The 280894-nt window shown below is 47.8% G+C and overlaps 8 protein-coding genes across 9 annotated transcripts; 5 read left to right on the plus strand and 3 right to left on the minus strand.

Annotated features, from left to right (window-relative positions):
* The first annotated feature begins 2782 nt into the window (after positions 1 to 2782).
* ERGIC1 (endoplasmic reticulum-golgi intermediate compartment 1) lies at positions 2783 to 58883 on the plus strand. Its single transcript, XM_059860107.1, has 10 exons — positions 2783 to 2955; positions 23716 to 23777; positions 30087 to 30159; positions 39448 to 39542; positions 40180 to 40304; positions 42588 to 42692; positions 45803 to 45863; positions 46913 to 47013; positions 49618 to 49740; positions 55218 to 58883. Exons 1-10 carry the CDS (start codon positions 2798 to 2800, stop codon positions 55323 to 55325), a joined length of 1011 nt encoding a protein of 336 aa, XP_059716090.1. The 5' UTR covers positions 2783 to 2797; the 3' UTR covers positions 55326 to 58883.
* Positions 58884 to 60295: 1412 nt separating this feature from the next.
* On the plus strand, positions 60296 to 65464 carry RPL26L1 (ribosomal protein L26 like 1). Its single transcript, XM_059860108.1, has 4 exons — positions 60296 to 60387; positions 61181 to 61353; positions 62801 to 62941; positions 65293 to 65464. Exons 2-4 carry the CDS (start codon positions 61186 to 61188, stop codon positions 65419 to 65421), a joined length of 438 nt encoding a protein of 145 aa, XP_059716091.1. The 5' UTR covers positions 60296 to 60387; positions 61181 to 61185; the 3' UTR covers positions 65422 to 65464.
* Positions 65465 to 66434: 970 nt separating this feature from the next.
* On the plus strand, positions 66435 to 75865 carry ATP6V0E1 (ATPase H+ transporting V0 subunit e1). Its single transcript, XM_059860297.1, has 4 exons — positions 66435 to 66593; positions 68202 to 68249; positions 72686 to 72807; positions 75365 to 75865. The coding sequence occupies exons 1-3, from the start codon at positions 66490 to 66492 to the stop codon at positions 72777 to 72779; spliced, it is 246 nt and encodes an 81-aa protein (XP_059716280.1). The 5' UTR covers positions 66435 to 66489; the 3' UTR covers positions 72780 to 72807; positions 75365 to 75865.
* Positions 75866 to 78351: 2486 nt separating this feature from the next.
* CREBRF (CREB3 regulatory factor) lies at positions 78352 to 105069 on the plus strand. The gene is made up of 9 exons (XM_059860295.1): positions 78352 to 78493; positions 87758 to 87935; positions 88838 to 88963; positions 89827 to 90910; positions 95025 to 95219; positions 96890 to 97079; positions 97544 to 97617; positions 97978 to 98100; positions 99169 to 105069. The coding sequence occupies exons 2-9, from the start codon at positions 87927 to 87929 to the stop codon at positions 99282 to 99284; spliced, it is 1917 nt and encodes a 638-aa protein (XP_059716278.1). The 5' UTR covers positions 78352 to 78493; positions 87758 to 87926; the 3' UTR covers positions 99285 to 105069.
* An 815-nt stretch (positions 105070 to 105884) lies between these two features.
* On the plus strand, positions 105885 to 110611 carry BNIP1 (BCL2 interacting protein 1). The gene is made up of 6 exons (XM_059860121.1): positions 105885 to 106006; positions 106087 to 106179; positions 106456 to 106547; positions 107342 to 107443; positions 108149 to 108267; positions 109993 to 110611. Exons 1-6 carry the CDS (start codon positions 105920 to 105922, stop codon positions 110187 to 110189), a joined length of 690 nt encoding a protein of 229 aa, XP_059716104.1. The 5' UTR covers positions 105885 to 105919; the 3' UTR covers positions 110190 to 110611.
* Positions 110612 to 128395: 17784 nt separating this feature from the next.
* On the minus strand, positions 128396 to 130882 carry NKX2-5 (NK2 homeobox 5). Its single transcript, XM_059860052.1, has 2 exons — positions 130412 to 130882; positions 128396 to 129772 (listed from the first exon to the last, which is right to left on the minus strand). The coding sequence occupies exons 1-2, from the start codon at positions 130707 to 130709 to the stop codon at positions 129165 to 129167; spliced, it is 906 nt and encodes a 301-aa protein (XP_059716035.1). The 5' UTR covers positions 130710 to 130882; the 3' UTR covers positions 128396 to 129164.
* A 25363-nt stretch (positions 130883 to 156245) lies between these two features.
* STC2 (stanniocalcin 2) lies at positions 156246 to 168655 on the minus strand. 2 transcript variants are annotated; one of them, XM_059860119.1, is made up of 4 exons: positions 168364 to 168655; positions 166063 to 166205; positions 163393 to 163604; positions 156246 to 159945 (listed from the first exon to the last, which is right to left on the minus strand). In XM_059860119.1, exons 1-4 carry the CDS (start codon positions 168524 to 168526, stop codon positions 159558 to 159560), a joined length of 906 nt encoding a protein of 301 aa, XP_059716102.1. In that variant the 5' UTR covers positions 168527 to 168655; the 3' UTR covers positions 156246 to 159557. The 2 variants fall into 2 exon arrangements, with proteins under 2 accessions (XP_059716102.1, XP_059716103.1); XM_059860120.1 differs by lacking the exon at positions 168364 to 168655 and adding an exon at positions 167411 to 167700.
* A 97847-nt stretch (positions 168656 to 266502) lies between these two features.
* Positions 266503 to 271763, minus strand: BOD1 (biorientation of chromosomes in cell division 1). The gene is made up of 4 exons (XM_059860112.1): positions 271562 to 271763; positions 270426 to 270550; positions 268482 to 268682; positions 266503 to 267333 (listed from the first exon to the last, which is right to left on the minus strand). The coding sequence occupies exons 1-3, from the start codon at positions 271751 to 271753 to the stop codon at positions 268484 to 268486; spliced, it is 516 nt and encodes a 171-aa protein (XP_059716095.1). The 5' UTR covers positions 271754 to 271763; the 3' UTR covers positions 266503 to 267333; positions 268482 to 268483.
* Positions 271764 to 280894: the final 9131 nt, after the last annotated feature.

A 280894-nucleotide genomic window follows, 5' to 3' on the forward strand; every position in this document is an offset into this window, starting at 1 on the left:
TCCTCCTGCTTTGGTTTCTTGGTTGTTAAAGAGGTCTGAAAATATTGGTGTGCTGGTTTCAGAGTAGCAGCTTGGCTCAATGAACATTCCCAATGCAATTTGAAGAGAAATGATGGTTTTAAGTCTGCTGCTGTCAGAAAAAGGTTGGTGTATTGCTCCCGTGAAAAAGGAAGTTAACTTTTCCATCAGTAGTCAGTATCAGTTTGCTCGTTGCAGTTCTAATGGTGGGACAAGCACCTCAGATGAACCCCTTGCTTTTGGTTCCCATTCTAACACACACCATGAGCTCAGCTGCCCCACCCAGCTGGACTGGGGACAAATTCCTGTTCTTATCTCCAGCTCGATGGAAGCCTTATGTAATTAACAATACTGTGACGAGGGTCTTATCTCAGGCCATTAACTTCTTCTTCCCTTGGCAAGGATGTGAGCGAGCTGGACCCAGCTGCAAAGCTGCTCTGAGCCCATTGCTCTCTCCAGTTTGACCTTTTAGTGGAAAATAAAATCAAATCCCCACAAGGCGAGCTCTCACTGTGCTGTGCTCTTGAGACTCGAGCCTGCAGGAGGAGAACTCAAGGCCAGCTCCAGATTTATCTACTGTACAAGTGAAGAGCTTTTGTAAAGCCTTCAGCAGTCTCTTGGCTCCTGAGAGAGCTGATGCCTCTGCACAAGACAGTGAATAACAGCTAATGATGGGGGGGCCTTGCCAGGAGCACTTGGTTGTGTAACCTCCTCGTCAGGCACTGTTTGTTTTGGTTTTTTTCCACAACCATCGTCCCCCCTGGCTATGCCTGTGCAATGGCTTGACCTCATCAGAGATGAGAATTGTCTCATTAATTTCACTGGGCTGCTCACTTCTGGAGCACAGTGTAAAGTGCAGCAGGATTTCATGGCTGATCTGTTAGCAATCTGCTGAATGTGCTCACACAATGCAGTCAGATAATTTAGGTGTCTGAGATCAAAAAAAAAACCCAAAAACCAATTAGGTATTTTTATCTATTCCCTGGGGGCTTCTGAGGGATAATGTTGTGTTATGTCATACTTGGGATTCTTCCAGTTCAGTTTTTCATATTCCCAGCATGAATTATTATCTCTTTCTTTGAATGAAAATGGTATTGATTAACAGCTCTGACTCTTCAGTAGTTTTCCCCTGCTTGTTTCAATTTGAATTTCTCTTTTTTTTTTTAACCAGGTATGGGCCTAGTTTCTGTGTGAGGGGGAAAAAAATGGAAAGATGTCCATCTCTAAGTAAAGAAATGATGACAGCAGGAGGAGGAGGAAGAAAGGTGCAGAATCAATTAGAAATGCAGTATATTGCATACTCAGACTGCTGTCATTTCACTCTTTCTCTTGACCTGCTTTTAGACTTAAATGCAAGAATAGTTTTGTTCCTGCAGTGCAGTCTAACCTGCACTGCATGTGAGTGACAGCGATTCTGAACACAGCAGCAGCCACACTACCTGCACAAAGCATCCCTGAGGAGATGCTTTGTGCTCTCAGCTGCTGGCAGAATTCTGGGAACAGGGATGGTGCAAGGAGCAGGACAGGATTGGCCTCGTGCACTGCACTGAACCTGCCAGGGATGCAGCCAGAAGGCGGCATGCAGGCAAAACTGAAAGACTGGAGAAATGCCTCATCTAATGAATACGGAGCTTTTTCTAACTTTAATCCCTTGTCTCCAGTAAAATTGCCAAAAAAAAAAAAAGATTTCCAAGAGCAGGTGAAAGAACTGTGCTGGCCCTTAAAGGAGCTTATCATAGACTCATGGAATGGTTTGGGTTGCAAGGGAGCTTGAAGCTCATCCAATGCCACCCCTTGCCAGGTGCAGGGACACATCAGGGACACATTCCACTATCTCAGGTGGCTCCAACCTGGCCTTGGGCACTTCCAGGGATCCAGGGGCAGCCCCAGCTTCTCTGGGCACCCTGTGCCAGGGCCTGCCCACCCTCCCAGGGGAGGATTTATTCCTGATATCTAAGCTAAACTGGAAGGGCGCCCAGGGATGGAGGGGTGGGTGCTCTTCCTTCCCTTGAGGGCACTTGGAGGTGTGAGACCTTGCCCTGTCTGCAGACACAGTCCATGGTGCAGCTCCTGACACACTCTGGTATTCCTGTGATGCTGAGAGTACAAAAGATGCTGGACAAAGCCTGAAACACCTCCACACTCCAGGCTGGAGCCCCAGGAGCGGCTGTGGGAGCTGGGAAGGGGTTCAGCCTGGAGAAAAGGAGGCTCAGGGGGGAACTTTTGGCTCTGCACAGCTCCCTGACAGGAGGGGACAGCCAGGTGGGCTACCATGGCAAGAGGGAATGGCCTCAGGCCGGGCCAGGGCAGGCTCAGGGTGGGCACAGCAGGAATTTCCCCATGGAAAGGGTGCTCAGCACTGGAACTGCCCAGGGAGGGTTGGATCCCCATCCCTGGAGTGTCCCAGGAAGGGCTGGAGGTGGCACTCGGTGCTCTGGTCTGGGGACAAGGGGGCGATGGGACACAGCTGGGACTCGATGATCCTAGAGCTCTCTTCCAACCGAAATAATTCCATAATTCCTTGCTGCCAGCGCTCTGAGAGCCGCGGGGCTGAGCGGAGCACGGCGAGCGCCGAGCGGACCTTGCAAACTGCGGGAGCCCCGCGGGGCCTGGGGCCGCCCGCACCCCGCACCCCGCATCCCTCACCCTGCACCCCGCATCCCGCATCCCTCACCCCTCACCCCGCATCCCTCACCCCTCACCCCGCATCCCGGATCCCCGAGCGCGGAGCCCCGCTCCGTAACCCGGCGGCGGAAGCCCCGGCCGGCCCGGCCGCCCAATGGGCTGGGGCTGCGCGGCGCCGGGGCCGGGGCCGGGGCCGTCACTTCCTGGCCCTGCAGCCGCCGGCAGCGAGGCCACAGCCGGGGCCGGGGGCGGCGGCGCCCGCAGCCCGCCCGCCACCACCACCGCCACCACCATGCCCTTTGACTTCAGGAGGTGAGTGTCGCCGAGAGTCGCGACAGAGCCCGCCCGCCCCGCGGGGACTGCCCGCCGCCGCCCCGCGCCGCTCCCAGCCCGCGGGTGCGCGTGGGATGGGCGGGTGGATGGATGGATGATGGATGGGTGGATGGATGATGGATGGGTGGATGGATGGGTGGATGATGGATGGGTGGATGAATGATGGATGGAGGGATGGATGGATGAATGATGGATGGATGGATGGATGGATGGATGGATGGATGGATGGATGGACGGACTGTGAGCAGGGAGGGGAGCGGGGAGGCTGTGCCCAGCTCCATCATGCGGTTCCATCCAGCCGAAGGGGGTGTGTGCAGTTTGGGTTGCCTGGGCAGGACGGAGTGAGCAGCAGGACCTGCGGGGTGGTTGATGCGGGTGTTGGGGTGGAGGTGCTGGGCTGCTGCTCCTCTCGCAGGTGTCTGATACCTCACTTTTTGTGAGAGGGGTCACTGTTTGTGGCAGGGCTCCTGCAGCACCTTTAGAAGGTCATGGTGTAGCTCCCATGGCAGCTTTAGGGCATCATTCCTTACAGTGGGGTTCCAACAGCACCCTCAGAGAGTCATTTCTTATGTGGGGTTTGCACAGTAGCTTTAGGAGTTCACAGTGGGGCTCCCACAGAGGCTTTAGGGGGTCACTGCTTAGGCTGGAGTTCCCAGAGCATCTTTAAGGGGTCACTCTTTGCAGCGGGGCTCCTGTGCCAAAGCTGTGCCACGTGTCTGATGGCTGGGGACCAACATCGACACCTCCACCTCTGGTTTTGCCATTTTGAGCAGGTGTGAATTGTAGGATTTGGCCTTTCTGTGTGGCTCCTTCATCCCCTGGGCCATTGGAGGCAGTGTCAGGTACCAAAGCAGAAGTGAAAGACCTCTCTGACCTCACTGGAGCCAAAATAGCAACTGCAGGTTCATTTTCTTTTTTGAGCTGTTCTTGAACCAATAATTTGCATCTTTCCAAGTTCGGAGATGCTGGGGGGAGGATGCACAGATGAGTTTTCTAATAGAGATTTTACTACAAAATTAATAGTACAGTAAAAATACATACATTTTTGGGAACATGAAGTTAACTAGAGTCCTTTCCATGTAGGATTATCATGACCCCTACATGTGCACCCCTTTGAGATGGGAAATGCTGATAGTGCAGTGTTTTATTATATTTTTACTTTAATTCTAAACCAGGCCTCTCATTTATACAGGCTAACAGGATCTTGTGTGATCCATGGGGCATTGTTGAACATGGAGGCAGTTGCTTCTGAATGAGAACTTGCTGAAGCTGGAAACAGCATCTGCTGGATCATGTGGGATCCGGGGCCCAGAGCCTCGTTTCTGCTTTTGTGTAAAATTTGATAGAAAAACTCTTCTTTGGAGACATTCTGCCAGCTGCAAATTCTATTGGCATCCATTTTCAGACTTGTAAAATACACGAACAATAAGAGATCCTGGGCTGTGGCTGTCACTTTGTAATAGCAGATAAAGAAAATGTTATTTCTGATGTCTTTGAAAATGTAATTTCTGTTGGGTCTCAGAATGGAAACACTGGCTCACCAAGAGCACAATCATCTTAAGAGACAGCACTAGTGCTTCACTTTGGAATGGAAAAAAGATGTTCAGTAAAAGCTGAATCGCAGGGTTTGTGTTAATGAGTTACAAAAACAGAGACATCAGTTCAGATCTGCATTTTAAGATTCACAATTGCAAATAACTCCTTTGTCATTCAGAGTGGAGGATTAGGAATAGACACTTCAAAGCTCTTTCTCAAATAACATAAGCTCACTGAACTTCAGCTTTTCTGCGAGGATGAATTTTTCAAAAGCTGCCATTGATAGCAGGAATTTCCTATCCAAAGTACAGAGGAGCTATTGTCACGTGCAGCAAACCACTTTCCTGTTTTAGGAGCATGAAGAGAGTTTAGGACCAAAAGGTTTGCAAAGGTTAGAGCCCTTTTTAGCTGTTGTGGGTTTTGTTCATAGTGCAGGCAGTGGAACAAAATCTGCTGAGGGTGGAAAATTTTACTGTTGTAGGTAAAATATGATGCACACATTAAAAAAACCCACACAGGTACTTCCTGACAACTCTAGAACATGCAATACAAGGCTCTTGGAGAAATAAGGTCACCACCTTCAGTAAGGTTCTGAATGAAAATGACATTTTCACCATGTAAATTTCAATGGTTTTCTCTCAGAGATTTCAGCAGGGTGTTCCCTTTGGCAAGTACAGTTTTGTACCCTGCCTTTTACATGCCTGTGTGTGACTAGAGGTTTGGATTGTTAAGAAAATTTTAGAAATGCCCCTGCATATCTCTAGAGTCCAAAATTCCATGTGGAAAGGTGGTGTGTTCTTCTGGAGGTCACACATTTCACGTTACATCTGAAAGAATTCTGACCTTAGCTGCTCTGCCAAGGACATTTAGGAAGGCAAGGTTTTGTTGGTTTTGTATCCCCCCCCCTCTTAGAGCTTTATTTTTGGTATTTTAGGGGGGCAGGATGTTGATACCAGGTGCAGAGAGGGGCATTGTAGAGCAGCTGCACATTTAGGCTTTGAGCTGTTTCCACACCAAGTAGCTCTAGGAGGAATAGTTTGCCCAAACCTCATCTGGAGATGATGGAGACACAAATGACAAGTAATTAAAACAGCCCAGGACCAGAAATGTCCCTGTTCTTCACCAACTAAAAGTCAAAGAAATCATTTACTTCCATGGGACTAAATCTCTGTCTTAAACTTAGCTAGATTGAAATTGCTTAAAAATCTTTCTTGGGAGTTTTCCCATCAGTCACTCTGATATGGAAGTAGCTTGGTTTGTTACTTGTAGTTTTTTGTACAATTTTTTTTTTCTGCAGGATTTCTGTTTTCTTAGCTTATCAGTGGTTCCCTTTCCTAATACAAACTTCATTTAATTCATAAATAAACCAATATTTTCACAGTAATCTCATATGGATAATAATTATTCTGTGTCAAGTATCTTCAGGGTTTTAATAATACTCAGTATTTACCTAATGCTTTTCATTTTTCAAAGCATTTAATTCAGACTAATCCCCCCAGTCCTGCTGTGATGTTGGTACAGAACCAAGTTTTCTGTTTCCAGATTGGAGCCTTCAGTACAGGTCTGTTCAGTGCATGTCACAAGAACCCAGCCCTCCTACAGAACTACTAAATCAGTTTGTATTTCCAGAAGGCCTGGTTCTTTCCTATTTTTTAACACCCATTTGGCTGAAAGACAGAGACAGATTTTTCCCTTCTTGCCCATCTCCTGGTTTTTAGAACTTGTGTCAGCAAAGCAGCTTTGGATGTGTTTGATGGGGGATTTTGAGTTCTCTCACTGGAGCTGAAGGGTATTTCCCCTTGGAGCCTTTAAGATCTGGTGTCACCTGCACACTTGCAGCCTCTGAGGTTGGTTTAAATCATAATTAGATTAAACTCTAAGCCTGGGTCATCTTGAGTGGTGATTGTGAGCCAGCCAGGAGGGATCCCACCTTGTGTGATCCTGTTAGCAGGAGGCTGAGCTGGTGCTGGGACTTCAAACTGCTCAGGTGTTGAGAATGACACAAATAAAAATGAGAATTACAGCTGTGAGCATGAAATGACTCCCCTGCAGTGGAGGAGGACACAGTGGGGAGAAGCATTGCTGCAAATTCTCTTTATGCTGGTGGTTTTCTTTGCACCTGCCTATCTGCATGGAAGAGTTACTGATGGGTTTGTAAAATACTGAAACTTCTGAACCATCTTGCACTTTAGTTGGTTACACTGAGAAAAACTAAAATAGACCACTCTGAAATCAAGTTTTTGTTCTAATCCTGGGTAGTTCACAGTTGTGCCCTGGCCAGGTGTTTTGCACTGAGTGGCAAATACCTGTGAATCCTTATTTTTATGTGTAACTGAGAAGTTCAGAAATTATTTCCCACAGTTAATAATTGTGATGTTTTCATTAGGGTTTTTTACTGTTCCTTGTTTGGTTTTGGGGTTTGGTTGGGTTTTTTTTCACACTGTGATAACCTCTATCAAGTAACAATTTGCTGTACCCGGATTTTGGAGGTCATGGGAAAGGAGCCAGGCTTAGAAAGGATTTAGATTTAAATGCTGATCTAGAGTAGAAGGCAAAAACTTATTCCATCTGCACAGTATGACAGGCTCCCACTGTCAGCTGTTCTTTGGCATGTCTGTGATAAATGGTATTTTAGTGTGGGTGTGCTGATTCAGACCTATGGATCATTTTTATTGTTTTGGGACACAGGTCTTTGCTTTAGTTCCTGAAGGTTTTCTTTTAAATCAAATTGTTCAGTCTTGACCAAAGCTGACACACTCCAATCTTCCTGCTCTTAGCAAAGGGAGTTTGTTTGGTTTTAAATTAGACTTAAGGGTTGTGATGGTGAATAGCAAACTGATGCTCACACTTGTGGCCAGGCACAGCTGTGAAATCGATTCCTGACCAAAAGAAAAATGAGGGGACCATGAAAGACGGTTTTGTTCCTTCTTTTCTGAAACCTGAAGACTAAAATCTAGTTATTTCCCTTAACAAGTGAATGAAGAGGTGTCTGAGGGGTGCTTAATTTGGAAAAGATTTTTCTCTGTAGACTCAGAATCACCTAAAACGCGTTTGGTTTGTGCTCATTAATCTGGGCAGGAATCGATTTCACAACGGTGCCAGGTCACAAGTCTAAGCATCACTCAGTCCCTTCCCCACCACAACTCTTAGGTCTAATTCAAACCCAGACATACTCCCTTTGCTGAGAGCAGTAAGATTGCAATGATTTTGTCCAAAATATTAATTCCTGTATGTGATTGAGCTGGTAGCCATCACTTCCTAAATCAATGTCTAGGGGCTGTAGCACAGCTCTGGTTTGGGTATTTCCAGATTTACAGAATGACAGAATATTCTCTGTGAGAAGGGACCCACAAGGATCACCAAGTCCAGCCCCATGACCTTGGCATTATTGGCAGCATGCTCTGACAAACTGAGCTCATTTCAGCAGTAGCTGCATTTCCATCCCCACCTGCAGCCACGTCTGGAGCCCGTTCCAGTTCACATTGTGCAATGCCACTGGTAAACAACCCTTCCAAGTGGTATTGCTGCCACCTTACGTAATGACCAACGTGGATTTGGGTGCCAAGCAGTGCCATGACTAACTTTGGCTCAACAATAGCCCTTTGAGGGCACCTGAGAAATTATTCTGCAGTCATAGCAGTCAGATGGGCAGGCAGAGCTGTACAGACAGGGTCTATTGATGTTTGTGCCACAAATAACTGATTATACATGGCGTGCATGTATGTAAATATTTCTTTCCAAGTGTCCCTAGTCCATCATTTCTCTCAAAATATCATCAGAGTGGAGATTTTTTTGCCTGAGTAAGTAGGGAAATATTCAAGTCTGGCTTGGTAGGAAAGTTTTGCATTGTTCCTTCTGAACTTTAACTGTCCTCCTTTGTTCAGTCCTTGGTGACACAGATGCTTCCTTCATGCCATCATAGTTCATTGCTGTGAAAATGACTGAATCACACTGTAAACAGAGCTGAAGCAATGCCACCAGCCTGGACTGGGAACTGGGGACCTTGTTCAGCTTGTATTTTGAAGTGTGCTGGTGTATTTTTTAGGCATGTAGTTTAAATGGTGGAGGTGGTGAGGAAAGAATAGTCTTGCAATGAAGGAAGGAGTGGGGAATCATCTGTTTTTCTTGTCTTCTGTCCAAGCACAAGCCCTGAAGTGATGTCTAGGTATTCCTGTACAGAGCCAGCTGCTCTCGAAATGGAAAACTTGGTCTGCCAAAAAATTAACCACAGCCTTGCCACGATCTACAAAATTTGCCTTATGCTGAAATGCCTGAGTATTTTAGTAGTAAATCTTCTTTTTACTGAAATGTCTGAGTATTTCAGTAATAATCATGGCAGGCACACACACAAGATGTAGTGGCCAGTGCAACTCACTGAATTGTGTGTGTTTGGATGTTTGCTTTTCTGTTTGGGTTTTTTTTAAAGGATGTTTCCAATGAGATATATTTAGTTTAATTCAGAGAAGCCAGAAAGATTGGCATGTAATAGAAGAGCCTTCAAAATTCTGTGTTAAAATGTGCAGGCCTGTATTACTGTTGACAGGATTTCAGGTCATGATTCCTTAGTGTTTATTTAACAATTATATCCTAAAGCAGATCACCTGGCTTCCAGACTGTCCCTCTCTGCAGACCACTCCGTGCCCCCTAAAACATCAGTAATGTAAATGTGACCTTGTTTTCTGATAAAGGTGAAGTCTTTGAGCCTTGCTTGGATTCTGTGTCATTCTAAATGAAACGTGAAACCTGCACTGAGCTCTGAATGTGGCTGCTGCATTATAACAGGTTATAGCTGGACCAAAAAGCAGGGGTAAACCTGCAAGTTGTAGCTCTTGAGTCTGTATCAGTTATGGTTTTTTAGTGGGCATCCACACAGATATTTCTTAGCAATTGTATTAAACCAGGGACTTGACTTGGAAGCCAGGCAATGCAGAAGAGTTGTACTTGCTTGTAGGTAACACACTTAGATGCAAATAAAAAACAACACTGGGTTGTAGAAGCTTGTACAGAAATTGTTGTCTTCTTGGATTGGAATTTAAATAGGAGAACCTGAGCTGGTCACTGCAGAGTTACTGATATTCTGGAAAAGTACAATATATTTTAATCCCTTGTATGGGACAGGAGTTTCTCTTACTGATATGGAGAAGTCTCTCTCTGCTGTAGGTATGGATTGGCCTGTGTGCTTTTGAGGGAAGCCTTATAGAGTTGTTTTCTTCACATATCTCTCTCCCCTTTTTTTTTCTTGGTTCCCCAGATGTTACATTTGTTCATGCTCTTTTGTACCAATCTCTGATTTTTATGCTGAGCAAGCACAGCTCGGACTTAAACCAGAAAGCAGCTTCTCCAAATAAAACCTGCCCATTTCTGATGCTAAAGTAGTTCTTCCCAGATCTTGTTTCAAGGTGTTCAGCAGTGCAAGGCAGCAGCAGAGCCTTAGTGTTTTGTGATTCCTGGAAGCTGTGGGAAAGACAGCTCTTTTTTCCATAGCTCTCTGGCTGTGTGTTGGTAAATCCTTGGAAATCACCATCCAGCTTTGAACTTTGTTCAGTGTCTGCTGCAGATCAGGACTTTTGTTTGTTTGTGGGAAGGGAATGTGGCAGGAGGTTGACAATCCTGAACTGACAGGTGTCCCATTGGGAACAGGAGAAATGTTCAGGACCAAGGGGATCATGAAGGGTGGAAGTGCTGGGATGTGCTGGGGAGCTCCAGGAACCAGAATCTCGGAGTTGAAGGCTCTGGACCAGGAAGGTTCCAGTCAGCTTATGGCATTCAAGTATCTGAACAATCTGCTTGGCTTGGGGAGCTGCCATATGTGTTTAATGCTCTTCCCCATTCTCTCTGTTCTCCAGAAAATGCTGCTCCCACTCAGGAGTACAGTGGCTCTTAGAGTCCAGCAAAGGGCTGGATCCCTTTAAATACCAGTCCCCTTACTTGAGCATTTTTGCTTCATGACACTTTTCTCTTGTTTTGATGAAGCAAAGTGTAATTTGCTCACTTTATTAAAAATACATTTCTCTTCCATCTTCACTTTGACACCTGCTTCACTGCCTAAAAGGAAATAAAATGCTTGCTGGCAAGACTCCACCTTTGAGTATTTGAGATTATACTTTCCTCCTCCTCCTAATTGCCTTTGGAATGTGTTTGAGCCTGACATTTTATTTTGAAGGAAAAAGAAAAGTGATGTACTGCTTCCTGTCTTCCATCCCTCAGTGTCACCTAAAATAGTTGCACTTTTGGCATATTGCAGCAGTACAATTGCTGAGTATACTCCTGAGAGAACAAGCTTGATATGCACTGGAAGAAAAAAAACCACAAAATTTGGCAAGTGGTTGACAAAAAGGTGTTCTGCAGGACAGCATAACAGAACCACAGAGCAGGCAGAACGGATGAAAAAGGAGAACTGGAATCAATCTAAGTGGGAGCAGAATGTATGAATTTTTGTGCCTTTTTTCAGCAGCTGCTGTGAGGATTGCAGGTGTTTTGTCCTAGAAATGAATGGGTTTGTTTTTCTGTCCCTATGCAGATCCTGTACCTGCTAAGTAACCAGCAGGCCAGATGACATAATGTGCTCAGGCTGGTGCCTCCAAGGTTCTCTCAGCCCCTTTCCCTAAGTGTCCAGTTACCCAAAGGCTGGATTATATAATTAATGACAGTCCTCCTGGCCTAACCTTGTTTTCTTGTTCTCAGTACTCCTCCTTGTTTCAGACACTTCCTCTGTTGGTTTCATTATGTTCTTGGAACTGGAATTAAGAGGGAGGAGCTGGCTGGCAAGGAAATGTATTCCTACGTTTCACTCCTGGGTTTGTAAGTGTGGAGAGCCAGCAGGTCTGAAAAAATCCTCTTTGCTTTGAAAACTGCTGTGATGTTGGGAGTGAGAAGTCAGTCATACAGCATTTAAAAAATTGCAGTCTTCACCTGCTTGCAGTCCAGATAAACTGGTTTAAAACTCCATCAGCCCCTCTACCTCCCTGTCTGGTCCTTCTCATAGCAGAGCTTGCTCAAAGTACTGGATGTTTAACCAGTTCCGATGTAATTCTGAAGCCTTGAGAGTTTGTCCAGGAAAGCCCAGGTTCTGCAGTGTGTGTGTTAATATCCCATTGTGTGTAAATGAGGACTTGCTTAATGAGGTGTGTAATTTATCTGCAGTTACAGGGGTGTAATCTTATAAAATGTGTTAATAACTTCTTGGTATTTACAAGTATCGGCTTCTTGGTCCGGCTTTGAATCTGTATTTGCATCTCCAGCTCACACTCGGGGCCAAGCTTTGGTGTTTGTGTATTCTGTGTTTATTTTCTGTGTGAAACTGCGATTAGCAGGATCACTTATCTTACTTTGCACATGCTTCAAAGTTTGTGTCCCAAGTCCCAAAACCATCGCACTGTTCACAAACTGCTCTCCAGGCACAGCCCTGGTACTGAACCAAGCTGGGCTCTTGCAGGGCACATCCAGTTTGTTTTCCTAAAGCCACCTTCCTGCTGCTTTCCTTGTACAGACCTTCAAGGAATCAGAGTCACAAAATGTTCTGAGCTGGAAGGGACCCACAAGGCTCATTGAACCCAGCTCCTGGCCCTGCACAGACTCCCCAACAATCCCATCCTGTGCATCCCTGGGAGTGTTGTCCAAACTCTCCTGGAGCTCTGGCAGCCTTGGTCAGTGCCCCACAATCCTCTGGGGAAAGAACCTTTTCCTAATATCCAACCTAAAATCTCCCAACACAACTCCAGGCATTCCTTCAGGTAGAACTTGGAGCTTTTCTACTTTAGCTTCAGATATTTGCATTTTCCCATCTGTGGATTGCCACGTGCTGGAGGAAAGGTGGGCAGATGTTGCCAGGTGCTGCTGTGCAGAAGGAACGAGCTGAAGAAGAAAGGTTTAATTGAGTGGAACAGGAATTACACAGTGACAGAACAAACTCAGGTCTGTTGGCTCCCACTGCTCATCCTGGGATCACTGCCTGGCTCTGCCAGAGCTGTCCTGAGCTGCTCCCTGCACATCATGTTCTCATCTGCCAGCAGACAGGAAACATAGAAATGTCATCTAAACAAAGAATTAGCAGAATGAAGGGCTCAAAAGTCAGTAGTTCCTATTTTCTGCCTCTGCTGCTGACTTCCTGCCATTGTTTTCCCATTCATTTAAACACATTTCACCTACTCGGTTGGACTGGGAGAAGAGTGATTGATTTTATTGTCTGTGCTGGGTTGTAGGAGCTAAGTGTTCTTGTAGAGTTGTCAGAACATGCACTTGCCTTTGGGTTGGAAGAAAAACATCTAGAGAGAGGATTTCAGAATTAAATCTTGAGCTAATATTTCTCAATGAAAATAGAAAAATGAATGGGCTTTCTATACACTTGTAGAGTAAGGTGTAAGAATAAGGCAGCTCTACTTCTTCACCTGTTTTATATTGAATTTACTATGTGTAGAAATTCTTCTTTCTTTGCTAGGTTTGTGGAGCAAAATTGGAGATCTTTGCCCAGCACATGTACAGCAAGGAGCACAGGAACTAAAAATGCAGAGGGTGTTGGAGCTCAGCCCTTTTTTAGTGTCAAGTAAGAGAGGCTTTGCTTTAAAAGGACAGGCTTTTCTTGATGCTTCCCCAATTAAAGCCCATCCTCTCCTAGCTCACAGTCTTGCTCCAAAATGCTGGTCACATCTGACTTTTTTTTTCCTGTAGCAGCTCTCAAGCACCTGGGGAACATAATCCAGCCCTGGGCATTGCTGAGCAGTGTTTGTCCCTTGCCAGGCTTCTTTTTATTCCTCTCCTCTCCTGGTGATGCCCAGCCCCTGGCAGGGTCACTAAGCAGAGGGGAATTGTGTCCTGCTCGTGCCTTCTCTGTCTCCCAGATCCCAGCTGTTCTCCAGGGCCATCTTTGCTGTTTTATTTCACATATTCTGTCCTTGGGAATGGAGTAAGTGATCTTTCAGGCCATCTCTGCACACCCCAGCTGTTACACTGCTGAATAAAATCAATTTAACAAGTAAAGAGGTTAATCTTTTTATCTCTGGTCCTGGGCACAGGAGTTCTAGGGATGGTTTCAACAACTGTGAGCTGTAAAACTCCCCCCAGCTACTTCAGACAGGCGTCTGGGATTTTGTTTTTTAAGTAAATGGTATTTTGCTAATCAAAAGAGTGCCTTGTGTGCAAACCTGACACAGCTGTGCTGTTTGTTCTACCTCTGTATTTCCCCTCAGCTTGAGCTGTCACATTGAAAGCTAAATTGGTGGCTTTAGATTTATCCATTTTACAGAAGTAACAGCTTTGCTTTTCAAGATCTTACCACGAGTGTTTGATGTGCTTTGTAGGAGGGAATGAAGCCAGAAAAGTGTGTTCTGATAGAAGTACCTGCCTGCCTTCGGTGGAGTGAGACTGTGTCTGAGCCTGCTTGGTTTTATTTAGAGCTAGATGGCCTCTGAAGGGCATAAAAGCCCTAGATGGCTTGGGCTCCTGGTGCCCAGCAGCTTTGTTGACAAAGCAGGGATGAATTGTCCCAAAGTCATTGTTTGGGAGCAGTGACCCAAGGAAACAGAGGAACAGTTGCTGCCTGTTAAACAGCTTGGAAGCTCTTAGCTAAGAGATTGGATTTTTATTTAAAATCTATTTTTTTTAGTAATCCCAGAGTATTCTCTATGCCATCTTAGCTTTTCTCTTATTTTTTTTCCTAGCCCTATCTATTTTGGGTTTTTTGGTTGGTTTTTCTTTGTCTGTCTCAAGAGATCAAGTCTGGGGGCAGCAGTTTCACAGGATGGCTCAGGCTGGAAGGGCCCCCAGAGGGTCCCTGGTGCCACCTCCCTGCTCCAGCAGGGCCATCCCGAGCTCAGGGCACAGCAGAGTGTCCAGCCTGCTCTGGAGTGAGACCCCAGAGCCCCTCTGGGCTCTGCTCAGGGCTGGCACTGCCCAGGACAGCAGTTCTGCCTCTTGGGCAGGGAATTGCTGGGTTCAGGCCCTGCCCGTGGCTCTGGGGCCATGGCTGGGCCTGGGGCAGAGCTGGGCCTGCTCTGACCTCTGCACACAGGGACAGCCAGGGGGACACAGGGACAGCCAGGGGGACACAGGGACAGCCAGGGAGACACAGGGACAGACAGGGAGACACAGGGACACCCAGGGCTGCCCCCCCTCTCAGCTGGGGCTCCTCTCCAGGCTGAGCTCCCTCAGCCTTTCCCGGGCACCGAGGCGCTCCAGGCCCTTGCTCAGCTCTGCGGCCTCCGCTGGTCCCAGGAGCTCCAAGTGCCCGTTCCCAATCTAGAAGCTGCAGCCTGAGGATCTGGGTTACTTCACATTGATGTGTTGGGTGCTGGGGAGAGGATGGGGAGTGCCATCCTTGGGTGTTCTGATCACAGACCCCACCGTGCCCGAGCTGCAGGGAGCCAGGTTTGCTCTTGGGCATTTCTAATTCTCAGGCTTTGCTGAGGTGAGCAGAGAAGCTCCTGAGAAGTCAGCAGAGCACACAGATAGAAATGCTCCCTTGTCACTCAGCATGCCTCTGCTGGGAAGGTTTCTCTAGAAATACCACTGGGGATTAAAGCCAGGGCGTTTCCATTCGTGTCTCCAGCCTGAATGATCCTGCTCTGACAGCAGGCAGAGCTTCCTTTTGATACCATGAATTCCCATGGAGAATAACCATCATGGCCTGGGTTTTTAACTCCCCTTCTGCCTCCAAGCTGCATTGATTTGGGGAAGGGGAGAAGGGAAGCTGCTCAGACAGGGTGGTTAAACTCTGATCTCCCCTTTGTAACACCAACCTCCTCTGAAGTGTTCCTGGAGAGAGAAAATGGAGTCTGTTTGTGCACAGTCATCTTTGAATGTCACATGGACTTAGTCCAAGTTATATTTACCATGACTGAGTTTCTCTCTGCCTCCCATGTCCTCCTTAAAAATGATGAAGTGTTTTATGCAAAGTGGATTCTCAGCTGTAATTGCTGTCTCTGCTAAGAGCCTTAATAGTAGCAGCTACTGAATGAATCATAGTCCATAAACTTCTGCTGTCTCTAGGAAAGGGTCTTCTAGAGGTGGGAGCAGCAGGAATATGAGGAAACAAAGCTGTGTGGTGGGATGGGGGGAGACTCTCCAGAACCATTGTTCCAGCTCATTTCAGGTGCACTCAGATGTGTTTCCTCAAGTGGGGCTGAGGTTTCTCATTCTCTTCTTGCTTCACACCTGCCTTGGTTTCCTGAATTGCCACTGCAGCTCTTCTGTCATGAAATCAAACTTCCAAATAGACCCAGCTATACAAATCTTGTGGGAAGAGCTGGTTGTCTCTGCACCAGGTCTGTAGGTCCTGTGGGGAACCCAAATAAAGGGGATGGAACCAACCATCTCTGCTCAGTAAATCAACAGAAGGGTTCAAGGAGGCAGATAGGAAATGGTAAGAGGAAGAACAGAAGTGTTTTGAGTGACAAATCCCAAGGTTATGTCCTTGTCTCCAGGGAAAAGTAATCCTCAGAGTTGAGGATGATTGGCCTCTTTAAAGGCACTTAAATAGAAATTGTAGTTGGCTGGATTCACTGATATCTACATGAATAATTAGAGAGGCTTGTGTAATTCTGAGGGATGTGGCCTAAAAATGAATTTGTTTAGAATGTCTGAATGACAGACGCTCTCAAAGAAAAGGCAGTGGATGTTTTCAAGCCTGTTATCAGACAGACCTGCCTCAAAGTGACTCTAATCTAAAACCAAATGTAAGCTGGCTTAGGTTTAACTGTCCAGGGCTGTGTTTGGCACCTGCCTTGCTCTCTCTGTATCTTCCACAGTGCTGTAATTTTTTGGATGTTTTTTTCACCAAAAGCCATCTGGGATTGTTGTTTTGAATGAATGTTCCCAGAAATGCACAGTGCAGCAGTTTTTCTGTCCACCTGAAGAAGAAAACCAGTGTAACAAATAGAGTACTTTATCTTCTTTTGACAAAAAGCAACTTTTTTTTTTTTTCAAGACTGAGTATTTTAAAACTTTAAGTCTGCATGGGCTGCCTGTGTGTCATTTCTTGAACATGACAAGTACAGTGTGTAACAGTAGAAATTCTCTCTTCCACGTTGTAACTGGGTTTACTGGTGAGTATGTAATGAGTGGACGTTGTAAAGAACAGGCAAGCTCTTTGTTTAGTCAGGAATTGGTGTGTGTGGAGAAATAGTGACCTCATGCCTTCTTGGCTTCTTGAGATTTGAGGTTTGCCACCATGCTCTGGTCCCCTTTGCAAGGAGGACTTGACAAATGGGGGAAACCTGCAGCAATATTTCACTGGAGTTTATCTGCTGTGTGCAGCTCCTTGCTGATCAGTGGGGAGGGGCAGCAAACAAGCAGAAGGGTAAACAAGGTTTGGTAACTGCTTTAACCCTCTTGTATTCCCTGTGCAGTGGCAAGGAAACAGTTCTGGCATGAAAAAGCTTCTCAAAGGCCAACTTAGCCTTCTTTCACTTTAGAGAGCAGAGAAAATTGCCTAAAAATTCAGTGTTAGCTGCTGTGCAAGGTTTAGAGCAATAAAAGGAGAGTGGTTTTGGTGTGACAGTCATGTTTTCAAAGGGGCTGTGAAAAGACAGACTCATTCCTGCCTCCTGCCTTGGGAGTGAATTAATTGTACTGCAGATACATTAATTCTGTGTGAGAAGAGGGATCTCCACAGAAATCTAAGTGGTACTGCCCAAATCAGCCTCCCACTGAAGGGCTGAAGAGAGGGATTGTTATTTCTTTGTGCTCTTTTCAACTGGAGCCCTTGAGTGAGGGCTTTTGTTGATCAGGAAGCCATCTCAGCCTGGAAAGGTGTATTATTCTTTATTTCCATCCCATGTCTGTGTGTTACAGTTGTCTTGCCTTTCTCTTTTTCAGCCTGCAGCCCATGTCTTTCTCAGGGAAGTCATGTTTCTTACCAAGAAGGAAACAATCAGGGATGGCATTTCTACTGACCCTAAACCCCTTGTTTCAGAATCCCCAGGATGGGTCAGGTTGGAAGGGACCACAGTGGGTCACTGGTCCAACCTTTTACATCCAGACAGTTCTGGAATATCCCCAGTGAGAGAGACTCCACACCCTCAAAGTTGACTTTTTGAATTATTTGATAATTCCCCTTTGTGTAGTTCAGTCACTTCTGCTGTAGAATTGCCAGGTGTTTAACTTCTGAGTGAATTCTGTTTCTGCTGGAAAATGTGTTGTCCCTGCAAGTCATTTCAAGTTTTTTGTTAGTGAAACAAATTGGTTCAGCAGCACCAGGCTGCCTCATTTATTCAAAGAGATCTCAGAGCTACTGATGTGTAATGAAATGAAGGTAGTTGTTCACTCCACACTGGACTCGTTACTGAGAGTGAGTAATGTCACCAGGAATTAGTGACCTCAGCTCCAAATATGGTATCTGCTGAAAAATAGATGTCACTTCTCCAAGCTGGTGAGCATGGGAGGTGGAGAACCAAGTGTTGTTTCAACACCCACATTCTTGTGGGTGAATCAGAGCCATGGACCCTTTCTGCTGAGCCAAGATGACAATGGTGTATTTACACCACCACTGACCTGCTAAAAGTGGAATGTCAGCCATGATACTGGTTGGGTTTTTATTTTTTCTTAATCATCTTTGACATCAAAAGTGTAATTTGTTGTAGTGAATGCTCACAACCTCTGACTTTCAGGACATGCTGAAGTACCTACAATAGAGCCAGTATGCTTCAGAAAGAAGACTGATGCTTAAATATTTGGTTCTTCTGGGGAAAAACATAATCTGCCTGAAGAACAAAACCATTTTCCCCCTGCCTTTGAGCATTAATTTCTGGAAAGGGACAAAAATGAATCTTTTTGCTGTGGATGTACAGTGCCCAAATTCTGTTCTGTGACCAAGTGCCACCTGAGAATGTGTTATCAGGTGTATGTGTATTTTGGATTATCTGGAATCCAAAATACAGTCCAAGAGCTCCAGAACAGCCTTTCCCTGGCTCCTCAGGTAAACCAGTAAAACCAGACCCTGCAGCATGGTACATGAGAACATTCCACTCTGCTCACTCCAGAGCTTCTGCTGGGTCTTTGCAGGGACTCCACATCAGTGATTTTGGGAGAAATTCAGCCTGGGTGCCATGGCCAGTGCATCCCTCCTGTCTTTGTGCCAGGGAGGGACGGGCAAATGCTGGAAACTGAAGGAGGAATTAGTGTTTTCCCTTCTGTGGTATGAGCTCCTTTGGGTATCAGTTTCCCTTTGCTACAGGACATTTGGATTTAACCATTGTCTAGTTAGTTCTACTTAAAAGTTGTTGGGGTTTTTTTATTGCCTCACATTCTTTGCTTCTTGTTCATGAAAAACTTAACAGCGTCTTACAGAGTTGTTAAAAAAGTTCTTCTCAGATTCCAGAGATGTCAGAGAGGATTCTTCTGTTTGGAGGTTTGGAAATCTTCAGTGAAATAATGTATTTATTACTTCATTTCCTGAAATATTTTGGGTCCAAACTTGAAACTGTTCAAGTGTACATAAAGCCCTGGCAGGCAGCTCCTGCTGAGGGAGTGAGCTCATCCTCTGCTCTGAGGAAGCAGCTGAAGCATCAACTCCAGAAAAAAACTGCAGTGTTTGGGTCCTGTGCCCTCCCTGCCACTCACCCAGCACTGACAGCTCAGGTGAGACCCCCCCTGCAGAGCTGCCCCAGCCCAGCAAGGACCTGGAGCTGCTGGAGAGAGCCCAGAGGAAGCACCAGGATGGGAGGAAAGGCTGGGATTGTTCACCTGGAGGGGAGAAGCTTTGGGGTGACACAATTGTGGCCTCCCAGTGCCTGAAAGAGCTGTAGGAAAGATGGAGAGAGACTTTATAAGAGCCTGGAGTAAGAGGACAGGGGGGAATTGACAGATAGTAGGGTTAGGTTGGATATTAGGAGAACAAATTTACTGTGAGGGTGGGGAATCCCTGGCACAGGGTGCCCAGAGAAGCTGGGGCTGCCCCTGGATCCCTGGAAGTATCCAAGGCCAGGCTGGACAGAGCTTGGAGCCACCTGGGCTAGTGGCAGGTGTCCCTGCCTGTGGCAAGGGGTGGCATTGGATGAGCTTTTAGCTCCCTTCCATCCCAAACCATTCCATGAGTTTATGATAAGCTCCTTTAAGGTCCAGCACAGTTCTTTTACCCGCTCTTGGAAATCTTTTTGGCTGCCCCTGGATCCCTGGAAGCACCCAAGGCCAGGTTTCCAGCTGGGATAGTGGGAGGTGTCCCTGGCCATGGCAGGGTTTGGAATGAGATGCTCTTTAAGCTCCCTTCCAGCCCAAACCATTGTGTGGATCTATGATGTACTTCTGTCTGAAGAAAAAACCCATGTTAGTGTAGGTACAGCTTTTGAAATCCTTCTGGCACTTGCTGGCACTTGAAATGTGCCACCCTTTTGTTTGGCTCCTTCGAGGTCACCACCTAAATCTCACCTCATTCTGTCCAAGAGGACTGTGGCTCTCCTGTCCATCAGAGAGCTGGAGTTCTGCCCCAGACCTGCCTTAATCCCACAAAGATTTGTGAAGTCTCTGTTTGAGCCTGGTTAGGAATGACCCTGCTCATCTCTGTGATGCTGCTTTACCAGTTTGTTGACATTCCCACCAGGAAGGTGAGAAAGTTTTTTTGCCGCGTCCTTTCAACTCTTGGATTAATAAAAAACCATTGTAGCATTCCCTCATGTTAGTTGTGGATGTTGGTTCCTGCAAACCTCTGACATTGCTAAACAGGTTTTTTTATTTCTTTGTTTGCAACCCTGCTCTCCATTGAAAGAAAAGACACTCTAGATGTGTCAGGAAATTCCTTTGTTGTACTGATGACAGCCCAATTCTATCTTTAGCCTCAAATTCTGGAATTGCAAGGCCCAGCCTTCCCTTTATGAGAACAGGGATGACCTGGAGGAAGAACTTTCCTAGCAGCAAGTTTGTTGTTTCCACTCTGAAACGATGTTAATTGATCAGCTCAAAGATACAACCTCGCCTTACAAGTCTCGCCTTTCTGAGGAGAGGAAGAAACTTGCCAAAAGCTAAATATAAACAAGGTGCAGTGGAAAATGCACATGTGCCTGCTGTGGGAGTGTGAAGTGATGTCTCCCTTCCTAAAGCAGCACGAGCTGCAGGTTAAGGGAGTTCACAGAGCAGTTGTAAATCTACACCCTGGTTCCTCCTGGTCATGAAAGATGACTCCCAGGCTCTGCCTGTGGGTGCTCAGGGTGGCACGGGGTGTGTGTGCCCTGGGAGCTGGCAGGTGCAGCCCCTCTGCACATCCAGGCTCCCTGCAGCATTGCTCACACCTTCCCCTGCTTTGGCTACGGCAGGGAGACAGCTCTTGTAACAGAGCACAAGGTTCCTCTCTGTTCCCAGGCTACAAATACTCCTCCAAGTGACCAATGCCTCAGGAACCTGGAGGCTTGTTGGAATTTTTACTGCAGGTGCTTGCAGGAACGTCTGACCTGAGGGCAGGTAAAACCTGTTCCCCTCTGCCATGCACAGAGCTCCTCCCTGTGCGTTACAAATCATCTCTGGTGTCTAATCCTCATTCTTTCCTCTTCCCAGGACAGTGTAAGTGCTCTCCTGGGATTGCTTTCAGTTCTGGGAGGTAGGCAAGGAGCCAGTGGCAAAAGGAGAAAGGCAGATTTTTAACCCTTAGCTCTGATAGGAGCTGCCACAAATCTCTCATTTCTTGGAGTTTTGGGTCTTCTGTTCAGTAACTCCTGTCAACTTCAAAGATTTGTTTGAGACGTTTGCTTGATTTACTTATTTTTATAATATATGCAATTAATAAAGCCTTCTTTGGGCTTCTGTCCTCATTGCTAGCATTTGATCTCTCTGGTGTCTCACAAACATACTTCTCAAGCTGTCATTGAATCCTTTACATTTCATATTTTCTAACTGGGAGTTGAAATAGAGTGAAGAAGGTGGCTCTTTGTCTTGGCCATGCCATCTCCATCATTCTACTCAAACTTTGATGCCATTTGGCCTTTCCCCTTGCCCTTCTCTTGAGTGCATAACCCCACTGCTGTTTTCACTAGCAGGCATCAGACTGAGGAAATTGTATAAATTGGGTCCAGTATCAGATGAGAAGTTGCATGGAACCTGAGGACTGTTGTTCCTGTGACAGACTCTGAACCCTCCTAGCTCAGAAGGTGTCTTTTCCAGCAATTGATTGCTCTGCCAGGGGACTTGCACATAGCCAGTCCTTTTTCTTTTGGGCTGGTGATCATTTGGATTTACTGGTGTCACACGTCAGTGGGCAAAATCTAACTGGCAGTGTTTGCCTCTTATCCCAAACTTGTCTTTTTTGATTGTTGTTTTAATACACCTTCCCTCCTTCCCTTCCCTTCTGCTTGGGTCAGGTTCTGGATGTCATCCTTCCAACTTCTGCTTTCATCCATAAAACCCTAATCAAGCACTTCTGTAGGGTCTCTGCCTAATCCAAGCTTACTTAGGCCATGGAAAAGTTAATTTGTGGTGTTGGGTGTTACTTATGTGATGAAATGACAATCTCAGAGGAGAGAACTCTGCCTCATATGACATCAGCTTTCCAGTCAGCTGTTTAAAAAGCTGGATTTTTTTTTTCTTGTAAAGCTGTGATGGGCCATCATGTCAATACTAGTAAATATTTCTGATGGTGAGAACAAACTTCCTTTTATAGTATCCACACGCTGCTGTTTTTACTGAATCCAGCCTGGAGCTGTTTCCTATTTCTGAGTGTTGGCTCACACTCAGCAGCTCCTGGTGTTCACGTGCTCTGTCTCCCTCTGTTTCTCTCTCAGCTTTTTTAGCCTTGTTGATCTATTATTGTGACTTTGGCCAGACGACGCCAGCTTTCAGCATTTAATGGGCTGGGAGAGCAACAGCTTCCTCTGCCTGTGAGACCATGATGTCATCAGCTACTTTGGGTTCTTTCACCATCCTGATGCTTGGTGGATGTGGAAAGAATGCAAACAGCACTTTCCAGATGTTCTCAGGGCAGCTGGAAAACCATACATGGATTGTTTGCTTGGGGAATATTGCTGGTCTGTTTAGGAGAGAGCAGTGAGAAGCGTGATGAAAACACAGCTCCTGTGCTGTCAGGTGTCTCACAGAAGGTTGTTGGGGTGTTAAGTGACGGCACAGCTCATTCAGGACTCCAGCTGGGCACCTGAAATATCTTCCTACCTGCTCTCCATTCCCTCTCTTCCCTTCCTTCCTCCAGCTTCAGCTCCTGAGTGAAGCACAGGATCCTTCTGATCTCCTGCAAGGCAAATGCTGTTTTGTTCCTGCAGTTCCTCAGAGTTATCTCAGCAGTTGAAGACTAAAGAAAAGAACAGTTATCTAGTTTTTAAACTCCCAGTGAAATATTTGATGTAGTAGGAGCTACTGAATAAACACAGGGGAGTTTCATCTTGGTGCAGTGCAGACTGGGAATTTGGAAGCCCTCTCCAGGGCTGGAAAAAGCATCAGCTCTCACCCACTTGTGGCATATCCAAAAAAGTTTATTTTTAGGGAGAAGCAGTCACTTCCTTCTTTAGGGTGGGTGGGTGGGTGTTTTTAATGCATTAATTAATTTTTATTGAGTGATGGAAAAGCTGATGTCAGAGCTGCATTGCGGTTGGGCGTGCAGGAGCACAAGGTGGTAGGAAATAATACAGCTAACACATGAGGGCAGGGAGAGTTTAACCATGGGCAGTTTAAAATAGCCAAGCTGAGCCCTATGGATATTAAAAACTATGACTGAATCAAAACAACGGGCTAATATTAAACTGGACTTTGCTGGGGGAGCAACAAACCTGTTGGGTTCATTTCTGTTGTTGTATCCAATGTCCAAGGGATGTTTTTTGGTCTCAACACCTGGGTTTCTGACTTAGGGTTTGTCTGTTTTTGGCTTTGCAGCATAGAAGTGACAAGGGGCAATACAGGTTGTGTTTTACTGGGTTTTTTATTCAGGAATCTGTAGAGTATCCTTTTCTTTTTACAGTGGTCTATAAACTTGTCCAGCATGACTTCTTGCCTGGCTGCTCTCACAGTTCAAATTGCACAGATCCACAGCAGGGAGGGGGAGGGAAGTGCTTTGGAAATGGGAGCCAAGACAGAGCACAGTTACATAATTGTACAAAAGAAAAGGGTTTTTTGTTTTGTTTTGTTTTGTTTTGTTTTTCCTTACCATATCCTCCTGCCTACTGAAAAAAATGTTGTTGGAAAGCTGGATGGAAAAAACTTCAGCATCGTTCATCCCTGTGGGGGCATGAAATGTATTGAAATGTTCCACCTGTTTTATGGCTGGTGCTTTTCCTCTTTCAGGTTTGACATCTACAGGAAGGTGCCAAAAGACCTTACACAGCCAACCTACACAGGGGCCATTAGTAAGTAACTTCTTTTTGATGTCCTTGCATAGCCCTGGTCTAAAATTAAAGATTGTTTGGCCTCTCTGTCTGCAGGGAATTCTTTTAAAGGGATGTTAAGCATTGGAAAGGGTGTCCTTTGTTGCTGAGGCAGCTTGTTCTGCCCATCAAACGCTGGAATGGTTTGTGTGAATTCAGAATTGAAGCATGGTTTGGGTTGGAAGGGGCCCTAAAGAGCCTCCAGCTCCAGCCACTGATAGGGATCCACTCTCACTCCCATGTATCAATCCACAGACTCTGGCTGATACTCATCTCTTGCCTTGGGCCCCTTTTCCTTCCTTCCTGCTCCTGAGGGAGGCTGGAGGCTGAGTAATGCCATTTCACACAATTATGTGCAGCGAGCTGGCTGGGCAGAGGGCTTGGTAAACATTGATCAGGCTGATCCTGCCAGGCCTGTCATTACCCTGCTCATGCAGCTTTCCTGTCCCTTTGAGCAGGGACTTCCTTTGATCAGGGAGCTGTGCCCCACTCAGCCATGCTGGTAGATGGGTCAGTAGTCTTGTGTGTCATTGCTGACGTGAGTGATGTCACATCCCTTGGTGACAGCGCGCAGGACTGAGTCAGTGCCAGTGAATCAGGACACAAAGGAAAGCCCTCTGTGAGCTGGAGAAACTCCTGGCTGTGAGCATGGTTGAAGAACAGGTTGCCCAGGGGAGCCTCTGTCCTTGGGGATGCTCCAAACAACCAGAGCTGGCCCTGAGCAACCTGCTCGGAGCAGGGGAGTTGGACAGGATGGGCTCCAGAGAGGTCCCTGCCAGCTTCAACTATCCTGTGCTTCTGTGAAGATAACACTTTTCCCTAAATATTTACTCTCAGAGTCCTCGTCCCCTGAGTTCTCCTGGCCACTGAATTACTTGTATCCCAACTCCCATGTGGGTTTGCTGAAGTTGGGAACAAAGTGCTTGACTCAAACTGTTTGGGAATTCAGGGGCGGATGAGATTTGGTGTTTTGAAAGAACACTTTGAACTTGTGAGTGATCCTGCCTTCTCTTCTGTTTTGGAAACTAAGAGTTCCCACACTGCCACTGGGCTCCCTTTGAGAATTTGTCTTGTTATGAATCACCTGCAAAAGAGTATTTTAGAAGGAAAAAAAACCATCAAAGGCCACCAGAGTTTAGGCTTTCAGATCTGTAGTAAACAGCTCAAGTGATAAGTCTGTTGTGGGAAGGCTTCAAGGTTATGACTCTTACTTACAATTATTAGCTGACTTATTTCTCTCTATTGTTATTTACAGCTTCTCAGGCTTTGATTTTCTTCTCTAACTGGTTCTCCTTCTTTTTCTCACAGTGTTTTTAGGCAGCCTGATAGAAGCTTCTGAACCACACAGGCAGCCACCAAAGTGGTGCCTTTGCCTGTGAGGATCTTGTGAGCAGCTTGTCTAATGGGCTTTTTTCTGTCTGACCAAGCCTGTGGCTTGTAATTTGAAAGCCACTAATCTTAGGTGTTGTAGGAGGCCATGGATGAGACCAGCCCATTGCCAGGCCAGTTGGAAGCCTGGGAAGGTTGCATGACCTGGTGAAAAATTGCTTTAGGGAAGTCAGCTTATGTTAACGCTGGGAGCTTGAGTGCAGGGGAAGGTCCTGCCTCTCAAAAAAGCTTTTAGGCTTTAGTAATCATGTGGAATTACTATGACTGCAACTTTATTTTGGCTTTCTTTAAGTCCTCCAAGTTTTACAGAGCAGATATAAAATAGCCCATGATATCCAGCTATTAATTTAGGCCTTTTCCATATAATTTCTGAAACCTTAGTTCAGTATCACTTCTGGTGCTGAAGGCTTTCTGGAATAGGAATGGACTTACTGCAGGGTTTCAGCAGTGACTTTTGGATTGTATAAAGGTCTGTTTTCAAAAACAAAGGTTGAGGTTTATTAGGGAAGAAGGCACAGATCAGATTACAGAAGAAAGGAGATGGAAAAGAACAGCTCTGCTCCTCACCAGGGCTGAAGGGGCTTTTAGGGAAGAAGCAGCTAAGGGAGAGTAAGTGTTGGGGGATTTTGAGGGAGAAGAGCAGGTGGTCTCGAACATGAGCAAGCTCAGAAGCCAACTGGAGTTATTGAGGCTTTCTTAGGTATGGATTTTTAATTCCCAGATTTGCTGTGAACGCTGCATACAAGATACTTCAGATCTATGTGGCAGCCACTCAGCTCCAAACAAGTTTTTTAGGAATGAAGGAACCAAGAATTTACTTGGAGTGAGGTTTGTCCAGAACAGCACTGCCACTGCTGTGGACTTCTCTGGGAAGTGTGTAGAAGTCACTCATTCCTTTTCCTCAATAAAAGTCCCTTTTCAGGCAGCATCCCTGTCGTGCTCTTGTCCCTCTTCCACCAGTTTTTCCAGGTCTTCCCACTGTGTGTAGCATGTCTGTGGTGCCACTGTGACAGACGTGGTGACAACCTGGCCATGTTTGGGTACAGAGGCAGCAGCAGCAGCAGTCCTGGCTGGCTGACAGTTGGCATCTGGCTGGACAGGAGCACTGGGGCTCTGGAGAGGAGCCTGCAGCCCAGGCAGCTGCTGGCACCTTCCTGCTCCCCAGCCATCGGTGTGGATGCATAGTTTACATGCACATGTTGTATGCACACATGGAAATGTTATCCAGAAATACCCTGTGCTGTTTGGGGGCTGGAGTTTTAAATACACATCAGGAAATATCCAAGTTATGATTCACATGGCGCCTGTAAGAGGACCCGTTCCTTGTGCTTCATAACAGTTTGCTCCACTGAATAATAAATACTATTAATTTTATGCCTTAATATAGACATGGCTCCATGTTCTCAGTCTGTGTGATGTGTTCAACACTTTGCCTTTCTCTCATTTCTCCTGGGGTGGGGAGGCAGAGCCAGGAATGTACGCAGACGGGGTTTGTAGTGGAAGGGATAAGTACAAAAAGGTTAGTGCAGGAATGAAAACCTTGGCAGAGTTTCCCATCCTTTTGGGATTGCAGATTAGCAGTGTGTCTACACCAGCAACCTTTGATATATTGATCATGTTATCATATTAGAGCTTTAAAAAACCTGTCTCAGATGTTGTTGGAGCTCTGTGGGAACGTCGCCGTGCTCTTGCAGTTAACGAAGCTTTATGCATGAATTGTTTGATTCTGTCTGATCCCAGCCTTTAATCTACTTTTCCAAATATAATACACTTGTCAAATGTGGGTGGTAGGACTGCACATTTGCATGGAAGCAGGTAAAAGCCTTCACTGTGAAAGAAGCAGCTGAAGCACCCTGTGCATAAATTCCTGTGCTGGGAACGTCGTTGTCTGTGCCTGCAGCTCCACGCTGAGAGAGGAGCTCCTGTTCTGCAGCTGAGGAAATGCTGCCTCTGGAGAGAGTAACTGATAATGCTGGCACATGAGTCTCCTGCCAAAAACTCCCCCTGCCCTGGAGATGTGTGTGTACAGGAAGAGTTTAGCAGTGCAGTGTCCTCTTTCCCAGAGTGTGCTGCAGCAGATGCTGAGAAGGAGCAGGAGGGGCAGGTTAAACACTTCACTGGGCTTTGCTCAGTTGGCTCCCGAGCTTCCTAAGCTGGAATTGGTTCCTTTGTGTTAAGCATCCCTCAGTGGATTTCTTCTTCAGGGCATGTGTGATTCCTTTTTGTAATCTAACAGGTTTTGTTTCTTAAGCAACCTCAGCATCTGTAGTAGAATCCTCAGAATTTAGTTGTGTAAAGGAAAACCTTCCCTTGTTTTTAACCTCCCCTTTCCATGTAGTTCCCATACTGGAAGGCACAGTGAGTGGTTGTTCCCCACTCACCTCCTTCAGGCTGCCCATGATTTTATATCCCCCTCTCATGTCCACCCTCAGTATTCTCTTTTACAGCTTCAAAACTGACTCTGTGGTTTGAAGACTGAGAAAAGCATTGAGGAGCTTTGAAAGTCGGTCCCTGCCAGGCACTTGAGGGCATTCTTGCAGGGTTTTTGAGATATAGGTTAGTGGAATTTTACTGTGCTGTGTTTGGTAAGTATTGTCACGAACCTTCACTGCAAGAGCTGAACTGAAAATGGACTTGAAGGGAGCAAGTACTGGAAAAGAAGGTATTTTGATTATATAAGTGGCAGAGAAGGAAGTTTAAAAATTGGAAGAGAGAGGAAGCTGTGGGAGAGAATTTAGTTAAGAGAGTTAGTAGTAGCAGGCTTTCCTAGAAGTGCTTGAGAGCAGAGAGGTCTGGCTGATGCTGTGGAAAGCCTTTAAGGGATTATAACAAGCAGCAAGGAATATGGGAAGCAATTAAAGAAAAAAGGGTTGTCTACGTCAAACACTCTCCCTGCAACTGCCAGAGATCAGAGATCTGGTGTCTCTCTGTCAGTGATCAGCACTACAAACACTGGATCTACTCATGTGCTGCCTTGGTTTCTTTTTTTGGGCTCTCATGTAGGTGTGGATGTTCTCACAAGAATTTGCTGCTGTGCTTTAAGGAGACTTTTCTCCTGGTGCCCTGTGCCAGGGCTCAGCTGGGTCACAGCCCTGGTGACCTTCTGTGTCCTGGCAGCCAAGACTTGGGAGCAACTGTGTGCCCATCTGAGGTTTCTCTTCAGGATTAATATCCCTTCTTGCTTCCTGTTTTCCTGCTGGTCTTCAGGTTTTTTTTTCCTCTCTTTCCTCATCCTAGCTAGTGGATTTTTTTGGCATCTCTGTTAATCCCTTGAACTTTAGAGTGGGTCATTAAATGAATCCACAGTTGAAATTACCCTGATGAGGAAGGGGAAGCAACGCATTTCTCTTTCCTCAGAGCTGGAAAAATGAGGCACAAGGCTTTAGGTCACTCAAGGCTCTGTCTCAGTACTTGCCCTCAGCACCTCTTTCCTTCCCTTGCCTCACATTCTTTACCAAGGGAGTGATAAAATTGTTCCCAGCCTGTTGTTACTTGAGCTTCCCAAAGGAATGGGCAGTCAGGCTGTGCAGGTCATGTGGAATAAAGTTGAGGAACGTGGCTTTTTAAAAAAAAAAATTGTATTTCTCAACCCTAATTAGTGGCTCTGGTGAAGTGGTCATTTCACAGAGGGCTGTGCTGGGATGGAGGGGTTGTGCTGGGATTGTGCTCTGGCTGTCACAGCCCTGGAAGAGCCTGTCAGTTCCTGCTTTGCCTTTCTGTGAGTGATTCATGGTGAATTTGGGTATTATATTTAACACAGGGACACCTTGCAGCCCTGTCCCCTTGAGCTGGCACATCCTTGCCTGCTCCAGTCATCCCTGATCCATAGGATTTACAGCTGTGCTTCCTTCCAGCCCCTCCTGTGTGGGTGACTGTCGCTGCTGCTTCAGTGTCCCTGCTCAGGGGTTGGAATAATTTCCTGGTGAAGAGCAAACAGTAAAATTCCAGCTACTTTGGGTTCCCTCCATACAATTCCAGGTTGGAATTCCTTGGAATTGTTGTCTGGGTACCTGACAATTTCTTCAGTGGGGATTTTCCCTCTCTGCAGAGTCAATTTGTCAGCAAATGGAGAAATGAGAGAAGTCAGGCACTGGCTGCACAACTCCAGTGCTGCCACGTGTCTGCTGTCCAGCTCTGAGGTGCCTTACAGAGAGCTTTGGAGCCTGACAGAGAGCCAGAATGTCTCCTCATCCCCAAAACACCCTGTGAGGGGACTGTGTCCTTTCAAAGCAAGGAGGTGCTGGTTCTTTTTGCCTCCTGGAGATTTAATAGTGATAAAATTGGGAGCCAAGGTCCGAGGAAGAGATGTCAAGAAGAGGGAGTGCTGGCACACCAGCATTGTGTGCTGAAAAAGGAGAATGGTGGAGCTGTGGGGAGATGGAAATCATGACAGAAAAAGTGGCCCAAAAGTGGAAGAGATCCCTGTTCTGGGTCTAATTATTAAGCCAAGGGATGCTCATATTTTCACTGCAAGAGGCAAATAAATTAAGATGAGGCTTTTCTAGATAATCTTGCCTGTGAGCAGAATTAAGCCATGCCTTTGGTAAGTCCCAAGGATGGGGATGCAGTGGTCAGGATTTTATGTGAATTTGAAGGCTTTTTTTTTTTTTTCTTGTGTATAGAATCTTCTAGTGTTTGCTCAGTGGGAAAGACACCAGTTTGATATTTATGCATTCATAAAATAATTGAATTTTTAATGGTTCCTCAGGATGTTTGGATATTGGCATGGCATTGAAGTCACTGCTCTGGTGGGCTCCTCTGGGTCACGCACTCTTAAAATTGTTAATTCTCAATTGTGTAAGGGTGGCATATCCATATCCAGTGATATGGCTGTGTGAAAACAGTTTCTGTCTTTGTTAGACATACAAAACTAACCTTTTCCTCTCCTTGCCTCTGTTCCAGTCTCTGTCTGCTGCTGTCTCTTCATATTGTTTCTCTTCCTGTCTGAGCTCACCGGATTCATAGCCACTGAAATGTAAGTAAAAAGTCATGTTTTCCCCTGTTTGTGTGCCTGTGAATCTTTACAGCTTTACTGTTATCTGAGAGAAATATTCCTGTCATTTCACTGGGTCATTTAGTTGCCTAATGGGTTTGGGATTCCTTTAGGTTGAGTCCAAATTCTCAGACATCTATTCAGCTTTTTAATTTGCTAAAATTAATAGGCAAACTTGGTTCTGAACTATTTTTGATAGAGGAAGCTGTTCCAGACTTGCTTGATCCTTTATTAGCTGCATGTTGGATTGCATAATTAGCAGCATGGAGAAATGGATTGCATAAAATAAGAATTATTAATTTAATATCAATAATTGCTTTTTTTAATGATGTCAGAGCTGAATCTCTGATTCATGCAGGTAGTTTTATTAATGTGTGAATTTTTTCTTCTTTTGTTGAGCCTTACTAGGAAACCTTATTCACAGGTTTTGTGTCTGAGGACAAGTTGCCCCAGGTGGTGTCAGCTGTGAGAAAATGGAAATAACTTCTACTTTTAAAAATTATTCATTGAACAAGTATGAAGTACTTATTAACACCGAGTTAATCAGAATTTTATTTCCCCCCCCCCCCCCCCCGTTCTCATGTTCTTCCTTCCTCAAAGTAAACTTTTAGTAACTCTTAACACATCTACCTTTGTTTTGGCCTCTAGGAAACCTTCTCCATCACCCTGCTGATGTGGCAGTGAGCTCAGAGTGTGAGGCACAGTTCCTGGGTAGTTGGGAAGGGTGGAACTTCTGTCAGGCTCACATGATGGTCCTGATAGCCACAGATGTCAGTGCTGAGCTAAAAGGCTCTGAAACCTTGCTTAGATTGACCATTTTGATAACCAAGAAGCTCTTGCATTGTTTTTGTGCAGCTCTGTCTTGGATCAAGAGTATAATTTCAGGAATAATGTTCAGGTTGACTAATGTTTAACTGAAGGCAGGAGTGTAATCAAGCTCGAGATCATTTTTTGTGCCTGTTGCACGTTTACTTCAGAGATGGTATCTCAGATTTCTTGCTTGCTCACAGTTTCTTTGACTTCAGTTCCGTGTGTTTGCTTGTGAAATCCGGGGTCACCTTATCAGCCACTTCACAGAGCTGAGTTTCCTTGGGTTTCTAAAATACAGAAAAGCTAGACTGACTGCTCCAAGTCAAGCACTGCTTTTTCTTGCTCTCCTCATAGATCTCATTCTCTTGCCTGGTTTTCTTTTTTCTTCCAGTTAATGCTTTACAGGAGGAATTAGTAATATTTACCTAGTTTTGACTCAGTTATTGGAGTGCACATCTTTATGTAGTGGCAGTTTCCTGACTAGAAATTCCTTTTTGAACAGCACAATTGCATAACTCTGAGGAATCTCCTTCCTTTTTCCTTAAGAAGACGATGCATTTTCCACAGAAATTTTGGGAAGTGCTGTAAGCACGCTCAGCTGACAAGTTCCTCATTAAAACCTCAGAGAGATGGTGAAGTGCCTTTCCCAGCAGGAGCTGTGTGGGCTGGAGGTGTTTGCAGACAATAAAGCAGTAAAATTGTAGAGGGGATGTCATACAAGAGTCTGGGACAAATGACTGCAGGAACCTGATTCGTCATGGACTGTCCAACACAAAAGCTCTCACAAAAGAGTAGGAAAACCTCCTCCTGGTGAGTTACAAGTCACCAGCCTCTTGCTGGGAACATTCACCCCCAGCAGTTGTGAAAATGCTCTCCCAGAACAGCGGAAATCGTTCAGAAAGTCACTTCAAGTCCTTCCCAGTTCAGCGACTTCGAAAGCAGGAGTAAACTTTTATTTTCCATTTCTTACTCATTGGTTTCTCTTCTGAGAAACCCAGTACAAGTTGTTGTGAGCCTCTTGTGGTTCCCTTGCAGTCAGGTATTACTGGCAGTGAGTTGTGAGGCAGCAGAGCCTCATCACTAGGAATAAGAATTGGGAGCTCTGCGTGGTCTGGAACTTGTGAGAGCTCTGTGCTGCCATTAAACTGGGTAATAGCAAATAACAGGGGAAATACTGTCTCAAAAAGGTTTCTGAGCCTTGTCTTCCCATGATCCAAATACTTACAGATATGTGAAAGATTCCCCAAGTGCAAACTCTTCAGCTCTCATCGACTTTTATTGCAAGCTTCAAGGTGTTTTTTTAGTATTAAGAGTCTCCTACAACAGATACCTCACCCAGATTGAAGTTTCCCAATGCCAGCCAGGACCTGGATGATTACAGGTGTGCAGTTACATGGGATGAACTTTCCTGCTTTGTCACTGCCAGCTGTGCTGTGAGACTGCGTCACTCTTTCTCCTTTTGTGTCATATTTTCCTTAAAGCACTTGACAGAGCCAAGTTGGGTGGGGAGAGCTGCACAGTTTTGATGACAAGGTGAGCACTTGGCCTGGTGTTTTACATCAGAGACGTGGCAGGTTCCCTGCTGAGCACTCAGAGCCTGTTCCACGGAGTTATTGTGTGTGGGGTGTGTGCAGGGACATCTCCTTCAGGGCAGTGCTGCCCACAGGATTCCCTGTCTCACCCTCCGTGGCTGCACTTCAAGCAGGAGGTTGGTGTGGTTTGTTGAGCTCGTGCTGCAACATGAGAAAAGAAGAATCTGCTCTGCACCACGCTGACCCCAAAGACTCACAGGCTCCTGCCCACTGCTGCACTTTCCTCCACGTTCACAGGGGTGCAGCAGCCTCAGTGCCTGGTGTTACTCGAAATCTCGGTTTGGCCGCTCTTGCCCAACTTCAAAGCTGTTTTTCCTTGACCAGCCCATTGTGGTAGCATTTACAGTCTCAGCTGCTGAAGGCTTGTCTGGGTGGCAGAGAGCCAAGAAATGACACCCTCACCTCGAGGATCGCAGTCACAGCCCTAAACCCAAACATTACCTGTGTGGGGAGGGTGGCAGCTGTGTCATAACTCGTGTGGGCACTTCTAATGAGTGCTGGGGCTGTGGCTGTGCTCAGGAGCTGGCTCCAGTTAGGAAGTCAAACCAAGACACTGCAGGAAGCTCATGGAAGAGGTAACACACTCTAAAGGCACGTCCTCTTCTGCTGCTGACGGGTTTCCTGGGGAGACCAGCCCTGAGGAGGGTAGAAAACTCCCAAGTTGCTCATCTTCCAGATTTATCGTGTGACCCTAACAGGCCTGTGAGCAGCCATGAAGGAAATCCAAGCTTGGCACTTAGGTGGGGCTGCATCCTTCCCAGGAAAAGCACAGTGAAGGGCTGGTGAGGGAAGAGAGCTTTTTTCTTTTCTCAGTCACAACCCATCATCACCATTAAGGAGAGGGTGAGTTTAACTCTGGAAGTCAAGGATCCACTTGATTTTTAGTTTTTTTTAAGTCCAGACTAAAAGTGACTGAAGACTTAGTGCAAACTTCAGGAGTTGGAATGTCCCCATCCCTGGAGGTGTCCAGGGAACAGCTGGAGGTGGCACTCAGTGCTCTGGGCTGGGTGACAGGGTGGGGATGGGTCACAGGTTGGACATGATGATCTTGGAGGTCTTTTCCAACCTAAGTGATTCTATACCAAGAACCTTAATGAATCTCCTCAATTCTGTAGAAGATGAAGAAAAGGAGGTCTGTGCTCCACATTTGAACCTCTGAAGGATGAACAGCATCAAACACTCTTGTCCCACTGAGCCAATGACTCAAGTGGCTGAAGAAATTAAGCTAAAGGGTTAAATGTGTCTGGTTTTTCCTGAGCAAGATCAGCAGTTGGTTGAGTTGAGAGCAGTGTGAGGGCTAGAAATGGCTTGTTCTGCCTTCAGCAGCCTCCTCATTCCTCTGCTGCTGTGTTGCAAATCAGAAGCATAGAAATCACCCCTCTCTTTTCTAATTAACTCAGATCAGTGCTAGACGTTAATAGCTGGCAAGATGATAATCTCACCATTTTATCACCCTAATTAGGTCATGAATTATGTCCTGTAGGATCAATAATAGTTTTCCAAGTATTCCATCATTAAGGATTAAAGATGTAATTAACTAATCTAGTCTGCCTGGCATTGGCAGCCAGGGGAAGGGGTAGGAGGGTTTGAATGTGGTGCTTGTGGTATGAATGTTTCTGCTCAACACTAATTCATCTGCCACAGCACACTGTAGGAAGCAACAGACTGTTCCTGGCAGTGTTTGCTTTTATTTTTTTTAATGTAATAACAGACAAAAACCTATCTGAAGTGACAAGTTTGCTAATTGGAAAGCTGAGCCCCCCGCAAGGCAATTAATTACTTAGGCAGAATATCTGCAGTCAAATTACTGCCTTTTCATGAAAGCATAAACCATGAATCAGAGTCACAGAATATCCTGAGCTGGAAGGGACCCACTAGGGTGATCAAAGCCCAGTTCCTGGCCTGAAACAGGATAGCCCCAAGAAGGCTGTCAGGAGTGTGGGAGGAAGCAAAACTCCAGGAGTTTCAGGGAGCAGTGTTCCTTGTCCACACTGGATTCATTTGTATGCCCAGGACTGATCCTGCAGAGCAGCAGGATTGTCACCAGACCTGTCTTCAGAGGCTTTTTATCCCCCAGCTCTCCAGAGTGTGTGGGGTGTGTTTTGTGGCTCTCAGCCCGTGGAAATGGTACCAACCAGCAGAGTGTGATCCAGCTGCAGCAGGGGTTCCTTCTGGTGCAAACCCTAATCTGGGAGCACAAGCCCAGAGAGGCCACAATTCCTGTGTCCTGCCACTGAGCTGGAGATGCACCTCCAACCCTGCTGGCTCATCTATTTGAGGCAGATGAAATGCTGGAGCCAAGGAGCCCAGCACAGGCAGCACAGCTTTGTAGGCAAAGGAAATTGGAGTTGTAATCCTGCTCCTGCCACGGACTGACCTTGAGACAGAGACTTTTCTGCAGAAGGATGTAATCCTCAGCAGCCCTGAGAGAGGTAGGCAGGTAAGAAGCTTAATTGATGTTTGTGAGGCAAGGTGGGGATTACCTAAGAGGAGGTGTTAGAGGTTTGTGCAGGGTTGCTGTGCCCTGTGTGGGCTTGCAGGAAGCGGAAGGTCGTGTCATGATGTCATCTGCAATTCCTGACTCAGGTCTACACTGACGTCTTTCGAACCCTTCTCCTTCTTCCTGTCTCCTGGAGAGCTGTAATTCCTTCCTTTGTAGGGCAGCGTGTTTGCTGTGCTCCACAGCTGATCTGGGACAAGCACCTTCACACTGAGGAGCTGATTGGGATGCAGAAGATGACAAGTGTCAGAGCAGCAGACACATGACGCAGTAGAGAGTTTGCTGACCTGCTTGTTGTTGTTTCTTCACACAAATGGAAAAGAAGATTTGTCTAATGCTCTCTGCTCTGGCACCACTGAAAATGTGGTGATGCAGGGATCTCAGCATTGGAGGGTTGTGTTTCTGGAAGGTGTTTGATTAGAGCTGAAAGGGCAAGTGGAGCCAAGAGGGCTCACCTGAGAAAGTCTTTTGAGAAGCTCTGCGCTTCCTCGGGAAAGAATAATTATTTTCCCTCTTAGGCATGGGGTCCTGCAGGTCAGAGGGTGCCTCCTGGCAGTTGGAGGACAAGGTAAAGTGCAGCTTTCTGGAGTAAGTGGCTGTATTTTCTCTGTGGCTGATGACTGAGGAGGAGTCTGGCCAATTGTTTGCTGTGAAAGGGGGAGAAAAAAGGCTAAAACCTGAAGCAGGGCCTTGGGACAGGTAGGACACAGGACAAGGCAGATGTGTGTGAAGCTCTGGAGGGTGGATGCAGTGCCCACCCTCTGGTCCAAAGGCTCTTCAGCTCTTGAAGTGCTGCAGTTAGTGGCCAGAGCTGCTGGGTGGAAAGAAATTACTGTGGAAGTTTTGTTTCTGGGGAAACGAAGCTGTTGTGTCATAAATCTGAGACCTAAAGCGCAGGGAACAGGTCTGACTTTCTTTGGACAAAACCCTGGAGCCATGGCCTGCCCTCTGGCTGCTGTGTCCCCCTTGCCTTGGCTCTCACCTGCCATTGGCATGATCTGGCCAAAGGGTCCCTCCAGCTTTTTGCCTGGAACGCTGGAAGTTTGTAAGCAGACAGGGTAAGCAGCCCAGCAGCATCACTCAGGAATGTGAAATATTTCCAAGTGGTTCTTTCTAGAAGTGAAGCAGATTCCTGATGTGTGGATCATGGAGAAACTTCCCTGCTGTTCCTCGGGTCAGTGGTGGGAGGCTCTGTGGGGGTGGGAGGTGCAGCTCTCACCTTGTTTGTACTTTCAGTGCTCTGCACCCTCACCCTCCTTCATTGTGCTGCTTTTATTCAAATATTCCTCAGTAGCAGCAGGAAAACACCGACTCCTGCATGTTTGGAGAGGGTACACCCTGCCTTTGGAGCCACAATATGACCAATATCACTGCCTCTCTCTGCCTGGCCTCGGGTTTTGTTTCCCTTGTGACCATCCCAGATTTACTGTTAAGGCACTGTTCCTCCTGGGACGCTTTGTATTCCAGGACAGACAGGTATAAATTGGAGTCAACTTCTTTTCTTCCACCAGAGACCTTACTCCTTCAGGGAGAGTGGCTGGAGGGGGTAAATAGTGCTTTTCCTGACATCCCAGGAGAGTCTGATTAAATAGTAGGAAGGCTGTGTGTAGTTTGGCTCTGTGGCCCTGGGGAGGAGGATGGCAAGGGACATGTGAGTGCCAGCCCTTTGCCCCCCTAACCTGGCTGCCAGTGGTTCACTGGAAGGAATAGCCTTGACCCTGGAAATTTGCATTACCTATGAGATTTACAGAATTCCAATACTCAAAATATTTGAGGACAGAAATGTCCACTTTGTCGAAAACAACATTTTTGTGAGGTTTGCCCCACCAAGTGCAGCCTGTGGTGTTGTCATTGTACCTTGGTTCCCCATGGTGAGAGGGAATATCAGTGACACACAAAGGATGCACTTTGGAGCTGGATTTGTCAGTTTGGGCCCTCAGCAGGAGCTGATCATGCCATGAGGAGACAGTGGCTGGACTGGGAGGGAGAACAGGATCCAGCTGGATGGGTGCTTCATGAAAGGTGAGGTTAAAATGAGGGGAAGGAAAGAAGGATCCACTGTATGAGCTGCCTGATGTCTGTGCAGTGATAGATTGGGTTGTGAAATTTGGAACATGAGTTGCAGAGGGGCAGGGGGCTACTGGGTGAAGAGGAGGAGGAGGAAGTGACCATGAGCCTTGCCCAAGGGACAGGCTGGGAGCCACTGGTCCAGTGACCAGGCTGCAGGACAGGAAACCAGTTTCCTTCACCTGCAGCTCATGGGCTGTGTGACCTGCCCTACTTCTCTGTGCCTCAGTGATCCAGTGAGCAGCCAGGTGAGCTCAGCACTTGCCTTCCTTGTCAGAACTCCCTCGGGCTCCTCCTGAACAGTTCATCCTCTGATTTCTGCCAGAGAAATCAGAAATTTCTTTCTCACTCGCTCATCGCCGAGCGGCTCCTGCGCCTTCGCTGCTGGAGCTGCACGATTCCTGACAGGTTCAGGGTTAGAAATCAGCAAAAACAAACTCTGACTGTGCTAGGGCTTTTCTCCACACAGCTGGGATGTTGAGCTGAGCTGCTGGACCTGGCTGTGCTCTGCCAGCCCTGCTGTGAACGCTCCTTTAGCCAGGAACACCGAGGTGCCCGTGGCACTGCTGGGCATCTCTGGGCACCTCAGCCAGCACAGCCCTGGGAAGGAGTCAGGGACTCTGACACGGGCTGGAGCTGGGAAATGGATGGGAGCACTGGGGCAGCACTGAGAGGTGCCTTGCTCTGGGGGATTAGTGCCCATCCTGGCTGGAGCTGCTCCTCCCGGCCCTATTTGGATATATGCCTTAATCCAATCTGCCCAATCTGGCAGTAATGAACACGTAGAGCAGAGAATGCATTCCACCCAGGAGGAGAGGGCTCAGCCAAAAAGCTGCTAACTAGGTCACTGATGAGCAATCTTTCCCCTCCCTCTGTGTCATTTTTATTAATCACTTGAAAAATAGGTTGAGTAATGATTGCAAGCAACTTGTCAAGCCAATTAAAAGCAGAGAAAGGTAGGGCTGTGAAGCCCAAGACAAATGCTGTGCTGGTTTTAAATGAGTGTCTGTAAACCCCACTGACCTGTGAGTAATTGCCTCCAAAAAACCTAGCAGCATGTGTGTTTCTCAGTGTGAAGGTTTGTTTCTTCTGCATCCACAGGGCAAACAGTTCATCCTGGCCCAGAGATGTATCACCAGAGCAAAATCACTTTGAATCTGGCTTGTAGCTGCCTTAAGTCTGCTTTGACTCTCAGCATGTGGACTCTCCAGTGGGGCTTGTCAAAGAGTTTAGTGCACTTTGAATGTAAAATAAAAAAGCTACAGAGCACTTACTCGTTTTATTTGATGTAATTTGCCTGAATCTAAGCTCCCATAGCTTTATAATCTGCCCAGCTGGAAGATAAATTGTCAAATCTTATTTGTTGAACAGGGAAAAGAGCTTCTAGGTAATCACACCATTGTCTCAGTTCAGTGGGGTGAGTCTCTCAGAGTGGATTCTCCAGGACCATTCAGCAAATTCAGCACTGGGGTTGTTTTGGTTTATTTTTACGTGTCGGATGGATTGTGTGTGCCAACATTAAATATTTCTGCTCCTGCATTCCTCTCTATCTGTGTTTTGTCTCCTGTGAGATGTGTGCCAGCACTGTGGGTGCTATGAGACAACATTACTCTTTGGGAGGCTGGTGTAGTGTGTGAGATCCTGCTGTCCAGGATGTTTCTTCCCATCTGTTCCTGGCTCAAATCCCCTTCTCCTCAATTTTAGTCACCACTTTTGTTTACCATTCATAGCCTGAAATGTGATATTAAGGAGAAGAATACAAATATGTCCTGCTGCCTTCCTTCTCTTGCTGCTGCTCTGTCAGCTGGGTGGCAATAACAAAAGGCAATTAGTGACACAAATAGGCTTTCCTGGGGGTAGCTGAGAGCAGCCTTTCTCTAGAACTATTTGTGGCACAAATGGAAAAACACATGCTTCCCTCCTGCCTGAAAGGAGTAGCAGCCCAGGGGAGGGCAGGGGTGGATCAATAACCTGCCATCTCTTCAGCATTAGGCTCTTGGTTTGTAGCACCTCTGAAACCTCAGGGTGAGGAAGGGTACAGGAAGCACAGAACAGAAGTTTTGTTTTTTACTACTGCAGAACTTGTTTAGAGCCTCCTGCACTTGCCAAGAAATCAAATTAAGCCGTGATTTGCCCCCATTCCACCCTGGAGAGCTTTCCCTTCTCTCTGTCACTCTGTTGTAGCCATCACACAATCAAACCTCCTCTTTCCAGTCTCCTTTTCCCCCTCCCCATGCAAGTTTTGGGGTTTTCCCTGTGGGAAGCAGCCCTGTGCCTGAGCCCTGTGTTTCTGCCCTCCAGAGTTAATGAGCTCTACGTGGATGACCCAGACAAAGACAGTGGAGGGAAAATAGAAGTGAACCTGAACATCAGTTTGCCAAACCTGCACTGTGAATGTGAGTACCCCTTCACTTAGCAGCTGTTCTTTGTGCTTTGAGTAATACTTGAAATGGGCCCAGACTGGTACAGTGGCCCTTCTTCTGTAACAGGGTGGAAATAAGTAGCTGCAGCCTCTGCCAATATCCCATTGCTTTCTGTTCCAGGCCAGGGCACCTGGTTTTTTGGACCATGTGTTAGTGGCTGATCTCCTTCACTGGCTTCTTTCTGAATCTCATTTCCTTTTTTCTTTTTTTTTTTTTTTTAATTGTTTAGTAGCAACCTTTTTATATCTGAGAGCAAGAAACCTCCCAAGTTCCATTTGGAAGTGTGAATGCACCAGCTGGTTGTTGGCTCTTCCCAGGTCACCTGCCTTGTCTGCCTGAAGTTTTTCTGTTTGTGTGGTTGGGACTGCAGGCAGCTGGCAGGACATGGGAGGTGTATTTGTGTCAAATAGGCAGCGTGGAAAGTTTGGTTACAAAGCTTTTCTGGTATAACAGTTTTTGACAAAGGACATTATCACCTCAGTTTAGTCAAATGTCAGGAAAAAAGGTGTGGATTTTTTTTCAAGTCAAAGCAATACATGCTTTTCCTATGCAACCCTCCTGTTACTTAGTGTGTTGGATTTTTTTTGTCTTTTCCCTCCCACCCCTGCAGTGGTTGGACTGGACATCCAGGATGAAATGGGAAGGCATGAAGTGGGTCACATTGACAACTCCATGAAGATCCCTCTCAATAATGGGGATGGCTGCAGGTTTGAGGGCCATTTCAGCATCAACAAGGTGAGTGGCAGTGACAGTGGCTGAGGGTGTGCTGGCTGGGGAAATGCTGGCAGGATCCATTTGGAAAAATGAAAATTTGCCATGTTGTGTGTGTTTATGACCTTGGTCAGGCAGAAATTCAAGTCAGTGTGGGGACAGGAGGCTGCGTGGCCAGACCCACAGGGAATGTGTTAGATGAGGGGTTTGCTTCACTCTCCAGAGCAGGTAGTGGAGACAGAATTGCTGATCAGAGAGAGCAGCTCTGTGCAGCAGCCTGATGTTCAGGGGATGTGTGAAAACCCTGCAGATGCCAAAGGGCTCCTGTGTTTACTCCTCACGACTTCTGCACCTCCAAAACCTGACTCAGTGTGGAGAGGTCTTTGGCAGTGGCTGCATCCCAGCTCTCCTTGGTTCTGAGAGCTGCAGAATGACAGGAATGTTCCCTGCTGGAGGGTGCCAGGGCTCCTGCTGGGATGTTTGGAATACAGCACGTGGCCCCACGCATGCTTGCTGGGGATGCTCTGCTTCTGTCTCAAGGAATGAAAATCCAGGCCTGGAGGAGGCTCCTCTTTGGGATGGGTGTGTTCAGGATTGAATAATCTTGCTATGTAATGCTGGAGATGACTTGCTGGGGTGGGGGAGGCACTGGTGGGACCCACTGATGTCCTAAGAAGGGCACACCCTTTATTCACTCCTCTTGGTGTACCACAGGCTACAAAATCCTACTTCCTTCTTTTCCTCCCAGGTCGTGTTAAAGCACATCTAAAATAACAGACAGGACCTCTTGCTGATTCTGTGGCATGGAAAGGATTAGGGATTTAAAAAGAGCACTTTTTCCTCATCTCCAAGCCACCAGGATGGCTGGCAGCTGGTAGTCCACAAAACTGGGAAAGGGCTTCTGGAAAGTTCTTGTGCAGACAATTCCCGGAGCACAGAGCTGAGGTGCCTGGGGCTTTGTCTGCTGGATGTGGTGTGTCCTGCTCCCAGAGCAGCTCCAGAAGGGGGTGCAGAACGTGGCAGTGAGGAGCTTCCTCCACTCCTCATTTGTGTCTCATTTTGTGGCTGGGACAGCTGTCACAGGCAGGGGAGCTGACCCAGGACTTGTGGCTCTGGGAGCCCAAATCTCTTGTGTGTGACCTGGCAGTCTGCAGTCCCTTGGCAGGAGCTGGACAGGCTGAGCTGGGAGCTGGAGGGGGACCTGGCCAGCCTTGGGAACTTGACCAAGGCTTGCACTTGGGTGTTGCTGTCCCAGCTGCTGAGGGAGGACAGGGTGACAGTGAGATGATGGTGTGTGCTGCTTGCTGCAGGGCCTGACGCCCTGTTTGCTCAGCTTGTTTATGACACAGCTGGTGTCCACACCTGAAAGTGTTCCCAGGAGTGCACTGCTGTTCCTCAGGTCATTAAATCAGCTTTCCTGAAAGCACATGGAAGGGCATGTGGCCTCCCTTGGCCCTGCTAGTGAGGTGTCTGCAGAGAGCAGCTGTGCAGTTGTATAACCACCCTCCCACTCCTGCCTTGGGCCTTGCCAGATTGCTCCTCAGGGTTGCTTCATTGCACAACCTTTTCTTAATAGGAAAATATTTTTGCACCCTCCATGTCAGTGATTGAGCTGAATCTGCTGAAGGACTTCAGGGCTAGTGACCTGAAAAGTATGTGCATGCAGAGAAACACCAGGGCTCATTTTCTGTCTTGGAACTGAGCCTTTAGGTGAAACTTGTGCTTTTCAGTTCTTTGTATTTCCCTCCATTAAAAAAATTAAAAGGAAGGGCTCCTGCTGGCTCCTGCCAGGTGGAGAAGGGGAAGATCTGGGTTAGTTTGTATGGGGTGCCCACATGGGTTTGGTGGTGGATTTTCTCTTTATATAAAACTCATTCTTGCACACAATCTCAGAGGTAAAGTTGCTCATGACTGGTACCAGAAGAGAAATACCTCCCCAGCTTCCTGGGCTGCTCTGCAGCAGTGGGCCCCTTTGCAAATGCCAGATGTGGGAGTAAGACATTGAGCAAGAGAGACAAGAATTTTATTTTAATAGGGGTGAAAGACATAGCCTTAAGTGCTGGGAATCCCTGGAGCTGGGAGTGACCCAGTCATCATTCCCTGCTCAGGACCATCAGCAGTGTGGGGGTGCCAGACTCCGGGGTGCAGGACTTGAGCGCGGTGGTGTTGGTCAGCTGCAGGAAGGTATCACAGATTCTTCCACCTTCCTGGATGGATCCAGGCATTCCCATGTCACACCACAGAGCCTAGCAATGCCTTGAGGGATAAAATGTGAAATCCTGTCTTCCCTGTCGTGGCTAATTTTAGGTCCCTGGTAACTTCCACGTGTCGACGCACAGCGCGACGGCGCAGCCCCAGAACCCCGACATGACTCATGTCATCCACAAGCTCTCATTTGGGGACAAGCTACAGGTGAGTCCTGAAAATTCCCTGGCTCTAGGGGAATGCAGTGAGAGTGGTTTAATATTAGACACTTTAGTTTTATGGAAGGCCTGGGTGTCCCTGCAGTGTGAGCTCAAGGCTGGAAGAGTTCACAGCTGCCACCAGCTGGGGCAGGAGCAGTGTCCAGTCACAGAGAACTGTGCTGTGTTCTTCTGAAACTCAAAGTGCTTTTGGAAAACTCGTGGAGAGAGTTAGAAATTAGGGTTTGTGGCTCAGCAAAATCCTGGTTTTAGCATGAGCACAGCAAACAAACCTTTCTGCCTTTGTGGAGGAGCAGTGATGCACTCAGGGAAGATGTGTGCTGGCTACTGTGTTCACCACAGCAGCAGTCAAGCTCTTTTTAATTCACTTTACTCTGCTTGTATAGCAGACACCTATTAGTCAAATTTGCTCTGTGAAACACAAGTTAGACTTAGCACTGCCAATTCCCTGCTGGGAAGAAGCTGAATGCATGCACTTGCCCAGTGGATAGAATTTCACCAGGTGCTGCAAGTTATGTAATATTACCTGATTTCTCAATAAGGACAGATTACAGCACTAGCCTACTTCCAAGGAGCTGCCCTCACAGGTGGGAGTTCCACATGTGCACACCCAGCTTGAGACTCACCCTAAATATTGCTTACCTGTAGTCTCTCTGTAATCTTCTTTCCTCAGCACAGACGTCTCATTAGTCTGCTCCTTGTACACCCACTTCCAAAACCCTTTTTCATGCTAACAAGTCTAAGCATTGCTTTGTAGTCTTCTGGTTCTGCTCCCGGCTTCTTTTAGGAATTATCTTGTGTGGGAACGAGGAAATATTAGCGTATAAATAAGCTTGGCTTAATGTCTGTAAAGCACACTGAGATTATGAAAAATAGGAGGTGAGTGGTAATGGGGAGTTGTGCAGCCTGCGTGGGAAATGGGTGCTCTGAGGGAGCATTCCCATTGTTTTATCCTGGAGTGCTGGGGTAAGGCAGCTGGAGTGTGAATCAGCAGGAGGAGGAGCCTGGAGAGACGACCAGCACAAGTGTCTTCAGTTCTTGTGGTGAGAAACCTGTCTGGCAAATGTGGAGTTGACTGGGGCAAGTTCAGAGGAGTATTTTCAGAGTTGGGGATGACTGCTCGTGGTCTGAGTGCTCAGGGAGGGAGCACGTAGGTGCTGCAGGCAGGCAGCAGTTCAGCAGCACAAATTAAAGAAGGATATCTTCACCAAACAGGTGCTACCACGACTCAGCAAGCAGTGAGAGCCAGCAAGTGTGGGGAGCTTTAAATCTGTCTAGGTGCACCTTTGAATATTTCAGGTTGCCTCCAGCTGCTTTGATGTAATAAAAGTTTATATTCCTTACAGAGGGTGAGGAGCTTCTCATTCACTTGAGTCATGTGCTGGGAGTCTGTTCTTTGTGGGTTGGGACTGACTCTGCCACAGTGATCCACTGAGGGACAGGCTGTGTTCTCCAGAAAAAACAGTCTCTCTGAAGCAGAGATTTAAATATCATGTGGCACTGAATGAGCTTTGAGTCTTCATCAGTACTTTGTGCACAACAGTGGCAGACTTCCTGCAGATTTTCATCCTCATTGAGATGAGATCAGAATGAAAACCTGCAGAATTAAAACTCATGCAGTGAGTTCCTGCATGGCAGGAAGGAGAGGGATGAGGAGAGCAGGAGATGATGCCTTTTCACTGTCAGGGGTGGACAACTCTCCTGACAAGGTTAAAGCCATGATTATTCAACACCATAATGTAGAACTCAGTAGAAATTATGATTAAAAATGCAACATCTCCTATTTCCACATCTCTCTCTTTACTGGGTAGGTAACCCAGTGTGGAGGTAGGAGCTCATTGGTTTGAATTTTGGTCTTGATGAGGGGAAAATCTACCAAAAGTTCAAAGTAGACCTTAAAGTCTCTGGCCCACATATTCTGTAGGAGACTTCTTAGCTGTATCAAGAATGGAACACAACACTGTAGCCCACTCCAGGGCCTTCCTTTTCTTCTTATGCCTTTTAGAGTGAGTAAAGAATGAGCACAGCCTGCAGATGTAGTTTGGGAATGGTGGTGGTTGTGTGAAATTCCAGCAGAGCAAAAGGCCTTGCAGCAGGATCAGCTGTTGCTTTTGCTCTGCTCCTGCTCCCAGCACCTTCCAGTTGAACTTGCTGCTGATTTTGTCTGTCCAGAATTTCCTTTCTGCTGAGCAGAGCTGGTTCACTTGCTGCTTCCTCCCTCATCCACTCTGTAGTGCTGGGAACAGGGAAATGTCCATGGGGATGAGACAGACACATGTTGAGAGGGTCTGGGAAGGAGATGGCATTGCCATTGGTGAGGTGAAACTGTCACACCCCTGACCAAATCCTCCTTCCAAACTCTTCTTCCCTATTGTCTGACTTAAGGTCAGGAATTTCTGGGTTGTGGAGTTCTTTGTCCTTTTTTTGTACCTTGTGAGCAGCACAACCTCTGACCTACAGCTGCTGCCATGGGCTTTTGGAGTTCTGGAGAGTTCACACGTGGATGATTCTGTTGCTGGAGATCAGACTGCAGGTCACAGCGTGTGCAGGGCATGGAAATGCTCTTATTCTGGGCAAACAGATACTCACAGGTCTGAAATCAGCTGCAGGAAAAGCTGAAGGGATGTCAGTGCTGGGATGTGTCCTCCCCACCTCCAAGGCTGATGAGTTGTACAGACCCAGCTGCCCTGACACCAGCCACCTTTAGAGGAGAAAACTGCTGAGTTTTAACCCCAGTGTGACTCCCATCTATTTCCCTTTCAGCCTGATAAAATTAATTTCACAGTAAACTGCAGAGCTCTTAGGAAATACCTCACGGTGAAAATTTCACAACTGGCCTCTTCCAACTGCAATTCCTTTAGCTTTGGAGTGGTTTTGGAGTTTCATCTTGTAAGATGTTGTGAAATCAGCTTTTTCACTTGGAGCCAGCCACTGGGATGATGGTCACTGAAAGATATTTGGGGTCATCTTTCACTGGGTTGAGGCTTTGTTTTTTGGAAGGGTTGAATCAGGCTGATCCCCTGGTTACAGGGTAGGGAAGCAAAGGTCAAGAGTATCAAGTCAGAGCAGAGTTTCTTCATCCTCCTTTTTGCTTTCCAGGTCCATAACGTCCACGGAGCTTTCAATGCCTTGGAGGGAGCAGACAAGCTCAGCTCAAACCGTGGGTATTCCTGGGACTGCAGCTCTCAGCCACCCTCTGCAGGAGGGAAAGCAGGGCCATTCATGCAGCACTGCTGTATCCAGAAGTCTTTCATTTGCCTCTTTAGCCAAAATGATCCAGACATTGCTGGCTGACATTTCCATTTCCTGCAGTGCTACAGAAAAGGCTTAGCCCAGAAGGTCCTTTGCAATCCTTCTGGAGTTTTTTATCCATATCCTGTTCCTGTAGTGTCCCTCTGCTGCTGTTACTTCCACCAGAACTTCGCCTTGTACTTGCAAATTGCCTTGAAATTTCTGCTCTGTGGATGGAAAGAGGGACAATGTCACGGCCCAGCACAAAAAGGAAAATTCAGTGCATGCTACAGTTCAGTATAGAGAGTTGTCTCTCAAGTGTTCAGGCTCCTCCAGGACATCAGTCCTGTCCATTTCTTGGAACAAAATTTCTGTGGCTGTTCCTGAAGCTATACAGTTGTGGTTTGGGTTTTTTTTTTTACCTCCAGGAGCCAAATGTCATCGTGTTACACTTGGCTAGAGGATCCTTCGGAGATGTCATTTAGAATTCTGTTTTAGAACTGTTTTAGCAGACACAAAAAACAGAATGGGCCATTTAAATAATGAAAAAAAATAGTTAAGCAGCTGTAGGAGAAGGAAGATGAGAAAGTAAGAAAGAAATGGAAGTCCACAGGTTGTGATACCTCAGGTTTTTAGTTAAAGTGATCTCAGTGGGCTGCAGCCCTAACCTCAGCCAGTTCCTGATTTAACCAGGCTGTTTGTGGTGGTGATAAAAGTGTTACCATTTATAGTTGCAGGCAGTTAGTAAGATTGGAGTAACCCAGACCTTGGGTGGGTTGTGGTCCTACAGAAGTGGTGGGCGGCTTCTGGTGTCACCCAAGCACCTGCCAGAGTTCTGAGCAAAGGGCACCAATGTGGCATGGGAAGCTTTGTCCCTGAGATAAGGAGGAGGGAGTCACCCTGTTTTGTGACTTGTTCTGTGGGCTGGCTCCTTTCTCTCAGTGCTAACGTGTCCTTCCCCTCCTTCCCTGAGCACAGCCCTTGCCTCTCACGACTACATCCTGAAGATTGTGCCCACGGTGTACGAGGACATGGGCGGCAAGCAGCGATACTCCTACCAGTACACCGTGGCCAACAAGGTAAAGCAGCAGCTGCCTGTCCACCCACAGGCTCCTCTCTGCACCCCAGGGGATGCTCAGCCACCGTTCCTCCCCTCCTGCTGCTCTCTGTGCCCTGTGGGTTTGTAGGTGAGCAGTAGCCTCTGCTGGGAGAAGGAGGAACTGAAGCTCCTCAGAGTGGGGCTTTTCCTGCTGCTGCTGTCTGCCAGGGTTGGGCTTGGGAGGGCTTGTCAGGGCAGGTGCTGGTGGTGCTTTCATTGCTGTTCTCCCTCCTGGTGTGCTCACCTGTCAGTTAGCTGATGAGGATTTCTGTAAATTGTGTGGGAGGTGTTTACAGGCTGCAGGAACTCCTCTTGTGCCTGGCAAGGTGCATCTGAATGGAAACTGGAATCCAGCTGAACACACAAAACATCACTGACACCTGGGTTTAGTAACTAAACAGTCTCACTTGGGATGGATGGATGAGACAAATAAATCAGCAGAGTTTTTAGCTTTTTACAAATGTTTGTTTCAGACATTAAGTCACTGAAATATGAGCTGGTTCAGTATTTCACAGTCCCTGCATTATGATAGTGAATAATCACAGAATCCATTAGTTTAGAAAAGATCCAAGATCACCAAATCCTACCAGTGACCAATTCCCACCTTGTCCCCCAGCCCAGAGCACTGAGTGCTGCATCCAGCATTTTAATAATTCAATGTATTGAATTTTTTCAAGGAAAAAAAAGGACCCTATTTACTTTTTACAGTAGAAAGCATCTTCCAGTTGAAAATTATTTGCCATTCAGGTGCTAAATGAAAGTCCAAAATCTGTTTCTAATATCTGATTACTTCTAGTTTGCCCTGACTGATAATTAGGCACACACTCTCCTGGACTAGTTCTCAGGTTACTGTTCCTGACTGGAGACTTTTGGGCTTGCTTGTGTGGTGTGTCCCAGGGATTTGGACATCTCCCTCTGTTCAGATTACAGTGTATTTGTTCTGCTTAATGTCACAACTGCTGTTCTGATAAGACTCCTGTGACAGGAGTTCTGAAAGTAATTTGGAAAATAGCAGGAGCTTTTGACACTTCTGTGAGCTTGGCTGCATACTGGGGCATTCAGCCAAGTCTGACTCATTAGGGCAGGATTGCTGGTGGGGAGAAGGGGAGAGGAAGGAAAAAATGAGGTCAGTTCTGTCAAAACTGAGGTGCTGAGAAGCACTGCTGCCTCTGTGCTTTCTTCTCGTGGTGCTTCAGTCCTTCACTCCACACTGAGCAGTGGGAAAGGGAAAAGGGAAGCCCCTGGACCAGTCTGGCACAGAGTGGCTGCTATGAGGAGAGTCTGTAGGGAACAAACTCTGTCTCCTCTCTTAGCTCCCATGTTTCCTCCCTTCCCACAGAACCACTGTCCCAAAGTGAGCTGCAGAACTCCAATAAAAGCTTGAAAATGTCATGACTGGGGACTTCTGCTTCTCTTGTCATCATGGGATGAACCACCTAAAAATAGGGAAATTTGGGATTTATATGAGAAGATTGAAGATAAATGCTGCTTCACCAGCACACAGAGCTAAATTAATTTTTTTTTTTTTGTGTCATGCTCACAAGTGTCCTGTTGCTTGCTCTTTTTTTTATTTTTCTGAAGTATTTGAGGCTGTCTTTGTCTCTTTGTGAAGGAGAATTGCACAGGAGAGGAGATGTGAGCTGGCAGCTTGTCACAGGGCTGAGGGAGGGAGAGGCAGCCTGTGCCATGCTGGGCTCTCCTTGGACTGGGGCCCCAGCCTGCTTTCCTGGGATTTTTCTTCACCCTGTGAATGTCTGAAAACTGATAACTATCTCCACTGACAGCACAGACAAAATATTATCTCAGGAAGATGTGGCTTCAGTTCCCAAGCTGGTGTTGGTACTGGGCAGTGTGTCCTGCTGGGTGCTGTCCTGTGGCTGTGGCTGGCACTGACCTGTTAGGAAACAAATGGATTAAAGGAGAGTGGCACTGGAAATCTGGAAGGTGTCTCTCCCAAAGCAGCCTGGGATATTTTTTGACCCTTTGCCAATATTTTTTGACCCTTTGCCAGTATTTTTCTGTATATAGTTTCATCCTGGCTTTCAGCACAGGTTTTAAACATGGTTCCACATGATTCATACTAAGAGGGCAAAGCACTCCCATTGCCAGTGGGGAGAGAGCCTGACAAAGGAATGCAAGGACAAGGAGGGATTTTCAGGTTCTTACAAAGTAAATTCCATTTGTTTGGTGAGTGATTTATATACAAAATATAGACATACAGAACTTCAACTTCACCTGCAGCCAGGCTGTTTGTATTTAAATAGAGCAGATCTAGGATGGAGAATCAATGACAGCCTTTCTGTTTAGTCCTGTAGCTCTGAATGAAGATGAGACTAATCACCATCACTCTGTCCCCAGCTCTGTCATTACCAGGCTGGAAGGAGATTGTTTTCCTCTTTGATAAGGGTGGGAGGTGAGCACTCACACGGGAATTCACTGTTTGCTGCTTTCCATCTGGTCACTGCTACAAAACAGTGGGGTGAAGGCCAAACCCACGGGGGCAGTTTTCTGGCAGACACTCTCTGGAATGAGCTTGCTGACATTTTGTGCCATTTTCCCCCTTTTTCCCCCTGGTTTTCCCCAGGAGTACGTGGCCTACAGCCACACGGGCCGCATCATCCCGGCCATCTGGTTCCGCTACGACCTGAGCCCCATCACAGTGAAGTACACAGAGAGGAGACAGCCTCTCTACAGGTTTATCACATCGGTGAGTCACTCTAACCTCTCCTTCTCCCCTCCTCTGCCTGCCTTTCACTCCCTCCTGAGCCTTTCTTGCCCAGAGGAGTTGAGTTTCTGCCTCAGGGCACTGTGACTGGTGGCATAAAGCAGCACATCACTGGGGTGGTGCTGCACTGGGAGGTGAGTGCAGTGCTCTGGCAACTTGATTTAATAGCTGGGCACAAAAAGAAGGGAAATTAACCTATTCCAGAAGGGTCAGGCACTGTCTAGGCGGGATGGGCTCTCTTGCAGCGTGCCAGAAGCTTGGAAGTAAAGCTGATGTGGTGAGCAGGAAAACTGCAATAAACTGCTCAGTAATGATGAGATCAAATGTGCAGAGAATCTGGAATGGTTGGGATTGGAAAGAACCTTAAACTTCATCTCATTCCACCTCTGCCATGGCAGGGACACCTTCCAGTAGCCCAGGGTGCTCCAAGTCCTGTCCAGCCTGGCCTGGGGCACTTTGAGGGATCCAGGGGCAGCCACAGCTGCTCTGGGCACCCCCCACCCTTTTCCAGCCCAAAGTCATCCTGGTTTCTCCAGAGGGTCTTTCTTTGTTCCAGTGTGGGAAGGAGAACTGTTAGGTGACAGAGCTGCCTTGTCCTTGCTACCTGCTGTTATTTGGGTGATTTTTACAGTAAATAGGAAAAAAACTGGCAGTGGAGATTTTATCAGCAGCCACTTCTCCCCTCTCCTACAGGACATTGATTTTATTTCTTTTTACACTGAGTTTTACTCAGTGCTGCTGCTTGGCTTAGTAAGGAGTGCCAGTTCCTGGTATTTACTCCTGAGTAGAAGTGGAGAAGAGCTGCATTATCAAATTCCAGAGGTGTTCCATTTAGATGTGTCCAGAGAGCATCCTGCAGTCCTGATCTCAGCATCCAGAACAAAGCTGTGCTGGCCAAACTGCTCATTAGGCAAAGAGCTATTTAAAGATCCTCCAGAACTTTAAAAAAAAAAAGAAGTGTCTTCAGGGAGTTGGCTTAAAATTGAAGCTCCAGTGAGCTGTGCCAGTGAGGCATGGTGGAATGTGAAGCAGTTGATAAATTGGCTGCAGTGAAGATCTCAAATTCTGATTTTTAAACTGTTTGACTGTTTAAACTGGAATTCACATAAACTGTGTGGTGGAGTTGCACTTCAAGATTTTGATTTTGCAGCTTTTGATAAACAGCAAGTTCCCTTCACTGAACTTTGGACAGTGAACAGAATGCACAAATAACCAGATAAGGGGGCTTGAAGTAAAACCTAAATGTCATGGTGAAAGACTTTCTCTGATTAGCACATCTACTGGGCTTCAAAACATAATCCTAAAAAAGGTCAAGCATCAGCATTTCATGACTTGGCATCTCATTCTGCCTCTGCTTCTCTCCCTAAAGTTGTGCTCCCAGAAGTTTCTTACACATCTTGTTGGGGGTGAGGGTGTAGAGGTGCAGAGGATGTGAGCCCCTCCAGCCCTGCCCTGTTTGGTGCCATGATCTGTTCTTCAGCCCCATGATCTGTATCTCCAGCCTGGCCTTCTGCATCACAGTTGCTCTGGAGACCAGTTCGTGATGAGCAGCCCTGGGCTGAGGGCCAGCAGGGGCTGGGCTGGGCCCTGTGCAGTCATGGAAAGCAGCAGCTTGTTCAAAAACCACAGGACAGGCTCTGGGACTGGGGCTCCTTCGCTGTTTGCTTGGGCTGCCCTGGGGCTTTCAGTAAATTCAAGTTAGTGCTGGCCTGGGGGTGATCCTGGGGACTTCAGAGAGGCTTCAGGGGGTCAGTGATGGAGGGAAGGACACACAGCTGAGGGCTGATCCCATGGGAGAGGGGTGCTGGCTGCTCAGCAGAGAGCCACAGCATCTCCTGCTGCTGCTGGCAGGGTTATCTGATGCTCTTTGTCACTCATGGCTTTGCCCTCCCAAACCTCAGCACTGTGGAGAGCAGGGTTACAGCCCTGCAGCAGCATTCCCACATCCTCTCTGTCCCCATTCTACCTCATGCCTGCTCCTTAGATCTTTGTGGGGTGAAGAATTACCCTGATTTTCTGTACCATGTGAGAGGTGCTTCCTGTGCAAAGGCTTTGGTTTAAAATAAGGGTTTTTTTTTTTTTACTTTGCATGTCATGCTCAAAAAAGGTCAGTACTAAACAAGGTTTTATATTTCTTGTGGGTCAATGCTGCCATGCCACTGTTCCATGAGTTTGCCAGGGATCTGGAGTTAACCACAGACACTCAGCAGAGTGTTAAACACAGGGGGTTTTTGCCTGTCAAACTGCACTGCTTAAAATCAACTCATCCCTCATAAGGAGAAGCCATTCAAGACCTCCTGGTTGAGGTTATGGAGCAAGGGGAAAAGTTTCACTGCTGAAAATTCATGAGTTCCTGTCAGTGGCCAAACTGGAAGAAGGTTTTATCAGGAGATCAGTGTAGGGGCTGGGAGAGGAGAGCAGGCAGAAAAGCAGCCAAAGTTCTGCTGAGGCATTCCAATTCAAAGAAAATTTTTTTTTCCTGGTATGAGAGGACTCATCTGGCCTCTGGGTGTGAAAAAAAATTAAACTGGAAATAATGGAAGGTGGGAACTGGAGCAGAGTGGTTGCAGGCAGAGTAATTTCAGCCATGGGAGCTGGTACTGACAGGTGTCACAGGTTCAGTCCTGTGGCATTTTTAATGCCAAATAATGCAAAATGTGCTGAAAATCTCTGGGTGGGATTCTGCAGCTTACCTTCCTAGGAATTGCCTGAGGGTCCTGCTGGTCCCCTCTGACTTTAAAAGTCATTTTCAGACTTTAGGACACCCCAGAGGAGCACAGTCATGTGTCTGACACTTGATTTCTGTCACCTTGCTGGCAGCCTTGCCTCCTCCTGTGTATCCACTGGTGTTCTCCTTTGGGCACCAGCCTGCATCCCACTCTGCTGTGATCTCCTTCTGTTCAAGGTGCATTCCTCGTGTCCTGAGGCCCTCACTGCTGGGATTATTCCCCTTCTGTGTCTCTTTCCCTTCATCCTTTCCTGGCTGGGCCTGATCCCACAGACCTCCTGGAGCTAAAGGCAGATCACTGCCAATAACTCATCCCATCAAACCCTGAGAAGTGCCTGATGCCTTCCTGTGCTGATCAGAGCTGTGCTGACCAAGGAACATTTGGTGCAGCTCCTGTGCTGACCTGGAGCCCAGCACTGGTCACAAGCCCTCCAAGCCCTTTTTTCGTCACCAGGACTCCAAGCTGTGTGTGCAGGAGGTGCCAGTGCCAGGTGTGTGTGACTCATCCCCACTCAGCACTACAGAGCTCTGCAGATGAATTTATTGTATTTTTTTTTCCTATTCCCCAGCCCCTTGTGCTGCTGCACTGAAGTCAGAATTTCCTGCCTGTGATGCAGAATCTGCGTGTTGCACGGGGTTTGTGTTTGTGGTGTGACATCTCCCGTCAGCTGAGCTGCTCTGAGCTGAAATGACCCAGCTCCATGGTGGGCATTTCCCTGTGTCACACCCCGAGGGACAGCAGGGAGGGGGTACAGGAGCAGGAGCTGGACTTGTCCCCTAAAAATCCTGACTTTGCCTCAGGTTTTAGCAGCTGGAATGCTGAGTGTCCTGCAAAGCCCCATTTCCTGCAGCTCCTTGTTTCACTGAGCTCACTGAGTGTTCCTATCTTGGGAATAAATGCACATGGAAAGGAGCTGCAGTTCTCACTGCCTTTGCTCACCCTTAATGAGCTGTTTGTTCCTTCCCTCAGTGCTGCTGCTGCTCCTACGTTGGGTTTTGTCTCTGGCTTTGCCCATGGGGTGCTGTGTGGGAGCACAGACGTGGCAGGCTGTGTGTAGTGTGGCACCAGTTCCCTTCTGGGCCTGCTGTGTTGCACTTTTATAACGTTTATCATGGAATCATTTAGGTTGGAAAAGACTTCCAAGGCCATCAAGTCTCAGCTGTGCTCAATCCCCACCTTGTCCCAGAGCCCTGAGTGCCACCTCCAGCCCCTCCTGGGACACTCCAGGGATGGGGATCCAAACCTCCCTGGGCAGTTCCAGTGCCTGAGCACCCTTTCCATGGGGAAATTCCTGCTGATGTCTGCCCTGGCCCAGCCTAAGGCCATTCCCTCTCCTCCTGGATGCCCACCTGGCTGTCCCCTCCTGTCAGGAGCTGTGCAGAGCCAGAAGGTCCCCCCTGAGCCTCCTTTTCTCCAGGCTGAGCCCCTTCCCAGCTCCCTCAGCTGCTCCAGACCCTTCCCCAGCTCTGTTCCCTTCCCTGGACACGCTCTAGCCCCTCAGGGTCTCTCGCCACGAGAGGCAGAGCTGGACACAGCCCCCATGGTGTGACCTCCAGCACAGGGGACAGTCACACCCTGCTCCTGCTGCCACCCTGTTTTTGATAAAAGAACATCTGAGTTCTGCCCAAGACTGGCTTCATACAAACCACCTGCTGGGGAGGCAGAAGTCAAACACCACAGGAGGGGAAGAAAGTCCCAGGGTGCCACCAGGCAGTGTGACACACCACATTGCAACCTGAAAATGTTAGCAGCCATGTTCTGATTACACAGTTCAGACTTCCCAGCTCCCACCACTGTGGTGCTTTTTTAATTTGGTCTTTTATGTTGTGTAGGATGAGGTGGTTCTGAGAATAACAATGGGGTTGTGAGGAGGGGAACAGGATGTGGAGCTTATCTCCTGACAAGGGCCTGCCTGGGAAAAAGGGGATTTGTTATGAGCTAGGAGCTGAAGGAGAGAGCAATCCCAAACCAGTGAGCCATTGTAGCAGGGAAATATTTTGTTTTGTTGGTCTTCTCCAGCCTAAATGACTCTGTGATTCTATTTCCACAATGACTCTGGTTCGACAGAATACACAGAATATTTCTGTGTTTTTGTAGCACTTGAGAAGTGAAGTAGGCTGTTCATGCTGATCAGGAGATCAATTTTTTCCCTAACTCCGTTCTTGGAAGTAATTCCATGTTTTAATTTGACCCAAGATCCACATCTTGTGTGGAAAACCCTGTCCCACAAAGAGTTAAGTTGGCTGCTGTGGGCAGCCCTTGTCATGGAAGGTGTTAGGCAGAGCTGTGGTGTCCCTGGCAGCTGGGTTTCTCTGGTACTCACTGCCCTTCACCTGCTATTTCAGAGTCTTCTGCCTGTTTGTAAATGGCCTTGTGAAACGGGGAGAAGACTGCAGGACTGGTGTTTATAACAGAAAACAGTGTGGGAAGGTGTGAGCACCACAGAGCTTCTAGAAAGCTGAGCTAGGTGGAGTCCAGCCCAGAGGGAGCAGTGTCTGTGCTCTGGGAGCTGGGATTTGTGCTGGGCTCAGGCTGTGAGGAGTCCAGCACTCATTTATTCCATGCAGGGAATGGTTTTTGTGAATGATCCTCATGGAATTCCATCCCCAGTGCTTCCCCACTCCTTACTGTGCTTCCAGAAGACAGCCCAGCAGCAGGACCCCTCCTGCAGTTCAAGCTGTGTAGAAGTTTCCCAGTTGCTGACAAAGGTGTTTGTCTCTGTGATTGCAGATATGTGCCATCATTGGAGGAACATTCACTGTAGCTGGGATCCTGGACTCCTGCATTTTCACAGCATCAGAGGCCTGGAAGAAGATCCAGCTGGGCAAAATGCAGTAGCAGTGAAACTCTAGCCTCGACTCCAAGGACAGGAGCAAAGATTGAGAAATCTACCACTACCTGTTTTTGTCTTTATTTTCTATTTGATTGAATCAGTATGTTTTTCTCTAATCAGGCTGGTCAGTGAAGACATCTTCAACAAATCAAAGAAATCTCCATGCATTTCAGAGCTCTGAGAGGAAAAATCAGTGGAATCAGGGTGTGGATTCCCTCCCCCCAGAAAGAGAGGTTGAAATGCCATTTGAGATCTAAGTGAGGATGGCAGTCTGTCCTCTGGGAGGTTCCTATGGCAGTGTGCAAACTAGGGAGTAGATGGCAAAGAGCTGAACTGTCCTGTGGCACTTCTTGGAGTTCTGTTGGATTTGCATGATCAGACAATCGACTTTTGTATAGGGCAAAATTACACATGAGGAAGAAATTCCACCCATGGTGCCAAAAAGGTGATGTATCTGTTGGTGAGGAGTGGAAAGTGTTAGTCCCCACAGCAAACCTAAGAGACAGAGGGCAGAAATAACATCAAGAAATGTTCTGTGCTTCTGTTGAAAGCTCAGTTGTTCAGATACAACCTTTCTAACCAAGTGAAAAAAGAACAGGAAGCCTTCCCCAGCTACCTTTTCCTAGGTAACCTGTGATCCCAGCAGTGGAGGGCATTTCTTTTACTCTGGATGTAAAAGTGGTTTCATTCCTTCCCACTGACTGAATATCCAGTCTTGTGTTTACAGGTGGCATGAAGTAAAAACCAAACTGAGCAACACAGTTTTATGTGGCCTTTGCTTTGAAAGGGAATAGTTGTCTTTACAGCATTAGCTTTTCTTTCTTCTGTTTCTCAACACAGACCACCCAAAAGTCTGGATTCTGCACTTCTGCTTTATTATTGTTGTTGTTGTTGTTTTTGAAAAGAGGTTTTATATTCTCTGTGCTCAGAAAAATGGTGCAGCTCTCTGGGTGGATGAGCACAGCTTCCTCTCTTGCTTTGTGTGTGTGTATGCAATACACCTGTCAAACACAGGAATTCTGACTTTTCAGGATTTAAGGTGCCTCTCTTTTCCTTTAAAACTCAGCCAGGCATCTTTTCTGAGCCCTGGGCTGACACTGCTCTCCCACAGGTACCCAGGGCAGCATTCCCACAGGCTGACCCTTGCTGGGAGTTTTGTTTGATCCCTTAAAAAGATTCCTGAGCTTCCCTGTCCATTCCTTCAAGCCTTGTCTTCTGGAGCCTCCAAAACACACAGGTGTGAGGGGAAAACTCCTGCCAGGGGTGTCTTGCATGTCATTTGGTCTCAAAAATGAGAGCAGATGCCCACCAGTGCATTTTCCAGAGCCTCATCAGTGTTCCTTGAGTAGTGACAGTCTCTGCATGCCTTGTGAATGTCTCAGCTGAGGATACACAGATTTTAAGTCTTTCAGGATGGATTAAACAAAAATAATCATAAAATGAAGATCTTGAACTCAGTGCTCTAAATTGTAAGGTGGGTGCAGGGTTTCTCTTGGATGATATCCATTGCCTTTTCCTGGAGGCAAAATATCCAAGCTTTATGCTGTGATGATATGAATTGTTGAATATTCAGTGTTATTGTTAGAGTCAGATGCATTTCAAAGGAATTCCTGATTGTTGAAATTGTCTCCTTGCTTTGGGAGCAGGGAAGGTGCAGCCAATTTTATCCACCCACCAAAAAGCAGCAGCCAGCTCCTCTCCCCCTGCCGTGCTCTGCCCTGCAGGGACTTCAAACAGCATTGGAATTTTTCATTTTTCCCTGTTCTTTGGACTGATTGCCCTTCCTTTAGATGCAAACTGGATTGTGGAACTTCCTGTACCCCTTCATGTATGGGTAGATTTTTTTTTTTACTTTTTTTTCCCCCCCCATTTACAAAAATGAACTTTTTCAGTGAGATGCTTGTGTTCACCTGGGGTGTGTGTCCGTGTGCCTGTGAGTGGAACCCTCTGGCTGTGGGATTTTCCATGGCAACTGCTTCTCCTGCTGGCTGAAGGATTTCCTGTAATCCACTGTCACCAGCTGAAACTCACAGCTAAAATGCCCTGATTTTTCCTTTTGGAGTTGGTCAGTCTTTGCTGACAGCTTGGGAACAGTGGATCACAACAATGACATTTTTAATATTTAGCATCTTTCTTACATTGGGATTTATTTAGTGCATTCTTCTCCTGAGCTGGGCAAGGAGAGATCTTTGCAGTACAGTTCATTTTCTGAAATTTCTCCTCTGGTACAATTTCTGTGACACAAACAAAGGTGGTTGCAGATTCTTTGTGTCCCCTGGTGTGTTATTCCCATCCTTCTCCCCATTCCCTGTCTGTATTAAACTGCCTCCTGTGCAGTCCAGGCCAGTTCTCTAAACCAGACCAGTGAAATTGGTTTGTTTGGGGTTGGTTTTTTTTTGGAAGTAACACACTTCAGTGTGCCTGCTCTCTCTGCCAAAACATCCCCTGCAATAAGGTAATAAATCACTTTTTTTTTTTTTTTTTTTGTCTTTTTTTGCAAAATGTGGAAACCAAATTGTACTGAAGTTCTGGCAGGAGAAACATCTGTACCTGGGTTCTCTAAACCAGGTCTAAGCCTTTGAGAGCTGCCAAGCCAAGGCCACTTTCTGGGGCTGTGGGATTTGTGGGGAGCTTGTCCTGCAGGGTCACACCGTGGTACTGCACCGTGTGTTTACAGCACAATCTGCTCTTCATCCCCCCAGGTGTGAAAGCAAGGCAGTTACTGCCTCTGCACCCATGGGATCTCACTTTTATTCTGAATTTTCTGAAGAGAAAATGAGCTTAGTGGTGCTTTTAAACAAACAAACAAAAGAATTTTGAGTCAGAGCAGAAGGAAACCCTCAGTTGTAGGGTTCTGGTTTTGCCCTTTCAAGTCAGTATTTTGCTAGAAGAATTTGGGTTTCCAAAAGAGACATCTCTGTAGGAAATGTTTGAAATTCCCACTTTAAATTATTCCCTGTAACTGCAGACTCCACCCTCCAGTGAGAACTTGAGGCATAGGATGCTTTGCAGTGGTGGAGTTAAAACCTCCTGGCACTAGGGAAAGTTACTAGGTGTATTCTAGGCAGTATCTGGACTGCTGAAGAGGACTTTTAAAAGAAAATAAAATGGAGATGGGGTACAAAAATCCAGGAGAGATGAGTCTGTGAATGTTTGATCTGATCTCTCAAGTCCTTGCATTTATGTGCGCTGTAAAAATTGAGATCTGCAGGGTAGGTGGCCCTGAGTGCCACCAGCTCCTGAGTGTTTCTCATTTATTGTTCCTTCTCTGCTGGGGCTGGGAATGGCTGTGATGTGTCTGCTTTCCAGGAGCTGTTTGAATTTGCAGAATGGGGGTGTCAGTGAGGGGTTTGTCCCTGGATTGTGGGAGAGGGGCAGGGAGGAGGAGCAGCCCTGCGTGCCTGGTACAGCGATGTTTAAAGCACAAGTCTTTTACATTTCTACAGTGGAGACTGTTAAGGAGTTCTGGCATTTGTCTTTTTAATTTGCAACCTTATGTTAATAAACTATTAGCCTTTTTAGTTCCATAATTAAAAATAAAACTCTTACGTGTTTTGATTGGCTTCTTGTCACACTCCTGTTGCAAAATCAATCCAAACAGGCTTTTTTTTTCTTTTCTTTTTAATTATGATTTCAGTGAGCTGAGCGTTATCACACAATGAAATCACTGGGAGCCAGGTCACTGTGGGGAAAGTTAGCACGAGGCTCTTTTGTAATCAGCCCTGAGTCATGTCTGGACATTCAGTGCTTGGTTTTGTACAGTACCAAGTGTCCCAGCTGCCCTGTTTTTAAGGAAAGGTGAATGAATGGACTGTGCTTGGGACTTGCTGGCTTTGCCTTTAGTCACTGTGCTCCTTGGTATGTGAAATAACCCAATTTTTGTTCCCCCCCCCTTTAATGTCCACTTAGTCTTGCTTCATAACTATTTGGAAATAAAGGCTTGAGGCAATTTCTGAAGGTGGAACAGTAAAGGGTTACAGCACAGCGAGTTTGGGCTCGGGATATCTGCACCATCTTAAGCAAGCAATTCCCTTTATTTTGGGAAGATCATTGTGAGAAAGAGATCCTGCCTGTTCCAATGACTGGAATTCACATTTCCACAAGTGATGGGTGCTGCTGGAAGTCCCTCACTCTGTAAATGACAAATAAAGGCTCTGGGGAAGGTGTTTGCCCAAATCTCAGCCTGCTGCAACTCAGTCTCAAACTCTTCCAGCCTATCTTTATAAAAAACCCAGCCCAAACCCAACCAAGCCAATCAACTGGGTAATTTCTACCAATTCTCATTGAGAATAAATTAATCTGTGTCCTGAAAAGAGGTACCAGGGCCACGTCTGCCTGCAAGGGGAATGGTTTGTGCAGGTGAGCTGGGTTACGGGGGCAGGGGTGGAGGTGACAGTGGCACAGGAGCAGGGGCTGGCAGGGAGCTGGTGTCCCCTGGGGCTGAGGGACACGGGACTGGTGTCACTGGTGTCCCTTGGGGCTGAGGGACATGGGACCGGTGTCACTGGTGTCCCCTGGGGCTGAGGGACACGGGACAGGTGTCACTGGTGTCCCCTGGGGCTGAGGGACACGGGACTGGTGTCACTGGTGTCCCTTGGGGCTGAGGGACACGGGACTGGTGTCACTGGTGTCCTTTGGGGCTGAGGGACATGGGACTGGTGTCACTGGTGTCCCCTGGGGCTGAGGCTGTGTCCTGGGTCTCGGTCTCACCGAGATGCGCTCCGGCTCTATCCCCGCTCTATCCCGGCTCTATCCCTGCTCTGTCCCGGGTCTGTCCCCGCTCTATCCCGAGTCTACCCCGTGTCTGTCCTGAGTCTATCCCGGCTCTGTCCCGGCTCTATCCCCGCTCTATCCCGGCTCTATCCTCACTCTATCCAGGCTCTATCCCGGCTCTGTCCCGGGTCTGCCCCCGCTCTATCCCGAGTCTATCCCGGCTCTGTCCCCGCTGCAGCGCTGCCCTCCGGCCGCCAGGGGGCGCGGCGCTGGGCCCGCGGCGGCGCAGGCGGAAGCGGAAGCGGAAGCGCCTCTGGCTCCTCTTCCGGGCGGGCGGCGCGGCGGCGGCAGCGGGTGAGGCACCGGGAGCCGCCATCCGCGGCCATCGGGGCTATCCGTGGCTATCTCCGGCCGGCGGGGCCTCCGCGGGGTAGCGGCGGGGAGCGGGAAGGGGCTCGGATGGCCGGGGGGCGCCCGGGGCGGCGGGGCAGGGAGAGCTCGGGCTCCGGGGGGAGCTCGGCCTCCTCAGGCTGCGCTGCCCTGGTGCGTTCCTGAGTTAGCGCAGCCCAGCCCGCATGGGAGCTGCCAGGGTGTGCACTCAGAAGTTGGGGGAGTTGAGTAAAACCAGCCTTTAATTTAATTTATCCTCGATTTAATTTATCCTTTGCTGTCAGGATCAGTGATGCCCTGACAGGCAGTCCTGTAGCGCAGCTGTTAAAGTTTAGGAAAGGCCGGAATTATCTTGGATTTGCAGATGTGTTACCTGTACGCTGTGGTGAGGAGCGTTACTGGAGGTGCTGGAGCAGTGCTAGTTCTCTGAGCAAGCCCAAATTACACAATTTTACAGATAGATGTAAATGAGAGCGGTGTGACTGCAGGGCAGCATCCAGGTGTCCTGAGCGCTGGGAACAGGGGGCTTCGGGTTAGAAGAACGGTTTGATGTGCACGTGTGTCAGTCACAGGGTCACTGTCAGCCAGGGCACAGACTTCAGCCTATTTGGATCAGGGTCTGTTGGTCGATTCTGGTATTAAAAACCGCTTAAATTGCTTTTTAACCGCGACAGACTCTGTGGGCATGGGCACAGAGTGTGTGTGCTGTGAGCACCTCTCCAACTGCCCTGGGTTTGTTTTTGGTTTTTTTGTACAGCCAAAATGAAGTTCAACCCTTTTGTGACCTCGGACCGCAGCAAGAACCGCAAACGGCACTTCAATGCCCCCTCCCACATCCGCAGGAAAATCATGTCCTCGCCCCTGTCCAAGGAGCTGCGGCAGAAGTACAACGTGCGCTCCATGCCCATCCGCAAGGACGACGAGGTCCAGGTACTGCCCTGCCACCCCTGAGCTTACTCCGGGGAGTTCTCAGCGCTGGGAAGGGGCTGGAGCAGCTGAGGGAGCTGGGAAGGGGCTCAGCCTGGAGAAAAGGAGGCTCAGGGGGGACCTTGTGGCTCTGCACAGCTCCCTGACAGGAGGGGACAGCCGGGGGTGTTGGGCTCTGCTCCAGGGGACAGGGACAGGAGGAGAGGGAACAGCCTCAGGCTGGGCCAGGGCAGGCTCAGGGTGGGCACAGCAGGAATTTCCCCATGGAAAGGGGGCTCAGGCACTGGAACTGCCCAGGGAGGGTTGGAGAGCCCATCCCTGGAGGTGGCACTCAGTGCTCTGGGCTGGGGACAGGGTGGGGAGGGGGCATAATTTGGATTTGATGGTCTTGTAAGTGTGTTTTTCAAGCCAGCTGAGTCTGGGATTCTGTTTTCACGTGCAGCCTGTGCAAAAGACAAGGACAAGACAAGCCGATGTTGGTGCTGGAGCTTTGCCTTCAGCATGGCAGAAATAATCTGAGTTAATCAAGTCATTACTTGGGCTTTCAAGTGTTTTTTAAATTCACTTCGTTTAAATTCATTTTAAATTCACTTCAGTGATAAGGGTGACACAGGTGTGCTGGCGATTCTGCTGCACTTCAGCTACATGCATTGATCATTGTGCTGAACTAAAAACTTTCAAACATAAAGCACAAAGCAAAGAATTGTTTCTTTTTTGTAGGCTGTTTGCTACCTGTGATATTTGAAAGATTGGATTAGAAATTAGTCCAAGATAAGTGGCTTTCTTATATAGAACACAATGATAGGTGAAAAATGAGGGTAAAAACTGTTAAAAGTTGAAATCTGGCTGCATAGCTACAGAGTGTGGTGCTGTTCCCAGGGGACAAGGGAAGAGAAGAGAATCTTGACTCCATGTCTCAGAAGGCTGATTTATTATTTTATTATATATAGTATATTAAAAGAAAATGGCATATTAAAACTACACTAAAGAATAGAAGAAAGGATTTAATCAGAAGACTAGCAATGAACAGAAAGGAATGATCATAAAATCTTGTGACTGACCAGAGAGTCCAAGACAGCTAACTGTGATGGGCCATTAATTAAAAACAACCACGAGACCAATCCAAGATGCACCTGTTGCATTCCACAGCAGCAGAGAATTATTGTTTACATTTCGTTCCTGAGGCCTCTCAGCTTCTCAGGAGAAAAGATCCTAACAAAAGGATTTTTCATAAAATCTGTCTGTGACAACAGAGCTCTCCCAGTAGGGTTTACTGCAGAGAACGTGGGGGAGAAGCACCATCCTGATCTGTTACATGTTCTGTGTTAGTCCTGCTGAAATTGTCAGGTCACTCGTGTTTGTGGCTGGGGCCTGTGCAGCTCATCTGGTTTGTGAGATGGGCTGGCTGTTCAGGGCTGCTCCTGGAGCTCGCTGTGTGTGCTGTGTGCAGGTGGTGAGGGGACACTACAAGGGCCAGCAGATCGGGAAGGTGGTGCAGGTGTACAGGAAGAAGTACGTGATCTACATCGAGCGCGTGCAGCGCGAGAAGGCCAACGGCACCACCGTGCACGTGGGCATCCACCCCAGCAAGGTACGGGGCACCTGGGGCTGCCTGGCACAGCTGGGCCACCTGGGGGCTCTGGGATTGGGTGGGGCTTGTTACCAAGTGGGGGGAATGCACCTGGAAGCTGCTCCCTCTGTGCATCCCCAGCCTGTGTTTGGAAGCTGAATCGTTGTTTAGTTTTGCTTTTGTTTTTTGCCTTTGCTTTCAACCCCACTCTGATTCAGGGGAAGACTACAGCTAAAAAATTTAAATGTTAGTTTTACAACTAATTCTCATGTGCAAACAGCTCTCCTAACTGTGCAGTGTTATTTTAATAAGGTTGATACTATGACTATTTTAAATATGATCATTTTTTTAAATTAATTTGTTAATATAGTTCTAATAAGTTTTACATGCTGCACATCCCACTCTTAGCACTAAAATAAGAATAAATCTCAGTCTTTGTTCCAGAACATACAGAAAAGTGTTTCTAGTAGGAATATATTAATCTGGGCATAGTTGTTACAAAATCTGTGGATGCAGAATGTTTGTTAATATAAAAAGTAATCACTTTGTTTTGCTTCTGCCTCTTGCACGATGGTCAATATCAATGCAGACTGGGATATAAACACAGGCTGGGGATGCACAGATGGAGCAGCCCTGGCAGAAGGATCTGGGGGTGCTGATGGCCGAGAGCTGGAGCTGCCCTGTCCCCCAGGAGCCCCCCATGCCCTGGGCTGATCCCCAGTGGGCAGCAAAGGGTCTGGGATTGTGCCCCACTCAGGTGAGACCCCACCTGCAGAGCTGCCCCAGCCCTGGCCCAGCACAGGAGGGACCTGGAGCTGCTGGAGAGAGCTCAGAGGAGGCACCAGGGGATGAGAGGGATGGAGCAGCTCTGCTGGGAGAGCTGGGATTGTTCTCCTGGACAGAAGCTTTGGGGCAACCTCATTGTGGCCTTGCAGTGCCTGAAGGAGCCAGCAAGATGGAGAGAGAATTTTGCAAGGGCCTGGAGGGACAGGACAAGGGGAATGGCTTCACACTGACAGAGCAGGGTTAGATGGGATACTGGGAAGGAATTGTTCCCTCTCAGGATGGGCAGGCCCTGGCACAGGGTGCCCAGAGCAGCTGGGGCTGCCCCTGGATTCCTGGCAGTGCCCAAGGCCAGGCTGGACAGGGCTTGGAGCCACCTGGGACAGTGGAAGGTGGCAGGGGTGGCACTGGATGAGCTTCAAGGTCCCTTCCAGCCCAAACCATGGTGGGGTTCTGTGAGTAACAAATGGAGATGTTGCCTCAAGGAAATGTTAGGGTGTCACAAGGAGAGATGTGAGTTGAAACCCTGAACTCCTCATTGTTTCCAGGAGTAGAAACTTTGGAATCTTGCTAAAATACATCTTTGAAGAGATTCATGTTTTCAAAGCATAAAGTGGATCACTTAGAAGCGTCTCTCATGTTTGCTGTGTGGCACTTGCACTGGATGAGGAGGTGATGGAGAGGCTGAAACAGATGCTCAGAATTGTGATTGTTCTTGCAGGCAATTGTGAACTGAATACTTCTGAACCTGGGTTTAGCCTGAGGTATTTAGAGCTGGTGAAAACCAGGCAAAGCCTGTTTAGATCATAACAGGAAACATTTCAAACTAAACACAAGAACTTGCCAGAACCTGGTTTGAAGCAGATGAATTCAGTCTGCTTCAGCCTTGCCACGTGGGCACAAAGATGGAAGTGTTGGTGGAAAAAATCCAGTTGTAACAGGTTTTCTGGTGTAAATGGTTGCTGTGTTCAGCAGAGGGAGGGCAGAATTATTCCAAAACATCACGACTTGTGTGCAGCAACAACATCTGAGTGACAAGGTGACATTGTGGTAGAGCCAGTGCATGTTTCTGTGTGCTGAATAGCAGTGAGAAAAAGAATTTTCTGCTGCTTCTTCACTCTGGGAAAATTTTCATTAATTGGGGACTAGACTTCAGTAAAGCTTTGCATAAAAATTCTGGTTATTAGTTCACAGAGCAGAGGAATGTTTTGTGACAGCCTTGCAGAGTGAACAGTTTGTACCTCTCCTGGGCAAAGAGGTGGGAATTACAATTGAGACCTAAATGCACAATGAATTGAGGAGAAGGTGTGCCTATGTGGCATTTCTGGGACTTGATTGTTAGTTCTATTTTCCAGGTAGTGCTCTCAGTAACACCAACACAATTTCTTTGCCAGTTTGAGGAGGCAGGAGCAGGAATTGTTGGATAAATTCTCCTTTGGGGGAGTGATGAGGCAAAGGAGAAGCTGTGGCTGTCCCTGGCAGTGTCCAGGGCCAGCTTTGACTGCTGCCTTTGTGCTGGTGGGATCAGCTCTGTGCTCAGGTGGGTTTGGGACTCTCCCAGGGAGGCTGAAGTGCTGTGCTCTGTGCAGGTGGTGATCACCAGGCTAAAGCTGGACAAGGACCGCAAGAAGATCCTGGAGCGCAAGGCCAAGTCCCGCCAGGTTGGCAAGGAGAAGGGCAAGTACAAGGAGGAGACGATCGAGAAGATGCAGGAATAGCTGCTTTCCTGATTGACACCATTAAAAAACTGCTAAAATTCAACCTGTTGTGCGTCTTCTTTCAAAAATCTTCTTGTGTCCTGCTCTGCATTTAAATATTCCTACTTGTCTTTTGACTTTGTAAAAAATACTCTAAATTGAAAAGCTCTTTGTACCTTTTTGTTATGGAAAAGTTTAGAAATGCTTCAACCAGCCTGAAACAGCAGTGCAGTCCTGAAACATCCATCTCAACAGTCATTGTATTTGTGTCTTCATTAGATGTGTCCATGTTTTTTTTAATATTAACATGTTAATTCTGTGCACTGTATATGTAATTAATTTGGGTCTTACATTAATGAGGACAAAGGGGTTTATGAGCAGTGCTGATGAGGCAGAGCTGACTGGTTTGGAAAGGGATGGGGTGAAGCAGTCTCAGTGCTGCTGGTGGTGCTGTTTTGGATGAATTTTCTGTGAGAGGAAATCTTTCCTGGCACTTTGTACCTCCATAACTGAGAGCTGCTTGTTGAAAAGACCCCCGCAGTTCAGTGAATTGGCTGGCTCAGTGTGAATGGCCCTCTAATTGCTGCTACGGAGGGACAGAAATTCATCTGCCTGAACAACAATAGGGTCTAAAAAAGAGGAAGCTGGCAATTGAGGAAAATTGTTTCAGAAGCCATTCATAGGCCTGACAGTGAAGCTGTGTTCGGTGCACTGGGGCTGGGTTTCTCTCATGAAGGCTCAGAGGTTTTGTCCCTCCAGCTCGTTCTGCTCAGTACGAAATTTCTTCATGTTAAATAGGTGTTTGAGAAATTCCGTACCGGGACCTTTCCAGGTACAGAGCTGCTCTGTGTGGAGGAGCTCAGAGCCGGCCCTTACCCGGCATCTTGGGGATGGAGATGGGAAGCCGGGCTGGGCCGGCGATCCCACGGCGGTCCCGATCCCATTGCACGCGCACCGCGCGCTCCCGCGGCCCCATGGCTCACGCACCGCGCGCTCCCGCCGGCCCCGGTGACGTGGCGGGCGCTGATTGGCGGGCGCCGTGCGGGGCCTGGCAGGAGGCTCCGCCTCCGCTCCCCTCAGAGCGCGGCCATGGCGTACGGCGGCCTGGCGGTGCCCATCATCGTCATGAGCGTGTTCTGGGGGGTGGTCGGCGGCGTCCTGCCCTGGCTCGTACCCAAGGGGCCGAACCGCGGGTGAGTGACCGGGGGGCGGCGGGCACCGGGCACTTTCCCTTCCGTCCCCCGCGGGTGTGGGGAGGCCCCGGTGGAGGCGGCCCCGGAGCCCTGAGGCGCCCCGAGGTTGCCGGGCCCGGGGCCGCCGCAGCCCCGCGGGCGCAGCGCTGGCGCAGCACGGACGGGCCCGGCCCAGCCGAGGGGCAAGGGAACAGCCGCCCCCGGGACCCTTCGCGGGTTTGGGTTTCCCCTGAGGCCCTGGCACAGGGTTCCCAGAGCAGTTGTGGCCGTCCCTGGCAGTGCCCAAGGCCAGGTTGGACGTTGGGGCTTGGAGCCACCTGCGATATTGGAAGGTGTCCGTGCCATGGCAGGGGGTGGAACGAGATGAACCCAAACCGTGCTGTGAAACCTCTTCAGACAGAACGTCCCATGTCAAGGTGGCTCATTGTCAGTTGGCATTTGAGCAACAGCTTCCTCTTTCTTTCCTTACTTGACCTTTCCTAACTTACTCCACCGTCCTCTGGTTTCACACTGGGTGAGACTGGAAAGGCTGCAGCGGTGGATTCCTGGGTTAAATGTGTGCTGGTGCCCTTGTGGCTGAGCTCAGGTTTTTCCTGCAGTGGTTGTTGCTGCTCAGATTAAAAAGCAGACAAGTTTTTTCTTTCTCTTTTCTCTAGGAGATAATGGCTTCTTAATCTCTCTTCCTCTCTCTGACACTCCCTCTACTCCACAGGTACCAACTGTCTTGTCTCTCAGTTCTTTATCTAAACCCTCAGTATTCCTCAAGCTCTGATATCTCCTGCCTCATTTTCAAACCTGATGTATGCTTCATGCCTGGAAACTTGCCTGTCCTCAGAAATACCTTGGAGAAATGGCTTCCAGGCATGGAAGCGTGGGAATTCTGTGCCTCACCAACAGAAGTTACTGACCTCCCATGAGGTTTTGTTACTCAGTTGGGGGAGGAAATTCATAGATGGAAATGGCTTTTTATAATTTAAAAAGAAAAAAACCACTCCACTTTGCCACTGAGTTCCATGAGCCGCAGAATATCTCATTTGCTCTCCTCCCATTTCAAGCCCATCTGTATGTGTGTGTGTGTGTAGCTGCAGTTTTACCCTTTTCAATTTCAAGAGCTTGGTTCTTCCTTCTTTTCAGCTTTCCAGTGGTTTCTGACACAGCTGTGTTTCACCAAGAAAGGAAAATTTTACGCTATAGCTTTGAGGTTTTATTTTGTATTCCCTTTGTAGACCCCTCATTCATGATATAAAATTAAAAGTGACAATTTGACACTAAAACATTCTTTAAGTAGAATTCTGCAAGTGGAGGAAGCATTTCTTGTGTGCATCCAGCCTCAGTGGTTCACTAATGTGAAGGACACTGCATCAGATTTTGCTGCTGTTCACAGTGATTTTGTTAAATCCAGCTGTAAGTGTTTGGCAGAGCTGTGTCAGCCCTGCAGATCTGAGCTCTGCAGTTTACTCAGCTGGAAGAAGCCAGAACATTCATGTTGAGTCATCTTTCATATGATCAAAGTTGAACTTGTCCTTGTTTGCTGTGGGGTTTTTCTCTGTGCATCTTGTGGTCAGTCACAACACCACACCTGATCACGTTTCTCCTTCCTCTTGGCAGAGTTATCAACACCATGCTGGTGACCTGTGCTGTCTGCTGCTACCTGTTGTAAGTACAAACAATGTCCTGCCTCTTGAGCAAGGCCCACTCCTCTTGTAATCACAAGTTCCTTTTTTATAGCCTCAGAGCAGCTAGAAGCTTTTTGAATGTCTCACAGAGATTTGGACCTGTTCTTTGACAGCTCTTGGAATTCTGAGTTCTAAAGACCTTCAGTGTGCTGCAGAAATGTTCCCATTGGGAAATGCTGAATTGAAAGGAACCTGAATTCCTCCTGTTGTCCTCTGACACATGACTCTGAGCTGTCCTCTGCATGGACTTGCTGTTCCTCCTTGTTCACAAGTATAATGATAATTCTGAGATTTTCCTGAGTCTTAGGCTTCTTTTGCCTTTTCCCTTTCCACTTCACATTTAATTCTGAGGTAATACTAACTCAAACCCACTGAACAGTTTTGCTTTTAGATTCCTTGAATATATTCTCAAAATCTGGGAGAGTGGTGGGTGGAAAAGCTGCTGCATGGTGGGTTTTTTAGTGAGACTTTGATATATTAAGACAATTTCTGTTTAAATGCACAGTGTATTTGGAGGCTGCCTCCTTTCTGTAGGAGATTTAGTAGCAATTACAGAGTGACTTGTTGAGAGCTCTTCATAAAATGTTTTTTTATCAGGATTTAAGCCAGCTGTAGCTGGAGACTCCAAGACAAAGCTTGCTTGTGTTTTTCTCTCCCTCTTTTTAAAGACTGTAGAGACTGATCTTGTAAAAAAACTGCTGTCCAGAAATAACTTTGAAAGAATTTGTTATGGAGAGTAAAGTGCTAAAAGTCTGGTTTTATCCTAAGGATTAACTTGTTATAAAAATGATTATTTGGAGTTCCATTCGAACCTGAGTGGTATTTGTACTTTCCTGAACTGTTTAGGCATTATTTATGCTATTCAAAGGAATTTCATATGAATATTTGGAGAAATGCATCTCAGTGTTGCCATGTTCCAGGAGAGGCCTGTTGGGTTAGACTGTGGCACAACTCACACAGGTTTGGTTTAGGTTAATAGTGTGATATGCAGGGTTAGTATCACTTTATACTCTAGAAAATTTATTTCTATTCAGAGTATTTGATATTTAACTCCTAAGAATTCACTCTTGCTCAGCTGTAAAAGTCCAGCAAACTTGGCTCTGTTTTGTATCCACAGAAGTTTTTAAATTTAAGTTTTGCTGAGTGGATATAGAAATTTGAGAATTTGTGCAAGCAGCTTGAATTTGGGGTTGAAATTTGGGAATCTTGGTGCTATGAAGGTCTCCTTGCCCTGCACATGAAGCTTGTAGCAGCCCAGTCTCATAACAGGTCCCAAATGTTTGGCTAAGAAAGGACAACGTAGTTGTACCCAACCACATAAATTGTATTTGTAGTGTCTGCTTGCCAGAATGCAACAAAAACCAGATTTTTCTCATCATGTGCCAAGACAGAACTTGCCCCATCACAGAGTCTTTCATTTTTTTTTTCTCATTTTTTTCTGTATAAAATTGTAGAACAGCCCTCAAAAGATTTGGTCCAACCTTTTCCCCTCTGTTTTATTCAAACATAGGGAACTTTATTGTTCTTGCATTCTTTTCTTTTTGGGGGAGGAGGCACTGAAAACATTTAAGACCTTAATTTTACATGGCTAAAGAAAGAGATTAATTTTTCATACCAGGCTTGAAGGAAGCCCAAAGAATTGTTCCTGGGGGTTCTTCATTAGATCTGTTAAGATTAAAATAATTTCTGCTGTCCCAGGTATTTGTGTGTCCTTAGCAGGTGGCTGGTGCTGTTCTCTGTTCCTCTGTACAGCTGTTTAGTCTCTGCTAGAGCTGCTTTTATACTCTTTGAGTTACCTTTCCACTTGAAAGTAGAGAAAAAACAATTTCCTGTCTTCATTAAACACCACTTGATCAATAAATTGATTTTCACTGAAATTAATTTGAAGTCAATACCTTTCAACTTAAAGCTGTTCCTTCTATATTTAGATTTAGCAGTGATAATTTTGAATAACCATATTAATTACATGGGATTCATTTGGTTGTTCTGTGGAAGGTATTTGCATCTAATTTGTGTACAGATCCTGTACCCAGCAGCCTTTTGAAGAATAAACCATTCTCAGGAACATCATAAAATCTAAGGCAAAGTCCAAGGAGTTACTGCTGCAGAAATTAGAGGTTACACCACATTGTGAGGTACTGTCAGAGTCTAAATCTGTTTTGCTGTGCACAAAGCAGTTCCTGAACAGTGTCATCATGTCCTAACAGAGGACAGGGTGCTTGGAAAATCGTATTATTTGCTACTGATTCTAAGAGGATTAAAATATGGATGCCCAAATTGACATTTAAACAGAGATAGCAGGACCTTAATTTGTAACACGAGCACAGACAGATGGCAGTTGTGGTGGGAAGACCTTTTAAAAAAATCTCTGGTACAACAGAAGGGACTTTAATTTCCTTGTCTGAGCTGGATAATTAACAGTAACTGTTCTAAGTGGGATCTGGTAGAATTTAAGGACCTGTGGGTGGCTCGAATGCCATACCTGCTTTTAGCAGCTCTGGAACATTGCACCTTGGATACAGAGGTTTGTTTTACTCTGAATGCTGCACTTTGTTGTGTGTTGTCACGCTGGATCATTGTATAAAGCAGCATCACTTAAACAAACCATGGGAAAAGCTTTTTCATGACTTACCTTGAATGCCAGGCAGTCGCAGCCTAACAAGTGCTTTAAATTCCTCAGCCCTCGCAGGGCAGGGGGGAGGAGTGTGCTGCTGCCCTAATGGCACCCCGGCTCCGAGCTCGGATATCCAGCACGGCCCCAACAAACGCCTTTTGAAACCTCCACGCTGCTTTTCCCAAAGCCTGGTCCCACAGGCTGAGCTTCTGAATGTGCTCCCGGCTCGTTTAATTCACAGCCATGCTGGGCTTGAGCTCGGGAGGTGAGGGATTCGTGCAGGGAGTTCCTTCCTGCTCTGCAGTGACAAAAGGAATAATGTGCTTTAACAAGGCTTTTAGTGTTCTACCCTCCTCCCACTTGTGTTGCTTCAGGATGCTGGAGGCAGATGGCACATTGCTCTTTGGATCTGTCTGTTGGATCTGAAAAATTAACCCTGACAAAAGAAATTCCCTGATAATTTTAAGAGCAAATTTGCTTTTCCCTTAAGTAGATTTAACATCATGGTCTCAAAATACATTGTTGTCACTGCTTTGGACAGCAAAGTAGAAACGTGTCAGCCTAAAGGGTTTTGGCTGCTCTCAGTGGTGTCTTGCTGATGTTTTAATTCCTTTCTGGAGCCTGCTACGTGTTCCAAGGCTTGTGTGACTGATGGACTGCTGCAGGCTCAGCTCCTTGTTTTAGCTGGAGTTCTACCCCGTGCAAAACTGAAAGGGGCATTGCAAAGAAATACTGCTGAATTTGGAGAGGATTGATGTGCTTTCTTTAAGTCTGACCCACATCTTTGCCGTGGCTGTTGCAGGCAGCCGACCTGCACTTGGTGTGCTGGTCAGAGCATCAAGGTTTGTGTGGAATTTTCCATGACTGCCTAAGCACTCTGATACATTTGTGGCAGCTCCCATTACAAAGCTGCTCTGCTTTTTCTCCTCCTTACAAAGCATTCTAGAAATAGCAGACAGATGAGCCAGTGTGTTCACTAAATGTGTTTATATAGTTAGTATTTAACATAGATTTAAATCCATGGAAGCATCCATTGCTTTTTCTGATTCTTGTAACATTTACAAAGCAAATATATCTTTTAAGAGTGGAATATTTATTTCTGTTTAGCTTTCCTGGATGTTTTCCACAAACTACATTCCTCTTGTTCTCAGTTCTGGCCATGGCTTCTGCAGTGTTAGTTTGTGCTCTGCTCCAGTGACAAGGCTGCTGTGCTGATGATCTGGGGTTTGTGTCATTCTGGGGTTCTTTTTTTGTGTTCTTTTGTACCCTTTTGCTTCAGGTCCCTGTTTCTTGACCTCTGTGCCAGGTTTAAATTCACTTTTGTTAAATCTCAAAAAAAATATACCATGTCTGCAAGGGCAGGTTGTCGTGCACTGAGAAGCAAATGAGAGAGAGGATGTTTCTCAGAGGTTGTTGTTTAAAGGATGCTTCAAAGGCACTGAGAAAAGCTCTTGTCTCTTTTATGTTTTCATCTTCTGAGCCCCCAAATACCTGAGTTTCATGTGTCTCAAAACACTTTTCTGTCAAAAGAGAGGTGTGAGGGCAATGCTATCAGGTGGTTTTGTGTTGCTTTCAGTTGAACAGCACAATCTATTTCAGTTGCAGAATGATTTGGTGCCATAACTTCATTGCTGGCAGCTGGTCCTTGTGTTTGACCTTGAGTAGAATTTTTATTTGAACCTAGACCTTCCTAAAATAGCCTTTTCTTCTCTGATAGTCCCTTTGTTTGGACAACCTTTCCATTGTCACAAGCTGTCATTTGGCTGATTTGTCTCTGTTGGGTTGGGGGGGTTGTCTTGCAGTTGGCTGATTGCAGTTCTGGCTCAACTCAACCCTCTCTTTGGGCCACAGTTAAGCAATGAAACAATCTGGTACCTCAGATATCACTGGCCTTGAGGATGTCTGTGCTGCAGCTCATTGACAGGTGAGTATGAGCAGATTTATTGATATATTTGGTGTATTAAAGCTTCAGAAGAGATCGAATAGGAATGTGAGCAGCGTGCTCAAAGCAGTGTAGCTCTTTGGTAGGAGAAATGTGTCTTTCTGTAGGCTGCAACAAAACATTTTGGATGTTAGTCTTGACTGGATAGGTGAAAAGCTTGAACTGAATTATTGACAATCATTTTTCTTTCTATGCTGTCATATAGTGCTGTGTTCAGGGGTTTGTAAGGAGAACAAAAACGTTGCTTCCAAAAAAAGATATAATTGAACTGGGGTAACATAAGTGGATTTCCTAATCTTTACCAGTTGTTAAACCTCTCCTCAAGCCTGCTACCATTTCATCTATGACCTGTCCTGATTTCCAAGGCAACACAGCATTGCCCTCATTCATCTGGGAAGTTGGAATGGGAGCTGCCATTAGAATGTTCTTTATCTCCTGAGCTCACAGCTTGATGGTTTATTTTGTTTTTAATGACAGCCTGTGTGCAGCTTTAATCCTGGCTGAGCCTGGTGGTTGCTATCAGGGCAGTGCTGCTGGAATGTGGTTCTTGCAGTTCCTGGGCTTTTTGACAGGGCCAGCACAAATAAAATGTGTTGTACTAAAAGTACCTTGATGCTCTTGGGCTTGTTCAGGAGGGCAGCATTTGGAATTGAAGGTTCAGATGAAGGAAATGTGGAAACAAGCAGCCATGATTATAGTTTTTAAGCTGGTAACTGAATAATTAAACAGATTTTTTGTTTGTCCTTGTACAACACAGTCTCAGCTCAGTGCAGCAGGCAGTGACAGTTGATGTTACAGCTCTGTTAGTGCTTTCTGTGAAGTGTCCTGGACGTTTGCTCCCCAGTTTCAGAGAAGGCTTCCTGTGAACTGGGATGTTGTCAGACTGGGCCTGTGTGTGTGTCTGCAGCTCCTTTTAAGCACAAGCAGAAGCTAAAGGTAGACTTGGCCCTGCTTCAACGCCAGGCCTGTAATTAGCTAAGTCAGTCAAGCAGAATTTCCTAGGAGCATTTTCACTGCTTGGGTGCTAACATATAATTAGTTAGCTAAAACAGAGAACAGTGTGTTTTGGTAATGGGCACAAAGATCCCTGAATCCCATAGGATGATTCAGTTGCCTGGGATCTGAAATTGGAGTTAGCTGGACATAAAAATTGGGTTTTACCATCTGTGTGTTGAAACCAGCAAGGACAGGCAGGAGGTGAGACACAGCCTCTGGACTCCTGCTAACAGAACCAGGCCTTTCCCCTCCATTCCAGTGAAGGATTTTCCAGAGAACTGGAATTAAATTTGTACCAAGGAAGAGAGGGACCTTGCATGTTTGAAGCTGACTGCAGAGTTTCTGAGGAGCTGTCATTTTAAAACTTATTGATGGAGCATTTCAGCCCTGCATAGCACATGCTGTTTTGTTACATGAAGGAGTTTGTTTTAACCTTTCATCTGGTTTTATTGGCTTGATTTTTGGAATCAAATTAAGGTCGTTGTCTCTGAAAAGCAAAGGTTTAGAAAAGTAAAAGTATATAATAATCCTCAAATATCTGTTCTTTGTTGCTTGAAATGTGCTGTCCCAGGTCACACCACTGCAGTGTGGTGTGAGTGCTATTACAGGGCTGAGGTGCTCCATGTCCTGTCCTTGCTCCTGTGGAGTTTGTGCCTAGACAGGAGCTGTGAGTGAGATTCCATCTGGTAAGAGCTGGGGTATCTCTCTGACACTGCATGGATTCCCATCAGTGTAGCAACCAGTTATTTCTGGATTTTGAGCTGTGCTTTTCCAGCATTCAGGGGAGATGTACTATACTTGTTTCTGCCTCCCGTTCTTTCAGTTGAGGTTTGGGTGGATTACTATGGAAAATGCAAAGAAAATGAAGTGCTAACTCCCAAAGTGGAAAGATCCTTAAAAATAAAGATGATTAAAGCAAACCCATTTTACTTAACTGAGCAGCCTGAAAATGCTTCAGTGAGCTCCTCATGTTCTGCTGAGGAACTCTGCATATGCTGGCTTGAGTGATCTGTGCCAAGTTCCACAAGTTTGCTCTGTGTTTTCAGGCATCTCCCTCCCATCCAAGGGATGATTTTCTAGCAATTCACTTGATACATCACCAAGTTAACGGCTTGGATGGCAGCGTGCAAGAGCACACAGAGCTCTGTAGCCATGGTAAATCTGGGCTGTGCACTCTTCCAAACTGTGATCCAACAGTGCCTTTTCTCCTTAGCTTGGTGAATTCACAGCCTGTGTTCTCAGAGCAGGAGCTGTCTTTGTGCAAGTGGAGAAGGGCTGTCATCCAGCTCGCTGGGTGCTGTTGCAGCAATGAAAACTTTGGAGGGAAATAGTTGTTCTACCAGCTTATCATGTAACTAAAACTACTTGCAGTAACTTCAGAAATGAAGCTGCCAAGAAAACATCCCCACAGATGAATTATGTCCAGTTCTTGACCATTGCTCAGTGCATTTGTGGAATGGAAATAGCTGTGCTTAACAGCCAGGCCTACAATTAGCAAACTGTCTCCATGGAAGGAATAACGAAGGTGCCTCTTGCTTTGCAGGTGCAGAAGAGATGAAAACTCCACTGACCCAAAGGTGCCCTTTCTGTAGCTGATTGGATATGAAGCCTGCAGTAAAGCCTTAACCTTTCTAATGTTCTTCAAGTGGCTTCTTCAAAGTCCTGTGGTTTTTCTTACTATTCCATTTAACAGAATGCCTTATGCAATTTATACTTCTCTTTGGTACTGTCAATTTTTGACTGTTAACTCCAGATGTGATGAAAATTTCTATTTTTACGGGTCATGGAATTGCATTTCCTGTTCATTTTATCTGTAATAACTCTTTATATTTGCAGGTCTTAGCTTGTCTGTCATTGTGCTGTTCACCCCTGTTCTGTTTGCACTGGACAAAAATGTGTGCAATAAACTGTGTGAGGAGAGGAGAAACAGTGGTACCATGTGGTGATGGCAATTTTTTTTTTCCAAATTAATTGTATTCTTGAGAAATCTGGCCTTAAATTTCTCATGCCTGGAAATAAAACTAATCCTCTGCTTGATACAAAACATGTTTAACTGTTATTTGTCTGTGGGTTTAATTGGATACTTGTAGTTGAGCTGAGGATATTTAGATGATGTGGATAAATTGTAATGAAGTTAAATAGTAGGAATAGATGGGGAATTGTTGCCTGTATTGAGACCTCTGGGGTAGATCTATAATAGGATTAAATTTGCAATTTTAGATTGCTGAAAGGTGCAGGAATAAGTGAATGCTTGGCTTAAGAGCCTTTTTTCCAGGAACTTCCCATTGTCCGAGGGGTACTCAGAGTAGCAAAGGTAACATGGTTAATTTGGATGGAACCTTCACTGTGATTTTGACAGGAGGCTGATTTAGTCCCTGGCAGGTTTGGAGGATATTATAGGAGCAAATGGATTGAATTGAACAGCAAACATTCCAGCTGCTTTATACTGACCTGACCCTTGCATGTCCCAGGAATTGCTGACCTGGGAGAGCACATGACAATGTAGGCAAGAGGTTCCTGAGGCTCCTCAGTGTCAGCTGAGTCCGTGGGATTGGCATGGATCTGGTCAGTTGTTTGCTGAGGAGCAGCTTCCAAGGGTATAAATGCTGCTCCCTGAATGCTTCCTTACCTCATGTCCAGATAAATTACAATTATTCCCTTTATTGTTATGCACAAGGACATAAGGGAATGGTTAATATTTTATTTGCTTTTCCCTCTTGGATAGCACCATTGACTTGTTCAGTGGGACAGCACTCATTACTACACAGGAAATTCCAAGATCCTGACATGCAACTTGCAGTGATCCAAAACTGGACAGTGTGAATTGCAAAAGAAGGAAGAACGTGGCCGTTATTGCAAATGAGCATAGCAGCTGTGGGGACTGGAATAGTGGATTTTTTGATCATGTTACCTTCTAAGAGCTGTATTTTACCATGCAAGATGTTTTACACAGTCATGTAACACAGTCTGTACCAAAAATTCCTAGGAAAGTTGAAACCAAGTGATCATATAAAAACTTTAAGTTGTTGTTTGATTTCTGAAGTGTGTGGAGAATAAAATATATTGACATTGTATGAGGAGAGGGAGAAAAATTCTCCAAGCTAACATGGACAGATTTGAGATTTTGAAATATGTTGATCTGCTTGTCATATTTAGCCTGAAGTGAAATACCTCAAGAGAAAACACTCAGTGACAAACAGTGCTGTTTATTGTGTTACCACTGTCTTTAACAAGCTTTCTATTTTAGGTTCTAAGCTATCACTTGCTCTAGAAGAGAGAAGTAAAAGAGTTCCCATGGGTGTCTCACTGGTGCTGAATTGAATGGAAAGAGCTATTCTGAGCCAGGACAAAGAAGCCATAGAGCAATTTTCACCTAGATGCTTCCCAGAAAGACATTCCCCTTTTCCAGAGTGGTTAGCATTTCCTCTGAAGCAGATGCCAGGTGGTAGCATGTGAAGAAGCTGAAAGAATAATGTTTTGTGTGTGTTCTGCTGGATGTTGCATGGTGGTTGGGGAATGGTCTGCTCCTTGTGTGCCAGGGATTAACACTGCTTGGGATCATTTCCCCTTTTTTTGCATGACTGCAGGAAATGAGAACAGAGGGATTCAGCCACTGGTGTTGAACAAACAATGCAGGTACCAGAGCATTTATCACTCATCCCTCTGTTGTCTGACAGCAGAAGAGAGCACAGAACATTCAAGTGTAAAAGAAAGAAGTTTGTGCTTGAAATGGAAACCTGTGCCTGTGTTGAAAGATATTTGAGTAAAAAATGAGGAAGGTGAAGGAAGCTGATTCCACAGTCAAGTTATGAAGGCTTTTAAGTCATAAACTCTGGCAATATATAGAGCGAGAATTCGGGTCAGGGTCATTTCAAATGCTTCTAACTGCTTTTGTTCATATTGTTTAGGAAATGCAAATATCTGCATCTCTGCCCCTCACAAGAAATTGTTCTGCAGACTTTATAGAATTTTACTTTTCCTCTAGTGGAAATCATTGGTGCATTTTACTCCTGTGAAGGGCTGAGTTATTAGAGGTGGGTGGCTGCTCCCTTGTTTCCAGAATTAAATGTCATGGACTCTCTGGGGCAAAAATAGAATAAATGGGGTGAAATGCAAAAACTTCTTTAAAGAATTGAAAACATTCTTTACAAATAGCAAGATAAGAACGGGAGGCTCTATTTTTTTAATATTTTTATTACTAATAATTTCTCCAGTTGTCTTTGAAGCAGTCCAGGCCAGCCACTTGTCACTGTGAAAGGTGGTTGTGCATGTAGCTGAAGACAGTAGGAAAAATTACAGAGCTGCAGGTAGGAGACGGACGGATGAAGGGGGTAAGTGCGTGAGTGGGGCCGCAGAGCAGCGGCACCGGGCTGTGGGACGCGAGGCTCGGCAGCCACGGCCACGCCACCGCCCCGCCGCAGGCACCCGCCTCCCCGCCTTAAATACCCCCCGCGCGCCGCTCCGCCGTCACGTGGCAGCTACAACCCCCTGCTATTGGACAGCGCAGCCCACTTCCCCCCGCCCCCCGCGCGTGCCCGCCCCCTCGGGCCACGTGAGGGTCGAGTCACGCGATTTCCGGGAACCCGTCAGGAAGGGACATAAACAAACAAACCCGGGGCCGCATGGAGGGGCCGGGCCGGGCCGCGCGGGGCTGTGGCCCCCGCTGAGCGCCGTGAGTCAGGGGCTCGGGGTGGCCGCGGGGCTCCGGGGGGCTGCGCGGCACCGAGGGCGCCGGGGGTCGGGGGGCCCGTGTGGTCTGGCGGGAGGAGGCGGTGTCGCCGGGCAGGGGGCTGCAGGGAGGGAGGGAGAGCGGGACGGAGGTGTCTGCCCTGCTGCCGAGGGCAGCGGGACGGGGATGGTGCCAGCGGCCCCTCCGCTCCGCTCGCCCGCCGAGGGGGTGTGGCTGCCGGGGCCGCGGGAGAGAAGCAGTGCGCGGGGGGTGTCCGGTCCCGGAGCGGGGCTCTGGGGCCCGGGGCCGGGCTGAGGGCGGTGAGAAGGAGCTGCAGGGACGGAGCGCGGGCTGAGCGGGGAGTTGTCGGCGTTGTCCCCTCCAGCCTCCGCCCGGCAGGAGCGGCCCGTGCCTTTACAAGGAAAGCGAGTCTCGCAGCGAGTGCCGGGGAGAGGAAAGCGCCGTCCTGCCGGGGAAGCCCGGCCGCTCTGGGCGTGCGGGCGGAGGAGCTGCCCGGGAGGGGAGAGAAGGGTTCGGCAGCTCCCGCACTCCTGCCTTTCGGGCTCGCGGTCGCCTCCTCCGTTTGCGACCTGTTTGAATGCCGGGGACGGCCGGGGGTAACCCGTGGCCGTGCGGGGTCTCTGTGCCCAGGTGTGTTGGTGCCCGACGGGCGGCTCCGCTGGAAAGGCTGCGGAGCAGAGGGGGCGGAGAGGGGTCACCGCTCTGTGAGTGTGAGGCAGGGCAGGACGGGACCGTCCCCGCTCCAGCGCGGCGTTTATGTAATGCCAGAGCGGCGGGACGGCTGTTCGCTGCGAGCCGCGGCTCCGGGAAGGCGCTTCTCCCGGGCAGCGCGGGTGCGCTCCGGCCGCCCGCAGCCCAGGCGGGGGTCGCCAGGCGGTGGCTGTCCCCCGCGGGACGCGGCTCCCTGGGCGGTGTGTCCGGCGCGGCGGGGCCGGGGGTGGCCGGGTGGGTTCCCGGAGTGGCGGGCGCGGCTCGGGGGTCGCGGGGCCGCGGCCGGGGCGGCGGGAGGGGGTTTGTTTACATGTCGCCTCACCCTAGCTTGAAAGGGCCGCTGGGCGGGTGAGCGACAGGCGCGACAGCCAATGGGGCGGCGCGCGGTGGGGCAACCAGCCAATGAGCGGGCGCGCAGGGCGGGGCGGCGGCGGCCGGGGTAGGCTGCGCTGGGCGGCGGGGCGGCCATGTTGGCCGGAGGTGTGTTAGTGGGTCAGGGCCGGGCCGGGGGACGCAGGGGGGACGCGGACACCGCGCGGGGCCGTGGCCGCGGGGGCCGCCCGCGCTGCCCGTCCCTCCGCAGCGCTTTGCTTCAGGGGGGCTGTCCCACCTGGGCGTCGGGACCGGCCCGGGGCGGTGCCCGCGCACAGGGGGTCCCGTTCCCCGCGCTCAGGGGAGGACGGGGCGCGTTCCCGTCTCCCGCTCCCCGCCCGTCCCCGCAGATTTGGGTTATAAAACATCCGCGAGTTCCCCGGGCCGCTCAGGAGCCGCCCGCGGGTCTCAGCGTGTCCCCACACGGGTGTCGGACACCTCTCCGTGTGTGCTCTAAGCTCACGCCGGTTCCTAGCCGGGAACACCTTGATTAAAGCCCCTGGTGCCAGCGAGGACTCAAATCCAATCTTTATTATTTACCTTTGTTATTTACCTTTGTCCCCAGGGTCCCCACCCTGGGCGTCGTTCCCCACCCGCGGCATCGCTGCCGTGCCCTCCCTCGCCCCTGGCCGCCCCGCAGCCCACGGCATTTCTCTGCCGGTGTCCAGGATAATTCCGCTGTCCCACTCGGTGTAAAACGCTCGGTCTTTATTCGGACTTCCCCGTGCAACAGGCTGGAGCTTGGAGCTGCCAGCCGAAATGTGCGATTCTCACTTAAAGTGATCGTGATCTTTCTGTCGCTGCCACTCCAGGGGTAACTTGTTGAAATCATGCTCCACATAACAGGCAGAACAGAATCAGATACTCGTATTGTCTTTTAAACACTTCTAAATGTTTTAAAGATTGCGTTTAAAAGGCCTCTAAGGTCGCTTCCGAGCATCCTTGTGGGGAAGGTTAATTGTGATTATTATTAAATGTGTTTTCATAACAAAAATTACAGAGAGGCAGATGCAGGTGCTTTAGAAATGTGGTCGATTTCTATCGTTGGCTGCTTAAACGAGATGTCAGAATTTCTATGGAAAATAAATCATAGAATCCCTGAATGGTTTATGTTGGAAGGGACCTTAAGGATTATTTAATTTCAACCCCCTGCCATGGGCAGGGACACCTTCCACAGTCCCAGGGTGCTCCCAGCCTTATCCATCCTGGCCTTGGGAACTGCCAGGGATCCAGGGGCAGCCACAGCATCCCTGGGTGTGATCCTTCTGCAAGAAACCTTTCCTGCTAAAATAATCTCGGTGAGATTCCTTTTAAAATGCATAAATAACAGTAGCTCAGAGACCTCAGACATGTCCACAGCCAATAGTTCACCTGAGCCAAGAAGGAATCACTCTGAATTGATGGGAGTATTCCTTGATAAGAGCAATCCACAGCAGAGGCATCGGGCCCCCTGAGCATCCTCCCCAGGTGGTTTTTAAATAATGAGAGAGGCAAGCAGCCTGTGAACGACAGAGATTGAAGGAAGAGAGAAACAGAAGCTTTTGTCCCACTGACAGACTGATGGCATAAGAGAACCCACAGGTTTATATTCCCATGGCCTGCGTGTCCCTGCTCTGTGATTTGGGAAGTTCAGCTGAATGTTTTAACATCAAACCTTGATCAGGACATTTGGCACTGCATAAGAAGTGCTTGAGAGTTGGCATTGGCATGAAAGCTAAACTAAAAGTTTTGTTAAAATTGTAGATTTAATGTTTAGACCTTGCTATAAAAATACTCCTTTTTTTTTTTTTAATCCTTCTGGTTTTAAACTCTTAAGCCATGGGTTTTTTTACTTGTTGGTCAATTTTGACTGATGCATTTTTCTAATTTTCTGCTGGCTTTGAAGTATTTGGTACAGATGCCCCATTTCTAACAGGAGTATAACAATCATAATTTCACAGTATGAAGAGTAGACCAGACTGTACTGTTCCCTTCATCATAAGACTTGTGTTGCTTCTTGTTTTTTCCTGGAAACTACAGAATTAATTTTTCTCTTAGTCTGAAAGATTCTGTCAGAAAAAAATATAGGAACAGCCATCCTGTAAGGATGTAGAATATTGCTGGAGATTGGAAGCTGAATCATTGTTTAGTTTTGATTTTGTTTTTTGCCTTTGCTTTCAACCCCACTCTAATTCAGGGGAAGACTACAGCTAAAAAAAATTTAAATGTTAGTTTTACAACTAATTCTTATGTGCAAACGGCTCTCCTAACTCTGCAGTGTTATTTTAATAAGGTTTATACTATGACTATTTTAAATTTAACCATTTTAAAAAATTAATTTAAGTCTGTTAATATAGTTCTAATAAGTTTTACATGCTGCACATCCCACTCTTAGCACTAAAATAAGAATAAATCTCAGTCTTTGTTCCAGAACATACAGAAAAGTGCTTCTAGTAGGAAAATATTAATCTGGGCATAGTTGTTACAAAATCTGTGGATGCAGAATGTTTGTTAATATTAAAAGTAATCACTTTGTTTTGCTTCTGCCTCTTGCATGATGGTCAATATCAATGCAGACTGGGATATAAACACAGGCTGGGGATGCACAGATGGAGCAGCCCTGGCAGAAGGATCTGGGGGTGCTGGTGGCCGAGAGCTGGAGCTGCCCTGGCCCCCAGGAGCCCCCCATGCCCTGGGCTGATCCCCAGTGGGCAGCAGCAAAGGGGCTGGGATTGTGCCCACTCAGGTGAGACCCCACCTGCAGAGCTGCCCCAGCCCTGGCCCAGCACAGGAGGGACCTGGAGCTGCTGGAGAGAGCTCAGAGGAGGCACCAGGGGATGAGAGGGATGGAGCAGCTCTGCTGGGAGAGCTGGGATTGTTCTCCTGGACAGGAGAAGCTTTGGGGTGACACAGTTATGGCTTCACAGTGCCTGAGGGGAATCTACAGGACAGCTGGAGAGAGACAATTTACAAGTGACAGGACACAGGGGATGGCTTCACACTGACAGAGCAGGGTTGGATGGCATACTGGGCAGAAATCCTTCCCTGGCAGGGTGGGCACAGGGTGTCCAGAGCAGCTGGGGCTGCCCCTGGATCCTGACAGTGCTCCAGGCCAGGTTGGACATTGGGGCTTGGAGCCACCTGGGACAGTGGGAGGTGTCCCTGCCATGGCAGAGGAGTGGAACCAGATGATCTTTACTCTCCCTTCCAGCCCAGACCATTCTGTGACTGATTCCATCAGTTTCTGGGATCTGCCTGTTTGCTGACACAGCTGGGGCACCCCCAGAGCTGGGCACTGGCATTGGCACAGGGGTCCATGATCTCTGTGCTCTTCTGGGGGCTCTGCTGCCTGGGGTGGTGTGTGTGTGATTGCAGACCAGAGCTTCTCTTTAGAGCTGTCACTTCCAGGTCTTGAAGGCTGTCTGCTGTGGGCAAGTAGGATTGGAAAAATACCTCTGGGGGGGAAGGGATGGTCAGTGGAGGAACAGGAACAGAGACAGTGAAGTAAGTTTCTCTCTCCTGAAGGGAAGAGGCTCAGAAGAAGTGAAACAGTCTGAGTATCTTTAGCTCTTTTAAATGGCAGTGCTTTGTCAGACTCAGGGTCTGGGGTTTTAAGCAGGTATTGTTTTCTCTCAGGACTAAAAAGCAAAGAGCATAATGCCTTAGATGCTTGTGCTGGCATTTTAATAGGAATCCTTCACCAGCAAAGGGGACTTGGCTGCTTTTGTGAGTCCAGGAATGAGACTGCAGTGGGTGGAAATACAGGAAGACATTTTAAAAGAGTGTCTTTGCTCACTGCTATGAAATAATAATAATAATAGTACTAATAAACTTCATGTCTTTGTGCTGGGGGAGAAAGGTAAATGAATTTTTTAAAGTCTTGATAATCATTGAAGAATTATGTAGAAAGAAAAAAAAAAAACCAGGAACATTATTCAGAAACAAAAGAAACTCAAGCATTGATTGAGATTGGAGAAGTCCTCCAAAGCCATTGAGTCCAACCTGGAAGTGCTTCCCACCTTTTCACCCACACCAGAGCCCGGAGTGCCATTTCCAGATGTTCCCTGGACACCTCCAGGGATGGACCCCAGGCAGTCTGCATGTTCTCAGCTTGAAGACTGCCCTGAGCAGAGGGTGTTCTGTAACAGAAAACAAGCTCGCACAAACTGTGGAAGGAAAACAATGTTGTTAAGAGACATGCAGGAGAACTTCTTGCATCTCCAACTCCAATATTTCATAAAATATCCAGATACCACAAACAGTACAAGGTATGTAATGGTTCTCTCCAAGCACACGGTGTAGTTTTTGTGCTTTCTCTGAAATTCAGAGTTGGCCATGAATGTTTCAGGCTGAGCTTTTTGGTTTCATACTGGCAGGCTCTCATGAGCTATTTTTTTATACCTGCATCAAAATTGTGCCTTTGACAAGCTGTGCTGTGTGATGCAGTCACCATCGTGCAAGTGTAATTGTTCCTGTAATGCACTTACAGCAGGCATTTAGCTGCTGGGATAATGAGCACTGTGCAGCCAACAAAACAGCACAGCCATGCTCCATGTGCCTTTCCAGTGGTACAGAGTACACAGCTGAACTGGGCCAGAAATAGCAGCTTTCCTTACAGCCACGGTACAAATGATTCACACAGGTGACTGAGGAAGACTTTCAGAGGTGCTAAGCTAAAAGCTGAATTTTTGGGTTTTTTCTTTGAGGGGTGTCTTTGGAGGTGCTGTGTTGTGCCAGGAGGGTGTTTTAGTGGCCCAAGAGGAAGCCCATGCACAGGAGCTGCACTGTGTCTCCTAAATGCTGCATGTTTGGAGTTCAGCTCCTGCTGAGGGCTGGGTTAGACCAGTAATCCCAGGTAATGCATCTGCTGCTCTCCTGTGGGAAATTCAGCCTTCCTGGGCATCCTGGAACCACTCCTCCTCTTCAGAAAGTAAATATTAAATACAGGGGATCGTTTTTAATTAGGATTTGTCATTAGATTAATTAGATGTTAACTCCACAGGACAGGCTTTGGATCCTTGTTGATGTCTGATGGGATTTTAACCAATGTACCCGTGCATGCCTCCATCAGTAGCCCAGATTCTTAAATGTTGCAGGGACACAGCTGTTCCCAAGATCACAGTATCATGGAATGGTTTGGGCTAGATGGGACCTTAAAGATTATTTCGTGTTAACTCCCTGCCCTGGGCAGGGACACCTTCCACTGTCCCTACTTGCTCCAAGCCCCATCCAGCCCAGCCTGGAACACTTTCAGGGATGGGGCAGCCACAGCATCTCTGGGCACCTGTGCCAGGGCCTCTCCACCCTCCCAGGGAGGAATTCCTTCCCAATATCCCATCTAACCCTGCTCTCTGTGTGAAGCCATTCCCCTTGTGCTGTCACCCCATGCCTTGTAGAGTCCCTCTCCATGTGTGTGGCAGGCTCCCCTCAGGTCCTGCCCTGTCTCAGGCCCCAGTGAAGGCAGGAGCCTCCTGCAGGAGCTGAGCTGGGCACTGATGTGACTCCAGCCCTGCAGACACAGAACCAGCTCGGGGCCTGCCTCCTTAATCACCTTAATCTGATTTCCCTGCAGGCTGTTTGTTGCCAGAGGAGCAGGCACCCTGCCCGCTGTTCGGGCTCTGTATTCCACCTGTCTCTGCATTTGGGAAGGGCTGATGGAAGGCATTAATGGAAATTGTCCTGAAGTAGAAATTCCTGCTATATTTATCTTCAGTAATTCTTCGTGCCGCTGTACTTGAGCTCTGCCACAGCTCTTTTAGTTCATTCAGAGCTGCATTCATTATAGATAACACAACAGCTGGACTATTCTTTTCTAACTCAGTCTGGGGCTGAAAGTGCCAGTAATGATAAATTCTGTAAGAATGGGACTTTAACTGCAGTCTACAAATTACTTTCCTTCACAGGAAGTTCTGATTTGACACCTGTGCTCCCATATGTGTCATTGACTTGTGCCATACATCTCTATTTACCAGTTTGTGAAGAAGCACTGGTGGGTAGGTGTAAACAGCAGGAGGCTTTTAATGGTGACCTTGATCTTTCTGGGAAATTTGGAAAGCAGTTGGAAGCAGGGCTGCTCTTTGGGAGCATGAAGGATATCTGGATTGTGCAGCTCCCTGAGGCAATGTCTTGCTTTTCATGGCCTCACTGTGTTTTCCCTCTCCACAGAGCTGCTGAGAAAAATCCTGCATTGTGGAATAGTTGACTAGATGCTACTGGGATTCAAGTCACATTTAAATACTAATATTATAAATATCAGAAATTAAATAGAAAGAGAATTACAAGATTAATTGGGTTAGCTGATACGCTGCTTTGACCTGAGAGGACATGCACTGGCATTCTTAAATAGTGCAAGAAGTTTATCACTCCAGTCTTGGAGATGGTAAAAGTATTCTGAGCCTTTCATGTTTGCTTTGAGGATTTGGAAGTGATCCAAAAGCTGGCCCCTGGAAGTGTTGGTTGGTTGGTACTGGAATCAGTGTCAGTAGAGATGAAGTTTCACTCCCTTTGCTGGCTGTGTGTGGAACAGCTTGAGGCCCATGTTCTGACAAAAAACACAGCACAGAATAGCCAGTGAAGAAGCAGCAAATGTTTCCTTTCTTTGCCCTTTGTATCATGGAGAACTCTGGCAGTGTCCTTGTGAATGAAGGACGTGGTTTGGTGGTGATGTCAAAGCATTCATCTGATGTGCTGATGAAAAAGGCATCAACCTGCATGGAAAGAAAGTGTTCAGGTATTTAGAATCATAACCTTGCCTCTCTTTCTCTGTCTGAGAACATCCCTGTGTTTGTTTTAAAGAACAGACCCCTTCTCCTAGCCCAAGTGAAGTGACTCAGTCATTCCTGCCACGTCCCCACCTGGGAAGGACCATCCTGCTGTGGTGTGGCCTTTGCTGGGTGAAGGGAGACGGGACTTGCTGAGGCACAAACTTCACTTTAAATGTCACTTTTAAATAAGTAAAGGGTTCCCTGGAGGTTTTGGAGCAGAAATGAGCTTTTTTCCCAAGGAACTGGCTCGTTCCCCACAGGGCCCTGTGAGGATCAGTGCTCTGGCAGGGGCAGTGAGGGTTCAGCTGAGAACTCCTGTGAAACTGGACCTGGAACTGTTGTTCTTTGTATTCCAGCTGCTCTTTGCAAAGCAGGCTGTTTGATAAGTAAAGACTTCTTTGCATAGTGTCTGTTTTTACCACAGTCTGATAGTCCATATGCTAAAGAGGACAAAGTAGCTGAGATACCATCTGAAAGTGGGAATAATCACGGGGATGCTGTCATGTGCTGCTGGGGGAGGGCTCTGAGCTGTGGGAGAACACTTAGAGTTTACTATTTGTTTTTCAAAAGAGGAGAATAAACACAGCCTGAGCAGATTGCACCAAAGTCTGACTTAGGAGCAATGCTGAGTGAGGGTTTTCCTTACACTGTTCAAAATGCTGGGTTAAGCTCAGAAGAGTCATTAGACAAACATCTGAAGTAGAGCAGGTCTGTAGAAACTCTTAAACAGGTAAAACTACCAGTAAATAAATTGGTCCAATTTCAACATATGCCTTACTTGAATTAATAGAGAAGATATTTCATTAGACAGCTGTGAATTTGGCAGTTTTTAATTTGTTCTCTTGGGGAAATCTGTCTCTTCTGCTCTCCTGCTGGATGGTTTCCGTGATCCTCTACCACTAGATGTTGCTGTGTGAGTGATTGATGTAATTTTATCTGATGCTGGATGGATTCATCCCTGAAGAGAAGGAGGAGATACCACTGGAGCAGCATTTCTGCCTCTTCTGAAATTTGTATTTTGAGACTTTTGCCTGAGACATTTTTAGAGTTTATTGGCTCTGTTACATTAGTCATAGAGGTTGTCTCTCTCTTGGATACCCAGCAGTGTGCTGATTATTGTTCCCAATTTGGCACGGTTTTCTCTTCAGGTGTGTCTGTAGAGCTGCTGGTCTCAGCAGAGAGGAAAAAAGGCAACAAAATGTAACTTGGCCAGAAATGGTTTTGCAGCAACTCTGTTCTGTAGCATCTGTGGCTTTTCATTCAATGAAAGATGGCAGGGGAAGAAAATTTCTACACATTCCAGCATGAGAAAAAATCAAATTTCAGGGGAAATTCTTGCCTTTTGCTGTTTTTAAGCTTTCACCTTGTTGGTGAAGGATTACTCACCTCCTTGGGGGTTTGCTGTGTTTATTCTGCACAGAAGTCGACAAATAGAAAAGCTCCATCAGGGTGAACTGAAGTTATCCTAAAGAAAAATTTCATTGCATGGATGGTGTAAACTCCCTGAGACTGAAGTAAAGCTGGAAAGGAATCTACAAGCAAATAAAACAAGAAGTTTGGAATTGGATTTGGGGAATCTGGGCTTGGAAATGCCTCAGGTAAGTCTGCTAGGATTTTATTCACTTCTGTAAATAATTTTGCCTCTGTTTAAGAACAAATCTGACCAGCACTAGGAGGGAAGACGTGTAGGAGATTAAAGGATGTATATTTTATAGGTCCCTGTAGTGTCTGTGGTAGAAGCTGTGGTGCTGCTCTTGGTCCTGTGTTTGTTGAAGCTTCAGCCACGTTGTCTGTGGGTGAGGGAGGATGCCTGGAGAGCAGAACAGCCTTTTATTACTGCAGTGATTCACCCTCAGCACACTGAATGACTTTCAGCAGCACAGTGTCTCTGCCTTCCCAACCCTCAGGGTGAGAGTGTCTAGAAGAGAAATTGAGGGCTGGAATTAAATGTAGCAGAAGGCCTTGCTGCCCATTCCCTGCATGCCCAGTCATCCTGCATAATGCTTTTTTTGCCAAATTTCACTTCGTTCCTGAGAGAGAGGTAACAATCTAGATTTAGTGGTCATAAATTTTGCTTTCCTTACAATTCTGTATGGAAGTTTTATGAGTTCTAATGGCTCTAAACACAGTCCACACTGGTTTAGTGCAAAATGATCTGTATTAGAGGGACTCACAGATCTTGCCAGGATGGGCCCTCACCTTCTGCAAATGCCAACATATCCCAAAACTGGGCTAACATAAGACTTTCAAAGCAGCAGTAAGAAGGAAGGAGCAGTGAATGCTCTTGCAGCTCTGTGGTGGATAGAAATGTGTCCTTTGATTGCTCCTGCATGTTGTCATCTGCTCCTGAAGCATTCTCTGGCTCTGGGGAGTGATGTGCTTATTTGTGGTGGCGAAAACCTTCTGAGACTAGGAGGAATGGTGATCCTCTTTCTGCTTGTTGAAGATGAAAATGTGCCTTTTCATATGATGTTTGAAATGTCTGTCCATTGTGTTGCAGCCCAGTGTGAGTGGAATGGACCCTCCTTTTGGGGATGCCTTTCGGAGCCACCTGTTTTCAGAGCAGACCCTGATGAGCACGGATCTCCTGGCGAGCAGCTCGGATCCAGACTTCATGTATGAACTGGTAGGTCACCTGTGTGTGCCCAGAATTTCATCTCCTCACCAGTTCCTGTAGGAATAAAGGGGTGTTGCTTCAAGAATGTTGGAAAATTATTCATTATTGCTGGCTGCTGATTAGGGAAGAGCTGGACTGCTTGTCCAGCAAGTGTGATGCTTCCTCAGCAGGCACTTCTTCAAACAGGCTCAAATCCACCTTCACTAGTGCTCCAAGCCCTGTCCAACCTGGCCTTGGACACTTCCAGGGATCCAGGGGCAGCCACAGCTGCTCTGGGCACCCTGTGCCAGGGAATCACCACCCTCACAGGGAAGAATTTCCCTCTGCTATGTTCTGCTTCACCCAAGCTGTGAATGCAGAGGGAAGGGAAATAAAAGTTGACTCACAAGCTACTTGTATGAGCATTTCCTCTTTCATTTTCTCTCTGCATCAAAGGAGAAAGGTCACTCGTGGTCATTAATTGGTTGTGTTAGAATGAGGTTTTCCAGGAACTGGTAAAGTTAAGTGTATTCTGTTAAACACACAGCAAAGATTGACCTAGATTATAGAGATGCCTGTGGTGGCTTTCATATTTTAAATACATGGATACTGGTACTGGTTTAGTTCCTAGTGAGCAGATGGATTTGTAATAGCAGGAAAATACAGTGTTAGAGGAAGAGCAGTGTCTTCAGAAGGACCTGTTGCTGAAGCACAGGAGCTGAACTTCATTCTGACCTTCAAAAGAAGCTTTTACTTGAAAGTTGAGGTCTCTTCCTGTGTCACCACTCTCTCATACTTCACTGGAACTGAGCTCTCCTTACCAGGTTAAGGAGAGGAAAGAGATGATGGATACTTTTTTTGTATTAACTTTTAACTTATCTTATTGTGCACAGGACAGAGAAATGGACTATCAGCAAAGCTCCAGGGACAACTTGCTTTTCATGGAGGACTGCAAAGACCTTGAGAACTTGGAGTCTTTTACGGACATCCTGGACAAAGAAGCTGCTTTCACCTCCAAGTGGGAGCAGTGGGATACCTACTGTGAAGACTTAACTAAGTACACTAAATTAACCAGCTGTGACATCTGGGGAACAAAAGAGGTGGATTACCTGGGCCTCGATGACTTCTCAAGCCCGTACCAGGATGAAGAGGTGATAAGCAAAACACCCACACTGGCTCAGCTGAACAGCGAGGACTCCCAGCCTGTCTCAGATTCACTCTATTACCCTGATTTGCTCTTTAGTGTAAAACAAAACCCTTTAAATTCTTTGTTACCTGGCAAAAAGATGGCGAGCAGAGCAGCGGCGCCGCTCTGCTCCTCCAAGAACGTGCAGGCCGAGGCCGCGCTGTCGGACTGTGCCCAGAAGGCCAGCAAGGCTGGCAGCCAGCCTGCTTCCAGCACACAGATCATGGCCAAGACCAACGTGTACAGCAGTGAAAAGGTGAACATTCACGTGGAATGTAAAGACTATGTTAAAAAAGCAAAAGTAAAGATCAACCCCTTGCCGCAGAGCAGGCCCGTGCTGAGCCAGGCGCACGCCGACGCAGCCAAGGAGAACACCTGCTACTGTGGGGCTGTAGCAAAGAGACAGGAGAGAAAAGGACTCGAGTCCCCCCATGGTCACAGCACAACTCCTGGTTTGCCTTTTAAAGAGACTCAAGAGCTGCTCCTCAGCCCTCCCCAGGAGAGCCCGGGGCTGGCTGTGGGGGAGAGCAGCCTTTCCGCCAGCACGTCCGTGTCCGACTCCTCGCAGAAGAAAGAAGAGCACAATTATTCTCTTTTTGTAACAGACACTTTGGGTGAACAGTCAGCTAAAGCAGAGCCTGAGGAGGAGGAGGAGGATGAGGATGATATTGAAGATGAGGACCACGATGAAGGGTTTGGCAGCGAGCACGAGCTGTCTGAGAACGATGATGAGGAGGAGGATTACGAGGACGATAAGGACGATGACATCAGCGACACCTTCTCAGAGCCAGGTACCAGCAGGGTTGGGCTTTGGTGATGTGGGGGTTGCTGGGTTTGTCCTCTGAGTGGGAAGGAAAGCTTTTGAACTCCTGGTAGTTACACATGAGCAGCACTGATCTTAAGTTGTGAACTCTCCTCCCACGTTTTCTAAGTGCTTTGCAAAATGCAATTTATTCAAAGTATGCGAAGTCTCTGTTGCCCTATTTCATGAAAAACTGCACAAAGTGTGGTTGTGCAACAAAAATAATGATAGAGAATACAGGAAGCCCAGCTGTAGCCTGAGGTTAGAGCAGCTGCCTGCAAGTGTGGCCTTTTTGGTTGTAGCTCTGGTAGGATGTGCAGAGCTTTCTAGCGCTTCTCGTAGCTGTGAATTTATCCAGAGTTGGATCTGTCAGGATGAAATCCCATCCTGAGTGAAATGATTTCATAATTATTCAAGTCCTGCTTTCAGGTACAGTTTTTCCACAGAATCCATAGAATGACTGAAATTAATAGAATAATTTCTAGGTGGTTTCAGCAGTAACACTTAGTGGGGCTTCAGAGGATACTGAATTCCTCTCTCCTGCCTTTAAAAATGGAGTTCTAAGAGCAGGAATAAGAACCTTCACCTAGATTGTAACAGAGTAGTAACATTGTATAAAAATAAATTCTGCAGGGAAAGCAACAAGATTGGACTCAAGTATTAATTTCATTTCATAAACTATTACAATATTCACATCTTATAAATGCCCTGTAGTAGGGAATAAGAATTAAAGTATTCAGACATTTGGCAATATGTAACTTCAGGGGGATAAAGCAGCTGAAATTTTTCCTTGTTGAGCAGCAGCTTCCCTAAAGCTTGTCAGTGTTTGTCATAATGAACTCTCAGATGAAATTATTTTCTAATTAGATTTCCTGCGTTGGCATTAAACTCGTTAAGCATCCTGCCCTTTATGCTACTTTCACATGCACACAACACATTTTTATTAACATTTTGAAGCCTCTCCCTCCCTTCTGGAGTGAACTCCCTCTGCTTTCTGGGGCCCTGAGCAGCTGTTCCAGCTCTGCAGCCCGTGGGGGATGTGTTGCACTGGGGGCCTGGGATCCCTGGAAAAGAGAGGTTGTGTTAAATGCTGTGGGTGGAATTAATTAATTAATGATTTTACTGACCAGCAATCCACATTCTGCGGCAGTAGCTGAGGATCTGGGCTTATCCAAGCTTGCCAAACCCTTCCATGAATGAAGCCTAAAACCATTCACCTCAAATGTGGTGATACTAAAAATTTTATCATCTATTTTGTCTATTTTAGAAAATAACATCTCCAGGTATTCTAATCATGTCACTTTTGTATTTTGTGTTGCTTTTTTACCTCTAAAGGTAAATACTATGGGTTAAATATCTAAAAACAGGCACAGCACAGGAAAATGAAACCTTCCAAAGGTCTGAAAGCAAAATAAGTTGGTATTTTGAGAGAGGATGTAATTTATTGAAAGGACAAAAATCTGCTAGTTATTGCTGACCCTCTAATTTTTTTTTAATGCATAATTTACTTTTGGTTATTCTTCATGTATGCTTTTAGAGTGAATGAAATGGTTTCTTCAAGTGTTATCTGAGGAAATATTTAGATATAGTGAAGGAAAAATAGCTAAAAATGTGACTGGCTCTCAGGCAAGTTTGGACAACAGTGTTTTTATTATCACCATGACACAGATTTAGCAATTTTGGTCTCCTGCTAAGGTAGTTTATGATGGGAATTACCAGCCCAGGCCTTTTCTGGCATTTAAATGTGGTGGTTTTGCTATTACTGAGTATATTTTTCTTACCTCATTTAGTAGAAAGACTTTTAAATGACTGTTCCTTCCATGGAGTAGTCAGGAGATTGCAGAAATGGGAAATGCAGCAATTTATTCAGTTGCCAGTAGCACTGGAGAAGAAATGAGTGAAAAAGTGCTCCTGGAGACACAGATTGTTTTAGGGAGCTGCATGAGGTCAGTCTGAGCACCTGGACCATCAGCTGGGGGCAAACCCTGGGAGAGATTTGCCAGAAGGCTCTGTGGGGAAGGGCTGGAGAGCAGCAGTGCTCTGGGTTTGTTTCACTGGGGCTATTTTTGGGTTTCACCTGGTGAGAGGCAGGAGTCACGTGCAGCCTGTTCTCTGTTCTGCTTCGTTTAACCCTGGTGAGTTTAAACCCCAAACCACAGGGAGGGATGTGAAGGAGGACTTCTAGGAGGGGGTTGGGAAGGGCTTGAGTTCCATACAAGAAGCCTTTGAGATTTCTTAGAAGCCTGCCCTGCTGTGTGATCTTTGCTAAGAGGAGGAATAAATGCAGTGCAGAGCAGCTGAACAAGTTTGTGTGTTAGGTTAGGACACTGCCCTGGGTTCTTTTATGTCACTTTATAATGGCAGCAGGTCACTGTTGGGCTTGCAAGGCAGGATGTATTAAGTCAATGTAATTGAAGTTGCTAACTTAATTACAGCTTGAATAAGCAAACAGGAAGTCCTGATTTTAACCTTGTTGTACGTTTGTACACTTCAGCTCTTACAGAGATTTGTTTTCATTGGTTAGATTGATTCTGTGTTCTCATGAAGATGGGCTCAATTTATATATTTCTGTAGAATGAATTACATAGCTTTTTTTCTAGGTGGAAAGTCAGTGGGCTTTTTGAGTGTATTTTGATACTTATGTCAAGCAGCATTTGAGTAAAATGGAACTACAGTTACAAATATTTATGGCATTTGAAACTGTATTTCATGTAAATTGTCAATAACTTTGGATACAGCACAAATGCTTTATAAAGCAAGTTTCATTGTTTGATTTGCCTTTAAAATCCTGCCTTTGCAACAAACCAGAGAACCCAAGTAACTGAGTTGATGAAATTAAGAAAACAGAACTTCAGGATGGATTTCATCCTTCTTCATACCTGACTTCTGTCCATGCTTTGGGTTATGATGTGAGAGACAGACCAAAGCAAGAAAGTTTGTTTTTCCTCTTTCAACTGGTTTTTCAAGTGCAAACAGACTAATTGAATGGACTGTTTTAAAAGGAAGAAAGTGCTCTTTGTGCTGCTGGAAGATGAAGCAGAGCTGAAGCATATGGGGTCAAGGCTTGCTAAGCCTGCAGTCCATGCATGGGTGGCTTTTCCTTTAGCTCCATCACAGTATGTGATGTTTAGAAATGCTCCTCTTTTGAGTAAATGTAAACTAATATTTAGCATTTTAGCACAAAAGGTCATGCAGTGGTTTGAGATTTTTTTTTAACCTTAGTATAGATTATCTTTATTTTCTAAAGCATATCTGGGGCTTGAAAACCTGTGGTTTTGGTTTACATAGTTATGGTTAAATATTTCTCTGATGTGGGCAGTGGCATTACAATTTCTATGTCCTTCATGAGCAGTTCATCATAATTCAAGTGCATCATAATTCACCTCTAAAATATTGTACAGCTTTCCTGAGGGTCATTTCTTCTCATCCCACTGAAGAGGAGGAGGAGAAGGAGGTTGAGCAGTGGGTCCAGATCCCTTCAGCTTAGATGGTCCTTTGGTCACTGTCCTGAGAAGAGAGTCCCTTCCTCCAGCCAAGGAGGGATCAGTGCTTGGATTTATTCCCTGCAGGTCTTTGGACTCAGGAGCAGCAGGAGTTGGACTCAATCCTGTGGGCCTCTTCCAACTCAGAGTGTTCTATAATTGAATAATTTTTTCTTTTTTGTCTTTTGCTAATCCATCTTTATTTAATCTTCTTCTCTTTCCATGCTTTTTGTCAAATGTGGAGGTGAGTTAGGATTGTGTTCCTGCCAATTCACGGGGAAAATTGTCAGGATTGGTGAACATGGTCCAACATCTGCTGTCTGTACTTGGCCCTGCTGGGATTGTGGGGAACTACAGCTTAGGGGGTCAGAGAACATAAAGGAACTTTAAATGCATAAATAATTTTGGGTTTTTCAACTAATGAAGGCCCATCAGTGGCTCAGTGTCTCTGCTGAATTTAAAGCAAGTACCCAAGAGCAGTTGATGCTGGAAACCAAGTGTTAGATAATGCAAAACAGAGCTGGCTGTGGTTTTGCTCTCAACTTGAATCCTCAGTCTGCTGCTAAAGGGCTGCAAACAATTCTGTCACCAGTATGTAAACAACCCCCTGCATCCTTTTAGGGTATGAAAACGATTCTGTGGAGGATTTGAAAGAAATGACTGCAATCTCCTCTCGGAAAAGAGGCAAGCGAAGATACTTCTGGGAGTACAGCGAGCAGCTGACACCATCCCAGCAGGAGAGGATGCTGAGGCCCTCTGAGTGGGACAGGGACACCCTGCCCAGCAACATGTACCAGAAGAATGGGCTCCACCATGGTAAGAAATCCTCATTCTGGTCACAGATGACTGTCTTGTCCTTGTGACATCGTCAGCAGCCAAATTCCTCTCCCTGCGAGTGCTGGGAAGTTGTGTTGGCCATGAAAGTTCAAGCACTGTAAGTCTGTTACTCTGCAGTGCCCAGGGAAGGCACTGTGAGCACACAGTAGGGACTTTCAGTGTGGTTTCTTCCAGAAGAGTGTGGATGAATTGAGAATTGTGACTTCCAAGGGCTCTCAGTGGAAACCCCGAGAGTTCAAAGCTTTCTCAGTGTGATACTGTAAATATTGGATGGTGACTTGACTGATGTTTGCTGCTCGTGGCTGTTCCTGTCACTGCTGCCTGTGTTAGCAGGAGGCTGGGAGGGCTCTGGGGTGCCAAGTTCAGGGGACTGGTATGAGCTGAGGACAAGCACTAAGGCACAACTGTCTCTCTCTGCTCCTCCCTCCTTGTTTTCCCCCTGTGAATGCAGCACAGTGAAGCAGTTACTCCTCTGGGAATAAGCTATTTCCTTAAGATGCCCTCTTAGAAACTTAAACCAGTTCTCTAATAACTGATTTATTCCCAGTGAGCAATTACTGCACCACAAACATGATTAACATCACCCAAAGCAAACCACTCTTAGGGGTATTTTTGTTTTCTTCTCACTGGACCTCTTTTAGGCTGCTCCATTTGATTTTGGCTTTGAAGGAGCAATTTAAACCAACTTCCCTGGTTCTAAGGTTAATGTTCCCTTAGAGTTGAAAATTACTGCCTTTAACATGGCAATTGGCCTTCTCTTAAATCATAAGATATTTTTGTTGTTGTTGCTGTTACCTTTAGATTTATTCAGGGAAGAAAACATTTTTTCTTTGAATGTCCTTAGTTTTTAAAAGCTTCTTTATCCTGTAGTGAAATAGCAGTACCTAAAGTCCCTATCACTGCTCTTTCTCATGATGGAGGTCTGAGCAGCCTGGTTAGTGGAAGGTGTCCCTGCCCGTGGCAAGGGGGAGAAAAAGATGAGTTTAAGGTCCCCTCCAACCCAAACCATTCTGTGATTCCACTATTTTATGTTTGTTATCCAACACCAAATAACCAAACATGCTCTAAGGACTCAAACCCACCAGACACTTGGCCACTTGACCTTTAAGTCAAGTGCAAAACCAGGCCTTAAATAGCTTCAAATACATAAAATAAAAAGGGTTAACTGGCATTTATGTGGATGATTTCATCTCAGCATTGCTGAAGATTTTTTCAGCACCAGGCCTCAGCACTCTTTCTTTGGCAATAAGATTATTCAGGAGTTTAATCCACTGGGGTGTGCAGGAGGATATTTTGGCTGCATATGAGTTTACAAGTTTACAGCTGCAGCAAAACAACAGGGTTTGAACTTGTCACATACATTTTTCAGCAGGGTTGTGTGTATGCTCTCTGTCACATCCAGTGGCCTTGCCAGCAGTATTTGCTCTTATCTGATCTGGATAGAATATGAATTGTACAAAGCTCTTTGTGTGGAAATGCTTTTTCTATTGTGGGAGGCCATGGGGATCACCTGATTCCGGCCCATTCTTCTGCAGTGAACAAAGGAACTTAAACTGCACCCAAAAAATGCCTGTTTTAGCGTGTTTTCTCACAGGTTTGTGGATGTATTATGTCACTTCCCTACTCATTTTTCTGCATATTTAAAACAGGAAAATATGCAGCAAAGAAGTCACGGAGGACTGATGTAGAAGACCTGACTCCCAACCCCAGAAAACTCCTCCAGATTGGTAACGAGCTGAGGAAGCTGAATAAGGTGATCAGTGACCTGACACCCGTCAGTGAACTTCCCTTAACTGCCAGACCCAGGTCAAGGAAAGAAAAGAACAAGTTGGCTTCCAGGTATGCACTGGGTAAAGCTGCAGGGATGAGAAAATTTGGATTGCTACAAGTGAGTGATGAAGATCCAAATTATTTTTGCCTAAAGAAATTCTGCTTCATGTGGCAGCTTCTGCAATGGGAGTTTCCAGTTTATCAAATGGGAATTTCCAGTTTATCAAATGGGAATTTCCAGTTTATCAAAAAGCAGAGCAGCTGGCACCTTGGGAGCTGTGGTTTGCCTGTGCCCTAGATAAGGATGTGTTTCCACTGGAATTGGTTTCCTTAGCTGTGGTGCAAACAGTGGCAAATTCCACAAGTGTCAGATGTGAGCAGATGCAGGTAGCAGAGTGTTCTCTGAGCAGGTGAGTGAGGATGGATGAGTTTGTGCATCACAGCTCTGGGAGGGTTGGTTGATGAGTTCATGTGGCTCTTACTACTCTGGAATTTCTGGTAGTGCTCTAATTCTTCCCCTCTTCTTGCCATAGGGCTTGTAGACTAAAAAAGAAAGCCCAGTATGAAGCCAATAAAGTTAAACTCTGGGGTCTGAACACGGAATATGGTAAATACAACTCTTCACATCTTAATTTTCTTTTTGTTTGGGCAAGTCTGTGTTTTGCACCGTGATGTAACCTGGCTGGCTCATAGAGAAAAGAGTTGGTAAAAACCCAGCTCATTGAATGAAATGAATGTAACTTGGGTTACCTGCAATGCTGAGCTACTTTGCAGGTGTAAATTATGTAGATGTGTGCATGTTCTGTAAATATTTTTGAAAATATTGGTAGTATTTGATGTAAACTATTACATTTAATTTTACAGTAAGTGTGATGTGACACCTTTGACACAGATAGCTGTGTGTGTAACTGTGAATCCCTTCCAGGGGAATGTGATGTAAAGCTAATGCTTTTTTTTTTCTTTGCAGATAATTTACTCTTTGTCATCAACTCCATCAAACAAGAAATAGTTAATCGGGTGCAGGTACCTAAAGATGACAGAGGAATCAACATGGAACAAAAGTTGAACATACTTATTAAAGACACTCTTGGTAAGCAGTGAACTTTGTGTATTTTCCTGGGTATGGAGATACAGAATCATAAATGCCCTGAGGAGCCCCAAATCTCATCCCATTCCACCAGAGACACCTTCCACTGTCCCAGGTGCCTCCAAGCCCCAGTGTCCAAGCTGGCCTTGGGCACTTCCAGGGATCCAGGGCAGCCACAGCTTCTCTCAGCACCCTATGCCAGGGCCTCCCCACCCTCACAGGGAGCATTTCCTTCCCAGTATCCCATCTAACCCTGCTCTCTGGCAGTGTGAAGCCATTCCCTGTGTCCTGTCCCTCCATCCCTTGTAAAAAGTCTCTTTCAATCTTGTCCTACTCAGGCACTGTGAGGTCACTGTGAGGTCACTCCAAAGTTTCTCCTCTCCAGGCTGAACAACCCCAGTCCTCCCAGCCTTTCCTTCCAGCTCTCTGATCATCCTGGTGCCTCCTCTGGGCTTTCTATATTTGATTGCAAACAATTTCTGATCTGGAGGAACGAATTAACACTTTCCTGATTCCTTTTGTCCCAACCGAAGTGTCCCCTGGTTTTGGTCACCTGTAGTGATGCCTTGGGAAGGCTGAGCTAGAGGAGAGGCCAGACAGAGCTAAAGAATAAAGTAGGGATTTATTGAAAGCCTCCATGGATGCACCTGGGGCAGCACCAGAGCCCAGCCAGGGCTGCACCCAAGATGAACCAAAATGGCCCCAAAATGCACGGCCGGGCACGGGGTCTCTCCCTGGGATCAGCTCTGCTCCATTTGCACCTTGCAGTTCATTGTCCCAGCCCAGCTTGAGCTGATCAAGTCCTGTCCCTCTTGTTTTTCTCTCTCCAGCCCATGGGGTTTGTGCTCCTGGGCTGAGATTTGGATCATTTGTCCTTGGTGCCCAGCTGGAGCAGGAATTGTTTTGTTTCCCTGCTCTGGGCACAGAGCTCACCATCCCCTGATGTGAGGCTCAGGCCCACCCACTAAAGCAGCACAGAATGTGAAAAATAGAAAAGCTAAACCCTGAGGCATCAGTAGGAATGTGCCATGAGCAGTGACCTGAGAGCAGCTTCTCTTCCCTCCCTTTCAGGACTTCCTGTAGCTGGACAGACGTCGGAGTTTGTGAACCAGGTGCTGGAGAAGACGGCAGAGGGAGACGCCACGGGCGGCCTCGTGGGGCTGCGGATACCCATGGCCAAGGTGTAGGACAGGCCTGCAGCTGCTCCTGGGGCAGGTTCTGCCTGTGCTGCCGAGTTCCTCGCTGTAAATGGCATCCTGGTCTGCATGTCAGCTTAGCATTCTGTAAACACTCACCTGTAGGTTCCATTGGTTTCAAGTAACAGTGTAGGAAAACAAATCACGGCGTGGTAGAAAATGTTGCAGAGCATTTTTGGACCATAGACCAGATAGTTTCAAAGCTGCTTCAAGCTCAAGGGCAGAAATGAGAGTTCTCTTTCAAATGATCTAGGACCAGAATATATCACTTTTGTTTTAGAAGCAAAAACATGGATTTGCTAGAGAAAATGTTTTAGCATTTGCCAGACATTGTGACAGGTTTATGGTCCAAGTGAAGTAAGAGGAAGCATTTTTTTGGTGAAGCTGTCAATGTAGGGAGTTTTTTGTTCTTTTGTAATTTTTTTTTAAATAATTAGATTTTCTTTCTTTGTTCTTAAAAAAAACCAGTAAGCTTTCTTTGCAACCATTAACTTGTACATAGCACACGCAGCATTAGAGCTAGTGTGCCATATAAGACTTTAATTTTCTGAGCTTAATAGAGTATTTAAATGTCCGTGCAAGCAAGAGAAAAAAAAAGTATATTCTTTGTGCCTTGTATTTTGTGGGGAGAGCTATCAGTATAAGCTGGTAAAGTTTTGTATGAAGAAAACCCTGAGGGGCAAAACCGAGCTGTATAGATGGTGAGATTTTAGGTTTTAATGTATTTGTTCCAGCTCTTAAAAATTTTTGAATGTATATAGGAATATGTTGAAAATGTAGATATATGCCACAGAGTCTATGTATTGTATAAAAGATGGCTCTAGAAAACTCAATTTCGGTACTTTGGCCGGAAGAAAACAAATACTTGCACATTAATGCGATTGTTTATTTTTGTACCAAAGACAAATGCAACTGATATGGCGAACTGCCAGTCTAAGTAAAGTTTTGCACAGCTTATATGATACTGTACTGAATGTAAAAACAAAAGAAAAAAAGAAAAAAAATTAAAGGTCAGGGTTAGGGATCTTACTGAACTGTGAATTTTTTTGTTTGGGTCCAATTATCTACAGAAGGAGCATTCATACATAACAATATTATTTTGCTGTTCTTGTAGTTCGCTTCCATGGTAGATAAGTTGGTGGCCGTCTTGGAGTCTTTAAATCTTTTTTCTCTGCACTTACTGTAGGAGATTTTAATATATTTGGATTTTAGTAAGCTATTGGTAAAATAGTTTTCGACTTTGAGAATTTAAAAAAAAAAGTATTTAGCTTGTTGTAGTATACTTCCACCAAACAACCAAAATAAAATTATTTTTATTGTAACGTGTATATATGTAAAGAGGAAAAAAAAAAAGAGCTACAAATATCTAATTCCTTAGTTGCCACTTTTCCAGTTGATGTATTATTATGCATGTGATGTTTCCAAGGATCAACACAGGCTTCAAACAAAACGAAAAAAAAAAAATTTATAGACTTTTATATTTTTGTACAGGTATTTCGAAACTAGCTTCTTCAGACTTATATGTGACTTATTCTTGTTAATTCAGTAGTTTCTATGATTGAAGAATATTAACACAAAGTTCTTATTTGCTCTTCTGCTAATAAGAGTTGGCTTTGTAGTCAGTGTTAACGTACAGATAAAAGCTTTAGCCTTTGATGAGAAAGTCCTTTATCTCAAGGCAAGATCATTCTCTGGTTTCATGGACCCCCCCTCCTTTTCCTCCCTGTTCTTTCTCTCCCTATTTAAAGATGACAAAACACTGTTTACTGAAAATAGAAATACCAAATATTTTCAAATGTAGCTGCTGAAAAAAAAAAAATGCAAAAGTCCATGAAGGCTTTCTCCCCACTCCCTTTGGGGAACTTCTCCATTTCGTTTCTAGTTTGTCTGAGTTTGTTTGTACTGTGATTCCTTTTTGTTTATGAGTAGATTATTTTGTACTATAAGAGAAAAAAGCCTGAATCGGTAACAGTGCAGGAGGAGTGGCTGGTGAAAGTGGTGGCCCTGCCACGCTCACAGCTTCCTTTGTACCTAAATATTTTGGAAGACTCAAAAGGGAGGAGGAGGCCAAAATACCACTACTGAGCTGTTCAGAAAGTCTCTCCTACAAGAGACTGAACAAATACCCAGGGCAATTTAGGCAAAACTTTGCAAATCCACTTAAGGCTTGCAAAATCTGAGTGGAATGTGGGTGTTTTCCTTTGAGGCGTTTGTGGTGTTGTTGTTGTTGTTCAGGTGAGGTGAGAGTTGGCTGCTGCTTTCCACAGTGGGTCTGGTGTATTCCTCTTGTTGTTGTGGAGCTGCCCAGGGCCCCCAAAACCCCGACAGAGAATGTGTCCTGTGAGATGCAGGCTGTGCCTGAGCCGGGCTGGCACACGGAGCTTGTCCCTGTGCTGCATCCAAACCCTGCAGGCCAGGCAGCATCTGGTTATTGAGAGAGAGCAGTTTGAAATCAGGTAAAAACTTCTGGGACAAATTCAACTGACAAGGTATTTAAAAGCCCCCCTTTTCTTACTGCCTGGGAATCCTGGGCAACACACAACTTTATAGCTTTTTATTTTTGTCTGAAAACCAGACTATGATTTTGGTCTCGCATTTCAAAGTCGACTTTGAATCTTTAGTGAGTTCCATACCCTCGCATTTCAGTGTTTCCTATGTATTATTTTAAGTTAAAGCTTTGAAATAGTTGAGCTTTTTAATGTTGACACTTTATTTTGTAACTATTTATATGTATGTATATCTTAGAAAAGCACTTTGTTTAAAAAAAAAAAAAGAGGAAAAAGAAAAAAAAAAAAGAAACTGCGTTTTATATGATTCCTGCCACTTGCTGCTAACTCTGGGCTGGTCAGAATGCTGCAGCGATACTTGAGATAAATAAAACCTGGCAGTAAAATGTAGAGTAAAGATAAGACCTTTTGCTGGTTTAACTTTATCATAAAGGTGACATAGGCAAGCTGTGCAGCTTTACATTTTAACCAGGGGACTCTGTGGCATTTAAACCGTCTAGAAATGGTTGTACTTTAATGCCAGTAACAATCTGCTTCCTCTAGTGTCATTAAAATATATACATTTAGTGTATACTTATCACAAACGAAAATCTTCTAGGGTATAAAAACCAACAAATGTACTTGTTCTGTTTTTTGGCAATTGTGGCATGCGTTTTGGGGTGATCTTTAGAGAAGACCATTTTCTAAAGATTTTCAGTGTTCATACATAGTATGTGGATCTTAACGAAGTCCTGGGGTTTTTTTTTGTTTGTTTGTTTTTGAGTGTAGGCATTGTGAATATTCACTTTTAATCCTATATCCAAAAACAATGATCTATTTTTTGATTTAATACAACCAGAAAGCTCTTCCTTTTTCTGATACACTGGATTCTCTAGGATTTGTTTCCATATTAAAAGCATGCTGTCATAACTGCTCTTGTCGAGATCTCGTCAGTCTGAACGTAGGTGCCACACTTGGAATCGATGGGCTGCTTGTTCTGCTGTACCATGTATGACCCTCGTCCTTCCCCTCCCTTCATGACAGATGATGATGTGGCTTTATATTGTGCCTTACTTGTACATCTAGAACTAAGTGTTTTTCATTCCCTCTGAACTCGTCAAAGCTTCTGAGGTGGAATCAGAGCTGATTTAAGCGTGCTGGAGCGAGTGCGGACAGGGCTGATTTCAGTTTCTCTCAGTAGTCCTTTTGTATTTCTATGGAAGACCAGTTTTTGAATGGCCTTGCAAAACGTGGGGGTGCTCCTGAAGGGTGTTTTTAAACCCGAAACCCCTTTTGCTAACGCTTCCTTTTATGGTTTATTGAACACATTTACTGATACTTGGTGAGTACTTTTTGTGTTTTGGGATGAGAGAGACTTACTACTAAAGCTATGTTTACGTGTGGATGGGCTGGATTTTCTTATCATACCAGTTGAAATCATTGTGATTTAATAAAGTTGTATTGCTGTAAAGCTGATGTGAGAGTCAGGCTCAGCTGTGTTCAGTTCCTAATTTATAGATTGACTTTTTTCCATACTAAGAGGGCCAGGGAAATGTTGGGGTTTTTTAAAGAAGGTAAACAAACAAAAAACCAACCTAACATGGATGAAAGGTCTTTTAACTAACCTAAAAGCAAACAGACACTTTGGAAATGTAAAGGTGTCAGTTTAAAATTTATTTTTAAAAGACACCCCCCAATATTTATCTAATATTTGCCTTCATTAATGAAACAGCTTATTCACAGCTATAATGACTGGATGTGCTTTTCCATAAATCATTTAAACATAGCTATGTTTTTTTTTTTGTTTTTTTTTTTTAAGAAGCTCTAAAAGGTTTTATCAGGAGAATTTCCAAGGGTTGTATCCAAGCTGCCTCCAGCAGAAATAGCAAATGCAGTTCTGCTCCTCAAACGTGCTTGCTCGTCTTCCTGAAATTCTGCTGAGGCACAACCCAGTTCTGGAGCGTGGATGTCAGGATCTGTATTTGGCCTTGAGACCCGAGTTTCAAGAGTGCATCTAAGCATGATTTGATTTTCTTTTGAAGTTGGAGGCTTCAGTTGGAATCACCTAGTGGAGTGTGCTGCTAGATGTGGTCTTGGCTTGTTGACACAGCCTTGCACACAGCTGAGGTTTATTTTGTTTACCCCAGGGATCGTGTGAAGTACATTTCAAACAGTTGCTGCCTCAGTGACTGATCCTTCTTGTAACTGTATTAAGGGCATTAGTCTGTTGAGAAAACACCACTCTTGAATATCTCCCAATGTAAATTGGGATTCTTCAATGTCATTAATCAAAGATGGCACTTTTGGGCTGTATCTTCTTTGCAGCAAACAAAAATCTCTGTCTTTCTACAACTTGCATTTCACAATATGCCATGTTTTCCCTCCAGTGCTTCGAGAAGGCGTCTTTGCACTCTGAATATAATCCTCAGCCTGTTAGACATCCATGAACTTCCATGGGAGCAAATACTGACTTGGAATTTATTGTCTTTCTAACAAGCTGTGGAGCTAAAAGTGGAACCACAGCTCTTTGAAGACACACTTGCATTATTTTGTTTCCCCCATTAAAAAAAAAAAAAAAATCCAAACTTTTCAGATCATTGTTAAGAGTTTTTCTGGAGTTTAAAGTAATTTTTAGTTGGGTATATTTAAAGACAAATTTGTGTGACTTAACTAGCTTCTGTAAGGAAAACTTCTGGATTGGCTTTTCTGGTGTTGGAAAAAGCACATCCCACACTACCAAAATCTTCCGATTAGGAAACAGAACCTAGTAAGAAAACTTAATTTTAATCTCTGTTATAATGATGGATATTCACACATTCTGATTGGAATCATCTATCTTCCCAGAGTATTATATATCCAAGGAAAATTTCTTGCTCAGTATTTGTGGTTGGGTGGACTCTTAAGGCTGATGGCACATGCAGATGCAAAAAAACAAAAAAAGGCATTTTAAACAAAACATGGCATCCTGTTCTGCCTATGCTTGGGGTCATGATTGTAATGCTGTCCTTGATATTCTATAATCAACTTCCAACTGGAGCTCAGAAAAACTTACTGAAAGTCTTGTCTCTGTTAGAAAATAAATTTACCTTGTTCAAAGCATGATCTGTTAAGAGTTGCAATGTTAAATGTTGGTTAATAGTTGTGCAGTTTTATTTTTTTGAAAAGAGGCACAATTAAACTATTGACTTTGTTTACTCTGTCACCCTTGATCCCTAACACTTCTATTCAGATACAAATTCATCAATGTATGCAACATCCTTTGTAATTTAAAATAAAAATTGTGGAGGAAATACTGTCATTGTCATTGTGTGTGTGGAATGATAGTGAATGGCTTCTGCTGCTTGAACGAAGTCCCCGGCCTCCTGGTATTTCCAGGAACTTTCCTTTGGAAGGGATGACAGCTAGGTAAGGAAATATCTGGATTATCCCTCCTCGTGCTCAGAGCTGCCTCGCAGCACTGCTGGGTCGGTGTGGGAGCATCTGGAGAAGCTGAGTTAGTGCCTGGAGAAACTGCTCCCTGTGGAAATGGTCGGAGGGCAGCAGGGGAGGACACAGCACCAGGGGTGAGTTTGTGAGAAAGGCAAAAGGCATTGCCTGCTTCTCGTTTTGGGGGTGCAGAAGTGACCCCGTGTTCCCCCACCCTGCTGCTGACCAGTGTCAGCCTGGCCAGGAGCCCAGGGAGGCTCTTGGTTGTAAACCTGGAACTTCTCCAGGGGAATCTTCTGCTTCTACACAGCTCCTGACAGAGGGGACAGGGACAGGAGGAGAGGGAACGGCCTCAGGCTGGGCCAGGGCAGGCTCAGGGTGGGCACAGCAGGAATTTCCCCATGGAAAGGGGGCTCAGGCACTGGAACTGCCCAGGGAGGGTTGGATCCCCATCCCTGGAGTGTCCCAGGAGGGGCTGGAGGTGGCACTCGGGGCTCTGGGCTTGGGATAGGGTGGGGATTGGGCACAGCTTGGGCTCGATGGGTTTCGGAGGTGTTTTATAACCTCAGCGATCCTGGAATTCTGTTGTTCCTCCTTTCGGAGCAGCACACTCCCCGCCATCGGCCCCGGCCCCGCCACGTCCCCTCAGGCCCGCGCGTCCCCGCCCGCCGCCCGCAGGGGGCGCCCGGCCCGCCCCGGCCCTGCCCGGCCAAGATGGCGGCGGCGGCCGCGGCAGTGCCGCTGCGGGTCTGCCACCAGGAAATCGTCAAGTTCGACCTGGAGATCAAGGCGGCCGTGCAGGTACCGCCGCCAGCCCCGGGACACCCCGGCACGGCCGTGGGGAGAGCCGTGCCCGCGCTGACCGCCCCGTTGTGTTCCAGGACATCCGGGACTGCCCGGGGCCGCTCAGCGCCCTCACGGAGCTCAATGCCGCCGTCAAGGAGAAGTTCCGACACCTCCGCGGCCGCATCCAGGTGAGGGGCCCGGCCGGGGCTGCTGAGGGCACTGAGCTGTGCTCCGGGCCCACCGGCTGTGGTTTAGGGCTGGGGGATTCCGGCTGTGGGTTCCTGCCGGGGTTTGGGGGCTGTTCTGCGAGTGTTTTGGGGGTCCCGGCTGAGATTTGGGGAGTCGCGGCCCTGGGTTGGGGGTTTATTGGATAAATCTGCTCCGAATCCACTCCCCGGCCGGGGCTGGCCTGTGCGAGCTGCGGGTGGCTGGTGAGGTTCTGGTGTTTGTGCTCTCCGCCGAAGGAGCTGGAGCAGATGGCCAAGGAGCAGGACAAGGAGTCGGAGAAGCAAGCCTTGCTGCGGGAGGTGGAGAACCACAAGAAGCAAATGCTCAGGTGGGTCTGGCAGCTGGGGCTGCTCCCAAGCCCGCTGAATGCAGAGATTGGCTGACTTTGGTGCAGAGTCTCTCAGGAAGCACAGACCCTGACACGTGTTTGTGCCAGACCAAGAGGTCAGGGACAGAAAGGGTTCAACTCCCTTCTCCTGTCCTGACTTCCTAATTCTGGTCTGTCCCTTTCAGCTCAAAGAAAGTGGCTTAGGGATCTGTTGTTTGACAGCTGGCTCAGTTTTCTTCTTCCCTTGGTTTTGAATGCTACACTGAGGAGGGGGAATGTCAGGATAGAATGTTGTGTGTAGGAATACAGAGAAAGTGAAGGGCTGAGTGAGCTGGGAAAGGGGCTCAGCCTGGAGAAAAGGAGGCTCAGGGGGGATCTTCTGGCTCTGCACAACTCCCTGAAAGCAGGGGACAGCCAGGTGGGCATCCAGGAGGAGAGGGAACAGCCTTAGGCTGGGCCAGGGCAGGCTCAGGGTGGGCACAGCAGGAATTTCCCCATGGAAAGGGTGCTCAGGCACTGGAACTGCCCAGGGAGGGTTGGATCCCCATCCCTGGAGTGTCCCAGGAAGGGCTGGAGGTGGCACTCGGTGCTCTGGGCTGGGGACAGGGTGGGGATTGGGCACAGCTGGGACTTGATGATCTTGGAAGTATTTTCCAGCCCAAGTATTTCTTGGTTTCTGAGGGTCCTTGCATGTGTCAGGGGTGCCCAGTTAGAGTGGTGGTTGCTTTGTGAAAATTGTCTGTGCTTGCAGGGTGTTCCCATCATGTTACAACACTCTGCTCTTGTGATTTCAGCAACCAGGCAGCCTGGAGAAAGGCAAATCTGGCCTGCAAAATTGCTATTGACAACTCTGAGAAAGATCAGCTGCTGCAGGGAAGAGACATCTTGAGACAAAGGTATCAGACTGTCCCACTGTACTGTGGGATTTAAGCAGTATATTCCTCCTTAAAGGGTATAATAATATCCTATATTCACTCATTTTAAATGAAAGTGACATAATATTTTTTATTCATTTAATTATATCAAGTGTAGCTTTTCTTTTATGAGTGCATTTCCCTTTTGTGGATATTTGGGCTCTTAAGGATTGTGATGAATTCAAATTTTCTTGGCATGTCTGAGCAAAAAACGGGATAAATTAGCCTTCATAACTTAACATACTGTCTTTTACATTAATTCCAGATAGGTTCTAAACAAGACCTGGGTCATTATCCAGGCTGTTTCACATTCAGAACTGGATGTGAGTGTGTGCAGGCTGTGTATTGAAAGCAACAGCTGGCATACTCAGAATGATAAAATGGGTTTGTGTTGGTGCTCCCACAGCAGCTCATGGACTTACACAGTCCTGAGTGAACAAATGGTGAAGTACAGGGCCCTGTGAAATTCTGGGCTGTTATTTGGACTCAGGACTTTCATATTTTGTGATTATTTTTTATTGTTTAGTGAAAATAATTTGAATTTCTCATGCAGTGAAAACCAGCACACTGTACACTGCAGAGACATTGCCAAGTATTGGTCTCATCTCCCTATCAGCAGCATTTTCCCAAACCATTCAAAAAAATAATTTTACCTCTTCCTGCTTTGTTTTTTTTTTTCCTTTTCAGGAAGACCACAAAGGAAAGTCTGGCAGAGAGTGCAAGCAACATCACAGAGAGTCTGATGGGCATCAGCAGGATGATGTCCCAGCAGGTGCAGCAGAGCGAGGAGACTGTGCAGACCTTAGGTACAGCTGGAGTTTGGGCTGGAGTGGAGGGTGATGAAAGCACCTTTGGTCAGCTCTGTCAGCCTGGGGAGAGGAGCAGAGTGGGAGAACTTGCTGCCATGATGATTAAGGGACTGGCCAGCAGGACTCTTCCAACAGCTGGACATAAACAGGAAATATCAGTGTACTTTGTGTGGAGTTTCTGTTTCATGATCCTGAGAAAGAAAAGGGGTCAGGATGAGGATGAGTTTCATGTAAAAGCAGTGTGAGCTCTCACAGTGCCCAGAGTGTGTTTGGTGTTACTCTGTGCCACTGTCCTGGCAGGGATTTGGGGATAGCAGAGGAAACAAAAGCACAAACACAAGTCCCTGCACAGAGGAAGGAGTGTCTGGAGGGCTGTTCCAGCCAGGCTCCAGCTGGGATGGCTGAGACACTGGGATCAAGTGCCTTGAACCCGAGGTCACTTGCTCTGTCAGCAGTGCATCAGGGACTGTGAAACCAAGATTTCACCCAGTTCCTTGGCTTCAACTCCTAAAACCATAAATCAAGTGACCTGTCAGAGCTGGTGATTCATGGAGCATTCAGAAGTTGCTGCCTGGGCCTCTTCCTAGCTGTGCTTTTGGGCAGGAGGGAACTTTAAAGACAAAGATAAATAACATGAGTTTGCCCTCCTTGCTTTCTGCCCCATGTGAGGCTGGCAGCTGGGCACAGTTTGTTGCTGCAGGAGTAGTGTGTTCCTTCTCCCATTAAAAGGACAGTTTGGCAGGCACTTTTTCACCCTGTTTCTGAATGAGCAGCGCTTGGAATTCATCAAGGGAAAAACTACCAAAGGGCATTACAAAACCCAGCTGCAAATTCTGAGTTAGCAGTGGGAATTCCTGCTTCCTGAGCATTCCCTAAGATGCAGTGAGTGTTTGAGGAGCAGGAAAGCTCTGCTTTGTCATTAACTCTGGGAAACAAATTTTCTGTTTTCACGTGGATCAAAATGCCTCCTGAAATGGGATGGGACAAAGTTGCAAAATATGGCAGACCTATCTCTGCTCTGTTTTTGTGAACCAGACAATGCTGGACTTGACCTTTCTGTGAGCAGCCAGGGCAGTGTAGGGTAATGCACTGTCCTGCAGGCTGTGCTTTTTGTAAAGCAGAAAAAAGGGCATTCCAGGGCTTTTGCTTTTGTTTTGAAAGGAGCAAGGCTGAGAAGTTTGGGGCATGTGTTTGTTTTCTCACACACTTCTAGTTGACCCTTTTCATTTTTATTAGGCAAAAAAATTGCTGTGTGTGTCAAAAATGACTATTAAAAACTGTTTGAGCTGAATAAATCTGTGAGCTCACACTGATTTACTGCTGGGGCTTGGGGGAACACTTTCAGTGGTGCAGTTAATATATTCAAATATTGCCCTGTCCTGCTGCTGCTGGTGATTTCTCTCTCTAGCACCTTTCCTATTTCACTCTGCTTCCAGCGGTGCTGACTGAAAAACCTGAACTAGATTTGACCTGCTAACCCAAAAATTCAAAATTCAGGAGCTTCAGTAGGATCTTTAATCTTTTCAGTGCTCTTATTTCCCTTTGCACCCCTGAGCTGTGAGAACTCTCTGTGTCAGTCTCACCCACAAGCCAGCCTGACCCAGAAGGATCCCTCAGGCACTGTCTGTGTTACCAAATATCTCATCCTTACACACTTTGCTGGGTATTTTTACAGCACAACCTGCTGGTTTAAATATTTTTTCTGTTCCCCTTTAATTTCAGCCAATTCTTCCCGAACCATCCTGGAAGCAAATGAGGAATTCAAGTCCATGTCTGGCACCATCCAGCTGGGGAGGAAGCTGATCACCAAGTACAACCGCCGGGAGCTGACGGACAAGCTGCTCATCTTCCTGGCCCTCGCCCTCTTCCTGGCCACAGTGCTCTACATCCTCAAAAAGAGACTCTTCCCATTTTTGTAAAATTCCAGCAATCACTGAACTATTAAAAAAATAATCAGAAAGAGGTGGTTGATAACGGTGGGGCTTTTAAAGGAAATAATAAAGGGATGTTGCAATAGCTGGAGGAGCATTAGAGTAGTCAGGAATTTGTGCTGTCCCCACGGAGCTTGGGAGCTGCCTCAGAAGAGATTGATAGATCATGCTTGGAAAGAAGAAATGCCAGTTTGCCTGGGGGTTTGGGGAATCCAGCACTTGAGGGACTGGGCACTCATAGGTGCCAGTCTGAACTTTCAACCTCTCATTGGTTTCTGCCTTGAAATGAAGTTTTGTCCTTGGCTTGGACTGGAAGCTGCTCTGACATCGGTGTGTGAGGTGCTGAGAGTAAGAGGAAGGATGGAAGAGAAAAACTCAACATTCCATTAATAAAATATTTATTGTATTCATGTCAAGAGTTTTGTTTAAAAACAAAGCCTGGTGGCTTGAAAGGGCCTTTCAGTGTAAAAGTTCTGCTTTTTCTTTAGCAGCAGTGGTTGTTTATGGATTGTTTTTCTGGGAGCATAACTGCCTGGCTCTGTCCCTCTGGCCTTGGAAGGGCTCTGAGCAAAGCAAAAAATGGGGACCCCATTTGTTACTATAAATTCACACAATAGTTTAGAGAATTAGATTGGCAATCTACTAAAATCAGAAATCCTTTTCCTCCTTTATCTAACTTCACTTCATCCTTTATCTTTGCATTATTACTGCCAAGGTGTGCATTTGGAACTTGGAGGGTTTTACTCCTATTTTGTGGCCCTGGAACAGGCAGACTGGACAGAGTGGATGTGGTTTCCATATTGTTCATTCCTTGTATTTCAGGGCAGTTCTTCCAGCCTTTCCTGAGATACAGAATTGCACCAAGAACTAATTAAATGGTGATGTGCACATTGGGGGTTTGAATAAGAGAAATGACTCAGCTTCAAAAATCTGATCTTTGTAAATAAGCCTACCTGCATAAAGTGTCAATTTACAGAGAGACAGTTAGAGACAAAGAAATTAAAAAATAGGAAGGACTGCAGGATTTTTTGAGAAAGGGAAAGAGGAGAAATTCCAGGATGCAACAGGTTGCTCTGCAGCACTCAGTTCTTGAATCATTTCCTTCCACAGGCAGCCAGGAATCACCCAGGTTCCTGATGGGCCACAGACCTGGCAGGAAATAATCAGTGGGGACAGTGAGAGGAATGTTATTTGTCTTTGGGATGAGAAGGGTGGTTTGGTGCAGCAGCTCAGGAGGTGCCTCAGCAGCCACCCTGGAGCAGAGCACAGCTCGTGGTGATTGCCTAGCACAGCTTGTGGTGATTGCCTGGCACAGCTTGTGGTGATTGCCTGGCACAGCTGTTGGTGATTGCCTGGCACAGCTTGTGGTGATTGCCTGGCACAGCTCATGGTGATTGCCTGGCACAGCTTGTGGTGATTGCCTGGCACAGCTCGTGGTGATTGCCTGGCACAGCTCATGGTGATTGCCTGGCACAGCTTGTGGTGATTGCCTGGCACAGCTTGTGGTGATTGCCTGGCACAGCTTGTGGTGATGGCCTGGCTCCTCCTGGCACAGCTTGTGGTGATTGCCTGGCACAGCTCGTGGTGATTGCCTGGCACAGCTCGTGGTGATTGCCTGGCTCCTCCTGGCACAGCTGTTGGTGATTGCCTGGCACAGCTCATGGTGATTGCCTGGCTCCTCCTGGCACAGCTGTTGGTGATTGCCTGGCACAGTTCATGGTGATTGCCTGGCTCCTCCTGGCACAGCTGTTGGTGATTGCCTGGCTCCTCCTGGCACAGTGGGATGCCCCAATCAGCCCTAACAATGCCCAGCTGGGGCTGCCTGGGTAGTGCTCAAACACCCTCCCTGCAGACTCACTCTGGTGTTTGCCTTGCTACTGGTCACAGGCTCTGCTCCTGCAGCAAAGGTAGGACTTGATTTCTCTTTTTTTTTTTGGCAAAGTGAGCAAATTTTTGGGAAGAGGAAGTGGTTGTTCCTGACTTTTTGTTGTGTGATCCAGGGAATGTGGAAAGTTGTGCCTGGGCAGTTGTTCTGTGGCTGCAGAGGGTTTTATATTTGCCCTCAGGATGTTGTGCCTCAGGGTCTTGCTGCTGTGTGCCCAAGGTTGTGTTGTGAAGGGTAAAAAATGGATTTGTGTTGGTTTTCTGAAAGGGAGTGGCATTTTCTTAGATGTCTGCATTACCAAGGGCAGCAGAACCATCAGGGATGGTGAGAAGGGAACAGCTTCTCCATTTTTGGTCTTGGGCATGGCTTGGGGGCCCTTCTGAGACCAGGGACTCCAGGACTGCAAGAGTAGAAAGAGTTTGGGAAGGAAGGAAGAGTGAGGCCTCTGGAGAGGGGTTCAGGGCTGTGCTGGAGGGCTCGTACACAAGTGAGAGCAAACAGGAGTGCTCCTGTTCCTCCTGGGCCATTCCCCTCTAAAAGGCACCAGGTACCCTCCCTACAAGTGGAGGGTGGGATTTACTGTCACACAACAGTTGCAATAAACGTATTTTTCCTCTGAAGAGTAACACTTCTTTAAAACAAGGACTAAGGAACCACTAGGAGCTTAAAAAGGGCTGAAATCTTGCTGTGGAGTTGTGGGGCTGAGACACAGCTGGCAGCAATCAAGTAGCCGTGGGTTAATGAACTCCTGGGTGGTGGCTCATTAACTCTGTCCTGCAGGCAAAGGGGCTGCAGCCCCTGGAGGGACTGGGGGTGTTTGGCTGAGCAGCTGGAGCCACTTAGGGATGAGCACGAGGCAGCTCTGATGCCTCAGCACTTTTGGAGGTTTGGAACTTGGAGCTTTGTGGTGAATTTAAGGTCCTGCTGGGGAGTCCAACCCACTGAGAGCAATTTGCTTTGTCTGAGCACCTGTGGAAAAAGGGGGAGAAGCCCCTTGGGGTGTCAGGAGCCAGGCAGTGCTGTTGGATATTTGGCTGTGGGTGTAGATCCAGTCCTGGTCTCCATTCCCACGTAGCCATGGTGGGAAGGCTGTGGGCAGGAGCAGGTGCCATTGCATCCCTGAAATCTGCATGAAGGTCACTTCCAGAGCATTCAGTTAGGTTTGTATTTCCTTGGAAAGTTGCCTTTTAGTGGTTGCAATAAACGTGGGCCTGAGGAGCATTGGAAATTTAACATACACTGTAAATGTGCTGGGAGAGACTGACTTGATTTGACTCATATTTTGTTATTGGTTGTGTTGTTATCAAATACAGAAATATTGCAGGATAATGCTGGGAAAACAAATGAAGAGGATAATACTATTTATTCCTCCTCCCCTCCAAGACTCAAGGGGAAATGAAGTTTGTATTTGATGTTGGTGCTTTTGAAATGCTTTCCACATAACTGACTTTACCAAAATGGAAAGGTGAATTCATAGCTGGGAGGTTTCTAAAAATGTCTCTGCCAAATGTGCGTGGCTGCTATCACATGCCAAGTGGCCCAGAGCAAGCCAGGCTGGAATCTTTGGGGGCTGAGAATATCCAGGGGACATGTGCATGCTTGTCTGCAAATATGTGGGGCTCTCCCTCAGAAAAAGGGGAGGATGGAAATCAGCTTTAACATTGCTCTGCCACCCTGTTTGTAATGGTTTGTAATTGGCTTTAATGTTGCTCTGCCACCCTGTTTGTAATGGTGTGATTCCCACAGAAGAGAATCTGAAGCAAATCTTTTCCCCTGATGTGGTGTCTTGGTGATACATTGCTGCAAAGCCCTTTTTGTCACTGAGTGAATGCTTGTTGAGTTTCCTTCCCACAAAGGTGAGAGTTGTTCTCCAAACAGGCTGCAGGTGCTTTGTACCACGACCAAATGCCACATCCACCTCTCAAATCATCTTGCTGCTATCAAAAGCTGATTGTGGACTAGTTCAGGTTGAAGCTGTTGAATAAACACAATTTTATTATCTACTCGCCTATATAAAATGGTACAGACTGTGCCACAAAGGGAATGGCAGTTCCACTGAGTTGAGGTTTGGTTTTCTCACAGGAGCCTGTGATGAAGACCCTGTGCCAGTTTCTTTGGTGATGGATTGAGAGAGGTGGTGGCTCACTGTACCTGTGCCTTGAGGTTTTAATCCTCTCCCACACAGAGAGCTGCAGTCTGAGGAAGGGACTGGGCTCTTTATTAACTTAGTTGGGTTTAGACCCACTCCCTTCCTGTGTTCACTGAGATCTCCACTCGGTTTAGCACCTCCAAGCATTGCCTTGGGCACTGAAATGCTGAGTGAATCATGAGGCTCCTGCAGCCTTGCAAAGTCACTAAAATTAATTGGGCTGGAGTTGGGGGGCTTGGCTGGCCAGGGGTTGGTGGGCTCAGCTGGTGCTGATGACTGGGCCATTTACTCAAAAATTGGACTTGATGATCTGTGTGGGTCCCTTCCAACGCTGAATATTCTGTGACTCTGAGCTGAGAAGGAAATCTGGTGAAGGTCCCCAGACCCATCCAGCCCAGCCCGGGCTCTGCCCTGGCTGCTCCTGCTCCGGTGCCAGGGGCTGGCAGTGACCCTGGCCAGCTGGGGGACAGTGACCCCTGCTCCGTGAGTGCACAGCCGGCTGTGACACCTTGCCGAGCCTCAGACCGCTTCCACTTGTGCTTCTTTTTATTTTAACCCGCACGGCGAGGCCGATCGGATGCTCTCGCTGCCACATCAGAGCCGGCTCCCGCATCCCGCTTATCGGGCGGGGCCGGGGCTGTGCCGGGCGGGCTCTGCCCCGCTCTGGGTGTCGGGGATGGCATGAAAGGAAAATGCCACTCGGCTGCTCCGAGCCTGGCCCGCCGATAAGGCCGCGTGTGTCCCCGGGGGCCGCGATAAGCGCCCAAAGGGCAGGCGGGGAGAGCGGCTCCGCGGGCATCAGCGCACACCAGCGCCTATAGATAGAGCCAGTATATATAGAACCACATGAAAGCTTTTCGCTTTCTTCTTTTCAACGGCGGCAGGGCTGAGTGTCACATCCAGGGACGCTTTGGGAGCTGACCCCGCCGGGCTCTGGGCTCGCTGTCCCCGCGGGGATGGAGCTGTGAGCCCGAGCCCGGAGCGATGCTCTGCCCTCCCGATAACGCCCCAAAGCTCGCCCAGGGCGGCTCGCTGGCCTTTATCTCCGAAATGGACAGCGGGACTCGACTTTCCTGCTCGGGTTATTGGCTTTTCGGAGGTGTCACCCAAGCTCTGAGCGGATTTTGCCGCTGCTGATGGGAGATAACTCTGTCAGAGGCATCTGGGTGCTGACATTATGGCCAGCCAGCCTGAAAGAGAGATAAGATTTTTCTATATTGAGCAAGTCTATTGATCCGGTCGGCCTCCTGTCCTGTGTCTGATGATAACTTGATGTTTCCAAGAGAAACAAGGCTCCCCTTGCTCACTATATTCACAGAAATATAGTATATACATATTAAAAAATGATAACTCGCTGTTTCAAATCTAAGCAAGCCTTCCCCTGTTCTGTATGTTGATATACATATCACACATATAAATATATCTATAAATATATCTATAAATATATCTATAAATATATCTATAAATATATCTATAAATATATCTATAAATATATCTATAAATATATCTATAAATATATCTATCCACCACTGCAGTGTTTGGATTAAATAATGAAGGATTCCTTTCTCAGTTGTGTTCTTACAGGATCGTGCTTTTGCTGCTCTCATTTGGATATTCTTAGCAGCATTTGCAATTTCTTCATTGTATTATTCTGGTTTGTTTAAATGACAGAGATGATGTTTGAAAGGAGCTACAGCAAAAATGAAATAGTTTAATGTCAGTGGCTCCTGGCTTTCACTGACTGGCTTGTGCCAGTAACCTGCTTATTTGAAACAAACCAATAAAAATAATATTTTTAAAAATTGAGGGAAAAGGAAACCCAAGCAACCATTCTCTTTATCTATAGATTTGCTTAAAATAGTTTTGTCTTTGGTAATTGTAGCCTTTGCCCCAAACTTTGTTCCTGGTCTTTCACAGACTTCATGGCAAATAACTTTGTAAGCAATAAATAAGGTCATGTTCATGCTGAGAGACAGCAAGTGGGAAATTACCTTCTCATTACTGAAAGGTAATTAATTTTTGTGAAGATGTGAGTTTATATTTAGGTTTTGCAGATCTCAATGAGAGCTTCCTGGTCTTATCACCTTGTCAAAAAAAAAAAGTGTCTGTCAGAGGATTCCAGAAAAGATAGCGAGGAAATGCCAGTGGAGAAAGCCTCACTCCAGCAACAACAAACAGTAAATATAGAAGGAGAAAAACCTTTTATGTTCAGTACTCAGCTGCAGATGAAAACTTTGCTTCTGCCCCTGCGAGAGGGGAATGGCAGCAGAGCTATTTTGGTGGATTAAAGCCAAAAGATAGCAGCAGCTCTTTGTGTCCTCGCTGGGGCACTGCGTTCGGTGAATTGTAGCAAAGAGCACTGTGTGCTGTTAATTCGGGTGTCTCAATTAATTGGAGCAAAGAGCACCGTGTGCTGTTAATTCGGGTGTCTCAGTGAGTTGTAGCAATGGTTGTTGTTAATTCGGGTGTCTCAGTGATTTGCAGCAATGGTTGTTGTTAATTCGGGTGTCTCAGTGAGTTGTAGCAATGGTTGATGTGAATTCGGGTGTCTCAGTGAGTTGTAGCAATGATTGCTGTCAGTTCGGGTGTCTCAGTGATTTGTAGCAATGGTTGATGTGAATTCGGGTGTCTCAGTGAGTTGTAGCAATGATTGCTGTCAATTCGGGTGTCTCAGTGAGTTGTAGCAATGGCTGTTGTTAATTCGGGTGTCTCAGTGATTTGTAGCAATGGTTGTTAATTCGGGTGTCTCAGTGATTTGTAGCAATGGCTGTTGTTAATTAGGGTGTCTCAGTGAGTTGTAGCAATGGCTGTTGTTAATTCGGGTGTCTCAGTGATTTGTAGCAATGGTTGTTAATTCGGGTGTCTCAGTGAGTTGTAGCAATGGTTGTTGTTAATTCGGGTGTCTCAGTGAGTTGTAGCAATGATTGCTGTCAGTTGGGGTGTCTCAGTGATTTGTAGCAATGGTTGTTGTTAATTCAGGTGTCTCAGTGAGTTGTAGCAATGGCTGTTGTTAATTCGGGTATCTCAGGCTGGTTCCTGGGGGTTCCTCATCCCTGCCCCCCCCGGGAGAAGTTCCTGGGGGCGAGCAGAGCCCGAGGTCCCTCGGAGCGTGTCCCTCAGCCCCGGGCACTGCTGGTGACAATGACATTTTCTGTGCCTTTGTACTGCGGGGCACGAGATGTGACGTTTACATCCAAGATCAATTATTTTTAACTGAAGAATGATAGCCCTGCGTCGGAATTATCTCAGGGCTTAATTCACATCAGTTAAAGCTTTTCAAAGGCTTATTAAAATTCCTTAAGTGTGTCCAGCTTATCAGCAGTTGAGTGTCGATGGCATTATACAAATGCTGCTATTGGGAATAACTGTTAAGTATTGTTTGGCCTTATTATTCTCATATATATAAATTGTGCCTGGGGCTATTAATACTACTTAGTACTTACATGATTCCTTTCATCTGGTGATCCCAGGGAAGCAAGGACTTCTCTCCCCCTTCTAAATAGAGGAAAACTGTCAGGTCCAGCAGCTGTGCCTCAGGCTTGGATTTAACATCTTCCACTGGATCCTGTCAGATTTGAACAGGATTTTATTAATTTGTGCTGCTGCACCTTGTCTGGAGTGGGCAAACCCAGGGCAGCAGAGCTGCTCCTCTGTGGAGCTGGAAAATGAGTGGATCAGTGTGAAAATCAATCTAAGCAGGCAGCAGGAAGGAGAGGTGGTCCTGAGCAGAAGTGGGTGCAGCAGCCCCTGCCATGGGGCAAAGGAAAGGTGGGGAGGGGCGTGGAAGGGTTTTTGGGGTGGGATTTGTCACTCGGTGTCCCCGTGCTGGCAGAAATTCTGAGCACAGAGCTGGATTCCCCCTGGTGCAGGGAGAGGAGGAGAGGGGCAGGGACAGGCTCTGAGGAGCTGAGGGTGCCCCTTGCTCTGTGTTCCTGTGCCAATCCCTGGCAGTGCTGAGGGAGGAAAAATCCTGGTGTAAGCGTAATAAATGTAATAATTCCTTTCCTGGCATCTGATAGAGCTGGGGGAGGTTGGAATGGGGTTGTTGATGTGCATGAATATCCACTCAGAAACCCTTGGGATTCGTTTGCAACTGTGTTTTCCTTTTTTCCTTTTTTATTTTCTTCCCCTCCTGCAATTTAACTCATTTCAGGCAGCGATGGAAGTTTAGATTTTATTTATTCATCTGTTTATTTATTCATCTGTATTCACTCCACACCGAGGTTCTGTCGGGAGGAGCATTTTGAGGAGCTGATCATTTATTGCAGAAACCACTAGGTAGCACTGTGAAATAAAGTTCTGCACCACGTTCTGCTTCCCTGAACAAAGACCTGCCAATTCCAGCGTGGCTGGGCTCAAAATGGAAGAGAGGCAGCAGGGGTGGCTTTAAAACTTTCTCCAGTCTTGGGTTCACAGTCAGGTGTGGGAGAGATGAAGCTGTCAGGGGAGATTTAGGCTGGATTTTAGGATAAGGTTCTTTATTCACAGTGCCTGACCATCCTCTGGGGAAGAACCTTTTCCTAAAATCCAGCCTAACCCTCCCCTGGCACAGCCCCAGACATTCCCTTGGGTCCTGTCACCAGAGAGGAAATGCAAGGCTCTGATCTTACCTTGATTTGATATGTTAAAGGTTATTTTTCCAAAGGATCAGAGTCAGGTAAAAATTCTGTTTTGATCATTAACTTGTTTTCATTGAAACTACTTCACTCTTTGACTTATTATTCCTCCAAAATTACTCAAATAAGGTAACTTGTCAGGTTTATTTTGTAACTTTGGGGCTTGGACACGCTAGCAGGTTACCCTTCTGCATTTTAGCTCCACAGAGTCAGGGTACAGCACCCCAGAGCAGAGCAGTTCATGCCCATTTCTGTTCCAATTCCCAGCAGCCAACTGCAACGTGTGTTCCTGCAGCAGCCCCATATCACTGCTTTTTAAAATTAGCCCTGGCTTTGGCTGCTGCAGGCAGAGGAGACATGATAAAGGGATTGAGCATCACGCTCTGCCAGAGCTGCTGGGCTTAAAGCATCCACTTACAGGAGCCCTGGGCTGGATCTGCCTGGTCCTGGCCCCAGGGGTCACAGGGGTGGCTTGGTCACTGTCAAAGGCTTTGGGGACCTTCAAGTGCTGCCTGAGGAGCTGGAAGTTCAGAGGAGGGGATTCTTTTTACCTGTCTGCTGTGGCTGTAGCTGATGCAAGGGGTTTTCTATCTGCAAAATCAAGGAATTGGATGAGATGGTCTTTGCAGGTCCCTTCCAACTGAGTTATCCCATTCTAAAATTATTCCAGAAGGACATGGAATTGTTGGAGTGAGTCCAGAGGAGGCCATGAGGCTGATAAGGGCACGGGAGCACCTTCCCTTTGGGGACAGGCTGGGAGAGCTGGGAATGTTCAGCCTGGAGCAGAGAAGGGTGTGGAGCCCCCAGAGCACCTTGCAGGGTCTGAGGGAACAGGAACTCCTGTTCTCTGCATCAGGAGCAGGAGTGTCAGGGCAAGGAGGAATGGGCTCAGACTGAAAGAGGGGAAATGTAGCTCAGGTACATGGGAAGAAATTCTTCCTGGGAGGGTGGGCAGGCCCTGGCACAGGGTGCCCAGAGCAGCTGGGGCTGCCCCTGGATCCCTGGCAGTGCCCAAGGCCAGGCTGGACAGGGCTTGGAGCACCTGGGACAGTGGGAGGGGTCCCTGCCATGGCAGGGGTGGAATGAGATAATATTTCAGGTCCCTTCCAACCCACACCATTCTGTGGTTGTGCAGAAAAGCACTTTTTGAGGTGGGTGCAATTCCCCACTGTCAGGGAAATGACTGCAGAGTGCTGACCAAAGAGGGCACAGTGTCTGTTCTGAGGCTGCCTCCAGTCCTGGGCCAGCCAAAGCCATCCCAGCTCAAACAAAAGAGCTTATTTGCCCTGACAGGGGCCTGAATTGCTTGATGCTTTCACCTTCTTATAGGTTTGGCCACCCTGGCTTAGAGCAAAATCCCGTGGTGGCCTCACCTGCTGCTCTGGGGGTGTCTGTTAACACTTGCTGGGCAGCTGCTTTCCTTTATCTGCCTCCCTCTGCAGCATCTGAAAGCGACTTATGTGGGATTTTCATCCCCTGAGGATTTATGGTGACCTCTCAGGGACCTTCATCAGAGGATCAATACGCTCCTGACACCTGTAGATCAACATAAACTTGACCCTTGGTCTTGGCAGATCCATCACCACGGTGCCCTTCCTGGGAAGCATCCTGGGCTGGGGAGGAAGCAGCACTGGGGGCACAGCAGAGCCCCTCCAGCCCAAGGTCAAAAGTCAAAATGATAAAGGGAGGCTGAACCTGTGGTACCCGGGCAGAAAATCAGGGTAATAACGAGGGAGAAGCTCAGGGAAGGTCCCTGCAGGATGATTCACCCTGTGGGTGATGCTGGAGTGGAGGAAAAGCTCTGTGAGCTGCACATTCTGTGGAAATGCTGTTCCCTCCCAGGGCTTGTGATAAGGAGGGATCTGCTGCTTTAAAAAGCTGCTGCTTGTGCTCATCCTATCTTTAGCTCAGGGCAGCAAAAGCCTTCTCTCTTTTGAAAAGTCAGTTCCTCTCTGTGCAAAGGTTTCCCCCCCATTTCCCCCCCCAGAGCAGGGATTTCTGTCTCTTCAGCCTTTCCAGGTGATGGAGGATCCTTGTTCTTCACCTGAGCTCTGCCTCTGTAATGCCCTGCATGAGGTGAAACAATAATCTCAGTATTCCACAAATGTCACAGCTACAATTAGAACTGGCTTCTTGATTTCAAGACATCAAAACTCTCGAGTTTACCCAAACAAAAAGCAAAGCAACAAGCAGTGGATGCTGCAGCAATGACAGGCACTCTGCAGAGCTGGATTTTCCCAGACTGATTTTTATTTAAGGGGTTTTTCTTTACCCCCAAGAAAAAAAAATTCCACAAAATGCCAGTGACTCAAAGAAAAAAAAAATCCAGTTATCAACTCTGTATTTAAGGAAAAAATAAAAATACAGAATGAAGACCTGAAGCCCACACTTTTCTCTCAGCTGATTTTTAACCTCTTCTACTTTCAGTCCCCTCAGAAGTGAATAGGATGTTGTTATCTTGGGTGATAAAACAGGAATGGTCTCAAAGAAGACTTTTTGAAAGCATTGGGCTAGGGAATTTTGAAGGCCAAAATCTGCAAGATTTGTGATCTTAATAACAAGATGGTGTAAATGGGAATTAATTAATGGGTGAATAGGAATTAATTGCTTCAATGGCCTCTGCATTCCCAGCCACCTGTGCCTCAGTCTGAACCTGACTCCTGCTTTTACCTGAGCTCAGCTCTGTTTCTGGATGTTTGGGGTGGGAAATGCTGGTCCAGGAGCTTGCAGGGATGGTGGTGCCCACATCAGTAATTCTATGTGTGTGTGGCTTAGAAAATCCAGTCAGAAGGAACTGGGGAAGTGAGGTTAGGAAATCATCACTGACAGGACCCAAAGCAGGTCCTGGCTGGCTGCAGCTGTGGGATGCTGTTGGTGCCCTGCTGATCCCAGCCCAAGGACAGGGTTGTGCCCCACAGGACAATTTTTGGTGGCTGTCATCTGCACAGGCACTGCCCAGAGCCATCCATCATCTCCTGCTGTGACCTTGCACCACCTGTCTGTCCCCGGCAAGGCCAGCAATTAAAACCTGAGCTAATGAAGACAGCAGGACATGAAAGGGCTTTGCAGGAGCTGATCAAAGGGGCAGAGCACAGCGTTTTCACAGCCAGGATGTTGAGGCAAACAGGGCTGAAAACCTGGTCAGGAAAGGAAGAAAATGGAAGAGAATATTTAGAAATTAACCTACAGCTGTTCCATGTGCTGCATGGGGGGTGGCTCTCTCATGTGCTCTTACTTTTGGGGTTTTTGGTAAATACTGAGTATTTATGTTCACTTTGTTACTTGGGAGAGAATCTTTGTGTGTACAAAAATGGAATGCTGCAGGTAATGAGGACTTGAGTGGGAAAGTTTGAATGCCTCGTTGTATAGGAAGTTATTTAGGTTTATATTCTCAAGGTGAAATATTTGTGGGCTCTAAATTGGTGCCTAACCAGGCAATGGTGACCTCTGGCCTGGCTCTCAGAGAAGCCAATAATCAGCAGCTCTCACTGTGTTTGGGGGGGGTTAAGTTGGTTTTTCTCTGTGTGCATCTAAAAGGGGAATTTTGGGTCCCAGATGGACACTCTGGTGACTGAGTGTTGGATGGCAGATAGGGTTGAGCATCTCTCTTTATGGCAGGAATTATGCTTTCATTTCTTCACAATTATGCCTAAATAAAGCAATTTTTTTGGCATTGCTTGGGAAAGGCTGCTCCCACAGCCAGCAGTGATGAACCTGCATTCTGAGCAGGGCTGGCTGGCTCCAGGGTGGGCACTCCTGCAGTCCCCAGGGATGCACAGGCTATGGATCATTTCCTGACCATGGAATTGGCTGGTGGAACTCAAATAAAACCCAGGGCAAACAGGAAAACGCCTCTAGCCCTCAGGAGCAGCAATAAACAGCAGGAGGAGGCTGGAGCCTGGCATGGGAGTGTGCCAGCCAAGAGCAGAGTGTCAGAGTGGCTCCTGCTCCCCCAGCCCTGCCCTGTCCCTGGGAATCTCCAGTGGGATTAGCCAGTGTGGGATTGCATTTGGACCTGGACCTGGCTCTGAGGGCTGTACAAGGAGGGGAGCAGCAGCTGCTGCTGCACAAAGCAGCACATGAGACCTGGAGTCAAGTGAGATTTAAATTTCCCTCCTCTGAAACAGCATAAATCGTCTCCTTAGCACCATTAGGTTTGCTGGAGTCGAGGCAGAAGGTTTTCATCCTGATTTTTTTGGTGCCTAAAAACGTGAGAAACTTGTTTATTTGACTGAGATGAGTATGAATTGGTTTTGGTGACCTGTTTTGGGATGGCTCCTCTTGCTCCCAGCCAGCACTGCCCATGTCTGAGTGCTGCTCCTCCCCTGCTCTGACAGCAGCTTTTCTTCTGCACGGGCTACAGAAACATCCTGGGCCAGGAAAATGGGATCTGGGGACAACTTCTAGGAGTCAGTGCTGTGATTATTTCCAAGCTTATGCTGAAGGACAGTGCAGTCTACTTGGGAAATGTCTGCTGTGTTAAATAAACTCTGGTGTGCTCTTGTGGCAGCAGAGAGCACCAAACCCTGCTCCAGAAGCCCAGAACCCTGCAGAATGTGTGAGGGAGAGCAGGTTTTGAACTGTGGGAGTCAATAACTCATTCAACAACCAGATTTGTTGGTTCTAGGGCTAAAACTCTAAAATTCCTTCGTAAATTCTGTTTGTTTCTTCATAACTAGTTTTGAGAGCAGTTCACAGAATTTGAAATACTCAACAAATCTGCTTTTTCCCCCATTTGAGCCTGGTAACTCCTGACCTTGCCCATTCCACAGCAGTGTCATTCATGCCTTCATCTTACCCATGTCCACAATTAAAAATTTAGCTCCCAATACCAATTAATTTTAACCAACCCTAAAAAATAAAATTATTTTGACTGCTAAAAGATTTATTCCCATTCACAAGGGTTGTGGTGTGGTTTTTTTTCTTTTGTTTGCTTGGGGTTTTTTGTTTTGGTTTTTGTTGTTGTTGGGGTGTTTTTGTGTGTTTTGGTTTGTGGGTTTCTTTGGGTTTTTGTTGTTGTTTGGTTTTTGGTTTATTTTAGGGACAATATACTTATTTTTCCAGCCCTCCAAACCGAGCAGGTATTGAGTGAACTCTCCAAGTGTGGGAGAACCCTGGGACTGCTCACCGTGGGCAGGACTGAGCTGAACCTGCTGCAAACACGATGTCCCTCTCTAACGGGCTGGGAAAACGCCCAATCTCCTGGCTTAGACCTGTGATTTAGCTATTTGACCGTGATTCTTTGTGGACACCAGAAAATAGGTTATTTTAAGCAGGGATGAGTTAAGGGATGTGTTACCGTCTCGGTGGGGTCCGTGCTCCAGCCCCTCACTCACAGATCTGGTTTCAAAATGCTCCTCTCGTGTGAATTTCTCTTCCTGGGTACTCACTTCCTGGGAAAGAGTTTATTTTCTGTCTCAGCATATCGATCCAGCCTCCACTGGAATAATTCCTATTTCCTTGGAAGTTCCAGCAGCTCCTTCATGCAGAGGCAGAGGAACTGAGCCGCTTTTCCTCACCCCAGCAGCTCCAGCCCAGCCTGTGCAGGACAAGGGGAGATGTGGCTGATGGGCTGCTCGGGCTGATCCTCTCTCCAAATGGGGCTTTTTTTTTGCTGCATGATCCTCTCTCCAAATGGTTTTTTTTTTTTTTTGGTTTTTTTTTTTTTTGGTTTTTTTTTTTTTTTTTTTTTTTTCTGCATGATCCTCTCTCCAAATAGGTTGTTTTTTTTTTTTTTTTTTTTTAATGGGTCTCTCTTGCTGCCAGAAACACTGGAGTGGCAGCGTTTAAAGTGACTGCAGGAGACAGGGAGAGACATCTTCACTTAATGTGTTCTGTGTCACTTTGCTGAACCTTGATTGATGAACTTTCACAAACGCGTTGCTTGATCTGCTGGGAGAAATCTCTGCTTCCCTTCTCCGCGTCAAAACGCAGCGTTAATTTCGTGTTTCGGGCAATAACAAACCACCCAGGAGTGAAAAATCGGGCTCCAGCCTGAAAGCCCATCCCTTTCTCGCTTGGGAGTGGCATTTTAAAGGTGTTGATTCTTCTTAATAATCCCCATTAAGAAGAAATCGCTTACTGCTGATACTGATCTAAACTGATGTCAGGGAGATGAATTAGGGGCCGGGCACGGGGGTTGTTGATCTGTTGTTTTCCTGCCGAGCTTCTCAGGAACACCGAAACACTTAATTCCTGCCAGGACCGTGTCTTGTTGTCAGACTCCAGGGAATAACTTCCGATGTGAAAGCTCCTTGAACTTAAGGGGTAAAATTCTGGCACTTTAGGAACCGCAGGGCTGTTTTTTGGGAAAAACAATTACTTCAGTTCCTACACAACTGCCACAGGCAAGGGATTTGGTATCAGTCCCTTACAGCTGACAACTCGTTCCTGTACAAATTCTGTGAATTCCAAAGGGTTTGGATAAACTTGCCATGTGCAGTTTGTCTCGAGAAGACTGAGCTGCTCTCACCCTGTCACCTTCAGGTGGAGCTGGGGCACTGAATTACCAAAAAAAACCCCAAAAAAAGCTGGGTTTGAACAGAGCCGTGAATGCCAGTGCCAGGCTGTGCAATCCCCATAAAAAACCGAGGGAAGAGCGAGATCAAATCCAAGTGCAAATCTTATTAAAGATTTAATTCCTACACCCCTTAGAGTGCCCCGGGCACCGGGAGGATCCCTAATTTCAGGTTCCATGGGGAAACGCCCGGATCCTGCACTTCCCTCTGGATCACCCTTTTCTAAGCACAGGATTTTTGTGCTGCTCTAGAGATGGGAAACGCTTCAGGCTCAGACAGGACCAGGTCAGATTTGATACGTGCGGTTTTTCTGAGCCTCTCAGAGGGCTGGGCTCAGAGAGGCACAGCCCCGGTGCTTCTCCAAGTCCTGGGGGGAACTTTTGCCCCTGCCTGACCCTGCGGGCTGAGCTGGTGTGGAGCTGCAGCTGGAAATGAGGCCGAGCTGGAATAGGAGAGTTGGGGTCTGTGAGCACAGGGAGCCCCCTGGGCTGGTGTCTGTGTGCTGGGGGGTCTGGTGCCTTGGGAAGGCTGAGCTAGAACAGACCAGACAGAGCTAAAGAATAAAACAGGGATTTATGAAAGGATCTCCTCCATGGATGCACCTCGGGTAGCACCAGAGCCCAGCCAGGGCTGCACCCAAGATGACCCAAAATGGCCCCAAAATGCACGGCCGGGCACGGGGTCTCTCCCTGGGATCAGCTCTGCTCCATTTGCACCTTGCAGTTCATTGTCCCAGCCCAGCTTTGGCCCAGGCACTCCCACCCTGCTTGTTTTTCTCTCTCCAGCCCACGGGGTTTGTGCTCCTGGGCTGAGATTTGGATCATTTGTCCTTGGTGCCCAGCTACAGAGGGAATTGTTTTGTCTCCCTGCTCTGTGCACAGAGCTCACTATCCCCTGGTGTGAACCCAGACCCACACACTAAAGCAGCACAGAACCTGAAAAATAGAAAAGCCAAACCCTGAGGCATCAGTTAACTCCTCCTGGATCTCCTTGCACTTCCCATTCATCCAGCTGTTGGAAGGTCTTTAACCGTGCCTGCTGTGCCCTTCAGTGCTGCCCCCAGCCAGCTGTGCCCGTGTCCGCTCCCAAATCACTTTCTGAGCCGGCTCCAAGGCTCCGGCTGCTGCTCCAAACCCCCTCTAACCCTGCCCTGCATCTGCTCGTGATGCAATTCCCGCAGGAAAGGGAAGTTTGGGAGGAGGGGAGTGTGTGAGCAGGAGCTGTGGGACACTCATCCCTGCTGAGAATGAGCACAGTGCAGCCCTGGAAATCAGACCCAAAGCTGGTGCCCAGAGCAGCCACTGCAGGGAGAATCCCCCTGGACAGGCAGATTTCTTGGTAGCTGTAGCTCTGAGTTAATACGGGAAGAAAGTAAAACTATTTGGAGAAAATACCAGCTTCTGAGGAAGGGAAAGGATGTGGGGAGTGTGTGAGAGGGGTTCTGTATTGATGTGGGGAGTTACTTCTTCCTGTGGCTTTTTCTGAAGTTTCACTGCTGTCTGTCTTGTTTGCCCGCTTAAGGAAGGGCCCTGCTTAGGGCTGGTTTCTGAAAGTTCAAGTTTTAGCTAATTCTCAGTGCCTGCCCCCATGTTAAATCAGGACTTGTCCTTCTGAGGGCTCCCTGCGTGCTCTGACCCTGTCTGAGCTCTCTGGTGGTGGCAGCAGGAGTGGCACGGTGGCACCACTGTGACCATTTGACAGCTCAGGCAAACTGTGGCCCCAAACTGTGACTGCCCCCACCCCTCACCAATTTAAACCCGGCTTTCTCCTGCCCCCCTCCAGTCAGATTGTCCATTCAAGAATTATCTGAAAAGATGACAGAACTGTTACTGATAACTAAACTCACTCCCAGGTATGAAAGGTTTGTCATGTGCACATTATTTAATTTAAAATTTTATTGTTATCTGGTGTTAGAATAATAATCTCTCCCCGGAGTTCTTGGGACACCTTGGCTCTCTTCAGGCAGGGCATTTCCCGGTTGCTCTGGATCCGGTGTCCCCCTAAGGCCAAGCCCTCATGGAGCCCTGGAGATGGTTCCAGGTGAGGGACAGTGGCCTTTGCTTCCTTCTGGCCTGCCCAGGTGCCCTCTCCCTCGGCTTCAGGCTGGCAGACTGGGGTCCTCTTTGTCACAGCCCCCGTGTCCCGGTGGCTCTGCGGGGTGAGCTCCCCGAGGCAGATTCCCCTCGGGATGAGGCTGAAGGTCCCTCCTTGCCCTCCCTGAGCCCCAGACAGGTGTGTGCACTGCACTCGGCTGTGGGGGCTCGGTGGGCAGCACCCAGCGCTCCTCTGGCGTTCGCGGGGGCTGGAAGGAGCTGGGAGCTCCTTATCTGTGCAATCCTACCTCGGGGGGTCTCTGGGGTTGGGAGAGAGGCTGCAGGCAGCTTCCATTCCCCGGCAGCCTTTCATCCTCTGTCCCAGGGCCACAGCCACCCTGTCTCCATCCCTGTTTACTGATGGGGCCGATAGGGCCGAGGCAGGAGGGGTTGCAGGTCCCCCTAATCGCCCTGTCACCGGCCGGACAGCCTCAGACACTCTCAGAGGATGTTGTGACTGCGCTGAATTACAATGTTTGTTGTTTCTCACTCCCAATAATTGACATTTGATAGCGACTACCGTAAAAGCGGCCGAGGGGCCGGGGCTGCGGCAGAGGAGAGGCAGGAGCCGGGCGCTGGGGAGTCCCGCTCGCTGTCCCTGGGCAGTGTGGGGACAGCCGGGGGGTCCTTTGTGCCCCCCCCCATGAGGACAGGATGGGCTGTGGAAACCTCCGCGGATGGGCTGGGGGCAATTTGGGGGCTTTGGGTTATGACTTGGGGTGTCGGTACCTCTCTTTGCAGTGCTTTCTGTGCAGGGAATAATAAATCAGCCCCGCGCTACCGGAGACCGGGAACGATGGGGTCGGTCCCGATCCCAGCCCGGTGCTTAGCCAGGCTGGGAGCTCGAAGAGCGGCTTTAAAATCATTTTAAAAACTCCTTAAAATACAAACACCATTTGCAAGCGGCAAAGCGAGAATGCCGAGCGCACGGGAGGGCTGCACAGACCCGAGGGGACCGGCAGGGAAAGGCTCCCGGAGCGGGCGGGCGGCGGGGCCGGGAGAGCCCCGGGACGGGCGGCCCCGCTCCCCCCGGGATGGGCAAGAACGCCAGGGACGCCGAGCTTCAGCCACTCTCTTTAATGACAACTCGCTGATCTCTCCGCTTGTACAGCAAAGGGCAACGCGTACCAAGGGGCGGACAGTGCATTTCCATGCTAACTCACGTTTTAGTGCAGAACCCTACGGGACCTGGCGGGCCGGAGTGTCTGTGTCCCTCGGGAGTCTGTCTGTCCTCATCCCTGCCCAGGCCGGCAGTAGCAGCCTCGCAAGGGACACCTGGGGGTGCCGAGATGCCGAACTGACCGAACAGCGGGGACCGTACGGGAAGTGCAAAAATTAAATGTGGATGTCAATAATAATAATAATTAGTATAGAGTAAAAGTTAAAAAAAAAAAAAAAAAAAGACAGTTTCAAGGCTTGGCTGGGTGTTGTTGGGAACAAGTCACGCGAAATTACCAGCTGGTTTGTAGGAAGGAAGGAGGGGAATTATCAGGGCGATGACCCGCGTGGAGCGAGAGGAGCCGGGAAATGCGGGCATCCCCCGCCGGTGCTTGCCTGGCCCCGCACGAAATACCGAAACGCGCCCCGTCCGTGGCCACCCCACTCGTGAGATCCGCGGGGATGCTCCGCTGCAGCGTCCGCGGCCCCGCAGCCTGGCAATGTCCCGAGCCCGGCTCGCAGCCCCTCCGGCCGCGGGGCGGCTCTACCAGGCTCGGATGCCGTGCAAGGTGGAGATGCCCGCGTTGCCCTGCGGGATGGGCGTTTGCACGGAATTCAAGTCCCCCACGCTGAAGTTCATGAAGTTGTTGGCGGGCGCCGAGGGCTGCATGGGCTGCATGGAGGGGTAGTTGCAGTTGTAGTTGGCGTTGCAGGCGGGGCTGTTGTAGTTGGTGTACGCGGGGTAGGCGTTGTAGCTGTAGGGGTTAATGCTGACATTGTAGGGCGAGCTGTAGGGGGAAGATTCCCCCAGGCAGGGCTTCCCATCGCGCACCAGCACCGGCACGGCGATCCGCCGCGGGGGAGGGATCCCCACCATTTCCAGCGTCTGGTCCTGTCTCTGCCTTTTGCATTTGTACCTTCGATTCTGGAACCAAATTTTCACCTGGGTGGAGGTGAGCTTTAGGACGTTCGCTAGATGGTCCCTCTCGGGGGCCGAGAGGTATTTCTGCTGCTTGAACCTTCTCTCCAGTTCGTACACTTGGGCTTGAGAAAAGAGGACGCGAGGTTTCCTCCTTTTCCTCTGTCTGGGGCGCTCGGGATCTTCCAGGTCTCTTTTCTCCTGCTCCAGGCTCTTGTGTAAGGAACACAGTTCTGCAGCAAAATAAACGGGCGAAGGAAAAATGGGGGAGGAAAAATTTGTGCAAAAAAATTATAAATTAGTATTTAATAAAGAGCGAGCGAGCCCTGGCCCTTCCTCGGCCTCGCAGGCCGCTGTGGTTGCCCGCTCCTGCAGCAGCGGGGCCGGCCCTGCCCCGCTCTTTAGGTATCTCTGCAGCAAAATTTCCGTGGTTTTTTTGTTTGAAAACAGCGGTGCCCCGTGCACTGATGTGAGTCTCACCCGCCTGTGCCCCAGCCTGGATTTATCGCTCGTAGCTTTGTGCTGAAACCCACCCCAACCTCCGAGCGAGCCGGATATCGCATTTGTCACCCGGTTTGTGTCCAAACTCGAGCCCGTCCCGTTGGACAAGGGCACATCCCCGGCCCCGCCCGGGGGTCTCCGGGCCGGGGTCAGCGGGACCCTGCCCGCGGTGGGCTCAGCCCCGCTCCCGCAGGGCCCGGGACGGGATGAAGATGCTGCCGCTCACCGAACCCCGGCACCGAGCGCAGCCCGCACTGTCCCCCGTCCCCCAGCCCTGCGCACCCCCGGCCGAGCGCCCAAGCCCGCAGGGGGATCCCCATCCCCCTGCCCTCCCTTGTCCTCCGAGTCCCCGCAGCAGCGCTTGGCTTCACCTTTCTTGTCTGCCTTGGCCTCCTTGGCCGAGTCCATCTCCACGTAGCTTTTCCCGTAGTAGGAGCCGGGGAAGGCGGCCGCGGTTTTGCCGGGGGGCGGCTCGGGCAGCTCGTCCCGGAGGTCGGGCAGGGCCGGGGGCTCGGTGCCGAACGCCTCCTGCTTGAAGGTGGCCAGCATGCAGGACGGGGAGGCCAGCGAGGCCAGCTCCATGGAGCCCAGGCTGTGCTGCTGCTGCTGCTCCAGGTTCAGAATATCCTTCACCGAGAAGGGGGTGGTTGTCACAGGGCTAGGAAACATTGCGGAGGACAGCGGGGCAGCGGCCGCAGCCCAGGGTCATGGAAAAGGAGGTGGGGAGCGGCCAAGGTGGAGCAGTGGTGGAGCGTGGGCTCCCGGAGGGGGCACATAGCATTCCCGAGAGTAGCCCTGACTTGTGCACTGCCGCCAGGTAGGAGCGGACCATAAGGCCAGGGAAGGAGGGACTAGGCAGTTTTTGGGTGACTTTAGCTTTCTATTGGCCAACATTGCGGTGATGGTATGAGAGATGCAAAGTTCCATGTCACCTAATATAGTAATACATCTCAAAAACAGCTCCGCTCTTTTAAAGGGGCGGCACTGCATTTACGCAGCTTTGCAGCGGAGGGTTTGTTCATCCATTTGAAACAAAAAAAAACCAACCAAAAAAGAATGGCCTAATGCGTACAAAGTCACTATCTGATGCTATCTATCATACAGTCAGATTAAATAAACAGGCCGGGAGGAAACCATCAACCAAATATGTGCTGATTTAATTTTTTTTTTCTTTAAGCAAGAGAACGGAGGTTTCGTTTTTAGTATTCTGCAATATCCGACGGCAGGAACTAAAAAACGGGAGTTCACTGCTGTGTGAAGCGTGCTCAAGGGGAAATCCGCGCTCAGGGTTTATACAGATTTTTCTGGAGCAGCACAGTGATGGCAAAGTCCAGCTGACAGCAGAGAGACCCTGAGCAGCCCCTGCCTGGCTTTGGAGAGGGAAATGCCGATTGGGTTGTCCTCTCGTTTGTTTGTAAAGCTTTCAAACAAAAAATGCGACACTGTCTGGGGGGGGAAAAATTAAAAATCAATCAAAACAAGCGCGCGGTGTAGGTGTTGCAAAATACAAGGGATAGGAGAGGAGTAAGTAAAGCAAGGGGCCGAGGGGCTGCTTTCCCCGGCCGGGTCCCGCAGCTCGGGTGGGCGCACGGCCGCCGGTTCATGCGGCAGAGGTGGGGCTCCTTCATGTAACTCGCGTGGAGCCGCTCAAATAAACTTTAGCTGCTAAGTCACAGGTTGCGGAGGGGCGGTTCAGGGCTTTGTGGGCTAGGGGGGGGCCGAGAAAAAAAAATAGAAATAAATAAAGAATCTCCTTTGGCGCTCCAGCGCCAGGCTGAGAGAGGCACGGGGATGGGCTGGTTGGAGCAGAGCAGAGAAACCCTGAAGGGCTGCGGTGAGTTTGGGGGGCCCTTGGCTGAGCCCCGCTCTCGGAAGCGGCGGGGTCAGAGCTGTGGAAATCCTTTCTCCTCCCGCAGGAAGGGACCCTCCGGGGCGGGTGGAAAGGTGAGCGCCTGCCCACCCCCAGCAGGACGGACCCGCCGCTGCCCCCCGGGATTTTGTGTCTTGGCACCCCGGGGAGTTGAATTTCGGATGTTTTTGCGGGCGGCGCTGCCGGAGCCGCAGCATCCCCGGCTCTGCAGCCGCTGGGCTCTGCTGGGAGCGGTTTGTCGGAGAGCCAGCCCCAGATCTGGCGATGACAGTCGGAGCGATCCCTGCGAACGGGGAGGCCTGAAATATTGCGATTTAATGAGGGGAGGGGTCGATCTTCGCGGCTGCGTTTCCTGCAGGCTTCCCTGGGAAATAACGCCAGGGGATGGATGCTCCTCTGCTGCAGGAGGAAGGGTGAAGTGCCCCGGGAATGTGGAGGCAGCCTCGGGAGAGGCTGTGGAGGGGCTTTGCAGAGTGTTTGGGGGCACCCCTGGCTCTCCGCGGGCTTTCTGAACCTCGTTGCCTCATTTTAATTACAAGCTTAGAGGGATAGGTTAGATACGGGCTAAAAGAGCGAAGCGATCCCGATCCTCCCCAAACCCAGAGCCGCCTCTCAGGTTCGCCTTGGCCACATCCCCATCCTGCGGGATGGGAGCAGCGCCTTCCAGCGCTCCCCTCCTTTATCCCGGCTCCTTCCCGGGACAGGCTTGGAGCTCGCACGGCCGTTCCCGCCCCGGAGGTTTCCCTGGGCCCGGGGAGCCCGGCGGGGTCCGGACCGGGCCCGGAGCGCATCCCGGCGGGGCGGGAGCCGCCAGTCCGGGATTAATTGAGGATTCCGGGCTCCGTGCAGCCCCCCGGTCACACGGCGGCTGCCGATCGAAGTGGGCCCGGCTGCAGAGGGTGGAAGTGATTAATTGAACGATAAGCCGGAGCTATCATTTGGAATGTCATTAATGCGTCGGGGAGACATTCATTGGAGACAGACAGCGTTATCTCCGCTTTATCTTCAACAATGCATCACTTTTAATACTGCAGTTTAGAAACAAATGGGGGCTTTAGCCTCAGCCCTTCTCTTCGTGTTTATATTTTTGGAAGAATCACAACTAGTGGGAGTCCCGGGCTCGGCCCCCTGATAAATGAACATTAGCACTTTTTAGAACTACTGTATCAACAAAAAGAGCTGCAGGGCCGCAATAATTGGTGAAAAAGCAAACACTCCGCAAAGAGAGGCCAGGTCTGCTCTGTGTCCGGCTGATTGATGAATAAGTTACTGACGTACAGCAGCTCACGGACTTTCCGGGTCGGGGCTCAGCACCCATTCCTCCCCCCTTTCCCAGCCCCTCTCTCCCGTTCCCGGGGCTCTCCAGCAGCCCGCTGAAGCCAGGCTCCGGCTGTCCAGCGGAAGGGACAAAGGGACGGCTTCCCTCAGCTCCGGACACTGCCCGCAGGGTCCTGCCCAGCCCAGGGGGACCTGCCCGGGTGTCCCTGCGGGTGAGGACCCCGAACTCTCACGCATCACTTTTAACTTTTGCGGACTCATTTTTGATCGCGTTTAAATAACATTAAAAAAAAAAAAAAAAAAAAAAAAAAAAAAGAAAAGAAGAAAGGGGTAAAGAGAGCCAGGACCCCGAGGAGCGCCCTAAAACACTTTCCGTAGACCCAGGGGTGTAAGTGGGGGAGATAGGGCGAAAACCCCCTTCTGTTTTTTCTGGCTGTCAGAGGAAAGTGGGGGTGTCCTGTTCTGTCCCCCGCTGGCTTCACTCTGCTTGCAGGTTGCTCTCGCTGCCCCCTCGGGACTGAGCCTGCCCCGGGCTCTCGCAGGCGAGAGTTGTCGTCCACACCCTCGTTTCTTCTCTCCGGGATTGCTGAATGTGATTAATGTTGGGTTTAGTGTGCTTTCGTATTTTTTTCTTTCTATTTTTTCTTTAAAAAAAAAAAAAAAAGACACCAAAAAACCACTTTTCTCCCTGAAACCAACCAAACAAAGAGAAAAAATTCCCAACCCCGCAATTAGCTCCAGAGGGCACATCCTCTCTCCCTCGGAGCTTTCGACACCTCGGACTGTTTAGAGAGAGAGAGATGGTACCTTTTAAAAAAGTTTTCCTCCTAATCCCAGCCGGTTAAGATGTCCAGGGCCCCCTCCCGTTCTAATTCCCAGCTATCTCCCGAGGACTCTGTTTATACCTCGCCAGTAAACGCTGGGGTTTGAAACCTTGTCACTAATTGAGTGCTAACACTTCAGGTGCTATAGATTTGTTAAGAGCCAGTAGTCCAGAAATAGCCTATTAGGGTTTCCTTGCGAGAACCGGTGCCAATCTCCCGCTTCCCTCCGTGGCGCCGGCAGCCGCCGGGACCCCGGGATCTCTGCGGGTCTCCGAGGGCTCCCCAGGGTCCTTTGGGCAGGAATTCTTTCCAAGCCATTGGGAAAGATTCTGCCAAGCGGCCAGTCCTGGCTGAATAAATGCTGCCGGCGGGATCGCCGTGCGTGTCGGGGTCCCACCGAGGCTCCAGGAGGGCGTTTGGGGGCTAGTGGGGACGGCTGGGGCCAGGGAAGGTTTTGCTTTCACTCCTCTGGAATTCTGCAGAGGGAAAAAAACGCTTCGGAGCTGTCCAGGCGCTCCACTTCGCCGCAGCGAAAACCTCCTTTTCTTTCTACCTTTTTTCACCCCCTTCATTTCCCCCATTTTTTAAAAAATCGGTTTTTATTCTCTTCTTTCCCCCTTCCTTTCAAGCTTTAACGGCTGCCACAAAAAGAGTTTGGACCTTGATGTGAAGCCGGCCTTGGAGAGGGGCCTCTCCCGTGCCCGCTGCGCCGCCAGCCCGGGGCTTCCTCCGGGACAAGCCCGGTACCGGGCGGCGGGCCCGGAGCCAGGGGAGCCAGGTGGCCCCGCCACCACCCCCGCTCACCCCGCCGGCTATTTAGGAAATAATCGCGCCCCTTCCCTCCGTGCAAACCGCAGGGAGAGCGCGGATGCTGTCAGGGCACAGCGCGAAATGCAGCAGCCGGACAGCACCACGGAGCCCTCCCTGTGTTACAGGACAATCGGTGCAGAGCCCCGGTAAAGCCCCCGGTAAAACCTCTCCGGAGCTGCTCCGGTTTGGGCACCGCAGGCCCGGGGGGCGGCCCGGGGCTGGCCCTGGCGCCTCTTTCCGCCTCCGTCGGGTGTGGTGACTTGGGCAGGAGCGCTTGGAGAGCGAATGCCTCCGTGGAGTTTCCCCTCCTGCCCTGGGCTCCGTGCCTGGAATCTGACAATTCAACTGGTTCTTGCACCTCGGGTGCTGGAAGAGTTTTACCCCCGCGGCTGAAGCGAAAGCCGGGAGCTGGGCAGAGAAATGAAAAGCTTTAATTTTACCCTGCCTGTAACTTTTTTTTTTTTTTTCCCCTACTTGTAACTGTGCTGGGTTCGCTGGTGAGCAGAGGGCGATGGGGCACTTCTCCGACCTTCCCGTCGCCCTCTCCGCGTCCCCGGGCAGCGGTCGCGTTATTTGCGCTTGTTTCGGACCCGCCGGTTTTCTGCGCTCCTGGAAAAGTTGTTTTTACGCGTCCAGGTAATCCCCAAAGCTCTTGTTCGTTACGTTTCCATGGGGAAACACTCAGGGCAAGAGCCATACCGTGTTTTTTAGGGACGAGGAATTAGATGACCGACGAGACTTCGATGTGACAATGCTTTGTCACACGCGTCCGCGGCCGGGACGCACCGGTGTCCGGTGATGGACAGGAAAACAGTTTCAAGAACGAAATACCTTCCGGCCACTGGGAAGTCTGGGCTGCTTCGAAGGACAAAGCTCTGAACACGGCGGGGCTTTGTCCCCGGGCAGAGGGGTCCCAGCGGCTCCGCTGAGAACGGGAGCGGTGCTCGGCCGGGAAGCCCGAAACTGCCGCAAGATTTCAGGGTGTTTGCGGCTTGTCTGTCCGCACGATGTTTTCCAGAGGAGACAGAGGTCTGACTTCTCGGGTACTTCCTGCTGGCCGTGTAAAATCCGATCCGTCTTGCGATGTCACCGTGCGCGCTTGGCGCTCCTGGGGAGCCCGAGGGGGCCGGGCCGGTCAGGGGGAGTCACGTTTAACATGAGACGGTGTTCGGGCTTTAATTTGTCTTAAAAGTGTTCTGTCCTCGCCCGCACACAGCCGCAGAGGCGAGGGACCGGCCGCGTTCCGGCATCGCCCGGCCCGGGGGTGCCGGCTCAGCCCCGCCGAGCGCTGCGCCTTCCCCCGGGGCTCCCGCGGCAGGATCCATCCCTACCCTCTGGAAAAGGCCCTTCCTGAGGGACCAGCCCCTTCTCGAGGGATCAGCTCCGCCGAGATGGATGGCAGGATGAACCCGTGTGACTTGTGTTACAAGCCCTGACCCCCGGCTCCTCTCCGGCGTCTCCCGGCCGTGTCCCCTTTGCTCCCAGCGTGTCACCCACAACCGGAGAGCCATGAAATCGGCTGTCCTGGGGCAAGCCACGGGCTGTGTGTCCCTGTCCCCTTCCCCGTCCTCGCCGCTCCCGCGGGGCCTGCTCGGGGTGGCCGCTCTGCCCTCCCTGCCGTGCCCTTGCTGCAGAAAAGCGAATTCCCGCTTCGGCCCCGCTGCTTTTGCCGCACTTGGCGCTGGGCTGCCCCGAGGGAGCCTCCCCGCTGGCCTGGGAAATGTTCCTCCTCTCCCCAGGCTGAGCTCCTGCTGGGAGCCCCGCGCCTCTTTCAGGTAATAATAAATAATTTCAAAAAAACCCACAACAACCCCTCTTCAAAAACCAACATCGCCTCCAAATTCAACAAACCAACTACCAAAATAAAAAAAAACTAAAAAAAGAAGAAAGGAATACCCGCCGCTACCACGGGGCTCTCGGACCCGCGATTATTTGATAATTTTTGCCCTGAGATGCGTTTGGCAGAGCCGGGTCCTCCTTCCCCACTCCTGAAACCCGCAAACGGAGGCACCGGGAAAAACTCAACCCTGCCGGAGCAGGACCAGGACTTTGAGCCGGTTTTATTTTTTTTTTTTGGGAAGTGGGGAAATTATCCGTTGTTGGGTTTTGTAAAGGTCTGACGGGGAATGGATCGGTTTCTCCGAATTGTTTCATTTTTGCATCCTCTCCGGAAACAAAAAACTCCGGGTGCTCCCTCGGCTTCTTTTATAGAAAGCAAATGTTTGGAGAGGAATCTCTGCGAAATTAAAATATGTAAGAAAGAGAAACCGGTAAATACACGCAGGAGAAAGGGTTTTCATCAGCGCGATGAATCTCTGAGTTACCGTACATGAAACACAGTTATCTCAAGTGCATGGCAAGAACAAAAGGGTAGAAAGAAACGAAAATCTTGTAAAAGTTATTCTAAGTTTTTTCCTTGTTCTTTTTTTTTCCTATTCTGAGTAAAATTTTCAAGTTTTGGATATTTTCGCTATTGTTATTATTATTATTATTATTATTATTATTATTATTATTATTATTACTATTATTATTATTATTTCTTCAAAGAAATGTCGCATAAATAAAACCAGGTCTGAATTTTTTTCCCCTAAATTTTGCCTCAATTATCAGCCCGTTTTGCAGCGGTAGAGGGGAAACACCTTTTAAACAGCACCTTTTATTTTTTTTTTCTTGGAGTCCTGGAAATCCAACAAAAAACCTGGCGGAATGGAGGGAGAAGTGCCCGGGTGCCTCGGTGCTTTCCTCCCGACCAGCTCTGTGCGATCCCTGACCCGATCAAGCCCAGCCGCCGCCGCCTTTTCTATTTGTTAATTAAATAACAAAAACAAAAAAATTCGAAGTGAAACGCACAAAACGTCAATCGCCCTTTCATTTCCGAGGCAGGGTTTATTTGCTGTAGAATCGAAAGGATTTGGGGTTGGCTGTTGCCACTTTCTTGCACTTCTGTCCACTCTTCTCCCGGGCGGTCCTTTGGAGTTACTTTTGGTTTTTAATGACATCGTATCTGCCGTGCCTGAAAGCTAAAATTAGTGCGAGGGGGCCGCGCTGCTTTTGGGAGAAGAGGAATCTGAGCGAAGGGATCAACCCCGAGGAGCTGCCCGGGAGAAGGGGCTTGGGTGGATCTCGGCTTTGGGATGGGGGGTTTGTGTCCCCCGGGGACAGTTTTAAAGCCTCAGAGCTGGATTTTAAAGCCAGCGCAGGGATCTCCAGCCCCTGGCTGCGTCCTTGCTGTGCCCGGTGTCCTTGAGCATCGCCGGGGTTTGTCCGTGTGTCCGCAGGAGCGCACATCGCCGGGGCAGCACCTGCTGCGAGGGGAGGGAGGAGAGCACGGGGATGATGCTGCTGGGGAAACACCACTGGGGCCCCACGGGCAGGCCCTGCTCTGCAGCTTTCTGGTTTGGGAAAAGGTCCCTGGGGAGGCACGGCGGCTTTTTGGGGCACCTTCTCATTTAAGGTTAGAGCTGGAGTCACAAAAGATCCTTTCCTCTGATTTCTGTTGTTTTCCTGACCCTGGCCCAGCGCAGTTTTAATGTTCAGCCTTGATCAGAGCTCAAGAGGACATTTCCTCCTCCAGTGTTTCTCTGGGCAAAGAGGCACCACCAGATTTTTTCCATAATGATGAAAACATCTGGCCCTCTCTGAGCTGTCAGGCTCTGCTGTGCTTCTTCCCAGATGCCTTCCCCACCCCAGCCCTGCAGCTGCCCCAGCACAGCCCCCGGTGCCCAAGGAATTCCCGACCTCCAGCTCAGGGATACTCGACACTGTCCTCACAGGGAGACTGACTCCTCCAGGATCCTCATTCCCTGGGTTTGGAATTTAGGCACAGCCAGCCCAGAGAGGTGGAAATCTCCACCCTGAATTATTTTCTGAGGTTTTTTTCCCTTCACTGTGTCCAGCAGGAGTTGTTTCCATCACTGCCTCTGTGTGTGTAGCTCAGGATTAGCTGCTCCATGGCTTCCATCCTGGAATGAGGGGGTACATCCATGCTTTCAACCATGCTTTTCACTGATTTTCAGAGTCAAAACACGCTTTAGTAATAATGTGCCCTTAGCTTTGTGTGTCAGAGTTAGATCAGACATCCACTTTCCAAAAAAGTAAAAAGAAAATAAACTCCCCAAAGAGAAATAAAGAAATATTGAAGCACTGATTCAATGAGATCCTGAAGTGCTGATCACATTTTAAATATCTGAATTAGAAGGATCTCTCACGTGCTTGAACTTTCATAACAGAACTGAGGTGAAAAATTAGAAATTTTATTGGCATATTGTGATTTAAAAGAAAAAAAGTCATGAAACAGAACTGCTCCTGGAAAGTGAGCAAAGGTACATCCAAGAGGAATGACTGAAAAGATAAATATGTTCTTAGGCCACAAGAAAACACTCTGAAAGATGCATTTAGCTCCAAGTAGCCAGAGCAGCCTGAGCCCTGTCTAGAGCAACTCTCAGGATTTCAACATATAAAAGGAAAGGGGGCGATGTCCTATGTTTAAAAAATATGACTTTACTTAGTCCCAGGGAAGAATAAACAAAGCAAAGTCAAAATCCTCGATGTCTCTAGAGAAAAAAAAAGTGTTTAACCACAATTCTAAACTATCTTTTCCTTGTCCCTCCCCACTTTTTAAAAAATGGACAAATAACAGCGCCAAGCCCCAAAGCCTTGTGTCATATTCCAGCCTCTCCAGCTTTGCTCTCATTGATGCCAAAGTTCAGGGAAGAACAATAATATTTACAAAATATGAACCTGATCCAGTAGTTCACATTCAAGCAGTGCTCTGCACTGAAGGTGATGGAAGCTGTGGCAAAACAGAGAGGAGAATCCCAAGGTGAATTGGATTTCATCAGGGATGGGAAAGCTCTGCAGGCTGATCCTTCCTGCTGCTCAGGGTTTTGGTGTTGTGCAGGAGGAGGCAATGGGCTGGGGTAACTCCATGGTGGAGATCTAATGGAAAGAGATCCTCATTCCTGTCCTCATTCCCACCACGTTTATTCTGAGCCACTTGTTAGCATTAGCTGGATTAAAGTTCCAGTGGGATAAAATGTCCTGCAATAGGGATTTCTGCTCTGTGTTTTGAGGGCAGTAAATGCTGCTGTCTCTGTGTACATTTTTATTGTAAGCTCCACTGGCCCTGGAGTAAATCCTCATTTTGAAAAAGCCTCTTGTATGGCTGGAGTCCCTCTGAGCTACTTTTTGTGTGTATCACACGTGAGGGGAAAGGGCCGTGGTGTGAGCTGCAAAGCCAGGCCCTCAGCACTCAGGATGTGACTCTGTTGTGTACATTCCCTGTCAGGCTTTTGGGTTTATTTCAGCTCTGCCTTTCCCCCCCAAAGCCTGAGTGTCCCAAAGTGCACAGGATGCACAGTGCTTGTGCAGCAAAGTAACAATTCAATATTTAGTTTTATCCCTGTTGCTGAGCTCCCAGCTTTGTTCCACAGCAAGATCCTGAACCTCAGAGTTTTTCAGTCCCTCCTTCACTTCAGGGGTGTCCAAGTGCTCTGAAGGTGTGAGAGGTTTTCCTTTGCCTATCCCACGTGTGGAGAGGAAATAACCAGGAATTTTAGCCCTGGATTTAAGGTGCAGGCTGTGAGGTTAAAAGCAACCATGGATTTGGGGTACTCCATGTGAGATTGTTGCAGCATGAATGAATAGAATTTTGGAGCTTAAAAGATGCTACAGCATTCCAGGCATGGAGAAAGCCTGGAGAAATTGCTATTAAATGGAGGGTAACTTCGTTATGTTTAGGTGATTCTCACGTAGATAAGAAAAATTCCTGGTCCTGGTGCAAAGGTGAAATATTTTCCTAAATGCACAGATGTGTTGCAGTCACTCAAAGCAAAAATCCTTGGGATTTTTCTGATGCATTGTTTTCCAGCCTTGCTCTCCCCTGAGGTTTTCCAAATAAAGCAGGTAGATACAGGTTCCAAAGAGAGCCAGGTGCCTTTTGGCTCAGCTGCTAAAAAGTGTTCAGCAAGTGAAAATAATGGAAATATCAGTCAAGCCTCCATTAGGTGGAGAGCCAGGGATGAGAGGCTTCTCCAGCTGGCCACTTTGGAAAGCTTTTGTGCATGAACAAGAAACAGGGGGAAAAAAAAGAGATTTTCTTGGGTAAATGTCCTGAACTGATGGTTTACAAATTGTCCTCCCACTCAGGCAGCCCCTTGCTTTGGGATGAGAAAATCTGCTGCAGACAGGTGCCACCAACACATGCATCTGCTCCACCTGCAGGCACTTGGACCATTCTAAAGCTAGAAAAAGGGGAGCTCCTCCTTGCTTTTTGTTTACTCTCCATTTTGCAAATTGAAACCCATCCAATTCTGGTTCTCCAAGTGAACAGTCCATTTGGACAAACTTGCAGCATCCTGCCCTCCTGCTTTTTACAGGCAATGCTATCTCAGCCTGTCCCTATCAGCTCTGTCTGCTTTGGGACACCCCACCCCTGAGTGGCTTTACTTTTATCAGTGCTGGTGGGACATTTCTCTGCTGGGAAAGGCCATCCCCAGGAACAGAAGCTGTTACCTCATCAGCAAGGTGGGAGGTGGGCCTGCCTTTTGATCACTTGGTTGACTCAGACTCGATGTGAGCGCTGCGGCAGCTCCACGGCCGGGGCACCGAGGCATCCTGTCAAACCCATCCCCTTCTCCTCCCTGCCATCCAAGGCTGCAGATAAGCAATAGTGAGATGTCTGTCTGTCTGTCTGTCTGTCTGTCTGATGGAACCAGCAGTTTCTGGTCTAATCCATGCTGGGCTGCAGCACAAGTGCCTACCAAGGATGACAGAGTATTATGTTTTATACAATACATACTGGAGGGTAAATTTAGAGTTGACAAGTCCCTTCCACAATTGGAGGACTCAAGGACAGTCCTATCAGGTGGCAACTGGCTGGGGGAGTATTTATAATCCATTTGCTGACTGGAATTAATATGAATCTGTCATCCCTTGTGCCACTTGGGAAGCCACGTAACCAGGGGCTGACGGTGCCAAGAGCTGGGGGAGATCTTTTTTGGCAATAGCTGGACGTGTTTTTCCCAACTGATTCCAGAAAAAGTTGTCACTGAGATAAAGCACTGTCTGGATCCTCTGTTTTCTGAGCCCTGCAGACTTGGGGAAAGGGGACATTTGACACGGGCAGCAGATTGTGGTGTGGGGCAGCCGAGGCACAGCTGGTGTGTCCCGGGAGCTGACAGCTGTCTGGGGAGCAAACTCAGAGCTTCTGGCAGGCCAGAGCAGCATCTCCTGCTGCTGTCTGAATTTAGCAGGTAATGCTCCCTGTTATCTCTGCTCACAGACAGGGAACTGAGGCTTCCTCTGCTCTAATCAGGTGAAATACAGCCAGGCCAAGCAAGGGAGGTGCTTGGTCCTTTCCTGTCAGCTGGAGCCACAGATTCACTCAGTTTCCCCAACCTGCTTGATGTGAATGCCTCGATGGAGTTTCCTACCTCCACCATTTGATTTCTGTGTGTGCTGAAAGCAGCTGTGAGTGTTCCCTGCAGTGCTATGCTCCTGCAAACACCCAGGGGCTCCTTGCTGGGCTGGGGCTGGGGCTCCCTGGGAGCAATGAAAGCTGTGTGTGGAGGTTTCCTGACAAATGCCATCCCTTGGCTGTGCAGATGGGTGATGTGGATGTCATAAATGACAATTAGGTGGGGACTGTTACAGCTGAAAGGAATTGGACAAAGTAATTAATTTTCCCCAGTTTTGATGTCTATTTTTGCATTTCTTTGCATTCACAAAGGCACAATTTCCCTCCTTCTTTTCCTCTACTCAGACACAAACTTCTTTCCTTGGAGATATTGTTTAGCCACATTTTATCTCCAAGCCATTAAAGCCAAGCTCTTTTTAATCCATTAAACTAACACCCTCCAAGCCCAACCACCCAAATTTTAGAAACAGAAAGACAAAACCATTAAGAAAAATAAAAAAAGTTTTATTCAGTGAGGGTTTCCTGGAGACTTTTCTGAGGAATGGTGGGAGGCTGGTGGCATTCCCTAGGGATCCCTGTGGCTGTCCTCTGCCTGGTGACCCTGAGCCTGGGCAGCCCAGCTCCCCCCACTGCTGATGCTCTCCCAGGCCCTGGTGTGCAGCTCCTTGCCCATCCCAGATGGACACAGCCAGGTTTCAGAGCTCTGGCATTTGGAAAAAAGATCAGAAACCTGGCCTGAAGTTTCCAAGCAGGGAATTAGGTTTCACTTCCTCTTCTCTGCCCCCACACTGGGTGGAACTGGGGCTGGATGGTTTCAGAGGCAGTGCAGGTCATTAGAGGAGCCTTTTTTTCCCCTGCCTGTGTCTCCAAGGCCCTCTGTGTGCACTGATGGCTGAGCTCAGGCAAGACAGCTTAGCTCTTAAAAGTTTCAAATGTCTCTTCTAAAATGAGCACAGGGAGATTTGTTCTTCCTTTAGGACAGTCCTTCTAGACTCCCACACCCTCCTGAAATGGGAAGTTTTGCCCCTGAGACCTCTTGGCTGCTTGCAGAGGGGTTTTATTCTATTTTTAAAGAAAATTTAATTGACTGCCTCCTAAATCTGAGGAGGATCTTGCATCTTACAGTTCCAAACAAAAGTTCCTTGGAGTTTTAAGTGATACTTCAGGCAGGTTTGATGTGCTTGGGTAGGTAAAATAACTGGGGATAATATCCAGAATTTACCATTTGGCCTGAGACTGCAGGGAAAGGGATACAAATCTCTCCAGTTTGGCACACTGCATGCACAGAGAGAAAATTGTACTGCAACCCACAGCTTGCTTCACACCAGATCTTTTCACTGTCTGAATCTGACTCCAAGCCCACGCACGTTTCAGAGGAGAACTATATTCTGCATCCCTAAATCACATGAACTGCTGGAAGTTGGCACAGGTTTGTCCCCAAACAGAAACCAGAGGAAAGGCTTCCTTCCAGAAAATCTGTTGCCAGATGGTCATTTTGAGCAGAAGGAAAAGAAGAAATGTTAAATACTGCTCTGCTTTGGGGAGTGGTTTCATAAATGCAGCTTCATGCACACCACTGCTATTGGCTGCTCCTTCCAAAGCAGTGTCAAGAGGTGGATGTGTGTAATTTATCAACGTGTCTGTTCCCTGAAATTAATGGAAAAGACAAATTGAAAACCTTGGGTTCCTAAATTCTTCTGTATTGCATCTCTTTTTGCTCTTTTCCTCTGCACAAACCCCATCACCACTCACTACTGACCACTTCACAGGCCCTGCTGTTCATCCTGGCTTTCTCAGGTATTCTCCTGGCTTTACAGACAGGTCTGTGCTTGCCTGGCTGCTCTCAGCCCTGCTTTTGAGGACAGGCAGTGCCTTTGCCCTCTGCCTGCCTGCTGTATCTCACCTGTCCCTCACAAGTCCACTAATGGCCCAGATAAGCAGCTCCAGGAGGATCCAAGGATAAAATTCCTTGGGGACAGCTGATTAGGAAATATCCCACTCTGCAGCTGGCTCTGGCCCCGCTCAGAACTGAGCTGTCCCTGCTGTCCTGGTCGCTGTTGATGCTCTGGGTGAGGAGAGGAGCCAGGGCAGGGGTTCTTTGTTCCCCTGCAGCTGCTGATCCCTGCTCCTTGCAAGGCTGTGGGCAGGGAGGGGTTAAAGCACCTTCAGAGGAGTTGCACGGAAAACCAGCACTGTTCACAGATTGATTAATTAGGTGTATATAACTAATTAGGGGTTTCTCCCTGTGTCTGAGCCCTGTTAGCCCTGGGAGGGAGGGAGGGCTCCAGAGGAACGGGCAGGACCTGATCCCAGCACATCCCACCTGGAAATGAGGCAAAGCCCTTTTCCTGGGCAGGGCCAGCCCTGAGCAGAGCCCAGAGGGGCTCTGGGGTCTCACTCCAGAGCAGGCTGGACACTCTGCTGTGCCCTGAGCTGGGGGTGGCCCTGCTGGAGCAGGGAGGTGGCACCAGAGACCCTCTGGGGGCCCCTCCAGCCTGAGCCACCCTGGGATTTTGGCATCCCTGCTGCAGGATTATGGTTTTTTCTGACTTAGAGATGGGGCAGCTGGGAGGTGTTTCAAGAAATTTTTATTTTATTTTTAGTCTCATGTGAAGGGTGAGATAACACAGATATCATTTACACTATCACAATCAGGAGCTAATTATTTTTTCATTACATTACAAGCATTTCTTGGCTTATTAGCTTTAGTCACACCATGCTGTAAATAAAAAGTTGAATCATTTTAAAGCTGATAATTTAAAATTATCCCTCGTGGGTCTCACTACAATGCATCTCCCACAATTCTATTTCTCTAAAGTATCCAGTCTTTTTTGCAAAGCCATCCTTTGAAACTTGTTTCTAGTTCAGTTTCTCAACAGTGTCTGTCCATCCCACGGCATTTCTAAGCCAGCATTGCTCATCTCAGGGTTTGCACACAGATGTGCACAGTGTGAGCCTTCTGCCAGGCTTTGAGAATGGTCTATAAATCCATTTCCTGCACCCTGCAGTGCTTCCCCAGCCCCTCTCTGTGCCCATGAGCAGTGCAAGGTTGCCTTCAAGTGAAAGCAGAAAGGAACTGCAGGGAGGGAGGGATGAGGGCTGGGGGAGCTGCACTCCCAGCTGCAGCTCTGCACTTCACAGGACAAGAGAATTTGTGAATGAAAAAGACTCAGGAGCAAACTGCCACCCCGACAGTTTGACACAATGTCCATAATTTTGGTAATCCCGACCAAACCCGTGGCCAGCACAGCTCTGAATTCAGAGAATTTGAGCTCCTCTCCCACTGCTGCACACAGATTGAGCTGAGGCTGGGTGGGAAGGGTTGGTGCTGCCAAAGGGAGTCAAAGCTTCACCTTTGAGAGGCAACACCTGACACGGGGCTGCTCTCACCCCTCTCTGGTTTTCCTGCAGAAGAAATAAGTTTTTATGTCCACCAACCCTGCCTGACACCAAGGGCCAGATTCTCCCTGAGTGTGTAAAAGGATGAGCTTTGCTCTCCCTCCCTGCAGCCCATTGTTCTGCTTTTCTCTTAAAGGAGAATTTAAAATATCTCATGGATTAGTGACAGGTAATTTTGGTCCATTTGGATGATGTTTCTGCTAAAAAAAATGCAACAAACTTCAGAACTAATGACACAAGTGCTCTGAGTGTCTTCCCTGAAAACAGCCTTCTCTAAATTTTCTGTCCTTTTACTAAAATAGCTCTTGAAATAATTATATTAATATGAATTATACTAATATCAACTTTCCACTGTTTCAGAGCCCAGCATCCATTTTTTTGCAGGTTCTAAATTAATATTATTTTTATTTTAAATCCTTGCACCTCCTCTGCTGTTACCCTCAGAGTTACATGAGAAACTGGATGCTGACAGGAGAAAAGTGAGCTCCTCTCCAGAAATGAGGAGACCTAACTAGGAGTGTCAATTTAAACAAATTAAAAACCTCCAGCTGCTCTGTGTCCTGTCCCCATCAGCAGAGGGAAGGCAGAAGAGACTGAAAGGTTTTTTTTGTCTTTCCTGGTGCTCTAAATCCACATGGGAGAGAATTCTGGGGCTGGGGACAACGTGTTAGAGGTTGTGGGGCCATACTTGACTTTTTAGGCTCTGAGCAAATCACATTTGTTTCACATTTCCTTCCTGTCGTGGATGTGGCTGCGCAGGGCAGGCTGCTGGGAGCAAACCCAGGAAGAGAATTTGGCAGATAATTTGATTTTAGCCGGGTGCACAGCAGCCCAGAGCTGCATTTCTGTAGGCAGAGAAGGGGCTGTGAGTGCAGCGTTACAATAAAACACCAAATCCCACCAACCATGCCCAGGTTTGGTTGTGCTGGGGCTTTTCTGGGCTGGCAGAAATCCCACCCTGACCCAAAGCTCCCATCTGCTGCTGGTTTTGCTGCTGGCTGGAACCGCAGGTCCTGCGGGTCCTGCTGCTGCCTGCAGAAGGGGTTTTCCTCCCTCTTGCTGAAGATGGTGCTGCAGAATAGGGAATTGTGGCTCTGGGAGAGGAGTGTGGGTGGGCACTGCTGCTGGGGGCCAGGGCCTCCTCCTCTTCCTCCTCTTCCTCCTCTCCCTCCTCTCCCAAAGCTGTGCCCGTGGCTCCCAGGAGCTGCTGGCAGCACTGGGGACCCCTGGGGGACCCCGGCAGAGCTGGGGGATGCTCCTGCCCTTCCTTCCCAGGGAAAACTGGGATCCCTGGGGATGCTTCCACCTCCTGCTGCCCCACAGGTGTGGGGGTGTTGGGGCAGGCTGGGGGAGATGCCTCACCCACCTTGGCATGCTGCTGTGCCTTTTCCTCACCGTGCCCAGGAGGGAAGGTTTGGGCCTGGGGCTGCTCCAGAGCCAAGGGATGCACTGATATTGTCATGATTTAAATCAAGATATTTGGGGTTTGAATCCCAGCCCTGTCCCAGACTGCTGTGGGATGCAGGAATTTCCTTGCAGGGATCCTGGTTCACACTTTGCAGTCAGATTTGCTGCCTGGTGTGCTCTGGGGAATCTCATGGCAGCAATTGAGGATATTACTGCCCCACTTTCCCCACCTTGGGGACAGCACAAGCTGCACTTGCAGCTCTCCAGTCTGAAAAGTTGGTTCTTGTTTTATTTATTTATTAATTTTCCTATTTATTTTGGTTTTGTTTTGTTTTTGTTTGTTGTGGGGGTTTTTGTGGTTTTTTTTCTCTTCCATTTTGGTTTTTTTTTGGGTGGGTATTTTTTTTTGTTTTTTTGTGAGGGACAAACTGACCTTTGCCAATGGTCTCAGCTGATGTACCAAATTCCTCCTGAGATGGAGGTGTGGGTCCCATGGGGCAGGTTTTGCTCCAGGAATGATGATCCTCAGCAAAATCCTGTAGGGATCCTAAACTCTGGATTTGCCATACCTGTATATATTTACTTTCTTCCACTTATCAGGCATTTATTCAGATTTTTAGAAGGACAATTTATTCCATAAGAAAATGATGGATTTTTTTTTTGTTTTGTTTTCCTGTTTTTTTTTTTTTTTTCTGGCAAGACTTGGTTTTCTTTTGTGATTTATGAGATTTATCAGGATTGAAATGGGAAATCAGAGAAGAAATGAGAAGGAATTATTATCTAAATTAAACTGTCTAATGTGTCAACTTCAGGTGAAAAATAAAGAGCATAAAGGCTTGTTCTGTGTATAAAGCTGATTTGTTGAGGGAATTTTGGAGCAGGGAGTGAAATGAAGTATTTTTGCTGGTCCAGGTCGTCACAGTTTTAGTAATAGAATATATTTTGGACTTTTTGCTGGCTAGAAATGGGAAATAAACTTTTCTGTGTTTCAACTCATTCATTAACATCTGAATGATAAAGTACCCCACTCAAACCAATTGAATAAATCAGAATGAACAATTCTGATAGTTTATTCTGTATTTGCAGTAAAAGTTATTTTCCTCAGAATTTGTTGAGTTTTTTGCCACGTTCAGGTCATGGTGTGTGGCTTCCACCACTTCAGCAGTTTGACTTTCCTTTAAAACGTTCTCATCATGTATAATTTGTGCAAATTTTCTCTGTAGTGCAAAGGATTTTGAGACATGATGGTATAATTTTGATTCTATTTCTGGTGCCATTTTAAATTCAAGTAGGCAAAATGAAAAAAACCCCCAAATTTAACAATTCTATGTGCATCTCCCCCAGGAGCCCCCACTGGCTGCCCGTGGATGACCCAGCAGGTATTTTCAGCCTGGCACTGGTTTTGTTGGCATTGATCTTGACTGGGGAGGATTTCTTATTTTCTGCTCTCACCCTCCTGACATTTATTCCTGGAGCTCTAAGAGTTGTTGTGAGGGGTTTGGACTTTTTCCTCCTGAGCCTAAAGGGTTCTGCTGGAGATGTTCTCCCAGTGCCCAGAGCTGCAGCCTGGCATGAGCAGAGCCAGGACACCCAGCACTGCTCTGGGTTAATTTTGTAAATTCAAGAGTCCTGCTCAGCCTGCAGGAAGCCACCAGCACCCAGGAGGTCCTGGGCCGTACCTGGAGCCCCAGGTGGATGTCTTGGAAAACAAACCACGTATCAGCTGGCTCCTGACACCTGTATTTTGGCAACAAAGCCTTTCTGTGCTCTGCTGGGCACTGCTGTTGTGCTACGTGGTTTGGGGCCAGTCACTTCTCACCTTTGCTCCTTTCATCCTTTGCTGTGGCTCTTCCCAGCGTCGCCTCCTGGGCCCAGGGACTCCTGTACCATGTATTTACCTGGTTTGAGGAGGTAATAATGGGTAATAATCATCAGGGCCACCTGCAGCAGGTCTGACAGGTCCAGCTGGCCGAGCACGGGCACAGCACGTTCCCTCCTGGGCTGTGCTGGGCACCGTGCAGGGCAGTGCCCACAGCTCCTTCCTGCTTGGACCTGGGGCTGCCCAAAGCCTGGGAGCTGGGTAGGACAAAGGAACCTGAGACTGGCTGCAGGAGTAGCAGGATGTGCTGGCACTGGACACAAAGCTGTGTGTGCTGGCTTTGCCTTCCTGCTGGACAGGCACAGCCCTTGGCTCTTGGGGGGATTTTGGCGACCAGAGCAGCCTCTCCTCTGCGCTGGGCTGGTGCACAGGCTGAGCCTCATTAGCAGCTCATTAATAATGTCTCCCGAGTAATTTCTTCACTCCCTGTGCCTTCCCCACAGTCCCTCCTTGCAGAGGATGGGTGTCCTCAGGGAAGGGTCGAGCCGAGTTTGCCTCTTGAAATACACCCACAGCGAGCAATTTGTCAGCTCCACTCCCTTGAAACCCCTGTAAGAGGGAATTGTGGAGCAGCCCAGAGTCCCCATTTGCCTTCTCATCTTTCCACATCTTCTCTGTTCCTCCCCTTTCTGTCTTGTCTGTTCCTTCACTTTCCTTTCCGCTTGTTCCTTGCCTCTCCCTTTCTCCTCATTTTTTCCTCTCTCCTTTCTACCCCCTTCTCTTCCTCTCTCTCTGTGCTGCTGGATATTCTGAGCAGTGACAGCAGCTGCTGGGAGCTGGAATCCAGGGAGATAACAGCACTGCCATGAGAATCAGCCTGCCCAGCCACAATTAGCCCTGCTGATATCTTTCACCTGGGCAGAGCTGCCTTATCATTGCTACTTCTTGGAAATGAAGGCTCACAGATACTGATCACAGACTCCAGCATTTCCCTCTGGTTTTTGTGCTGCTGGAATCCCTTTCTGGCTCCCCTCTGCCCAGGATTAGTTCTGCATCCCTCTGGTTCAGCTGTGCTGCTGTCAGATGGAAAGCAGGCACCAGAGCTTCCCAGGGCTGCTGGCTGGAACAGAGACCCCAGGAAAATCCACCTGGTGTGAGTGACACCACATCCAGGAACCCTGGCAGGTCCTGGAGTTCAAAGCCAGAAATAAAATAACACAGCAGTGCTCCAGGGCCTCTCTCTGCTGATTCCTTGCCCTGTCTTTGGGAGCTGCTGAAGGGCACGAGGCAGAGGCAGCTGGGATTGTTCCTGATCCAATCCCACCCTGCTCCTGCCTGATTCTGCAGCTCCTCACTAGGGATATGGACATCTTGGCAAATACTCCCACAGGGGTTTTTTCCCACCCTGGATGGGCTTTAGCATCTGTTTCTGAAGCCTGTAGACAGTGGGGTTTTCCTTCCTGTGTTTTGGTGGCAATTTCACCTGTGTGACAGAGAGAAACCAGAGCCAGCTCTGTGCTTTTGTGCTGCTGTTTTATGGGTCGTAAGATTGCAATCAGAATAATTTTTGGTTTATCCCAATGGCAGACTGGAGGCACCAGCCCTCCTGTGACACCAGTGTGGCCTTGCCAGTGCCACGGGAGGGTCCCTGGGTCTGGCCCTGCTGCTTTTCCTGCCGGAGGAGTGAACTGCGAGCGTGGGGGTGTTTGTCCTGGAGCGTGTTGGAGCAGGGGTTGTGCAAGCCTTACTACGGGTGCAGCTGCACCTGTGGCACTGCAGCAGCAGCCAGGGCCTCATGTGGGGCTGGGGCATCTCCTGGACTGGGCTGACCCTGCCTTTCATGTGTGTCCCTGCAGCGAGCCGTGCGTCAGCGCCGTGCTGCTGCTGCAGCTGCCGGGCACACGCCGTGCCTGCCCCAGAGCCACTGCCCTGCAGAGCCCTGCAAGGGCCCTCCTGTCCCTGCTGCTGTGGCTCCAAAGCCAGCCCTCAGTGGCAGCACCTGCTTTTGTCACCCCTGAAAGGGTTTGAAGTTCTCTCATTTTCTCGTCCTGTAGAGGATTGCTAAGATAGGAGAATACTTTTATTTTTTCATTTGAAGATAAGGATGGGTGTTGCACTGGGGGTTTTGCTTTTCCCATAAAGTCTGGGCTTCCCATTTCATCCTCTGCCCTCTCTGTCCTGCCTGTGCCTCGTGCTGGTAGAGAACATGATCCTCCTGTGAGCTGCCCACAACCCTTTGTCCCGACAGAAGAAAACATAGGTGAATCGCCAGAGGAATGTGAATCCAATAAATTGCAACATTTGGATGTTTATCTGACCTTCAGTGTTTACAAGGTTGGCTGGCAGTGGCACGAGAGAGGGTTTGACCAACTTGTTGGTCAATTGGGCTGAAATCTGCTCCTGTCTGGTCAGTCTGGCAGTGCCCTAAGAACAGCTTGTTCCAAGCAAGCTCCTAAATGAGTTTATGTGCTGAACTGGCATCATCCCATGTTCTCACTACTGTCTCTGCTCCTTTCTCACTCCACCCTTTCAGGTTTTTGATTTCTGTGGTATTGCTCAGAATAATTACTACATTTTCCCCCCAAAATGGTCTCATCTTGCTGCTGTTTTCCTTGGGGAGGTACAGCTGTCTTTTCTCCTTTAAAGAGAGAGGGCCTGACCTTTTTCCTGGGCTGTGCAAAAGCTGTGATATGTGACCAGCAGAAGGAAAGTGTAGGATGGCCAGAATTCAAGCAATAGGGTATATAATGTCATAAACCTCAGTAAACTTTATTGCAGATTTTTAAAAGCAGTATTTAAGACTTTGTCATACTTAAAGAGTTGTACAGTTCTGGATTGTGTGGAAAGGCACGATGGATTTCCTGCTTTTCCATGGATTGCAAATGGTCTGTGCTTAGGGAGGGCTGCCTACCCTGTGCCTCAGATCAGGCATTTCTGAACGTGGGAAGTTTGAGGACAGATTATTTTCAGCCTCATCTCTTTTCTGGCTTTGCCAAGACTGTCCCTGATTAGCCTGTGGAGTCAGGAAAGCTTCAGTGACCAGGAAAAAGCCTAATCCTAATGTCCTGCTATTATTATCAGTGGGTTGTTTTCGAGGTTTTGAGGAACCCAAGATTGGCCCTTTAATTATTACCCCAGACTCATTGCCCAGCCCTGGGCTGTTGGCTGTGGCCAGCTTTCCCCAGCCCATGTCCCACACAGAGCCACATCTCCTTTCCCAGGAATCTGCAGAGTCAGCTCTGCTGCCATGGGCTGCTGGGACTCTCAGGAGCCCTTTCTTGCTGCAGAGCATTTCCAGCCTCCCTGGGCACGCTCTGCCCCCTCCAAGCCATCCTGGCTGCTTTGAATCCCTCTTCCTGTAGAGGCTGAAACGCTTTTAATGAGCTTCTGCAGCCTCATCATCAGTTAGTGGCAGCTTTTGGGTCAGCCAGTGTAGGTGGGAGAAAACCACGTAATTCCTGCCATTGCTGTTGCAAAGCATCTTGTGCAGGCAGTCAATGCTGAGTGCCCTATTTCATTTTCTGCATGGGGAGGCAAAGGGCAATGTTTCCTTCTACCCATGGAATCTTTTTTTGGCCAGGGTTCTCTCCTGTGATACAAGGATCAGTAGCCCCAAGGTTGGGGCTTGCTGACAGCCAGGAGCTACTGCAACCATAAATAATAAAAATAATAATAATATTTTACAGAAGGCTTCAAGCATGTGCGCTGCATCCCTCTGCAAACTGATTTTGTAGTGACTTGGTTTCATGTCAGTTTAGCAAAATGCTGAATGTGCATAGTTCCTCTTCATTTTATCTTAAAATAGGACATCTAAATAAGGAGCTCTGTAGGCCTTTCCCAGTCTCTCCTGGCTGTCAGCTTTCACTGAGCTTCCCCACACCTCCCACTGCATTTTTCTCCAGGGTAGGAAGAGACTCTGCAATGTAAGTGGGATTATTCATGGGTGACAAATGTAGCCCGGTGTGACTGTGGGATATAGAAAAGCAGCTACAAACTGCAGAAGATTTGAGAAATGGGAGCGGGGTTTCTAGCAGGGATTTCGTGCCATAATGGCTCAGCTAGCAGAGGGCTGATCCTGTGCTGGGGTAAAATGCAGCCTGGTTTTAGCTTTTCCATGAGCTGCTGTTTCCAGTGGCACTGGGGAAGCTGGTGCTGCCTGTGCCACGGGGACACTCTGCTCCTGCCCCGTGTCAGCCACGCCAGCCCTGGTTTCAGCCCTGCTGAGGTTCCTCTTGCAGAACCACGCCAGGCCTGGTGGCTGTGGAGTCACCAGAGCCACTGAGGTGCACGGCAGCATATCCAGCACTGCCCCTGGGGCACTTCCTTCCAGCAGAATTCCTTAAAAAAGCCTCCATCTACACGGAGCAGACTCTCCAAAGAAAGGCTTCTTACTTGAAAAGAATTTCTAAACCAACTCCAAGCCACGTTTTTATAGGGGAGGATGGTATTTGCAGAAAAGGTTAAGGCTGTAACAGGCAGTATTCTTGGAGATGGGAATTCTCAGCCCCTGCAGCTTCCCATAATTTGACATGTCTCTAGCCCTCGAGTCCCCATTTCACATTCCCAACCAAGAACGACTCCAGGTTATCATTTCAAAGTGCAATGCTCCACTGGCTGGGAGGTTCTTCCCCTATAGAAAACACACAGCAACAAAAAAGGTGAGGATTCCATTAATTAGAAGGTTCTGCTTCGCCCCAGCCCCGTGGCAGGACCTGGGGGTGCTGGTGCTGCAGGAAGGACCTGGGAAAGGCTTTGGGGGGCACCAGGGGAACTCCTGCCTCTGGGGGGGTCCAGCTGCACCCCCTGGCATCCCGTCTCCAAAATTCCCTGCTGGCTGCTCTCAGGGCAGCTGCCCACCGTGGCTCAGGCTCTGCTCAAGGCTGGAGATGTGCTGAACTCGTCCCTGGGGGAACAGGCAGGAAAATTTGTGCCTCGAGCAGGTGTGAGAGAAGCCTTTCCTGCGAGAGTCTCCGAGGGGAGCGTGGAAACACGAACAGAACTAGCAGTGAAAACTGAGTGGGATTTGTGTTTCTGGTGAGATGTCAGGAAATAGCTGTAAAAATGCTCTGCTGAGAGGCTTCCCAGCAAGCTTTTAACTATTCCCTCACCTGGGAAGATGGCTGGGATGGATTCCTCAGGCGTGACGCAGCACGGAGCTGCTCTGGAGCTGCCTGGGCTCTCCTGGCATCTCCAGGCAAAGGAGGAGAGGGAAGGGCAGTACCTGGGAACCTGGGAAGAGCAGGCAGGAGCGCTGGCAGCAGCTCTGACTCAGCTCACCGTGTGGGCTGACATATGTAAATTGCCATATACATTTGTAAATGTTTTGGTATGCCTGAGCAAGCCAATAGCTGGAATTAATTTTGTTCTTTTGGGAGGCAAGACAGGGGAGCCCGTAAAGAGGATAAGTCCAAATGGATCACAAGTAGGAATGCTGGGGGGGGGGGGGGGGGGGTTTGTTCAGCTGGCTGTGGATGTGCATTTGCAGTTTGAATTTTCTGGATTTGGTTTTCCTCACCTCACTTGTAAAGGGACTCGGAACAAATTGAACTAAGATCACTCCAGCCTCGAAGCAGACTTGTAGCTGGTATTAAACATATTTTAGTGGGTTGTGCAATGCAGAATCCTTGCTCTGCAGTCTGTTTTAGTGTTTCTTTTTCTCCCCGCGCTTCTGCACTTTTTCATGTCAGCACTCTGTTACTGACTGTGCTATTTTGTGAGACGTGATGCCCTAAGGGGAGCTGGGGGTCGTTTCTCCATCACTAACGTTTGCCACTTTGGGGAGCAGGATGCAGCCTCACCATTTATCATGTTAGGAGATGAAAAATAACTTTTTTTGGTCAAAATTGCAGGGAGGATGGTAGAGGCAGAATGCAGCTACCTCAGCTGCATCGCAGCCATGGTGAGGAGCAGCTCCTGCAAAAAAAAAAAAAAAAAAAAAGAAAGAAAAAAAAGAGAAAAAAATAAAAAAAATGCCCTGGGGAGGTGAATGGCAGTGAGGGGTCCAGCACAAGCTATTCCTTGGCTGCAGGTTGGTCTGAGCTCACATCCCACCAAGCTCTGTGACAGCTCTGCTGGCAGGGTGCACTCTCCCGTTGGTGTTTGACAGTCCATGACAGGATTATAAAGAGCTGCTGCACCTACAGGCAAAGAAATGCTACAGGTCCTACATTGCTGCAAATCACATTTAGGCTTGTGAAGCCCATCTCATCCAAAGGCTTCAACTGGATTAGCTATTTTTAAACCCCACAGAAGGAGTGTTAAAAATGTGCTTTTTCATGCAAGCAGCCTTAAAAAAAAAAAAAAAAAAAATCCGTGCTTTATGTTCTGAGGTGCTTTCTCATAATTTCCCCATCCCTTTGCTGCCTACACCCCGACACGGTATGAAAATGACTTTGGAGACAACACAAAGGGCTGTTTCTGCAGCTTGCTTTTTGTAAACCTTAGGATTTTGCTTTTCTCCTTTGCTGAAACTCCAGTAAGCATCCAAGATTTCGATATCTGATTTAAGAGAGAATTACAGCTCCTGTGATATCCCTGTTCAGAGCCACTGGCTGGCGCTTACTGATAGGTTATTAATAGCTGCCAGTGGGGAGTGAAAATAGATGTCCTGTGGTTTTAGGGTAAACTCTTGAAGGGGTAACTGGCTGTGTGACATGACCTGAGTCTCTCATAGGTGCAGGACAAATCTTATCAGCTCTTGCAGCTTGCAGAAAGGTTTGCTGCTGTATTTGTTAATGGGTCTGGCTGGAATCCAGCTCTTGGGGCTTTGGGGGCTGCCAACACCTTGGCCACAGGCAGGTGCTGTGGTCAGCCACAGATGCCCTCCCTGGCTCCTCTGGGATGCCCTCGGGGATGCCGGGCTGTGCCTGAAGCCAGCCTGGCTGAGCTCGGCGTGCCAGCTCCCGAGGGCTTTGGGAACCTGGGATCACCAGGGCAGTGAGGAGAAACCCCCAGGAGCTGCACCCCTGCTCCTGCCCCAGCCTCCACCTGCTGCTCCAAAGCCACGGGGTGGCTGCAGTGACCCCCCAGTCCATGGGGAAACCTCCTGAAGGGGCTTCGTCCCAGCTGGAGAGCTGCAGGAGCTTCTGCTCCCTGTTTCTCACCCTGGAGTTGATTCTGCATCTCCCTCCCTGCCTCAAACCAAGCTCCCAGATCAGCAGTGAGGTCTCCCTCTCCTGGGGAATGGCACACGGGGCCTGTACCCTGCTCGGGGGGGTTGGCTGTGTCCCCATGTCCCTCTGCCACTGCCTGGCTGGGGGGGGATGAGCAGCCAAGCCACCTCAGCCCTCCTTGGCTGCAGCTGCTGGCTCAGCTTCAGAGGGCTTTTCCTACCCCTTATCTCACAGCAGCTGAAGCTCCAGCTACACAAAAGCCAGCCACAGACTTATTCAAAACATTTATTAGTGTTTAAGGAAAATAATAGTGTGTGAAAGGTACAGAGCTTTGTCTAAAGCCATATGCATTTTCTTTATTTACAAGCTCATTTGGCTGCAAACTCTACACGAGATAAAACTAGTATGTTTTTCTCCCAGAGATTTGGAATTAAGGACAGTTTGTCTTTTATTTATTCATTTCATTTTATTTTTCTCCTTTTAGTTCAGCACTGTAAGTTAGGACAGCATTTTCCAGGGTTTACTGCTATCTTTTTTCCTGTAGGCGTTTTGCTTCTCTCGCAGTATTTTCATTCCAGAACAAGGCTCATTCCAGATGCAAAGCATAAAGGAAACATTCATACCTTGGCTTTTAAGCTAAACCTCCTTCATGAACAGCAAGTTCATAAGGAATGTTAATTAAAGCATCATACAGTATCTAAATGGACTTCTTTTTTTTTCTCCTTTTTTTTTTTTATAAAGAATTAAGGCTATGTAGATGTCACAATAAAATAATCTCAGGTAAAACACACCCTATCTGTTAGATATGAAAGAAAGGTTTAACAATAAATAAATGATTTATGCTGTCAATAACATTATGGAACTGTATAAAACTATATTTACGCAGCTTTAAACATAAAAAAACCATACTAGTGGCATGAATATATACAACACAGGTCATGACATACGTTTAAATTATCATAGCCAGCAGTGTTCTTTTTTTTTTTTTAAATGGGGACACTATAATAAATAGAAATGTTAAATATTTACAATAATAGCATATGTGGAATCAGTAGATGAACACATAAAATCTTCACACACAGAGGAAAAAAAAAATGATACCTTATACAAAAATCCCTCCCACCCACAGCTTGTCCACCCCCCCCTCCCCAATTTTCATTGACTAAACAAGGGGAATACACAATTTTCCCCACAGAACCAATGAATACAAATAAAACTGTATGCATGCTGAGGTGATATGTTGACTGAGACATTCAAAGATGTAGATCTCTGTTTGGTTCCCATTGATAAATCAAGACCTCTAATGACAGAGGGATCTTATTTTAGTTCAATGCAAGAACATTGGTAGCAAGTCGTTGTTTCTGGTTTGTGTTAGCTTTTTTTTAAAATTTTTTTTAAAATTTTTTTTTATTTTTTTGTGCTAAAATGCTTGGATTGTCTTTTTGGTTTGAGCTTGTTCTTCGTGGTGGTTCTGTGCCACCAAGGGGGAGAGGACACTTGCAGGAAACCCACGGAGGCACGTGCCAGAAACCTTCTTAGGGCACCACCAGCAGGATTTTGGAGCAGAGGAGGTGGCCAAGAGAGTCAGGCCCAAACCAGGGTGCTCTGTGGGGCAGGATGGGTGCCCCAGGGGTGGCTGAGCTGTCACCAGCTCCACGGGGCAGGTGCCACACTCACTGCACCATCACCGTGGTCTCTGCTGCTACAGCACCTGGCCTGATCCCAGCTCTTCCCACTGAAACCAAATGAAAATTTCATCACAGAACTTTGCTAAAATCGGGCAGGATCGAGGCCAGGTCTCTAAGCAAAGACCTGGTGATCACAGAGACACCTTTTCAACTCAACTGTCCCCTCTTGCCTCCCACGTGGTCGCTATTTAAAGCAGTGCCTCCAAGTTCTGCGGGTGGATCCCTGCATTAAACCCTGAATGCAGCTATTAGGAGCCGTGCTCACTTAGCAGGAACTGAAATCTGAGTTGGAAATTGTAGCCAAATTCCAACACCCTCCTCTCCTGTTTATGCAGCTCCTTCCCACCATGCAGCAAGACGTACGTTAGTTCATGGGTACGTTCTGTCTCTGCTGAACTGCCTTCCTGCCCCCACAGCTTTCCTCCCAAACTTTCCAAATGAGAAGGCTCCACTCCCCAGTGTGATTCCCACTTTCTAAGAAAACCTCCCTTTTTCCTCTAGAGGAAGCTGAGTGCTCACCCTCCTGTCCCTGTGGGTGCTGCAGCCTCCACTTCCAGTACAATATCTGGGAATATAGGATTGCAGAGCTGCAACCTGAGAGTAACAATTGCATAGGGGGTAGGAGAGATATGGCCAGACACCTCATTCACACTTGAAACTGCTTAAGGACAATAAGCTCTTGACACTCTTCACCTTTTCTAACTCCTTCTGTGGAGACTGGTTGTCGTTACCTGCACGAGAATTACAAAACCCAAGTCAATCCCCTCTCCTTGTCTTTGGCATTTGGATAAACCAAGCTATAGGCAGGTCAGAGTGGGGCTCCACATCCCAGCAAACCACACCACACTGCTAAGGAGAGGCAGGCTTCTGATGGGCCTTCAATGCAGCCCTGATAAGAACTAAATATATGGGGATTTAGAGGGTCCTTTGCTGTCTTGAGCCCACACCTGCCCCTTTAGGCTTGGGCTGGAAGGGTGGAAGACCTTGTATCACTGAGGGGGCAGATGGAAGCAGAGAATATGCACAGGGTTTTCAGAGGTCCATGAGAATGCTTTTGGGGGTCCTCCACCCTGTGCAAGTCTTAACAGTCACGTTGCCTTGTCTGGAAGCTGATTACTTGCCTTTGAAGCGACTGGGTATGGTTCTGTGATCAGCAAGTGTCAAGTTATGCAGCTGTTAAAAACTAACAGGGGGCACTTCAAACCAGGCAGCGTCGCCCAGGTGGGAACAATGGCTCAGAGAAAGTGGTGAAGCTTTCAGAGAAAGTGGTGGAGCTCCAGACCACACTGTTCCTGTGCCAGAGACGGGGCAGCTCCTTCATTAGAGAGCTTCACACAGAGAGCCCTGAGCTCTGGCGTTCCCAGCCACAGGCAGAAACCAAATCCCCCTGGAATTCAGCCATCTGCTGTAAGGCTGTGCCCTGAACCTTTGGAGGTGCTAAGCCACAAGCAGCCACATGCAGCCTGGCAGAGCCCGCTTGGAACCTTCTCCCCTGCCAAGGAGACCAAAGGGAAAAAAAAAACCAAAAACCCAAATGAAAAAAAAACCCAAAAACAACAACAACAAAAACCCCAAAACCAAACCCAACCCAACAAGATCCTAAATTTCAGATGATGTCCGTTTCATAAAAAAAAAAAAAAAAAAAAAAAAAGGGGGAAAGAATTTAGCTGGAGACATTTTGCCACCCGAGCGCCGAGTTTGCTGGATCGATAACCCATTGCCACTGCTCTCCCTTTGCTACTATATACACACTGATGCCGAGGTCCATAGATATCTTGCAATGCCCTGTGCTTGACCTTTGAATGGGAAATGCTTTGGAATGTCCATAGACAGGAGGATGGAACTCAAGGGAGGAGGTTTCGGGGAGGGGGAAGGGGGAGCCGGCGCCTCTTTTCACCTCCGGACGTCGGAGAAGTCGGACAGTTCGTCTGCCCGGTCCAGGATCCCGTGGGCCCCTTTGGGACCGTGGCCCCCAGCTTTGACCCGGGCGTTGGAGTGGCCCTTGGTACCTCTCTCTCCCTTGGCTGCTCGTGGGCTCTCCCTGTGCTCGGGGTCAGCGTGGGCCACCATGTCCCCACGGCCAGCACCGGCCCTGCTGCCTTCCCCCACCTTCCTCTCGGCTCCCAGGACGGCGTCCCCGTGCGTGGCCGAGGTGCAGAAGCTCAGGATGGAGCAGAGGCTTCCCCAGTTCTGTTCACACTGGGCCTGGACGCTCCTCGTTATTGCCTTTTTCACCTCCTCGCCGCAGGTGAGCAGGATGTTCACTAGGTCAACGTAAGGCCTGGAGGGAAAGGGAGCAGTGAGAGAAAAGTTAAAATCCACCCCAGGGAATCAGTGAAGAATCTGCCTCACCCTCCCTGGGCACAGCAAATCCAGTGGTGTGAGTCCCTGGCACTCCCTGACTCAGCAGCAATTCTGCCCACGTTAATTATGGAAAATCCCATATTCTAATCAGGCATTTTGCTGCAGGAAATGCACAGTGGCATCCTGTCAAAGCCTCTCTGGATTGATCTTGCTTGCTCTCCCCGCTGGAGATACTCTGGGAGAACTGGAATGTTCACCAGAGAACAGACGAGGTCTTGCTTGGCAAGTGGAAGAACTGTCTCACTTTCTGCCTCCATGTCTTTCCATACCCTCCCATCTTTGTCACTCAGGACACCAGGCAAAGGACACTGGCTCCTGCCCAGAGCCATCAGCGTCACCGAGCGGGCTCTGCCTCTGGCTGAATGGCAGGTACAGAGCACTCACCAGCGCCCAGCCTGCAAGAGGGAGGCATTTTCTCACTCAGCTAGAGAGTCTCTGGCTTTCCTCACCATCTCTGGAGCACTGGGTGTTGATCTCCATCACAGGCAAGATCCTATCTGGACCCAGGATCTGCCTGAACAGAGCTCAGACAAATGGAATCCACTTTGGTGGCACTTTTTTCTTCCCACACCGAGTTTTATTTCTTCATTTCCTTACAGAGCTTTCAGTATCCACCTTTCCCCAGCTGAGCAAGGCCTCAAAACATGTCCTGGCTGAATCCCCTTTGTGCTTCTTACCCACCCCTGAGTGTCCCCAAGGCACCAGCAGCTCGAGCACAGGCACTTGGGCTTCTCAGCCACAGGTCACCGAGTGCAGCAATTTTAAAATACTTGTGGTCACAAGTTTTGTGGGTCAATATTGATGTTGTCTATTGACACAACTGCTCAGCTGCTTGCAGGCCCAGAAGAACGTGCTTAAAAATCTTCCATGGCAGGAACCAGCCACGGCACAAGGGGAAAGCTGCCCAGGGTCAGCAGTCGTGGCTCTGTGGGGTGGGTGGTGGGGCTGCACCTCCTGAGCACCCCATCCACCAGCTCTGGTGCCTGTGGACAAGTCTAAATCTCTTCTCATTAACTTAAGACAGAAGAGATGAGGAAAACCAACAGATTGTGATCAGTGTCTAACTCTACCAGCCACTTAAACTCATTTTGAATCGCTAATCTCGGAGAGCCACCTATTCCCCCATCTCAAAATATTTCCCATGGCTGGATTGTTCCTACTGCTAGGGAAAAAAAAAAAAGTTACTTGGAATGCAGCAGGGACCAATCTGCCAAGACCTGTCACCACTTCCACCATAGCAAATCAGCCTGACCCCCACAGCTGACTCAGGAGGAGGCTTCGCTGCCCGACCGCGTTCCGAACACTCATCGGGAGAGAACAGTCAGAGCAAAACAGAGAACAAGCCTGAGAGCTGCCACTTGCTTCTCTGCTCTTAGGTTTTTGTTTTAAATGTAAAGTAGGAGATAAGAGACAGCTGAGCACGTTACATACAAAGTGATCCAGCAAAAGGACATAAACCTCCCTCCCTCCCAAGAACTCAGTTCTTGAAATTGGGCATAACCTCTGCAGAAATCTTGGTAAGAAAAAAGGTCGCTGGTATGACTAAAAAGTGGCTCAGCTGCCAAATATTTCAGGTATTCAGAGCCTGCCAGAGCCCTGCGGATTAATACTGGCCCATTTCTCCTTGCCTGTTTTACTTTCTGCATTTCAGCCGGCCTGACCAGAGTACCTGAACTGAGCACAACGCTGCAAGTCAGCAGACGCGATTTTATTTCCAGCTCTGCCACACTTGCCTATTGATCTCGAACAAGTTCCTTAGTTCAAGAGCTTCAGAGATGGCCTCTAAATTTAGGGGAGGGGAGGAGGCTGGCTGGTTCTATTTGGGGAGTCCCGCATAGGAGAGCCGAGCTCCCACTCCGGGAGATGCTGGAGTGTAGGAAGCGCTAAATGAGATCATGCAAATTATAGGTGTTCAGCTGAATGACCCTCTCTTCTCCAACCAACAACCCCCCAGCACAGCTCCCCAGAAATAAGCAGCTGCCTCTGAGCATTCCTGCTTGAGCCTGTTCATAAAATAAGGATAGCTCACTCCTCCTCGGACAGGCTTTTGGCTCGCACGGTTCTTTTCATCCCCAAATGATGGGGGGGTTAATTGGTGCCAAGTACCCAATTTACAGCTGCTGACACAGCCCAGGCAGTGCCCAGAGAGGTGCTGCTGGGCAGGATGGAGCCCTGCTGCCCTTCTCCCTCAGCCAGCAGGATGCTGCCCATGGCCCTGGGCACAGCAGCTCTGCCCCCAGCCATGCCTTTGATCCCAGCCTCAGGAATGTCCAGGGAAAGGGCCTTGCTTTCAGGCCACCATGTCCAGCTTGAACAAACCACAGCACAGGATTTATGGGAGCAAACTGGCACTGAAGCATCTCTTTGCAGCTGCAGCTGAAATATTAGTGGGGGGTGGTTTTCAGCACTAAGGGAATCAGAGCTCCCTTGGGCAATGAGGAACATAAAATGCAAGGCTAAAATTCCCAAAGAAGTGATTCTGCAAAAAATTGTGTCTCTCATGACTGCTGGGATTTGAGTTTCTGTGCTAATATCAAGGCACAGAGGTGTGGTAGGAAGATGCTCTAAGGTTAAGCCTGATGCCAGGCTGTGGCTCAGCCTTGTTTCAGGAGTGAGATGTTCACCTGCAAGAAAAACAGGCTCTGATTTTTGCATTTGTGCAAAAGAGTCAGTACAAACAGCTTGTGCTTGGTTTGTTGCTGTCATGTAGCAGCTTTGATCAATTCCAAGTAGGATTTGTGCCTGCCATTCCTTGGAGGACAGCTGTGCTCCCAGTCAGAGGAATGAAGTCCTCAAAAACCTGACTTGTGCCTTCAGTTTGGACACCCCCATGTTTTATTAAAAAGCATCTGAGATTAATAAAGAATAAGATGAATGGGAGATTACCTGGGGGACTGCAGCTCTTTCAGGGACAATTAACTACAAGACATTTCAAAGTATGTATTTAAAGAAGAAATTATCATCTTGCTGACAACTTTGCATAAACCCTCTTCCCCCTTCTCCAGTTGTCACCTCTAACAGGATACTGAGGTCAAAATGATGCCTTTGAGCTCAGAAAACAAAAAAAGCATTGTGGGATGCCTCTGGAAATGGCAGACACCCATGGTGTACTTGCCAGAGCACCAAGAGGACTGGGACATCCAGCTCCAACTCCTTTCACCTCCTTCCACAGCCACATCTCACCCCTGGTACACAAACCTCAAGGGGCCCTGCAAAGAGAGCTTTACCTCGGTGGTGTGCATGGGAAAACAAGAGGTGCTTAAGGCCAGAAGGAGGTGAAACAGCTCTTGGGCAGATGCACAGCCCACTGGCACTCCTGGAAGGAGCTCCCACGCTCTGACTGCACCAGCACGGAGGCACTTACTCATGCTGCAGCAGGTCTTTGAAGTGAATCATCTCCACAATGACCTGGACGTTCTCCTTGGCAGCAGAGCAGAGGTCATGCTTCAGGTAGCACTCCCGCTGTAACTGGAACACCATCTCTTTAATGGCAGGGCACTTACGGCTGATGCAGCTGAATTTATGCCTCAAGGCATGAGCCTTACACTTCAGAGCGTCTTTAATGAAGGATTTTCCCTGAGAAGGAAAGAAATGGAGTAGGTCTGTATTTCTGTCCATTAAGCACAGCAGCTGATTTATGCCCAGCCAGCTGCTTCTCTGCAGGACAATGTCAAGGGTTATTACAGTGCTAAGGATATCACTTCATGGCTTTCCCTTCTTCTCTGTTTCTCTGCCCTTAAAGACCCTGCCAAGTTACCCAGCTTTGCTATCCCAGTGGATCTGAAACCCCCAGGGCTTCCTCACTGCTACTCTGAGCTTTCCTCTGCCCCAACAGCTGAATGCCCAACGAGGGAAAGAGCAAAAGTAAGCACCTTGAAGTAATTCAGTGCTGGAGTTACTTGGATTAATTTGCTTCCAGGGTGGCAGAACAACAGGTTCACACAGAGGAGAGGGCCTCCTGCCATGGCTGAGCTCCTCAGGACCACAAGCAGATACCATTCAGTAACTGCAGGGGTTTTTTTAAATTTTAAAATGAGTTTACAAACTCAGACACACGTCTGCATGATCTGTATGCACCTGCCCTATTCCCCAGACATCAGTATTTTCTTCCTCAGAGAGGGACTCAAATCAGCACTAATAATAATAATAATGATCATCATCATATTAATCCTACAGTGTCTTCACACCTGTTGCAAGGAATTCTAAGTGAGATTAAGAAAATCACACCAAGGAGCTAAAAAATAAGGTGGAGGAAAGCTGCTTTAGCAGCATCTCTTTAACCACTGTGACTCCTTCACTCAGTTGCTTGGTGGGCATCAAACCTCTCCCTTCCTTTCCTCTTTTCCTGGACCCTGCAGCTACAGCTCTGCTCAGACTCCCTGTGCCTTGCTGAGAACAGGCCCATGGAAGGCAATTCCTCCACCTCCTCATCAGCCTCAGGTTCTTTTATGCAGGTGCTCCATGAGGACCAAAGCCTTGCTCCCCTTTATCCCAAGAGTGCACTGCCCCAGCTCCACTGACACTAAAAAAGATTCACCCAGACCTGCAAGCAGATGTTGTCGCCAAATTGTTTCAAGCCAGAAATGTTTCTTGCTCATCTAAGAGCTGCTTCACCCCTTTCTGTTTCCCATACCAAAGGCACTCCCTTGCCCTTCCCTTTAGGAACAAACACAGGACAGCAGGCAAATAGGGGTGAAAAAGAGAATTCTTATATAAACCCAAACTGACATCAATTCTCAGGTTTCAGAGCAGAGAACAGAAAATGGCCAGTGTTAGTCTTGTCATTTAATGCAGCTTGAGTTAACTGGGGATGATACAGAGAGGAGCTGTGAAAAGCCAAGTCATAGCAGAGGCTAAAGTCACCTTCATGTTAAATAAAGCTCCAGGGGTTTAAATCTCCTGCTCTGCACTGGGGACAGCCTAGATGTGAGACAGGCTGTGTTTGATGAGCAGCATCTGGGGATCTGGCATCAATGGCTGCTCTCAGCCTCCACAGGCACCATTCCCTGCCTTCCCAACTTTCCTTCCCTACTCCTTTGGTCAGCTCTGCCCACTGTCCAGAAATATTGTGCAAAAATAAACGAGTGTTTTCTGGAAGCCACTTGGAAATTAAGCTGAAGGTTTCCAGATACCCACAAAAGCAGCAATTCCCATTTTAATGAGTAGCCAGGCCCTTCGTACATCCTTGAGCGTTGGAACCTAAAGCTCCAACACTCCAAAAAAGTGCTCCCTACTGGGTGGTCCCACCACCCCTCATGGGACAGGCTGGATCCTGAGGACAGCTCTACTTTGTGCCACACTTTTAGCAGTGCCATGTAGCTGGTGCTTTTAGTCAAGTTATTCTGGAAGCTGCCTGGTCAGGCCAAATGCCGCTGGCCTGTCGGAATGTTCCCTTCCCTCCACTCTGAAATGGGAGAGGAGGGTTTACAAGACATAATAACAGGATGGCTCAATGATGCATAAATGGTCTGGGGAGAAAATGAAGGAGACAAACTTAATGCCACATACCATGGAAGTAACGTATTTTAACGTCAGCGCTCGAACCCAAGGCTTGCTTGGGTACAGCAGCTTTAGGAGGTTGCCTGGGCTGGTTGTGGGCCAGTCTTGAGGGCCAACTTGAGTAACTGCCCGTTGGGAAATACTGAGATAATTCTAAATGAATTGAGAGCCCAAGTTGCACCTCATAGTCAGCTTTGGACAAAGATGGTATAGAGGCTTAAGCCACCCAGGTTTCTTGAAGCCATGTTTGGCTCCATGAAGGGTTCTGCTGGAGTTATGCTGGGTACAGGAGGTGGAAGGGATCCAGGCAGCTGCAGCTACAGCCAGCCTGTCTCCTAGGACAGGTTGCTGCTTTATTACTGTCCTGAAGTCCTGATTCTGGACCTTTCAACCAAAAAATTCCTAGTGATTAGTGAATCGCGGCAAGTTGACCGGCTCTGGGAATTTTTTTGTGCAAAGATGTGTTAAGGAGCTGCAGTACCTGCCAAGTGTGTGTTAGAAGCAAGCAGACAGGTAGGACATCTCCCCGTGTTACCTGGGCATCGAATTTTCCAGCGTTGTGCAGGAATGTCATGCAGATCTCGTGTAAGCCTCGGATCTCGCAAGAATTGTTCTCAAAGCATTCAAACACTCCACATCCCACATCGCCAGCATTTACCAGGCAGTGCTGGATTTCAGCTAAAACGAGTATTGGTTAGAGTTAATCTGGAGAACTCTTCACAGGAACTGGTGGTGGGTAGAGAGACAACAGTTGTTTTGCTACCAACATCAGTTTGAGAGAAAAATGCGTGACAATGGTTAATCGTGCCCGTTTTTCGCAGGAATTAGGCCAAAACTTGGGTGTATTACGCTATGAAAGTGATATCCAAGAAGTAAATGCCAAATCCACTATGCTTACGTCAAGCAATTTCACTTGAGAACTGTCTCATGCTCTTGAATTCCTCAGGAGCAATGGACAGGCATGATTTTTTTGCTCTCTGGCTTGTGCGAAGCCCCCCCAGCAAACTTAAGTGCCAAAATGAGAAGCCCAGGACCCAGCCAGTCAAAATTTTTCATTTTTGGTACTTTGAGCAAGATTCTGGTCATTTAGCACAAGGTGTTTTACAGACCACTGGGTTTTCCCTGTCAGGATGTCTCTCAAGTTAATGGCAAAACTCCCACTGATAGGTAAAGTCCTTTGCACCAGGAGTTGTATAAAAATGCAACTGTGTGCTCATCTATGCAGAAATCAATAGAAAAGATTTCTATTTCTATGTGTAATACATAAAATAGATGTAGTGGAGCTAGCAGTTAAATATGTGTTTAATCTGCCCTTTCAGGTGTTATGTAATACTGAAAAAAATGCTGTCTAATACTCACTTTCAAAAAAAAAAAACAAAAAACAACAAAGCCAAAACTAAACCACCCCCACCAACCCAAAAATCTAATTCCCAACATGACAGCTTCTGGTCCTTTAAAAAAAAATTGATGTAGTAGTACTGCCAGAGGGAAGGTGGTTGCTCAAAAAGCCTGGGGATAAAGTTAAACAGGGGCAGCTTTTAGACCAGAACTGAGGATGCTAAGAATTCCCGTACTCTGTGCCCTGTGGTACCTTTAATTAAAGTTCGCCCTTGGGAGCCAGCCTAATCCCCCTGGAACCGCAGCGTGTTTCAGCCATCCCCAGCCTCCCCCTCTGCCATGCGGTCCATTTGCAAGTCTTTACAGCAACTTTCGGTCTAATTTCCACCCGCTGCAAGGCAGAGCGAGGAGCCGCGGATGGAAACGCGGAGCCTGCCGGAGTTCTCACGACCCCCCCGGCACCAGCCCAAACCCGAATCACTGCCGCCGCACTTTGTCTTTTTTTCTCCCCCCACCTTTTTTTTTTTTTTTTTTTCCCCTTCTACCTGCCCTGAAGTGCATCTGGGGGTGGCACAGGGGTGGGATCCAGGGGTTGTCTGAGGCACAGAGGGAAAGCTGCGCATACCCAGCCGCACCGGGCTGGGGGGGAAGGGGCACTGGAGCCCTTTGTGGAGCGCTGCGGAGCGCGGAGCCGGGCGCGCTCGGGGCCGGGAGCGCGGCTCTGGTGCTTGTGTTGGCATCCGGATGCAAACCCTTTGCCGGATCACATGTCCTGGCTCCAGCGTGCTGAGAACTGCACAGTGCCGTGATTCACATGTGGCAGTCCCTAATGGGCATCCGTGCATTCCTGCTCGTGTGTGTTTAAACACGTCTCGCAGCACGGAGAGTGTTAAAAAAAAAAAAAAAAAGAAAAAAAAATGGGGGGGGAAAGGGGGGGGGGCGGGATGAAGGAGGGGGGGAAGGGAAGCGTCTGGATCCCGCGCTCTCTCTTTGCTCGGCTGGGAAGCGATCCAGCCAAGTGCACGCCCCAACTCTCTCTTCCTAGGCAGATAATGCCCGGGGGAGGGAGCGCGGGGGGCGGGAGAGGAGGAGAGAAACCCCCGGCCCGTTGCATCATTGCCCGGCTCACTCTGGCGGAGGCAGAGCCCCGGTCATCCCCGGACCCTTCCCGGCTGCCCCCGGCCCTCCACCCGCTTCCCAACGCCGCGCCGAGAAACTTTCTCCTCGCCGGGCTCGCAGCATCTCCGCGGGGCTCCGGCCGCGCTGCGAGCCGGGCGCGGGGCCGCGGCTGGGCACGGGCAACACGTGCTTGGCAGAGCCGGGCTTTAAAGGTAATTAGGAGCGAGCTCCGATTTCCTGCGATGATTTACGCCTGACAGTCGGACAGCGAAATAAAACGCCTGTCATAACTCGACGCGGCTGCAGCAGCAGAAGCAGCAGCAGCAGCAGCGAGGGGAGGGGGACACGCAGAGGCCAGCCCGGTGCCCCCCCGCCGTACCTGTGTTCTGCAGGGACAGGCGCCCCTTCTGCTGCGGGGTCCTGTCCTGCGGCCCCTCCGGCGGGTGCGTGGCCTCAGTGCCCGCGGCCGCCCGGGCGCTGGCCAGCAGCAGGGCCAGCAGCAGCGCCGGGGCCACCAGCTTTCCGCCGAGCTCCGCGCACATGGTCGCGCCTTCCCCCCGCCGCCGCCGCCGCGTCCTCCCCCGCGGGGTGCCGCACCCGGGCCCAGCGCGCTGCTCGCCGCGGCCCCGCGAACCGCATGTGCCCGGCGCGGCGGCGAGCGCGGAGTGGCGGCGGCGGCGCCGGAGGGAGCCTCAAATATCCCCGCCGAGCCCCGGTGTCACTCGCATGAGGGAGCCGAGCAGGTGTCGCTCCGCGCCGCGGCCAATGGCAGCCGCCGCCCCGCTCCGCCCGCCCGCCGGGGGCCGGCCCTGCCCCGCCGGCAGGTTGCAGCCGCCCGCCCCCCGCCCCACCCGCGCCGCGCCGGGGGATGGGGGTGCGGGGGGCAGCGGCACCCGCCGGGGCGGGAGGAGGGATAGCAGGAAAAAATAAATAATATATTAAAAAAAAAAAAGAAAAAAAAAAGGTGAAAAAGCGGGATTTTGACACGCCTGGGAGGGAGGCGGCAGCCAGCGGCCGGTTCCCCCACGCCCTCCGTGGGCAACTTCGGGGCGCTCCAGCCGCCCTGGCCTTGCGCGGGGAGCAGCGGGGTGCCCATGCCCGGAGCCGGCTGCCAGCGCCGGCCGTCCTGCGGCACTGCCGCCTCATGGCAAGACTTGATTTCAAAGAAAAAAAAAAAATTCCCTTTCCGAAGCAGCTATTGCAATGACTTTCTTGGAAACCTTCCACTCCCTCGGTTTCAACCCCCCTCCCACTCTGGGATTTTGAATCCTGCTTGCTGCGAGGGGATTTGGGCCAAATACATCACTTGAGGGGGGAAAGTGGTACCCTGGGTGCACACCCGGATGGGCGAACAGAGACGGGCGCTGCTTTCCCAGGGGGAGAACCCCACTCTGACCGTGGGGAGAGCATCACCCTTGCGACCCCCCCCTCCCCCCCCCAGCAGGTCTGGCTGCTCCCTTTTGTCCGGTAGCTGGAGCGAGGTGGGACACACACACACACACACACACACACACACCACAGCACGACGTAGGAAAATCCGTAGCAGGTGATGAGAAGTGCCGCGCTGGCTGGGGAGGGGCGAGCGTGTCTCCCCTTGCCCTGCCGTAATGCACATCAGATGTTTCATCAGACCCCGCCGGCCCCATGCGCTCCTGCCGCCCCCTCCCCTGCAGCCCCCGAGCCCCCGGCAGTGCCGGGGCGCGCTGTGCCGTGCCGGGGGCGGGGGTCCCGCCGGGGGGGCGCAGCTAGGAATGTCTCCAGCTGCTGCTGCCGCCCGCTTCCTCACAGCTGTCAAAATGCACTTGAGGAAATCCACTCACACCTCCCCGAGCAAGGGTCTCCTCGGCGGGACGTGACACCGCGCCGCAGGACCATGGCTCCACGGCTACGCACCAGCAGGCACGTCCTGACACCCCCTCGCAGCCCCCAGGCAGCCCCGGCCTCCCCCGGTTTTGTCTCAGGCCCACGGGGTTTGTGTGCCAGGGCTGAGCCCTGCGAAGTTTTATTTTATTTGATTTTATTTTTTTTTTTTTATCCTTGCGGAGGGTTTGACATCGCAGCGTCTTTTTTAAGGTTGAAATTCTTAACGGCGGTGCCAAGCTCGTGTGGAAATTCCCTTTTATCAACATGCTGCTGCCTTCGGAACTGCAACTTGCAGCTTTCCTCTAAGGAGCTGGCTGTGCCAGGGAGGATGGCTGCAAAGCCCCGGTGCCCCTGGGATGGGCTCTGCCCTTTCTGACGGCAGGGCTATTAAAGGAATAGGTTTTTCTTCTTCATTTGTACCTCACCCGGAGTGCCTGGCCCTTCTTTTGTCCTTGTTCTCTTACTATTTATACTGCTGAAGAGTTTTGCTATTTAATTGCCTTTGCTAGGTCTAACTTAGCTCGAGCGTTGAAAGACTGGGGGCTGAATGAGTTGAACTCAGGCAGGAGAATTTAAGGGAAGGCAGTTTTTCTCTGTTGCAGGAGATAACAGCCAATGCACTGCTTCTAACCAGCAAGTTTGTATTATATTTCTATAAAATATTTTTTTTTCCTAATGCCTGGCAAATGATGCTTTCTCGTAATGCTGTTTCCCTGCTGCTTTCAGTCTGATGTCCTTCTGCAGCCACTCCTCAACAATCTTTCTTCCTCTTTTTAAAGTTACAATTTTTAGACGTGTTTTACCCTTTTGGCTTTTGAATTCTGTGCAGTCTCCATCCTCCAGACCCCATGTTCCTCCCTCTTTTTGATTCCTCTAGTCAGGTCTCCTGATTTCTCAGTGTGTCCCTCGAACCCTACAGCCCTGGCTGCCTTAGTGGGCTGCTCCTTCTTTTCAGCCCATATTGTATTAATCACTGCAATCAAGGTTATTTTAACATCTTTTCCTTACCAAAACCGTGCCTAAAATAGCCCCTCCTCGTGTCACTTTGGGGGAGAAATCTGCTGGCTGCCAGCACGCTGAGCATTTCCCATCTCCTCCTGCTCAGCAGCGCTGGGCACTGGTGGCACTCAGAGCTGCAAGATTTCCCTGCTTTTCTCTCTCTCCAGGTCACTCCTCAGGGTGCTCCTGGGCTTAGAGGACCTGGTGCCATCCAGCCCTTCCTTAGGGAGTCAGGGAGCTGTGGCTGCACTCTGGGGGTGAGTGCTGTGAGGGATCCACAGGTCACGCTCCAGCAAATCTGCCGTCTCTCGGAGCGTGGTGTAACTCACTCCCTGGCAGCATGATGGGCTGCCAGGAGATTTTATAGAATAGTTACCAAGTCCAGTGATTTAGGGGCTGGTTTCCAGGGATGCCTGAATCCCAAAGGCACTGCAGCTTTGCTCCAGCACAGGACTGCAGGATGATGCCCTGCTGCGAGGCGTTTGAGGACACACTTGAGCGGTAACACTCGGAGAGGATCGTAACTCCTTCCAGACGTTCTGAACACCTGTTGGCTTTCAGGAATACACTCTGAGCTGCCTTTAGTTAACATACAGAGGCTTTTCTTTTTAAGAGTGTTTCATAACTCGATTGAGGCTTCATATGATCAAGCAGTGGCACGAGCGTTTTGCAACTGCCTTGAAATGGGAAGCATTTAATTGTTTGGCGTCTTTGGGGAGATGAGCTGCCCTCATGACTATTAAGAGGGCTGTGTCCCTGCAAGGCCGTTGCAGGCAGGTGAAGGCTGAGGAATGCTGTGCAAGAGGCTCCAGCACACAGGGAAGAGAGCAAGCACACCCACTTCTGAAGGACAGAGAGGCTGATGACTTCAAAAGGGAAGAGGATGCTGTGGGGAAGGTGTGCCAAGGTCTGCGTTCTGGGCTTTCTATCTGTGACTAAACACATTTCACACTAGAGTTAGAGGGAGCTGTGCTGTGCAGCCCCAGCAGCGCAGTGGGATTTCATCAGACTCGAGGAAAATAAGCAAGACAGGGGAATTTCGTGTTGCCTCTTCTCCTGGGTAATTTTCCCACCTCGAGGCTTAGCGCAAGGTGCTGACTTGCAAATGACACATCATTACGAGGCCAGCCCAGAGCTGCAAAGCCCTGCTGGGAACGTGGTCAGGAGATCGGGGGAAGCTGCCTCTTGGACTTGGTTCCTCCTGGTGTGGGACCTGCTCTGGGAACATGTTGATTTAATTCCCACAAGCTGGTTCTTGGATGGTGCGAATAAAGCTGCTGACAGTGACTGAAATGGGATTCGACACTGGAGAACCTGTTAGGCTCAGTAAATGTAGGTCTGTTGGGAGGCTTCAAAGGGTTGTATTTTAAGCCACTTTTCCCCTCTCATCATCGATTTTGAATTTCTGGTAACTAGTTTTTATGAGGAATGAGCAGAAGTTGATAATAAAGTCACAGAAAATGAAATGCATGAAAAGCCACAGCTAATTATATTAAAAATGACACATATTCTCCTCCTGATTAGTTGTGTAAAAATCATATATCTGAGAAATGTTCTCAATGACTTCTGCACAGGTTTAAAGCTGATGTGGCTTCTTTGATAAAATATGAACTATTGGAAAGATTTAGAAGAGTCAGAAATGCTGCTGAATATTTCAGTATTTAGAGCGACAGGAAACCACTCTGAGATATTTTTAAAACAGGTATTTACTCAAGTAATTGGTTACTTTTAATGTGGAATAAGAAGACCTGGTGCAGCTCTATTGGACTTGACATAAAAGACAGGTATGTAATTTGTGAGCAAAACAGGGTGGAATGTACACATTGTACCTGGGGAGGTATTTCAAGAAAGACAACTCCTTGAGACAAAAAGCCAAAACAACTGACACACCGGGTTACATGCCAGAATTGCTTATTCCTCAGTTAATCAGCTGTGTAATGAGTGTCCAGAAACAATCCCTTCTGCCCAGGTAGTTTAAGTTTCAAACTTCGTCAGCTTTGTGGCCGTCATAAAACGGATTACATGGAAGTTGGACCAAAACCACATGTTTCTGAGAACATTTTGGTTCAAATAATAATAATAATAATAATAAAAAAAATGTGGCAATGCCTGTGCCAACAATTTACTACAGAATATCTGAACCAGATGCTGTTAAACTATAATTCCAAACAATTTGCCAGAATTATATATTTACTTTATTCTTAAAGTCAAACTGAAGATATGCATGTTTTCTATTACTGGTGGATATAAACAAAAATGTGATGAGATTACAACTCATATAAGGCAGATAATGCCCAACAGTCAGGATTTCTGGGACTACTGCACAAGCTAAAGAAAACCTGGAAGTTCTGTTGGTAATTATGTGTGACAGGCTCATCAAAATGGGGCTGTTCAGACTGAGACATATCAGACTGCAGTCTGCTTAGTCACCACAGAAGAGCTTTGGCCAAAATATCATCCATTTCTCTCTTTTTCTCACAGTAGTACATTTTTTGTTTTTCTGCCCTGAGAGAACAGGGAAGAGATCTGCAAGACGTGGGGAGTTACATTCTTAGCTAAAATAATCCATGGAAGGGTCTCCTGCTAGGAGATGCTTGTAAGCCATCTCCAGCTTGCCAGTTCTTATGCAGATGAGCTGCTCAGTGATGGCTGAAATGACAGACCCTGACGTCAGAATCAGCATCCTGCACGGACAGAGTGAGTTTCAGCAGGAGTTTTTATGACATTGCATGTCATTCAGGTTATGGAGCCTTCTAGCTGGCACTCCCACGAGCTGAAACAATCTTTACCTACTGTCAAGAGGCTCTCAGAAAACCTCAAATAATTTCCTCGAGTGAAGTGGGTACCTCAGGCAGCTGCAGCCTGACACAGAGGAGTGCTGGACGTCCTGTAACACCCCTATTCCCAGGTTGGCTCCAAATCAGCAGGGAGAAAAATCCATCAGAAAAAAAAAAATAATTGAGAGTTTCAAGAAGCAGCTTTGATTTAGAGAATTGTTCAGCAAAGTCACCAAAACCGAATCCCCCTGAGTGCTGTAAAGGAAAGAAGGATCTGCAAAAGATTTGCAGTGGAGTCTCTGGTTTCATCCAGACCACGGCCTGCTGGGACACAGCTCTGGCTCCCAACCCAGGGCTGCAGGGTGGGATCCAGCTTGGAGGAGCATGGAAACTCCTCACAGCTCTTCTGCAGAAACCCTGTTTGATTTTGGGAAAGGAGAGAGCAAAAAAGCATTTTCTGGGTCCCCCACCTGAAGACCCCATGGCACATGAAGCATTCTCTTTGTTTGATGCAATTCAAGGTTAACATGGGCTCAGTAATGGGCAGCATCCCATCCAGAGGTGAGCTGGCTCCCATGTGCAACACAGGATGGTTTTGAGTTTTTGAACCTACCAAATCCTGAAGCAGTATCTGCAGGAGAGATGAGAATCACTGCTATGACATTAATGCCAAAGTCCAGTGCAAATAATTTGATCCGGTCTCCCAGGTGACATATTTATCAGACACACCCAGTTTTTGTGTGTTTGTGATTCAGTTACATGAGGCAGAAGTTAAAGATAGGCAAGATTTGCTAGTCCCTTCTACTCTGAAGTACCAGATCCTTCCAGTGCTCTGCTTCCTCCATTCCTCCTCCTCCTCCTCACCTCGTGAAGGAGCCACAAGTAAAACTTGCAGTCAAAGCGGACCTTGACAACGGTTTTTTTTTTTTTTTGCTCCAGGAAAAGAAAACCAACCTACCTTGGCATTCCTGGCCTTCCAAGTCACACTAAGCCTACCAGCTTGTGGCCAGACCAAAAGCAAAATGCTCCAGCCCACTGTGGTAGGACTATCAGAAAGCCAGGTCAGGTAACGGGACTGTAATTCCATGGGGCTCGCCAAGAAGGAAACGTGCCAATGTAATTAGAGTGGTAATTATAGCACCCGAGTCACCACCCACAGACTGCACAGAGAGTGATTCCACAATCAGAGTCCAAACAATACAGTGCTCTGGAGCTGCTCTGGCTGCTCTCAGCTGGGCTGACCTGGGATCCACAGTGCATCTGCTGCTCCTGGGAATGGCCGTGCAGAAGCCAACAGCTGGTGAAGAAATTAAGGCTCAGTTTTTGGTTTTATGTTGAACCCAAGAAATTCAGTGCAATCCTGCAGGGTTGGGAAGAGCCCTGAGAGAGAAAATGATCTCTGCAGTCTGATCTTGGGCTCTCAATGGCCTTCCATAACCAAAATTCACTTTTTATGTATAGATGGTCTTCCCACTGCTTTGGAACTTCTCAGCTGGATCAGACAATAATTAACCCATGGGTCCAGGAGTTCCTATGGCCTGGTAGGACCTCTCTTCACTCCCGTGGGATCTGGGCAGATGCTCTGACACACAGCACAGCCTGTTGACCATGTTGGCTTAGAGATATTGCATCCGTGACCTACATGACACAATTTGTAGGTTTTTATTCTTCCTGTGGAATAATGAGTACTGTGAGTCGAAATTCACATTAAAAAAAAACCCCCATGCTTTAAAGTAAATAGTTAATTGTCAGTTGAGGCTAAAAAGATTCTCCAAATCTCAGCAGTTACGAGCCAGGCTTACGAAAAACAGGGGTCAGTGCAGGGAGCAGAGTCACAGATCTGTCCTGCTCCAGCTACCAACATTGGAACAGGCAACTTTTAAAATAAAAATTAAAGCCCTGCTGCTGTTATGGAACTTGCTAGGGCCACTTGGATGCAGGAACTGCCTGAACCCCTCTCTCTTTCTGCAGGGCTGATGCTGGCATCTGTTTTCAAATTACTGCAGTGTTTACCCACCACAATGTAGCTTGCAGTAACTCTGCCGCCGCGATGTGCCTCTCGCCTGCATCACCCCTATCTGTGTTTATTGAACGTCTTTTTAGGATGAATAAGATTTGCTTGTGGTGGAGGCCTTTTATTTTGTGGGGCTGTGGGGACGGGAGCCCTGTCCTGGTGTTTGTACCTTGCCCTGTGCTGGCTCTGGGGAAGTTGTGTCCACAAATGTTCCCTCCTGCTTCCAGCAGGATCCCACGCCAAGGAAAACACATTCCTTGAAGAGATAGGTAATTGCTTGAGACTTTGTCTAATGTTAGAGCAAGACCAAAAGAGCACTTGAACCAGTTTAGTATTCATAATAATACGTGGTTCAGAGCTGAGTAAAAGGCTATAATTCTTTTGAGGGGTTCCTCTGACATCATAAACCACCAGAGCTCAGCCAGTCAGCAGAAAGCAAAGATTGGATTATAGCTGGGCTCATCAGCATGGCACCGTACATGGCAGTTTCTCATGTCTGCAAAGGGATTATTTCAGAAGGTTTTTTTCCTCCTCATTCCAAATTACTTTATAACCCAAAATGGAAGAATTGCTGGATGCTGTTTTCTGTGCGAAAAACCCTCAGAGATAATACTTGCTGTCTTCTCTGTCCTGGTCTAATCAGATTTTAATCTGGAAATGTGTCCAGGAGTGCAGTTCAGTCCTTTCACCCCCTTCATAAGCCGTGGTGCTGCAGTACAGATCTAACAGCACATCTGGCTGGTGCACGAATGGCCCCTCATGAAATTGTTCTCCCATCTCCCCAAGAGTTTTGCCCATCCATGTACCAATCCTGGGCCCCAGATTTACTGAAATAGAGTGTAAACACATTAATTTAATGTAAATACCTACATAATATAGCATAATATAATGTAAACATAATGTATATGAAATGTGTTCTGGATATGAGTTTGGTGGGTCCTTCCCTGGGGCTATTTCAGCTACACCCCATTTTCACAGTCAGTAGTGGGTTCTGTGTGCCAAGCATGCCTTGATTTTTGGTTGATGTCATACTGCATTCAGAAGTAGCTGGGGACCATTTCAAAACAGAGATCTGTTTATATAAATATTTATATGTAATTTTCTGATAGCCTCGGGAAACCAAGTCAGTGACTGAGGAAATAAATAGGCATGGAAAAAATCATAAGGGTATTGTTTATGAATATAGACAGATGATAATAACAAGCAGAACGAATTCATTGGAGAGGGAGAGCTGGCATGATGGATGCTAGCCTTAACACCATGTACTAAACTTTCTGTACATCTTGTTTCAGAATTCCTATTTCATGAAAAGCCACAGGAATAAATTAGTGTGTGGGTGAGAGGTTCAGACAGAGCCGACTTGAGGGTGGAATGTGCAGAACAAGACCACAGACAGGGTGTCCATGGCCTTCTGCTGCCTCCTGGGACTCCTCTCTGTCATTTGCAGTCTCTGTGTTCAGCCAAGTGTCTCTTCTGATAACTGGTGGCACTTAGGCTGAGGTAAAAGCTGCCTGTGCTTTTGTGCTTCTGTCCCCTGCAGCTTCTCTGGGTGCCCTGAGAGCTCGGAGGTTCCTCTGTGTCCGTGATGTCCCCAGCAGGAAGGTTGGGGTGGCTGTCCCCAGTGGCCTGTGTCACAGCAGGCTTTTCATCCAAAACAGGCTGGGACGTGGAGCAGCCCCTGCTCCAAGGGCTGGGAGCAGCCTGGAGGGGGACAGAGCTCCCCGTGGGGAGTGGCTGGTGACAGGGCTCCGTGTCGACATGTGTCACCCTTGGGTGATGGAGAACGGGCACAGCAGCCTCAACTCTGCCCAAATCTTTTGGGGAAGCTTTGCAGGGCACAGACTTGAGCCCAGCACAAGCTGCAGCGAGGCCAGCCTCAGCTTGAATGGCACCGGGCTTGGGTTGCCAGGAGGGTTTTCAATAATAACAGCAGCTGTCCCAACCAGTGGCACAGTAACACCCATTTATATGATTTATGGGAACACTGTATGTAATGATTCCAGCATATACAAGCAGGACTGAACTCCTTTTTAGCCTCCTGAATAGAGGCAGTTGTGTAATACCCACAGGAGCTTAGTACTTGTAGGAGTATCCGGCACTGCCTGTGGCTGGAGGAGCTGTTTACATCCATCATTTCAGCTGACCCCATTAGGAGCTTTTGCAAGCAGCAGAAGAAATTTCCCTGCTGTTGAACCTAGGAGAGCAGGTAGCCTGCTACCTTCCTGAGGTTTCCACGTCCTCCTGCCTGCTCCTGTGGCATGGTCAGTCAGGGGGATGCAGTTTGTGTTTGGGGCTGGATTATCAGTGAGCATAGAGCTGGCATTGTCTTGGCTGGCCCATCGTTGTGGGCAGACTGGCTGACTACAGTGGCTTGAGTCCTGAGATCATACCAGCAATTCTTCTTCCACAGCCAGTCTCCCGTTATAGGCTGCTGGAACACACTGGGGTATTTCCAAATTCTTATTTTTTTTTTTTTTTGCATCTGCCTAGGAGGGTTATGGAGTTCCCTCGGCGTTTGCCTCTTCTTCAATGAACATCTCTGGTGGGCTCAATGCACTAAGCAGGACCAAATCTTTGGGTTTGTATTTGCTAAAATATAGGCTGTTCAATTTCCTCACTGCTGGGTAGGATTTGTTAGGTCTGGAAACCTTGGGGTACCCCTTTCAGAGCCCTCCTGACTCAGGGAACCCTCGGGGATGTGTGGATACACATCTGTGTCCACACACATTCCTCCCCGTGTGCCTGGAAAGCAGAGCTCAGCACAGATGTCCTCAGCTGGCTAAAGAGCACTGAGGAGAAGTTCAAAGTGGCCTTGTGACAGTGATTCACAAGAGCAAGTCAGGGTAATATTCTGCAGTCTTCGATGAATTCCAGCTAAAAAAAAATAAATAAAGTCGATTGTGTTCTTTGCAGTGAAAAAAAAAAGTTTCTCACCACCCATTTCCACCTTATTTAAAGAGAATATTTCGTAGGGGTTTACATTTTGGGGTTAGGTGTATTATGTTTGATCATAGGTGCTGGTGTTATTCAGCTGATCTTGATGGATGATCACTCCAGAGTGGCCATAAAGACCTAAAAGAAGAGAGCAGGATATGGGCTGGAGATCTAAGATCAGCTGGTTTTGAAGTGCTTTGAATTCAGATACACGAGAAAGGATTCTTTTAGGCAATTTTGATTGAATGTTATTTTTCTTCAGTCAAAAGTCTCTATTAATTGGCTGACATAATAGCTCTGTGCCTCTTCTGTGAAGTTTTGAACAAACCTGTACGAATTTTTGGCGCCTACAAACAGCTCCTATGCCAAAATGTGTCTCCTGAAATAATCAGATGATTAAATCTCCTGCCAGGAGGATATGATTTCTCTCAAATTGATGCCTAGTCCCTGCAAATTTCATCTCTTGTCTCATTAAAATGATTTGGTGCCTATTATTCTCCTACCAAAAGTTCAGCCTGTGTTTTAAGGACAGAAACAACATAACTGAAATGAGGATGTTTTCATTTCTCAGATCTCGGGTTAGACTCTGTGTCATTCTCTGACGTATCTCTTGAGCATTTATGGCTTTGAATGACGTCCAGCAGAGCAGATTATCATGGTTTTACTTTGATATTTGGGTGCTGGTTTAGTCTGATGGCACCATATCTAAACCATGACCCTATTTCCCTCGGTGCCCTATCCCGGGTGTCTGCTCTGGGATAAAAGTGGATTTATTTGTGAATGAAGGCTCCAGCAGACAATCCTTGTGCCCCAGTGTCTCTTGGCATCTGGTTCTGCTGCAGTTGGGTGTGCTGAGGGCAGTTCAGGCAGTTCAGAGTTGCCTCTGGCTGTGCTCCAGGGTGAGAGTTTCTCTTTCCTTGCTGCCTGACCAGTGTGATGATGACAGAGCTTCTGGAGGGCTCGCTCTGCTTTTAGTGCAGCCTCATTTGGGATGAGTCTCCCAAGTTCTTCAGGCCTGGGGAAGGGACTGGCCTTTCATGAGAGCCACATTTCACCTTCCTCTTCTTTCTGCTGCTGCATCTGCCAGCCCTTACCTCACTGAGCTCTTTCAGAGCCAGCCTCTTCTCTGACACCATGTCTGCCGACCTCTGTCCCCTGTGACGTGACTTTCCACCAGACTCTACCTGGTTATGTCATTTTTCTGCAGAATATGGTCTTTGATCCAGCCTGAACTGGTCCAGCAGGAGCAGCTGATTCCCACCAGTCTGTATAAATGGCACAGAGGCCTGGAGGATCATGAATGGGTTTTGTGAACAGGATAAAACCACAATTTTACTCCAAGTCCACATGAGGAGCAATTAATCTCTGTCACAATTCACCACAATTTTACTCAAAGTCCACATGAGGAGCAATTCATCTCTGTCACCCTGGAGGGACAGTGAGGAAACCATGAGTTGCCCCCAGAGTCAGCAATTGTTCTTATTCCCACCCACTGGAAATGTCCAGGAGAAAACTTGGCCCAGTTAACAGAGAGATGAACCCCCTCCAAACCAGCACCTTCCTCAGATAATTTAACTTACCACAGTAGAACAGCAGGTTGCTGAAGTGACAGGTCACTCAGAGCCCCACAGCCCTGCAGACAGTGATAATTTTATTGACATATCTGTATAATTTATTATTATACAGACACGAACTTGACTAAGAGCTGGATTTCTCCTGATGGGGCTGATAATGACAGTTTATTTAGTTCTTGCAGCTCCATGTACTTGAGGCATCCCATTTCTGTGGGACACAGTTATTTCTGACCAGCAGGGTGGTTTCCAGGCTGTCACTGTCCCACCTTTGATGGCAGCTGAGTGGCCCTGCTTTTGCTTGGGCCTTGGGGACATTTGGGATGGGGACTCTGCTGCCTCAGCAACTTCTGGTTTCCCCCATGTGGTTTCCCTACACTTGGGCAATCCTGCCACAGGTGACCTTTGCCTCTGCACTGCCTGGAGATGGCATGTGGCCTCAAACCTCTGTGGGAAACACAAGGTCTTCTCCAGGCTGTGGGACACCCACCACAAGCTTGCACTTGGGCCTGCTCCAGGTTTCAGGCAGCTCACTCACAATCCTTTTTGGAAGGGCTTTATCCTGCACACAGCCTGGGAGTGGAAATTGCACGCAGATGGGAGCTAACAGCTGGTGCTTTAACAAGACCCCTCTTTCTGCTTCCCTGGGGGAATCTGGCTCATTTACATTCACTCCCTACCTTCCTTTTCTTCCCCAGTGTAGAGCTGGGATTTCCTTTGGTCTGTTGTTTGTGACCTGACTTTTCACAGCAGCTTTTTTTAGTGGAGCCCTGGTATGAACAGGCATCTTTTCCTGTTTTGAGTTTTGCATTCTGCTCAGTGCAAGCTGCTTCCCAAATCCATTGCTGGGCTGAAGTGCTCCACCAGGACATCCCAAAGCAGTCTCCTCACTGCACATTTTGTGCCAGGTCCATCTCCTCCCTCTGTCTGGCATTTCCAGCAGTTTTCATTGTAGCTGTCTGCAAAACTCCAGTCTGTGTGTGCAACAGGAAAAAAAAAATAGAGGAAAAAGAATTTTACTAATAGCTATTGCTAAGGCATTTTGGTCTAAAGACCTAAAGTCCTTCATGAATATTGCAGTGGCTTCTCGACTGGCCTGCAGTCCCCACAGCCCCCATCTGCTGTGCTTTTTCAGACTTCAGTTCATCTGCTCCCTCCTGCACGTCTTCACCAGTGGAATAACTTTTTCCTAGCTGAAAGCCTTTGCCAGCTGTGCTAATGCTTGCTTATAAACTTGCTTACAGAGATTTCACAATTCCAGCAGGCAGGACTTTACTCTTAGTCCCTGCTTAAAGTGCAGGTTGAAATCCTGAACCTGGCCCTTTCTGAGAAGTCATTTCTTTCCCTCTGCAGACTCCTTGCAGGGAATGCTCATTCCCCAGTTTCCCATGTAAACCTGGCAGTCTTCTATGAACTGCAGCTAAAAAAAAATAGATTCTATTCTTTGCAGTGAAATAAAAAGAAGTTGCTTACAGCACTTTATTTAGAGAGAGAATTTTTGTAGTGACTTAAAATTTGGTGTTAAGCTTATTATTGGGCAAGGTTTGACAATGAATGTTGGTGTTATTCAGCTGATTTCGATGGATATCACCCCAGGGTAGCCATTTACCTGCTTGTCATGTTTTCCATCCATTTTCCTTTGAAGGCTCTGAGACAGGAGACTGGCAACCTCCTTTGGGTGGTGCTTGCACAGGCTGTGTTTGGAATCCCAGGGCAACTCCCAGTCACAGAATGGGTTGGGTTCAAAGCCCATCCAGTGCCAGCCCTACCTTCCACTGTCCCAGGTGACTCCAAACCCTGTCCTGCCTGGCCTTGGGCACTGCCAGGGATCCAGGGGAAGCCACAGCTGCTCTGGGCACCTGTGCCAGGACCTCCCCACCCTCACAGGGAAGGATTTCTTCCCAATATCCAGTCTAACCCTACTTTTGGTCAGTCTGGAGCCGTTTCCTCTTGTCCTGTCCCTCCATCCCTTTTGGAGTATCTGCATCTTTCCTGTGGGCTCCCTTCAGGTGACCCCAAAGCTTTTCTTTCCTGGGCTGAACAATCCCAAACCTTTCCTCACAGGAGATCACTGAGGTGCTGTTAAGAGCTGCACCAGTCCCAGGTGCAGAGCTGTGCCAGGAGCAGATGCAGCACAGCCACCATCTGCTGAGGAGCTGGAGGGAGGGAGGGAGCAGCTCCAGCCCAGGGCAGGACGTGGCACAGCCTCCCCAGGAGCTGGGCTGGCTCTGGAGCAGCGTCTGTGAGGCTCTGCTGCAAACCCTTTCAAGAGTGTTTCCCCTAAAGACTGCTCACTTCTGATATTCTGCACTAATATTTGAGACCTGCTTACAGCTCTGCTGCACAGTCACAGGTTCTGCCACAACTGCAGCGCTCGTTGTTGAACAAAACTGTTCCACTTTTTAATTACTTTTCAATTATATTGGTCTATCTGATATATTTTTATATTAGATGGATTAGGGTTGTATTTTTATTTCCCTAAGCAATTTTGTTTGGTTGTGTGTTTGGTCTTTTCCTAATAACAAAGGAAAGGTGGAATCATGAATCATTTTGGTTGGAAAAGAGCTCTGGTATCATCAAGTACAGCCTCTGCTCCATCCCTCTCCAGCCTTAGGATGATGTTTTTCCATGTTAGTAAGAAAATGTACGGGTTTTCTTCTGTTCTTATAGCCCTGATTGTACAAAAATGGGAAATTATCTTGGACTCAGCCTCCTGCTTTTGTTTCTGTGGGTTTATTTCCAGGATCAGCTTCTCTTGCCCATTCATTCATTTGGATCTTCAGCCCGACAGGAATTCAGCATCCTAAGGATTAATATCAAATATTTCCCCTCTCGTGTTACTTTTTAGCTTTTTATTTTAAGCTGGGAGTTCTGGTGTTTCTGGGCACTGTTTGCTCAAGGATTTTGCTGTTTGGAGCTTCATTTTCCAGGCGAGGTGGTGTTTATTGCTGTGTTGGTATTGTGACTGTGAGGGAACAGTATGTTTTCATCCCTGATGTTCCTTCCCTGAGCAGATCAATCCCACTGAACTCTTACTCAGCAAAATTATGGGAGATTTACTCAACATTTGCTCAGAAAATACATTCTGTGGTTAGATACACTGCCTGATATGACCACACTTCAACAGCACAGTCAGAGCTGATCTGGGATTTAGGGTTGTGGGGTTGATGCAGAGCAAAGGCTTCTTGCTGCTTTATTTTAAAAAGTTGGGTAAAGCACAGGGGTAAAAATAAAGTCATGCTTAAAAATACATAAAATGTAGGAAGAAAAGACAAAAGCTATTCAGATTTTGGTTCTGTGAAGCGCGACAGTGTCCTTTTGAGGGCTCTATGCCAAAACAACAAACCCCTGTGATTCTCAGGCTGTTTGAAAGAGCAGGAGACAGAGAACCAGTCCTTCCTGAGGCTCTGCCAAAGCCTCAAGTGGAGGCAGACGCTGATGTCAGAAAGCTGCTGGGATTGTCTTGTTTGCTACGTGATTGACAATCCCTGTGACACCATCCCTGTGCCCAGCACGGCTCCGTTGGAGTTTTCCACTGGCTTTGGTGAGAACTGGCTGAAGTCCTGCATTTGTCTGATGTGTTAATGTGTTAACTGTGTCAAAAACTTTGTGACACCCTTGCCTATTGTGCAGCTGATGATCTATGGGATGATAACTGTATCTGAGGAGGACAGACGACCACAGGAATTTCTCTCAGTGTCTGTTGCATTGTTATTAAAGACAGAACTATCTGTGGCCCTGACAGCACAATTGCATTATAACAACAGTAGATTTTCCAGGGAGTTAAATTTTGGATTGCCACTTAATCACCAAACCAGTGAAGTGTTGTTTGACTGAATGGAGAACATTTTGCCTTTGACTGGATGGTTATTATTTTTAAGTGCCACGTAATTTGCTGTTATTATTGTCGGTCAAGAATTAAAAACAAGTCCCTGCTTTGGGTCTAAGCTTTAGATAAAGAACATTGCAGCAGAAACTAAGGGAGGAAAGCCCAACATATCCTCTCTGATATCCTTGTCATCCAGGGCTTTGTTGTTAAGGGTTGTGTGGATAACAGGATGACTTCAACATTTAATTTGCATTATAATATTTAGCGAATACTACATAAAAGAAGAATCTCTGTGTTTTCAACAGCTACGCTCCCTAAAAACCCTCGTAGCAGCCATGGCTGAACCCCAAGGTCCTTTCTTGACTCTGCTTCCTTATCACACCGAGCTCCAGTGGATTTAAGTGGGAGTTTTGCTTGAGGAAAAGGGTGATACTTGGGATTCAGAGCAGGATGTTCTGTGAAGGGACACTCACCCATAACCTATATTGCCTTGACTTGGCAGTGTTGTTTCTTCTGGTATATCTGACACTCTCCCTTTCACCGCTTACGTAAGAAAATAGTTTGTACTGTCAACAGCTCTGTTTAACCTTTAATAACAAAATTAGTAACTAAAACCAAGGGGCCCAAGTCCTGAGGCCCCTATTTGGGTACTTTCCATCGAAGCCAATGGTAATTTTGCCAGGGACAGGTCTGGAAAAGCCCTGAATTTTGAACTCACCGTTCACCCCAGCAAGCTTTTCCAGTAGCCTCTGTTTCTGCTCTCCAAAGAGCAACTGGGACTGCAGTGGCAGGGAGAGGAAACGTTAGAGGAACCTTCCTGTACTTTCCATGTAATGACTTTATTGGACCAGACATCTGATGATACCGGGTTTTTTCTAATTCCCATTTTTATAAGCCATCTAATGCGCGGAAACGTCAGTTCTGGGCATATGTTCCCGTCCCTGGAGTCTTGTTCAGACATTAGAGGAACATTTTCTGACTCAAAAGATAAACACTTCTGCTCGAGTTCAGGGACGGAAATTGTTTTCATCGCAGCAGGTGTTGCCCATTAGTTCTACTAGAACTGAAACCCTAAGCTGGGCTTTAAGGGAGATGCATAATCGAGCTCTTACATCATTGTGAGATGTACCGTACTTGAACCTTTTGCTTGCTGAGACTGTATTTCCTCCAAGAAACATCCTGTTTTGCAATCCCCCAAATTCCCCATGTGCCATACAGCATTAGGGATTTCATCACCTCCCGGGCACACAGGCTGTGCTTTCTGCACAAGACCCGTAGGGAGGGAGAGACAGAGAGCCAGACAAGTCAGAGGTTTCCATATTTCCTGATGGGACCATGTGATCCATGAAAGATGGCTTTATTTTCATTCCCCCCCTCCTTCACTTCACGCTGTTTCCATTCTAGACCTGCTGGAGGCTGCTGATTGCATCATGTCGAGGGCAGGATCATGCTCTCCTCAGCCCTGTTCAATTGTTCCAGGTCCCATCTTGCATTTAATGGCCTTGGCTGCTTTATTTCTGCCCTTCACTCTGTCATGTTTGAGAACAGAATATATTTCTTAGCGGTTTTTCATTTCGCACTGTCATTGTAAATCTTCATTTATAACTTCAGGACCTAGTTTGATTCATCTAGAGCCACTGGGGATTGTTGCTCTGGGTTTAAATAGAGGTTTGCCAGACCTCAGCAGGCTCTGACTGCCCTGAGTGGCTCCATCTGGGCACCCACCTGTGCTGGCAGGTCCTGAGCTGCACTTAAGCTCAGCCCCTGGGGATGTGGGGCTGCTGTGCTGAGCTGTGGCTGCACCTTTGGGCTTGCTTTGGGTTTCTCTGGGTCTCTGGAGCGTGGCTGACCCCAGCCATGGCCACTGGACCTCTGACCTCTTGCTCAGGCACTGGGGGCTGTATCTCTCTACCTGGTGATGCTGCCCTGCTCTCATCCTTGGGCCTGCTTGTCTGTCCTTGCAAAGCACATTTCAGTGGTTGTGGGAAGCAGGGTCTGGCCCTCAGTTGCTGCAAACCCTTTCAAGAGTGTTTCCCCTAAAGACTGCTCACTTCTTATATTTTGCACTAATATTTGAGACCTGCTTACAGCTCTGCTGCTCAGTCACAGGTTCTGCCACAACTGCAGCGCTCGTGTTGAACAAAACTGTTCCACTTTTTAATTATTTTTCAATTATATTGGTCTATCTGATATATTTTTAAATTAGATGGATTAGGGCTGTATTTTTATTTCCCTAAGCAATTTTGTTTGGTTGTGTGTTTGGTCTTTTCCTTATAACAAAGGAGAGGTAGAATCATAGAATCATTTTGGTTGGAAAAGAGCTCTGGTATCATCAAGTGCAGCCTCTGCTCCATCTCCACATTGTCCCCAGCCCAGAGCACCGAGTTCCACCTCCAGGGATGGGGATCCAACCCTCCCTGGGCAGTTCAAGTGCCTGAGCACCCTTTCCATGGGGAAATTCCTGCTGTGCCCACCCTGAGCCTGCCCTGGCCCAGCCTGAGGCCGTTCCCTCTCCTCCTGTCCCTGTTCCCTGGAGCACAGCCCGACCTCCCGGCTGTCCCCTCCTGGCAGGAGCTGTGCAGAGCCACAAGGTCCCCCCTGAGCCTCCTTTGCTCCAGGCTGAACCCCTTCCCAGCTCCCTCAGGGATTCTCCAGACCCTTCCCAGCTCTGTTCCCTTCCCTGGGCACGCTCCAGCCCCTCCAGGTCCTTCCTGAATTGAGGGTCCCAGAGCTGGACACAGCCCCCATGGTGTGACCTCAGCAGTGCCAGCACAGGGGACAGTCACACCCTGTTCCTGCTGCCACACTGTTTTTGGCACAGAATGACACTTAGAGCCCCTGATTCCCTGGGTTATCACTGCTTGGTCCCCTATAAAAATGCATTTAAAACAGCCCTGACCCTGCAGTGCAGAGCTTGTAAGAAAAGATGATCCCAGGATTTCTTGCGGAAGCTCATCCTGGCTGGAATCACCTCTCAGAGCTGAAACTCCTTTTGACCCAGCAGAGCTGTGGAGGGCAGAGGGGAGCGAAGGAGGGACGATGCCGCCGTGCCCATCCCGCGGGAGCATCCCGTGTCCAGCAGCTGCCCGTGCCGCAGGGTGGATCCGGAGCAGCTGGAGCAGCACTTTTCCCTCATCCCACTAGAGGGTGGGTGCCGGTTGGACAAGCCAGGCTCGGGCTGGAGCTCTGCCCGCTTGGCAAGGGCACAGCGGGAGCCGAGCATTAATTTATCACCTAACGAGGGTGGCGGGGCTGCCAGGACTGGCAGTTGGTACCGCACAAAATATTCGGCTTGGGGATGGATGTAGGAGTTTTCCCTCTCTGCTTCAGTCTCTGGAATCAAGAGATGTTCTGAGTATTAATAATATATAAATAGAGAGAGAGAACTTTTTTTAAAAATTTAAATTTTATTTTATTTTTAGTAGCTTGAACCAAAAATATCTATACTTCGTTTCTAAATTAATTTGAGAATTTTTCACGTTAGCATGTTCTACCAGGCACAGCATTTACAAAGTGCTTCTTTCAGAGATGGAAAAGAATAAAAGAAATAGTTCAGATCATATGTTTTTGGGGTTTAATATCTGCAAAATCAGTTGGTTTGTGACAAAAAGATGGACAAATAAAACAGTCATCCAATCACCATCTCCACTTTTGAATTGAAGAATGGTTTGTACTTTATCATAAATCTCAGTTTAGGAAGGATCTGATTCATTGTAGAGCCATCAGCATCATCTCATCAACTTCCCTGAACTCTGCTTCAAGTGCAAGATATTATTTCAGGTTTTAAAATTTTTTTTTCACCTAATCTATTTGTTTGCCTTGTGGGAACTGAGAATGCAATCTCTGTTCAGGACTGAGCCAAATAATGTTGTAGCTGAACTATATAAATCATGTCCAAGACAAGATGGAATAAAGGCAGAAAAGAATAAAAGTTTATAAAGCTTGGAGTGAGCGAATTTATCTACAAAGAAATAGAATGGACCAACATTAATTTGGTGTTGAATAGGCAAGGAAAGGGATTAAAACCCTGAGGAACTAGGTAAGGTGAAAAAAAATAATCCTATGCAATTACTTCTGCAAGGAAAGATATTAATTTAGGTAAGAACAACACTTTTGACACAAAATTCAATTTGTGAAGTCAAAGACTTGATCTTAAGAAGAAGATGTTCAGTTATATCAATCAAGCTAAAATAAAGACAGAAACAGAGAGGACAGTGGTCTGACTTGGACATATGTTGCTTGATGACAGCCCCTGAGAGCCTTTCCTCCCTGGGATGACATATTGCACACTTGCATGGAGCAGGAGAGTTTTTCCCCGGGTCAAGGGCAGAGTATTGCACAAGCAGCCCAGGTGCCTCGCAGGCGTCGTGGATCCATCTTTAATCTCCCCTTCCAACATCAACGTTGGCCTCTGCTGGAGACAGGAGGCAGGGGAAGATGGATCACTGACTCTGTCCTGGCGTGGTAGCTCCTATGTTTTGTTCCACAGACAGGGCTGTGATCAACAAAAGCTCTGCCAACGGAGGTCACTTGCCAGTTTATGAGCAATGGGATTGTTCTGCTGGTTTGTGCAGCCCCGGCTGTTTTTGCTGTTATTGAAATGTGACGTTGGCTGACAGCTCTGTGGGATCTCACATATGGAGGCTCTGCTCCGCGGGGATGGGAGAAACTGGACAAATTGTGGAGGGTTTTCACATATGGGGCCAATTCATGCCTGATGAACCCCTGTGGAAGCTGCTGGCGCTGCACCAGCCGAGAGGCTGACCCGTCACATCCACTGATTCATTGTGGTGCCGTTGTCAGGATTAAAACACTCGAAATTTTCCCCCTAATGGGGGACCACGCTGAGTTTCAGCATGTCCTGCTCTGCTGCCCGCCTGTTTCTGTTGTTGTTACATCTTCTGGGGTTGTTTGTGTTTGTTTAAAAGGAGCACAGTGAACTGAGCTGGCGGTTGAAGCGGCAAATGTGGCTTAGTGGGATTATAAAGACATTTGACGTTCTTTGCCACCTTCTTAAATGTGTGACGTGAATGGCTATGAGAACAGGCAATGTGCATAAAGAGGAATCAGATGACAGAAATGAGACCAGAGTGGTGGAAAGCAGAGGAGATGGGAAAACCACTGGGATTTATTTGCTCGAGGATGGTCCCAATCTGTTCCGTGTCCAAGTGGCTGAGGAGAAGGAGAAGGTTCCACCTTCTCCACCATCTGGAGAAGGTGGAACCCTAGGAAGATGATCAGGAATGGAGGGGATCTGTGGAACTGGAGAAAGAATTCCCAGATGTTTCAGCTGGATTGAAAGATCTGTATGTGAGCAAGGGTGAGGGAAACTTCACCAGCGTGTTGTGCACAATTAAATGCGGCCTGGTGGATGTGGTGGCCCAGATTTGCAGGGTGTTAGAAGAGCTGCTGAGGGCATGGATGCAAAGATATGACTGTCCTGCTGTTTTCCCAACAATTTATGGCCATGGTTTAGAAAGCAAGGGAGAGAAGATGTTGGGATGAGTGATTTAGTACAACCAAGCTCAAGTCTATTGTTACAGACAGGCTCTCAGGGCATAATGAGGGGCTCACTTCCACTGCTTGCAGCGTGTTGTGGAGGGGACTGGGAGAGGAAAAGTAAAACCCCATGAAAATAGAATTGTGAAGTTTGAAAAGAGCAGCAGGGCCATAGGCCCTCAATGAGGAGAACAGGGGCATTGCATCTGAATAATGTAAGATGCTTCAGAATGGGCTGAAAGGGTGAATAATAACCTGGTAATTAAGAAAAGAACTGTATGGGTTATATTTATTTTTAAGAGAGTTGGTAGTAATCCTAATTCCAACTGGGAATACCAGAGGAGGCAGGCTGGGTGTGGGCAGTGAAAGAGGAGGGTGGCTCAGGTGGTGGAGAGAACTTCCTTTGCCAGCAGTGAGAGTCTGCAAAGTAATAATGAGTCCCACCCCTCATTTCACTGTGTTTGTGCACTTGTTCTGGCTGTTTCGTGTGCTGCAAACTTTGGGTGCTGGGAGCCACAGATTTCAAAAAGAAATGAGGGATTAAGTGTGGGCCCTGGGCTGTGACTGTCCCTGAGGTGCCACCATGGGAGCTGTCTTCTCCTAATCTTTTATAGCTGGACAGGGACAAACATGAAGATGTGCAAGCAGATCCCATCACCTATCCAGGAAAACACCAGGTTGTAGAGCATTTAAAGAGCTTTTATTCTTCTGTGCTCAAATTTTAGCCATCTGGAGCCAGTGGCAGCTGCTCTCTCCACAGGCTTAAGCTCACAGGTAAATTTTGAATCAGAGAATCCCAGAATGGTTTGGGCAGGAAGGGGCATTTAAGAAAACTTAGTTCCACTTCCTTGCCACGGGCAGGGGTACCCTCCACTATCCCAGGTTGCTCCAAGCCCTGTCCAGCTGTGTTTGAGGTAGAAGCTGGTGAGATTTTAGCTTGGAATCCCTCAGAAGAGCAGGAGGATGAGGCAGGGATGATGTTCAGGTAGTTTTAGTCTGGTTTGTGGGTGCACCATGAGAAGAGGGAAGAGCTGGGTGGGCACAGTGGTGAGATGGAGGTCAAAGGAAGATGCAGAGATGAAAAGAGGCTAAAATTGAGGTAAGGTTTAAAGTCAAAGGTTGTTAGAGACAGGAGGTTGAAGGTGATGGATATTGAGCTGTTCAGTATTAACACCTTCCTCTCTTGAGCTCTCCTTGCTTTTTTATGTTTATTTTTTTCGGTGGTTCAGACTCTCAGACCCTGTTTGCCCCTCCTTTCACTGAGCACAGCCTGTCCCAGGCAAGCAGGGATGGGAATTGCTTGGACTGCAGCACTTCAGCCCCAAAACAAGAAGAAAATGCAGCTCCACGCCAGCTCCACCAGTGCTGCTCCAAAGTTACTCCTACAAAACTACTGATGTTACACTTAGGATGGATTTTGCCACTGTATTTGAGACTATGTGCAAGCTGGGCATCTTAAAAACTAGTAATAAAATTTAAAAAATGGTGTTATTGCCTTCCACATCTTGCTTGTATAATCTGCCTGCAGAATGTCTGAGCCATCTTCTCCCAATCTGGAGGGAGTTTTGGTTTCACATAGATGGTTTTTGACGGGCCACCTCCGTCAGCCACTATGTTTTGGAGCTGTAAAAATAAGAAAAATAATAATTTTGCTCCCCGAAAGCCAAATCAAACCACAGTACAGATCTGACAGCTGTCCAGGCAACTGAAAACAATCAGTCATAAAATGCCTTTAAATCAACAAATAGAGAACCAAAGAAATATCAAGTGAGATTAATCACTGTCAATTGTTCCAAGATTTTATAACAAAGGGGCAGGAGGAGGAATTAGTCTTGCAGACTTTACACCCCCCTTTTTTTTTCTTTTTTTTTTTTTTTTCTCCTCTCAAAGGGCAACAGTTATCCAAGTCAGTAAGAATGAGGTAATTATATTGCAAAATTCTTTGGATGAGAATGAGACTTAGTTCTAAAATCTGAAGCTACATTTACCCACAGCAGAAAATTGCTGGAAATCGGGTGAATAGCAGCTTGCATGTTTATTTTTCCTAGAAGAAAACAATTGACTCTTCAGAACTCGTTTGGAAGTGACTGAAAACAGATGGCAGTGGAGATGACTTGCTACCCAGAAGCATCAGGGTGGTTATGGATTCCTGGGGGCTCCTCTCGTGTTTGTCTGCCTTGGGCTTAAACAAATGCAAACTGGACTGGGAAGGAAAAGGGGCTTTTCAGGAGTTCTCAATCCCTGGTCCCTCACACTGGGAGAATGGGAATGCAGCTTTGTTCTCCCCTCTGCTGGGATCATGAGTTAGTTTGGTGTGTGCTAGGGGCTAGGCAGAGCTGGCACTGCCTTCCCCAAATCCTGAAAAATTGATATTTTTATTCTGTACCATAAAAATTGATATTTTTTTTATTCTGTACTTCTCTTTATCAAGCTTCTGTCTGGAAATTCTGCAGAATTTCCAGACGGAAGCTTGGTAAAGAGAAGTCCCCTCAGTGTTGTTTGTGGGGTTGATCTTCCTGCTGACCCTCTAGCAGAGTTAATTTGTCCTGCAGTAACCCCAGGTGTTTGTGACTGTCATTCAGGACTCCACCAATAAGAAGAAAAAAATTAAAAATCTCCATTTTGTGTGCAGAAGGTGTGAGTGGATCCCCCAGTGGTTTTGGGGATCCCCTGTGCTAATGGAGGGAAATAAGGAAGATGCTGTGGAGGTTGGTTTTCTTTCTCAGGATAAAGTTGGGTATTCAGTGTTTGAGTAAAGCACCTTTTCCTCTGATGCTTTTTCAGCGTTAATACACCAGGAATTTGAGCTCTCTTTCCAAGCCAACAAGTCAAGGCATTAAATGGCAATTATGCTGTGTTTCCTCTAGCCAGAACACCCAAACCAGGCTTACCATTTCCCTCAGATTAGCCACTGAGGACAGAGATATAATTACCCTTTTCCTCTATCCTATATATGTATATATATATATATATCCTGTAAAAGACATGGATTTTCAATGTATTTTATGCATCAGCCTTCATCATTTCTATATCTCTGTGAGTTGCTGCATGATTTTTACTGCTGTGTCCACAGCATTGACAGAACCTGGTGTTGCTTTAATTTACTGTGCAGTTTGAGGACACCCATGGCAATACTTTGACTGATCCAGACAAGAAAATGATTTCAGATTGTCTGGCTTAGCAGTGTCCTGTGTTTAAAGGTGAGCACACAGATCCCTGCTTGGGTGGATCAGGGAGCAGGTGCACATTTTCACAATGCTTTTTTAATTTTTAAATTATATTTTTTACAAATTTAAAGGATGCTGTGGGGGGATTCCAGAGCAAACCCCCATTTTCAGGTGGGACCTGCAGCGCTGTGAACTGCCTGTGCTCTGAAGGTGGAGCTGTCCCTTTTTTGTCACTTTTCACCCTTGGTTTCAAAGATGGAGATGGCCCAGGTTGACCTCCCCGTGCTGCAGCCCCTGGGGCGGTTCAGGCTTTCAAGGTTTGCTGATACAAGGTTAATTAGTGTAAAGTTTGACCCCTTGCCCCTCACTTTCTCTCTCTGAAGTCACAACGAAGCTCTTGTGCCTTTTTATTTACCTTGCAGGTTATCTCCCCTTGTTCTCCCCTCCCCCAGCACGGCTCTCTCTCCATGGCTCCAGGCTCTCTCCCTTCTCCCTCTCCTGTTGTCCTGCTGAGCCTCTGGAGTTCTTTCTGCTGAAGAAAAAGTGAAAAGTCTTTTCCAGTGAAAGACTTTTCCAGTGAAAAGTCCCCAGAGGCCAGCTCTCACACAATCTGATCTGAGCTCAGTTTGCCTTGGCAGGGAGTTTTAGGGCTGGGATGGGCAGCCCCAGAGAGCAAACCTGGGCTGGCTGCACGGTGACATTGTCCTGCCCTGCTGTGTCACAGCTGGCTTGGCCTGCCCAGGAAGGTGCTGTGGGTTAAGGTTTAGGAGTGAACTAAAAATGGGTGGGTGGCCTGTGCAGAAAAGCCCTTGCAGAGTCTCCAGCAGAGGAAGAAGCTGGGACTGGGCAATTAAAAGCAGTTCAATGTGTGACTTGAAGGGCACTGGGGGAGAGACTGATTTCTGTGCAAGTCCTCAGCCTTGGAGGTTTCTCCCCAGCTCCCCTCCTGCTAGAACCATCTCTAGGAGTTATCTTGTGGTCCATGAATGATCTGGCTGCTTCTCCCTGCTCTCCTCTGAGGGGTGGAGGGATGTGAGTGTTGGTAGCATCACCTGGAAGCACTGATGGGTTGATTGATGGAAAAACCTTTCTACATTTTAATAAATCAGCTCTCGGTCACTGCCATCCACATTTTCCCCCTCACACTCAGTGACAAGGATGAGCAGAGCAATCAGACAAAGTTTTTATGGTTCTTGGGATGGGTCTGTTCCCACAGCCATTAGCAAAGCTCCTTCCATGAGCACCAGCACTCCTTTTCCTCCCCAGGAGGACTCTGAAGGATCCTCCTCTTCCCTGGGCTCATTCCAGGCTTTTGGGGATTTTGGTGGAGCAGGGACTGAAGGTGTAGAGGAGGTGGTACAAAACTGCTCCTTCCTGAGAGTGTCAGAAACCAGAGTTTTTTTCCCAAGACTTTCAACCTTCTAGAGAGCTTAAACTCGTGCTGGTGGTAGGAATGTGTGTCCATAATGCAGCTGGGGCCCATCTCTGAACAAAGTGTTCTTCAGGTGCTTGCTAATTTAGCACATGGCCAGGGTGCCTTGGGTGTGAGGAGCATTTTACTCAGGTTTACAAAGGCATGAAATAGTGTTCCTTGTGTTAATGGTCCATTTAATAAAGGCCTTCCAGCTAGGCCATTCCAAGGCATTAATTGAACTTCTTGGGTGCTCAAGGCCATTAACCTTTGATTGTAGCCCACACCAGAGGCAAACTAATCACTCCAAGTTCTCCCCAGCATTATTGCTTCAGCACAGGGCAGGAATGTGGTGCAGGGTGGATAAATCATTCACCACGATATCATCAGGGCTCCTGGGCTGCCACCTAATCCCAGTACAGGGGTACAGAATGTTACAAACCATGGCAATTAGCATTTGCAGGCACTGGGGAGAGCTGCTTGAGTGATATACATGAGTTTAAAAAAAAAAAAAAAGGGAAAAAAAAAGGGAGGAGGGAGAAAAAGAAGCAGGGAGGTGAATGTTGGCAGGGAACTGCAGCCTTCCCCCAGGCAGGTGCCTCACCTGTGTGGTAGTTTGCTCTTATCTCTGCTGATCTGGACCATCTGCCAGGTCTTTTCTGTCCTTGTGCTGGAGGCAGGGTTTGTTTGTGCCATGGTGATGCCTTATAACGGAGGGTGCTCCAGAAAATCCAAAAGGATCCAGAGAAAACACTGGAGACACTTTAGAGCTCTGTATTAGAAAGTTTATTTTCTCTTTTGCTTTCCTTGCTGTCTGGGGTAGTTCTCTGGGGGATTTGTATAATTTTAGCAGTGAGTCCAAGCTGCAAATGGAAGTTGGTTTGCTGGCTCAGACCAAAGCTGACAGTTCTTCCCCAGGTAAAACTCACCCTGGCTCTTATGGGACTTGTCTGAGGTGACAGTGCTCAGGATTTCCTTGCTGGTTCTTTCTGGACTGCTATAATGAGCTCTGCTCTGCGAGAACACCAAGAAAACAAATTAAAAATTGCATTGATGTCTCATTCTTTCCACAGAGTTAAACCAACCAAACAAAAAGACCCTCCCAAACCTCGTTTTCCCACTCTTGTTGGTCTCCTAATTGCTTTTTAACGAGGGAGGCTTCCTCTCCTTCCCATCTGCCTGCTCTGGGCACCCCCTTTTCCTCAGCTCTCCTGCTGGCTGAGTGCTGAGCTATCTGCTCATCTGAACCACCAGGAGCTGTTTGGAGCTTCTCAGACCTCCAGTGGTGCTTGCATCCCAACACAACTTTGCTCTTCCAGTGCTGAAACACAAGCAGAGACTATTCTGGGAAGGACAGGGCTCTGCCTGCCCAAAGCCAGGGGCTGGGACAAGCCCTCAGCATCCATCCCTGCTGATTCCAAGAAGCAGCTTTGGACTGCTCTGCTGTGAAAAGCTGTCTCTGCTGCCCTGGGGCTGGCAGGGATCTGGAGGGGGCTGCACTGGTGGTAGTCCCCAGTTGCCAGTCTGAGTTCCCAAAGAGAGGGACTTTGGTCCTGTGGACAATAAGAGCAGGATATTCTCTGTGTCCCTGTCAGTGTGACCTTGGAGCAATGGGACGGCAGGGTGGAGTTCCCAAACTGTGTGGCAAGTGGCTCCAGTCCTGAAGGGATCCAAAACCCTCCAGTGTGCTCATGAGCAAAAGGAGGAGGAATGTGTAGCTACTGGCTTGCTTCTAGGACACTGCAGTCCCTAAGTCTAGCCTAAACTCATTGCCAGAGCAATGAAAGAGCAGGGATGAGTTTGAGGGAGTGCAAAAGAACATGAGCTCACCCTGGAGGTCTTAAGCTGCCAAGGTTTTCCTGAAAAGGGAGCTGACTCCATGCAGACAGAATACAAGGACTCAAATGTCCCCAATAGGAAAGTTTCTATTAAAAAACCCAAATCCAGACATGTGCTTTTTTATTAATGAGAAAATTCTTCTGTTGTTTATGAGATCAACCCTTTAAGGGGGGCAATGGGAGGAGGAGAAGAAAAGAAGCTGTTTGTTAGCAAAATGAAATCCAGACAAATATTTATAGCTACTTTCAAGTGGCTTGTTCTAACATGAGTCGACTATCCTTAATACCTTCCCTTTAGCACCATTAAGCATCTCACTGGCAGTCAGAACAAATTTATGAATGTCTTATAAAAGTCAACAAGCCGCAGGAAAAAAATAAATAAAAAAGAGCCTTATGCAAACAGTGCTTCATTGCAAGAACTCAAACAAAGAAGGTCACATTCATCATTTGCTCCCGGAGAGGGAAAGCCAAGGAGACGGATGGATGATGACACAAGACCTGGCTGAGTTTAAATCCCCACCTCACAGGAGTTTCTGGAGGTGCTGCCAGGGTGGCCACACTCTTTGCAGGCTGCTCTCCTGCCACATCTCACACGTTCCAGTAATTGCTGCTCTCCATCTGAGCTTTGCTGTGGCTGCTGGAGTCTGACCTGCAAAGCCACTCGAGGAGCTGAATTCCTGTCCAGTGCAGTGTGCTGGGCCATGGGCTCCATAAAACTAAGTGGGGGAAACTTCTCTTGTTGGAGCCTGGCCATCACACGGAGGGAAGGAGATCAGCATGGGGGAATTGAGGGGAAATCAGGTGGTCAAATGTGATTTCAGTGTGACCTAAAGGAATGCTCCTGCTAAATTAGGATATAATGTTAATTTTCTCAGCAGCTTTTAAGAGTTGCTATAAAAAGTTTTGGTAGCTGTAGGTGCTGTAGGTTCCCCATTGTATTCAAGCCCTGTGATACACAAAATGGCAATTCATTGTTGGAGCTTGATGCAGGAAATGAGTCTTTTTATCAATTCTAGGAAGCTCTGAAGGCAGAAGGGTGGAAAATGCCATTCTGTCAGTGACGTGGTGACAAAGGGAGGACACCTGCACGGTGGTTCCCAGAGGTTAAAGCTGGGCTGAGCAGGGGCTGGGGGAGCAAGAAGGTTCAGCCCAGAGCATTCCCAGTCACCCACTGTACTGGGGAGACATTTGGGACTGGGCTCAGGAATGGGGCATGGGGATAAGCCTGGCTTTAGGGAAATGTTAAACCACTGAAGAGATGGGGATTGTGGAAGGAATATGGCTTGGAGGATGAGAGATGGGGAACGAGTTTAGTCTGCACAGAGGATTGATAATCCTGGGTTAAACCTGGCACTGGAGGGTTTTTCTGTACATAGCTGGGGTTTTGGCTAAACAGTCATTCCAACAAGAAAACTCCTTTCTTGTGGCACCTGTGTCATTTCTGATGAATCCCTGAATTGTTTCTCAGCTCTCAAACCTGCACTCTATTTTCCCTAGCCTTGGGAAATCTGATCAGATTTGGAACAGAGGGCGTTTGTATTTTTTTTCTCGCCACAATTGGGGAAGCACATGTGTGCACACAGGTCCCACCCTGGCACAGAACCAGCAAACACAGAGCTGCACTCCACTGAAATCAGAGCCAGGTCCCACCAGGTGAGCAGTGCACCAGAAGGGAGCTCATCCCTTTAGCCCCCAGAGCTGTGAAATTCTTTGAATTTTGGATAAATGCAGAGCACAGTGTGCACTAAATTACTGCTGCTCTTGCTCTCCTGAACCTTGCTCTGTTTCTTTGCTGTCATGCAAGGGATGCTGAGAAGCACTGCTCCTAAATATAGGTTGGAAAGTCACTGTTCCTTGATAGCATTAATGCTGCCTCCAAGTCAAAAAACCTCAGAGGGAGTGGGGCACAATTTTCTTGTGCCTATTCTGTTTTTTTCAGGGTGGTAACCCAGTGGAAAAGAAGCTGTTGCAGGACATTTGTCATTTTTACCTGTCAGCTTGTTTTCCAGCCAAACTGGGAGGTCTGTGCCCATGAGAGAGCCTGCAAGTTCATGGGAAGGGGAGTGGGAAAAGCAACCCAAAACTTTTCATCACTCACACAGAAAAGAACTAAAGGAACAAAAAAATCAGGTGATGGGGGATGAAAGAGCCTCATGGTTTCGAACAGGTTTTTTTAGGGTTAAAGCCTGCCTGCTGCAGAGTTAGACTTTCTCCTGCTCTGAAATCATGCAGAAGTTAAACAGTTCAAGAGTATTTGCTGTTGTGAATTGTTATCCAGAACCCCAGTGCTTCTGGCTGGGCTTTATCCCTCATGCATGTCTTTTCCTTCAATATTTAAGGTAATTTTCTGCTTCATGGCATGACACAAACAAATAACAAACCCCTCAATAATTTCTTTAACCACTTGTTTTCCTTCAAACATTTCGCCTTGCTGAATGATTGAGTCAGCTGGAATGACCTTGTTGTAAACAAATATTTTTGAACTCGTGTGAGGATCAAAGAGAAAAGAATGTGAAACAGAGGCTGGAATCTGGAAATGATCCATGTGAGGCTGGCATCAGTCTTCCATCTTTTTTTCATTCATTATTTTTTTGGGATGTGGAGCCCAGAGCAAATTTGTCCTGTTCAAAAGTGAGGAAAAGTGACATCCAGGCAGCAGCACAATGGTGGCAACACTGGACTGGCATTTATAAAAATTAATCTGCTTTGTTTCGTGCTTTAGCATGATCATCATCAACATAAATCACAGATGGTGTGGAGTAAAGCCTCTGTTGTTTTCTGGTGGCTCTTTTGCTTGGATTCCATGACTGGACTGGAATTCTAGCTGGAAAAAGTTAATCTAGCACTTAACTGCAGGCTAAGGTCTTTAAGAAAGTGTGATTTTTTTCTGTAGAAATTCTCTCAGATTTCTTTAAGAAATGAAGAAAGTGGGAGTTCCACATCCCTAGGCTGTGCTTATGACTGTTAAATTTTTTTTTACTATTGCCAACTTTGAAACAAATGGATCAGCTGTTTGCCATTTCTAAAGGAAGCAGCCCAAACTGCATTTAAGGGTGAAGTTGGGACTTTGCTGCACTGCTCAGAAGAAATGAGGGGTGAGTTGTGCTGGCAGGAGCAGTTCTGCTTCACAGTTTTTCTGACTGCTGGCACTGGAATTGAGAGGAGGTTTTGTCATCTATTAAAAATGACATTTAGCTTTGCTTAATGTGACTTAAAAGTCTAAAAAAAAAAAAGGCTCTTGAAATTTCATGTGCTGCTGTGTGAACTGCAGAGAAATAGAAGCCCTTTTCAGAAGCAGCCTCTGATTTTTGTGAACCTCCCCTTTGAAATGCCTGATCTCAAGTCCTTGAGCTGAGCTTGGGAGCATCTGCAGCTTTCCTTGGCTTTAGCTGGATAAGGAAGGTGATTATCTGTGAAAACCTGCTTTGTCTCTTAGCTTGGACACTCAGGATGAGAAGAAACATTTCAGCACCTGCCTGACACACTTGCTCGTGCTATGGGGGCACTCAGAGCTGAAAAAACCCAACTTCCCAAGTCTCCTCTATTTTATTTTGTAGCCTGCTCTTCCCTGTTGGTGGGTGGGGGGAACAAAAGGCTCCCTGGGGTCAAGAGTGGTTTTCTCTTTTAAAAGTTCCCCATATCCTCCTTGATGTTGAAATTAATAAAATCCCCACTGTAGCTGTCACATCTCCTTTAGAGGTTTGTTAGGATTCCAGTGAGTAAAAGGTTAAATATCTAAGAAGTTGATTTTCCAGACTTTTAGTGGAATTAAGCAGTAGATAGGTTTTATGGAAACCTGATTCTCCAGAAGCTGTAAGTTCCTAGCAGCAACAAACAAATAAAATTTGACTTTTTTTTCCCCAGCCACACAATTTTTAAAATATTAACGGGGTTTTAAAATTTTATTTATACAATAATCATTTTTCCAGCTGTTGAGCTGATCAATACTTTCATTTTTCTTCGCTCCCAGCCCATCAGACATTTTATTTTAGTTTTTAACAAGAAGGAAGCTGCGTTGACTTCTTGGTCTTATTCCTAAAAATATATTTCTGAGTGCAATTAAAGGAGTCTTGTCACCAGTTCCTGGATTGCACAGAAGTCCTCTCTGATACTGCAGGGCAACATTTTGCAGGCATAAATATGGGAAAGAGACTGCTGCCATTGTGACAGAGCACAGAAATACTTGGTATTTATTTGTACATGCCAGCCCAGTTCTGACATCAGTGGCACCAGTGTAGATCTAAATCTTCTTGGGACATTGCAGTCCTGCTCTGTGGCATAACACTGGGACAGAAAAGATCCCAGTAACTTTCCACTTGCCTCATGGAGACCCTCTGCTCACAAAAAATACCCTATTCCTTGGAAAAATGGGGTTTTTTATTGTTTCTTTTGCTTTTCTTGGGACAGGTGATGCCAGGGGGTTGGGTGGAGCTCAGACTAGGGGAAAATGACATTCCCAGGACTCTCCAGCTCATGTTAGACACACTGCAAAAGAAACTTTGCTCTTTTTGAGGGATACAGGGAAGATCCCTGAGCATCCTTTCCTGGGGCTGGAGTGTGGGGACAAACCTGGAGCCTGGCCAGGATGGTGGTGCAGGGGAACTGAGCACTGCCTGTGCTTCCAGAGCACAAATCCTCTGGAACTGAGCTGGATGTGCCCCTTGGAGTGGCCACTGAGACCTCCTTGGAGTGGCCACTGAGACCTCCTTGGAGTGGCCACTGAGACCTCCTTGGAGTGGCCTCTGAGACCTCCTTGGAGTGGCCACTGAGACCTCCTTGGAGTGGCCACTGAGACCTCCTTGGAGTGGCCACTGAGACCTCCTTGGAGTGGCCACTGAGACCTCCTTGGAGTGGCCACTGAGACCTCCTTGGAGTGGCCACTGAGACCCGCTTGGAGTGGCCACTGAGACCCCCTTGGAGTGGCCTCTGAGACCTCCTTGGAGTGGCCTCTGAGACCTCCTTGGAGTGGCCACTGAGACCTCCTTGGAGTGGCCACTGAGACCTCCTTGGAGTGGCCACTGAGACCTCCTTGGAGTGGCCACTGAGACCTTGGTGTTGCCAGAGGATTGGAGGGGAGGAGGAGGAGAAAGACTGGAGGGGGTGGCTGAGCACAGACATTGCCTGGTGGTCTCCAGAGAGTCTCCTGCAGCTCTGCCCCTCCTGTCATCTGCCTGGGGACATCTGACAGACCAAACACTCAGCCAAGAGCATCAATTCAGTCACTCCTGAGAGCATCAGCCACAACTTCAAAGGGGCAGATGAGGAAACCAACGTCTGCAGTGCTGCTGGTAATTCTGGTCCTCTCTGGTTTCTAAAAGGAGGTGCAGAGGGGAAGTTGCACAACCTGGGAACTTGAATGGAAAATGAAGAGGATTCACAGAATCAGATAATTCTCTTGAGGGAAAAATAAACTCCCAAGGAAGAGAGTGGCTGGGTATTTTGAGCACAGAGGTTCCCAGCAAATGGGCATCTCCCTGACCTGGCTGTGTGTGGCCTCTGCTGGGCTGTGCAGCTCAGGCTTTAGAGCATCCATCACTCACAGCCAGGGGGGCTGTGCAGTGGAACAACGTGCCTTTATCCCTTCCCTGGGTGAAGCTGGGCTGGGTGGCTTGTACTGATGACTCCTGTCTTGATCTCAGCACTTTTGCTAATAAAATGTCTTTCAGCTGCTGTGAGGGGATGAGGCAAAGCACAGCCAAGTGACACAAGCCCCAGAGCCACGCAGTCCTGCCTGCTGCCCTTCAGCTCCTGCTTATTGCAGGTTCAAAAATGAGCTGACTTTCAGTGATCAGTCTGGGCTCCCTCTCTCCCTCCATCTCCATTGAGCTGCCAGTGGGTTCCTGGGCAGCACTCCCACATTCCTTGGAGGAGGCTGTTCTTCACACCTGCTGATGTTGAACACTTTGGGACCACGGTCCTGCAGATTCTCACTGTCCCCTAAAGGCTGCTGTGGGCTGAGATCCTGCTCTCCTCTCTTTGGCTGTTCTACAGACTGGGCCTTCTGCTTGGACTGGTGCCCAGCATTTTTACAAGTCCAGGCTTTCACTCTGCCCCTGAGAGCTGCTAGGGCTTTTTCTCAGGATTTTGTTTATGTATGTCTCTCCCTGGCCTGGTTTTTAGGGGAGAGAAATGCACAGAAAAAGTGCTAAATGATCTTGATAGATATGATAATTAGTTATTATTTGTAAATGGAAAATTAGGCTCTCAGTTTGGCCCAATGTCCATCAGCTTCCAAATGTCATTTCAGGAGGGAATGTGTTATTATTTATTTCTAATTAGATTTTTGTTGTCTTTCCCTTTTATCTTAAATGCCAGAATTAGAATATTTAATATTATGCAGCTGGAAAGAGAATTTGTTGTGTCCAGAGTCCATTTGAGGAATGACCTAACCAGATAATAGGCACAGTTCTCTGTAGAATTTCACTGTACACAGAGCAAACACAGCTTCAAAACCTGACAAAATTATTATTACTACTACACCTTATTTCTATTCCATCTATTATTTGCAAAATGCAGCTTACTCCTATTTGAGATGGAGCTCAGCTGGTTTGTTTTCTATGCTGGTGTCAGAAAATGGAGTGTCCTTTGAACTTGAGGCTTGCAGGTGAAGGAGGATAAGCACAGGAATAATTTCTATCCTGGTTTTGTAGACTCATTCCAGCATCTTTGTACCTCTGGTTCTGTGATAAGTTTTGGGGTAGCACAGTGTAAACTGCAAATCTGTGATGAACCCAAATGGAAACTTCATTGGAAGACAGTAAGCAACAAAAGCTTTTTTCTGATTTTTTTTTTTTTTAATATTTAGGGCCCACTCAGGGCACAAATAGTGGGTGAATTATGCCCATGACAAGTCCCCAAAATGTAGCAAAAGCAATTTATATGAAGCTAAGGTAACTTAGATTTCTAACTAAAACCATTTAATACGAATTTTCCAACGTCAGAAATGAAAGGATGAATGAGAACATGGACAAAGGATCCACATTACTTCTGCTTTTAAAAATCAGGACAAATGGAAGCAGTTTGAGCCCTGTCTCTGTCCTTACTCTGCCTACTTTTCTGCTGTGCTGGTTCTCGTGGCAGTGGAGCAATCCCAGCCACGTGCCCATCGCTTTCCTGCTAACTCTGCCTGTTTAAGATCCTGGTGCTGAGGATTTGGCTGCTGGGGAATATCAGTTTAATGGGTCCTACAGCTTTGTTTAAATGAGGATATTGTCCCCAACACCAGTGGAACTGGGAAGAACTGGTCCCAGTGGTCTTTGGAGGAAGGAATTTCCTCCATTTCTCCAACAATTTGCTGGATCTGCCTGTGTGAAGTTTCCTAAACCTTCACAATGACTGTGACCACAGATTGGAGAATTCAAGCAAAGTTTTAGCAGGGAATGTCAGTCTTTAGTGCTCGAGTCTGGGGAAAGGAACACAGACAGAGCTGTGCTGTGTCATCCCAGCAGAATTCCTGCAGCTCGGGTCTGATTTGGGTCACAGCATCCGTGCAAGCAGAAATCCACATCACAGCAAGAACACAGGGATATTTCCCTTGATTGTGCCTTCACAGGCTGCATCTGAGAAACTTTTTGAAGCAGAGATTTGTTCCTCTTTTCCCCCTCTGAGATCAGTGCAGCTGTGGGCACTCAGTAATCTCTGAAGCCCAGGCTACTATATTTAAGTGGCTAAACATAGACATAGAGGCCTAGGAGCCCATGGGTACCATTGAAGTGGACTGGAAACTTCCCATTTCCCTTTCTGGGGATTGGATCAGGCCCTATTTCAGGCAACCAGCTTGAAAAAAAGAAAGTAAAATTGGATTAAGTGGCTTGTGCAAGATGGTTGAACAAATGGGACAAATGGCTGGCAAGGCCCAGGAGCTCTGGATTCCATTCCTGTGCTCCCACTGCCAGATTTAATTTGTTCTTGAAGAGAAAGAGCTCGTGCTGGTGAGCCTGTTGTAGAGGTGGAAAGGCATCTTAACTGCACCTTCTCAGGGAACAGAGCTGCAGGGGGATTTTGTGCTGCTCTTTCAGCAGGGTCTGGAGAGTAGGAGCTCACAGGATGCTGCAGCCTGATCTCTGCCTGGTTAACAAAGGGATTGAGACACAGCCTCCATCTGTTGGTCCAGGAAGGAGTCACTGTTTGCAGTCCTTCTGCTCACCCTGAAGTGCACACATGTATCTGGTTGCAGAATTCAGGATCTCTGAAACAAAGGCATCTAGAGAGGGGGAAGGCAGGGAATCAGGATTTGCTGTAATGGGAAATGGTGTAATTTGGGGATTTCTCCTGTTCAGGCTACAGCTCCTAAACTGGTGGCAGGGAGCTGTGCCTCAAGCCTGTGCCAAGGCCAGATCCTTCTCCCTTTGAAGGCAGGGAGAGTTAAACCATTGACTTCACTGCAGTTGGGTTAAGCCTGTAAATAGTTCCTGACACTTGCATATTATTAGCTGCTCTCATGGCCAGATCTAAGCATACTTGATGTCTGGAGGAATTTGACTTTGTATACAGCCAGACATTCCTCATTTCTTATTAGCTGGGTAAACACATGTGCAGAGAAGTTGGGTTTGTCCTCTCAACACAGTTGCTTCTTCCTGAGAGGGTGATGGGTGGCCTTGTGGAAAATGTGTGAAATACAACATTTCTGGAAAGAAATCCATAGTTTGTCTCACAATGAGCTGTGGCTGTGACAGCTGAGCAGGGGAGGCTCAGGCCAGGCATAGGTTGAAGTCTTTTGTGATGTGGGGCCTTTGGCATGTGCTCTGTGTGTCACAGAAGATAAGGACAGCAAGTGGGGCTCAACAGCTGGGAGGGGAATGGCAGGGAGTTGTCCTCCATGGCTGTGGCAAAGGGCATGGGAGAGGCTTTGGAATACTGTCTGTAATTCTGATTATATAAACTGATTATATTGTTATATTACTATATTAAACTTGTGCAGGGCTATAGAGTGGTTTGTGTTGGAAGGGACCTTGAATTTCACCCAGTTCCACCCCTGCAGGGACAGGGGCAGGGACAACTTCCACTAGAGCAGAGTGCTCCAAGCCCTGTCCAACCTGGCCTTGAACATTTTCAGGCAACGTGTGCCAGGGCCTCGCCACCCTCACAGGGAACAATTTCATTCCTAATGTTCAACCTGTTGTCCCCCTCTGTCAGTGTGAACCCATTCCCCTTGCCCTGTCACTCCAGTTCCCTCTCCCACATCCTTGGAGCACTTCAGGCACTGCAAGGGCCTCAGTTGAACCTTCTCTTCTCCAGCCTGACCAACCCCAACTTTCCCATCCTGTCTCCATAAACTCCATCTCTTGCTTTTCTTCATCTTCTGCTCCCCAGCCCAATTTTATTCCCATCCTTTCCCAATTGTGCACCAAGAGTTCCCTAGGGATCTCAGGAGGAAAAGCAGCCAGCAGTGCATTGGCACCTCACTCAAGTGAGTGCTGGAGGAGCAGCAAAAAACTGGGGCTGGATGCACCCCAAAGGAGACTCTGAGGTGCCTGGGCTCTCTCTTCCTCAGTCACCTCAGGAATGCCAACAAGCCTGTGGGACTGGGTGATCCAGCAGGTCCTGAGGTGGGAGAGGGCTCAGTGCAGCTGGGACAGGACAGGGACATGGCTTAGATGGGGTTGTACACCTCCTTGGTTCTGCTGTGAGAGCTTCAAGTTGGGTTTATTACTTATTAAGTTCCTGCTTTGAGCCTCATTTCAACGAGGCCAAGCTGCTGTGCCTCAGCCCTTGCAGGGCACTTGTGGCTGGTGCTCCTCTCCTGAGAGCTGAATGAGCTGCATCCTGCCTGGGATCTCTGGGCAAATTCCACACAGAAGGCATTGGGCAGCCACACCCAGGGCCAGAATTTGCCCCAAAACACAAGGGGTTGGTTTTCCCCTCAATGCTCTGCATGCAAATGCAAACACAAAGCAATCCATTTTAATCTGCAGTTTCCCAGAACGAGGGTTTGGACCTGGATGTGTGGGCATGAAATGAGTCTAAAATTAGACTTACCTAACCTTCAATTAAGCTTGATATCTAAGCATCCGTGGGAATGATCCCCAGGCCTGGAGTTATTGCCTGCTGAGAGCTGGGCTCTTTCCCTGTCTGAGGGTAGTGCTGTATTGTTCTCTTAAGGGCTGTGTGAGTCACATCTCCTATGAGTTGTTTTATCACTGTAATTAGTCTACATATTGAGGGGAAAAAATAAAATAAAAGAAGGGTATACAAAAGGATAAAAGCAAAAATATTAGGCGCCCCTGTAAAATCCTGGAGCTCTCCATATGATTTTTTTTAGTTGGGAAATCAAACATTTCTAACTTCTTTCATTTAGGCTTCCTCAGAAATGTCTCTGCCATATGTCAGTGGTGTAATCTACATGATGAACAAAACTTCACAGATGGACTGGCTGATGCAAGGGACGTTCTTTGATATTGACAATTACTGAGCTTTTGCTTCCTATGTTGCATAACTTTAGAGAAGTGCTGTAGTTCAGGGAGGTGAGAATTTCTTCCAGAATAATCAGTGGCACAAAGTAGCTGGAGGAAAAGGCAGACCTTAAAAAGAGAGGCCCCCAACCAAAACCCTTTTTAGGATGTGTGGGCCCTTTTAAAAACAAATAAACAAACCAACCCCACTCTGATTTCATGCTTTACTTTTTGACCAATGTCCTCAGGTTAATGGTTTTTTTTCTCCCCACAGTTTATGCAATGATACAGCTCTTCTCACTGTCTTGGAACTTGTTTGTGCCCTTGGCTTCTGAAGTTTTTAAAACTTGTTTTAGGTTTTATTACAAATGCTTTTTTTAAACTAAAGGCCTTTTAGGAATGCAGGAAAATATTTGTTTTGAAGTCCAGCTTTCACCTTCGTTGCTTTCCTTGGCCAAAACTCACCACTTATTGAAATTCACAAAGTTCTAGGACTTCAGATTTTATTTCTGTAACCCTGCTTGGTAGGTTAGAGATCAAATCCCTTCTGGATCCTTTCTGCAGAGATGCTTGGTGGTGACGTGGTTTTAAACCCTGCTTCAATCTCCTCTCCCAGTTCTTGCTGGAGCAGAGAGGTGAAGTCAGAAAGGTTGAATTTACTATGACCGTGTGTCCAGGACTTGGAAAAGCTGTGTGGAAAACAACAGTCTAGTTTGTATGAAAGAGGACATTTTCTTTTGCTGTTTTATTGAGATGTGTCATCCCGGCCAAGAACCTGGAAGACATTAAAGTCAATGTGATTGTCACAAACATTGAGGGTTTCATTTTTTATTTTTTTTTTAATGAACCAGCTATACTTTCAGAGAGCCTGAGGTGGAGCAGCAGCCCACAAGGAGCTTTGGAGGTGACATTTTGGTTATCCAGGAACAACAGTAACATGCAAGAGTTCTCAGTTCTACGTGTGTGGGGAGAATATAAAATTTTATGAAGTGATGGTTTCCAATATAACGAAAGATATCTCACTCTTGGCATGAAACTCAGACATCCACCCATCCAAAGCCTCTGCCTGAGGCCTCCCCAAGCTCACACTCTCCTCCTTTGTTCCCCAGAGCTGCCTGATTCCTGGGGCAGTCATTCTGTCCCCAGGGAGCGTCCAGCTGAAGGTGTGGTTGTGTCCCTGGGAAGCAGAGCTGGGACAGCACTGGCAGCTCTTTGGTGGCCAGATATATTTGCAATATTTGCCTGGAGAAGGTGTGTTCCCTTCCCTTCCCTAAGGATCATACCTGTCCTCAGGGAGAGGGGTTTGTTCCTGATTCAGATCAGCACCAAGCTGAAGGCTCCCATGAGAGTTCCTCTTCCATCTTCCCTCAGAGTGAGTTCAGGTGCTGCACGTGATCATCTCTCCCCTCCTGCCCTGCTTGCTGGGACTGTGACCTCTGAGTGCCTCTCTCTCTATTTCAGGCATATTGTCCTGGTATTTTTTGGCCCAGAGCCTGCTTTGCTGGCTGGAGCAGCTTCCCAGGGACTCTTAGGCAGCTGGGGCATGAGCTGGGAATGGAGCCTGTGCTCCTTGAATCCCTGAAATGCTCAGCCTGCTGTTGCTTCCTTTGCTCTTCCAGAGGATCTCCAGAACACCAACACTCCCTGAAGCTGTAGCTGGAACCCTGGGTGCCACGAGGGAGATGCATCCATTTATTTTTGGTCCTGGTAAGGAGGGCCACCTCTGGAAGGGATGCCTGTCCTCAGCTTCCAGGGTTGCCCCTGCCTGATCCCCTCTATTTTGAAGTACATTTGAAGCCAATATGGCTCAGAATATTTGTCTCTATCCATTCCTCAACTTGGATAAATATCTCCTCACTGTCACTGCTTCAAGCAGCACTTGTGCTTTGATCAATATGAGATTTCCTTGGGGAAGGGGAGAGAGTGGTCCCACCTCAGATAATCCATGGCAGAAGAAGGGAAGTGAGCTCCTGATTTATTGGTATTGGCTGGGTGTGACATGATGCAACTGCTGCACAATAGAAAATGTGGTTGCATTTGTAGACTGAATGATTCCTAGCTGAATTTCCATTCAGTTTTGCCCTTTCCTGCTCATTCATCACTGCTACACAGGCCATAATTTCCTTCAGCATATTTTAATTCCAGGGTAGCAACTGGTGTGCTGAGAGAGGTTAATCCTGGGGATTTTACTGACCTTTCTGGGCTCACTAATACATAATAAAAACTCAATATCCAGATTCTATAAATTAATTGAAATTTGTTAAAGAATACACATAATGTTGGTATTTTCTCCTTGACTGGATGAGTGATTCCCAAAGTTAACAGGGATCCTCCATCTGAGGAGTGAGAGTCCATTTGATCTTTTTTCCCAAACCTTCCTCAGAGCAAAGCAACTTTTCTCTTGTGTTTAAATGAAGTTTCCTGTATTTCACTGTGCCCACTGCCCCTTGTGCATTCCCTGGATAACACTGGGAAAAATCTCACTTTGTCTTCTTTTCTCTCCCTGTCAGGTATTTATCCACTAATATCCATATTCCTGCAGTTATGCAATTCCCTGAAGCCTTTACTGTTCATTTAAAAATAGCATTTTTTGCTTTCTCAGTCAGAGAAATGCCGTTTAGCATTTCTCCCCTGGGCACAGGCAGCAGGAGGAATGTGACATTTGGATTAGAGATGATCTCCAGCCCCGTGCTCTCCCCTGCAGGAGGCTGCCTCCCTCTCTCCTCCACAAGGAGATAAGCACACCGATGGCACCCTGGTGTTATCACACCAGAATATTTAGCAAATGGCTTTTGTCCTCCTTGACACGTGTCCCCAGTCCTTGGCATGAGGGGATGTCACCTGGGAGCTCCTGCTGAGACGTTGTCTCACCTACCCCTCCTTTTTGTCTTACCCACCTTTCCTGCCTTATTATAACTCAGCGAGGGACAGAGCAAATGTTGGCTTTCCTGGCTGCTTAGCACAGTGGCAACTCTTAAAAAAAAAAAAAGAATTAAAAAAAAAAAATTAGTCCTAATTAAGGAGTTGTCCTCATGATTTGTGGTTTTGTATACTGGCAAGCAGGCCAAGGCTGTCTGATTTCATTTCTGTAAAAGAATGTAACTCCAGCTCCTTGCCAGTTTATACCATTCCCCATGCAGGGCAGTAGATAATTTCTCATGGTCCCAAAGCTTTCAACAATACTCTATTATGTTTCATGACTCATAAATGGGCTGGTGCCCATGGAAAGCCATGTGGCTCTGTGCAGGCAGCACAGCTCCCTGCAGTAGGTTTGAACTGATTTCATAGCCTCCAGACCTAGCATGGTTTATTATTTTTATGACTTGCTCACTGTTCTCATTGTTGCTAAGACCATATTGCATCAGGGATAAAATTCAAGGCCCTGGTACAGAATGAAAAGCACAATTTGTGGAGCTGCCATTGGAGGCAGGAGAAAACAAGACCAAACAACAGGCTGAACTCAAGTCAGATCTAACAGCTCCCAGAGATAAGCAGCTCCTGTGAAGTGCAGGCAGCTGATAGATCTGATATTATCTTCACTGACAGAGCTGTGGGGATTATTCTTGGCTCACCTGTGCACTCAGGGCTCTGCTGATGGACGTTGCCCACCTTCACTCTTTTAAATCAGAATAAACCCCAGGGTTGGAAAAACAGGATAAATAATCCTGAGGCTGCTCCTGCCACAGAGCTGAATCAAAGCAGCCAACTGTGACTTGCAGAATTTCTGCTCTCAGCCTGCTGAGTGTGTGCAAACACCAGTGAAGCCACAGCCCACCTGAGTAAAGGCTGGGAGATTTTAGTGCTGTGTTTATCCTGCTTTTATTAATGCCCATGGAAAAAAAAAAACCAACAAAAAAAACCCTGCTGGCTGGCTTCTGTCCTCAGGATTTTTTAATCCTATTGTGATTTCCTGGGGTTTTGATTTGGCTGGCATGGTCTCAGCAGCCTTGTGATATGGGGAGGGCTGGGGTGGAATGGGAGCCAAGAGGGGATCAGGGCAGGAGCGTTGAATGGAGTGGTTTTGTCTGCTGTTGTGAAGCTGTTTTGTAATACTCAGATAACTTCTTGAAACTGCTGCCAGGTACTCTTGCAAGTATTTAACTGTGGAAATAGCTGCTTGAGTAATAAGAACAATAGAATTTGGAAAAAAAAATCTTTATATTATTATTTTTAAAAAAAATTAGCTTGGGTAATAAAAACAAACAAGTCAGTATTGCTTTATTTGCCTGGTTAGATCTGTTTTCTGATTCTTATATTCCAGGCTATGACAACATTTAGGTTGTAATAATACAGGCTGAGAGCTTATTTATTGTTTTTAATATTATAATCCCTTTCCTTCACATATTTGTCCAGTTTCTTGTGGAACCATTCATTCAGTCCCTGAATTTTTAAAAAATTGCTTTCAGATTTGGCCTCAAAAGAACATGCAACAAAGCATTTTCAAATGCACCTTCTTATTGTAGTTGCTCCTTGTTATATAATTTTCCATTTGCTATTTCTTTCTTCTCATTTAGCCAGTCAAGGAGTTTTTAATGTACATATTTACTTGAGAGGGCCGAATAGATTTGGTCTGGTGACAGAAAAGTACGTTCCATGAACAGATCTGTTCCTTCAGCAGAGCTTCATCTGTTTAGCAATGTTTTTTTTTTTTTTTTTGGAAGGAGTCTCAGCATTAGGATTGGGAATGGGCACGGCTGCTTGAAGCAATCACTGGGCATTTGTACAGGGAGCAGGGACTGGAGTCAGGGAGCTTTGAGAAGCAAAGCATGTGTGGATCTGCTGGGATGCCTAATGATTCATTTAGTGCTCTGTGCTTAATGATTCTAACGAGCAGATGTGGTAATGCTGCTGCCTTCCTCACCCCCTTTCCCCACTTGCTATTTCCAAGCAAATGAAAAGCCAGGATCCAAGCCTGGCTTAGGCAGGCCTGGCTGGCAGCAGGGCTCTGTGTTCAGCACCCTGGGCAAGATGCAGAATCCAGGTGGGATCCAGGTTTCCCACAGCCTGGCCCACGCTCGTGGCTCCCATGGATTTCCCACGAGCTCCAAGAGGGAAAATTCCCCTCTGTGGACCCAGCTCTGGGGCTGCCCAGGGAGGATGCAGTGCCCAGCTGTAATTAAAAATGCCTTCCTATTAGTCCATGTGGCTGGAGCCAAAGGATCCGTGCTCTGATGCCGAGGGAGGCAGGGCCAGTAATTAATGAGCTTGATGAGCTTTTCCATTGCACAGAGCCTGGGCCCATGACCCAAGACAGCTTTCCTTGTGAGGCAAAGGGAAGATTTATTTATTAAAGCTCAAGGCAAAGGCACGGATAGATAGGTAAAAGTTTTGGAAACAACCTAAAATCCTTGTGGTGCAGAGCAGCCCGGGGAACTGTTTACCCAATTTTCATGCAGAATGCCCTCCTTCCATCCCACCTCTGACCAACTCCAGACAGCCACCTGCCTAGACATGCTCCTTGGGGATTTTTCCCTCAATTCAAATGCAAATGCTATGCTGATCACTTGCTCCGGAGGTTGGAAGCTGCTCTGGAGCAGTTACATGAATGTTTTCCCCAGCAGCAGAGGCAATTTAGTTTTGCCCCCATGTTTGGCCACTTGCTCTTGGCACTGTCCCACGCAGTTCATTGCCCCCCAGTTGTGCTGAGGCAGCTCTTTGTGGAGAAGTGAAATCATCCAAAATTAAAAAAAAAAAAAACCCCAACCTGACTGCCGCTCAAAAGAATTTTCCCTGACCCAGTTTATCACAACCAGTTGCATCAGCACCTGGAAACAGGAGATGAACTCGGGTGTAGGGATGGGAACAGGAGACCTGAGTCAGGCAGGACAGTAGGAACTTCTCACATTTGATTTTTTTGCTGGAAAAGAGGTTGTATAAATACATCTCCATGCTGTGGTTGCACAGTAGCAGACCTGTGCACTCAGAGGCAATAAATGGGTGTAGGTCAGGGTTGGGAATGCAGCTTTTCTGTGAACACAAGATGCAGAATCCGTGCAGGATTAAGAAACAGCTGGAGGTGGCACTGAGTGCTCTGGTCTGGTGACAAGGTGGGGATTGGTCTCAGGTTGGACTTGATCATCCAGGAGGTCTTTTCCACCCTCAGTGATCCTGTGACTCTCTGTTTTGCCACCTTATCTCAGATTTATGCCGTAGCAGGAGGATGGAGAACGCTGGACCTGGCAGGAGCTAGAAGGGTGCAGGCAGGTGGTGTTTGCCCTGGCATAAAGCCTGCTGGGACAAAGTTGATGTGTTGAAATGTTTTGATCAAATTGGAGCTGTCTCACCCCTTTGTGTCTTATCCATGTGGCATTTTCAGGCAGGATCCTGGTGGTTTTCCTAAGCCATGGCATGGATGTGTGCCTGCTTTTCCCTGATCACAGCTCTTTGCAGGATGCTGTTCAGTTTCTGAGGGAGATGTTTCCCTCCTGGTTTGCAGCTGGGGCTGTCCTGTGCCTCCTGTGTCACCAAAACTGTGGCTCAGAGCACAAACACTTCCCCCCACCCTCCCTTGGCTCCTCACAGAGGCTGCCTAAGACCTTTAGATTTGCCCTAAAAACAGCACTGAGGCTGCAAACAAGAGGCTTTCCTGGACACACAATCTTTTGGGATAAATCTGCCATTTCCTGCTGTCAGGATTTGGGTTTCCTGAGGAAAGGGGAAGAGCAAGCATCTCCCCAAAGGCTGAGGGAGGTGAAAGATGTGGCTGCTGTGTGGTGAAGCTCAGAGGCAGATGGAAAATTGGAGTAATGTGGAGTTAATGCTCTTGACCAGTAACTCAAGCATTCATTTATCCAGAACAGAGGGCTTTGCAACCCCTTCTTTGAGATTTGGCCCAGAATGTCTGGCTGCTTCTGTTGTTTCGCTCTGTGCTGTAGCTCCTGGCCTGGCTTCTGGCTGGCAGATGTGGACAGAAGGACAGACAGGTTTGGGTTTGATGCCCACCAGGAGCAGAGCCTCTCCCATGGGCTGCTGCTGAGGAGATGCAGAGCTGAGGGGCCAGACAGTGGCTGTCAGAGAGCAATTACTGTCAGAGAGCAGATTTGCAGATGTAATGAGTTAATGCCTAAACAAAATGAGTTAGAGCCTAGCTAAAGCAGCGTGCTCTGTCTGAGCAGTGGTGGAAGGCAATGCCTTTGGACATGCATTGAAAATGGATTTTTTTCCCCTGGAAAAGTGAGCTGCTGGCTCAGTACAAAGTATGGTGTTATTGAATAAATGTCAAAACCTGTGAAAACACAGGCCCAGAGGCTGTGTGCAGTGCACAGCTGAGGATTGTTTCCAAGCACAAGGGCTCCAAGTCTGAGCACATGAGGAGATCTGTGCAAAGAGCTGATGAGGTGCATTTTCTGGAGAGGTACCTGGGGTATACCCACAGTCCCAGTGCTTGAAGAGGCAAGTCTGAGTGTGAGTGTGAGCCTGGCAAAGTGTCTTTCATGATGACATTTGGACACACAAGTCAGCACACAATTATTTTGTTTCCCTTTTCCTCTACTTTTTCTTTTTTTCATGATTAGCTGAAGATACCTAGAGGATGCTTTGTTCTGCTGTAGCTCCCTTTCCCTCATTCAAACCAACTTAGTGTGCTTTCCTGGACAGCAACCAAGTCTATATTTGTGCCAGCACCCCAAGCTTGTGCTGACTTGTTCCATTGTGGCAAAAACTGCTAATGAGTGCAAATGTGTTCCTGGAAAACCCTTGGTGCTGGAGAGGCATCTCTGACTGGAATGATGCTCCTGGCTATGAAATAGCTGAACACCTGTTCCTTGCTCAGTGCAAAACCCCCCAAAAACCAACAAAGAACCATAAGAACCTCAGGAGCTCTGCTCCCTTTTTAATTTCTGGGTGTCCCCTGTCTGCAAGGCCTGCTGGTCAAACTCAGGTTTTTGGGTTTTTTGTGCCAATCACTCAAAATTGCCACATTCCTTTATCCTCCCAGGAACAAACCCTGCTCTTCTGTTCTCACATGCAAAGGGCTGTCATGATACAAAAGATTGAGGGTTGGCCATTAAAAAACATTTCCTGCAAGACCCAGAAGGAGGCAAGCTGATATTTGGAAAGCTGTTTGGCTTGGGGACATCAGGGGTTTTGTTTTAAAGCTGACCATTAATCACCTGAGTCCTGCCTAATCAAAACTGAGGACTGGGCTGTATTTATGGCTTAGATACATTTGTTATTTGCTTGCAGTGGGATTGTTCTGCAGTTTTATATCACCAGTGGTGATATATCACCAGTTCTATGCTACCAGTGGTGGATGTATTCATACAGAGAGGCTGCTTGGCTTTTTCCATCTCTGGAAGTGTCCCAAGCCAGGCTGGACAGGGCTTGGAGCCACCTGGGGTAGTGGAAGGCATCCCTGCCTATGGCAGGAGGGTGGAATTTGGTCATCCTTAGGGTTCCTTCCAACCCAAACCATTCTCTGATTTTATGGGAATTTATTCATCTTTATGGGAGTAGACCTGGGGTAGAAGAGAACAGGAGTAGGAAAAAGTATTCCTGAGCAGCTTTTTATTCATCTTAAAAACAAACAACAACAAAAGAAAACATCCCACAACACTACCCCCCAAAAAAACCAAACCAAAACCTCCCTGACCAAGAACTGCAAAATTTTCACCCAAATAAAAAGCCCATCCCACTCACAGAGTCAGGTTTTCAGTTTTGCTAGCTGCTCTCACTGAGAGGTGGAGGAGCTGGCCTGTCCACACACTAACTCACAGTTGCTTCTCCCTTTCTGCAGTTATTTTGCCATCTCTGTGGTGTTTTTTTAATTATGATTATTTTTTAAACGGCACATGAGTTGCATCACCTCCAGCTTTGAAGGTTTTGCTGATAATCCAAATGGACTTTTATCTCAGTCTGAGTCCTGAAGGAGATGAAGATTAAAGGCTCTCCTGAGCACCAGAATCATTTGGCAGCCTTGGTTCATCTCAGGGATCCCTGACTCCTCCAGGGCTGGGAACAAACAGTTCTTGACTGTTTTCAAAATCCATCTCCACCAGGCACTTCATCATTTTGACTTTCTAATACATGTGTTCACAGAAATATATAGAACCATTTAATAGCTTCAAGCTGTTCTAGGTGGATCTACCCTGGTAGGTACTGGCAAAATCTGAACCTATTACCTCATGAGCTGTTGTTCAAGAGACCTGGATGGGTCAGAGGAGTGGAAATGGAAAATAGTTTGGTTGTTTTTCTTTTTCTTGGGTTCTGGTGTGAATTTGAATACCAGGCAGCCTGAATGTTGCAAATTATGAGATGATTTAAGGTGTTTCAGATCAATTTCTAGGAAGCTGAAGAATCATATGGGTTAGCTGTGTGGAGCAGGATGTAGGATTTCCCTTCTCTCCTTCTGTCTTTGCCAGAGCCAGTTGATCAGAATGGTATTAGAGAGTAATGAAAAAAACAAATGAGAAAGGAAAAGAGGGAGCAGCTGTTTACAGTGATTAGTAATGGGGTGGAAGGCAAGCAGTGGTTCTGGATGTTCCCCCAGCCTGGAAAAGGTGCAAGGTCTGGATTTTTGCAGCTCATTATCAGAAAAATGTGCCCCAAATGTGGCAGAGAGGGGCAGGGGCTGACACTGGGGTGGGGCTGCCCCTCTGAGGGTGTTTGGGGACAGTGGGAGGGGTGACAGTGACCCTGGTGCCAGCTCTGTGAAGGGATTTCAGTGCTGGGACCCCAAAGCAAAGCTCTGCTCCCCTCCAGGCTCTGAGCTGATGCTTCCAGCCTGCAGCCAAAATCAGGCTTTGCAGGGAGAGCACAATTCCTGGGTGAACCCAGCCTGTCTCAGTTGAGATGGAGACAATCCAAAGCAGCACACTCCATTTTCAGGGGGCTTCAAACTGTTTTTATTCTAGCATGGATGTCTTTTACACATTCTTACAAAACTCATAAGTTTACTCTTTACTCCTAGGTCAGGAAAGACAAACCAAGTGCTCATTGGAACAGGCCCTTGCAGGTTTCTCTTATTTCTCCTTCTTTCTTCCTTGGTTTCTGTGTCAATGGCCTTGGTAGAGAATTCTTTCAGGGGTCAGCATGGATCCTGTGACCAAACTCCTCTCTGGCTCTCAGCAGGGGCTGTAAAAGCTCTCCCACAGCAGCCTGCTGCAGCCACCTCTGAGGGTGGCACTCAGGCACAAACAGTCAATATTTGTACCTTACAGCTCTAAACTGTTCCCAGTAGAAGAATAATTATCTAATAGTTAACACACTCCAGCTTGGAAGTGGGAAGTCAAATCCTTTTTGCCTGCTGTTACCTTAGTTACCCTGTCTGTGCACTTGGGATAAAATGAGAACCCCCTACAACAGACCTGGGGAGCTGTTGCAAGTGTTAATAAACGCTTGCACAGCTCTCCAAAGTTCTCTGATGAAAGTAATTCTGAACTTGTGAAGTGTTAAAGTCTTTTTGTAGGCTTGGCTGCAGTGAAAAATGACTGGAATAGAAGAAGCTGAGTCCTGATTTTCAGAAACTATTGCAAGCAGAATTTGAAAGAGGATGGTTATATGTTAAGCTGTAAAAAATCAGAGACTTTATATATTTAGAGAAAGCCAGATCTTGTGATATTGACATAATATTCCAAATTTTTCCCATTTTGCCAAGTCAAACCACCCTATTTTCTAGAAATTCTGAGAAATATACTTTGATCTTCTATTTAAAATGTGCTTTAATTATTATTACCCTTTACAGACCATCAGAAGTACAGACAGAGATGTCTCCCAAAGCAGCTGTTCAAGAGACTTACAGGGAGAAAAATTCACAATAATTTCACATAATCTCAGAATTAAACCCAGAACACCCTTTGCCTGCCCTGTTTGTCCCTTTTTAAAAAATTTTACATGAAAAATTCCAAGTTAGGCACTGACTGTTACTTCCCTGTGGATGTTTAGTGTCCAGAGAGCCTCAATCTGGGCTTTTTGATGGTGCTGTGTTAAAAAGTATAATAATAATAGTAATAATAGTAATAATAATAATAATAGTAATAATAATAGTAATAATAATGCTCCCAGTGTTAATGGTAAGGCAAGAAGATTTGAAGTTTCTGGGCTATAACTGGCTTTAATCCTGCTCTGCAGTAGCCAGGAGCAGCATAGCCTCCAGGCCAAGCTGCAGCATCAGTTACACCCAGAGAGCTTCAGACAGTCAGGGGCAGGAGGCTGGGTGATGCAGGTCTAATAGCACCAAAACTGGAAAAAACCAAAGCCAGGCAGCTGATTTTTATAATCCCAAATCTATATCTAATATATCTATCTATGTATGTATATATATTTTTAAATTATTTTTTCTGGAGGGCCTAGATGCAATAAATCCTTAGCAGGCTGTTTAGAAAAGGCCAAGGCAAGTGCCAGACTCGGGAGGATGGGTGTGGGCAGGGCTGTGGAGGGAACAGAGTGGCCTGTCTGAGCTGGCCAGGCAGACTCCTGCAATTACATCTGAGAGAGGAGCTGCCCACGTCGGTGAAAAATGAAGAGTATTTCTGTCACCCATGGCTTGGTGCACAAATCAAAGAGAGGAAGCTCACTTAGCACTACATGCAAGAAACCCCAAAGCCTGGTGTGTTCCAAGAAGCTCAAATATACCCTGTCCTGACTGCTGGGAAGGGAAGCAAACATCTTGGGTGGTTTGCACATCATGCCAGGGCTGCCAAGCAAAGCCAGGGCTACTCCCTGCCACGTGGAGAGGAGAATTATCAGGGGGAAAAATTCTGGGAGGGCTTTTTAGCTGGGTTGATGGTGATGGGAGTGCTGGTGTCAAACTGGAGGAGACCTTAAATCACAAATTGTGTGATGGGGCACATGTGGTTAAATACAGAGGAGCCTTGGGAAACTCAGCCCTAACTCCTGCTGGCAAAAAGACACCCTAAAAAAGGTGGTGTTGCCCCTACAGGGTGTCCTTTCAAATCATAAGAGTGTTCTAGAAACACCACAAGAGCTTTCTAGGGTTTCCCAAATGAACCCCTGGCCCAGGAATTTCACCTTTCTGCAGCAGCCTCCTGGGAATTGCCTTGAATTGGTTCAGTTCTGAAGGGCAAAAGCAATTAGTGATGCTTTTGTCCAAGTATCATGCAGATCAGGTTAATGACATGTGAAAATCCTGCTGAGAGCTGTCTAAGGTTTGCTTGTACAAACGATTTCATTGATTTACAAAACAGTTTCATTTTTCTTAAGCAATTGTTGATATTCTTAAATAGATGGAGAGCAGCTTATAAATTGTAGTTCTGTCAGCTCCTTACTGACATCAGCCAATCTTGAGGCTCAGTTGAAAAATAGGGCACAAGAAGGCTGAACTGAGCAATGACATTCCAGACTGATTTATTTTAAAAGTGTATTTATTTAATTAAAAAAGTTTATAAGGTACATAAGCATCAATGTTGATTGCACATCAAGTATCTTTAAATGCAAACACTTAGTCTCTAGGAAATAGCCAAGATATTCCATAAGGGAAGATGAAAAAGAGACTAAATCCAAGATTTCCTGTCTATGGAATTATCTTCTAAGGAAAGTAGAGAACTTCCCCATGATACTAAAATGGAATGGGGAAAAAAAAGAGGCAAAAATGCTCTGACATGCTTCAGTGGAATAATGCAGTGAGAGAGATAAGTCAGTGATTCCCAAGATATCCATGGATAGCTTCCATCATGAACAACTTTAGCCAGTAAAGCAACTTCTGAGCTTGGATGAAGGGTGAAGTTTTGAAACCCTGAGTCTGTGGGGTGTGATTCACCTGCCCAAATACAGAGATCTCCATCTGTGCTCATCTAGACTGCCTTTACAGTCAGCACAGAGCAAACAGGCATTTCTAGGGCATGATTTGCCTTTTCCTAAAATAGTCATCTGGGATATGTCAGGCAACTGCTTGGAGACAGAAGTCCAAAGATGACTTAGCAGTATGGAAATCTGTGAGCCAGAAAATCGTGTTCTGCAATTCAGAGCTCGCTTCTGAATGCCGAGTTTTTGTTTTTTTTTTTTTTTCCAAGACCTACGTGGAGAGCCATAAACCACGAGGTTTCAGAACCACAACCTGACCTGAACCACAATCCCTGGCTGAGGATCCATCCCAGGGAAGCTGTTCCCTGCAGGTCTGAGCTGGGAATGGGGCTGGGATGGGACCCACGGTGCGGCTGGCCCGTCTCAAACCATTTGGAAAAATTTCTTCCTGGAGAATAATTGGGTTTTCAGCGATTGCTTTGCGGCTGGTTTTTAATCCTTCCTTCCCACAGAAAGTGTAATCCCGGCAGTCTCGGAGGAGTCTGTCGGAATCAGCCAGAGGAGGGCACTTTTGAGCTTTGGGAGACCTCTGGGCCAGGGGGGCCGAAGGTGCCGCCTGTCCCATTCCTTTTATCTGCCGGTCACATCCCTAAAATCCTCCAGCAGCAGGCTGGGCTCGGTGTCTGTACCCTGGAGAGGGCTGTGGTGGCTCCTGTCCCTTCCAGGCTCCCTTCTCTTGGTCGCCAGTTGTGGTTGTGTCTGTCAGGAGGTGGCAAAGAGCCAATGGTTCCTCCAGAGGGGTGGGAGAATCCCAGGATCATTGGGGTTGGAAAAGACATCCAAGAGCACTGAGTCCCAGCTGTGCTCCATCCCCACCTTGTCCCCAGCCCAGAGCTCTGAGTGCCACTTCCAGGGATGGGGATCCAACCCTCCCTGTGCAGTTCCAGTGCCTGAGCACCCTTTCCATGGGGAAATTCCTGCTTATTCCAACCTGGTCCAGCCTGAGGCCGTTCCCTTTCGTCCTGGATGCCTCCCTGGCTGTCCCCTCCTGTCAGGAGCTGTGCAGAGCCAGAAGGTCCCCCCTGAGCCTCCTCTTCTCCAGGCTGAGCCCCTTCCCAGCTCCCTCAGCTCCTCCAGTCCCTTCCCCAGCTCTGTTCCCTTCCCTGCACACAATCCTCAGTGTCCATCTTGCTGTGCAGAGCCCAGAACTGGACACAGCCCTCGAGGGGCCTCACCTGTGACAAACAGAGAGGGACAATCACTGCCCAGGTGCTGCTGGCCACGCTATTTTTGATGCAGACCATTGTTCTCCTGAGAACACTGAGGGATCTGTGCTGCAGAGTTTGGGTGGGGATGAAGGTGCTGGTGCCTCGCTTCCAGGCTCTGGGAGCTTTTCCTGCAGGAGATGGCTGAGCCAGCTGGTCCCTGAGATTCTCCTGTGCTGGTGGAGTGAAAAGGGCACAACCTGGAGGGTTGGGGTTGCCACACCACTGACTTTTCAGCTGTGGCCACCCCGGGGTCAAGCTGGTGGCCTGTGCTGGGTGATGTCCAGCTGTGTCTGAAGGCCCAGGAAAGGACATGGATTGTTCCCTGTCACCCAGCCCCAGGGCCAGAGGTAATGTACCCATCACCAGGATGGTGATCCCATTGCCTCGTGGTGGTTTGGAAGTGTGGGCGTGCTTGGCTTCCTTTGGGACACTCCTGCCCTGGACAGGCCAGGCCTCCAGGCCGCGTGAAGTCAGAGAGGGGCTCAGCAGCCACTCCTGCAGAGAAGTATTTTCAGGGAAAGTATTTAAAACACGAGCAGCAGGGGAGTGGGGTGGAAATCGCAGGGAAAGTGAGATCCGTAGGTTTTGTGCATATGTTGGCTTTAAAGAGTGGGGGACCCCTGCTGAGCTTCTTGGCCGAGGAGGCCATCAGCAGATGGGTTCATTACCGAGGCATTCTCATTATCACCCTCGGGGCCAGCCCGTGTCCTCCTGGTGGGAGCATGGGAAGGAACACCGTGTTCCCAGCCCCAGGGAAGTGCTTGCCTGTGGGACAAAAAAAGCCACGGTGCCTGAGCACGCCACACAAGTTCACGTGAGGAGCTGCTGGTCCTAAAGCCCACCCCTCCCTTGCCTCAGTGTCAAGATGTAAAATTCAAATGCACCTTTAAGAAGCACTAAGTGCCAGGGGGAATCTGGTTTATCTCAGAGGAGGCTCCCCTGGTGTGACCCTTCGGGGCATTGATTTCAGTGGAGCTCACTGGAACTTGTGCAGAGACAGCAGCAGCAGACAGAACTTCAGCACACTGAGTAAATCTTGGTGACTCCAACACCTACTGAAAATGGACTCATGCCTTGAATTTGTTCTGGCTTAGCTTGTAATGGCAGTTCTCTGCAAGCAGGGAAATGGTAATTTTTCAGCACTCAGGCTCCTTTAAAACTTCATTTGCAGGAACAGAGGTATTCAGTTAAACTGATAGCACTGCAGCTCCTTCCCAGGGAATTGTTAGGTTTTGTGCAGGCTCTTATCTTTCCCAGAAGTTGTGATTTGCAGACAAATAAATCCATGTAAGGCTTTGCATCCCTTGCTCAGGCTGTCATGGCTGCATTGGTGCAAAAAACTTATTTCTTCAGCCAGTGTTATTCTCACTTTTTCCCTCCGAGTGAGTGCGTGACTGTGGGTTTGTGGAGAAATTTGCTCTCAAAGGGGGATGAGAAAGGTCCAAAAGTGGGTTCTAGACCTGGTAAGGATTTTGAGCTGGGATTTGGTAGAGTCAACCCCTTTCTGCCTGACACAGCCTCATAAGCTGTGGAGAACTTGTGTGCTGGACTTGGAAGTGTGCAGGCTGGAATTTCTATCACCTCTTTCCCAATTATCATTGTTTACGCATGAAGCCACCTGTTTTCTTGGGACCTTGCCACAGTGAAAAGTTTTTTTTCTTTTTTTTCCATGTTCCCAAGAGAAGGAGAAGACAGATTTAAAAAAAAAAAAAAAAAAAAAAGGCAGCAGGCATTTTAACATTTATGAAGAAAAAGCAAATATGTATTGCAACAGACCCGGAAGGGCCAGCATGGACTGAATGTTCCTAAACCTTTATGGTAATTTGCTCCAGTAATTTCCATCATAATTAAGAAGCTGATAGTGAAGCCATTATTGCAGTGAGTCAGGCCTGCAAGATCTGCTTCCACAGCAGCCATAGCTGCAGGCTGCCCATATCCTGCATTTAAATGTTATTAGTTTAGAAGTGGTTACTAGAAATATATCTGTTAAATGGAAAGTTTAGAGCAATCCAGATATAGGAAGCTGATAATGAACCCCAGCTGCAGGGAAATGAGGAGGTTTTATGCACACCTTGTCTCTGCATCCACCTTTGCCTCCAGAAATACAACAGAGTAATCGGGAGGGATTTATTTATTTTTTTTAGGATGCTGTGTCCTGGCTGTTTCCCTGCTGCTGGCTCTGCCTTTCCTCTGGTGTGGATGTGAGAAGGAAAATCAATCCAGCTTGGTGAAGGCAGATGTAGAAAAGATCACTCCTGATTTTTCTTCTTATCTGTCCAAACAATGTTCTTCATCTCCTGCCCGTGCTGACTGCCATGAAAACTGTTGGATATTGAGTGGTTCTAAAAAGCAAATTGTGATACCCAGGTGCCAGAATAGGAAGGTGGATTGTACATGTTTTCCCTCTGAGTGTTGTGGAGCTGTTATTAATGACAGATGGTTGATACAAACAGATTTCAGCCCTGGAATTTTTCTTGCAAATTTGCTGGTCATTGTTTGTGCTCCATGATAAAATGACTGAGGGATTTTTTTTTTTTCCCCATTTTTTTAAAGTGGGAGAATAGGAAATACAGAATAATGGTGAATCTGGTTCAATTACCAGCTCCCTCTGAGCCCCACAGATTGAGTTCCTGGTAAGAAGGGGGACAATTACCCTGTGAACCCCCACTGCAGGAGTGCTCAGGACCAGCAGGATCACAGGGAGCAAGGACACGTCTGGAATTTGGACAGTGCTCAAAATGTTCAACACTGGATCTTCCAACCTCCCTTCTCTGCAAGACACTGATTCCTCCTCCCTGGGGCAGGTGTTTGCCAGATTTGTTATGGGATGTGCCCCATGTGGAGGCACATGTGTTATGGGATGTGCCCCATGTGGAGCAGGGAATCTTCCAACCTTTTTTCCAGAGTGATCACCAGGGAAAAGCTGAAGGAGCAGCGTTGAGCTGATGCCTTCCAAAACCACAGGATATCTTCCACCAATCTTGCTACCACATGAGTGCTTGGCTTTCTGCTGGGTCATTTTATATTATCTTTAAAAATATTTAATCTTTTCAATCCATACCAAAAAGGAAAAAAAATGGCTCAAGAAAAGGTCAGGCTCCTAATAAGATTTACAGTTGCTTCTTTTACTGCCAGCCAGATGCTAAATCCTGGTTTATGGACTGAGTGCCATTTCCAAGAGGAACTTGAGCAGGACAGCCTGGCACACTCTGGGTGCTCCTGGCAGTGAGGTGGCTCTGAAGGGTCCTGTCCCTTGGGCAGGAGTGGTTCTGTTTGCCCCTGGGCTGTGAGCACAGAGGTTCTGTGAGTGCTCTTTGAGCCCCATCCCTGCTGTTGGTGGTGCATTTACCCTGCAAGGTAAGCAGAATTCCTGCCTGCCCCCCAATGCATGGAGCACGTGGTGGCATTTCCTGCCCTGGCCTCGCTGCAGATTCTCCTCTGCACGTCAGGATTTGCAGTCCTGGCACGTGCTGCCCGTGGGAGTGCTCCCTGCAGCACATCCATCCCTCCTGGCACGCTGAGCCTCAAATATCTCCTTTGCATGGCTGGGGAAGAGCACAGAAGTGTAATCACTTGCTGGGAGAGCAAATGCAAGATCTTATAAAAAGCTTTAGCAGGATGACTCAGGAACAAGAATTACTGCGTGCTGTCTAGTAAGAATTCTAAAGCTCTTCTAACTGAGGGGTTTTTTCCATTTTATGACTTACCAAAAGCCAAGGTTGACCTATTAGCTCACATTATGACTAAGGTATCAGCCACAGGATTATGCAGCAGTAGAGTTTAATGTTAGTCTTGAAGCTGAGCCCAAGCAAAGTCAGCGTTACGATCTGAGCTAATTGTGACTGTAGAATAGCAAGAAATCATTTAAGGACACTCTCTTTCACAGCTTTAGCTTGGTTCCTGGAGACATGAATGAACTGGAAATCTCAACTTTCCCTTCCTTTGGGAGCTGAAATTCTAGGTGAAAATAAAATGTCCAAATAATTGCACAAGTCTTTCATGCAAGAATATCTGATAATTCACAACCAGACTTGTGCTTCTGATAAATTTTTCAGCTTTGCTTAGCTGATCTGAAAATTCAGAAGGCCTTGATTTTAAATTAAGCAGGCAGGATAAAAAAATCCAAACTAACTCAGAACTGAAATCAAGTAAAAAAGAGATGTTTAACTCTCATGTTTGATTGTGGGGTTTTTTTGGTTTTGTTTGGTTTGGATTTTTTTTTTGTTTTGTTTTGTTTTTTCTTTTTTTTTTCTTTTCCCCACTCTGGGATGTATCTTTTTAAATGGAAACAATTTGCTAGAATTAATATAGAATCATGGATTGGCTTGGGTTGGAAGGGGCCAAGAGATCATCTTGTTCCACCCCATGGGAAGGGACACCTTCCTCTGTCCCAGGCTGCTCCAGTCCCTGTCCAGCCTGGCCTTGGGCACTGCCAGGGATCCAGGGGTAGCCCCAGCTGCTCTGGGCACCCTGTGCCAGGACCTGCCCACCCTCACAGGGAACAATTTCTTCCCAATATCCAATCTAAACCTACTTATTTTCAGTTTGGAGCCTTGTCCTCTCACTCTAGGCTGTTACAAATGGTCTCTTTCTGTCTTTCCTGTAGTTCCTTCAGGCACTGGAAGGAATTTACATCCTGCCAACCTGCTGCTGCTGGTTTTATTTTCCTTCCCTTGAGGGATTTTGCCTGGTTCTGTTCCCAATCCGTGGCAGAGACCCCCACCCTCATGCACAGGAGCTGGGCTCTCTTAGGAGAGCACTTTTTTGGATAACCTCCCTCGACCAAGACCCAAAATGAAGGGTGTGGGGAGATTTAGAGGGTCGACCCCAGGAATGGCAGGTTGGAGCCATGGCTGTGGGGAGCAATGGGAGGTCTGGCTCCCAGGAGCTGCTGGAGGAACAAAAAGTTCCTCCTGTCCCTGGCAGGGGTTGAGCCATGGCCGGTGGTGAGCTCCTGACCCAGCACAGGATGTCTGTGGGATGGGAGGGAGGCTTTTTGGAAAAGAACTTTGAGCACTTCTGCAGGAAAACGTTCTGCAAACAACTGTGTTTAATCTCGGTCTCTGCTCAGATGTGGGTGCTCGTGGTTTGCAAAGTTTGTTCAAGAAGGGGTCAGCAGGGTAACTCCAGCGTGATGGACACTGGAGATGTCTTACTCCTTTACAGAAAAAAAGATTTGAACAGGGCTGGACATCTCTGAGCTGCCAGTGGAGTGAACTCTGAGCACTGCCTGGCCCCAGCCTGCGGTGGCTTCAGTTACAATAAATGTGTGTATTTTATGCTCCCAGTAATTACCTCATTAGGGGCACTTTGAAAGCAGATAGGGCTTGATCTTTTGGTTGAAAAGTTGTCCAAAGTGTGGAAACTAAGAGGAGAGAGAACAGAAGGAATTCTTTAGAGCTCCCATCTTGTATAATGTGGGGACTGAGAAAACAGACCTCGGCTCAATAGGTTCTGACTCTCCTTTATATTTATGCCACTTCAAGCAGGATCAGAGAAGATCAACGAAGAAATTCTGTGCATAGAAACTTTTGGAGTTCCATGTTCCCCCTTTATCTTGCCATGCAGTATATAAAACATTTGTTAAAAACCTGAGGAGCTCCCGGGACCTAAAATTATTATTGCAAAAACAAATCTTGCAGGATTTTGCCCCATCTGCAAGGTCCCAGTCTGGAGACACTATTTGTGAGAAATAATTACACAGAATGAAGAGAAGTGTTTGGATTAGGGTTGGGTAAGAAATTGTAGCAGTCACTGCTAAAAATCTTGGGGTGAGAAATATTCTGAGAAGGAAAGGACCAAGGAACAGCAGAGATGGTGGGGAAAGGTAGGATAGCAGTAAGAGGAATGAGGGAAGGGTTACTGAAGTGTTTTATTCATTTAAAAGAGACTCCAAACCAACAAATACACAAAAAAAGTCTTCTAGTTGGGTCAGCTCCAGGGATCTGCAGTCTCATAGGTGACTCCAGGAGAAGACACACTCCTTGCTTTACTTGGAATGGAGAGGAGACAAATGACGAGAGAGAAAAATCCACACAGAGTGACAGGAAAAAAAAAAAGCAACCCTCAGCATGGAAGAGCTGTGCTGGGAAAAATGTGAACAACTCATGAGGATGTTGCTGTTATTTGTTCCAGTACTTAATATTCTAGACAAAGAGGGCTGTTCTCTGAATTTGTTCCTATGACCTTATTGTGCATTTGGATGTATTTGCTGCTGACCTGGAGTTTTGGATGGGCATTGGCTGGAAAATTTTTCCTTACAGAGATTGTTTTCTGCTTTCATAATAGGAGAAGTTTAACCCTTCTAGGAAAGGACAGCTGGGGCCTTGTTTCTCTGATATTGCCAATAATAACAGCCACTGGCTCCTTGTCCAAACATTCTTTCGACACGAATGACATTTTGTACAGAATGTATTTCTTCCAGAAATATTTAAATTGTTTTCTAAATGCAGTGGAAATTTTGATAGTGATTTAATGGTTGTGGTATCAGGCCCTCGAGGGGAAAATGCAGTATGTTCTCCTTTGATTTTCTATTCATCTTCTTGCTCTTATTATCTTAATTTCAGAGGCTATTTCCTGTGCAAGGATGGAGTTGCTGTCCTGTCTCCAGAACCTCTGGTGGCCCTCCCTCATTTTGACACGTGAGTATAACTACATTTACTTTATTTGGTACATTTATACAAATAAGTGAAGCAAATTCCTCTGTGCTGGTGGCAAATAGAGACAAGGAAACCTCTTGTGACAGAAATAGGTGATGGAGTGGCAGATGCCAGGTCACTGTTCATATCATAAACAATTCTGGCTAATGTTGTTTGCATTTCTGCTTGTATGTAAACCTAAATGGGTGAGATGGACCCACACCACACAGCCAAATCCTCATTGTTGGTCACCTCATGACATTGGCAGGACCTGGTGCTGCTAAAGAACCAAAGTCTGGAGATGCCAGGACATCTTAGCTGTCACTCTACCTCAAGAAATCTGCTAGCTTTATAGGACTTGGGGAAGACTGGGCTGTTCAGAGGATGTATTTAAGCAGGGAATCAGTGGGCTGTTAAAATGTTTTCTGCTGAAATTCCATGATCAGTAAGGCCTGGTGGGGCTGCAGCTCTATGCTGTGGTTAAAATATATCCACAGGAAAATCTCTTCCCCTCGGGCAGGTCTGTGGTGTGTGGGACATGCTCATGTGGCACAAGGTCTGCTGCTGCTCAGCACAGAGCACCTGAGGCATCAACAAGAGTTCTAAAAATAAGGCCAAAAGAGATAACAATACATGAGTTTTCCTACTCTGTCACTAGCAGAGATAAGTTTGCAGCCAGCCAGGTGCTGGCTGAACACAGAAACCTTGGAATATTGCACTCACGAGCTGATGTGTGCAGAGGGAGCATCTGGGACCATCCTTGGAGAGGCCCTGGCCTTTCCCAGGAATTCCTCCTCCTGCTCATCACAGCAAATTCCAAGTGCAGCAGAAAGACAGAGTCATGCCTCAGACCTTTCCAGATCCTATAGGAAACAGCCAGGACCATGGACCACATCCATATGTTGTCAGAGCTGGCTCAACCCTCTCGCAGTCAGAACTGCAAGCTGAATAACTGGAGCCTTGCATCAGGTTTGGAAAACAAACTGTTCTGTTTCATACCCCATCCCCAGCATGGGGAGCAGGGATAACACTTCAGCTGGCAGCACTGGCCATGAGGTTTTACAGAATGCAGCTCATTCTTCCATGACTCTCAGCCCTGGAGTGTTGACAGCAAGAGACTTGGAGCGGGCCAAGGAAATCGATGCTGGATGCGAGTCAGGTACAAGGCTGAATTCAGCTTGGATTTAATGTTATTGAAATACCACAGGTGGTTTCTGTTAGGGCTTGGCCTCATGTGGCAGGACTGAAGTCAGGTCAGCTGTTCAGTGAGATCCAGCCTTGAATTCTCATGAGCATGGGGAGTTGAGTGAGATTTCAGTCACACCTGAAGCACAAGATTGTCCCTTTCCTGTTTGGGTGTGAACTTGGGACCAGAAATGACAGGGCCCTGAAGTGTACACAGAAACCAGAGTGGGCTTGTGTGAACACAGGCTTTAGTTTTCTTTAGCTTAACTGGGATTTGCACCAGTGAGCTGTGACACGGGGCTGGGGTGCCTGGGAGTTGACCCTTTCCCTTGTTAATCCATGGTTGTTTTATCAACTTCCAGTTGGTCCCAGGGGAACCTCAAGGTGTGTTTGCAAAAAATCCGTGGGAGGTTTTAGCCTGGTGAGAAACCACAGCAGCTCCTCGTGCCCTAAGCTGTGTCCATGAGTGTGTTGAGGCTGAGCCACTGGGAGGGAGATGCTTCCATCTCCAGGCTCTGGTTTATCCTGTGGTTTTTTTGGACCTCGTGGATGTTCTGACATTGAAAAATACCCACCAGTGTAACAAGAGGACTTTCCAAGCTGTTCAAGGATCTGGTTTGCCATGTCTTGATCAGGATTGGCTTTTACTGATATGGTTCAGTTAGAAATGCTCTGGATAAGTGCCAGAGATAGGATCAGGATGAAATTATGACCATGGTTAGGTATGAGCAGAATGCTGTATGAACAAAATACTTCCAATGTTACACCACAAAGCAGGGATGATTTCCATGCTTCCTGAGGCAAGGTGCATAAAAGGAGAAAAACACCTCTCTGCTGGGTCAAACTCATCAGCCAGAAGCCCAGAGAAACCTGTTGGGGTGAGATGCAGACCAGAAGGGACATCCCCACATGTTGATGCCATAAGGCTCCAGAGTGGGTCGTGTCATGCTCGTCTCTTGTGACATTTCTCCTTTCCCCCTCTTTTATCAATATAGAAATAAAGGCAGTTCCTCTGATATTTCTCACTTACACTTTCAAGGTGTTAAAGAAAAAGCTGGAATTGAAAAGGTTTAATGCAGTCAGACATATCAGAGTGGCATTTTTCATCTCCTAGCCCAGACTCTGAGTCCTCTCTGCAGTCACACAGAGACCATAAAACAACCAACAAAGCTTTCCCGTGGGAAGGCTGCAGGTACCTTATGTAGCAAAGGTGGTACTGTGGACTATAAATGGAGGAAATTAAACATTTCCTTGTCCCTTTGCACCCCAGAGGGATCTGTACTGGCTGCAGGGGCCAAGGAGGATCACCAACCACAGCCTTGATTTTCTAGGCTCAGAATTAGTGGGAGCTGACCCCAGTCTAAGCCTCATCTCTGCAGTTATTTGCCAACTCAGTCACTGGTGATATGATCCACGGTAGTCATTCATTAGCTGGTTTGCTGCCTCATTTACATTTTTACCCATGATTTACTAATTGTATTCAATTATTCTCTATTGGTTTGACAGTGAAAAGGGTGGCAGTTATTTCAGGGCTGGCTGGTTTATTAATTCCAATCAAGGAGCAGCAGAGAGGGCTGTATTTTTCTGCTGAGTTTCAGCAGTGCCAGTCACAAAGGTACAGAGATTTTGAGCTATTTGACTCTATTTCTAAAAGAAAACTTTTCTCCTTCACTGGTTTGATTTTAAATATTCAGCTTGCCCTCTTCCCCCTCCTCCCCATGCACAGAGAATTTGGATCCCAGAGTCTGGTTTTGGGTATCCTTAGCCAGTAAAATGGTCAAATATGGCTTCCAAAATACACAAATTGCACAAGAGCTGGTTTTTACCAAAGGGCTGTTTTTTGCAGAGTCATTTTTTGCTTATAACTACGTCCTAGCAAAGCCTGAGGGACCTGTAAGAAGGATTTGTGGAGCCAGAGAGGTGGTTTGGGTTTTTTTTTTTTTAATCCCTTCAAATTTCACCTCTGTTTCTGAGGTCGAATCATAAATAAAAATGAGTTCCTATTAAAGAAAAAAAAAAAAAAAGAGAGAAAGGTGCAAATCCTTCTCCTCCAGCTCTGCCTTTACCCAGGTACACAGCAATTCCGTTTTATCCCGGAATTGCTGTGAGAAACCCTATGAGAGAAACCCCCCTTTGCCCCAGCCTAAGCCTGCAAGGCTGATGGATAAATCTGCTTCAATTCCCCTCAGCCATTCCCAGTCTGGATTGTCCTTTTGGGGGGAAAACCCTTCCTGCCAGCCCGGGGCCGACGGACCCGCGCGGAGTCGCGAGCGACGTCGCAGCGCCGCGGAACAAACGAGCCCAGTGTTGAGCCTCAATCAGGGTCCTAAATCATGGCCCTGCTGTGACAAACTGCACAGGGGCTTGCCAGTACTTTTAAAACAGGGCTTTCTTGCCAGGCTGAGAATCCATAGAGCCCGGCCAAAGAAAACAATGGGAGGGAGCCAGGGTTCTCCCAAGCCTTGGCATGAAATCCACAATAGTAGCTTTGGCTGGGCTCCATGGGCTCGAGCACATGCTCCAGAAGGTCACTTCAGAACACCATAATTGCTTGGTATTTACTTGCAGACAAAAATATAATAACAACAACAACAAAAACAACAACAGGAGTTCCACCAACACCGCTGAGGGGCTCTGCTGCAGCCCCAGCCTTTGGTGCCCCATCCCTGGTGCTGTGAGATGGAGGGGAAAGCGTGGTCTGAGCACCTCAATAACAGCAGGGGTGATGAGCAGCACAGCAGGTTTGGGGAGGCAGAGTTCACTTTATGTCCCAGCTTGTCCTTGAAGCCTTCAGCAAAGTTTGTCACGGCCACTCAGGGGCTGTTTGCTGACCTTTGGGGTCACTTTGAGGGTCACTGCTGAGTTCACCTGAGGAGAGTGTTTGCTTTTCCAAAGATCCTCCTCTCTGCACCTCTCCTTACTGGCAGTCCTGCTGGAGAAGTCAGGATCTGAGCAGATCGTTAGGACTGGAAAGCAGCCCTGAGTCTAAAATCTGGCTCTGAACAACTCTGAGCTGGGCAGGGGGACTGCAAAGCCAAGTTTACTCTGAACTTCAGGGCCTGGACTGGATGGTGCAAAACTCCCTCTGATACAGGATGTTTGGTCCTGATGCTCACAATTCAGGATGTTTGCTAGTGGGATCTTACAAGTCCCTTATCCCTAAAAATGATCCCTCCAGCTCAGGGGAAGAAATGGGGCTGAGAATCCTTGAGCTGTCTCTGCTCTTAACATGCAGGATCCAGGACTCAGCCTTTACTATTTACATTTAAAAAAAGAAACCACATTTGATTATTCAGCATTCTTCTTTTACATTTTTATTGCCATTTTGCAGAGCCCTGAAGACCAGAGAAAACCTTTCTGCTTGACATATTTAATATTTTAGCACTTCATAGTGTCTTTAGACAAAAGCATCCAACATGCATATGTGTTTTGGCAGCTCTGCTTGTGGCCTCTGTTCTGTCTCTGGCCTTGAGAAGCAAAAGAATGAAAGAAAAAAAAACCCCCACACAACTTTAAACTGGGTCAGGATTGTTCCCTTAATTTTTGTTGATAGCTCCATTAGGGATTTGCATTGACAGAGGAGGGGGGGAAAAATACATGCCCCAAGCATATGTCCTTGAAAAACCCTGTCACATCTTAATTTTCCTGGGCTGGCAGTGCCTGAGTTCCACACTCTGTGATGTAGAACTAATGGGGATGGAAGTGCAAGAAAACCTGTGATCAATTCCAGCACACAGCAGGCACAGCACAGCCAGGAGCTCACCCTGTGTGTGAAATTCAGGGTGCTGCAGGAGAGATCCAGGCCATGCAGCCATGGCAGCCCAGGATTTCGAGCTGGAGGTTATTTTAGGCAGGATTCTGCATCCATGGAAGAACAAAAGCAAGCAGAAGTGCTCCCTGGCATCCCTTTGTGTCAAATTCTTGTCCTGGCCACCTTCGGAGTGCGGCTCGAATCGGCGAAAGCGCAGTTGGTGGGAAAGACTCAAGGCGTGGATTGAGGGGTTTCTTCTGGGCACTCAGGATCTGTTTGCCTGTGTTTTAATCCCCTGTGTGCAACCCAGGAGCTTTGTGCACATGAGCTGTGTGCTGCTGATACCGTGGTGATGATTAGTAATCCCAAAAAAGATCAGTGCTTTCAGCCAGCCCGGGGTGAGGGGCTGCCCTGGTGCCCCAGACCAGCACCTCTGCCTGCTTCCACCTGTTTTCCTTTGGTTTAGGGCTTAAATTCCTCCTGGGAGAAGAGTTTTTGGACAGAATTTGTGCACACAGTGATTTGCACTGTGAGATCCTGGTATCTGCAGGGGGTTCCTTGGAAGTGCCTATAGCAGCAGGGGTAGGAATAATAGAAATAATCATAACCTAACCCAGCAGCTGGTGGGAGAAGCAGCAGAAATGTGCTGTGACCTTCCAGGTGTCAATAACAGCTCAGTGTCAGGGCCCTGAAAACAAACCCCCTGTGTATCCTGTGTGCCAGCCCAGTGCTCTGGGCTGGAGGGGACAGCACTGGCTGGTGACATCTCCTGATCTGGATTGATTTACAGCCTGTGAAGAGGCAGGGAGAAAGAAATGAATGATTCTCAAAGTTCTTTGTAACTGTGAATTTTCATTTTTGCTGTATTATTTTAAGTCCTAACTTTAAAATCCTGTTGACCTTCAACTTACAGGGTTAAACCTAACCCTGTAAATCCTGTTATCTTCTACCCCTCACTATTGTAAATTTAGCAGCATCTTAGCTGCCTTGTGTTTAAGAAAGGGAATAGTCATTGGGGCATTAGCCCAGGAACTGGGAATTTTTTAAATTTCCACATCCCCATTGTTTTCAGAGATCCCCTGAAAGTCCCTTTGCTTCTGTGTGTTTAGGTAAAAGAGGAATCTCAACTGACAAGTGTCAGATAAATGCCCAGAAACGTGGGGGTGCCTCAAGTGTCTTAGCCTGTGGTTTTTATTACCAGGGTTTTTTAACCTTAGTGATGTGTAGAAGTGTGACTGGTCCCTGCCAGGAGTCTGGGTTGCTCTGCTATCAGATGGTTCAGTCTTCAGTGGGAAGTTACCTGTCCTTAGTGTTCCCACCTGCTTTTCCCAGAAAATGGGCTGATAGAGCAGCACTGAAAGATTGTCAGTCTGTCCTCTAAAGCCTTTAATCCTTCAGAGTGAAAGAGAAACCCTCCACTTCACTCAGCTCCTCTCACTGCAGTTTGGGATCTGCCACTCCCCTGCTCCCTTCCTGCACACTCCATCCTCTAGGGATGGACATTTCATCTTCCCCCTGGCTCAGCTCTGCAGGGAGTCACTCTGGGGAATGTCACAGCACTGTGTTGCTGTAATTCTGCAGGAGTGGTGAAGTCAACACACATTTGATGTTAGTTTTGGCAGGGCCAGGGTGGTACCAACTGATGCTGTCCCAGGCTGAGGAGAACTTCCACAGTCTCCAGTTATTTACCTACCCCTGACCCTGTGAGCAGGGTTTGCACAGGGAAAAGCATGGAAATGGTTAATCTGAGATGCCTGGGCAGGCATCTCTCTGCCTGTCAGCTTTCCACCCCTCCCAGATGTGACACCTGATAGGGAACCACTGGTGGGAACTGGCTGGAGGAGGCAGAGGAGGCAGATAAGGAGTAGCATGAAATTGTCTTTTGCTTCCCTGTGAGTGCAAGGGAAGAAACCAGCAGGTGTTTTCCAGGGGCAAATGGCATGAATTGAACAGCAGAAACCCAACTCTCATCTCTCAGGATAGTCTTCCTAAGCCTCTTGTGAACCTCCCTTGGCTCTGGTGGCAGCTCAGCCTGGTGGCTGGGCAGGTTCAGATATCTGCCCATCTGTAAATAATGAACAACAGCAATTCCACATTCTCTCTGGGAGACAAAGCAGCACATTGAGCACTGCTGGCAGGCAGCAAAGCCCAGCAGGACCAAGCTTAGGGCTGCTGATTTCAACTGTCCCCTGTGTTGAAGGGATGTCTTGCCCTGGTGGAATTGTCTGAAACCCAGCACTTCCAGCCTTCCTGGTTCCTTCTCCTTCCTCCTCTCTGTGCTGCTTACTCAGCCAAAGTAAGGGCTGACTAATATTGGAAGGATTTGCCTTTTCATTCCCTCTATCCCTTTTTTGGCTTGCTCCTTTCTTTAAAAATTACACACAGCAGCTTTGATGTCCAGACCTGCAGATGGGGAAACTGAGGCACAGGAAAAGGCCCAGAGCTGAAAGGTGGCACAGTGTCAGTGCAGGGGAGAGCAGCAGAGCCAGGCACAGAGCCAGCCTCTCCTGATCCCTCATCCTGTGCCCAAGAGTTACAGATGGATGCCGCCTCATTTCTGGCAAAATTAATAAATTCTTGCACAGATCAGCCCTGGCACTTTCCAAATTCACTCTCAGCTTGTGAAGAGCCCCAGGTCACCTTCTGCAGTGGATCTCAGAGGCTGCCTTCCCTGTGGGCCAGCAGCAAGGGAGAAGGCAGTGCTGGTGCACACCTGGAGCTGTGCCAAGGCTTAATGAGCAATCAGAAAGGTGAAGGAACATTCTTGGTGCTTATTTGTCCCTGCTGCTTCTCCCGGGGTGTCCTTTAACCCTGTGAGTTTAGTACTGCCTGGTGAGGTTTGGTTTTTGTGCTCAGGGCAGTGTGTAATTGTCCCTTCAGTGACCTGAAGAACTCTGAGTGTTCAAGGACCATTTAGGGGGTACAGGGGGACACCCAGGCACATAAGTGGCTTATTTAGGCAAGGTGCCCATTGATTTCACTTTCTGTTTGGTTTACAGGACTGCTGGTAGTGCCTCCTCTTCCTCCTGCACCCAACTCAGGAGGGGATCTTAATTCTGGGTTGTCAGTGATCTCTGTGTTACCTGGTGGAACCTTCCCTGGAGTTAGCTAAAATAAGCTAAGAAGTGAAAAAAATTGGATTTTTTACCTCAAGTTGGAACTGAGTTCCTCATTCAGTATTCTGGAATATGAAGTGATATATTCAGAAGAGAGTTTGCTGGGGATTATCTAAAAGGATAAAATGAAAGAAGTGCTGCTATTAATATATATCTATAAAGAGAAATTGATATGAATGTCACCACGTACTGCTCTGCCCCTGCCCAGTCCTGCCAGGCAGCAGCAGAGAGCAGAGCCCTCTCCAAGGGGAATGCTAATGTGGGAAGTTAACTCTGCAGCTCCCGGGAAAGCTCGGATGGTTCTGCAGCTGCTGGGGTGGCAGTGGTGTGAGCCACGGAGGGAAGAGACACAGGGGAGAGCCAGGCCAGCTCAGTGTGCCTGGGCACTGGGAAATATGGCCCTACAAAAGGGGCAGGGCTGCAGAAGGAGCCAGAGGGATGTGCTGGCTGGGAGATCTGGCCTTGGACCAGGAACATTGCTGAAGGCAGGGTGGCAGCTCCCTGCTGGAGACAAATGCAGCTGTGGTTAAGGTGCTTCTTGAGGGCACTCTTTGTTCAGGGGAGCATGTAAACCTACACCTGCAAGGAGCACATGGGTGTGGGGCTGAGCCAAGCCCCGGGGAGGTCGGGAGGAATCTTTCCACTGACTTCAGTGGGCTCTGAGTCCAGGTCCCCAGTGATTGGCTTGAAGTGACACACAGACTATTTCTGTCTGACAGTTTTTTCCTTCCTGCATTTTCCAAAAACACCAGCAAGAGAGGAACAAGTCAGGACTTCATCTGGTTTGCCAAAGCAGGACTGAGGGTTGCATTATTCACCACATCCCAGGGCTGGCTCTGCAAACGGACGGATGCAACACGGCAAAACCCAGAGGTTTTTTTGTTGTGGTTTTTTATTTTTTTTAATGAGATAAGTAATCTGAGCCATTTGCTTTCTTGTTGTACAGGCTGAACCAATGGAATGGTTCAATGGGATGGAAAGATCTCTGGGAGCATTCACAGTGTGCTCTTTACTTGCTTTGGCGCGTTCCCCATCGCAGCGGGCGTGGGAGATATTTTCTCTCTAAATTTGTAGAAACAACTAACAAATCCTGCAATGATCTATGAAAAGGGACACTTGCCAGGAGGAGTCTAACACAATGCTTGGAATTACAGGGCTCACTGTGCCTTCCAGTTCTTTTTCCTTGAAGTTCCCTTTATCTAAAGTTTAGTTCTTCACCCGTACGTGGGGTGAGCTCTCCTGCAGCCGTCAGCACCACGGAGCAGTGCAGGCCTCCAACTCTATGATTAAAGCATTAAACATGAAATTCCTCTCTCCTGCCTCACTGCAGAAGTGTCAAAGGAGTTTGGTTGCTCTTTTTGTGGATTGATGTAGCTCTAGGGGCTTTGACAGTTGAACAGCCGTGGTTGTGTTGGTACACAAACTTCCCTGCTCTGTAAAAGATGTGTGTAAGAAAGAACTGACTGATGCATCTCTAGAGACCTCATGCAAGAGCTTAATTTAGTCCTCTTTTTTAATAGAAACTTGGATCTCAAGCACTACTCTTGTGTAATGACAGGCAAAAGGAAAAACTAACAGGCTCACTTGCTTTTGAAACCTGTCAGGTGGTTTTAAACAGGGGCTCTGCAAACAGCACCACGTATAAAAGTAAAAAAAAAATGACCAAAGTGCTGATGAAAAACATTTTAAAGGCAGTCAGAGCGATGTGATGAGTAATTTGGGACTGGCAGCCTTTCCAAGGAACACGTGAGGCTGTGTGTTCCTGGGGGAGAGTCTTCCCCCGGGCTGGGATCTGCAAAACCAGGCTGGGCTCCCCTTGAGCCTGAGGGGTGTCCCTGGGAGCTGGGACCCCCTCTCTCCTTCCCCTCTTTTAAAGCTGCTGTGTATCCCCCTGCAGACGTGGTGCTGAGGTCTCTGTGTGTGGACACTGGGAGCAGGACCCAGCAGTGACAGCCCTCCCATGAGATGGGAGGTCCCAAACCTTTCCTGCACATCCTAATTGCAGTAGAAGTCTGGCTTTTACAGCCTGTAGCTGCCCCTTTATAATTTTTTGCTAACTCATGGTCTCCCAGCAGTCAGTTGACACTTTCACAATGCTTTGCAGCTCCATCCCTAAGGATTTGTCTCTATATTTAATGTATTTTGCCGTTTGATTAAAGCTCCTGCTGACAGCGTGCTTGGCTAGGGACACAGCAGCTCAAAAATCTGAGTATGTGGTGGTAAAAGACATGTGCTGTGCTCTGAAAGAGCTGTTATTCCTGCCTGAATTTGCAATCTCTGAGCTGGACCTCAGCTTGCAACCCCACAGATTCCAAACCTGTAATTAGTGGCGGCTGCCTCTGCTGTGAAACACTTCATTAAGCCTTTAGAGTCATTAAAGATTTTCAGGAAATTTATGGGAGCTCAGGTCACGTTGCCTGTTTGTTTAGATAGGCCAGGATCTGCCAAAAACGTGGCCTGTAGGGCTGCTGTGCTCACCCCTGTCTGCTCACGGAGTGCCTGGGTGATCTTCCATTGCCCTGTCCTGTGGTGGATGCAGCAAAGAGCAGAGAGTGGTGGCAGAAAATGCAGGGAAATTCTGGCTTGGAGCTGGTTTCTTGCCTGGGGACAGTGGCCTCTGGGCCAGCAGAGTGTGGGCTGGGGCTGTGAGCTCAAATAAAGCTGCCCCTGCACAGTGTGGGAGTAAGGACTGAGCTCAGAGTGATGAAGAAACCTGGGGATTGGTGCCAGGGGTTTGAAGGGAATATTGCTCCCTCCTGCCTTGGATCTAAAGGAGCTGAGGGAAGTCCAGGGATCTCATGGCAGCTTGAGCCAGACAAGGTGTGGCTTTATCCAGAATCTGAGTTTAGTATTCACCAGCATGGCTCAGAGCAGCAATTCATATTCATGCCACTAAGTCCCTTAATTTAATTCATCTGCTGCTTTTTTTTTAATTTTATTTTTTATTTTTTTAAAGGCTTTGCAAATGCCCTGTTGTGTAACCAACGTGGCATCCAACGTGGCTTGCCCAGCTGTCACTGAGAGGGTCTGCCACCCTGAGCCAGCTCAGCAATGGGAGGCAACCTCCCAAAAGTGCTGCACTGGTGGTGTGGTGCAGGGTTTGGGGATGCACTTGCCAGGTGTCTGCTGTTACAGACCTCAGAGGTGACTTTGTACTGCACTGTAACAGAGCTGCATCTTTAAAGCTGGGCTTGCAAGTCCAAACTGGCAAGATCCAGCACAGAACAGTGCCTTGGTGTGCAGAGCCCCTTCTTGCAGGGCTAACAGCAGTTGCAATGAAGAAGGCCAGTTGTGATTTCAGTCTGGCTGTGTAGCAGGGTCTAAAGAGAACTTCTCAGCCACAGCTCCCCTCTGAGCCCAGCAAGGGCTGTGCTGATGGCACAGCAGGGACTGATGGCTGTCCCTGCAGGAAAGGCTGACCCCACTGTCAGGGAACAGAAAACCCCAAAGTTCCTGCAAACCAGCCAGCCTGGGCAGCCTGCACCTCCCTGTGTGTGGCTTTGTGGCCACACTGGTGCTGTTTATCTGTGGGTGCTCCCTGGGATTCACCCCTGGGATGGAGCTGAGGGTTTCTCTCTGTTTTTAGGTGCCTGTGGCAGTGTGGATCCCTGCTGCAGGGGCTGATGAGCTCTGTCTCTCCCATCTGGGCAGCACGTGGGCAGGCACAGGGGCTGGGGTCTCTCCCTGAACCCATTGGGATCTCTTCCAGAAGGCTGACAGCTGGAAAGGGAAATGCCAGCGTGCACCTCTGGATTTTGGGACCACCCCAAGGTGCTCCAGAGGCTCCAAAGGCAAGGACAAGCCTGGCACTTGCCCAGTAACACACACATTTCCCAGTGCTCTTGTGTTAATGAGAATTATAACCAGCCATGGCCCTGAGCCTACAAAACTTTCCACCCTCGTTTGTCTTTGCAGCCCAGCAGAGGTGTAATGGAGGCTGGTAATGACACTAATTATTCCCCACCAATTTCAAGGACACAAAGCCCGTGCCAGCCAGGGATTAGATGGCTCCTGACTCTCAGACCTTTAACAGGCCACTGGTTTCTCTTTCTCCCAGTGTTAATCAGCAGAGCTTTGCTGACACAGTGCCTTGGCAGCGAGCCCTGGAGAGCTGCAGGCAGGGGAGGATGAGACAGACCACACACCTCCATTTCCTGATTTGCTGTACATCAAGATATGGACAGACCTTCATTTTTTGACGTGAAAGCAGAATGAAAAACTAGGTTAAATCAGTCTGGAGGGATATGAAGCCAGTTCTCAGGAAGCCTATGCAATTATTATGCCTCATCCCAGCCTTCTTGATTGGGAACATGCCTTTAAGAACATGATCAGCCCCAGGAGATCTCCCCCTTAGCTTGGGAATTCCACCCTGTCTGCTGACGAGGAGGGAGGCTGGCCCACAGAAACTCTCCATTCAGAAGGAGAAAGCTTGGCTTCCCTTTTTTTTTTTTTCCCTTTCCTTTTTTTTTTTTTGCCCCTGGCAAATTATAAATGTGCACGTTGGATTCTTTTGTCAAGCAAATCGAATGGGACTGGCCTGAGCTGAATGGCTGGTCTGTGTGATGCTGGGACTGGGTTTCTTTTCAGGTGCTCACTGCCTGTTTCCAGGAGATGAGGATTAGCATCTGCCTTTGGCTGGGAGCAGCTGCAGGAGCTGTGTCCCTTGGCTGGAGGGGTTTTGGGAGCTGGAATGGATCGTGTCAGACTGGCTGGGCTTTGGGGCTGAACAGGTGCCTCCTCAGCCCTGGGTTATCACAGTCTAGGGCCAGCAGGGAGGATTTTTTTTTTTTTTCTCTTTTAAAAGGTGGGAAAGTCATCCAAGGTTTGGTTTTCATGCAGATTCCCTTCTGTTCCCTGCAGGGAATCAGGCTGCCAGCTCAGCTGGGATGAGCTGGTTGTGGGGATGAGGAGGGGAATAAAAAAGTTAATCAAACCTCAGGCAGGAGCACAGTTCTCAAGGCCAACATGCCTGGGATTTCCTTTGCTTTCTTGTGAAATTCCTGAGCTACTTGGTCCCAGGCTAGCTGGGTTTTTTCCATGGCATTTAGAAAACAGGTTCCCAGGCAGAGAATTTTATTGATTTGATATTCTGATAAAACCCACCTAGATCTGACTTTCCAAGTGGAGAAAAAGTACCCCAGCCACTACAGCTGAAAGAATAGGAAACCTTCAACCTGGCCACTGCAGGAGTGGGCTCCCCTCCTGTCTCCCTGTCCCTGACACAGCCCCCAGCCCCCTAAAGGCATGTGGTGCACACACAGAGCCTGTTCTTTGGCAAATCTGCCTTTGGGAGTGCCCATCCATTACGGGTCAGTGCAGCTGTTCCAGTGAAGACAGCTCAAAACTCTCCCCGAGGCTGCTGGCACCCATCTGGGGGTGTCTGTCCCTCCATCCCTGGGGGCAGGAGGGAAGTGCTGCCACCTCCTCCACCCTTGGGAGCCACCAGGGAGAGGCTGGTGGCTCTGGTGGCCCTGGTGGCTCTGCACACACCTCACCCCCACACCCCACACATCCCAGCTGCTGCTGTGGGCACTCGGCCCTTGTGCCAGCCCCTTGGCAAAGCCTCCTTGCTGAGCCAGAGCTCTGCCCCTCCTGAGGAAACTCGTGTGCATTTTATGAGGTTTGACTTTGAAGGAGCAGCTTCCTCCAGCTCTGACTGCATCCAGTTCTGCACCAGCTCTGGTAAAAGATTTGAGATGGAATTAACTTTTACTTCCCACCACAAGCTTCCAGCTGGGGGCTGTTTCCCTGGGTGTGTCTGGAGAAAAGCTCTCTGTGTTCATGGAGACCCCTGAGTGCCACTGCCCCCTCCAGCATTGCTTATCCACCTTCCTTTTATCCTTGCATTAAGTCCCAAACCTCCTAAGCCTGTTCTGATGAGTCTGGGTGATAAACCACCAGCAAGTGCAAGCATTCCAAGAGAAGGTGAGGATCTGTGTTCCCCAGGAATAACCTTGTGTCCCTGTGGTCATTCCTCCACCCCACAACTGCAGGAGGAAGGGGGAGGCCTTTGAGCTCTTCTGGCTGAAAAATGTTCCCAGGAGCAGGGGACAGCAGTGACAACCCCCCCCACACCATCTAGGTCCCCAAATTTCCCAGTGCACCTCTGCTGGGTGCTGAGGGGACATGGGTGTGAGAGGGTGCCAAGGGCAGGGCTCCTGCAGCCCACTGAGAGCTGTCAGCATCCCAGAGTGGGAGAAGAATGGACACCAAACAGCCAGGAACTCTAGTTTCAAATGTAAAGCAATCCAGGCATTTCCAGCCAGAGGCTTTCCCCCAGCTGTTGGTTTCCAATAGAGAATTATGATCAGTAATTGATACTCTCAGATGTCTCAGTGCAATCCCCAGAGAAGAATGGTCAGGGCAATATTTTTTTTTTTTCTCCTCTCACTGGAAAGTTGAGCCCCAGCTGGGGCTAATAAGTGCTTTCATTAAAATACTGATCTTAATCCAAAGCTGAGAATAATGTCTCCTCTGTGCTGCAGCTCTCCTCAGCTCTGACAGGGGCTCTGCTTTTGAACAAGAAATGAAAGAGGATAAACAGACACTTCTCATCCCAACACCACAAAAGCACTGATGGAGGATCCCAGTGAGGGCAATTTCTATTTGATTGCACCAGTGGAATTGTTCTTGAGTGATGGAGATGGGTGAATGGCAGTGATCCTCCTGGATCCACCCTGCTGCTCTGCCCAGGATGGTCCCACCAGGCAGAAATTGGGGAGCAGGAGTGTTTGTTGGGCTCCAGGCACAGCCAGAGCCTTTCCATGGTCTCCACACAAGGATTTGTTTTGTCCTCCCACTTTTTCATTTCCTTCTGGACACCACAGAGAGAGTATTGGTGATATTTTCTCATCCACAGCTTGTCAGAGAGAGGCAATTTGCAAACTACATCTTGAAAAGTTGAAGGGATTTCCCCCCATCCTCACACAGAGAAAGAGAAGGGATCTCCCCTTTTTTTTTCTAGGAATAGGGCCTGTGCATTTCATTAAGAAAATGCCAAGAGCTTTGTTTCATGTTCTTTTGACCCTGACCTCTTTCCAAGGCTGGACATGAGATCCTGATCAAGAGCAGGATCATAAGGCATCAAGTATAGCTGAGAATGCCACTGCTCTCCCTCAGTTCCCTCCCCTCTTTGTCCTGTTCTGTTTCTGTCACCCCTTTAATTTAAAGGTGATCCTGTCCCTGCTCACATCTTTCCTACTTGTTCTGCACAGAGGGCTCGGGCAGGGACACTCCAGGAGAAGCCTCATGGGAAGAGAAAACTTTGATTTTCCCTGCAAGTAAGGCAGACTGGGACTCCCAGCAGAGCCTCCTGCTCGTGTATCAGGAGTCAAACCTGTGAAGCTGGTGGCTTTTTGGGGGAAGAGCTGCTCTGAGTTCCTGTGAGGAAAGCCCTGAGGCACAGATGATGTCCTGAGAGCGGTGGTGCTTTGTGAGGAGCAGCTGAACTGCAGGAAGCTCCCCTGAAATGAACCCTCTTTTTTCACCCTTTCCCTCTCAGTGTCCAGCTTTCTGCCTCCTGGGTTTCCTGGAGGGGGTGAAAAGGGCACTCCAGGTAGCAGAGTTAGAAAGGGTAGGGCCCAAAAAGGAGAATTTATCAGATATCTCTGAGAGCACGTGATCAGAGGAGTCACACAGCTCTGGGGAAAACTTTAAACTGCTTTAATGAATGGCTGCTCTGGGATTTATTCTCTTTCCTGCTGGATCTAGGATGTCCTCTTGGAACAGCAGCACCTTCTTGCCCTCACTGGCCAATAAAAGTGAGCAGCCAAGTTTTGAGAGTTCCACTGACAGCAAATTGCACTTTATTTCTTAAGAACTGCTCTTCACTTCATGGCCACCACTCCTAATTAGTGCTTGATGCTTTTAGAAAATCCTCTTGCTTTGTGAAGCTTGGTTTGGTTGTAAATGAAGGATGAGACATCTTGTGTGCAGGTTTTGGCTGTCTTTCTGTGGATTTAGTGATATGCTTTATAAATATATTTATATGTTTTAGCACTGAACCTTAACAAATTCATTGAATTGTGACCCACACTGCTTATTCTCAGGTGGGATAAAAGTAATGGCTGTTTGACAGAGACAGGAGAAAAACTGCAGTTAAAACTAAAGCATGAGGGATGTTCCACGTGCATTTAGGAAACAAAGTGGAAAATACAGAGATTTCACAGCAAATCTAACATGCTGCACGTAGTCAAAACTCCAGTTTTGACATCACAGCTGGGAATTAGTTGCACTCAGAGGCAGACAGAGCACCACAGAGCCCTGGAGAGCTGCTGCCCCTGCTGCCAGGGCTTCCCCATGCCCCCACCCCTGCCCCCAGGTCTGGCATCACAATCTGCCTCGCAGCAATCCAGATATTCATCCTCTAAACCAGGTCTGCACATTTATCTTTGCCTGCAGCACCACCTTGCACTTATTCTGCAGGGACTTCAGGGCAGGAACTGCCTGGTTTGGTGTTTTGGGGAGCACCTGACACTTCCAAACCAGCCCCTCCCTGCCTTTCCCGGTCCCCTGGGGGAGGGCAGAGGATTCCTCCTGTTCCCAGAGCAGGGATCCTGCAGGGAGTGTCCCCAGGGCAGCTCTGCTCCAGCTGCAATCTGCACAGATTCCCGAGCAGCCCGAGGAGGACAAGCCACCCTTTTAGATCGCACGTAACCCTTTCTGAGCCAGGAAGCTCAAAATAGCAGAGAGAGGGCTTGGCAGCCTCCCCCGTGGGTTAAGAAGGAGCTGTTTGTTCTCCTAATTACTTGTCTAGGAGAGGGGTCTGTCTGACAGTGCATCGTGTTTGCCCTGAAGCCAAATAAAACCTCGGTGTGAACTCCTGCCCAGAGAGAAGAAAAGGCAGCTCACAGGGAGTTTCTGTGAATAAAGAGGCTGTAACCATTTCAAAGCATCTCTTGTGCATCAAGTGAGGGTGATCCCTAATATCTCACATGCCTAAAAGGCTCTTTAATATCCAGGAATAGGCCCAGGTGTGGGCTGGTTCCCTTCCCTGAGACCTTTCAGCTGTGTGTGTCAGACCCTCTCCCACCTTGCTCCACTGCCCACCCCATGGCATTCCTGACACTTTTCTCAAGCTGTGCCAGCACTGAAAACCTGGATTCCTTTCCCAAACAGGAGCTGCCTTAGGGCAGGAGGGATCAGGCCCTCTGCTCTTGGCTTTTCCCACAAATGCAGAGCTGGGATGGCTGAGAGCAGCCTGGGCAGCGTGGCTGCTGCTGGGCTGCTAATTGTGGCTTTGGGGTTTTGTGTTACCCACTGGCTAATCCCCTGCAATCTTCTCAGGTTTCCAAGGTTTACTTCAAGCCAGACTGTCCCTTCTCCCACTCCCTCCAGGATCTGGTGATGACATTTGGCTTTTTCTCTGGGAAGGGGCATTTCAGCACGGTCCTGACCTCTGCCAGACCGCAGGGCATCTGCACAAGTGAGGGTTGGGCAAGTGCCTCTTGATTCCAGAGGTTTTCTTTTGTTATTTCATCCACTTGAATCACTTTAACATCATTTCCAGTAACAAATGCACCTAATGAATGGGTAGAAGGATTATTGCCCTCTGTGGTACGTGGTCTGAATTGCTCAGGGAAATCAGCCGTGGGGCAGGTTTTTGGAACACACAGACCTGAGTTCTTGGAGAGCCACTGCTGTGAAATGCAGAGTAGCTGTGGCAGCCTGAACTTCCCTGAGTAGAGAACCTGTTGGAAATTCAGGAAGGAAAACAGCATCCTGACCTCCCTGAAGTTACACTTTGGAAAATTCTGTCTCCGTGACTTGAAAACACGTGGGCAGCAGGTGCACTGCTTGGACAAGACAGAGTTAGGGGCCAAGTAAAGCCCCTGAATACTGAGAGGTGACTTTTGCAAATTTTCAACCTCTTTTTTTGTTCCCCTGGTGTTTCCTATGGAAGAAATTTTCCTCCCTTCCCTGGTGCAGCTCTCTGAAGTGAGGCCAGCAGAGCACATGCACACGAGGTGCCTGAAGCTGCCCAGTATTTGAGGACCTGGAAGGGGAAGGTGCCTGGTGACCTGAGAGTGGTCTCAAGTTGATACAATTCTGCTTGCCTTGGCTTCCCTGAAATGCTTGGTGGAAAAATAGCAACTGGGCCAAATCCCATTCTTTTCCATCAAGGTAATGGAAGTGGTCACTTCACTGGCTGCTGCAGAATGAGCTATTTCCTCTGTGAATTAGCCAGCTCAGCCTTCAGTTTCTCTCCTCTTTGAAGAGCCGGTGGGCTGGGGGCTGAATGTCCAGATAAAACACCTTCAAACCCAGCTGGGCACAGACTTCTGGAGGCATTTGGCTGTGTGAGACTTCACTGTGTGCCAGAGGCAAAGCAACCCCAGCAATTCATCCAGCAAGGGGGTGTGAGGGAGGACAACGCAAGAGAAAGGAAATGATGGGCCTCAAACTGATAGACAGCAACATCTTGAGGACCTCTGAAGAATGCTTCAAACAAACATTTAAAAATTTGGATTAACGTTTTGGACATTGTGGCACAAAGCTGAACAAATTCTCTTTATTTGTCGGTTGTTTTCTACAATCTTTTGATCAGCTTTTCTGCTCAGACTTGGGAGGTTTTCTCAGTGGTAAGTTTGAAACTGTTTATTTCTGTGTCCAAAAACCTTTGGTCCCCTTCAGAATGAGTTTCCCCCTTTTCTCCAGGAAAGAATATCATTTCTCCTGCCAATCACATGTGACCAGGTTGCCACACAGGTCTGGTTACAGGACTATATTTCCAGACACCTATCATAAGATTTCTGTGCCTCATTTTCCTTTTCTGTGTATTAATTCTCCCAGCTGCAGCTGGACAGAGGTGGATGCTGTTGGTGGAGGGGTTTAGCTCTCACGAAGTGCTTTAGGATTCACTGATGGATCATCTCTTCTGAGATGGAAATAACCCTTGACACATCTTGTGTTTCATAAGAGGAGAATATGATTTCTCTTAGCTTACAGGTCTCTAGAAAGGTTCCTCTCAGTATAATGTAACCCATTTACACTCCCAGGCTAAAAGAAAGACTGAAGCTGTTCTGAAATATTTTGTTAGAAGGTTTCCATTGCAGTCTCTGGTCTGTAAGCAAACTCTGCTTGCAGGAAATGCCCATTTTTTAGTGAGATCTGTGCTTTGAAACCTACACTTGGTCAGTAGAGTCTGGAGAGCATCTCAGCCCCTCAGAGCTAAGGTGTGCTCGGGTCAGTGGTGCAGCTGCAGGTCCTTATGCCACTGAAACCCTTCGGGGACACAATGTGCTATGATTGGGATCAGCCTCTTCTGATGGAATCTGGCCTTTGGTCAAGGTTAATGTAAGAGAGGAGGTTGGAAGATTTTGGAGGGGGATTTTCTGCCGTGCTGGGCACAGATGGTGGCTGGTCCAGGATGAAGAGGAGGGTGGGTGGCTCATCAGCAAGTTGCTGCTCTTGTTTGTAGGAGAGTTAGATCCACCATCCCTTTTAGGATGAAAACCCCCCAGATCCTTGCCTTTCCAGGGGACTGGTCCTTAAAAGACCCTCTCCTGCTTTTTGTGGCCGTGGTTCCCAGTTGGCTGGCAGTGTTTGCTCCATTTGTCACGCTGGACTGGCAGTGCTGAGTGCTGTGACTGCAGAGCTGGCAGGGAAATGCCCAGACAGCCCCCGAGCAGCAGCTTAATGCCAGTGCAGGTACGGAATGTATTTATAGCTGAATGCACAGTCTGTGTGTGTGCACATGTGTGCCTGGGAAAGTTTCAGAGGCAGAGCAGAATGCATCTCAGTTACACCCCCGTCTGGAGCTGCAGCCCCGCTCAGGAATTGAAAAGCTGCAAAGAATCCACTGAGGTTAAAACCACCATTTGGTTTCCCTCGCCAGAGGGACACTCATCAATATCTCTCTCTGTTAACAGCAGAGGGTTAAAGCCTTGGCAGGGTTCTCAGCCACCAGATGCAGGCAGAGGTTTTTTTGTGAAAGGAGATTTCATTGCTGCTGGGTTAAAGCTCCAATTTTGCCTGACTCTGCAAGTTCTTGAAAGCAGGAAAGGAGTGCACGGGCTGCTGGCTTCTCCCCTTTGTACGTGTCCTGGGGATGAACTGGCCTCCTGTTTCATCCCAGTCAAGACAGATTTCTCCACAATTCACTCCCCACTTGGCATCACGTGGAATCTTGGATGCCCTGAGGTGAGGGGCTGGTGCCTGGTGTGGGTGCTGCTCCTCTGGACAGTGCCCAGCTCTCCGTGGTCACTGCTGGAGGAGCTGGCAGAGCAGCTCTGAGTAGTTCATCACCTCCACATGCTCTGCCCAGCTGAGCTGATCTCAGAGGAGGGTCCTTACTCAACCTTGAGCTTTCTCCTGCAGCAGGCTTAGAAGCAACATTAGCACTGCTGCATCCCATTTCTTTTCCCTCTCCAATAAGAAATCACATTTTCTCTCTTTGCCTGACAAAGGACACTCCCTCCCAGAGCAGATTTCTTCAGCACAGACCTACTGTGCTGCTCAACTCTGCCTCTTAAAAACTTAACTTAAAAACACTTCCCCCACTTCCCCAAGGTTACACAGCAACTCCTTGGCTTCACCAAGTGACTGAGAGAGCCCTGGTGGGGTGGTGGCTGTATTCCCATCTCCTTGGTGAGGAATTTGCTCTGTCTGACACCCCCAGTGCCCTCCAGCTGCCCGAGGGGCTGCACAGCACAGCTGGGGACACCTGGCCCTGCTCCTCGGGGGCTCTGCAGCCCAAGCAGGGACATCTGCTCCGAGCTGAGAGCTGGCACCAGGAGGGGCTTGGCCCTTGGAAGGGAGATATTTACTTTGTACAGCTTCTCTGTAACCCAGCATTGGCTGGAGAAGCCCAGCAATCTATTTAGTCTAGGAACAGCAGAGCGTGCCAGTTCCTCTGGAAGAGCCCCCCCTCAGCCCAGCTGGTGACTTGGACAATACTTTCCTACAGGAGGGAAAAAAAGATGCTTTATTCCTCCCTCTTGGTCATCCTTGCTCCTCAGCAATGTACAGTTGTCTGTGGCTCCCAGGTCAGGGTGGGGAGGGAGAAAAACCCTTTCAGTTCTGTGGAAAGGAAGGAATTTCCATACAGGAGGAAGCTCTCCTCGGGATAATTTCTGTTCTTCTCAGCAGGACCTGCTGCAGAAATCTCTCAAAGCTGCTGCTTTGTGCCAGCCATGGCTAAACTCAAGTAGACCCAGCAGAGCAGGCTCTGCTCTTCCACAGGGAGGTTCAGCCAGCTGGTCCTGATGGCAGAGCAAGAGCTGGGAAAGAATGTGAGAAAAGTTCATATGAGACCTTTAATGAGGAAAAACACAGCTCTGGGTGTGTGTGAGTGGCCCTGGTGACAGGAATGTGCCTGTGCCAGGGTGCTGGAGCCAAGGCAGGGATCCCTCATCAGCCTGGGAAGGACCAGACCAGGTGCTCCATGGAGCTGGAGCCTCCATCTCTGTCAGGAGCCCAGGGCAAATCTCCCAGGAGTTATGCTGTCCCAGCCTCTTCAGGTTGGAAGAGACCTTAAAACTCATCTCATTCCCAATCTTCTTTTATTTTCCCATCCATTTCTGCAGTGGCCTCTCCCCCCCTGTGTCCAAATCACCACTTCTAAGGCTTCTCTTTAAACCTGCAATTTCCAGGATAAGAAAAGGGGCTGGAGCATCCTTTAGCCAGGCATCCTTTTGTGCCCTGTCCCAGGGCAGCCACTGCTCCCAGAAGGAGCTGCTGGCCTGTGCTGCACAGAGCAAAGGGGGTGCCAAGGGCAGTGCCAGAGCTGGCAGGGACTGGAGAGCAGTCCCTGAATGGGGAGCACAGAGCCAGGGGGGTGCCCTGGGCAGGGACACTCAGGAGAAGGAGCTCAAAGCCCTGAATGGGGACAAGTTTCACTTATGCCGTGTCCCCAGGAGGAATTCTGGGGATTTCACAAGGCTGGGCACAGGCAGGAGCAGGGTGTGGGTGTCCTGCCAGGATGCCCTGAGGACACGGTGCTGGCCAGACCCCACAGGGCACCTCGGGGCTGTGCTTGGACTCTCTCAATTCACAGCACACCTGCCTGGCCTGAAATCCTCACTCTGCAGGCTGGGGAGTGTCCAGGAGAGGCTGAGACCCACTGCAGCTCTGCCACCTCACTCAAACCCCTGGACTGCAGGGTGAGGGGTTCTCCTGTATTGGAGCTCTGGGAATCCCCACAAAGGAGGAATGATGAGGAGGACTCCACTGATCTCAGAAGGCTAATTAATTACTTTATTATACTGTATTATTCTATACATCTAAAACTGAACCTGCCAAGCACTCAGCCCTGCACACACTGCTCAGAACTCGTGACTGTCACCCAGCAGTCCTGACACACACACACACACACACACACACACACACACACCTGGCCCTGACAGGCCAAGGACACAAAACACCATCACTCTGGGCAAACAATCTCCATGCTGCATTCTGCTTTTGCACAAACACAGGCACAGCAAATGAGATCACAATTGTGTTTTCTTTCTCTGAGGTTCAGAGAGTGTGAATCCCAGAAATATTCTTGGGAAGAATTATGCCTTGCTTTTCTCTCTGAAGAGAAACCTGGGGCTACACTCCTGTGAGGGCAGGAGCAGCTTTGCCCTGGGCTGTGCTGCTCCAGGGGGTGACCTGGGGCACAGGGACGTGGCTGGTGTTCCTGGGATGGGGCCAGGAGGAGCAGCACAGGGCTTGGCTGCCCTGGGGGGACCATGCAGTGCCTGCCTGTGCTCAGTTTGGCTCTGCACAGAGCTGACGTCTCCTGGTTTGTGTCACATTATGCATTATGTGATAATTATAAAAATGTGAAAATAGAACTCGCAGTACCAGGCAGGCAGCACGCAGCTTTGAGTGGTGCCATGTGTGTTTTCCTGCTTCCCCTCGGAGGATAAATGGCTCTTTTAGAAAAGAGCCTCGTGTTTGGTTTAAGTTTCTCATTACTCCATAGGGGTTCTTCCTTGTAGGGCTCTTGGAGCAGGATTAGCTGGCGATGGGTGGCACAGTTCCCTTGGTACATAGTGATCCAGCCCTGCTTTCCAAGGGGCTCAGGGCTGCTGCAGTTGCCTCTTAATCCCTGCCAAGTGCCCAGGGGGGCTGATGTGAGCCAGTGGAAACGCTGGGTCCGTCCTGGGCTGGATGTGAGGGGATGAACTGTGGTTTGCCATTTGCTGCTCCCAGTTATCCACACAAAGCCAGGTCCCCTCTGAGGCAGCTCCTTGGGGAAATTGTTCATTTTCTCTGACTGGGTGGCACTGGTTTGTGTTTCAGCACGGGTTTCCTGTTTCTCTGGCAGCTTCCAAGGCCAGCGTGGAGCAGGAGAAGCAGCTTGGGATGTGCTGAGTGGGGGATGAACCCCCCTGTGGTCCCAGCAGACCATGGGATGTGCTGCTCTGTGCCACCAGGGCAGAGAGGGAGCAGCAGGTGCTGCAGACACCCCCAGTGCTCTGGGGGCTCCTCTCCTGCCACTTAGAAATCACTCAGTGGTCCAGGTTGGAAAAGACCTTAAAACTCATCTCATTCCCAATCTTCTTTTATTTTGCCATCCATTTCTGCAGTGGCCTCTCACCCCCTGTGTCAAAATCAGCACTCTTAAGGCTTCTCTTTAAATCTGCAATCACAGCCAGAGGCTACTTCCAGGATAAGAAAAGTGGCTGGAGCATCCTTTAGCCAGCACCAAGCTAACAGGATGTACTGGTGTTCATGCTGTGGGTTATTTAATGAGGAGCGTGGCCTGATTATTTGGTTTCTGGAGGAATATTGACCTGTGCAACAGCCAGGACAGTCTTCATTTAGTACCTGCTCCTCTATGTAAGAAAATACAGATTTTGGCTGTGAGCTCTCATTTAAACTCATGGGGTTTTTTCTGGATAAAATCAGGGGAGCCCTTAGGGAGCTGAGAGTGAGCTATGGAGAAGGAAGAGAAGAAGGAGCTGATGTTTCTAGCTTTTGAAATCTAGCTCTTGTTTCTAGACCTTGAAAGCAGAGGGAATGGCTGGCCCTGAGAACAGGGCTGGGCAGTGCTGGGCTCCTTTGGGGTGAGAAGGAATCCCTTCTGCTGGGAAGGGAGAGCAGGAAGCTGGAGGGAGGCAAGGCTGGTCCCAACAGAGTCCCCTTCTGCTGCCCTCAGCATCTGGTTACAGAGAAATATCCCTGCCTGGGCTGGCCTTGTGTTACACACCAGGGGGACCCCTCCTTTCCGAGCTGGGCTGGTTTCTGTTGGCACAAACTCCCTGTTGTCCTGGATAAACCTTTGTCAGGAGCTGCCCTGGGAATGAGCAGAGTTCCAGGGGCAAAACTGGGAGCTGAAAGGGCTCCTGAGCCTGGGCAGTGCCCACCTGCAGGAGGGAGCTCTGCTGACGGGGTCTCAGGTGTCAGGATGACCCCGAGGTGTCACAAAGTCTCTCTTTCCCAGCCCCACAACTGAAGAAGAAGTTGAGATTCCTCAGCTCTGGTTCTCAAGGCTGTTTATTTTCTCTTATCCATTCCATTCTTTCTCTGACCTGCTGAGATCTGTCCAGCAGGTTGGTTTGAGGCACAGTGATGGCCCTTGGGGTGCTGTTGGCTTTTTATACCAAGAACTACCTGTGCTTTATTTACAATAATTTCCCAGTACCTATCACCTGTGTTAGACAGTCTGTCTCTACTCTAAACCAATCCAAAAATGTCACCATCACAGCAGAAGATGGAGGACAAGAAGAAGGAGAAGAAGGACAGGACACACCCAGATTCCTCCCTCTTGCCTCTTGAACCCCACTCTAAATCCCCCAAATTCTGCTTTTTCACCCTGTGACAAATTCACTGTCATTCTACTCAAACCCTTGTGGCTTGTAACTCCTCACACAAAGTTGGGAATTGTTCCCATGGGCTAAAATCAAAGCACAGGTGGTTTTGACTCCGTGCCAAGGTCTCTGAGCCCCCTGCCAGGGTCTTGAGTCCTCCAGGGCAGCCAGAGGGATGTCCTGGGCTCTGACACTGCCTCCCTTCTGGATGTGGTGGAGCAGAGCAGGGAAGTGCTTGGCTCTCCCTGGGTTTGGGTGGGATGGACCCTCCCAGCAGGCTGCTGGAAGCCTCAGAAAGGGAGAGCCTTGGGGCAGCAGCCAGCTCCTGAGCTGCTGCAGGCATTTCAGACCAGGGAGATGGCCTGGGGAGGGAGCAGAGCTGTCCTGGTGTGCTCCATCCTCATGTGCATCCCATCACTCTCACCCTCCCCCCTCATTCTGGGCAGAAGTGGTGACTCAAGGATTATATTTCAGGGGTTAAGAGTGAAAAGGCACAGTTGATCATGACTGAAATGCCAGGCAGTGACACCCACCAAGGACAGGGAGTGTGCAGAGCAGCTGAGGGAGGAGCAGCAGGAGATCCAGGGGGATCCCAAACCTTTGTGTGGGACTGTGGCCATTCTCTGCCTCCTGAAATCCGAGGGCTGACCTGTTTCTCTCTCAGACTGACCAAGAAGCCCCCCTGTTATATTTTTATTCAAGAGCAGCAGAGCTGAGGGCAGGAGGAGGGCAGATATTCCCAGTGCTGCTGCTCAGGCTCTTGTGCCTTTGGGATCTCTCTGATTTTTGCTTCCCTCTGTGGACTCCTCCTTTCACCCTGAGCCTGCTGCACCCACCCAAGTCCTGAACCTCATCCCAAAGGCAAACAGCTGCATGGAGAAGCTTTGGGTGTGACACTTGGAGTGTCACAATTCAGTTTCTTCTAAAACCTGGAAAAAAATTTGCCCTTTATTCCGATTCTCACTTTGTGTTGGGAGGTTTCTGTTCCACACAGGTTCCGTGTGCCTTTGCAGTACCCAGAGGAGGATTCCAGGTACAGATCAGTTCAATAAATATACACCCTGACTTTTTTTTAGATTTCCTAAAATACAGGCAATATGTCATTGTCAGGAGACAGCGATTCTCTCCAGATCTGTGGGCTGAGTGATTACCTGAAAGGGTTTTTTTTTTTTTTAAATAAAAAAAATTATTTGAGGGAAGGAGAAGCAGCACCATAAAGGATTTTAAAGCAGGTATGACCCTTCCTACCCACTGATGTAGGAAGCTGGTATGTCATATGTGTGAAAACAAATGAGAACTTAACAAGGGGAGGGGATCATGACTTAAGAGAAGTTTTTGCTTGTTACGCAACCAGAAATCCCAGGACCTCAGAAATATTTGAAAGTATCACATTTTGCCCTATTCTTTAAAAAAGAATAAATATAAGCAATCCCTCCTTTTTAGCATCCAGTCCAGAGGTAATCCAGTGCTGCCTTGCAATTTGAAACTGCAGCTTGTGTCTCATATGGGCTGAAACAGTTGTGTTGCACAATTTTCAAGTGAGTTGAGGGGAGGGAAATAAAATGCTGAGATTTTTATTTATTTATTTATTTATTTAAAGAAATATCATTCCCTGGTAGTGTTCACGGTCTTTGCACTTTCTGATTTGTTGCCACCCTCAGGACGTGTGAGGTCCAGGAGAAAAGGCACACGTGAGCAGAGAGCACTGAGAGGAGTGAAGGGAGGAAGAAGGGTTATTGATAAACTTATTGATAACGCTGATAAAGTGTTACTGATAATGTTGAAAAAGTGCTATTGATAATGCTGATAAGGTGATATTGACAAACTTCTATTGATAATGCTGATAAAGTGTTATTGATAAACTTTATTGATAACACTGATAAAGTACTGTTGATAAATTTTATTGATAACACTGATAAAGAGTTGTTGATAAAGAGTTATTGATAACACTGATCAAGTGTTATTGATAACACTGAAAAAGGGCTACTGATAAATTGTTATTGGTAACACTGATAAAATGTTATTGATAACTGTTATCGATAACACTGAAAAACTGTTATTGATAATGTTGAAAAAGTGCTATTGATAACTCTGATAAGGTGCTATTGATAAAGTGTTATTGATAACACTGATAAAGTGTTATTGATAAATTGTTATTGGTAACATTGATAAGGTGATATTGATAAATGTTATTGATAGCATTGATAAAGTGCTATTGATAAATGTTATTGATAACACTGATAAAGTGTTATTCATACACTGATAAAGTGTTATTGATAAATTGTTATTGGTAACATTGATAAGGTGATATTGATAAATGTTATTGATAACACTGATAAAGTGTTATTCATACACTGATAAAGTGCTATTGATAAATTGCTGTTGATAACACTGATAAGGTGATATTGATAAATGCTATTGATAGCATTGATAAAGTGCTATTGATAAATGTTATTGATAACACTGATAAAGTGTTATTGATAAATTGTTATTGGTAACATTGATAAGGTGATATTGATAAATGTTATTGATAGCATTGATATGCTATTGATAAATGTTATTGATAACACTGATAAAGTGTTATTCATACACTGATAAAGTGTTATTGATAAATTGTTATTGGTAACATTGATAAGGTGATATTGATAAATGTTATTGATAACACTGATAAAGTGTTATTCATACACTGATAAAATGCTATTGAAAAATTGCTGTTGATAACACTGATAAGGTGATATTGATAAATGTTATTGATAGCATTGATATGCTATTGATAAAGTGTTATTGATAACACTGATAAAGTGCTGGTGATAAACTGTTAACCAGTAACAGTGATAAAGTGCTGTTGATAACCTGCCCTTGCACACCATCCCTTTAAGGGGCTGCAGCCCCTCTGCTGTGACACCATTTTTCCAGGATGATAACTCTGGTTTCAAAGAACCCAGCACTGTGAGGAGTGCAGGGGGTGGCTCTGAGATAAGGACCCGTGGGCAGGGAAGCTGCTGAAAGTGATGGTTCAGGGTGGGGCCAGACCTGCCAGAGCAGGCTCTGACTCTCATCTCCACTTGCTTCTGAGTGAAACCCTTCAGCAAAGTGCCAAAGTGAGCTCTCACTTGCAGGGACAGCTGAGGGTGGTCACTAAAGCTGTCATCAGGTGTGGCCAGCAGGGCAGGAGAAGGTTTTCAAGGCATTGCTAACTCCAAGCACAGGGCAGCACAAGATGCCTGCTCTGTGCTGCTGCTGCAAGTTATGTTTAGCCTCTTGGAAATATTCCCAGCCCACCAGGAGTCATTTCTGACTAACAGGCACCCCTTAATCTGTCTCTAATCCCCCCTATAATTTTACACCTATTTAGCCTCATCCAAATAAAAGCCCTCAGTTGCTTAAGTAACGATTGACGAGGCTTTGCATCTCTGCTGGGAAATAAATATTATAATCTCCTTTTCTAAACAAGCAAACTGGCTCTTGATGAGGCAAATAACTTCTCAAGTGAGGGAGGAGCAGGTCTGACAACAGATGCTCTGCCAGAGCCCTGAGCCAACCATAAAACCCCCAGTGAGGACAGACACCAGCCCTTCCCCAGAGAGCTCATCCCCATGGGCTGCCTGGGGACACTGCTGGGCCAGCTGTGGAAGGGGACAAACACCCCCAAATCCTAAATGTGAGCATTTCTTCTGCCTTCCTGGCACTGTGTTGGGAAATGCTTGTAAAAACAGAACCCTCCAGGGCTGCCCCTGATGTCTGCAGAGGGTGGCATTGCCAGCAAGCTGTAAAACACCCCTGGCTTGTTTGCAATGTGATTTAAAAGCCCCAAAGGTACAGAAAGCTCAGGGCTGATGGCACAGCCCCTTCTGTGTGTTGGGAGCCAGGCAGGAGGGCCCAGCTCAGCTCCACCTGGGACACTGTGCCCAGGAGCTCTGCCCAGAGGTCTCTTCCCATCAGATCATCACAGGGTGGCCCCTCTCCCTTGGCATGGGGAAAGAACAGCTCAGGTTCTTCCTTCTTCTTCATCCTGGAATGAGGGATGAGTCCTGGTTTTGTGGGATTGTGTTACCTGGAGCTCACGTGGAAGCTGAGCCCAGAGTGGAAAACTCCAGGAAAAGTTGCCAGGTGTTGTGTTTGTGGAGTGCCCCGTGGCAGGAAGGAACGATGCATCTGACTCCATGTTCTCAGAAGGCTCATTTGTTATTTTATACAGCTGAGGGAAGAATTCAGGCTCCTTGTACAGAAGTTTTCTGCTGTGGTGACTTGCTTTGTGCAGCACAGTGGGCTTGGAAGGAAAATCAGGTGTTAAACCGATGGCTGTGGCTGGCAAACCTCTCTGCAGTGCAGGAGAGAGGATCAGGATCAGGATCTGGGAATCAGCTGCTTGGCCTTGCTGACCCTTGGGGACGATCCCTGCATCCTTGGGGATGCTCAACTCCCAGAAAACACAGCAAAGGGGACACAGCACCCCAAAAAGGGCCACTCTGAGAGGAGTTCTGCCCTTCTTTGGCAGTGCCCCAGCACGGGGGTGATGAGATGAGGCAGAGGTGGACGTGCCCCCGAGCATGCAGCCTGCAGGGAGCAGAGCAAGCAAACCTCAGGGGTGTGCTGCCAGAGCCTGCCCTGTTCAGAGGGGGCTGCCTGTTTAATCAGTGACCTCAGTGATTTATGGAGGGCTGGGTAAGAGTTCCTTGAAGTCAACGGGAGCCTTTTGATGTCAGGAGGCTTCAGCTGGAGCCAGAGCCTGGCCATTCTTGCAGCAGCTGGGTGGTGGCGAGCAGAGAGCAGCGAAGATAAAGCAGGCACTGGGCGAGGCAGGGCTGAGAGGGAAAAGCCTCCCTGGGACAAAAGCCTGGCTCCAAGGCACAGCGTTTCTCAGGGCCCTGAAATGCACAAACTGTTGCTTTCTTTGGGGGCTTTTCAGGGTTTTGTGTTTTGTTTTTTAACGGGCAGTCTGTCCTGGGGGCTGTTCTTACCCCTAAGAGCTGCAGCCCCCCTTGGTGGGGGTGTCACATCCGTGGCTTTATTAGCATTTATTTAGATGTCTGCCTTGGAAGCAGCTCTGATTGAGGAGCTCATTGTCTGGACTTCCCAAATGACTCCCTGGCTCTCCTTATCTCCATTGTACCATTCAGTTTTAAGCAACAGTGATGGGTTTGGGGTGAGTGCTGGGGCTGGATATGATCTTCAGGACATCCTTCTAACCTTAATTCTCACAAAGCTGGGCTGGATTTAGTCTTCAGGACATCCCTCTGACCTTGATTCACACAAAGTTCTCAGTTTGGGGAGGTGAGGGTGGGTAAATTATTGCTGCTTTTCCTAAGTTGGGAGGATGATGTAGGGAGCCTACAAGTGTTACCCCAAATGAAGCATGGGATCCCAGCTGGAGCTGGGATGGGAACAGAGGAGATCGTGGCTCCATCCCCAGAGGTGACTCTGTGCTTTCCTTCTGTTCACTTCTGGCCTGATGGAGCAGTTTCTGGATGCCCTGTGGACAAAGGATGAGCCAGGTGAAACAACTGCTGGCTGTGTACACTCACACCCACACTGTCAAAAGGCCAAAAAAAATCACTTTTCCATCAGCAACATGTGAATGTTTGGAATATCTGCACCCACAGCCCAGTAACAGCTACGTGGAGATCTGGAGACAGACCAGGCAGCTGTGAAATTTGTGTCATTTAGGGGCAAAAGCCCATACAGGGGTGACATTTTGCACAAGCCAGGCCTATTTCAGCATCTGCAAAAACTCTGAGAGGGTTTTTCCACCTCTGAGTTGCTAAAGCCTAAAAAAAAAAAAAGTCTTTTTATTATGCTGCTCTTAAAATAATAGCAGCAATAATTCTATACCCAGATACTTCATTTTCAAGACTCTGGTCTTTAAAAATCACCCCTTGCTTGAAAACAGTTGATGGCAAGAAAATAAACTTGAAGGGCATTTTCCTGCCTCTCCTGGTGCTGGTGAAGCTCTGGTCTTCACCTTTTGTAGCCATTTAGAAAATGGCTGAATTTTCCACAAGGATACCAGACAAGGGAGGAGGGATCAGCTCCCAGCTCCTGGGAGTGTTGGTGTCAGGAACATCTCCCTCTTTCATGTGCAGCTCTTTGTGGGATGGATGCCCAGGTGATACTCTGATCCCAGAGGGGTCAGGATTTCCATAAAGGCTGCAGCAAATCCCACTCAAAGGTGGTGAAATTCTGCAAAATGCTTCCTGCCTGGATTCCTGTGGGTGACAGAGCTGCTCAGCACCTTGCAAGTGTGGAGCCCCTGTGGGGTGTTGGCTGTAAAAGGTGGAAAAGGGAAAATACATCTTCCTTCTCTGGCTATTTGTAGAAATCAGTGCAGGATTAGTACCTAGAGAGGCAAAGAGGAGAAAGGGAGTGGGTGAGAAGCACCTTACATCAGAGTCATGTGGCACAAGCTGTTCCCAGGGGATGGGACAGCTGAAAATTCCTGCTCCTTCCTGTGGCTGGATCAGATTCCTTTGGTGGAAAGAGGGCAGGGTGCCCTGGGGAAATATCTGCAGAGCCCCAGGCCCCTCTGACATCAGGTCAGACATTCTGGGTCACATAACTGGAGGCTGCAGCATGAAATTTAATATTTCAATGGATCAAGTGCTCCTGGCACATGGAGCTCCTGCCTGGATGGGCTTGGTGAGCTCAGCACAGGAGAGCAGAGAGCCTGGAGTGGGAATGGTAGAGCTGAGGGGTGATAAACCCACTGCCAGTGCTGCTGGGAGATGGAACTTGGCTGGGGTGTGAGTGGGACAAGGGAATTATGTTGTGGTTTTCTCTGCTCTAAAAGGAACAAGAAAAAAAAAGCTTGAAAAAAAATAAAAAAAAAAAAAAGAAAAGAGAGAGCCTTGATATGCCCAAAAGGAGGAAGCACCACTTTCATCTCATCCACCTGCAAAGTCTAAATTTAAAGCTATATAATAGGTCCAGGGAGTGGAAAAGTTAAATATTGCACATATTTAAATATGACTGACAGGCATTAGAGTGGAGAGACTGATCCTGCACCAAGAATCTCAGGTGGTCTGGCCCCCTTTCCAGAAAAACAAAGCCCAAGGAGTTGCCTCCAAGTCCCATTTTCAAAGCTCAAATCACTTTAAATCAATTTCTGCTGCAGGTGTCCAAATAAGCTCCCATTTCTACGTCTCTTTTTGGTAAAAATAGCTTATCCTCTGACATCTGGGAGAGGTGAAGGTGTTACCAAGCACTGAGCTGTCAGAATCCCTGTCATCATTTTATTTCTGGTTGTTGAAAGTCCCATTAGTTGGAGTTTTGTTCTTCTTCTGTGCTCATTTCCATCTTGTGCTGGGAACGAGAGCGCGTGGCTGATGGGGAGGACTCCCAGGCTCTGCAGGAGAGGCAGGGAATGTTCCACAAATGCATCCCCTGCCTGCAGGGCAGCCTGAGCCCTTCAACACCTTCAGAGCTCTAAGCAATGTGGAAAAGTAAGATTGAACAGCAAATCCCAACGCAATTTTTTCCTGCAAATTTGCTGGTTCACCCAATAAAAGGCTCAGAATTCCTGGAACTTTTAAGAGCTTCTGGAATTTACTGTCACTTAGGCTTGCCCTCTGATTTTTTGTGCGAGTAAAATCCAGATCTTCAGGATGGTGCAGTCCTGAAGATCCTTCTGCAGAGTGGGAAGTGCTGGAAGTGAGCAGAGGGAATCTTAGAGTCACAGTGGAATATTCTGGGGTAGAAGTGACCCACAAGAACAGGACACCCCAAGAATCCACCCTGTACCTCTCGGGGCTCAGTGCTGCTTCTGCATTTGCAGTTTAAATCTCATTTTCTGTCCCTTCGTCCTCATACTCGTCAAACCCTTTCCTGAAGAACCTTGTTCAGAGTATCTGTGCCCAGTCAGACTCTCTGCCCTCTAACACTCAAAATGCTCTCCAGTTTTTTTTAAATTTCTGATTAAAGCCATAAAGATTTCAACCAATTCTTTGCCGTGCATCAGCTGCTTTTCAGTGAGGTCAATTTAATTCCTATTATGAGCCAGTATCTCATAAACTCGTTTCTTTTGGAGCCCTTTTCCAGTCCCCAAGAACATTATTTCCATGCCTTTATTTCTCTTGGATGGGCTCTCACATTGCAACTGCCCTCGGTTGATGCCTGCAGAATTCTGAACTGCTGGTTTGGCTGGAATATTCTGCATGGATCACCTCCCAGTAACTCCCAGTGCCTCTGTGTCCTGCAGGCTGGTGTCTGAGCTCTGCCTTCAGCTCAGTTTCTTCACTTTCCCTTTGATTTCACTTTCTGCAGAGAAGTCAAAAGCTCTCACAGAGGTAAGGGATGTCATACATATTACATCGACCAAAATTACAAATTATTCATCACAGCTCGATTCAAAGGCAGCTCTGTCATCTCTCCTACTGCTTCTCAGAGATCCTGAAGCCTCCAGAGTAAAGCTCTTCTGCTGGGAAAGGTTTTTCTTTTAGGCAATGGCAGAAGGAGCTGAGCTTGAGAAGGACAGATGGAATCTCTTGATCTGATCTGGCAGGACCAGTGGTCAGGGCAGCGAATCATCCCACAAATGCTTCTCATGGTGAGATGACTGAAAATCAAAGCAGAAACCAGATTTCTCCTTAGACCTGGAATAATCCTGCTCAGGAAATCCCCCACGACCACATTTCTTTATTATGAGCCTGGAAGGTTTCCCTGTCTTTGGGATAGAGGGCACTTCTCTCAGGTGTCTGTTCAGTGGGGATGGACAAAGTGCAAAGGAACCTAATATTTCATCTAAACCACAGCCAAACAGCTGCTTCCCTGAATTTCTCCTGTCTGCAGCATTGTCCAAAAAATCTATTGCCTCTTTATACTTTTCCATACAGGCTTCCAGGGCTGTGTGGTGGTGCAGACCTGCCAGCCCCTGTCCTGAAGGGTCCCCTGCCATCGAGATGGTTCCTCCACACGTGGCAGAATTTCCTTCACGTGCTTCCTTGGTTTTCCTGCCCAAATTCCCACTGTAGCTCACTTCAGGCAGCTCCCTCTTTGGGAAGGAAGTGCACACCCATGAAACCCTGAGAGCAAACCCTGCCTTGATGCAAAAACTGTGACAAGTGGTTTACTTGACAGGGACCACGGTGAAGTTTACCCACCAAACTTCACTTTTTCCCTTTGTGTGAAGGAGACTGTTTTCCTAAAGCACAGAAAACTTCTTTTGAGATCCAGTGAGTCTCATAACCAGGTAAACATTTTACATCCCACCCAAAGAGCCCTTCAGCCTGTGGGTGAGCTACGTTTTGGGGTCACCAGCCCCATTTCAGCCCCACAGCGAGAGCGACACCAAACAACAAAATCACATCGCTCGGGGATGGAATTTGGACTTGATCTAAAAACTCCGATTTCCTGTCTCAAAAACCCCCCAAAACCCAGAAGTCTCATATCTCAAATGCTGCCTGGGGTTGCCTTTTCTGACACAACTCCTTCCCTTCTGTCTCCCTGCCCCTGCAGAGCCGGGCGCTCCTGCAGCCCCGCACGTCGGCAGTGGCGGCGGGGCTGGGGGACAAGGGGGGCTCAGGATGGGCTGCCCGGGTCGTGCTGTTACCACAGCAACCCTTGCCCTGCCCTGCGGACCCCTGGGGCTCCCCGGCAGCCTCGGGGGCTGGGAAGGCTCCTGTCAGCCGGCAGGGGATGGAGCCGCATCCCGGTACCCGCCCCGCTGCCCTCCCGGTGCCCGCGGAACCGGCGCTGGGTGAAAAGGGGATTTGTCCCCAAAAGAACCGACCGAGGGTGGCTGCTGGACACCCCCAGCCCTCGAGTGTCCGTGACATCCCTGGAGGGAGCGGGTGGGATGTTCTGGGAGCAGTGTCAGCCTGGGGGAAATGTCAGGGGTCACCGGTGGGGCTGGCAGCTCCCAAATCCCACTTTTCCAAAGCGTTCTGGGAAAGATGGGTTTATTGCACGAAATCCTGGCTGTGTCCAAGTGGGGTTTTGTACAAGATCCTGGCTGTGTTCAGGTGGGGTGTTTGCACAAGATCCTGGATGTGTTCAGGTGGGGTGTTTGCACAAGATTCTGGCTGTGTTCAGGTGGGGTTTTTGCACAAGATCCTGGCTGTGTTCAGGTGGGGTGTTTGCACAAGATCCTGGCTGTGTTCAGGTGGGGTGTTTGCACAAGATCCTGGCTGTGTCCAAGTGGGTTTTTGCACAAGATTCTGGCTGTGTCCAAGTGGGGTTTTGTACAAGATTCTGGCTGTGTTCAGGTGGGTTTTTGCACAAGATTCTGGCTGTGTTCAGGTGGGTTTTTGCACAAGATTCTGGCTGTGTTCATGTGGGTTTTTGCACAAGATTCTGGCTGTGTTCAGGTGGGTTTTGCACGAGATTCTGGCTGTGTCCAAGTGGGTTTTTGCACGAGATTCTGTATGGAGGGGTTTGACAGTTGGCTTGTAAGCAAAGCTGAGTTAATAGAAGAAATAACAATTGATGATTTTTGAGTGTATTTATAGTAAGGAAGAAGACAAGGCCATCAGCATAGAAACAGATTAGAAAAGGCACATGAAAATATTTGTAAGCTAGACTACGTGCATAAGTAGATGAGCATACATGCCTTATTAAATTTCTGTAAAACTTTTGGCAATTATATTGACACTAATTGCTTTGCACCAATGAATAGAATAAGTTCTTGTGATGTAATTAATGACTTAAGATCACACTTTGTTAAAAGTGTATAAACTAGAGAACACACACAGAATAAAAAACTTTTTTCTTCTTATACCCTAATCACAAATATCTGTCATGTCTGACCTAACAGTGACAATTCTGGCTGTGTTCAGGTGGGTTTTTGTAGGAGATTCTGGCTGTGTTCAGGTGGGTTTTTGCATGAGATCCTGGCTGTGTTCAGGTGGAGTTTTTGCACAAGATTCCGGCTGTGTCCAGGTGGAGTTTTTGTATGAGATTCTGGCTGTGTTCACGTGGGTTTTTGTACAAGATCCAGGCTATGTTCAGGGAGGTTTTTGTACAAGATTCTGGCTGTGTTCAGGTGGGTTTTTGTACAAGATCCTGGCTGTGTCCAGGGAGGTTTTTGTACAAGATCCTGGCTGTGTTCAGGGAGGTTTTTGTACAAGATCCTGGCTGTGTTCAGGTGGGTTTTTGTACAAGATCCTGGCTGTGTTCAGGTGGGTTTTTGTACAAGATCCTGGCTGTGTTCAGGCTCTCCTGTAGGAAGCAGAGGTTCTGGAGGGGTCAGAGATAATCAGCCATCCCTTTTTGCTGGTAAAGCAGCTTTTTTTTCCCCCTGGGAGGGGATTGGGGCTGAGTTGGGAGGGAAGGCAATGGCTCAGGTATTCCTGGGGTGAGATGAGATGAACTGCACTGCTCCCCTGAGCCCCTGCAGCTGGGCTGAGCCCAGGGCGAGCACAGAATATGCCAGAGCCCAGGGGAGAGGAGCACAGAGCTCTCCAGAGCAAGGTAAGGCTCAATTGGACTTTATTTGGGGTTTCTTGATAAGATTTGTGTTAGTGAGGTGCTTTTTGCAAGGTACTGTGTGCATAGCATGGCTGGGGAAGCCAGGGGTGAAGGTGTGGAGCTCAGGCTGGTGCTGCAGAGCAGCCCAGAGCTGGTGCTGGTGATACCTGAGGCTCCTTTCTTGGTCAGAGCCGTCCTGATTTTACTGGGATGGCAGAAGTTGGGCAGAACTAGCTGGAGGAAGGACTAAATGTTGGCAGGAGGAGCTGCTGGAGGTGAATGCTGGCAGAGAGGGGCGTGTTTGGTGTCCTGGTGTCTCACAGGAAGGGCTGTAAGGGAAGAGTTCCCACCGGGTTTTCTTTTTTTGCTGCGCTTGTGCTGCCCCCTTGTAGAAAATGTAAATTCTGTGAGCGTTCTCAGAACTGTGATTGTTTCATCTCCCTTTTGCAGAGCTGAAACGTGAAACTCATGGCAATGGTTTTCTATTTCTGTTAGAAATCCCTTCCAAAATGGGTGTATTTAATGTATAAGGTTGCTTGGAATTCCCAAAGGCCCTAATGCAGCAAACTGCAGCCATCTGTTCTCATGTGAATTCTTTGTAGGGCCAACACCTGAAGTGCTTTGGGGATATTTTTTCTCCCCCTTTTTTTTTTTTTTTTTTTTTTTTTTTGTATGAGCAGGGATCTGTTATAAAGACACAGTGCAAAAGGCAGTGAATTCTGTGAGTCAGGGAGATGGAATTGGTGACACATGAGGTCCTTCAGCCTGTTCAGGTGGGCTGGACTTGTTGCATTTTGCATTTTGGTTTGTCCCAGTGCTGCAGGGGATTGCAGGAGCCAGCTCCCAGCCTGATGGCTGAGGTAGCACATTTCTCTGTGCATGGCTAGGAGGGTGTCTAGACTGGGCTGGTCACTGCCCAGTCATGTTCCAACTCTGCTCTGTTGTGGGCTCAGCACCTGAATCACAAAAATGCAAGAACTGCACCAATGTTCTGATACAATCTCATGGCACAACCAGCTGGGGCCCCAGCCTTGTTCACACCTGTGAATTACAGATTTGGGTAGGCCAGGATTTACAGCTTCTCATCCTAAAGCTGGGGTTTTGTCCCTGATCACTGGGGCTGTTCACTTCTCTCCCCTAATCCTGGTACTTGCTCCTATTGCTAAGCCTCTTGAGAAATGGCAGTGTCTGCTGTGTGATTTGCTTTGGCCAGGCACAGTCGGAGCTCATGGAAACACTTTGGGAAAGCTGTCTCCACACCTTGCTGGGCTGATTCACTCCGGAGGCAGCGAAGGAATCCTGGGTCTGCTCGGGATTTGCAGGGAGGAATTGAGAAATGAAGCGAGAGTTGATCTCCCTCTTTCGGCCGAATTCCGAACAGCTGCACTTGGGAAGGGAGGGAAGGAGCAGGAATTCCTGCCCTGGGGATGTGAGAGACCCCAGTGCTCACAGCCAGACCCAGCTCTCTGCAGGGAAACTGCTAAAATACGTTCTGCACTGCGGAATAAATCACAGAATAGCTGTGAAAGAGTTAAACTGCTCCAGTTCGCTGTGAGTTTGAACCCAGAGCTGGGCAAATATATAATTATGGAATTTTAGAATGGCTTGGGCTGGAAGGGACCTTACAGGTGACACAGGTGATGGCAGTTTGGTTCTGGTCCTTCTGGTGAAGTCTGCTTGAGTCAGAGTGACCCACTCAAAAACTGTCTTTGTTTGAAGAATCCAAAATCCACTCAGGTGGAACTGTGACCTTGATAAGGTGATCAGCAGCTGTGGGTTCTGCTTGGCTCTGTTGCTAAACTGCTCCAGGTTTCACTGAAAAGCATCTTTGGAGTTATGGTGGAACAGTTAAATAGCAAGTGCCTCAGGAATCATCCCTTTATTTTATGTAAGATTTGCATAAGAAGTTAAAAAAATCAGAAAATGCTTATTAATTTAAAGGAAGAATCAGTTTTACTTCAAAAATATGTTATAAACACATTATTCATCATTTAACTCCTGTTCAGTACTTGGAATTAAGTTTATCTTGGGCTAAAATGTGTTTGTAAAAATGGGCTGCTTTGTGTGTTTGCTACGCATTACAAGTGCATTTTTCAGGAATAATGGGGGAAAGGCAATGGAATTGTGCTGTTGAGGTTTTGGGACACTGTCAGAGGAACAGAGAGGTCAGAGCTGCTGTATGGCTGCAGGGTTTGATGGAAGAAGGGCAGAGTGAGAGTGGGAAAATAAGGAATGTTCTGCTGTGATGCTTGTGCAAACATCTCAGTTCAGTGTCAGCTTCTTGATTCCTTGAATGCCTCCCCAAACTCCTCAGGCTGTGTTTAACACACAGCACAGCAAAACCTGACTCAGCTTTAGTCCAACATCCTGCTGCAGGGACAATTCCACTTCTGCACTGGGTACAGCTTTGTTCTTCTGTCCTGCTGTGGAGATTTCTATCTCATCACTTTTTCATCATCATTTCCAGGTTTTAAGGCTGGAATCCTGATTCTGGCTGTGTGACTGGCAGGATTTCATCAAAGGGCACTGCACAAGTCCTTCATTATAAGGACTTGGTGGCTTTTGTCACTGTCCCATTGTGTCAGGGCTGCTTCCAAGGCTCTGATGCAAAGAAGGACTTCAGAACCCCAACATTAAAGCCTGTGATCCCTAACTGGCTGCCCCAACTCTTCAGGTGCTTCTGCTGTCATCTGAAGGTTTCCACAGCCACTGGAGCTGTGCACAGGCTGGGCCCCACCAAAGGCACAGCAGTGGCAGAGCTCAGGGTTAACACAGACAGAACAATGGAAAAGCCTTTTAAAAACTACCCTGGCTGAGTCTATTCTTCTTCCCTCATCTCTTAAAGCAGCTGTCAGGTAGGAAATGCAGGTTCAGGTTCCCTCCTCACTGCAGTAAATCCAGCTGGACTTGCTACAAAACCCCTGAGCTCCTGTCCCTGCTCCCTGACTGCTCCTGCTGTCATGCAGAATGTGCTTAAGCACAGTCAGAATCCTTTTCATTGCTCTTTCTAAACTCTTGAACAACTTTTTCCACTGAATAAATGTTTCAGTTCCAAAGAAGTGGTTGGGAACCCTACCCAGAGGTGAAAGGTTCTTTTCTGTCAAGAGTTGCCCTTAAGGGAGTTTTCCCTAAGGGAAAACATTTATTACACATTTGGAGCAGTCTTTAACCCCCAAACCAACATCCAGGAGAGAACCCTTTACACAATCCTCACAATATTTTACATTTCTTGAGACATCTTCTGTGGAAAGGATACTAAAATTATCTTATTTTATGACAAGAAACAAGCCCAGGTTGTTAAACCTGGATTAACCCATAAAATGTCTAAGGTCACACTTTCCTTAGGGTTCCAGCCATCAGGACTCCTGGATTTCTTTAAATAGTTTCTCCTTAAGAAAAACTGCTGAAGAAGCCAAGCCTCAGAGATGCTTTTTGAGGTGTTTTATTGCAAAAAGGTGTGGACATTTGCTGGCAGAACAGGTTATCACATTCTCCATTTGACTGTCATCCAGAGGACACTGCATGCATTCAAGCTGAAAGCATAGGACAGTTTCCACCAGGCACCTGAGAAAGAAAAGTCTTCCAAGCAGAAAAAGACAAATTTCCACCTGATCCCCCACTCTGGTGTGCCCTTTGCTCCCCAGAGTTCCCTGGGTAACAGGAGTGGCATCAGCTATGGGCACAGCCAACTGTAAACGTGTTCCTGTGTTCAATAATTGATCTGGATAGTGGATCCTGAAGCTTCAGCTCCAGTTTTGAACAGGAAATTCCTTTCCCAAAGCAGGCAGTGCAGTGAGTTCCACCTGTCCTGGCACCTGCTGCTCCCTGTAACCCAGCAGAGGCACACAAGGCTTCTATCAAAGCAAACCTGACAGCTCTACTTGGTCTCCAAAAAACACCCCCACCCCCAAACCCTCTTTCCTTTCTCTGTGCTCCTTGTAGCACCTCAGCCCTCTCCCCCACTCCCTCCAGACAGCAGACAACTCCCTTTTTCCCTTCCCACCCCCTTGCCCAAAGGCATGACTAATGAATGCATGCTGCAGTTCACAGCAAAAATCTCTCCACACTTGGGCTGTCCCTCCACAGGCAGAACTCCAGGTGCACCTGAATTTCCCCATTTCAGTGCCTATTTCCCACAGGCCTAATAAAGGTTAATCATCTTTGGCAGACAGCAACCCTGCACCAAAGGGAACAAGGAATCCATTGCCAGTCTAACAGGGCATGTTGCAACTGCAGCTGCTCAGCAGCAGGATCTCCCTGCAAGGGAAAAAAAATAAAATATTTTAGAGGATGTAAAAGCACCTTCACAAGTCAGTGCATTAGGATAGATTAGGATGTATCAACAACTGCACTTTGCTGTGGGTTGTAATGGACTTTTAAACTACTTGAACCACACAAAAGCAAAAATTCAAGGCATTAAAGCTGCAAGTCACAAGCAAACAACTCAGGGTGATAGCAGAGCCACTTAAACCCCCATGCTGGTTGCTCTGACAATTCCAAGCATTAGAAGAGCCACTGCAGGTTCTTATTCCTCCTAAATTAATCAGCTGTAGATAATATTGGGGCATTTTTGCTCTCAGAAAGCCCTGGCAGATGGAACAACTGACAATTAACTTCCTTTCATGCAGCATGGTTTTCAGTGCCCCAGCAAAGCTGCAGACTGAAATTTCCCACCAAGGCAGTGGTTCCTCAATATCCAAATCACTCTCTGCAGCCTTGGCAAAGATGGGCACACCTTGTGCTAAGGCAGAGGAGCAGTTATGGCCCCCTGAGGCCCCTGGAGTTATTTTAATCACAAAAGCCAGAATGAACTTGTTTGCCACAAAGGCACTCTCAGTCCCTGCAGCTGGAAGAGTCAGGTTGTTCTATTTAAATCAGTTTTTGAGTGAACAGTTTTTCACTCCCAGAGATGCTGCCCTTACTCCAGCAGGACTATTTTGGTCAGTGACAATTCAACACTCCAGTGTTTGTTCTGAAGCACAGATACCCAAAACTTTCAATGCTAAGCCACAATAACTTGTCACCACTCTATTCTCACTGTGTTTCAGTACATGATATATATTTTTTATCCATTTGATACAGTTCTGAAGGCAATCCAGCCACTTCCATGCTGCTGGACATGCTTTTTCTTTTTTCCTTTTTCTTTTTTTTTGAATACAAGGCCTTTTGGGCTGATCCAAACCCATCTCTGGGAGAGGGCACAGTGTTCCTTGATAGCTGATTTATATCACCCTTGTGTCTTAGTCCCAGTTATTTTTAGAGGCACTGGAGTGGCAGAGGGCTGTGTGACAATGACAACAGGCTGCTGATCAAAGTGTCCCCCCTGCCAAGGCCTCTATCTTGCACTGTACAAATACAGAGATGAGGCACAAGGAATGTCAGCACTAAGTGCAGAGATACCAGACCTTTAGGAGGCATCCTGAGATGGAGCAGGAGGATCTTTATTCTCAGGCTCTGGAGGAGGAGCTGGCACATTTTCCTCTTTCTTTTGTGCAGCCAAAAATTCATGAATCGCCCTCTCTATCTGAGGCCTGAAGATGTGGTTTAGTTTTGGATCCACCACCTGAGAAATAATTCTGTCCACTCCAGCTTCCAGCATTCCTGACCTTGAACAAAGACAAAGAAGTCATTCAGCTCCTTTGAAAAACTTCTCCCCAATCTCCTCCAGAAACTCTCCAGAGCCCTCCTGTCAACTGCAATTAGCATTAACATGGTGAGAACTGCAGCCTACTCAGGAGATCCTTAACAGGGACTTGTTTCACTCACCTATTTCTCTCCCTGCTCCCTACAGAATTAACAACTCACATCTGGTCTCCCAGGTACTTAAATGACACCTTGGCCAAGAGCCACTTTTAACAGAGCTCCTGTGGAAACCAGGTCAACACGAAAGCAAACAAACACATTTTGGCCCAAGAAGAGAAATAAGCTATTCTGAGGAGGAGGGCAGGTGAGAGCAAAGGCTTTTTTTTGGCTGAGTGGAAGGAGAAGAGGCCTGCCCCCCTCAGACCAGGACTGTCACTTGCTCTTTGTCACTTGCTCTAGTCTAGCCAGATGGGAATGAATTATAAAAGGGTATGAATTATAAAAACAAGGCAGTGAGCACACAGCAGAGGCTCTGGGCTGAGCAGCAGGAGCTGAAGTGCCTGCAGGGGCTGTGTCAGGCCCCTGGATGGTGGGGCACAGGCTGTCTGGGAGGGTTAAGTCATGTCTGCAAGGGAGCAGGGACAGGAAATGGAGATGTTCATGGCACTGGGAGAGGAGCCTCAGGATGATGAGGCTGTGAAGGATGCAGAGACAGGGCACCTCCTGCCACCTGCAGGTAACAGCAGCCTGGGTGGGCAGGACACACAGCTGGACACCCCCAGGGCTCAGCCCTGCCCCTCCAGGAATGACAGGGACTGTTCAGACTGCCCAGCACTGGGGCTGTTCTTTACTCTACATTTTGTGCAATACCTCCTCCTCCTCTCCCTGATTAAATCTCAGCAGCTCTGGGAAGCAGTGTGAACTGTCAGCCACAGAGTGCTTTGGGTTGGAAGGGACCTTAACTCTCATCCCATTTCACCCCTGGCAAGGCAGGAACACCTTCCCCTATCCCAGGCTGCTCCCAGCCCTGTCCAGCCTGGCCTTGGGCACTGCCAGGCATCCAGGGGCAGCCCCAGCTGCTCTGGGCACCCTGTGCCAGGGCCTGTCCACCCTCACAGGGATGGATTTATTCCCAATATCTGCTGCAGCCCTGCTCTCTCAGTTGAAACCACTCCCTCTTGTCCTGTCCCTCCAGGCCCTTGTAAAAATTCTCTCCCCATCTTGTTGGCTCCTTCAGGCACTCTGAGGCCACACTGAGGTCACCCCAAAGCTTCTCCTGTCCAATCCCAGCTCTCCCAGCCTTTCCTCCCAGCAGAGCTGCTCCAGCCCTCTGCTCATCCTGGTGGTCCCCAGTGCGGAGTCTGAATCAGCTGGACAGGAGCTGCTGCAGAGATTGCTGTGACAGGGGCTGGAGTCTGCACACAAACCTTTGGCACCCTCAGGACTCTTTCTTTAAATAATATTTAAAGGCTCATCTCTTTCCTGGAAGTTAAGATCAAGATCATCCAGCTCAGTACAGCAGGCACAGCATTTTTGCAGCAATCATTTGGACAGCAAACAGAAATATTTCAGCACTCACACCCACCCATTTCAGGCAGAGCTATAATGTGCATTTTGGGGAGAGCTCAGCCTGCACTGACTCTCACAATGAAACTCAGGGAGGACCACAGAAAGTGGTGTGAAAACCTGAATTCTGCCAGTTCTGCCTTGCCTGAGGTGGTTTATGGCTCATAAAATGCCACTTGTGCAGGCTGCTGCTCACTCACTGGATCACACTCTGCCTCAGCCCGTTCCGTAGCTGGTTCTTGTTCATGGCTGGGTTCCATTCCTGCTTGTCCAGGTGGGTCGAGACAAAGTTGTCAACTTTCTGCCTCAGGTTCTGATAGGCTGGCTAAAAAAAATAAAAACAAACCCAGTTCAACAGCTCAAATAGCTCCCAACAACCCCCTGCCAGAGCCCTGCACAGTGCAGCTATTGTCACACACAGACTGCCCTGCTGTCTGTGTGTCCCTCCTCTCACTCTCTGAACAAAGATAATCCTGTTTTCCCTGAGAACACAACTGGAAATTGCACAGAACTCTCAGTGTTGTAATAATTCAAACAGCTGAGTACATTGGGGCTGAAATTGTAGTGCAGTGCAAACTGTACAGACAGAGGTTGTTTAGGCAGAGTTCTTGTTGTCTGGAAAGCCTCCACTCCAGAATTCCTAGGAAATTGGCTGAGCAATGCTGCCTCTAAACAGAAACTCGAATTATTTGCTTCTGTGGCACTAGCAGAGAAGATAAGAATAAAAATACAAAATTGTAATTTTAAAGATAATTATAATAATTTGAGTTTTATCAGAAGGAATCTAATTCCATTGAACAGGAACTTAACTAATAAATCCATATAAATGCTCAGGACCATGGATGCAAGGGAAGGACAAGAAGGAAACAGGGATATTTCAGAGTTTGATGTGTCTGCTCTGGGTGAGGATGGCAAATCCCAGTACGGGGCTCTGCTGGAAACAAAAGCTTTGGGAAAACAAAATTCAACATAAAATGTTGAATTTTGACAGTCGCTGAGAACAATCCAACTTTATACTGAGAGCCCAAGTCAATACTGGCAACAAATGATGAGGAGTTTGTTGTGGCTGAGAAAAAATTAATGTCAAACAATCTGGGGTCATCTACTCAAACAAAGGTTAAAGGTTCGGTTTGAGACTACAGGGACGTTTGAGAATATGGGAATTTTTGAAATACAGGCAAGGAGCAGTACTGTTCCTATGGGAAGGTGTTTTCCCAGGAAAGCCTGGGCTGAGAGACGAAAGGCTGAGCGCGTTCTGTGCCCGGGGCATCCCCCGGGAGCGGCCCCAGCGCGGCGGGAGCGGGCAGGGCCTGGGCTCGCTGCCCGGCCCCGGTACCTTGGTGTCCACGTCGGCCAGGCAGTCGCGGCGGAAGCCGTCGAAGAGGCCGCGGCTCTTGAGCTGCTCCACGATGATGGCGATGAGCTGCGGGTCCCCGGGCGGCAGCGAGCCGGGGTCGGTGGTGCCGGGCCCCGCGGCCCCCGCGCCGCCGCCCGCGCCCGCCGCGGCCCCGCCGCCGCTCTCCGACATCGCCCGCGGCCTCCGCGCCGGCGCGCGCCGATGGCGTCACCGCGTCGCGCTGCATCACGGGGAGGCGAGTTTCCTCTACACTGATGCTATAGGCTGGGAAGCTTCCTAGAACTACAAATCCCAGCGTGAAACGCGGCGCGGCCCCGCGAGGCAGCGGAAAGGCGGGCGCGTTGCTGTCGCGATGTGTATTGGGAGTTGTAGTTCGCGGGACGGTGAGGACCGTCCCCGCATCCAGCGGCGGCTGTGAGGGGATGGCGGTGCGGGATCACCTGGCTGGGGAGGACGCAGGGCTCTCCGTGTCTCCCTGGAGCGGGCTCAGCCGGGCAGAGGGCCTGAGAGTTCCTCAGCATCGCCCGGGTGCCCCAGGTGTGCGGCTGGATGCTCAGGGATCCCCCTGCCATGATAACAGCGAGGCTGTGACTCGCATGTGCTCTCCTGTGCCATTGTGAGCGCAGAGATCATGCAAACTACGAAGAAAATACATCAATTTGTGTGGGATCGCGCAGTATTTCTATCGGGATGCTGAGACCTGGCTGCCCCCAGCAGGGGCTGTGTGTGCTGAGAGCTTCGCTGACCCGGGCACAAGCTCCACACGCTGGGTTCGCTCCCTTCCCGGCGATGGGGTACGCAATAATGAGGATATTCCCACCCCAACAGGATACTGCCATCCCAATTCAGAGGACAAGCAATGCAGGAGTGTGCAGTCACAGAATCCCAGAACAGCTGAGGGACCTCAGGAGATCACCCAGTGCCACCCCTGCCATGGCAGAGACACCTTTCACTGTCCCAGGCTGCTCCAAGCCCATCCAGCCTGGCCTTGGGCACTGCCAGGGGTCCAGGGGCAGCCACAGCTGTGCCAGGGCCTGCCCACCCTGCCAGGGAAGCTTTGAGGACAGAAGAGGGACAGTGGCAGCATGTACAGACCCTGACACCTGTGACAGCCGTGCTTTGGGGACACACAGGAGCTCCTGCAGAATCCCTCCCTGTGCCCAGTCACTGTCACTGCTCAGTGCCGGCTCTCTGGGGTGGCTGTGAAACCCCCAGGGCTCATCCCGGCACTCAGGAGTGTCCCTGGAATGGTTCCTGTCCCCGCCCGGTGACACTGACCTGGCATCGCTGTGCTGGGGCTGTGGCCGTGCCTGCCCCAGTGGGACCCTGGGGGATGTGTGGGTGTGACTCGATGGTTTTTGACCCTCGTGCTGGTGTCACACGTGTGGCAGCAGTGACAGGACACTCCAGAGACTGCTTAGAGCCAGAACAGGAGCACATTTGATAAAACAGAATATGTTTTGTATGTTTTATAAAGCCAGAATATGTTTGATAAAACAGATCTGCCAGGACCCTGCACCTCCTCTCTGGGTAGTTTTTAGGGTACACAGCCTTGTTTTCTGCTGTGGGCAGGGGAATCATGGAATATCCTGACCCATGGGGATCATCCCAGCTCCTCACCCTGCACAGCCCCAAAATCCCACCCTGTTCATCCTTGGGGCGCTGTCCAAACCCTCCTGGAGCTCTGGCAGCCTCGGGTTGTGCCCATTCCCTGGGGAGCCTGGGCAGTGCCCAGCACCTCTGGGGGAAGAACCTGTCCCAAAATCCAGCCTGACCCTGCCCTGGCCCAGCCCCAGCCCTTCCCTGGGAGCTGTCACGGGTCCTAGGGGCGGTCGCTGCTCGGGGACAGGGACAGGGACGGAGCCGTGGCCGCGGTGCCGGTTCGGAGCGGGGGAAGCAGCGCGGCCATCCCGGCAGGTGGCACCCGGTCCCCATCCCGGTCCCCATCGCGATCGCTTCTCCGTGTCACCCCTGGCAGGGACGTCATGAATGGATTTTAGCCATAAGGAGCCAGCAGTGAAGGCAGAGGGGTGGTTCCTCTCTTGGGACCCTCGCAGCAGCCAGGGAGCGATGGAGGGGCCGGATATTTATTTATTTATTTATTTATTTATTTATTTATTTATTTATTTAGCAGGATTTTCCTGCTGTCCTGGGCTGGCTCCTTCCCGCGGAAAGGCTGAGAGGCAGCGACCTTAAAGGCAAAACCCTTCTGCAGCACAGAATCCAGCCCAGGGTTTAGTGGGGACTGCCCCGAGCAAAGATCCCTCCCAATGAACAAATTACTGGAAGGGACTGTCAGCATCCGTGATGCAGGAGGGGAAAATCCTCAGTGCAGCCTCCGGTACCCGGGATGCTCCGGGCTGGTCTGGAACATCTCTGGGATGATCCCGGCTGCTCTGGAGCTGCCCCGGGATGCTCCCGGCTGCTCTGGAGCTGCCTTGCCACCGATGCTGGTGCTGCAGCACTGCTCCAAGTCCCTGTGTGAGGTCTGTGCCTTTTCCTGTGGGTGGATGCAGTGACCTCTTTCTCACGGTGGCACAATTGATGTTCCAAGGCAGAGCAGAGGGGGCAAAGCAGGTAGTTATGAGATAATGAGGGTTCACGGGTTCTCTTACAAGCTGTGGGGTCGAGGTCAAGCAGTGTTTAATAGTTTTGCGATCTGGAGCAGGGGGGAAAGAGAAAAACAGAGCGTTTAATCTGTTTTATCTGTGTGTTTTTGCCCGACATCACAGCACACAGAGAGCATTAAACTGTGGTGCCTCAGATAAAGCAGCCAGGCCCCCAGGGAGCAGAACTGTGAACCTCTCCTTGAATCACATCCCGATACAGAATTTATGAGATCTGTGAACCTCGAGGAAAGCTTCAGGCAGTTTCCACAGCTCAGGTCAGTAGAAGACTCAGGAAGGGAGAATTTTTGCCTGTTTGCTGTTGTGTTGGAGATGCAGTTCTCATGGTAGGATAAATGTTTAGGCTGAGGGGAAGCAAACTTGTAAAGCTTAGGGAGAAAGGTTATTTCAGGTGAAATAAATAGGAAAAAAAATGGTGTAGAAAGTTGCTTGGATCAAGATGACAATGAATGATTTTTAATCTTATTTCCTGTGTTACAGTCCCCTTGAACCCTGTTCCTGTGGCTGATCAGGGAAATGTGGGTATTTAATTGTAATTTCAATTTGTGAAAAATCTGAATTCCAGTCACACTTTTGGTCACAGATGATCAGAACCAGAGGCCAGTCCTTTCTTTGTCAGTGTTTGTCATCACTGCGTTGCACATTTCCTCCATTCTCAGCCCCCCTTCTTCACCCCTCTCCTGTCACAATCACAAGAGCTGAAAAGCAGCACCTCTTTCCATGGAAATTCTGATATCCAAGGGGAAAAGCCATCTCTGCTACAGCTGCCTGCAAAGAGTTCATGGTTGTTGCAACTGGCTGACAAAGCCAAGTTGTTCCCAAAAAGTGGTGTGAATGAAATCTGCTTTCATGGGTGCTCGTTTCTGCTCCTTAAAGCTCTCACTGAAAACTCACATTGTGATGCTGCATGAGCCAGAAGGTCCTGGAAGGGGTGTGGAGCTGGCAGGGTGAGGATTCCCATGTGGAATAAGCAGCAGTGGAGTCCTGCCAGTGCTCACTCTCATTTGAGTCCTTGTTCCCTCAGCTTCTCATTTTCATTGGGTTTGTGTAAATCAATTCCTGCTGCAGGGTGTGTTCTGTGTGAATCCTCTATGGAGGTGGAGTTTGTTCCTTTCTCAGCAGTGGGGACCAGATTTCCACCTCGGTGTTTGGCCTGGCACGATCCTGCCCATCTCGGATGCTCAGGAGCAGGGCAGCTGCTGGAGAGGCAGGGAAAGCCAACATTCCAGAGTATCTATCCCATGAACTCGGTGCTGTTTCTTGTTGGGATCCAGTCAAGGCTGGATTCATCATCATCATCATGAAGATTTCTTCCTGGAAAGGATGGTCAGGCATTGGCACAGGGAGATTTGGAGTGCCCATGCCTGGAGGTGTCCAAGGAGGTGGCACTCAGTGCTCTGGGCTGGGGACAAGGTGGGGATGGGGCACAGCTGGGACTCGATGGGCTGGGAGAGCTTTTCCAGCCTCAGGGATGCTGGGATTTGCAGTGGGGTGATGGCTGTGGCTGGGGAGAGGAGAAGGTTTGTTCCTCCCTCGAGGTTTTCCCCATCCTTGTTGAAAGACAAACTGTTCGAGGAGACATGGTTGGCAGTTTGCTCTTCCTTGCCCTGGCAACCCCTGCCACAAATGAGAAGCCACTTACTGAGTGAAATTTCTCCCAGCTTTGACCCTGCCAATGATTAAGATGAGAAACCTGGGATGGGTGGTGAGGAGCCTGGGATGGGTAGTGAAGAGCTTGGGATGGATAGTGAGGAGCTTGGGATGGGTGGTGAGGAGCTTGGGATGGGTGGTGAGAGACCTGGGATGGGTGGTGAGAGACCTGGGATGGGTGGTGAGAGACCTGGGATGGGTGGTGAGAGACCTGGGATGGGTGGCTGTGGCCAGGCACTGCCAGTGCTGGAATGCAGATGGAATTACCATGGGCACCCTTGCAGAAGCAAAACCCAGGTGCTCCCAGGCAGGAGCTGTGGAAGCTGCTTCCCTTCCTCCCTGTGCTGGCACCTCCAGCAGTACAGACCCAAATCTGCTTGGCTTTCCTTGGCAAAGGACCTTTTTCCCAGTTGTGTTTGCAACCCAGACTCTGCCCTGCTACCTCTGTGCATGGGAACTGGAAAAGTGTGAGGTTTGGAATGAGCTGATCCAAACCAAGGTGAATCCAGCAGGGTGGCAGTGCACCTAAATTTGCTCCTGTCCTTTAGCAGCATTCCAGCTGTGCCTGCTGACCTTGGACCACGTTTGCCCACTTTTTGTTTTGCAGAAGCTCAGGTGAATATTCACACAGAATACCCTGAGTTGGAAGGGTCCCATAGGGATGAGCCAGTGGAACTCCTGGCCCTGCACAGACACCCCAACAACCCCACCCTGAGAGCAATATCCAACCTCTCCTGGAGCTCTGGCAGCCTCAGGCTGTGCCCATCTCCTGGGGAGCCTGTTTGGAGCTGGGCTCAGGATCACAACCCTGGTCCTGTGCCCTGTGCTGGTAAGGAGAGAGGAGCTGCTGAAACAGAGGAAATGTGTACTTGGGTTTGGTTCTTTTGGTGCCAGCAGCCCCAAAGTTGTGTTTGATCTTTGCCCCAGCCTTTGGAGGAGTCAAACACCCCCATGTTCCCTGGGGCTCTGTGTGCCTCAGGGTCAGGGCCACAGTTTTGAGATCCTGGAGATTTACACAACCAACAGCTTGGCTGTGCAGGTGGCAAATTATTGGAAGAGTTGGGAAGCTGCAGGAATGTTCCCCAGCCCATAATTCTCTCCCAAAGAATGTGCAGCACGCACCCAGCCTGCCAACCTTTTGGAGGCTCCAGAGCCCTGGAAGAAAATGTCTATTCCCTGCATATTTGCCATTTGTGCTGGGCAACATATTACCCATGGAGCATATGCTGTATACACCACACTCTTTCTGAATCACTCTATTTCTGAAACACTGCATTGAAATTTATACTTTGGTTTATTTTATATGTAAATATGTATATATGTGAGTGTGTGCATGCATATGTATTATATTGAAGTGGCTGGTGTTAGAACAGAGATGTAAGTAAACAGAATTTGTGTTCAACATGCCCACCTCCACAGGATGGTGTTTTATTCTCTGTTTTTTTGGTGGGATGTGTCTTGTAGCTGAAACAATTTGGAGCTCAAAGTATCTGCAAATACCAAAGGCAAATGTATTTGTAAAGCTGCTGCAGAGCCTTTCAGAGGAGATGCATGCTGTGTCCTCAAACAGAAATGTCAGTTGTTCATTCTTATATCATTGTTTCCATTATTATGAAAGGCTGAAATCATGTGGTAAAAATAATATAAACATTATTGCCATATATGCAGAAGGGGTAACTTTCCAAACTAGATCATCAAATGAAGCCTTGGAGTGTATCTGTGTAATATAATCCCTTGGAAGAGTTGCTGGCATTTGAAGTTTTCACATGTTTTATAAATGTTTATGAAAAATGCCAGTTGAGCTGATGGAGTCAGTAACTGCCCCTCTGGGCAGGGAAATAGAGGCTTTTTGCTGGGGAAATGAACAGCCTGTGATTGCTCTGGAATGCAGTGTCAGAGATGGGAGTAACCCCAAAAAAACCTGGGCTATCTGTGCAAACTGCTGGACGAAATGCTGTTTCTCCAAGCCCACTATTTACTTTTCTTGCCTGAGCCTGAGAAATTTTCCATAGCACAGATCTCACCATTGAGGGCAGCACTGCTGTACAAAGCACTGTGAGGAGCAGTGTGTGGGGGACAAAGTGCTGCTTATTCCTAATCTTTCCACCTGAATATCCCTGTCAGGATAACACACCCCCTGCTCCTTAGTGGCCCTCTGCTCGTTTGCACTGCTTGTCTCTGCACCATTCCTCCCCTGGCACTTGCTGTAGCTTTGAATCTGTGCAGATTTGATCTTTTCTGCCTCAAACTGGGGAGTGCAGCCCCACATTTGGAGTTTGTGAGCGTGAGGAAAGCGTGACACGCTGGAAGCATTCAGGGATCTGATGGTGCCTGACAGCTGATTGGAAATCCACTGGTGTCAGGAAGGAAAGCAGCTGTTCCCTCACCCTCTGCACAGAGGCAAGGACTGCACTGTCACATCCAGGAGCAATTACCCTGACATCAGAGGATGAAAAGAGGAAAACAAGGAGGCTGGAAATTAATTTCTTTCGCCTCTCTGTTTCATGCATCCATCAGCAGTGCATCTGGGCGTCGTGGAGCTAATTTAAAAGTGTAATTTCTATCCCAAAAGATTGTATTCAGTGTGCTTCCTGCTCTCAAGTGAAGTTCAAGGGGATGCAGCGTGGGGTAGAGGTTATTTCTGCCTCTCTGAGGTGGATGTGGAGCTGGGGTTTCCCTCTTTGTGCATTTGTGGATCTACGTGGTGCCTACAACGTGTTTTATGCTCCACATAAGTTACTCGTCCCTTATTTACAGCTTGCACTTTTCTCCCCTTCTCTAAGGACCTGCAACTCTTGACCTTTTAGCCTGGTAAATTATTTACACGTGAAACAGTGAATCAAAATGATGGCTCTCAGGAAGATGCTGCTGATTCTCAGGAGGAAAAAGCACATTTCTTCCTGAAATCTCCTTCCTCAGCCTTGTTTGTCCTTCCCTCCTCATCCCTTCCCACCCTGAGAAGGAGACACTCTCCTTTTTCACACAGCTGCTCCATTTGCACAGGGAAATGTTTCTCTGCCTCTGATTTTAAAACATCTCCTTGATATTTTGGGGGTGGGGTGAGAGGACGTTAGTTTGATGTCTTTTCATGGAAAACCATGAAAGAATGTGAAGGAAAGGTGTGTGAAACAGCCCAAGGTGCTGCAGAAATCCCAGACTGGGGCAGAGACCAGCAGAGCTGGAAATGTTTAAGGCTCTAGAGGCATAAAAGTTATTTCACATGGAATGGTTTGGGTTGGAAGGGACCTTAAAGCTCATCCAGTCCCCCCATGCCATGGCAGGGACACCTTCCACTGTCCCAGGCTGCTCAGAGCTCCATCCAGCCATGCTTTGAACATCAGGGACTTCTCAAAAAGGTTATTTTTAATATGCTGTAAAGTGTATTTTTAACAGACTGTAAATCTGTTCTTGGTACACTTCTCCTTGGTAAAGCTCGTGCAGATCCTTTGCTGAGAGGTGCTGTTGTAAGTGAGACAATCATGCACATGGGGGAATTTTAGTTTTTTCCTAGAGCTGTATGAAAATTAAATGGAGAAAATCTGTGTTATAGTTCCTGGAGCAAATACCTTGTTCCTACTCAAACAGTTTTATCTGCAGGATAGGGAAAACATCCACAGAGAAATGGGAAACCAAGAAACAAAGTGGATTGAAAACAAAGTTTTTTCAATACTGTGATTTCTTACCAGGGATTTTTGCCCATTAAAGAATTGTGGGAAAATAAACAAGAAGACAATGTTTGAAAAGCAAAGAATTGTTTTGAAATTATCTATATCAGCTCATGGTGGGGTTTTTTGTGATTTTTTTTTAAATCTATTTTTATTTTTTACCTATTTTTCCCTTCACATGAAAAGACTGGTTCATGGCAAGCGCCACCTTTTCTGAAAGCACCCTGGTTCTGAGTCAAAAAAGAAAAAGAAAGCAGTCTGACATGATAAAATGGAGAATTTTCTCAGATTAAAGTGGTTTATTTTCTCAGGAGCATAAGGAATTCTATAATTCATGCATATTTCATGAGGAAAGTGGCCAGTTTGTGGATATTTCATGAGAAATAAAATTTCCACATCATTAAATGGCCAGAGAGTAAAGTGAAAAGGAACATGTGTAATTCTTAGGAGAGCTTTTAAATCAGTTTTTTTGTAGTTTTAGAAATTATGACGTGATTTGATAATCCTGCTGTTGCTGCCACTCAGGGAAAGGTGAGCTGCATCTGCCTGTAGTGACATCCAGGCCCCCAAAATTTGGATAATGGGAAAAACCTCCTTGTGCAAAGGGATTTTTCACAGTGTGGCTCTGGGAGGAATTCTAGGCTGGCAATTATCTCCTATAAATCTCACATTTGAGGGGGAAAAAAACCAAACCAGCCCAAAAAACTGGGCTTGACCATGAAATCTTTGGAGTGAAAAATGTCTTATTTCTTCTTCCCTGTGTGTGAGTGCATAAAGCTGCCTTTGCCTGAGCTTTGTGCTGTGCTCAGTGCTCATCATTTGCCTAATGCAAAGTAGCCAAACATTGCAGCTGGTATTTGAGCTCCTTTTATCCATCTTTCCTCTCTCTCTCACACACACACATCCCCACACCCAGACAAAAGTTGGTTTCCTTTAGGCAATCGGGAGCCCTGGGAGAGTGGCAATTTCTTTGATTGCTTATTGTAGCTGGAGCACTGGAGATAAAAGTTTAATGCATTCTTATTGTCTGGGTGCTTTTCAGTGCTCAGCTGCAGGAGCAGTGCAGCCTCTGAGCGTGGGGCTTTGGGCTGGGCAGATTGGGTGTCACTGCTGCTCCTGGGTTTTTGTTGGTGCCCATGTTGGCCCTGGGGGGCTGGGACAGCCTCTGGCAGATGGGGAGCAGCCAGCTCAGGTGCAGGGCAATGCCAGGAGCAGGTAAAGCAGGAGGGTCTTGGGTTTCTATGGTTGAGATGACCCCTGAGGTGTTAGAAAGTCTCTTTCCCAGCCCCGTGACCAAAGAAGAAGTTGAGATTCCTCAGCTCTGCTTTCCAAGGCTGTTTATTTTCTCTTGTCTGTTCCATTCTTTCCCT

This window comes from Haemorhous mexicanus, chromosome 15 (genome assembly GCF_027477595.1).
Source record: "Haemorhous mexicanus isolate bHaeMex1 chromosome 15, bHaeMex1.pri, whole genome shotgun sequence".
Classification (NCBI taxonomy): Eukaryota; Metazoa; Chordata; class Aves; order Passeriformes; family Fringillidae; genus Haemorhous; species Haemorhous mexicanus.

Excerpts from the sequence above, each read along its gene's own strand:
- RPL26L1 (XM_059860108.1), top strand. The coding sequence starts at position 61,186 with ATGAAGTTCAACCCTTTTGTGACCTCGGACCGCAGCAAGAACCGCAAA. Across the intron at positions 61,354-62,800 it reads GCAAGGACGACGAGGTCCAG|GTGGTGAGGGGACACTACAA; the intron begins GTACTGCCCTGC and ends TGCTGTGTGCAG. Across the intron at positions 62,942-65,292 it reads TGGGCATCCACCCCAGCAAG|GTGGTGATCACCAGGCTAAA; the intron begins GTACGGGGCACC and ends TGCTCTGTGCAG.
- STC2 (XM_059860119.1), bottom strand. The coding sequence starts at position 168,526 with ATGTGCGCGGAGCTCGGCGGAAAGCTGGTGGCCCCGGCGCTGCTGCTG. Across the intron at positions 166,206-168,363 it reads CCTGTCCCTGCAGAACACAG|CTGAAATCCAGCACTGCCTG; the intron begins GTACGGCGGGGG and ends TACTCGTTTTAG. Across the intron at positions 163,605-166,062 it reads CTGGAAAATTCGATGCCCAG|GGAAAATCCTTCATTAAAGA; the intron begins GTAACACGGGGA and ends TTTCCTTCTCAG.
- NKX2-5 (XM_059860052.1), bottom strand. The coding sequence starts at position 130,709 with ATGTTTCCTAGCCCTGTGACAACCACCCCCTTCTCGGTGAAGGATATT. Across the intron at positions 129,773-130,411 it reads GGCCAAGGCAGACAAGAAAG|AACTGTGTTCCTTACACAAG; the intron begins GTGAAGCCAAGC and ends ATTTTGCTGCAG.
- CREBRF (XM_059860295.1), top strand. Across the intron at positions 90,911-95,024 it reads CGACACCTTCTCAGAGCCAG|GGTATGAAAACGATTCTGTG; the intron begins GTACCAGCAGGG and ends GCATCCTTTTAG. Across the intron at positions 98,101-99,168 it reads ACTTATTAAAGACACTCTTG|GACTTCCTGTAGCTGGACAG; the intron begins GTAAGCAGTGAA and ends CCTCCCTTTCAG.
- BOD1 (XM_059860112.1), bottom strand. The coding sequence starts at position 271,753 with ATGTCGGAGAGCGGCGGCGGGGCCGCGGCGGGCGCGGGCGGCGGCGCG. Across the intron at positions 270,551-271,561 it reads TGGCCGACGTGGACACCAAG|CCAGCCTATCAGAACCTGAG; the intron begins GTACCGGGGCCG and ends TATTTTTTTTAG. Across the intron at positions 268,683-270,425 it reads CTGAGGCAGAGTGTGATCCA|GTCAGGAATGCTGGAAGCTG; the intron begins GTGAGTGAGCAG and ends TCTTTGTTCAAG.
- ERGIC1 (XM_059860107.1), top strand. The coding sequence starts at position 2,798 with ATGGGCTGGGGCTGCGCGGCGCCGGGGCCGGGGCCGGGGCCGTCACTT. Across the intron at positions 39,543-40,179 it reads GCCAAACCTGCACTGTGAAT|TGGTTGGACTGGACATCCAG; the intron begins GTGAGTACCCCT and ends CCACCCCTGCAG. Across the intron at positions 42,693-45,802 it reads CATTTGGGGACAAGCTACAG|GTCCATAACGTCCACGGAGC; the intron begins GTGAGTCCTGAA and ends TTTGCTTTCCAG.
- ATP6V0E1 (XM_059860297.1), top strand. The coding sequence starts at position 66,490 with ATGGCGTACGGCGGCCTGGCGGTGCCCATCATCGTCATGAGCGTGTTC. Across the intron at positions 66,594-68,201 it reads CCCAAGGGGCCGAACCGCGG|AGTTATCAACACCATGCTGG; the intron begins GTGAGTGACCGG and ends TCCTCTTGGCAG. Across the intron at positions 68,250-72,685 it reads GCTGTCTGCTGCTACCTGTT|TTGGCTGATTGCAGTTCTGG; the intron begins GTAAGTACAAAC and ends GTTGTCTTGCAG.
- BNIP1 (XM_059860121.1), top strand. The coding sequence starts at position 105,920 with ATGGCGGCGGCGGCCGCGGCAGTGCCGCTGCGGGTCTGCCACCAGGAA. Across the intron at positions 106,007-106,086 it reads AGATCAAGGCGGCCGTGCAG|GACATCCGGGACTGCCCGGG; the intron begins GTACCGCCGCCA and ends GTTGTGTTCCAG. Across the intron at positions 108,268-109,992 it reads GGAGACTGTGCAGACCTTAG|CCAATTCTTCCCGAACCATC; the intron begins GTACAGCTGGAG and ends CTTTAATTTCAG.